Here is a 246344-nt window from a genome sequence, read left to right as displayed (position 1 = left end):
TTTATTTATTTCCTAGTTAGTAGAATTAGTAGATGGAAAAATATTAATTGTTTTTCCTTCTACCAAATTAGGACTTTTATTTATTTATTTGTTTATATCCTTTAAGTTTTATTTTTTTTCATTAATGTTGGATTTCCAAAAGTTTTAGGGTTTTTAAGTCCCATTATATTCTTGTGAATATTTAGATACTCGTGAAAAAAGGAGAAAAGTAGAGTCTATTAGTATTAGATTTCTATTTGATAATTGCTTTGAAGACAAATTTAGATCTGTTTGACTCCACTTTCCGTTCATTGACTAATTGTTATCCCATCCTTAGCTTACATTAATATAAATCATAACTGAACAAAAGAAATTATTTACTCTGGTATGAGTATTATATTGTTTCGCAGCCATCAACAAAAAAATTATTTATTCTAGTATGGTGGGGTTCGGTTCGCAAGATAAAATAATACCAAAATACAATCTAGGATTGAGTTATAAGATTATTTTAGTCATAGGGGGTTAGCTATGACTAATTATCCAATGATTATCCATCTATGATTGAGTTGTGGGGTTGAATCTCATGAACCAAACACACAACAAATTTAATCCCGGATACTATCTTGCAAACCGAACACCTATGAGTATTATATTGTTTCACAGCTTAAAACATGACGTTGTTTTAGTTAACGTTTCATAATGCCAACATATTTTAGATTACACATTTGATAATTAAAAATGTTTTCTAATAAGAATAGTAGTAATAATAAAATATGTAATCATATAATAAAAATTTATTCTTCAAATTTATGTCAAATTAAACACCAAAATATATATGTATGTATGGGGTCACGTTAAAATGCATATAGTATTTAATCCACAACTAAGACCAATCCTACAACATTAGATCTTAGAATTAATGGATGAGATTTAAAGCTCACGAAATTCAATAAATAGTGGATAAAATATCAACAAAAGGGTAAAATAATCAATCTGTTCTAACATAATAATTTTCACGATTTTTTTACATCAACATAGTATATTACAAGTATCAACACAGTGATATGAGAATCTCAACTCAAGTACCAGAAAATATCAACATAGTTTTATTGATATTGTACGTGCATTATATTGAGATTGTTTAATGCATTTATCGATAAAAAATCTGTTTATCAACATATACGAAAATTGAAATAAAAATTATAAAATTTAATCATCCGATCATTGTTGGAACATATGCAATTGAGATCACGTTAGAATCCTTATGAAATTACATTTAATTTTTATGAAAAAATAATTTAAATAGAGAGTGTTATGTAAATTTAAAATGTTAAGATGATTGTGAGGAGAGAGAAAGAAAGTGGTTAATTTTAACTACCATATACTCTCTCCGTCCACAAACAATAGATCACTTTTGTCATTTTGGGACGTCTACAAAAAATAGACCACTTTCTTAAAATGAAAAGTTTATCTCTCATACTTTTCCCACTTTTTCTTCCCTCTCTCATACTTTACTCACTTTTTCTCCCTATCTCTCTTACTTTACCTACTTTTTTTTCCCTCTCTCTGTTACTTTACCAATTCTACATTAAAACCCGTGCCATACACAAAGTGATCTATTTTTCGTGGACGGATGAAGTATAAGAATTGACATTAATACTCTTTAAGTTTATTTAATACTCTCCTAATCTAGTGGCTAAGATTTAGTTTTAATTTAGGATGAGTAACTAGTTAGCAATTGATCATAACCCTGTATATACATATTTGCAAGAGTCCATAATTACACTGGGTGCAGTGTTTTAATCCCCAAACTGAGTTAAGATATCTTCGAAAAGTAATTAAATTTCCTAAACAAACTCGCCTTCGTTCCAATCAGACAGTGTCACTCGCACCCATGGATTGGGCTCACCACTAGCGGAATGATTGGCTCGAAGCGGTATTCTTTGTGCATTTGGAGGCCAAGCTCGTGTTGGACTCAACGCCATCCGCCCACTTGTTGACGTAACGGACCTTTTCCCATGTCAAGACATACATGAAAGGCTTGTTGTTGTCTTGTTGGTAGATTCGAGACATACTTGAGACATTGTGTTCTAATAATCGATTGCAACAATAGTTTGATATTGAGCATAAAATTTCTTGTAGGTCCGTACGGGAGTTCCATCGGGCCAAGCAAATTATATGTCTCAGCCACCTTCTCCCAAAAGGTCTTTGTCTTTTGTTGATTTCCAACGACATGATCTTTCAAAGTGTCGATCCACACTTCAAATAATTTCTTTTGTTGTTTGTTGCCGATAAAAGGAAATGACTCAACTATAATGGGACGGCCGAAAAAGGAATAGGACTCAACCATAGTCGAAAGGAATGAATAATAATGTCTTAGGGATGGTATGCTGAAAATCACGTTTCAAGCAGTTTGCACGATTAGAAATGTTTGTATACAGTAAACTCTACAATTCATTTTTACCCAAGGTGAGAAGAAATAACTTTATCACATTGTTATTTGCTTATGAATTTAAAAGATGTTTGATTTGCATTTAAATGCATGAAAAAGAACTATGTTAATTCTTTTGCATAGTAGATTAGTTGTGGACGATGTTCACAAGACAGTCGATTCTTTGTAGAAGAGTTGTATTTCACAACCTGAACAGGCATTGGCTACTTATGGTGGAAAGTTGCAGTGTCGGTCTGAAGTTTTCTCACCTTTAGTAAATAAATAACAGTAATATGGTATATCAATGAACGGAGCTAAGATTGAGATAAGTTTGTAATACCCCGCTCATATTAACGTCATTAAATGTGTATAGAGTAAATAATTATATTAAAGCAAGTAGTATTTTAAACTCCTATGTTTCGTTGTATTAAAATCCTTGATGGGTTTTAATTGATAGTTAAGTGCCAATGTGAAACTAATTTTGATGAAGGACTTTGATGTGCAAGAAGATACATAAAAGGATAAAATAATTGTCCATGTACATTTATAAATAAGATGGTTATTAAATATCCATTTACAGAATATAGTTATTCTCTTCAAATGAGAAATGTACTAATTGTATCTAATTTATGATGTTACAAAAATGCGCTAAAGCTTCTTTGCAAAGCTAGTATCCTATCTTCAGGAAACCCAACTTCCTACAAATGATAGGACAAGTTAGAAACGACAGTGTAATAATAATGTAGTAACAAAAATAACTTCTACCATCTTTAACCATAGTCATCATGTGAATAGTGCAACACTATTCACTGAAAACGACTCGAAGCCATTACACAGGTATATATATCACTTTTATTAATTAAAGTGTATATATATATATGTGTGTGTGGGGGAGTGTTATATTGCTAACTCCACATCTATTTGCTAACTACAACTTAATTTGATGCATTAGATTATTAAATATAGGGTCAAGATTTGTTAGAAAATAATATCAATGCTAAGGGTAAATAAAATGACAGGGGTATAATTGTCCATCTCAACAATAATGTAGTTGAAGAGTTAATTGAAGGTAATTAATTATTTTACTTCCCAAGAAAAATTACTCTCGACGTTCCATCTTCATCTCTATAGATTCTTCCAAAAAACATGAAATCGGTTCAAAATTCTGGCGATTGAAGTTCGAAATCCGAGCGATTTAAGTTCGACTTTGCATTGAGTGTTCGAAACTGATGAAGAAAACGATGGAGAAAGGAAAGAGGAAGAGGAACTCGACGGAGGAAGAACCGGATAAAGGTAAATGCATGTTTAATTATTCTTTGAATTCGACTAGAAAACGTTTTATAGATTAATGTTTTGAGAATGAGAAGTTTGTAATATAAGTATTTTGTTTGATTTCTTCGATTTCAGTTTTGAGAATAATGAAGTTTGATTTCGTTGTGAATATGCTGATATTTCTGTGCTCCTAGGTCTGATTTTGTTGTGAATAAGTTATAGGTTCTTTAGTTTCTGGATAAACATATATTGATATAGATTTCTAGATTTGTTCTTCTTCTAGCTTAATTTATTTTGTTCTAGCTTGAATCAATGTTGATATTTCTGTGCTCCTTCGATTTCTGGAAATTTGTTTAAAATCTCAACGCTATGCAACGTGAGCTTTGTTTGTTGTCTACATTTAAATGATTTCACTTATTTTTGTATGTTTGGGGACTGATCATCACATTTAAGCTCTATATCAACAATTGGATGTAGTTGATGCTATGCAATGAACTGAAATACTATAGATCTTGGAGAAGAATGCATGTTGAAATCTTATATTTCTATTTTTTTGAACTAAATGGACATTATGACAATTATACTTCGATTTTAAGTAAAGGTAATGTGTCTGTATTGACATTATATGTGCCTGTATTGACATTACATGGAATTTTGTATTGTACATAATAAATTGACATTTTAGTTAAACTATATTGAGCTAAAAAATATGTCTGCATTGACACTGAGTTTTGATTTCTGGAAATTTTTTTAAAATCTCAACGCTCTGCAACGTCAGCTTTGTTTGTTGTCTACATTTAAATGATTTCACTTATTTTTGTATATTTGGGGACTGATCATCACATTTAAGCTCTATATCAACAATTAGATGTAGTTATGCTATGCAATGAACTGAAATAGTATAGATCTTGGAGAAGAATGCATGTTGAAACCTTATATTTCTGTTTTTTAAAACTAAACGGACATTTTAGAAATTATACTTTGATTTTGAGTAAAGGTAAATGTGTATGCATTGACATTATATGGGCTTATGTTTTGTATACAGTAAATTGACATTTTAGTTTAACTAGATTGAGCTAAATATATGTCTGTGTTGACATTGAGTACATTGTAGGTAAGAATGCAAAAAAGGGTTTGCTTAGAATAAAGTACACGAATGAAAAAGAGGAAGTATCAGAAGAAGAAACAGAGGAAGTACCAGAAGAAGCAGAAGAGATGGAAGAAAAAATAGAGTTGAACAAGTTGTTGGTCAAAAGAACACCGAGGGATTTTGTCAAAACATTAAAACTACTGAATGAGGAACAAAAGGAAGGAGTAAGAAGGATAGGTTTTGGAACTTTGTTAGATTACTGTTTGTGTTCTGTTCCTAATGCATTGGCCTATTGGATTCTTGACAACTTTAATCCATATAGCCGTGAGTTGAAGCTGCAAAGTGGGAAACGTATACGCATAGTAGATAGGGATGTGGAGTTGACTATGGGCTTTCCTAGGGGTTCTATTAATGTTGAACGTATTGACAAACAAGATGATACGACCTTTATGGATGAAATTGCAGAGATGCTTAAAGTCCCAAAGGGGAACATTTCACCTAAAAAGTTTGAAACACTTATGTTAAAGGATAAAACAGGTGGGGTTGGTTCCAGAAACTATTCTTGATAATGATGGAGTCTGTACTTATAGAGACGTCAGCGTGTGGTAGTTTGAAGCCTAAAATCTTGCATTTCACTGAAGACGTGGATAATGTGGCAGACATAAACTGGTGTGGGTATCTGTTGTCAGTGTTATCGAAAACACATATATATTGGTCGAAGAACAAAACAAAAGCTTTCAGTGGGCCTTTGCATTTCATGGTTGTAAGTACTAAATGCCCTACATTGATATTTTCAACAGATGGTATTGATATTTATAATATAGTGAGTTGACATTTATTTTAACATTATTTTTTTTCCTTTCTGCAGTTATTCTATGTGGACCGAGTTGTCCACTTGAAAAGAACTGTTGAACGTCAATATCCAACCTGGATGGGTTGGACTGATGTACTACTAAAGAAAAGGCAAGAAGAAGAATTAAAGGCTGGTAAATTTGGTATGGGATTTCCAGTGCCACCGTTTGAAGTACCCTTGCATATAACAAATGAACCACATCAAGATAATGTTGGCAAGGTAAGTAAGATTCAGAAGAAACAGAAACATAATGGTGAAGGGATGTCACAAAGCCCTGAAGCGAAGTTTGTGAACGATGTTATGAATGCTTCGACGATATTGACAGATGCTACTACAAGTTTGATAAATTTATTGAAGCAGGCACCAAATGAAATACGGAGGAAAGACTGCTTCAAAATAATTTGTGATGTAGCAAGAAAAGCAACTGGGAATGATAATCCAGGACTTGATGCTATCGTGGATCCTATTTCATCTTTATCACAGTCAATGCCTGAAGAAAACTACATTAACAATGACTGGAATGATGCATTGGAATCCTTACAGAAAGCAACACAGGAACGAGAGTTACTACACGACAGAAATGAATTTCCAAGCTTCAGTCTAGGTTTATCTGATAATGAAGTAAGTCAACTTTTCTTTAACTACTACTAGGTCCATTTTGTTACTTTGTGATTTAATTATTGATTTGGTTTGTGAAAATTCTTAGGAAGAAAATGATCCACACATTTATAATCAAGAACGTGAGCCTATACCTCTTGGTGATGATAGTGTGAGGAATAAGACAAAAAGTGATGGTGAAGTAACTCCGGAAAAGGTTAAAGCACTAGTTTCATTTATATGATATATACTTCTTAGTGACATTATTAATGCATATTACTGATATTTTTCATGCATACTATGTTCTTATATGCATGCTAAGACCAATGAAGAGAATGTGCATGAGAAAACATTGGAAATGCCCAACAACAATGATGATGATATGAACACAGTTGAAGTGCCCATCAATATCAATGTGACAACAGACATACCAAGCAAAGTCAGTATGGACAAGGAAAAAAAGATGGTCAGTGTTAAAACATTGAACAAAACATGTTAATGGCATTGTAGATTGAGATGTCTTCACACTGATATTTATGTTTTTTTTTTTAAAAATTTACATACAGGAACAAGAGAAGGATAATATCCATGGACAAACATCAGACATGCCAAGCAACATGATTCCGAATAAGGAGACAATAGGAAATTAACTATTAAAACAATAATTTAATATAGAGTTCTATTGATATGATTAGATGCTATTGAGTCTAATGATATAAATCAAATTATAAATAATACAATGCAGGCTATAATTAATGAGGTCATCCAACAGATTGACTTCGAAGATTCAATATCATGTTCAGCCGTTGAAGTATTGATGGAGGCAGGTCCAGGATGTCTTGATTTGACTCCTGGTGAACTGGAAAAATTTTGTGGATCTGACAAGGGGAAACGTAAGGTAAATAAAGCTACAACCGAAGAATCAGCAATACAGAGTGAATGTCTAACAACAAATGCTCAAATACAGGTTTTGTATCAAATAACATATATTAATTTAATATATTTGACATGTTAGGATGCTAATATATTGATATTCACAGGATGCAGTACCAATAAGTGCGATTCCCATGAGAGAGATGCGGAAAAGAGAACACAAACGCCTAACTCCAGCAATGTGCTCCCCTTTCAATCAAAGAATCTTGCAAGTAGGTCCAAAACTGACGAGTGATGAAAAGGACATGTATTACTACATTCTAGGAACAAGAGAGAATGAAAAGTAAGTATAGTTTCATCTTTTTTTTAATCCATATTTATATTCTTGAATTACTCAGTTTAAAAATATTTTTGAAACATTATTCAATATTTACTATTTCATGCAGAAACACACCAGTGTATTCTGACAATATTGTTTGGTTAACAAAAGAACAAATTGGCTCGCTGAAACCGCATGCCCATATAGAAGTTCGGGTGATCGATGCTTGGGCATCATACTTGAATAATATGGAATCCTACAGAGCACCCACATCTCCAACACGACTGTTTATGACTAGTTTCCCATGTGTGAGTGAAAAATATTGTTTTTACACACATGTTATTTACTTCAATTACTGAATAATTATGTTGAATGCAGGTAAACACTGTAGTCAATAGGCCAAAGAATTGGGATGAAACAAAAGCAAGGTACAACTTTATAGGACATATTGAGACTCAAGTTCAGAAGATGAAAAAATTTGACCTCACTAAATTTGAAATGGTAAGTATTGTTCAACATAAAATATATTGATATTCATTCACATTAAAGTTAGTGATCCAGAATTTCTGTAATAGGTATTCTTTCCAATGTGTTCCCATGAACATTACTACCTTGTTTGCTTTGGAATGAAGTCTGGAACGATGGATATCATTGACAACAGTCTCCCAATTCAAGGGAAGTCAGACCTATTGAAATATGGGAATGATCTTGAATTATTGGTACGTAATAACTAAAATTGATTCTGATGCATACTAGGTAAATGAAATTGATGTGTGGTTAATAATTATTATTTTTATTGAATACAGAGAAAATTCTTCAAGACATACCTTAATAGGAAAAAATTGTATAACTTGGAGAAAGTAGTGAAGGGGGTTGAAATTCGGAAAATAGATGTGCAGTGGAAAACATCCGAAAACATAAATGATTGTGGTGTGTTTCTGATGAGGCACATGGAGACATACTTTGGCCAGAAGCCAAAGGATTGGGACATCGGACTTACAAGCAAATCTGTAAAGAATGTCCAGATTCTGAGAAGAAAGTATTGCCGAGCTTTGATGGGGGCATCCTTCAATCATAATAGTTTGGAGAACAAGCGGAAGGTGCTAGAATATTTCAAGAAAAACAAGGGTAGGAAAGCTGAATTGGATGAGCTATTTGCTAATATGGTTGCCAAGTACTGAATTTTAATGCTTGTAGCTGATATGGTATTATCAGACCATGGTTGTTGTATTTTGATAAGAATTTGGATGACTTTTAGATAACAAGTACTTTGGATGATTTGGATTACTAGTATTTTTGCTGAAAACATCTCAATGTATGGTTTGGATATTAAAACTCTTTCCAATTTCGTATTTTGGCAATTTGTTATTACGTTTACAATTATGATGGCGTATGTTGATGTTAATTAAAATCAGATTTGATGTTATTTACAATCCTTTCTAATATTTCAAATGCATGTTAAAAATTACTAAATTCTAGGTGACATTTGTTATTATATTGACAATTATAATGGCGTATGTTGATGTTATTTAAACTCTTAGGTGATATTTCAAATGCAGCTAAAATGGCCAATGAAAAAAAAAACACAAGTTGCATATGGAAGTACAAGATTACATCCATCTTGAAAGTGCATATGAAAGTACAAGATTACATCCATCTTGAAAGTGATACATATTAGGATTTGTGTTAAAGTTCGTAAGACACCATATTTCTATCAAAAATCATTTGAGTAGTTAATTGAACAATTAAAATATATCTCAACAATTAAAATGTACCTTATTCATTGGAAATAGAATGTAATAATGAAAACATAAAATTCACTGTAAAACATAACTACTTTTGCTTCAGTTTCTCCTTGATCCTATCACAATTTCTGGAATCATGATTCCCAAACTCACGGCACTTTGAACATCGCCTAGGAGGTTTATATGACTGCCTGATTGCCTTCTCTTTAATTGACACAAATCTGCGACCATAACCCTTAGTTTTTACCACATTTGGAGGGTGAGCAATAATAACATCTGGTCGAGTAGTACCATATATATTATGAATACTCCGATCCTTATCTATTGAGGGCAATAAAGAATCACAATCTGCAAAAAGTTCCTCTTCAACTCTCTCAAGTGCATTTTCCAGTGCATTAAAACCATCAATTTGACTATCAGCACGTTGAAATAACCGAAAGTATATCGTGTGCAACTTATTAGCTTGCTTCTGTTTGTCATTAACAGTTGAATCTGTACAGAAATATCAACAGTGAATACTAACAATATCAATAGAATGTGCATATTATGTAAATAGAAAAGAAAGTTTAAAACATGGAATTACCTTGGCAGGAGACATGCTCGTCGCTAGGATCACAGTGAACAGCCTTTAATAAGGATTTCTTCAGCCATCGAGTGCTAATATATTTCTCTGGTATAGTCTTCACATCATTATTTTTTAGCACAAGAAAAATGTGGCAACACAAAATACCTTTCCTCCCATACAACTTACAGTCACATTCATATGAGTCAGTTGCTGATTCCTGTTTAACATAACAAATATTATGTTTACTGTCAACCACTTTGAAAATCTTCGTGTTTGCCACAGTCAAAATATCAGTCAATCGGCACCTACGATCTGCCTCCAAAATCTCATTTTGTACTACTTTAAGCATCTGATCTGTGTATAACGATGCTGCATGCTTCTCAAATGCCAAATCAGTTGATAAAATTGGGATGGTCGTAGAATCAATATAATCCTTTGAGAATCCAATGCATGGTTGTACTGCAGAGTAAAATCAGCAAGGCTAAAATGAGGCTTTGTGTAACTTTTGAAAAAGCTATTTTCACACTCGGATAGTGATGTTGTCTTCATCAACGAGCTCATTGGAAAGTCCCTAAAATAAGCTGGAATCCAGAAACGCCTATTATCATACATGGTCTTGAACCAATTTATATCTTCCAAGCCATATTGTTGCATAATATAATCCCACATTTCTTCAAACTCATCAGGCTCCAAGAGTTCTGACCATACACAATATTTCAAATCCTTTTTAAAATCTTCAATTTCCAATACAGATTTTGGGACCTTATCAAACAATTTGTTCATTATATGCCACATACACCAACGATGGCGAGTACCGACCAAAACTTTTTCTATAGCAATCCTCATTCCCCAGTCTTGATCGGTAATTAATAGCTTAGGCGCGACCCCCATGCATTCAACGAACACATTGAATAACCAACAAAATGAATCTGAATTTTCACTACAAACAAATCCAGCTCCAAATGACACGGGGCAGCCATGGTTATCTTTGCCCGTAAAAGGACCAAAAACCATACAATACCTGTTAAATAAAATATTAAACTCATAATCTAAATACTAAAGCATATAAATATCAACCCAGAACAACAGAAATGTAAATATAACGACATATTAGAAATTGCATAAACATATCAATGCAACAAGTTCCAAATATGAAATCACAACACAATTGTACCTGTTTGTCGAGTACATAGTATCGAATGCTACAATGTCTCCAAACATATGATAATGTCTCCTGGACTCGGCATCAGTCCAGAACAAACTTATGAGCTTTCCATCGGGACCTAACTGGAATTTGTAAAAAAATCCATCACATAAGCTCTTCTTCTCAGACATTTGATTGAGAATCATTTGAACATCAACACCCTTCATTTTTTCTTTAATATCTCTAGAACAATTTCTAATGTCATTAGCCGTGCATCCAACAGTTTCATACCCACCAAAAAACTCTTTCAATAGATTAAAAGTTGAGCTAGGTCCAATATTTGCCTTCGTACAATCTTCAACAAATTTCAGATGGACTTCATTCAACTTTCGATTGGCTTTCATAAAACGTTTATGTTGCTTTTCAACCATACCATGATTATGCTTTTCAACAAAGGTATGAACAGCATAATGAACCACACCCCATTCCGATACAAACTTGAAAACAATTTTTGCTTCGCAACCACATCTTTTTGACCCACGTCTACGTTTGTCTGAAGGTCCTTGTTGTGATATTAATAAATCAACATCTTCATACCTATGCACACCTTGCCGATTGCATACTAAGTACTGCCATGTCGTTACATCACCACTAGATTTGTGACCTCCCTTTCGTGTGTCAAAACAAGCGTCACGAGCATATTCTTCATAAAATGCAATGGCATCATCAAGTGACTTAAACTTCTGGCCAACATATGGCCTCAATTCATCTTTGCAAACAGGAATGATCAAGCCTAGAGGAGAAACAAAATATAATAACTGTAGTGTAACTATATAAGAAATGGTATAGATTGTAGTGTACAAAAAATCACCCTATGCACAAGTAAATATGAACATACAACATACAAAATATCAAAATAACATCAATTCATTGTGATATACACATCAATCCACAATAATAAATGTATCAACCCAACGTTAATTTGTATGCTCTTAAAAATATAATGTTTGCAGATTTACAATGACAACATTAAAGGATTGAATCAACAAACAAATCAAACATTATGTATGAACAACTAATCTATCCAATCCAAACCAAAATTGATAGCAGCAAAACTGAATTAACAATGCAGATGGAAAGAAACAGAATTTCAAATTCTGAGTTAGATTACGAACCTTCTGTGTTTGATATATCATCCATAGAGAAACAGCTAAAATTCGAGCTTCAGCAGATATTCAACGTAAACCTTCCACTTCAATTGGATATGAATTGTAGAACGAATACTAATTCCGCGATCAATGAGAGTGCAACCAATCAAACAATTCTACGATTGAACAAATGGAAAATTATGAGAATGCAATCGATTATGGAAAATGAAACGAAAGCGAGCTAATTACGGGAAGGAGATTGCAGAATCGTTTGATTTTGGAGAGAGAATCGTTTGATTTTGGAAAGGGAATCATTTGAATGAAAAACGAAATGTTTGAGAAGTTAAATTGATTGAAGGAGTGAATTGACTACAAAATGACATTACTACCCTTCCAGCATAAAAAAAATTAAAAATTAAATTTTACATAGTATTATTTGCCACCATTAAATGGCTGCATCTAAGAGTGTTTAATGAGTTGTAGTTAGCAATTAGATGTGTAGTTAGCAATTGATCACTCCCCTATGTGTGTGTATGTAAATGTGAGTTATTATTTTTTGCAAAATCTGCAGACAAGAACTTGAATCAAGGGAGACATTCCCAAAATCAGGAAGAGCATTGAATTAAAAGTTATCACCAGCCATTCAACGCATAGCTTTTCTACACACTCCAAAATCCAGTTTCACGCTTCTTCGACGCACTCTCAAATTTCTTTCTACCAAAATCCTACACACCTAAAATCCTTTTTTTACCCAAAATTTTAAGCAAGTAGACAGAAAAGTTTTCCACCTTTCCTAGCAATTTTTCAAACAAGCATTTTTCAAGAAGGAGAATTTTAAGCACGAGCACTTTTAAATAAATCTTTATCATTCTTTTGAGGTAATGATTCTCGAACCACAAGTTAAATCTTTTAAAGTTTTATCAAGCACATCGTGTTAGCATGAATTCATATAGAACTTAGAATCACCACCAAGCATGCTCCTAAATAATCAATCTTCAAATTCATGTGCAAATTCATTTATTTTTATGCTGAGCCTAAGTTACGTACTCCCTCCGTCCACGATTAAGAGTCCAATTTCTAAATGGCGCGGGTTTTAAGAAATGTTAAGAAAAGTGGATGAAAGAAAGTTAGGGGAATAGGGGTCCCACTTGTATATATTAGTTTTAAATGATATGTGAGAGGAATGAGTTAGTGGAATGTGGGTTCTCTTTACCATTTATGGTAATTATGAACTGGGACTCTTATTCGTGGACGGAGGGAGTACTACTTATGCAACGTCTTGGAATCACATAAAAAGTAGGAAGAATTCCTAAATGTTTTTCTCTTTGAAAGATAAGCACCTTTGGAAATTTATAACGAAAAATCTATCCTTTAAAAGTGGTTTGGGCCATATACTTTATTTTATGGGTAACTTTTGTGTTTGATGGGATAAATTGTTTAGAGAGCTTTTTGGACTAAAATTAATTAATTCTTCATTGGGATTAATTAATTGTATTGTTAAGATTAAATTAATTGCTTGAGATAAAATTTTTTGAATTAATTTAAGTAAGTGAGTTTGTATGTTTTTTTCTGAAGTAAATTATCAAATGTATTAAATTAATTAATCTCTCGATTAATTAATACTAATAATTAAATCTTCGAATTTAATTAAAGTGAATGAGTTTATGAAAGAGAGAAGGAAAATAGGATGCATATGCTAAGAGCATATCATCCGCTATTGTTATTTCCTTGAAGCTAAATAGTTCATTATCTTTTATTGGACAAGGTCCATCGCAAGGAATTTAACTCTAAGTGAGTTAATATTGTCATACAAAGTAAGAAGCATACGAGGTGAACTTTTCTATCCTACATACAAATGTGGATAAAAATATGAAGTATAGTTGAGATAATATTTATTTATCCAAATGATGTTGTCTTGCCAGAAAGGATGTTATTTTATGTAATGATGCCTATTTGTTTGGTTATACCGAATGTGCTATGCCAAATAAAGTAAAAAATCGAATTTGGGTCCCAGCAAGGGGAGAGTCCCTACTCGGACTAGTGTACACGTGGATCGTCGAGAGGGTTGGCCGGTCCGGTGCTCGTGGAAAGTGGCCACTTTTCCGGTACATGAATGTTAAGGTGACCGTAGGAGAACACCATCACTACGACACAAGATGAACAGATATGACAAAGAACATAAAGAACGTAGACTGTGAAGTCGAAAATGATTTTAGTAAGCTTAGGTCTTTTTAATGGCTTGGGTTTACTGTAATAATGGCTTGCCAATATTTTCAAATGTATATATGTATTTTTCGGCAATGTGCTTACTGAGAGTACCTTTGTACTCTGCCCTGCGTGTATTTCTAAATGTGCAAGTTGAGCCGTGATGGAGTGAAGGGTGCTAATTGTAGCAGACCCACTTATATTTCCATTCAATACTCTCCGAGGTTCGTGTCTTCATACATGGAACCGCGTTCAGTTCCTTCCGCTGTGCATTGAAGCAAGTGAAATCCTTTAATTTCTCTAAAAACTCTGATAACTAGCTAGTGTATTGTATGGTCCCCGACTCGAGTCATTGTGATCGAGCCATTCTATTCATGTATTCAACGTTTATACTCTACAGACAGAAAGTTCAACCATTAAATCCTTATTTTCGTACTCAACCCACATTCTTAATATCCACCACAGTCATGGTATATCGAACCTTGCTATAATTAGCAAAGTTGGGTTGTGACAAAGTCTTTCTTTTTATATACTGGAAAACAAGGTCTCAGTAGTTATTGTATCTTAATTAATGACTAAATTAATGACCGTTATTGTTAATATGGTTAATATGCTTGCAATGCATGGTGGTGCAGAGGAATGAGAAGAGAGACTGCACGTACGGATTGTCTAGAGCCACTACATTATCTGCTTCAGGCGTTGAGGGATCAATAGCCTCCAGTGATGCGTATGTGTAGAAGAGTTGGGGCTTGTGTATGAGCGAGTCGATTGTGTGGACGGCTTGGATCGCCTCAAAAGCTACCTACACCACTGCCGCATTCTCAACTAATAGTGCATCATTAACTGTAACAAAACTAACAAGTTCAAGTTCGTCTAGGAATAAAATGATAACATAAATGGTGAATCTCTGTTTACATTAGCCAACAACAAAATTGATATGGATTTCTCCATTCTAAAGCATCTACTACATATGAATCAAATTATGTGGACTATAAATTGAACATATACAGTTAAGGAAAATAAACTCTATGATCAAATTCCCTACAAATCTAACTCAAAAACCTTCCAGTGGTACATTTTGTTGAGATATGAATTGGGCATCACCACTCTCTGTCTCAGATCCATGGCTCCATTCCTCTGTTGATGAGTCAGTAGTATACTCATCATCATCATCATAAAACCAGAGCAGAAGATTCTATCGGATCGAAAGGGACGACTGATTGATCAACATCAACTCCGACATCATCATCCAAACCTTGAAGGAACGGATGAAGCAGAAGCATCTCACAAGTAAATCTGAAGTTAGAATATGATTACATTGCAGACTTTTCCATGAGAAGTGCACCTTGTGTGATTGCAAGATCTCCTTGATTTGCATAAACGAACTCTTCCTCATCATAAGCTTCATCGTAGATTGGCATTGTGTCATCTTGATCTTCTTCAACATCTTCTTCCACAAGAGTGACAAATCCTTCGATTAGGACAATCCGCGGCAATATGCCCGAATCCTTTGCATTTGAAACATGTTTTTTGATTATTTGATCAGGTTGGACGTCCTATTCCAACACCTCCTGCTTTAGGTGTAACAAATTTTTGCTGTAACTCTTTTTGTACAGGTGTGGGCTTAGAGGTTGACGTGCTCCCTCGGTTGAAATTACCACCATAAGATGGAAATCGAAAACAACCCAGATTTGTTGTTTCTCCACTTTGAGAGCCAATTCGCAAACATCATCGTACGTCCAGTAAGGTTGCAATTGGACAACATTACATATATCATAACGAAGTCCTCCAAGAAAACGAGCGATGGTTTGTTCTTCTTGCTCCACAATATCACATCTCATCACGAGACATTCAAATTCAGCCACGTAATCCTCCACAGATAGCTCCTTTTGCTTGAGATTGTGATATTTAAGAAATGCATCTTGGCGGTATCCGGCAAGAATTTCCTCCGTAGTTCCCTTTTCATTTTTTCCCGTGTTCTGATTTTTCCACAACCCTCACGTTCTCGCCACTTTCTTAGATGCTCCCACCAGATGGATGCATGCTTCTTTAGTTTAATAGCCACGAGCTTCACTTTACAATCTTCCGGAGCATCATTGAATTCAAAGACTCTCTTGATAGAGTTGAGCCAATCAATGAACTCATCAGGATCATTTCTTCCATCAAAGTCAGGAATATCAACTTTGAAATCATGTGATCAAACATTTTGACGACGTTGACGATTGGTTGGTTCGTCTTCACTCGATTCTTCGTCGTGTTTGTTATGGAATGGATTAGTTTCGTTATCAGAGGAATCGCCTTCAGAAACGTGACCATCGCCTCCCACAGGTTCCCAATATTGAAGACGTTCAGTGAGTTGCTGCACTTGTCTCCTTAAATGATCCAACTCGATATCCCGAAGGTCTCTTTCTCGAGTTGCAGGACCATCGGCATTTGGCCCACGTTTACGACGTCCAGCCATAACCAAAACTCTGGTACCAAGTTGACACTGGGAAAAATATGGTGAAATAGGATATGATATAGAAATCACTCAAAAGAAACACTCTCAATTCACTAGGAATCCACCTAAGAATTTAGAGAACTTGGAACAACCCTCCAAGTATTGGGAACTTTCTAGACTTTGCTTATTAAATATAGAAATGTGAAGCATCTCTTACACTTTAATAAAACATTGAATAAAGAAACTAAAACACTTGAATACTCTTGGATTGACCATTAGACTCTTGATTTAGCTTTATTAATTATGCTCTTGAGTTTCTGTGTCATTCATATTTATAGTAGCATATGAGTAGTAGAATAGAAGCAATCAATCTTATTTTCGTTTGGTTTTTAACCAGGAAGCTGGTAAATTTCTTAATCCAGTTACCAGGATACATCCAAATAAGAATGGTGAAACAACTGAGATGATATTTACTAGAGAACATAGAGAGCTGAAAATAGAAGGAGAGAAATGGATGAATGATATGGCTAACTCATGTACTATTACTGCTGCCGCTATCATAGTTCCTGGCGGCAACCAATCAGAGTCTGGTTATCCGATGTTCTATAAGTCAAGCACATTCACAATATTTGCAATTTCAGATGCAGTTTCGGTTTTTAAAATCACCACTTCACTGTTGATGTTCTTGTCCATTCTCACCTCGCGTTATGCAGAGCAAGACTTGCTGTATGCACTGCCCAAGCGACTTTGCATTGGTCTGCTTATCCTTTTCCTGTCCATCTTGTTCATGATGGTTGCCTTTAGTTCGACGTTGTATCTAGTGTTTAGGCAGAAGAAGGCATGGATTCTATTGCCAGTGGGTGCACTTACATGTCTTCCCATTTCTTCTTTCGTGTTGTCGCAGTTTCCACTTCTCAGAGATGTCATTTCTACCACTTATTATGGTCGTGGCATTTTCGGCAAACAGAGTGATCGTCCATTTCACTAACTTCACTTAAATATACATATCATGCTTTGCATGATTTTGTTGTTGTTTTTCTAAAATTTAAAGTATCTAAAATGGTTCCGCACCTACCGTTGCCGGTGGTTATTTTAATAATTCATGCATTTATGTGACTTTGAATTGTAGACAGATGCTTATTACTTCTTTTCATGTAATTACGTGACTTTGAGTTGGAGAAAATCAGGTATTAGTATCTATGCTGACTTCTATGCAATTTATTTTCGTATTAGTATCTATGTTCACATCTATTCAATTTATTTTCTTTTACTAGTTACAATATACACATATCAAGATGAATTTGCAAATGAGACAATAATTACATAACATTAAAGAGGGTCCTCTTATATTGCTTATAGTATTATAATCTAAAATTAAGATCAAATTATAGCTTTAAATTTTAAAATATGTGGATCAGATTGAACCTTCATTTGGAAGAGGGGTTTCGCAGAGTAGTGAGATAAACCCGCCCAAAACTCCCACTTCCGATCATCGAAGCCCTAACCCATGAAATTCCATCTCCGAATGGATTCAAATTCAATGCCTCTTCCTCTCCTAACATTGCTAACAAATTAGCTTGAAGAAATGATGTTCAAGGAAAAGGGAAAGTAATGAAGATGGCGATGGATTATATATATATATATATATATATATATAGAGGAGTGATCAATGTTTAACTAATTTTAAGTGTATAACTAGAGAACAAATCTCAGCCACACATCTTAATACTCTAAATTAATCTTATGGCTTAACTATTTTTATATATTTTAATTAAAAAGTAATTAACAAGGGCATTTTTGGAAACCATAATCTATGGGAGATTCACGCTTCATCCAGATTCACACAAAATCATCCAGATTTCGGCGACGCTCTCCTCCGCTCCGCCACCGATAAACCTCCATGCTCGCGCCTCACCTTCTCGTGCTCCTCTTCCATCTCCTACAACTTCATCTCCATCTACGCATCACCAGCGTCTTGCGCAACAATAAGAGAATCCTCTTCTTCCTCGACGGAGTCCATCGCTTCAATATGGCGCAACAAAACTTATGCAGATTTGCTACAATCTTCATCGCTCACGCTCTTGTTCATTGTTCAACAATCACATCTTGCAAAATCTTCATCTCAAGAGCTGATTTCCTCATCTTAATTGTCGATTTCACAAACTGCTATATCACTTTTCATCGCAAGAGCTGATTTCTCCATCGTCAGTTGTTAATTTCACGATCTGCTATATCAATTTTCATAGCAGAGCTGATTTCTCCATCTCTAATAGTCGATTTCATGATATGCTAATTTAGTATTTCATCGCAAGAGTTGATTTTTCTATCTCATAAATTTGTGAGACGATCAAAGATGGTGCACTGTAAGACAAAATTGGTTCACTTTACCTTCATTACAATTCACTCGTATAAATGCATATGAAGCATTTGTTGATGTTAGTATATAATGAAATATGTTTTGAGTGCTTAAACATGTAATCACAATATACTACACTATAAAGACAATACACTTCACTCTAAAGACAGTATACTTCACTATAAAACCCATACAAAATCGTACACACAATATACTTCACTATAAAGTCAATACAGCTCACTAAAATACGATATACTACTTCATTATAAACATGCATCACAAACATTTCACTCTAAGCACATTTTACTTCACCAAAATGATAAATTAGTGCACTATATGCATGGATCACAAACACTTTACTCTAGCCATTGAATACTTGACTCTAGCCATTTTAGTGAAGTATATTAAACATATAGTGATATATATTGTGCATATAGTGAAGTGTGTTTTGAATGCCTTAGAGTGTACTGATTTTCCATTTTAGTGAAGTATATTGAGTATATAGTGATGTATATTGTGCACATAGTGAATTATATTCTGCATGCGTTGTAGTGTACTGTTTTTTCATTTCAATGTAGTACATTGAGCATATAGTGATGTATATTGTGCATAGTGTACTGTTTTTCCAATTTAGTGAAGTATATTTGAGCATATAGTGATGTATATTGTGCATATAGTGAAGTATATTCTGCATGCGTTGTAGTGTACTGTTTTTTCATTTCAGTGAAGTATATTGAGCATATAGTGATGAATATTGTGCATATAGTGAAGTATGTTCTGCATGCCTTAAAGTGTACTGTTTCCATTTTAGTGAAGTATATTGAGCATATAGTGATGTATATTGAGCATATAGTGAAGTATATTCTGCATGTGTTAGTGTACTGTTTTTTCATTTCAGTGAAGTATACTGAGCATATAGTGAAGTATATTTTGCATGCCTTATAATGTACTTTTTTCCATTTTAGTGAAGTATGTTCTGCATTCCTTATACTATGAACCAAATATTAATGTAAAATATGAACAAACTATTTAATGTAAATGAACTAATAAATTTTACAGTGAACAAAAGAGACACATGTTATGAATTATATCACTTTGTACAATTGTTCATGAAATTTGTTGAAGTTTGCAATCATTTTTTCCACATCTATGTCCATATGTCTACTACAATCTTCAATCATAGAAGCCAAAGTTTCATTCATGATCTGCTTCTGCTGTTCTATGTCTTTCTCTCCGTCTTTCATTAAGTATACCTGCAATTTTCGAAAATGTTAATAACATCATTCGTTATAAAGGCAAAACAATTCATTGTAAACAATATATACATCACTATTAGCATAAAACACTTCACTATAAACACAATATACTTGATTCAAATGCCAAAATGGTAAACTCACAATATACTTCACTATAAACACAATATACTTCACTCTAACACTAGAATGCTTCACTCTAAGCATGTTTTAATTCACTGAAATGGAAAAACAAAGCACTTTAAGCATGGGTGACAAACACTTCACTCTAACCATGAAATACTTTACTTTAAGCACATTTTACTTCACTGAAATGATAAAATAGTACTCCCTCCGTCCCACAAAAGATGTCACACTTGTGGGACGGCACGGGATTTTAGGAGGTTTTGTTTTGTGTGTTAAATGGAGAGAGAAAATATAATTTTTATATTTATGTGAGAGAGAAATTTTTCCAAAAAGGGAAATGTGACATTTTTTGTGGGACAAACTAAAAAGGAAAGTGTGACATCTTTTGTGGGACGGAGGGAGTACTCTATAAGCATAGATCATAAACACTTCACTCTAAGCATGAAATACTTCACTGTAAGCACGTTTCATTTCACTGAAATGAAAAAATAGTGCACTATAACAGTGAAATGAAAAAATAGTGCACTATAACAATGTATCACAAACACTTCACTTTAACCATTGAATACTTCACTCTAACCACTTTTTACTTCACTGAAATAAAAAAAACTGAGCAATATGAGCATGGATCGAAAACACTTCCCTCTAAGCATGGAATACTTCACTCTAAGCACGTTTTACTTAACTGAAATGAAAAAATAGTACACTATTAGCATGTATCACAAACACTTCACTCTAAGCATGAAATACTTCACTTTAAGTACGTTTTACTTCACTGAAATGATAAAATAGTGCATTATAATCATGGATCACAAACACTTCACTCTAACCATTAGTTACTTCACTCTAAACGCGTTTTACTTCACTGATATAAAAAAACTGAGCAATATAAGCATGAATCGAAAACACTTCACTCTAAGCATGAAATACTTCACTCTAAACACGTTTTACTTCACTAAAATGAAAAAATAGTGCACTATTAGCATGTATCGCAAACACTTCACTCTAAGCATGAAATACTTCACTTTAAGCACGTTTTACTTCACTAAAATGATAAAATAGTGCATTATAATCATGGATCACAAACATTTCACTCTAACCATTAAATACTTCACTCTAAACACGTTTTACATCACTGAAAAGAAAAAACAGAGCAATATAAGCATGGATCACAAACACTTCACTCTAAGCAATTATTTCACTAAAATGAAAAAACAGAGCAATATAAGCATGGATCACAAACATTTCACTATAACCATGGAATACTTCACTAAAATAAAAAACAGAGCAATATAAATTAATGATGCATCATATACTTTACTATAACCATAATTTGATTCACTGTGAAACATAATATGACTCCATGTAGAGTTAATATACTTCATTCATATGTCAAAATAGTATACTCACGTTTCTACATTTTAGTTCATTGTAAACTGAAATGAATAAGCATAATATGACTCCATTGTCAACCTGAAATGCAAATAAAATCGGTAAAATGAATCGTTCCTATAATAAATATGTCGACGAACATACGTTTACGAATTGAAGGCATTAAGTATGCTGAACGAAGGCAACGACGGAATGAGCAACCAAAAGGAGGCGACAACAAAGTGAATCAAATGAACTTTAGGCGCAGCTGAAGAAGGCGGCGGCGGCGGCGACATAAAGTTGTCGTTTATGAGTGAGAATTGGTTGAGAATTCGAGCAGAAGAGAGAAATCGGTGCAGAGTCGATGGAGAATTCAAGCGAAAGCGAAGAATTGATGGAGAATTTGAGCAAAAGAGGGGGATCGGTGGAGAATCGATGGAGAATTTGAGCAGAAGAGATAGCGGGCAGAAGAAGATTAATCTAAATGAGAGGAATTCAAGTTCTAATCACAACTTTGTTTGTTAAATGACTATTTTACCCTGCCTTTATAAATTCTTGCTTATAGTGAAGTAATTTTTTGGACCAATTTTCAAATCATATGCTGAATTTCAACCCTTGATTTCTTAATCTTGTGGTTGAAATTTGTTCTCTAGTTATACACTTAAGGGGAGCTTGCCCTATATCACTACTCTATATATATATATATATATATATATATATATATATATATATATAGGATTGTGTTAAAATGACAACATCTCTTAAAGTAACACTATACCACCATTCCTAGCCAATCATTTGTACATGTGGACGAATAATAAGCTGCCATGTGGCAATCATAAAAATTGCTCAAGGATAAATTTTCACGGACTGCAATATCTAATACACTAGACTGCAATTTTTCCCGACTGCAATATCCAATACGCTAGACTGCAATATATAGATTGCAGTCTAGCGTTTATACTATTGCAGTCTAGCATATATAATATTGCAGTCTAGCGTGGTGTCACAGTGTCATTTTAAGAGTGTTGTCATTTTAACGCACCCCTATATATATATATATATATATATATATATATATATATATATATATAGGGGAGTGATCAATTGCTAACTCATCACTTAATTGCTAACTACAACTAATTTAAGGCCATAGGATTTTAGAAAACGTGTGGTCTACAATTTGTCACGTGTAATTTTCGTTTTTATTAATAAAATAAATAAAGATAAAAAAAACGCCAAATTAGGGTTTTAGATGAAAATGTTAATATAGTGTTTCAGAAATATCAACACAATGCTTTGAGAATGTCAACACAATGCTTTAAGAATGTTAACCCATTGCTTATATTGACATTCTACATGTATTATATTGACATATTTTATATAGTATGTTGACATTTCTGCTTTACAAAAAAATTGAAAAAATTTTGAATTTTTTTTCAAATTTTGACGTCGGAACATATGCATCTATGATATCGTTGGAATCCTTATAAAATTATCTTTAATTTGATATATGTTATATGAATTTAACGTTTTGGGATTTCTTTTAAAAGTTAGTTATAACTAAACATGTACTTAATTGACATTAATACCCCTATTGATATTTTATGGAATTAATCCTATGGCTTTATTGACGATTTTTGTTGATCGTATTGACATTTCGTGGTTGATGATCTAGGCCCTTAATTTGAATATCTAATGGTTATTATTTAGTTATAGTTAGCAATTAGGTATTGAGTTAGCAATATAACACTCCCCTATATATATATATAGAGAGAGAGAGTCTTGTTAGGTTGAGATTTTTAGCCCTAATTGAGAATTGAGATGCAATCTCAGCCACTCATCCAAAATATTTACAAAATGTCAACAGCATGTCAACTCGGGGATATTATCGTCTATAGCCTGCACATCAAATGTCAATAGCCTGCATCAAATGTCAACAACTATACATTATATGTGTATAGTTGACATAATCCACAACATTTTCGAAATGTCAACTGCAAGTAGATTATGTCAACTCGGGGTATTATCGTCAATAGTCTGCACATTTAATGTCAATAGCCTGCATCAAATGTCAACAACTTATAGTTGACATTATACATGTATAGTTGTCATAATCATGTCAACTAAGGGGTATTATCGTCATTTCATTTCTAAAATGGCGGAATATCAAATATCAACAACTCGTATTAAAATGTCAACAACTAAAAAATAACACTTATAATTCACATATCAATAGCCAGAATATCAAATGTCAACAACTCGTATTAAAATGTCAACAACTAAAAAATAACACTTATAATTTACATATCAATAGCCAGAATATCAAATGTCAACAACTCGTATTAAAATGTCAACAACTAAAAAAATAGGTGTAACACTTATAATTCACATATATCAAATGTCAACAACTAAAACAAAGTTAGAGTTATCACAGTTAACAGGACTTCTCATTATTTAGGTGAATTTCCATCCTCATCATTGATACGCCCGGATTTTGCACTGTTTTAAGGCCATTATTTGGTTCGTTTTTGTTATCAAAATCACTCTACATGTCCATTATTTGCATATTCTATACATTTTGGTATTTTGACGTGTTTTGTGAGTAAAAACGCATAGTCTGGAAATCTGGAGTCAGACGGCGACCGGCGACCGCCGCGAAGTTGTACGGCGACCGCCGGCGCCCGGCGGTCAGAGCTATGTGGCGGCCCGCCTCGGAAATTTACGCTAGGAGAAGAGTCTCGCCCGGCGACCGCCGGAGGACATGTGGCGGTCCGCCACCGAAGGGTCAGAATCTCCGGACTCCAACGCGGCGACCGCCGGCCAAGGTGCGGCGGCCCGCCGGAGAAAGGCGGCGAATCCGACCAGCCCTAGATTTGCTCCAAGATTTACCAAGTTTTGAAGATCTTTTCCTTCTATGATGAGGAATAATCTTCCCCTATAAATAGGACCTCAAGCTTCATCAAAAGAGTTTTTTTTCGACACACAACAAGAACACATTCACAGAGATCAAAAGCTAGAGTACTTCAATTGTGCAAGGAGTTGAAGAAGGATTTCAAGAACATCAAGAACGACAAGGATTCAACCTACGGGTTTTATTTGCTTTAGTTTTATGTTCAGATTGCTTTCCCTTCAATCTATGTTTTTAGTTTATTCAGTCATGTGTAACTAAACTCATAGGATTCTAGGGATGTGTTAGTAGCAACTTTGGTTATACAATTCCGTTTTCTATTTAATATCCGTTTTGTTTTTACTTTGTTTCTTCCCTAAGTTAATCATGATGCTTCATAATTGAGTGACACAATTATGTATGATTCAATACAACTTGCTTCATAACTGTGACAGAGTTCTAGCGAGTTAGATCCACTTAGTAGACACTACAGTTAGCTTCCTTTAAAACGGCACTGTTAATTGGGAGTGAGGACTTTTCAAGGGTCTTAGGAGCTTTTTGGAGTTACGTGTTAGGATTGACAACCCTAATGTTAGTAATCAACGTTTGTATCGCATGAGCATAAGCTAGGCGACTCGTCCTTTCAAAGTATTAACTGTGCTAGGGTATTGTAGTTTGGAATTTGTATAACCATAAAAGCGAAAGCACATCCCTGGAATTCCCCTTATCTCTATAATTTTCTCTCCGTGATTTGCTTGCTTTTAGTTGTTTACCGTTTTTAATATTTACTGTTTTCAAAAAGTTACAAAAAAATTCTTGTTTCTCCAGATAGTAATTGAGTTCTAGTAGAAGATAGACACTTTGTGTACATCTTCCCCGTGTTCGATACCCGGTACTAACCTTTTGCTATACTATACCTACTCTGTATACTTGCAGGTATTTATAGTGCAAATAAAAAGTGCATCAATCATCATCCATACACCAATCATTCAAGCAAGAAAAAACAACAAAAACAAAACAAGCAACAAAATCTGAGGGGAAAAAGGAAGAATATGTATAAAATCAATACAAAATCAATCGGATCATGGCTGCTGCAATCAAAATCTAAACGAGAAAAATGAAATCAGATTAGAAATTAAAGTACATGTGTGTCCAAATACGATTTGCGAATTCCAGAAATCACCGCCTTCGGCAGGAGGAGGTTGCGGCAGAGCTCCTCGTGCATAGTGATCGTGTTGTGGTAGTGGTAATACCGGATTCTGCTCTCCGTCTTGTGAAGGCTCCCACCGGCGATATTCTTCGATATGTGGACGTCGGTCGCGTAGGCGTTTCTCGCCTGAATCGCGTATTTTCGATCCCGCCTTATCCTCGTTCGTGAATCTCTGAATACCAGCTTCTCGAACCCCCATTCCCTGCGTTTTCCCCAAATTTCACCGAAATAGGTTTTCAATTAACGCGAATCGAACATTCAGATCATCAATTGATTCAATTCAGTTGCTGATTCAGCTTCTCGAATACCGCCATTTCCTCGACGGCGTCGAAAACGCCGATTCCTTCAGCTTCAACGGTGAAGGATCCAACCGCGCTCATGAAAGCTCTCTCCACCTATCTGGAATATCTAAGAAACAAAGCTTCCGATAAGAAATCAGTGATCGATTACAAGGATTGGCAGATCACTCTCAGCCGTCGATTCAGATCTTTTAAGCTCTGGCTCGTGATCCGGAGCTACGGTGTCGCGAATCTGAGGAAATTTCTGCGAAGCCACATCAAAATGACGAAGAATTTCGAAGGATTGATCTGGTTGAGAGAGAAGAATGATGATTGGATCACCGCGTCGACGAGTCTCTCGGTGGCCATCTTCTTGACCCCTAATTAAAACATAAAATTCCAATTCTGCCCTTTCATAATAAATTAATCTAAAAATATTTTTTTTTGGCAAAATCTGGACCACTCATTTAATAAAAATGAGTGGTTGATATTGCATCTCATTTCTCAATTATTATTGAAAATCTCAACTGATCATATTATAAGATTTGAGTTTAATGTCATGTTAAGATCATTTTAAGTCATTCTTGGTTAGTATGACCTAAAAATACACTAACCATGACCTAAAAATGCCCTACGCATGATATTGTTCTGCGTTCCTGTATTTAAATCTAATTTTCATAAATCAAAACCCTAGTTAGGGGTTTGCAATTAAAGAAGAGCAGAGCTTTACTTAACCAAATTGGCAAGAATAAACGAAACAGCGGCGTTGCTTTGCTTTGCGTTGTGATAAAGGAAACACATTAACAGGAATAACTGTCATCTCTTTTTTTTACGTCGCATATTCTTTTTTAGTCAAACCTCTTCTTTCCTCCAAATTATACATTCAAACTTATATTAGTCCACTACTAAAGAGAACAAATAAGGTATAATGAAATTCAAAATATTTTGTAGTTATAATTTTAGTGTAACTGAATTTGAAGTAATAAAATTTTAATTATTTTAAAAATAGATTAATAGCCATTTAAATCATGAAATTTGTTCAAAATTTGGTCAATCCCATAAATTTTAAAATTTAAAATATTAAATCACTAAGTTTAAATCATAATAATTAATTTAAATTTGACATTGACTCTTAATTAGACTAAATATAGTAGTTGACATAGGACTAGTATAATACTATCAATCAAAGATCCATAATATTTTTTAGTGTTTTATTATCCTAAAAATATCACTAAGATTTAATATAGGAGTCTATAGACATAGAATTCCCTCGACACCAATACATAATAATTTTGAATATAAGTATTATCTTTATTTAGTTATAATTGTTTGGGAGCATGCAGAAAGTAAATAGTAGAGGAATGAGAAAAAAAAAAGGGTGTAATGTACAAAAAAAATCAAAAAAACAAACTGTAACAAATTTAATTAAGTAGCACAAAAATTTGGAATCGAAAAATAAAATGAATGATAAAAGAGCATGAAATTAAAAAGAAAGTGATAAATGATCAAAAGCAGGCGAGTTGAGCAAAGAAGCGTGGTATCAACCATGCAGCCATGTGCTTGTAGCTTTGTTGAGTCATGTGGATGCCGTCCCAACTTATATGTCGATCAACATCTTCACACACACTGACATTAGCTCCTCCACACATTCTTTCCAAATCGAAGTTGTATTTCCCTCATATTCCGCAGCAAGCCCTCTCTACCTCATATCCATTATGTTTTCCCTCTTGGAGGAGATCTAGGTAAGCATTGTAATAGTCGCCGTAGACTATGACAGTATTGGGATTCTCTAGTTTGAGTTTGAGGATGGCTTCTTGCAGAAGCTCGTTGTGGTACTTCGCAAATTCATTCAACTCTGTCACGCAACTTTAGTTGTTAAGGGGTGCGCCTTGGAATGCAGTTTTATATATCGGAAGGCAACCGATCGGAAAGTTTCTGGGAACAACCAATCTTCTTGCAACCATCTTTATAGCTCTCTGCAACATTAATCATATTCATAACTTTCAATACCATAACTAAATAGCAAATTAAAGCATAACCTTTCCACTTTAATTAATTAAAATATTGATTAAATTTGTTTGTATTTTTTACAATATATCTTCTATAAATCATCTCATAATTTTCGATCTGTCATATAGAACAATGTAAAATTTTGGATAAGAAATATTAATCAGGAATCGTAAAAGGTAGAAAAGTGATGATATAATTTGATATTTAAAAAAAAATGACAATTTTCTCTAATTGATGCATGGCAATATGTCAACTCACCTTAGTTCCATTAATCACGGCTTCAACCACTTGAGGAACCATGCTTTTCAATTCCTCCATTTGTTTCCCTTGAAAGATTGCGTAGTTGTAATTATTCCCACCGGTTTCTCCGACCATGAACATAGCACTTCGGAGTTTCTTGAAACGATCTATATACTCACCAAATCAAATTTATAGTAATAACTAATAACTAACATCAATTTTGTATGTTAAAAATATCAACACAAAGACATAAATTTATCAATATTCTTATGTTGATTTGTGTTGATATTTAAAATTTACATGTTGTATTGATATAATTATGTCTTGTATTGATAATTTTAATACACTGAATTGAAAGTTATTAGTTATTACTGTAAATTAGTTAGCACACTAACGCAACCCTATATATATAGAGAGAGAGAGAGAGTAGGAGGGTTGATCTGCTGGGCAATCATTTTGAGCGCCCGGTGAGCAACACCTTTTTTCATCAGTTTATTTCCCTTTTATTTCTATTTTTCAATTTTATACTAATATTAATAATACTCTTTCTCGACTAGTTCAGCTCTGCCATAGAGTCAAAAGTTCATCTGCTCAATTTTGTCGTCGTTTTCTATTCAAATTAAGATTACAAAATGTTTTTTCTCCAAGTTCAAATTCCAGAACACGTCTAATAATTTGTTACGTTCTTCTAAAAATTCAAAAATCACAAAGTTGCAGAAAGATGTAAAACACACTGGAAAATCAGAAGGAACAAAGTCGAATGCTTTTCTTATTTTCACTTCCACCATTGATATTGCTTCAATTCATAAATCACACACCAAATATAAACGGATAACCATGATACGAGATTAAGAAGACTTTTAGCAGAATAAGCAATGAAATATGAGAAATTACATACTCTGAAATCTAAGAATTTATTTATGAAAAATCCAACTGGAATATCGAATTCAAAAGTGGGGAATATAGTTTAAAAAAATTGGAGAATCAAATAGTGAGAATTAAATATGATAGTCAATATCGCATTCCAAGTTATGCGTCAATGGCAATCGAAGAAGCATCAATGAGAGAATTAGAATTGGGCAAGAGGCGCTGAATTGAAAGAGAGATTGTAGAGTAAAAAAATAGAAACAGAAGAAAAGAGAGAATAAATGAATTTGTAAAAAAAAAAAAAATTGGGGTGCTCGCGCTGGCGCTCATTTTGAGCGCCCAGCACATCAATCCTCTATAGAGTAGATCGTAAAAGAAAGGGTATATATGGTTTACCTATCTCATCAAGGCTGGTGGAATTGAAGTAGGAGTCCATCCAATCCAATTGAACGTCAAGAGAACTATTTGTCACCGAATTCGTTACATTATGAGCAGCTAACACCTCAGACGGCAACGTGGTGGAACCAGCCACGACAAAGTTGACTCCGTTCCCGAACCAAGTCCCCTTGTGTTTATGCGGTGGAAGCAAAGGAAGCCCAGCGGACATTGCTGTTCATCATATATTCACAATTGTGATTGTAACTAAATTAAAAGCATCTATAGTAATTAACTAAAACAAATTAATATTAATCTTACCAATATAGTCTATCATTAAAAGGCCATTGGAGCAACGACCTGTAGCTTCCTCAAAGAACGTTTGGCCGTACGGCAGTCTCACGAAATTTGTAGAGGCCCCGACCGGATACTCTTCAATCAAATTTCCTACATCACTCATGGAATCTCCAAGTTGATAAATTTCATTGAAGTGGCAGTACCCAAAAATGTTACGAACAGCACCAACAGAAAAAATCAAACCAAAAACAACTAAAACACTGAATATTGCTTTAAACGCCATCGACAAAAATCTAAACTCACAACAATAGTCAAACACCAATCACTAATCACTAATGTAGCCTAGTATATATAAGATGCTCACCAAATTCGCCAATAGAGAAAAATCTAAGCGCACAACAACAAAAAGACAATACCAATCACCAATGTAGCTAGTATATATAAGATGCTAATCCAATTCGAAGTTTGAAAGGATTGGCAATTGATATGCTTGGATTTTTTAAATTATACTACTAAGTATACTAATTTTATGTTGAAGATAATTTATAGTGTATATTAATATTATTTTTTATGCGTATTACAAGGTGTCAAGAAACACGTACGTCTAAAGGAATACATGTAAATAGGACAATAAACATATTAGCATTATTTTTATTTAATTTTAATATTTTCCTTTTCTAACAAGGTTAATTACATGTTAGATGTAACTAAATCTTTTTTTTTTTGGGTCAAGGTTGAATGTAATTAGAATAAACATAGTTGGTACTCCATCAAATAGTACTCGAATTGGACTATAATTCTATTGGACTCTAATTTTAATACTAGTTAAAGCATATCTCTAACAAACTAGTAGATTATATTTTTAACGACAAATCAAACAACTAAACCAATAATATAAATACAAAGAGAACAAAGCAATCGAAAGAGAAACAGCATGGGCGATCCAGATGAGAAAATCTCTGAACAAAGGAGAAGAAAAAGGAGAAAAGTTTAAGAGTCTGTACCAATATCTTTTGATACTATTAGATTTCTATTTGATAATTGCTCTGAAGATCAAATTTTGATCGGTTTTCCATCACTTTTCGTTCAATGACTAATTGTTGTTCCCTCCTTGCTTACATTAACGTACTAACTGGTCGCGGTATAGAGGAGAGAGAAATCAGAGATAAACACAAACATATTTTGTTATTACACATTTGATAATTTTAAAAAGTTAATTATCTAATAATAATAAGGGTTTAGGGTTTTACAGTCAAATTATGGTTTTACATACTGGCTTTAGGTTTCACCTACAAATTACCAAATAAGTTGATTTGTTCTGATTTTGTAGCTGATCAAGATTTTATCACTGATATAACTTAATATAAATCATAACTCAACAAATGAATTATTTACTTTAGTACTATAATATTATGTTGTTTAGCATCCTAAAACATTACATCATTTTAGTTAACGTTTGATAATGCCAACATATTTTAGATTACACATTTGATAATTAAAAAATGTTTTCTAATAAGAATAGTAGTAGCAATAAAAATTTATTCTTCAAATTTATGTCAAATTAGGGACCAAAATATATATGTATGTACATATTTGCAGACTCCATAATTACACTGGTTGAGGTGTTTTAATCCCACAAACTGAGTAAGCTTGCCTTCGTTCCAATCAGACGGCGTCGGAGATCACCCCCTCACTCACACCCATCGATTGGGCTTTCCACTTGTGGAAAAATTGGTGCGCTTTGTGCATTTGGAGGCCAAGCTCATGCCTCGACTCAACGCCACCAGCCGACGTAACAGACTTTTTCCCATATCAAGACAAACATGAAAGGCTTGCTATTGTCTTATTGGTAGATTCTGAGACATACGCTGTCGCATCACTTCTCCTCGTTGTTAAAGACAATGGAAAACTTATGAATTTCGGGACTCACTCGTTCGAAATCGGGCCGAGCCAGATCGTATGTCTCAGCCACCTTCTCGCAAAAGGTCTCTGTCTTTTGTTGATAAAGTCTCAAATTCTGGAAAGGCCATTTATAATAAAAATAAAATAAAATAAAATCACTACAAATCGCAAACAAATCTTACAGCTGCAATTGCAAAAGTTGCATGGGAATGCGCAATGTTTAAACTTTAATAGAGCAAAAATGGACTCTTGTATTAATATATTGTTTATGTTGAAAAATAAAATGCAATAAATAAAACTCAAGAACTCTTGAAAATTACCTTGTGATTAGGCTTAAGTTGTTATTTGTGATACAATGGACATCTCTATTTATAGGACTAGAGAATTAAAGATACCTAGGAAAAATACAATTAGAACTATAGCCCTATAAATGATATCCTCTTTTCAATACACTGACTCACATGTTTCTCTTTCCAACATACTTGAGACCCACATGTCCTCTTTCCAACGGTTTACAATCCAATAATTTTACTGATCATATTCTGATAAAACTCTATCAAACTATTTCATAGATTATGATAGTTCATTAAACTCTATCAAACTATACTATACAAAGATGATGATCTTTCTCAAATCAGCTCAAGCCAAATTTCAACGTCTAATATACAAGTATTGGGAAATAGAAAAAATTACACTAGTAATTTTTTATTTTAAAATGATTGTTTCATTAAAATAACTATTTATTTTATTCCTTTCTTTTATTATTTCTTTTTATTTTAAAATGACTTTAAAGAAATCGAAACGACGAGATTGAGTTGTGACAAAAATAATAATTTGAAGCTATTATAACCTAGTTCTCTCTAGTTCGACCTCCTAAACGTTTTGGGAAAGAACCGTCAAAGAAAACCCGGACGGAGGTTTATATAACAGCTCGACTCAAGATAAAAAATAAAAAAAACTAAAATAACACTTATAATTAATTAAAATAGACGAACTACAAGACTAAGCATAGTTTTATAAGTATTTGGCTCGTTGTGATCAACGGCTCGTCCGGAGTGCGATGAGTTCTTCTTCTTTCTCTCTCGGCCTTTGTTGCTCTTCTTCCTTTTCATATATACGTCGTCCAGGACAGATTGACGAATGTCCCGTCAGATAAATATTGATCCAAAAGCCCAAGGTATAAGGATTGGCATCAGACTCCCTAGGTCGATGAAATCAAACTACAATTGATGTTGAAGAATCAAGAAGACCACAAGATCGACAGAAAAGTAAAATCTTATTTAGAATAGTGAATCAAATGAGATGAGCTGAGTCGGAGAGTATGAAAACTGAATCGACAAAACAAACTGCTCTACAAAAAACCTTTTATACTAACACTCAACAGTCAACAGCAGCTAGTAAATGAACGGCTGAGATTAGAACAATCCAACTAATCTCTATCCTACGGCTGCTGGAGCTCAATGCCATCCATGCTTTGGAGACTTGACTTCCAGCTAATGGCTGCTCCAAACATTGTGAAAGAAACGGGCGTGCGGGAGGAATTTCTCGTCGCTCAGATTGGGGCTTGGTACGACGGAATTTGCGGCTCGACGGACATAGGGGTAGGGTTATGCATGCAGGGTTTTTCTGTTGGGAGGATTTGGGTAGCTACGATTTATGAACACAATAGATTGGTAGAGAAAAGAGTTTATTCCTTGAATGATTAAATGATACAATCTAATTCTATTTATAATACTTAGTACCCTAACTTATTGAACAATAAAATATATATCTAAACATCTATGGGAAAGATATGGTGAATCAAAAGATAACTAATAGGTACGATATAGGTTCTGTAACATCCTTGACAAAATTATGTATTATTTAATATTTTTATTGCATAATAAATATATTAAAGAGATATAATACGAGATATCATTTAAATAAGTAAAGCATCAAATAAATCAGTTTTGTATGTACAGTAATTGTCCAAATCATTAATTATTATTATTATTAGAATTGTGATAATACAGGTAATGAATTGTACGTGCATTCATGTATATGAAAATAGTTTATTTAGCTTGGTGTGCATCAGTGCATGCATGGAATATGTATAATTTTAACTTTTGTAAACTATTTTTTTTTTTTATAATGAAAATATTGATCATGATCCATATATATTAATATAGATATACTCGTAGCTATCTACTTGATATTCTTTAATTTATAAAACGATACCTTATTTTTTACTTTGTTAAGCCATGTGTAAAGAAAAGAGCAGAAATTGTATACGTGTTTAAAGCTGGGAATATTAGTGATAATTGATAAGAATTCATATTAAGCTGCTCACAAACCCTTTACCGACTTAGTAGATATATTTACATACACAAGTGCTTGAAAAAAAAAGGAGAACAAGAGATGGGAGAGAGAGATATTAAATAGTCGACTACTATTTTATAATATATATTTATGAGGAGCAAAGGAACGTTAGGAGTGGTAGAAGAAAGATGAGTCTGGTACAGTAAAAAGGATTGAGAATTATAGATTTGGAGGCAGGAACGAAGGCTAAATTAGATGGTCTATTATAAATAAGCGTGTATAAATTACATTTTTAATGTTACAAATGTTACGTTGTTGAATGTTATGCGTTAAATTGAAGTGAATATTTAGATATTATGGTGCAATATGATATGGATATAAAGTTAATATAATTGATATATTTTACATATGGAATTGAAAGTACATGAATCATATGATTAAAAGGAATTTGTGACGGTCTTGTCTTGGATCTGAAATATTAGAGGGACCTACGGATCGAATATAGAGAGACCTACAGGTCGAATACAGAGGGACATATAAATCCAATTACCGAGGGATCTTAGGATCAAATATAGAGGGACCTATGAGTCCAATTACAGAGGGACCTTCGGGTCATAGAGGAATCCGGGCAGCTACCTGGCGTGATTTGCACAAAATAAATTGAACAAAGAGGCATATGCACATGGATACGAACGTGTTTATGATACATCATTGATTATTTATATGTGATTAGAATATTTGTAAATAAGCCTAATAAACGATGAATTTTTTTTTAATTATAATATTTGGATGGTGATATAATTAATAAGTGATTTTCTTTAATTTTGTATTTGTTATTATGAATATATACACCAGAGGAGTTGGGTGACACGTATCATATGTATATATTTGTTTCACCTCTTTTATTTTTTTTCCATGAATCTAGAATATATTATTATATTATGGGGTAATTGCTTTTAAAATCACCAACTTTCAATGAATTCCGGTTTTTCCCACGAACTTTAAAAAGTTCGTGTAATACCACGAACTTTATTGTCGGTTGCTATTTTCCCATGTCAGGTTTTCCGGTCTTATTCAAACTGTTCGTTTCCTATTAAGACAATGTCCAAATTCTTTTATCTTACTATCGTTATCTTTGTCTTTGAAATAGCTTCGTGTCGGTACCTTGTACGCCTCAATCGGAACTCGAATCAAGAAGTTATGGCCATTATGATAGTACAAGGTCGCACAAAGGTCGCAGCCTTCATCAAATGGCCATAACTTCTTCATCCGTGTTCCGATTGAGGCGTACAAAGTACCCACGCGAAGCTATTTCAAAGACGAAAATAACGATAGTAAGATAAAAGAATTTGGACATTGTCTTAATAGGAAACGAACAGTATGAATCAGACCGGAAAACCTGACATGGGAAAATAGCAACTGACAATAAAGTTCATGATATTACACGAACTTTTTAAAGTTCGTGGAAAAAACCGGAATTCATGAAAAGTTGATGACTTTAAAAGCAGTTACCCCTTATATTATTCTTATTATTTTTATCCAGAAGTTATCAGATTTTAATTTGATTTGATTTAGTTTTTTTAGATTTTTTTTGTTTCTCTAGAAATTTTTTATCCCACATATTATAAATATGTGCTCATCTTCTAAAAAAACTTCACTCGTCTCCATGATCGATCTAAAATGAGTTTGTACGGTGGAAGCAATGGAAGCCCAATAGCCGTTGCTGTTCATCATGTATTCACAATTGTGATTGTAACTAAATTAAAAGCAACTATAATAATTAACCAAAACAAATTAATATTAATCTTATCAATATAGTCTATCATTAAAAGGCCATTGGAGCAATGCTATGTAGCTTCCTCAAAGAATGTTTGGTCGTATGGCGGTCTTGCGAAATTTGTGGAGGCCCGATAGGTACTCTCTGATTAGATTTCCGACATCGCTCATCGAATCCCCAAGTTGATAAATTTCATTGAAGTGGCAATACCCAAAAACGTTACGAACATCACCAACAGAAAAAACCAAACCAAAAACAACCAAAACGCTGAATATTGCTTTAAACGCTGAATATTGGTGATTGGTTTTTGTCTATTGTTGTGAGTAATTAGACTTTTGTCGATGGTGTTTAAAGCAATATTCAGCGTTGTGATTGTTTTTGGTTTGGTTTTTTCTGTTGCTGCTGTTCGTAACGTTTTGGGGTATTGCCACTTCAATGAAATTTATCAACTTTGGGATTCAATGAGCGATGTCGGAAATCTGATCAGAGAGTACCCTGTTGGGGCCTCCACAAACTTCGCGAGACTGTCGTACGGCCAAACGTAGCTAGAATAAATATGGTCAACTGTTATGAATCGTGAAGAAAATCGGGTAGATTTGTTAAGGAGAAAACAAGAAGTATGAAGAGAGAGTTCTTGAGGGAATGTGTAAAAGATCTTATTCAAGAGAATTGTGGATTACACTATGATCAACTAACTCAACAATGAGCTGAGATATCACACTATATACTTGATAGGCTAGTTTTCGTCACTCGGATTTTATCACTTTTCACACTTATTAGTTGAATATTTGCATGAAAAATATATTTTTTTGGCAGGGAATGGATCATTAAATTTGGAAGCTGCTTAATGAAGGCATGAAGAGGAAAACATGCAAAAAAGAGGGCAAAATGACAAGGAATAGAAGAAAGTGGAGGAAGAAGGCAAAGAAGACCCAAACTGCCCAAGCTGTTGGACTGGCCAGTTTGAACCTGACGGGAAAATGACTAAAGCCACTTCCACACACTTATCAAGGACAACTCTCATTTGCTACACACGCCCATATCTGCCCTTGAAGAGTAAAAAAGAAGGGGAATATCTTTTATTGGATATATGTATTAAAATACAACTTTCCAACTTACTCACTTATCACTTTAGCTTTAGTTTAGTTTTAGTTTATTCTCTCTCTAGGAAACTTTCTCTCTTCCTTAAGAAGAGAGATTTCAACTTTAAGGCTGCCAAGATCTTTGTTCACAATGGATTGAAGTAGTAGTAATTTAGTAGTAGTATTTAATATCTCTAGTTGCTTGTTCTTAACCTTTGTAGTTCTTTTGCATCTTTCTTACTCTTAGCTATTGTTGTTGGACTTGTTTTAAAAGCTTATTTGAAGTAGTAATTTCTCTAAGTGTTCGTGTATATAAGGTGCTTTAAGTTTAGCTCTTGTTTGATTTTCGGTTTTAGCTTGTGGTTTAGTTCTAGTGTTGGTTATGTTCATGTTTAGTTAAAACTTCTTTCAAGCTTTTAAAATCAGTTTCTCAAGCATTTTCTTAGTTAGTTTATGGTTAAAAAATGTGGAGAAGGAGTTAGAAAAGTCTCAAAAAAAATCAGCCATGTGTTTTGTGTTTTCGACACCTCGTCGGGTGTGATTTTCGTATGATTTTGCATGAGTTTGATGAGCTCGGTTCTGGACTGTTCTTCCACTATGTTTAAGTGTTCTTAAGCTTTCTTTATCTTCTTCAATGAGTCTTTATGTTTCAGCTTTTAGTTTGGTGTTTTCAATGCATGTTTAGGTAGTTTAATTGTTGATCTTGTGTTTCTCTTGCATTTTTAATTATGTAGCAGCCATATAGTCATTTCTCTCACTTCCTTTATGTTCTTTAGTGTAGAATTAGGAGCCCAAGATCAGCTTTTAGAAGTCAAGTTCTTTGTCCATTAGTTGTAGGCTTTTATCCATTGGTTTTACACCTTGGGTAATAGGGTTTAGGAGACCACAAGTATATGCTTTCTTTTCACTTTTGGCAGCTCTTTTAGCTTAGTTAATCCATGCACTCCACCTCTCATTTACATGTCATTTAGTTTAGCTTTTAGGAGTTAATTAGTTTTAGCCACTTTTAAGGGTCACAATCCTAGTTTCTACACTTTGTTTAGTATCTAGCACTTAGTTTATTTTCCTTAGTCTGTTAACTTAGACTCTTTTGCTTTCTAATCTTAGAAATGCTCATGCAAGTTGCTAATCTGTTTTCATTTCCGAAATGTTCTTATTTTCGCCAAGTGCAAAATTCTCTGCCAAGTTGCCCAGTTTATCAGATTGCCCAGTCCGCGTTCCAGTTTATATGCTTTCATCTTATTGTATTTTATTTGCATGTTTAGTTCCCAATCTTAGCTTAGGTGTTATTTATAATTCGTAGTTCAGTTCCCACCCCCAATTTAGAGCGTGGCGGCATCGCCAAAATCCTTCTTAAGTGTGGAAATACATAATGGATGCTACCGTTCCTTGTGGGTTCGACACCCTAACTTACCATATGCTAACTAATAGTATTTTGGAAAGTGTGAACTTATAAATCTTGTTGAATAGGAAGGGACACGCGCCTACGACACGCGTGCAAAAAACCCCTACCTTTCATCTTCTATCTCTAAACACTAAAAAAAAAACTGTGTTTACCGAGCACCGAAGTGCTCTGAATTTTCTTAAAGTGCTAGAAAAAAACAGCGTATTCCGAGCATTAATAGTGCTAGCCATTTGCTTCGTCGGAATGATTTCGAGCAATTTTCCTAGGAGAATGTTAAGGGTGAAGTTCCCTTAACACGATAAAAGGCAGTCGCCGGAGCTTTGCCGGTCGATCAAACCAAGATTTAAGATTGCAAAAAGATAAAACACGATAAAAGCTAAAAAGATAATTTCATATTTCTTGAATGCTCAAAAGGAATAACAATGTTCACTATTTATAATAGTGGATACCCTAACTTAAGGAACAAGACACTAATTATATAGGAAAGATATGCTACTTAATAATAGAATAAATACTAAGATATGATGTAGATATGATCGTATCAACTCCCCCGCGGTTAAAAGCCATCTTGTCCTCAAGGTGGGAACCATGACACAACGAAGAGCGACGCAAACAGAAGCTTTGGCGAGCTCTCTCCTCCTGGATCAAACGCACACCGAATAGTGTCTGCCTTCATTATCTCCATCAAAATTCACCAAGGCGGGCTCGTGATAATTAAACGCTAACATGTGGATCTTGTCAACGCGACCACGGATGCTCGAACAACGCATGTCCATCTGGGGAGGGATCAACCGTGCATCTGCGTCGAGCAATGTTGAACGATAATTCATACTTGCAACATTAGTGATATGCAAATCCACATAGAAACCATCTCTGTCCTCTTTTAACAAAGAAGAGTTCATCAACTTCCTCAACTTCAAAATATCCCACCTATCATGCACATATCCTTGAAGCAAAACCTTGAAATCCCTTTCGATAACCGGTAAGAAAGCATTAGAGCCACACAATGGATATATTTCCTCAAAAGATGGGGCTTGTCAGTTGTCGAGGCTTGCATCTCTATCCTCCTCAACTCCATGATTATTACAAAGCAGAGCAATGGAAGAAGAACAAGATACACCAAATGCATCATGATCAAGTGCCTCCATTTCTGTCTCTAAGTTAGAGTCCATTGAAAGCACACTTTCCAGATTGTCACAATGCTCATCTTCCACCATACCACGATTAGAAATGCAGTGTAAATCTTTGGGATCATCACATGAATATTTAACCCGAGCCTCTAAAATCAAAGAATCTGAAATTGCACCTTCTTCACTTTCAAATTTAGTAACAACCAGTGACTGCATCGGAGCAAATATGGATGGAGTACATTCTGGTCTCAACGAAGGGGTGTAAGCCGCAGGTATCTCCGTTTGAGTTTGATGGTAACAATCCTGCCACTGTTGTTGATCACAGGTGTGGTGTTCTTGCTGCACACGATAGTCCCAGGTAGGGAGTCCGTGACTCGGCGCCCCTTAGGCTGGAGTTGGGTCCAGGTGCGGCTGCGGAACGTGGTAGGACTGATTGTGGGTTGGATAGCCATAAAGGGCTCGCTGCGCAGGTGGATCCCAACAACAAGACGGGCTCGGCGGCGGCTGATTTGTTTCCCGGTGGTGATATGACAGCGGATATTGGTCGTACGGCATGAGCCCCGATTGTTGGCGGTAGCTGGGAGGGTCCCAGCTTGTTTGACGTCGCGTGTGGGGCTGATGTTGTTGCCACTGCCAATCCTGCATCTCCGGTTGCTGCGGTTGCTGCCATTGCAAAGCGTCGAGTGGAGGAGCAGGCGGTTGGTATGGTTGCTGCAAAATATTGTTGGGGCAGCTGTGCAGCGTGCGGCTACTGAAACGTGGTCGCCGGATGGTGCGGAGACAATGGTGATTGGTAGGGTAGTTGAGCGGCGCTGTACAGCGTGGCCGTGTCAGGTGGATCAGGTTCGGGCCGGAGCGGAGGGTGCGTGGTTGCTGCCCTGTGCTTAAGCCCATCCAATCGGGTCTCAAATTGGGAGAGCTTAGCAAGAATGTACTCCACCACTGCTGGATTCAGTTGCAAGCCGTCGGTTGCTTGCGATATCTCCGGCCATGAACGAAGATTGACTTTGGCCATGAGTTCGAGAATGGAAGCACCAATTGTTAAGGGTGAAGTTCCCTTAACACGATAAAAGGCAGTCGTCGGAGCTTTGCCGGTCAATCAAACCAAGATTTAAGATTGCAAAAAGATAAATCACGATAAAAGCTAAAAAAATAATTTCATATTTCTTGAATGCTCAAAAGGAATAACAATGTCCACTATTTATAATAGTGGATACCCTAACTTAAGGAACAAGACACTAATTATATAGGAAAGATATGCTACTTAATAATAGAATAAATACTAAGATATGATGTAGATATGATCGAATCAGAGAACATTAGTTTCTCTGACCACTTTCAGGGTGCTTGAAAATATTGGTCAACTCCTTTATGCGACGATCCAAGCACCAAAAGTGCGACGTTTCAAGAAAGCTAGCACAATTTGGTGCTAGAATATTGTTCTAATAGTCATGTTATATTTCGAGCACAGTGCTTGGAATTCTTCATATTTTTATTATTATTATTATTATTATTATTATTATTATTATTATTATTATTATTATTATTATTTCAGTTTCATGTATCCAATGACAGTAAACTAAAAATAGAAATAAAATAATTAAATTAAAATGACATTAAACTCAAGATGCCGAATTGAATTCACATGCGAGCACTGAATTGTTTCACAAGTCAATTGAGTTCAAAGTCCAGAGCCTTTGTCCTAGCGGCAAGGAGCTTAGACATCAATGTATGAGGTGCCGAGTTCGAGCCCTCTCTCAAAAATTACCCTATAAACAGGCAAATAATCATATCAGTCTTTGTTCCCATCAACTTGGTAGTTTTTTAGACTAGCAAATCTCCTTCCAACTGCAATCCCTTCCTACATATTCACAAATGCAAAATGTTACTACATGATTTGTGACTCAGATTTTCGGGCATTAATCTTTGAGAACTTACTGTGAGAGAATGTATTCCAGTTTTGATTACTAAAGCTAGATGAGGGCCATTGAAATACAACACGTTCGAAGAAGGTGGATTCAGATCCAATAATTTCGATTTGCTATTTATAAAAAGCTAGATGAGACACCCTATTAACCAATGACAGTAAGTGCAAAGAGGATGAAGCAGTCTGCACTCAAATTCACAAGCACAACAAAGTTTATGCTCTGCAGAAGTCTGCACTCAAATTATCAGAGTTTCTATGTGGTCAATCACAATATAAAATATACATAATGTAATTGAGTTTCTTCCCAAAACCATCAAACTCGAAGAAAGGAAATACATGAGCAAACTAAGAATAAATTGGTTCAATAAAACTGCATTGATGAATATAAATCGAAATGTACTATTAGAAGCACATTTTATCGGCGTAAATTCGAAAAATTCGGTAGTGTACCCATAATTAACTTCCAATAGAGACTTTCTGTTCTGCCGGTAGTGGAAGAACCGGCAGCAGTCGGCTGAGATGGAAGCGGCGGCAGTCAGCTGAGGTAGAAGCACGGGCTTGAAGACGGAAAGAAGAAGAAATGGAGCTATGGAGTATCATTTTGCGAGATTGTTTTTTTGTAAAGTGCATTAACAATACAAAATAATTCCTCATTTTGTGAGTACCATAAAAGTGCTAGGAAAATTGCGAGCACATTTAAGTTGTGCTAGGAAATATTCCGAGCACATTCAAGTTATCGTGTTTACATTATTAATACACTGCGTTGATGAGTTAACAAGTTAGCAATTTAAGAAAAGCTAGCATTATAATGCACCGCCATCATACAGAACATCAAAACGTCTCCTAATTATATACTACTATATATGAATTACGATGATCAGATATAGCGTTGGATTTGATCCGCAAGTATCCCTATATGGTCAGGATGAACCATGAATTCATTGGTAGAGTTTTGGAGAAGATTGCATCCAGAGCGACAGCATTCTCCACGGATGTGGACGATCAACTCAGCTTCTGGACAAATCTCATATACTGGTGTGAGTATTTTATTAACTCTGTGTTTTGGCAGTACGGTCCATAGGCGTTAATTTAGCCGAGTATTACCTTAAAATTTTGAAGGTATTGTGAAGATTGATATGAAACCACAATACTTGGATATTGAGTACCAAACTATTCTAGGCAAGTGATTCACATTCAAAACTAGTAATTTGTTTCTTATTACTTATCTAAAATGATTTTGGTACAAAGGCTCCAAGGTTGCATAACCTTGTCCAAATGTTGCACTCAACTCTTTGTCATGTTATCAAATACTTAGGTAATAAATGAATCTTATTACTCTCGTGCAATCTATATATGTGACATGCTTTATGACCGCATGTCGTTTGCATTTCAGCGCCTGGCATTAATAGGTTTCATGAAAAGAAATTGATTCGTGAGAAAGCGCTGGAGCTTGTGAAATATTTATGCAACCTTATAGAACCGTTAGACTACAGACAAGCACAAACTATCTGCAAAGAGGCCATTATAGCAGCAGCTGAATCGGGAAATAATGATGTTGTACAAGAAATTGTAAGGACACTTCCTGTTGCAATTCATACTAGGAATATTTTTAATCAGAACTTTCTCCACATGGCCGTCAAGAACCGTTGTGAGAAAGTGTTTAATCTCATATATCGTACGAGCAACTACAGAATCAACTATTCGGAAATAACCGACAAATCTGGTAATTCAGTCCTTCACTTGGCCGCACGTTTGGCACCTCCTAACAAGCTGAATTTAGTATCGGGTGCAGTTCTCTAGATACAACGTGAATTACTTTGGTTTCAGGTATATTCATATTTATAGTTGTATATTAGAAGTTGAATTGAAGCAAACAATCTAACTGCAATCAATCTTATTTTCAGCTGAGATCTAAATAAGAATGGTGAAACAGCTGAGATGATATTTACTAGAGAACATAGAGAGCTGGAAATATAAGGAGAGAAATGGATGAAAGATGTTGGAAGATCTGGAGTATTCAGCAAGACATCTTCTGGAGTATTCAACAAGACAAAAGATTGAGGAAAATCTTACCTTGTATAGCATTATTCTAGCTTATATATAATGTACAAGTTCATTGTGAATAATATAACAAAGAATTTACCCAATTCTACATGGTATCAGAGCAGGTTAGGCTCAGAAAAATATCATTATAGCCCCCAAATAATAACCCCAGAACAGATATACAATTCTCGACCGAGACGGCGAGAAACCAACAATCAAAATGATCGACGAGAATAAGGAACAAATCGAGCCGATTGCCGAGAAGATCAGATCAAGTAAAAGCGTTACCGTAGCCTTCAAATTGAACGGCTCCAACTATTCACTATGGGCTCGCCTAATGAAGGTGGCCATCGGCGGCAGAGGAGTCTACCGCCACATCACTGGATATCCGACTCCACCGGGACCGGGAGAGAAGGGATACTCCGATTGGGAGGGGATAGACTTGATAGTCTTCTCATGGATTATTGACAACATGGAGACACATATTATAGCCGATTTCGCACACCACCAAACGGCTATAATATGTGTCTCCATGTTGTCAATAATCCATGAGAAGACTATCAAGTCTATCTCCTCCCAATCGGAGTATCCCTTCTCTCCCGGTCCCGGTGGAGTCGGATTTCCAGTGATGTGGCGGTAGACTCCTCTGCCGCTGATGGCCACCTTCATTAGGCGAGCCCATAGTGAATAGTTGGAGCCGTTCAATTTGAAGGCTACGGTAAAAAATCGATCTTGGCTCAGAAAATTTTCATCATAGCCGATAATACCTTTTCTCAACCCTTTTCAAACCAGAATCAAGCCCAGAAACCGACCCTATAACCAAAGATGTCAGATACAGAAGACACAAAAACCGATCCAGAACAGATAACAAGCCTCATAAATAGCAAAAGCATCACAGTTGCATTCAAGTTGAATGGAAGAAACTACCCCCTTTGCTCTCGATTGATCAAAGTTAAGATTGGAGGCCGAGGAGCCTACTCATACATCAGGAACGAGCCCCCGGAACCAGGAAGCAAAGGGTTCGATGTGTGGGAGGAAAACGAATTGGTGGTGTTCTCGTGGATCGTTGACAACATCGAGAAAGATATAATTGCCGACTTCGCACACCATCTGACTGCCAAAGCACTATGGGACAGCCTTGCTGTGACCTTCGAAAACAAGGCCGACAAATACCACATCTACGACCTGGAAGAAAAGGCGATAAACATCAAACAAGGAAACCTCGATCTGGAAACTTACTACCGGAGAATCCACGGATTATGGATAAACATTGACAGAAGCCAGAAGCAGCCGATTAGCTGTTGTGATAAGGGAATCGATCAATTTCGAACACACTCGAATGAGAAACGATTGATTAAATTTCTGACCGGATTGAATCAGGAGTACGATTCGATTCGGAGGGACATCTTGAAGGAAGAACCGACCCCATCAGTGGAGGCACCCTACGGATGGGTGAAGACGGAGGCGGCTCGACGTCGAATCATGCCACCGGCATCGCCCTCACCCACCGGAGAAGCCAACGGCAACAATGCCGATTCGTCATTTGGGGGTGAAATCGGACTTGGACTCGCGGCAATCGGACAGAGCTCCGCCACCCAGAACCAGCGACCACCGTACCGCGACGCTCCACCGCGCCCCTCCGCCGCCAGCCTAACGGGAAATCAACGCCCCGACACCTAAAAATTATGGTGCTCCCACTGTGGAAAACAGAAGCACACATGGGAGACATGCTTCAAACGATTGGGGTACCCAGAGTGGTGGGAGGAGCGACAAAAATCGAGAGCAGGGGCGGCGCAAGCGAAGCTCGTCGTGGGGATGAACCACGATGGAACACCACGGCGAATGGATGGAGGAAATCATGGGGAATCAGGTGGACCAGGAGTGGGGACTCGATCGGAGGATCAACCCGTCGGCGGCAACGCGAGAGGCGCTGGGAATGTCGCGGAGAAGACGAAGGGAATCGTCGACAGAACGGCGCAAAGAGGAGGTAACGGGTTTGGGATTAACCCAAACCCTATTTTAATTTCCTCAAGTTTTCAATTCAAACCCCATAAGAACTGGAAATATCAAAAAATACCCCATATTGTTGATATTCGCCCCCCTGACTGTCCGAAAATTACAATTGACCCCAGACATGTCAAAACTATTTTGTTTGCCCCAATTATGTGTCTAAAAATCGTTTTGAGCCCCTACAAGAAACTTCCGCTGCATTTCATGTTCATAATGTAATTGATAAACATTCTAAGGGCTGGATATTTGATTGTGGGGCAACTGATACTATGACTCCGGAAAGGAATGATTTTATTACTTTTGATAATGACATGAAGTCATATATTAGAACTGCCAGTGGAGAATTGATTACTGTGGAAGGATCGGGCACAATTGAAATTTCACTTACACTTAGACTCATGAATTGTCTATATGTCCCTACTTTGTCTCAAAGATTGATGTCTATTAGTCATGTGACTAAGGAATTGAATTGCACGCTCCTAATGCACCCCGACTTCAGACGAGGAGGATTCTTGGGCGTGGCACTGAGAAGCAAGGACTCTATTACGTGGACGAGATAGCTCAACATGGTAGTGCAATGCTGGCTCACGGATCCACGAAACAGGAAACTTGGCTCTGGCACCGAAGACTAGGACACCCTTCTCCTGGTTACTTTAAATTGCTTTATCCAAACATTTTTGGCCAGAAGCGGTTGCTACGTCCATCTATCTCATCAATCGCCTTCCTACAAAAATTCTGAACATGAAAATCCCCCTTCATTCCCTATCCAAACAAGCCAAAATACCCGAACACTTGAACCTTCAGCCCAAAGTCTTTGGTTGTACCGTCTGTACTCATATCCCAAAACACGAGAGGACCAAACTATCACCTTGTGCAATCAAATGTGTCTTTGTGGGGTATGGAGTGAATCAAAAAGGCTACAGATGCTATGACCCGTCCACTCGAAAAATCACCACTACCATGAACTGCAATTTCCTAGAAACTGAATTTTTCTTCATACCCACCTTAATAGTCAGGGGGAGAGTGGTCCAAGTAATTCCGAGGACTATCTAAGTTGGGTTGTGCCATTGCCAAGCTCCTCGATTGGGGATTCAACGGAACCAGTGATAGTCACTGCCGAGCACGTCTCACCACAAGAACCCTTTCACCCGCTCCCAAGCGATCCTTCTCCGACGATATCCGAGGTAATTTCTGAACCAAATATTGTTGAAAGTCCAGTTACTACTGATCTGATTGATACAGTACCCCGAGAGGAGGATAACACCGTGGATGGAGACACCGGGGGATATGTGCTTCCTTACCGAAGTACAAGGGGGATTCCGCCAAAACGATATTCCCCCGAAAAGATAGGGAAGAAGAGCCGCTACGGAGTGGCAAACTTCGTACAAGGGAACTTGACTAAAATGGCTCGAGCATTTGAGGCAGCACTATATGAAGAGGAAGAAATCCCACAGACAGCCGAGGAGGCAATGAAGCATAAGAAGTGGAGGGAAGCAATGCTTATTGAGATGATAGCCCTGATGAAGAATAATACGTGGAGCAAGAGCAAATTACCTGAAGGAGCTAGAAGTGTCGGGTGCAAATGGGTATTCACAATAAATAGAAGATCAGATGGGACAATAGAGAGATACAAGGCACGACTCGTGGCAAAAGGATACACTCAGACGTATGGTGTGGATTATGCTGAAACTTTTTCCCCAGTTGCTAAGATCAATACTGTGCGGGTGTTATTCTCGATTGCTGCTAATAAAGATTGGCCGCTCCACCAGTTTGATGTGACGAACGCATTCTTGCACGGAGAGTTACCTAAGCCAATATTCATGGAACCACCGCCTTGTTTCACGGGAGACTTTGTAGATGGGGAAGTGTGCCAGCTTAAGAAGACACTATACGGGTTGAAACAGTCACCTCGAGCGTGGTTTGGGAGATTTACAGAAGTGATGAAGAAGTACGAATACGAATAGAGTAATGCAGATCATACTTTGTTTATCAAGAAAAGAGGGGGAAAGATCACATGTCTGATCATATATGTAGATGACATGATCATTACTGGAGATGATGAGGAGGAAATAGTCGAACTAGGGAAGAACTTATTCCGTGAGTTTGAAATGAAGGATCTAGGTCTCCTTAAGTACTTCTTGGGGATAGAGGTGCTAAGGTCAAAAAGAGGAATTTTCATCAATCAGAGAAAGTATATACTTGACTTGTTGGCCGAAATAGGGATGATTGACTGTAAGCCAGCAGATACACCTATGATGCAAAATCATGGATTGCAGATAGTGGAGGGAGCAAAGTCGACCGACAGGGGGAGATATCAGAGGTTAGTCGGAAAACTTATCTATTTATCTCATACTAGACCAGATATTGCGTATGCCGTTGGAGTAGTAAGTTAGTTTATGCATGCACCGCAAGAAGCACATTGGGAAGCGGTTTTGAGAATCGTTCAGTATCTGAAAGGAACAACTGAACATGGACTTATGTTTGAGAAGCATGGACACATGGAGATCCATGGTTTCACCGATGCTGACTGGGCAGGGAATCCAAATGATAGAAAATCGACTGCAGGGTATTTCACATTTGTAGGCGGGAATCTTGTAACATGGAGAAGCAAGAAGCAAAAGGTGGTAGCACTCTCTAGTGCAAAGGCAGAGTTTAGAGGAATTAAGAGTGGACTGACAGAGATATTGTGGCTGCGAAGACTGATGACGGAATTGGATCTTCGACCTGCCCTTCCTTGTAGATTATTTTGTGACAACAAGGCAGCCATTAGTATCTCAGAAAATCCGGCGCAACATGATAGAACCAAACATGTGGAGGTAGACAGACACTTCATCAAGGAGAACATTGAAGCAAGAGTGGTGGAAATGCCTTATGTCAAATCTGAAGATCAGTTGGCGGATATCTTGACAAAGGCGGTAACTTCGAAGTCGTTCCAAGAAGTAATATGCAAGCTAAGTATTGGGAACCCCATTACTTAGCTTGAGGGGGAGTGTTAGAAGAAATATCACGTAAATTAGGGAGAATATATGAAATTGATATGGAAGAATATTGTACCTTATATAGAATAGCAATTATTGTAAATTAGGTTTACCATACTTAGAGATACTCTAGCCTATATATTATTGTAATTTCTGTATCATTCACATATTGAATAAACTACCAATTATTCTCCATTGAGTTTCTACTGGAGTAGACTCCATGGAGCATGGATGGACATAGATCGGTGTCCACACAGGACCGTAGATTGCTGTGATAAAGGAGTTTCACAGTATCGGAGCATCAAATCGGAGTTGAGATTATTCAAATTTCTCACCGGATTGAACGAGAGGTACGATTGGGTCAAACGCGAGATCCTCAAGGTGGATCCATATCCCTCAGTCGATGAGGCCTACGGATGGGTGAAACGGGAGGCAGCTCGATTGAAAATCATGTCACTGACGTCCGAATCACCCACCACCGCCGTCAGAAGTTACTCATCATCGGGAGTAGGGTTCGGCTTTGGAGCCAGAGAATACCGCCAGTCGCAACCTCAACACAGGAGTCAACCGCCGCCGCGCCCCACCACTAACCGCCGGGGAAACACCAAACCGGACAAATCAAAGCTATGGTGTTCCCACTGTGGGATGAACAAGCACACAAAGGAAACTTGCTTCCAATTAATTGGATATCCAGACTGGTGGGAGGAGGAGAAGGCGGCGAAGGCCAAGGTAGCCATCGGAACAGAAGGAGGAGGAAAAATTCGGGGAGGAGCAGGGGCAGAAGGGAGCCGTGAAACAGCTCAGTTCCAGGAGCGACGACCGGAAACCAGTGGTCTCCAAACCGGCGGTGGCCAGCGCGGCGACAACGGAGGGTGAAGAACAGTCGAGGCAATGATCGCCTCCCTCAAGCTTGACGGTGCCGAAAGTGGAGGTAAAGGGTTGGGGAGTGAGATCCCTAGCCCTAATACTTTCTCTCTTGCAATTAAGTCCCCAGTTAATAAAAAATGTGAAAGAAGACCCCATTTTAGGAGTATTACAGAATCCGACCCCATTATTTGCAAGAATTCATTTGCACCCTTAGAAAGTTTGTCGTATGCTTTTGAGGCCCGGGATAGTGATGAAATTGATGATACGGGGTGGATCGGTTGTGGGGCCACAGATACAATGACATATGATAGAAAAGATTTTGTAGAATTTTATAAGACCCCTAAGTCACATATACAAACTGCCAATGGAGGAATAACACCAGTTGAGGGGGCAGGGACTATAGAAATATTTCCGAATGTGCAACTTTCGAACTGCCTCTATGTTCCGAATTTATCTCAGAAGTTGATGTCAATTAGTCATGTGACTAAGGATTTGAATTGTACTCTGCTGATGCAACCAACTTTTTGTCTCTTATAGGATATCCGGACGGGGAAGATTATTGGATGTGGCACTGAACGGCGTGGGCTCTATTTTGTAGACGAGATCGCTCTACAAGATGGTGCGGCGATGCTTGCTGACGGACCAACCACTCAGGAGACTTGGCTCTGGCACCGAAGAATGGGTCATACCTCTCCGGGTTATCTAAAATCTTTATTTCCCAAACTTTTTGTTCCTAAGAATTTTTCTTGTGAAACTTGCGTTTTGGCCAAGAGCCACCGTAACACCTTTAAACCGAATGATACTCGTGTTAAGACTGTTTTTTCTTTAATACATTCTGATGTGTGGGGCCCTGCGCCTGTTGGTACTAGTCTTGGTTTTAAGTATTTTGTGATATTCGTGGATGATTGCAGTAGAGCCACTTGGGTATATTTTATGAAACAAAAATCAGAAGTTGTTGATAAATTTATTTTGTTCTATAAAATGATCCAAACCCAATTTCAAACATCCATTAAGATCCTACGTTCAGATAACGGGGGGGAATTTGTGAACAAATCTATGTCTCAATTTCTTAGGGAAAATGGGTTAATCCACCAAACTTCCTGCCCTCACACACCCGAACAAAATGGAGTTGCTGAACGAAAAAACCGAATCATCCAAGAAATGACCCGAGCCCTCCTATTTGACTCAAAAGTTCCACCATATTTTTGGCCAGAAGCCATATCCACCTCCATTTACCTTCTAAATCGACTCCCCATTAAAACATTAAACCAAAAAACTCCACTAGACCACTTGGCTACCTTGACACAAGTTCCCGCAACCTTATCTCTTCCACCAAATATTTTTGGCTGTTCGATCTATGTACACATTCCAAAACACGAAAGAACCAAGTTTTCACCATGTGCGATTAAGTGTGTATTTGTCGGTTATGGGATCAATCAAAAGGGCTATAGATGTTACGATCCAAAAACCAAACGGGTTATCACTACCGTGAACTGCAACTTTCTCGAAACAGAATTCTTTTACCACCTTGGGACTCAGGGGGAGAGTGAGAGACAGGGGGAGACCCAAGAAACCGACTCCCTTCGGTGGTATGTGCCAAGTCACTTCGATATGGGGCCAACAGAGCAAGTTGGCACTGTTCATGAGCCGAACTTATCTACAGAAATGAGTCAAACGACGCTTCCGCTGCGATCCTCTGATCCAACCGTAACGGAATCTGAGGTAATATCTAGTCCACATCTTGACAGTTCAGTTATTATTTCTGACCCTCCTAGTACAGAAGAAGAAGAAGAAGAAGAAGAAGAAGAAGAAGAAGACACTAGTATTGATCAAGATACAGAGCAATATGTGCGTCCCGTTAGGAGTACGAGGGGAATCCCTCCGAAAAGATACTCTCCAGAAAGAATAGGGCGAAAGAGCAGGTACTCAATAGCCAACTTCGCCGAGGCCAACATCTCCAAAATGGCAAAGGATTTTCAAACTGCACTGTACGAGGAGGAGATACCTCGAACCTTTGAAGAAGCAGTAAAGATCAAACATTGGAGGGATGCAATGCTGGTAGAGATGAAAGCATTAAAGAAGAATGGTACTTTGGGAGATTAGCCCATTGCCCGATGGAAAGCATACAGTGGGGTGTCGATGGGTCTTCACAATTAAACGAAGACCAGATGGAAGTATCGAGCGATACAAAGCTCGATTGGTAGCAAAGGGGTATACTCAAACCCAAGGGATCGACTACTTTGAGACATTCTCTCCAGTTGCGAAGATGAACACTGTGAGAGTACTTCTTTCTATTGCGGCAAATAAGGACTGGCCACTTCATCAGTACGATGTAACCAACGCATTCCTTCATGGAGAATTGAAGGACCCTATATATATGGAGGCTCCACCAGGATTCTCAGAAGAGTTTGAGCAAGGAAAGGTGTGCAAACTGAAGAAGACACTATATGGGCTAAAGCAATCCCCAAGGGCCTGGTTCGGAAGATGTACAGAGGTGATGAAGAAGTATGGGTACCAACAAAGTAACTCCGACCACACCCTCTTCATCAAACGGAGAAAGGAAAAGATCACTTGTCTAATAATCTATGTAGATGATATGATCATTACTGGAGATGATGTCGAAGAGATACAACAACTCAAGGAACATTTAGCCACAGAATTTGAGATGAAGAATCTTGGTGACCTCAAGTATTTCCTCGGGATTGAAGTACCTAGGTCAGGGAAAGGAATCTTCATCAGTCAACGAAAATATGTTCTTGATCTATTGGCAGAGATAGGGATGTTGGACTGTAAGCCGGCAGATACTCCTATTGTTCAGAATCACGGACTTCAACTCTGATCTCATCAAAGGGGAGGTCCCTACTGATCGGGGAAGATACCAGAGGCTAGTTGGGAAACTCATCTATCTATCCCATACTAGACCTGATGTTGCATATGCAGTGGGAGTCTTAAGCCAGTTCATGCATAGTCCGCAGGAAGAACATTGGGAGGCAGCACTTAGAGTTGTTCGCTACTTGAAAGGAACCGCCGGGCATGGAGTTTTGTTTTGAAAAAACGGACATCTAGATATCCATGGATACACTGATGCTGATTGGGCAGGGAATCTGGTCGACAGACGTTCCACGGGAGGATACTCCACCTTTATTGGTGGGAATTTGGTGACTTGGAGAAGCAAGAAACAGAAAGTGGTCGCCCTCTCTAGTGCCGAAGCAGAGTTTCGAGGCATCAGGAGCGGATTAACTGAAATCCTTTGGCTTAGGAGATTGATGAAAGAATTAAGCTTGGAACCGCAGAAAACTTGCAAATTGTTGTGTGATAATAAGGCCGCGATCAGTATCTCAGAAAATCCGGTACAGCATGACAGAACGAAGCATGTCGAAATTGATCGACACTTCATAAAGGAGAACCTTGAGGAGAAGATAGTGGAAATTCCATGTGAAATCAGAAGATCAATTGGCCGACATCTTGACCAAAGCAGTCTCGGCAAAGTCATTTCAAGAAGTGTTGGGCAAGTTAAGCTTCGGTAATCCCGTCACTTAACTTGAGGGGGAGTGTTGGAAGATCTGGAGTATTCAGCAAGACATCTTCTGGAGTATTCAACAAGACAAAAGATTGAGGAAAATCTTACCTTGTATAGCATTATTCTAGCTTATATATAATGTACAAGTTCATTGTGAATAATATAACAAAAAATTTACCCAATTCTACAAAAGATACGGTTAACTCATGTACTATTACTGCAGCATTGATTGCTACAGTTGTGTTCGCTGCCGCTATCACAGTTCCTGGCGGCAACCAACCAGAGTCTGGTTATCCGATGTTCTACAAGTCAAGCGCATTCACAATATTTGCAATTTCAGATGCAGTTTAGCTCTTCACATCCACCACTTCGCTGTTGGTGTTCTCGTCCATCCTCACCTCGCGTTATGCAGAGCAAGACTTTCTGTATGGACTGCCCAAGCGACTTTATTGACCTGCTTACCCTTTTCCTGTCCATCTTGTTCATGATGATTGCCTTTAGTTCGACGTTGTATCTAGTGTTTAGGCAGAAGAAGGCATGGATTCTGTTGCCGGTTGGTGCACTTACATGTCTTCCCATTTCTTCATTCGTGTTTTTGCAGTTTCCACTTCTAAGAGATGTCATTTCTTCAACTTATTTATGGTCGTGGCATTTTCGGCAAACAGAGTGATCGTCCATTTCACTAACTTCACTTAAATATACATATCATGCTTTGCATGAGTTTGTTGTTGTTTTTAAAAAATTTAAAGTATCTAAACCGAACCTCTATTGGGTTAAGGAGAAGCCATGAATTTTATGTTATTGCATGTTACGGGTGCAATCTTATACAGTCGCCGGTGGTTATTTTATTAATTCATGCATTTATGTGACTTTGAGTTGTAGAAAATCAGACGCTTGGTATTTCTTTTCATGTATTAAGCAATTTATTTTCTTATAATATCAAGATGAATACATTAATTACATAACATTAAATTAAGGTGAATTTGCAAATTAAACATTTATGACTCTGCTTCTAAACTAAAAAAACACATATGACATATAATGCGTTAGCTATATTTCGGTCTACTTTTTTTTTTTTTTTTGATTTAAGTGTATTACGAATGATAAATTTAATATAAATATCATGCGTGCTGTGAATTATATGTCGAGATCTCCAGCAAAGACTAACAAAGTGAGCTTCTTCTAGGAAAAAAAATGATAACATAAATGGTGCATCTCTGTTTACATTAGCCAACAACAAAATTGTTTTAGTTCTGTCCTTCTTTAATACTCCAATATTTCCAATTTCAATCACCTCACGCCCTTCTCCTATCTTTCTCAGAATCTCTAGCTCTTCCTCCTTTCCCTTCAATGGCAATTTCCCGGTGAGCATCTCATGCACAGTATAATATAGGAATCTATAGACCTTGAATTCCCTCGACATCAATCCATAATAGTTTTGAATATATTTCTTTATTTAGTTATAATTGTTTGGAAGCATGCACAAAGGAAATAGAAAAGGAGAGAGAAAAAAAGAAGTAGTGCACAAAAATATCCAAAACAAATTGTAATAAATTTAATTAAATAGCACAAAAAATGGGAATCGGAAAATAAAATAAATGGTAAAAACGATAAAAATTGAAAAAAAAAGTGATAAATGATCAAAAGCAGGCGAGTTGAGTAAAGAAGCGCGGTATCAACCATGCGGCCATGTGCTTGTAGCTTTGTTGAGTCATGTGGATGCCGTCCCAACTTATATGTTGATCAACATCTTCACATACACTAACATTAGCTCCTCCGCACATTCTTCCTAAATTAAAGTTGTATTTCCCTCCTATTCCGCAGCAGGCCCGCTCTACCTCATATCCACTATCTATTCCCGTTTGGAGGAGATCTAGGTAAGCATTGTAATAGTCGCCGTAGACTACGACAGTATTGGGATTCTCTAGTTTGAGTTTGAGGATGGCTTCTTGCAGAAGCTCGTTGTGGTACTTCGCAAATTCATTCAACTCTGTCACGCAACTTTGGTTGTTAAGGGGTGCGCCTTGGAATGCTGTTTTGTATATCGGAAGGCAACCTATCGGAAAGTTTCCGGGAACAACCAATCTTCTTGCACCCATCTTTACGGCTCTCTGCAACATTAATCATATTCATAACTTTCAATACCATAACTAAATAGCAAATTAAAGCGTAACTTTTCTACTTTAATTGATTAAAATATTGATTAAATTTGTTTGTATTTTTTACAATATATCTTCAATGATTTTCGATCGTGATTTAGAACATTGTAAATTTTTGGACAAGAAATATTAATCAGGAATTGTAAAAGGTAGAAAAGTGATGATTTAATTTGATATGTTTGTAAAATGACAAGTTTCTCTAAGTGATTCATGGCAATATATCAACTCACCTTAGTTCCATTAATCACGGCTTCAACCACTTTGAGGAACCATGCTTTTCAATTCCTCCATTTGTTTCCTTTGAAAGATGGCATAGTTGTAATCGTTCCCACCAGTTTCTCCCACCATGAACAAAGCACTTCGGAGTTTCTTGAAACGATCTATATATACTCACCAAACCAAATACTCCATATTAATTATTCTACTACATATATATAGAGTTGATAAGGCTAATTTCATGCATTGGTTATATAGTGAAAAACATCACATTTCTGCTGGATCTAACAAGTTTTGTTAAGCCAGGTGTGTGTGTAGCGCTAGATCCAGGAGATGCTGGAGGAGTAGATCTAGCGAGGAGCAGGAACGGAATCAAGAGGAAAAGCTAGAGGAAGGAAGCCAAAAGCTGAGGGCAATCAAGTCAATCAATACCTCGCTGGGCCCCACCTCGAAGCTTATAAATAAAGGAGTGCGCAACAAGAATGGCAGATCGGTTACACTCCACACACAGTCACGCTCTTAGCACACACACTAGGGATATGGGAAATTTGGGGTGGTTTTCGTTTTCAGGAGTCTCGTATCAGTGCATCACCGTCCCTTGAGGGCGAAGAAACAATTGTTCTCTTAATTTCTGTTTACTACTCTGTTCCGTCTCGAACTTCACTTTTGGAAGTCGAGCTTGCTGTTTTTGTTGCTGGATTAGTTTAACCGTTCTGTTTACGTTTGATTTGCCTTGATGAAGTTGGATTTCGTGTTGATTATTATGACGCTTGCTATTTTGGTTTGTTTATTTGAGATGTTCTCTTGAATTTGTTGCTGAATATTTTAGGAGATTCGAGAATCGTGGTATTGAAGTTGTGTTCGGTTGGGTTTTTGTTCGGATGCTTGGATCCGGAGTGGATTTAGCATCCGAAGTGTGGATCTGAACAGGGGAGGTGAAATTTGTGCATGAGATTATGGGGATTTTGTTCTGCTTGGTTTGCTTCGTCTAGTAGTGTGATTTCCGTCGTTGTTTCGTTTACCGTTAAAATTATGTTTCCAATCTACATCTGAGTTTGTTTTTCTCGATCTCTGCATTTATTTGTGTTCGTTGAAGAAGATGAAGTCATTTTCAGTTGATGCTTTAGTTAGTTGGGCTGCAGATTCGATTCTGTCCGTACTTACCTTTTTCAGAGTTTGGTCCCCACTTGTTTTAATCTCCTTGGTCTAGAGATGTTCGTAGAAGTCCCAGATCTAGTAGTTGATTTGATTTAGTTCTTATACATAATTCATTTTTTGCCTAGATCTAGCAGTTAGCATAGCATACTTTATTTCCAAATTCACTTAGTTAAATTCCTCAACCCAAAATATGCGTGGCAGCAGCCAACCCAAAAATAGTTTCCAATTCTCTACGCATGTATTTTACGAGTCCATCTCTGTGGGATCGATCCCTACTTCCCTGTGCTAGTTTAGTATCTGTGGTTGAGGGTTTTGAAGGTTTGCTTGCGTACCAACGACCAGACTTCCAGTCTTGTGAGTCTCTAGACCTTGTGATCTAGTTGATTTACTGGATCTAGGAAGTGTGTAATTAGAAATTGATAGGATACAGCAAGCAAGAAAATCAACTCTTCAAATGGCGCCGTTGCCGGGGATGGATGGCGTAGTTTGTTTATGTGTTTAGAGATTTGGTGTAAATAGTTTTAATCTTTTGAATTTCGCTTTTGGCAGTTTATGAGCAAGGGCTCAAGGTCAGGAATCTGGAGCAACCCATCTTGGTCAAGGAACGTGCAGTTGAAGTGGCAAGTCAGGGAATCAACATCCGCCATAACTACCAGATCGGGGTTGTCAACTGTAGATCCATTTCCGTTTGAATCAGGGAGTGAAGAAGAGTGGAATTCATCGGGGAAAGAGGATTCACGGTCGTCGTCAGAAACTGAGCATTCGGAAAGGGAGGAAGAGGAGTCTGTAATGGCAAACTTAGTGGACCTAGACCCAGAGATTGGTTCGCTAACTGCACATCTCGACGGAGAGCCAGCTCATGCCATAGTGTCAAATCAACGTCAGCGGTCTATTGAGATCAAGACGAATGTGCTGGGCGTTTTACCTACATTCTCTGGACGGAGGAATGAGTGTCCTTATGAGTTTTTGAACGAGTTTAGTAAGCTATGTAGCATCCAGAAAAGGCCTAACGAAACTACCGAGGAGGACTATCGCCTGCGAGCGATTCCATTTGCATTGAAAGGAGAGGCAAACACTTGGTTGCTGAGGCTTCCACCTGACTCGATCACCACATGGAGGGATTTCAAATTGGAGTTCCTGGACTATTTCTTTCCGTCCAATAAGACAAACGCTTTGAAAAAAGAAATTCAAGAGTGTAAGCAGGACTACGATGAATCTTTAAGCCAATATTGGTCTCGGTTTAAAGGCCTGCTTGACGCTTGCCCAAATCACAGGATGACGGAGGCTGAAACATTTTATCTATTCTACGAAGGGGCAAATCCTGAGTCCAAGGACTTAATGAATTCCTCGAGCGGGGGGAATTTCACCAAGAATAAGGCAAGCGAGGCACGCGAGATTCTGGGAAGATTAATCGACGCGAAGAAGGCGTATGACTGCCCGCGTGCTATCATGAGGAGAAGCTCCGCGAACACAGTTAAGGAACAAGAAGGAGAAGAGGTTAGAGACAGAATAGATCGACTGGAGAAGGCACTGCTAAATGCCATTGAAAAGAAAAATACCCCTGGGTCGACTGATAAGGAAAAAAACCCAGGTCAAGAGGAACATCAGCTTCAATTTTACAATAATCCCTCACTCGATGGAGATTTCCAAGCTCAAGTGAATGCAATGGGGAATTGGAATCAAAGTAATCAAAATACCAACTGGAACCAGTGGAAGATTAAGGAGGCACCATGGAGGGACAATCCTTGTTTCAGATGGGCTGAAGGGAACCAACAACCACAGTCACAACACCCAGGTCCAGCGGAGAACCAGCAGACATGGCCCAGCCGGAATCAGGAAGGACCACAGCATAATTCTAACTGGGCAGGGAAGCAGCAAGAGGGGCTGAACAACTGGAATTTCCGTAACCAAGGGGATCAGCATAACTGGAACAACAGGAACCAGAGCAACCAAGGGAATTCTTATGTGCCACCGCATCAGAGGAACAATTCAGGAAACAATCAAAATTTCCAACAGAGTCACCCAGGTCCAGCAACCCAGTACAACAATAATCAAGGAGGTCAGGGAAATTTTCGCCAGAACCAGGTGGTTGGAACCAATCAAAATCAAGGATTTAATCCCAGTTCAATTCAAGGTTTCCGACCACAGCGGAATCTTGATGACATGGTGCATGATCTGGTAAATTCCCAACAACACATGCAGAATAACATGCAGGCTAACAATGACGTGGTGCACAAAATTCAAGATGCCCAGCAGGAGCAGAAGTCTGCCATGGACATGCTGGCAAAGCAGATGTCCCAGTTGGCCACGTCGCTGAACGAAATGCGGGGAAATGAAGGGAAATTGCCTGCCACTGTCAAACCACCAGACCGAGCAAATATTAGTCAAATTACCTTGAGATCGGGGAAAGGCTATGAAGGACCGAAGCAAGTGATAAACGAGGAGACACCCTCACAGATGAACGGAGAAAAGGGGAATCAGAAGTCTCGAGGAGATGATCCTGGACTCAGAGAAATTCCTATACAGGATGACCTCCAGGAGGGAGATTTAAGGGGATCTATGCCTCGACTAAGTGACCCATTTTTCCTTGATCCAGAACCTGAGTTGGAACTTAAAGAGGGAAGCAGGGAGACAGGTGCAGCCCCAGCAGGGAGTTCCACGAATGCAGTAAAGCGACCCAAACCATTCCCATATCGAGGAGAAGCCAAGAAAAAGAAAGATGATACTGAGGACCTTGTGGAAATATTTAGTAAGCTGGAGATTAACCTACCCTTTTTGCAGGCTCTGAAAATACCCACCTTCAGCAAGTTCATCAAGGAATTCATAGCAGGAAAAACCAAACCTGATGGGAAGATTGTTATAGGAGAAAATGTATCCGCCGTGATACAAAAGAGGAGGATGCCGTCAAAGTGTACAGATCCAGGTATGTTCACTCTTCCTATTTCTATAGGTGATATTAAAATTGAGCATGCCATGTGTGATCTAGGTGCTTCGATAAATGTCCTACCGCTGTCAATATATAAAAAATTGGTGGGAGTCAGTTTGGTCGATACTAAAGTAGTGATTCAGTTGGCCGATAGAACATGCATATCGCCTGAGGGAGTATTGGAAAATGTCATAGTCAGAGTGCATGATTTCCTATACCCAGCTGATTTTCATGTGATAAAAATGAGGGGAAATGAATCTACTGAGTCTAGTGGGGTGTTACTGGGGAGACCTTTCCTTCGCACCGCGAAGACTGTTATTGATGTGTTTGATGGAACCATATGCCTGGACTATCATGGGGAGAAATACACCTTCAACATTGAAGAAGCTATGAAAAAACCGCTTGATGTTGAAAACTTGCATGTTGTAGATGTAATTAACCCCCTAGTCCAAGAATATCTTGAGACTGAACTAATGCAGGAACAGTTTGACAATTCGGAGCTGAGCCAGACTGTAGAAAAGGAGGTGACAGGATGGTGTGAAACTTTTTTCACACAGGACTTGACAGATGATCAGATCAATGAAGCGATCATGGCATTCTGCCACCAGCCACTATCATTCCAATCAGCCAGATCTGTTCAGGAGAAGAGCCCAGACGAGGGAGCGAATCTAGAGGAAATGGCGCCAAGAAGTAAGGCGGAGAACCCTTTACCTCAGGAAGCCATCACACCGAAGAAGGAGTTGAAAACTTTGCCTGAAAATTTAAAGTATGCATACCTGGAGGAAGGAGAAACTTGTCCAGTGATAATTAACAGCCGCTTGACTGAAGACCAAGAGAGTGCGCTGCTGGAAGTAATAAGGAGGAACAAGAAGGCCATAGGGTGGACACTTTCTGACCTAGTTGGAATTAGCCCTGATCTTTGCATGCACCACATCAGACTAGAGGAAGGGGCAAAGGCTCGGCGTGATCCACAAAGGAAACTGAATCCAAACATGAGGGAGGAAGTGCTCAAGGAAGTTCTGAAACTACTGTCCCTTGGAATCATATACTCTATTCCAGATAGCGAGTGGGTCAGTCCGGTTCACATGGTACCGAAGAAATCTGGAATACAAGTGGTGAAGAATGACAAGAACGAGTTGGTGCCTACTCGACTGGTCACTGGATGGAGGATGTGCATCGACTATAGGAAACTAAATGAAGCCACCAAAAAGGATCATTTTCCTTTACCATTCATTGACCAGATGCTAGAGAGGCTGGCTGGCAAACAGTATTTCTGTTTCCTCGACGGATATAGCGGTTATTTCCAGATTTTCGTGAACCCAGAGGACCAGGAAAAGACCACATTTACATGCCCTTTTGGAACTTATGCCTACCGAAGGATGCCATTTGGTCTATGTAATGCACCAGGGACATTCCAACGTTGTATGATGAGTATTTTTTCGGATCTACTAGAGGTGTGCATCGAGATATTCATGGATGATTTCACTGTATATGGAGGCTCATTTGACACTTGTTTAGCCAGCCTTGACCTAGTGCTGCAAAGATGTCAAGAGAAACATCTAGTTCTGAATTTTGAAAAATGTCACTTCATGGTAACTGAGGGGATTGTTTTAGGTCATGTGGTCTCTGAAAGAGGAATACAAGTGGACAAGGCAAAGGTGGAAGTGATTGCAAAGCTACCTTACCCTACAAATCAAAAGGAAGTTAGAGGATTCCTCGGTCACGCAGGGTTTTATCGAAGGTTTATCAAGGACTTTGCAAAAATTGCGCAACCACTCACTCATTTGCTGCACAACGATGTGGAGTTCGAGTTTGATGAGGGATGCAAGAGGGCATTTCAATTGCTCAAGGAGAGACTAGTGTCCGCACCAATTATCAGGGCACCGGACTGGAATCACCCTTTTGAGATAATGTGCGACGCGAGCGATTTCGCTGTGGGAGCCGTCCTAGGGCAGAAGATAGATGGGAAAAACTACGTAATTTTCTATGCGTCCAAGACACTAAATCAAGCTCAGAAGAATTACGATACTACGGAGAAGGAAATGTTGGCTGTCGTCTACTCGTTCGAAAAATTCCGCCCTTATCTTCTTGGGTCAAAGGAGTTTGATTGGGAAGTAAGAGACAAAAGAGGAACAGAGAATCGAGTGGCTGACCACTTGAGTAGAATTCATCAAGGAGATACGGACGAGGCTATTCCCGATGTTTTTCCCGAAGAGCATTTGTACTATATGGACGAACCACCTAGACCGATAAGCTGGGAATCTGTCTTAGTTTTAACCGGTCCAGGAGAATCTGATCGAGGAAAGCGCGTACGTAACGCAGAACCATGGTACGCAGACCTGGCAAATTACTTGGTCACGGGAGAGGTGCCAAGTTCAGAGGAAGCCTCCCGGGCCCAGAAGATGAAGCTTAAAAGCGAAGCCAAATATTACTTCTGGGATGATCCTTATCTTTGGAAGATGTGTGCAGATCAGATAATTCGACGTTGCATTCCTGAATGGGAACAAAGAGATGTACTCCATCATTGTCACTCCTTGGCGTGTGGAGGGCATTTCGGACCAAGGAGAACCGCAAGGAAAGTTCTAGACAGTGGATTCTACTGGCCTACATTGAACAAGGATGCCTTTGAATACTGTCAATGCTGCGAAAGGTGTCAACAGACAGGGGGAATCTCGAGACGAGATGAGATGCCCCAAGTGCCCATAGTGATCTGCGAAATTTTCGATGTTTGGGGGATGGATTTTATGGGCCCATTTCCGTCGTCGTACGGAAATGCTTACATATTGGTCGCTGTAGACTACGTTTCCAAATGGATAGAGGCGAAGGCTACGCCCACTTGTGAGTCTAAAGAGGTGGCCAAGTTTCTGAAGTCAAACATTTTCAGCAGATATGGAGTTCCTAGAGCGATTATCTCAGATCAAGGAACACACTTCTGCAACCGCACTATAGAAGCGCTCATGAGGAAATACGGCGTGCATCATAGATTGTCTACACCATATCACCCCCAATCGAATGGGCAAGCTGAAGTCTCTAATAGGGAGATAAAGAGTATTTTGGAAAAATCAGTTAACACCACAAGGAAGGATTGGAGTAAACGCCTTGACGATGCTTTGTGGGCGTATAGAACTGCTTACAAGACACCAATCGGGATGTCACCTTATAGGTTGGTGTTTGGGAAAATGTGTCACTTACCCGTGGAAGTGGAGCACAAGGCATACTGGGCCATTAAGGAAATGAATATGAAGTCTGTGGCATGTGAAGAAGAAAGGAAGCTGCAATTACAGGAGCTGGAGGAACTACGGCTAGAGGCATTCGATTCAGCAATGTGGTACAAGGAAAGAACGAAGCTCTGGCACGACAAGAACCTCCGGGTCAAGGAACTTCAGGTGGGGCAGAAAGTACTTCTATTTCAGTCCAGACTCAAGCTAATGCCAGGGAAGTTGAAGTCAAAGTGGGTAGGTCCATATACCATCGTTGGCCTCCGCGCACACGGAGCAGTGGAAATCCAGGGAAGTGCTCCTAACTCGGTCCCTTTTCTTGTTAATGGCCATAGATTGAAAGTCTATAGGGATAATTCTGAGCTATGCGTAGTGGAGGAAATACCACTACGTGCGCTCTCAGTTATCACTTAGCCAGACAAAGGAATATTCTCGATGAACTCCTGGGTCAAGGGAAATGTTATGTTTTTACACACTGATCCAGGGGATTCGAGAATATTCAAAGGTAATTGTACATAGTTTAATTGCTTTAGAAGACAAAGAAAATCCAAACAAAATAAAAATTCAAAAATTTCCAAAAATATTTTCGAAGACCCAAACTCAAAGGGGGTTTATGTCTCGTACTTTAACCTTGACCCAGGAGTCTGGGGTCTTCATATTTTTTTAGGTCGCGGTCAAGGGAATCAATTAGAGGAAGAGTGCATGAAGGAGCAGTTGAGGAGGGAAGTTATAATTTGAAATTCAAAATGCCGACAATTATGGAGGAGTACGGTCGCTGATGTCATGCCTGCAACCGTCTCTCTCTTCTGTGTAAAAGATGCGAACCGACCTTCTCTCTCCACATAATAATTTCACAACTTGCTCCTCCCTCTCTCTACTGTCATTCTCTCTCTAAGCTTACAAACCCTAACCAAATCCACCGAGGACGAAAATGCTAATGAGGAAACCAGGACTCGATCAAGCTGCAGAAGGAAAGGAAGAGCTGGAGCAACCAGCGAAGAAGAAAGTGAAAACAAACCGCCCCAGTGTTCCACCACCGTCTGGCTCTCGCGGGAGCCAGCCCCAGAAATGAGCAATTTCCCCAGACCAAGTAAATTTTAGTTTTTGTGTTTCTTTTTCTGTGTTTTATTTCCATGCGTTGCTGTGTTTTATGCTATCTTCTCCCACTTAGCCCAATGCTTGGTCTAAGTGTGAGAAGTTCTATGTTTTCTGTTGGTTTATTCTTCTCCCACTTAGCCCGTTGCTCGGTCTAAGTGTGAGAAGTGAAATTGTTGTTTAATTCTGCATTGAATTCTCTGTTTTCCCCCCTTCACGACGATGGCTTGAGGACAAGCTTGAGTGAAGTGGGAGGGGGAGAGGAATCAATGCAGTGTTATTATGCTTTGAGGAGTCGTAGGTCTAGGGGTGTGTCGCATGAACTAGTGGATATAATACGGCAGATTCCCTTAGGGAGAGCAATTGAAAATAGGAGGTATTCCAACTTAGAAGCCTGATTCTTTAGTAAGCCGAACCAATCTGAATGAAGCGAGAACGATAGTAAATGCCTTTACTTGCTCAGTTGTGAAGCCCTACTCTAGAGGTGAGTTATAAGCCTGTGATAACACTTAGAGCTAACATATGTCAAAAGTCTGCCACTGAATGCTGAAGGAAAAGAGAAGAAAAAAAAAAAAATATAAATAAAAAAGGGGGAAAGGAGAAAATATATAATCATAAAATCTGGAGGTATAAGCTGGACGAAGTCCAGAGGAGGAAATAAAAAGAGAGAAAAAAATCAAGGAGGTATAAGCTGGACGAAGTCCAGGAAATCAAGGAGGTATAAGCTGGACGAAGTCCAGGAAATCAAGGAGGTATAAGCTGGACGAAGTCCAGAAAGAAAAAAAAAAAAAAAGAAAAAAAGGAGGATAGAAGGAGGAATTCTCATAACCCGAGGTTTCAGTGGTTTGGCAATAACTTAAGAGAGAATCGGTCCTAACATCCCTGGTAAGGAATGAGCGATCGAGTGAATCTAACAATTGGGGAAGTAAAAGGCTATCTTGACGAGCTGACAGATTGGCTAGGTAGAGGGGAGAAAAGGGCCTATTTGGAGGAGTGCAGCCTGTTGGATTGATCTTAATCTTGTGGGGACGGTTGCCTAAAAGTTGAAACCAGTTCATGCATATGTGTTTATGTGTTTTCATCTTATGTGATTATGTATTCTTTGTTTTAGTGTCTAAGTGTAGTAGTTTTGTCTAGAGTCTGTAGAGTCGGTCGAGGGGATAACCATGCCTGAAATTCGCCTTATTCTTCTTTTCTTCTTGTCTTTATACTTGAGGACAAGTATGGTTTAAGTGTGAGCAGTTTGATAAGGCTAATTTCATGCATTGGTTATATAGTGAAAAACATCACATTTCTGCTGGATCTAACAAGTTTTGTTAAGCCAGGTGTGTGTGTAGCGCTAGATCCAGGAGATGCTGGAGGAGTAGATCTAGCGAGGAGCAGGAACGGAATCAAGAGGAAAAGCTAGAGGAAGGAAGCCAAAAGCTGAGGGCAATCAAGTCAATCAATACCTCGCTGGGCCCCACCTCGAAGCTTATAAATAAAGGAGTGCGCAACAAGAATGGCAGATCGGTTACACTCCACACACAGTCACGCTCTTAGCACACACACTAGGGATATGGGAAATTTGGGGTGGTTTTCGTTTTCAGGAGTCTCGTATCAGTGCATCACCGTCCCTTGAGGGCGAAGAAACAATTGTTCTCTTAATTTCTGTTTACTACTCTGTTCCGTCTCGAACTTCACTTTTGGAAGTCGAGCTTGCTGTTTTTGTTGCTGGATTAGTTTAACCGTTCTGTTTACGTTTGATTTGCCTTGATGAAGTTGGATTTCGTGTTGATTATTATGACGCTTGCTATTTTGGTTTGTTTATTTGAGATGTTCTCTTGAATTTGTTGCTGAATATTTTAGGAGATTCGAGAATCGTGGTATTGAAGTTGTGTTCGGTTGGGTTTTTGTTCGGATGCTTGGATCCGGAGTGGATTTAGCATCCGAAGTGTGGATCTGAACAGGGGAGGTGAAATTTGTGCATGAGATTATGGGGATTTTGTTCTGCTTGGTTTGCTTCGTCTAGTAGTGTGATTTCCGTCGTTGTTTCGTTTACCGTTAAAATTATGTTTCCAATCTACATCTGAGTTTGTTTTTCTCGATCTCTGCATTTATTTGTGTTCGTTGAAGAAGATGAAGTCATTTTCAGTTGATGCTTTAGTTAGTTGGGCTGCAGATTCGATTCTGTCCGTACTTACCTTTTTCAGAGTTTGGTCCCCACTTGTTTTAATCTCCTTGGTCTAGAGATGTTCGTAGAAGTCCCAGATCTAGTAGTTGATTTGATTTAGTTCTTATACATAATTCATTTTTTGCCTAGATCTAGCAGTTAGCATAGCATACTTTATTTCCAAATTCACTTAGTTAAATTCCTCAACCCAAAATATGCGTGGCAGCAGCCAACCCAAAAATAGTTTCCAATTCTCTACGCATGTATTTTACGAGTCCATCTCTGTGGGATCGATCCCTACTTCCCTGTGCTAGTTTAGTATCTGTGGTTGAGGGTTTTGAAGGTTTGCTTGCGTACCAACGACCAGACTTCCAGTCTTGTGAGTCTCTAGACCTTGTGATCTAGTTGATTTACTGGATCTAGGAAGTGTGTAATTAGAAATTGATAGGATACAGCAAGCAAGAAAATCAACTCTTCAAGAGTAGATAGTAAAACAGAGGTATATATGATTTACCTATCTCATCAAGGCTGATGGAATTGAAGTAGGAGTCCATCCAATCCAATTGAACGCTAAGAGAACTATTTGTCACCGGATTCGTTACGTTGTGAGCAGCCAACGCCTCAGACGACAACGCGGTCGAACCAGCCACGGCAAAGTTGACTCCATTCCCGAACCAAGTCCCCTTGTGTTTATACGGTGGGAGCAAAGGAAGCCCAGCGGACATTGCTGTTCATCATATATTCACAATTGTGATTGTAACTAAATTAAAAGCATCTATAGTAATTAACTAAAACAAATTAATATTAATCTTACCAATATAGTCTATCATTAAAAGGCCATTGGAGCAACGCCCTGTAGCTTCCTCAAAGAACGTTTGACCGTACGGCAGCTTCGCGAAGTTTGTGGAGGCCTCGATTGGGTACTCTTTGATCAAATTTCCTACATCGCTCATCGAATCTCCAAGTTGATAGATTTCATTGAAGTTGCAATACTCCAAAACATTAGGAACAGCGCCAACACAAAAAATCAAACCAGAAACAACCAAAACAATAAATATTGTTTTAAACGCCATCGACAAAAACCTAAATCTTAACTCACAACAAAAGACAAACACCAATCACCAATGTAGCATCTTAACTCACAACAAAAGACAAACACCAATCACCAATGTAGCTAGTATATATAAGATGCTCTAAACTCACAACAAAAGACAAACACCAATGACCAATATAGCTAGTATATATAAGATGCTCATCCAATTCGACTTTTGAAAGGATTAGCAATTGATATACTTGGATTTTTTAAACCTATTCTAATGCTTTTAGCACCTTAATCCAAAATCAAGACTAAATCTCCACCCTTAGATTTTAAAATGAGTGGATGAGATTAAAGCTCACAAAATCTCAATAAATAGTAGACAAAATATCAACAAAAGGGTAATATCGTCATTATGTTATCATATGATAATTTTCGTGAGTGTTTTTTTATATCAACATTGTGTATTACAAATATCAACAATATGACATTGGAATATCAACACATTTTTATTGAGATTGGACATGCATAATATTGAGATTTTGCCTACAATATATTGAGATTTTTTGTTCCATTTGTTGAAAATAACTGTTTATCAACATGTACGAAAATTGAAATATAATTTATCAAATTTCATCACCCGAACATCATCGGAACATATGCAATTGAGATCTCGTTGGAATCCTTATTAAATTATCTTTAATTTGATATATTTTTTGCGAAAAAATAATTTAAATTGAGAGAGTTACGTAAATTTAAAGATTTGAGATGATTTTGAGGAGAGAGAAAGTAGTTAGTTATAATTACTATATATAGGATTTGACATTAATACCCTTTTAATTTAATTAATAATTATTTAAATTTAAAATATATTACACTTGGCATCATATTAACCACAAGATCTTCTAATCTAATGGTTGAAAATTGGTCTTAATTTGGGATTGGTAATTAGTTAGCAATTGATTACATCCCTACGTTACTAAGTATATACTAATTTTATGAAGATAATTAATCGTGTATATTAATATTATTTTTATGCGTATTACAAGGGATTATGTATAAAGGAGTACATGTAAAAGTAATGTAAATAGGAAAATAAACATATTAGTATTATTTTTATTTAATTTTAATATTTTCTTTTAAAACAAGGTTAATTACTTGTTAGATGCTACTAAATCTATTTTTTTTGTCAAGGATGAATTTAATTAGAATAAACATATTTGGTACTCCGTCAAACCGTCAAATAGGACTCGAATTGAACTATAATTCTATTTTGACACTAATTTAAATACTAGTTAAAGCATATCTCTAATAAACTGGTAGATTATATTTCTAACAACAAATCAAACAACTAAACCAATGATAAAAATACCGGGGAGAACAAAGCAATCGAAAGAAAAACAGAATATATGGAAGATCCTTATGAGAAAATCTCTCAACAAAGGCAGCCTATTCCACCTAAGCCTCATCATATAAAATGGAAAGGTATAATTTCAATAAATGATAAATAAGTTTTAATTAACATCTTATTCACATATGTTTTGATCTTGTTCATGTAGGTTTTGATTCAGTTTTACAACCAAGCGGGAACAAGTGTTTCTTGTGCAAACTGGATGTTGTATACACGCCTGCAGGAGGAACGATGTACGAGCGCCCAAATATGCCGGCTGTTGTTGTTCTTCCATGCGGCCATATATTTCATGACCATTGCTTGCAACAAATCACGCCGCCGCAAGCAGTGGCGGATCCATGATTTTTGATTTAGGGAGTGCGACGTTTACATTGATTCGGTCGATCATTTTTCTTTTGTTTTATTAATTATGAAGATCTTATATTAATGTTTTATTAAATTATGAATATCTTATATATATACATATATAATAACAACAAAATAAATAGACACATAATACAAAGAAGAAGAAACAAAATCAAGCAACATACTGTACATATATAAAATTAATAAAGAATAAGAAACTAAATAACCAAAGCAGCAAACTAGAAGAAATACCGCACTAACTAAAAAACTAAATAACTATATTATTGTCAAATCTCAAGCAATCTATAATAAAGACTCCAAAACTCATCCTTGCATTCCTTGTGCCCTTGGTGAAACTTGATGCAATTTTATTTGGAGGCAAAATTCAAATTCTTAAAACCCATGTCAGATCAAAGTGGGATAATATTTGAGAGACGGAGGTAGTAATTCTTTTTCCTTTTATTTCCTTTAATAAGTTTTATTTTTTTCCATAAATGTTGGATTTCCATAAGTTTTAAGGTTTTTTAAGCCCCATTATATCCTTGTGAATATTTTGATACTCGTGAAAAAAAGAGAAAGTTTAAGAGTCTATACGATTATCTTTTGATAGTATTAGATTTCTATTTGATAATTGATTCGAAGATCAAATTTTGATCTGTTTGACTTCACTTTCTGTTCATTGAATAATTGTTATTCCCTCCTTAGCTTACATTAATATAAATCATAACTCAACAAAAGAAATTATTTACTCTGGTATGAGTCTTATATTGTTTCGCAGCCATCAAAAAAAGAAATTATTTACACTTGTATGAGTATTATATTGTTTCGCAGCCTAAAACATGACGTCGTTTTAGTTAACGTTTAATAATGCCAACATATTTTAGATTGCACATTTAATAATTAAAAATGTTTTCTAATAAGAATAGTAGGAATAATAAAATATGTAATCATATAATAAAAATTTATTCTTCAAATTTATGTCAAATAAGAGACTAAAATATAGAGGAGTGATGAATTGCTAACTAATTAGTAATCCCAAACTAAGACTAAATCTTAGCCATTAGATTAGAAGATCCAGTGGTTGAAATAATGCCACATGCATTATATTTTTAATAAGAATAGTAGGAATAATAAAATATGTAATCATATAATAAAAATTTATTCTTCAAATTTATGTCAAATAAGAGACTAAAATATAGAGGAGTGATCAATGGCTAACTAATTAGCAATCCCAAACTAAGACTAAATCTTAGCCATTAGATTAGAAGATCCAGTGGTTGAAATAATGCCACATGCATTATATTTTTAATTAAGAAAATTAATAAATAAAATTAAAAGGTATTAATGTCAATTCTCTCTCATTAAAATCATCTTTAAACTTTGAATTTACGTAACTCTCTCGATTTAAATTATTTTTTCGCAAAAAATATATAAAATTAAAGATAATTTTATAAGGATTCCAACGAGATTTCAATTGCATATGTTCCGACGACGTTCGGATGATGAAATTTGATATTTTTTTATTTTAGTTTTCGTAAATGTTGATAACCAGATTTTTATCAACATATACACAAAAAAATCTCAATAAAACCATGTAAAAATCTCAATCAATATGTGTTGATATTTTTTTGTACTAGTGTTGATATTCTTATGTCATATTGTTGATATTTGAAATACACTATGTTGATATAAAAAGACATTCACGAAAATGATCATATGATAAAAAGACATTCACGAAAATGATCATATGATAAAATAATGATGATATTACCATTGTCCACAACTAGTCTACTATCAAACAGTGCCGTATCCAGTTTAGAACCAGAGAAACTAAAATACTAATAGTATTGTGATGAATTTGCAATATGGCTTTTGTGGTCTAGTGGTTCTGCTATCAGCTTTCATTGCTGAGGTTCTGAGTTCGAAACTTAGTGCATATTTTGATTTCTTTACCTTTCTTGTTCAGTTTTATTCTTGTTTTATTCTTACATTTAAAAGTTCCACAGTATATCATATAGTATTACTTATTTCAATTATTTGTTGTTTTAGTTTCGTTAATCCAATTTGTTTACTTATTTCATGTTTTCTTTACCTTTCTTGTTTAGTTTTATTCTTACATATAAAAGCTCTACCGTATATCATATAGTATTACTTATTTCAATTATTTTTTGTTTTAGTTTTGTTAATCCAATTTGTTTACTTATTTCATGTTTTATTTTATTCAGAGAATTAAAAGTTTTGTAGCCTTTTACTTCTTTTCTATTAGAATAATGAATTTACTTGTGTAGTTTACTTTTATTCAAACAATTGAAAGAATAGATGTATTATCTTATTTATTTGTTAAAACAATTGAAAAAAGTAAATTTATATACTTCTTGATCAAATTCTCAAATAATAAAAAAAATTACTTTAAACCTATTTTATCTATTTTGCAGGAATTATGTGCAAATCTATATAAAACGTTTACAACTCATAAAAATATGTATAGTTTTTAAAAAATAATTGACATTTTGCTTAAAGTATTTATATCCACAAGGTTTTATTCTAAAAACTGTCTATTAAAAAATATTTAAAAATTTACTCAAATATTTCATGTAAAAAAAAATTAATTTATTTCCAAATTATATAATTTATGTCTATATAAGACATATGTAATTAAGAGAACAAAAATAATTGTTTGGATTTTTAAACTCTGAGAACTATTTTCCGTACCCCCAAATAAAAAAATCTTGGATACGCAAAGCATTTTAATTTACTTGTTCCGGAAAATGTTTTATCGTTTAAACGTCGTAGAAAAGTGAGAATTCTAATTTGTTTCAATTCAAAGAATATAAATTATATAGATAGAAATATAGTATTTTGGAATGAAACGAACGTAACAAACAGCAGCCAAGTTTCACATGAAAATAACCATCTTGATAGAGATAAAAATAAATTAATGAAATTAAAGCTCTTTCTTTGGCCTAATTATCGATTAGAAGATTTAGCTTGTATGAATCGTTATTGGCCACTGCTTTCAAAGGGTCGATCCACAATTCAAATAATTTCTTTTGTTGTTTGTTGCCAAAAAAAAGGAAATGACTCAACTATAACGGGACGGTCCAAAAAGGAATACGACTCAACCGTAGTAGAAAGGAAAGAATAATAATGTGTTAGGGATGGTATGCTGAAAATCATGTTTCGAGCAGTTGGCCCGATTAGAAATGTTTTTATACAGTAAACTCTACAATTCACTTTTACCCAAGGCAAGAAGAAATAATCTTATCACATTGTCATTTGCTTATGCATTTAAAAGATGTTTGATATGCATTTAAATACATGAAAAACAATTATGTTAATTATTTTGCATAGTAGACTAGTTGTGGACAATGTTCACAACACAGTTCTTTGTAGAAGAGAAGTTGAACTTCACAACCTGAATAGGCTTTAGCTACTTATTGTGGAAAGTTGCAGTGTCCGTCTGCAAGTTTTCTCACCTTTAATAAATTAATACTAATATGGCATATCAATGAACGGAGCTAAGATTGAGATAAGTCTTTCTTGTTATATAATGGAAAACAAGGTCTCAGTAGTTATTGTATCTTAATTAATGTATTTAACATTGAATTTAAGATACTGGCTATGCACTACTTTAACTTATCAATAGGTGCGAGGTTTCCGTAACCCATGAATTCAGATATATTGGGCAGTATTAATCAGTGTCCAGCGGTGCTAGGATTGCACATTCATATCAATTCTTCCGATAGAGCAAGATTTGATTTGGATATGTTTTTATTTTGTGACCAAAATCGTTCCACCGGGATTGGGCTTGAGATCGCATGCCTAGGCCTTGTTTGGGCCAAGGATTGTGCGTTGTTGGGCTCGGTCTGCGAGGGTGGATTGCTCAGGCTTGCTGCGGTTGACGGGATACCTTGTGTTGGGGATGTGCATGTCGTGGAGCAAGATAGAAGACCATGAAAATCATTAAAATTTGACCAACCATCGATAGTGACTGCCAAGACTCTGTTCTCCATTGCAATGAATATCTATGAATTGGATATATTTACAAGAAGAAAGAAATGCTTAGGACTAAAATTATCAATGTAGAATCATTTGATGTGTGGGGCATTGACTTCATGTGACCTTTTCCTAGTTCTTATGGTTACTAATATATCATGCTTGCTGTGAATAATGTGTCGAGATCGGTGGAGACTAATCCTACTCAACACAATTATTTGAAGATGGTTATCAACTTTATCCAAAAGAAAATCTTCACTCCTTTTAAATCACCAAGTGTTTGGTTAATATGCTTGCAAAGTTGTTGCTGCTGGAGTTACCTGGAGATGATGAAGACGAATGAGATGTATGTGGGAAGCTTAACAGAGACTGCACGGATTGTCAAGAGTCGCTACATTGTGTTGATGGAGAGCGTGGGGGACCATGATCTGCTTCGGGCGTTGAGGGATCAGTCACCTCCAGTGATGCGGATGTGGGATGTCCCCATCGGAGAGTTGGGGCTCGTCTGCATGAGCGAGTCAATTGTACGGACGGCTTGGATAGCCTCAAAAGCTAACTTCACCACTGCCGCATTCTCAACTAATAGTGTATCATTAACTGTAACAAGACTAACAAACTGAGCTTCTTCCAGGAAAAAAATGATAACATAAATGGTGAATCTCTGTTTACATTATCCAACAAAATTGTTTTGGTTCTCTCCTTTGTAAATTATGTACTACATATGAATCAAATTATGTGGACTATAAATTGAACATATACAGTTAAGGAAAGTAAACTCTATGATCATTTACTACAAATCTAACTCAAAAACCTTCCACAGGTACATTTTGTTGAGATATGAATTTGGCATCACCACTGTTTGTCTCAGATCCATGGCTCCATTCCTCTGTTGATGAGTCGGTAGTATACTCATCATCATCATCATCATCATCATCATCATAAACCAGAGCAAAGGATTCAATCGGATCGAAAGGGACGACATATTGATCAACATCAACTCCGGCATCATCAACGTCATCATCTTCCAAACCTTGAAGGAAGGGATGAAGCAGCAGCATTTCACAAGTGAATCTGAAGTTAGAATTCCTAACAAAGCAGCCCTTGAGAAATGCCCTAGCCTCCTTTGATACTCCATTGCCAATTTCAATCACCTCATGCCCTTCTCCTATCTTTCTCAGAATCTCAAGCTCTTCCTCCTTTCCCTTCAATGGTGATTTCCGGTCAGCATCTCGTGCACGATACAGCCAACCGCCCAGACATCAGACGGAGCCTCCTGCACGTGATCTATGACCGCCTCAGGAGACAAATACATCGGAGTTCCTTCCCAACAACAAACCCCCAATTTCCTCTTCTTGCTAATGCTAACCTTCCTCGCCAGCCCTAAATCCCCAATTTTGGCCCTAATTCCTAAACCCTTGCCCCTGATTGGAAGGAGCAGAATGTTATGAGGCTTCAAATCGCAATGCACAAATCCAAGCTCGTGAATGTGTCTCAATCCTCTCAGAATAGACCTCGTGTGAAGCTTCGCCTCCAATTCACCCAATCCATTCCCGCCGGACTCCTTAATCCTGCGGGCTAAGGTTCCACCGGAGCCGTACTCGAGCATCAAATTGAAGGCCATGGTGCCGCTGCTGCCGATTGTAATCTCATCGCCGTAGCACTGAATTATGTAAGGATTCCTCCGCAGATTGGAGTAAACTTCCCTCTCCTTCTGAAGCGAAGCAGAGGAGGAAACCTCCGCAGATTTGACGGCCATCACCGGCGGCAGAGAGCTCCATTTGGAAGAGGGGTTTCGCAGAGTTGCAAGATAAACACGCCCAAAACTCCCTCTTCCGATCATCGATGACCTAACCCATGCAATTCCATCTCCGTATGAATTCAATGCCTCTTCCTCTCCTAACATTGCCAACAAACTTGAAGAAAGAAGCAATGGTATTCAAGGAAAAGGGAAAGTGATTGTGATGAAGATTGGCGATGGATTATATATATAGTTCAGGGTTTGCAATTAAAGAAGAAAAAGGGTTTTCTTTTCTTCTTAAACCAAATTGTGAAGAATAAAAGAAAGAGCGGCGTTGCTTTGCGTTTTGGTAAAAGGAAAAACATTAACGGGAATAACTGTCATCTCTATTCGTACGTCACATATTCTTTTTTAAGTCAAACCTCTTCTTTCCTCCAAATTATACATTCAAACTTATATTAGCCCACTACTAAAGAGATCAAATAAGGTATAATGGAATTCAAAATATATTGTAGTTATGATTTTATGTAATTGAATTTTAAGTAATAAAATTTTAATTAATTTTAAATCGTGAAGTATGATCTGGTTTGTCTCATAAATTTTAAAATTGAAATATTACATCACTAAGTTTAAATCATAAAAATTAACTTAAATTTAACATTGGCTCTTAATTAGACTTAATATAGTAAGTAGCTGACATAGGACTAGTATAATACTATCAATCTAAGATCCCTAATATTTTTCAGTGTGTCATTATCCTAAATATATCACTTAGATTTAATATAGGAGTCTATAGAACACCAATACATAATAGTAGTTTTGAATATATTTCTTTATTTAGTTATAATTGTTTTGGAGCATGTAGAAAGTAAATAGTAGAGGATTGTGAAAAAAAAAAGGAGTAATGCACAAAATATATCCAAAAAAAAAATGTAATAAATTTAATTAAGTAGCACAAAAATTTGGAATCGAAAAATAAAATGAATGGTAAAAAAACAAGAAATTAAAAAGAAAATGATAAATGATCAGAAGCAGGCGAGTTGAGCAAAGAAGCGTGGTATCAACCATGCAGCCATGTGTTTGTAGCTTTGCTGAGTCATGTGGATGCCGTCCCAACTCAGATGTCGATCAACATCTTCACACACGCTAACATTAGTTCCTCCACACATTCTTCTCAAATCGAAGTTGTATGTCCCTCCTATTCCACAACAAGCCTTCTCGACCTCATATCCTCTCTCTTTTCCCTTGCGGAGAAGATCTTGGTAAGCATTGTAATAGTCGCCGTAGACTATGACAATATTGGGATTCTCTTGTTTGAGTTTGAGGATGGCTTCTTGCAGAAGCTTGTTGTGGTACTCTGCAAATTCATTCAGCTCCGTCACGCAATTTTGTTCGTTAAAGGGTGCGCCTTGGAATGCTGTTTTGTATATCGGAAGGCAACCGATCGGAAAGTTTCCGGGAACAACCAATCTTACTGCCCCCATCTCTATGGCTCTCTGCAAAAGTAATCATAATCATAACTTTCAATCTCATAACTAATTAAATAGCAAATTAAATCATAACTTTTCTCTTTTTTGCAATTGATTAAAATTTTGATTAAATTTCTTTGTATTTTTTTTATTCGTTTTATCAATATATCTTCAATGAATCATCTAGCAAACTTACCACCATAAATGTAGAAGAATGCAATATTTTGGATATGAATTAATCAGGAATTGTAAAGGTAGAAAAGTGATAGTATATTAATTTGATATTTTAGAAAAATGACAAGTTTCTCCAATTGATGCATATCAATATCAATATGTCAACTCACCTTAGTTCCATTAATCACGGCTTCAACCACTTGAGGAACCATGCTTATCAATTCCTTCGTTTGTTTCCCTTTTGTAATCATTCCCACCGGTTTCTCCCACTATATACAGAGCACTTCGGAGTTTCTTGAAACGATCTATATATACTCACCAAACCAAATACTCCATATTAATTATTCTACTACATATATATAGAGTAGATAGTAAAACAAAGGATATATATTGTTTACCTATCTCATCAAAGTTGGTGGAATTGAAGTAGGAGTCCATCCAATCCAATTGAACGCCAAGAGAACTATTTGTCACCAGATTCGTTACGTTTTGAGCAGCCAACGCCTCAGACGTCAATGCGGTCGAACCAGCCACGGCAAAGTTGACTCTGTTCCCGAACCAAGTCCCCATGTGTTTGTACGGTGGAAGCAAAGGAAGCCCAGCAGCCATTGATGTTCATCATATATTCACAATTGTGATTGTAACTAAATTAAAAGCAACTATAATAATTAACCAAAACAAATTAATATTAATCTTACCAATATAATCGATCATTAAAAGGCCATTGGAGCAACGCCCTGTAGCTTCCTCAAAGAACGTTTGGCCGTACGGCGGTCGCGCGAAGTTTATGGAGGCCCCGACAGGGAACTCTCTAACTAAATTTCCAGCATCACTCATTGAATCACCCAGTTGATAAATTTCATTGAAGTGACAATACCCAAAAACATTACGAACAGCACCAACAGGAAAAAGTAAACCAAAAACAATCAAAACACTGAATATAGCTTTAAATGCCATTGACAAAAACCTAAAGTAGATTATCACAAGAAAAAGACAAACACTAATGTATATAAGAGGCTTATCGAATTCCAAGTTATCATAAGAAAAAGACAAACACCAATATTTATAAGAGGCTTATCGAATTCGAAGGCCGAAAGGATTAGCAATTGATATGCTTGGATTTTTTAAATTATACTACTAAGTATATACTAATTTTATGTTGAAGATAATTAATCGTGTATATTAATATTATTTTTATGTGTATTACAAGGGATCAAGAAACATGTACGTCTAAAGGAGTACATGTAAATAGGAAAATAATCATATTAGTATTATTTTTATTTAATTTTAATATTTTCCTTGTCTTACAAGGTTAATTACTTGTTAGAATGTTACTAAATCTATTTTTTTTTTGTCATGATTGAATTTAATTAGAATAAACATGTATTTGGTACTCCATCAAACAGGACTCGAATTGAACTATATTTAAATACTAGTTAAAGCATATCTCTAATAAACTAGTAGATTATATTTCTAACAACAAATCAAACAATTAAACCAATAGTATAAATACCAAAGAGAACAAAGCGGCCGAAAGAATAACAGCATGGGCGATTCAGATGAGAAAACCTCTCAACAAAGGCAGCCTAAGCCTCATCATGTAAAATGGAAAGGTATGATTTTTTGGCCTCCTGTTTGCATTAAATAAGCTTTAGTTAACATATCATATGTTTGTTTTGATCTTGTTCATGTAGATTTTGAAGAAAATTCAGTTTTAGAACCAAGCGGGAACAAGTGTTTCTTGTGCAAACTGGATGTTGTATACCCGGCAGGAGGAGGAACGATGTACGAGCGCCCAAATCTGCTGGCTGTAGCTGTTCTTCCGTGCGGCCATATATTTCATGACCATTGCTTGCAACAAATCACGCCGCCACAAGATTCCAAAACTCCTCCTTGCATTCCTTGTGCCCTTGGTGAAACTTAATGCAATTTTTGAAGAAAAAATACGATTTCTTTTTAGTTAGGGTTAGGGTTTTTAAGTCCCATTATCTTCTTGTGAATATTTTGACATGTAAAAAAGGAGCAACGTTTAAGACTCAATAACGATAATCTTTTGATAGTATTACATTTCTAATTGATAATTGCTTCAAATTGATCTGTTTAACTAATTGTTGTTCTTGTTCCCTCTTTGCTTACGTTAACGTACTAACCGGCTCGGTATGGAGAAGTGAGAAACTACAGAAAAACACAAACATTATATTTTGTTATTACACATTTGATAATTTTAAAATGTTAATTATCTAATAATAATAAGGGAATAGGGTTTTACTGTCTTTTTATGGTTTTACATACCAGCTTTAGATTTCACCTGTAAATTACCAAACTATTGATTTGTTCTGATTTTGTAACCGATCAAGATTTTTTCACAAATATAACTTTATATAAATCATAACTCAACAAATCATGAATTGTTTACTCCAGTATAATATTATGTTGTTGTTTAGCAGTCTAAAACATGATATTTTTTTAGTTAAGGTTTGATAATGCCAACATATTTTAAGATTACACATTTGATAATTAAAAATGTTTTCTCATAAGAATAGAAGTTATAAATAAATACTCCCTCCATCCCACAAGAATATGTACTCTTTTCTTTTTGGTCCGTCACACAAGAATATACACTTTTCAATTTTGAAAACTCTTTTCTCTAATGAGGTGAGACCCTTTCTCCACTAACAATAATTTAATTATTTTTTCTCTCTATCTCTCTCTTACTTTACTAATTTTATATTAAAACTGATATCGAAACCAAAGTGCATATTCTTTGGGGACGGAGGGAATATGTAATAATATAATAAATTTATTCTTCAAGTTTATGTCAAATAAGGGACCAAAATACATATATGTATGTATAGCGGCGAAGCCACGTTGGGGCCAGGGGGCCTCTGGTCCCCCCTCAATTTTACTTTTAACTATATATTTTATATTTAAACCAAAGTTGCACAAATGTATTTGACTAGATTGTGTTGGAGTATGTTGTGGTTTGCGTTGGCGGAATTGCGAGACAACTCTTGGCGGCGCAGGTATTCACGGAATGGTGTCCGTGTGCCATGGTGCGGGGTTAGTTGCAGTCACGGATCTTGACAAACTGGGAATAATTTTGGTGAACCAATTAAGGGTGGTTGTTCATCGTCTTTAGTTTTCATATTGTGCGTTATAATGAATGCATGCATTATTTTAAAAAATGAAAAATAATAAATCTGAAAAATCACACCCACGCACACCGAGGGAGGATGTGTGGGGTAACAACCTGGCCGTGTAAGAGCACTCACAATGGAGGGCCAATGGAGGGGCCTTCCCCATCGGCCTCCATCGCCCCACCACTGTATTTGTCCCCGAATATCTATCCTACTTTGATTCAGCTCGAATTGGAAAGTAGGTATATTCGTTTAATGAAATACATATACCACTTTTTACATATTTATTTTATAAAAAAATGTGCATAAAATGTATTAGTAGAACGTGACCCAATTATTAGTGGGACATGCTTCAAAAACATACGACAACCTTCTGACAACTCGCAACAGGAAAAAGTTAGACTATATTCTATGTGTACTTGCATGTAGCTAAAAGCACGAGGTGAAAATAATTGAAAACGATTATGCAAAGGCATTCGAGACACATCCAACGAGGAATACCTCACGATGTCGTCGAAAATCTAAGACTAACAATAGTTGTTTGAATATGCAGGAGGCACGACATAGCTTCTCCGTTGGAAGTGAGAAAATTGTGCATAATATAGTCATATACCAACAACTCTGCATCTTAGGAGCAGTCGTGACTAACAATTATGGATTTGACATGTGTTCTTTGGTGTGACTTGGTCAAACAATGACATCAATGCCCTAAACGACTCAGGCGTCTTTAAAGACGTGTTGGATGGTCGGGTGTCCAATGTAAGGTTCGCGACCAATGAGGTCGATATGAAATAGGCTACTACCTTGTGGCGGATATCTAGTCTGGGTGGCAAAGTTTCTTCAAGACCTTTTAGTATCCAACTAGATAGCTGATAAGAGCATATCTCCCAAATCTCTACTATTTGGTTAGTTATTGATTTACCATATCTTTCATGTATTTGCTTAGATATTACTTCCTCCGTCCCACTTTAGAAGTTCCATTTGAGTTCAGCATGAGTTTTAAGAAATATAAAGGAAACTTTGTGAAAAAAGATAGTGGAATGTGAGACCTGCTTTTATATACTCCCTCTTCGTCCCATCTCAAGTGATTGATTTCATTTTGGCTGTTGCTTTGCGAAGATGATAATAAGTAGTTAAAGTGAAGAGAAAGTACAGTAAGAGAGATAATAATATAGAAGCGAGTCGTATCTATATTATTCTCTTACTTACTTTACTTTCTCTACACTTTAACTATTTATTATCATTTTTCCTCAAACACGTGCCGAAAAGCAGTCAATCACTTGAGATAAGACATACAGAGTATTAGTTTTATAATAAAATATAAGTGGAAAAAAAGTTAGTGGAATGTGAGACCTATTACCATTTATGTAATATTTCGACCGAGATTCCTATAGTGTGATAGAGGGAGTAGTAGATTCGATTTACTCTATTTCCATAGAATATTATTGTAACCCACATACTATAAATATGTGTGGAGTATTCCATATCATTAATCACTCAAGAAATATCAATTTAGTTTATATTTTATTTGCCATTTATCTTTTATGAGTTATTTTCTTCTTCTGCAAGTTAAGAGACCCTCCCAAACTCGGCGAATCCCTCGCCTCATCAACTGATACGAGTAGCATTGTATCAATAGCCATGGACTTTTCGAACAACAACAAACTGTCTGGAATTGGAAAGATTCCTGCGAGGTTTTAACAAGTTCAAGACGCTTACTTACCTAAACCTTTAAAACAAGTGCTTGCATTCGGAGGTTGATGATATTAAGACCTAGGATGAATTTTGGCAGATAATTGTGTAGGCGGATTCTATGCATTCGGAAGAATCAATAACACATTTTGCACTGCATTTAGAGCCAACCCCAAATGGATATGGAATGGTTACATTCCCACACTTTTCTGGGCAACTAGTCTTCGACAAAGATCCACCAGCTACGGTGAGGCATAGCCAGAGAGAGAGTAATAAAGGGAAACCTCATTCTTTTTTTTAACCTGCAGAGTTCCAATGAAAATCATTGGTGTTCAACCAAAACTCCAGTTTTTAGCAAAGTTCATATCTCAACAAGTTTTAACTGCAGTTATTGTTGGGAAATAACACACATCACAAAAACAATAAAGAACACGAGTTCTTCTCTACAAAAGACTATTTAAATAGACAACAACAAAGCTGCTATGATCACAAATTGAAGAAGGAAAGGAAACGCTCAGCTAGGAACACACATTCGTTAACGTGGAAATGCGGAGGTCATCTTCTTCAAGTGATTGTAGATCTAGCAATACCATTCCTTTGTTGTATAATCCATGGCTATCACCTTTACAAGCTTTCCATTCAAATTGATCCTAATATAAGTTCCACACATCATCAGTAAAGCAATCAATAATTAGATGATTTTGTATATAACACATATGAAGAAGAACATACCTTTTACTTGCAGTTTTGAACTCACTTGCGATAGGATGAATGTTGATTGAGGTCAGAGATTGTATGTGACCATGCCCATACCCTGTTAACAAGCAATAATAAGCAACAACGGAGATGTACCAAATAAAGAATTCAAATCAACGCTTTGGTTTCATTGTATCCCTGTTTTGCCACTAGGCAATAATAAGCAATAATAATAACCTACGATCTTTTAGCCTCGGATATAAACCACTAGGCAAACACATAGTACAAATTTCTGGCTCTTGCTTATGCATCTTGTATTGAGTGTTATTTATGTCACTTCACACATTTTATACCATCAATTTTACTATGCAAAACTAGAGTTGGATTTCCTCGGATCAAGAATAGCCATGCACATAAGGAATATGAAGATTATCAGTACTTTTTTTTGCTAGTTTTACGAAGTAGAGTTCAAGAACTCTAGCTGCTAACTATCTACTTTTTGGTGCATCTATAATTAGATTTTTGATTGTTTACCACATTAAGATTGTTGTAGAAACACTAACAGTAACTTAGTAATCAACACAAGCTTTGGAAATCACTTCCTTAGAAATTTCCAGGCAATTAATAATCGTCTTTAATGATTAATATTGCACATACTGTATTATGTTACACAAATAAGTTTAATTGTGTACTAAACACACACATACACACAGAATCCGAATAGCTGAAGATAAAGAAAATCATAGGTTGCTTGCTCCGGAATAAATTACTACTTCAACATGCCACAGTAATATTCTTCACGACTCATCAGACGATGAAAATTCAATGATTTCTGAGATGGAAGAGATGCCATCAGAGTCAACATCTTCAACTGGATCACATTCACAGCCACTGCTTTGTATCTGGTTTTCAGGAATCTCTACTTTAATTCCTTCCAAGTGGTGTGCAACTTCCTTCATTGTTGGCCTGCCTTTCCCATTCAAATGAAGACATCTTTTAGCGATTTCAGCCATCGCCTCGATCTCCTCCTTTTTGCCCTCTTTGAGCACCCTTGCATCAACAATGTCGAATAACTGATCCTGCTTCATGGAATGCAGGAAATGCATGGCCTGACCCCTTCCTTCTTCACCTCTAACAACCGATATTGCCTTCTCTCCAGTTAGAAGCTCAACCGGCACCACACCAAAACTGTAAACATCGCTCTTTTCAGTGAAATGGCTCGACTGGAAGTACTCCGGATCCAAGTACCCAAACGTGCCTACCACTCGGGTAGTCACGTGAGTTTGATCAAGAGAAATTGATCTTGACGTCCCAAAATCTGATATTTTTTCTCTGTATTTCTCATCCAAGAGTATGTTGGTTGACTTGATATCACGGTGATAGATAGGAACAGATGCAGCAGATGCAGCAGATGCAAGTAGGCAAGTGCTCCGGCCACTTGCTTGGCAATTCTGACCCTCATTTCCCATAATAAGGGGAAATCTTCATGTGGATGATGGATGTGAGAGAAAAGAGTGCCGTTGGGGATGAACTCGTACACAAGACGAGGAACTTCAGTTTCCAGACAACACCCCAACAGCTTGACCACATTCCTATGGTTTATCTGTGATACAATCACAACCTCGTTAAGGAAGTCTACCACGTCACCTTGGTTCACCCTCTCCGACTTCTTCACTGCCACGATTCTTCCATCTTCCAACATCCCTTTACACACAACGCCTTCACCACCACGGCCAAGTACTTGATTCTCATTATAACCATCAGTAGCTTTGGCCAATTCAACAGAACTAAACAGTCTGGTTTTCTCAATGCCTTTCTCAATAGCAGCCAACTGTTGCTCCAACAAAATGCCTCCATTTATCTTAAATCCAACGGCAAAAATCCAAACTCGCGATCAAATGGATTCGAGAGATCATTCACAAGCCCTTTATACCTTTTGTAATCCTTATCATGCTACCATTTCTTTTCAACAGGAAAAGCATACCCACAGAAACTGCTATTGCTGGCTTGAATACTTTGGTAAGTAAACTCAAACTCTTGGACTCGTCTTGGAATTGATGTTCTGCAGCAATTTATGCCGTCTGTAGCATTAGCATCATCACACATAGCCAAGCATCCTCCAACTCGTGTTCCGTTACTGTGAAACCACACTGCAGTCTTGCAGCCTAGTACGACTAACGTGTTGTAGTGTGCTGAGAGTGTGAACTGACTTCCTGTGAGTGATATTGGTAGAGATTCTCTTGTTTGCCTTCCTTCAGAGAAGTTTATAGGCGACACGGGCAGATTCACTATAACCAAACCGTAGATAGAAACATTCACTACTTCCAAGTTTATGATGCTCAAGTATGGCAACGTCCTCGAGGAGTTCCGTGTTGAATTTTTGCAAATAACTGAGGAGTTTGCACTGCACTTGGAACCAATTCCAAAGGGATAGGGAATGGTGACATTTCAACATTTTTTTGGACAACCGGGCTTCGACATGGAACTTGCAAGTGTTGGGGTTATGGCAATGTGTAGGATGGAGAAGACCAGAACTACAAAGGTTATCTTCATTGATTGCTAGAAAGAATGGTGAATATACAATCATAGTGTTAATACAATTATAGTCGAAATAAGTGTGATTGATTTGATATATATTCATGTTGTTTTTAATAATGTGAAGGTCACTTCGAAATCAAATTAAGAAGAGCCAAAAACAAAGTTTCAAGAAAGAAGAAAAGCATACAAATATCCCAACACTTTGGACCCTCTGTGCTAAAGGAAATGAAACGAATAAATTAGCTAAGATGTTGTCTTTATTATTCTCTTCTGCATGGTCTGACTAATATCCTTTAATGGCGTATTTCTATTGGACCATCTGTTTGATAAACTCAGAGTAAAGGAACAATTACTGAATTACATATAGGCACAATTATACCATTTTTTCTTTTCACGTGAAAATTTAGGTCAACGCAACACATTTGTTTCCTGTGAAAAGCGTCTTATATGTTTTAATGAAAAGTTGCTATGTGCTAAGTATTCGTGTAACTATTGGTCAGTAATTTTTGAAATATGTTCAATATGTTTAGTCCTCTCATGAAAAACCGGATTATTCGCAATATAGATTGCAGCTTGGTTATCAGAATGCATCGGTAAAGGTTCATCGAAACTGAACCCCGATTCTCCAAGTAGATTCTTGACTCCAATCATCTTAGTAGCAGTATGAAGTACTACGACTCAAGAGAGCTCGCATCTCCTCATCCATAGCGGCTCTCCATAAAGGGTGTTTAAGTGCCTCTTGGTAAGAAGTTGGAATAACTGTAGATAAAAGACAAAGAGCAAAGGCACGAAAAGAGCACTCAATCGAGTAAAGGAAACACGATTAAACACAGGCTGTTTGGTGACAAGTATGTTTACATTTGCGAATGGCCAGGGTAACTCATTAGGAGGAGTTGGATCTTCAGAAGCTGGAGGCGAAGATGATTGTGGCAATGGACATGCGCCTGTACTTGGTACTGTTTCAAGGGCTTCAGTGGTTGTTGCAGGTCGATGGCGTAGGAGATACAAAAGTTTGGGCATGCAAAGGAATAGGATTTAACTGGCTAGTTGGTTTAGTTTGAGAATGAGTAAAATAAGGCTAAAACTCAAAGAACACGTCTGCAGAGATATAATAATGTTTGGTAAGAGGGTCAAAGCATCAGTACCCCTTTACGGTTCTAGAATAACCAAGAAAAAACACACTTAACAGAGCGAGGGGACAACTTATCCAACCCAGGAGTAAGATCATGAAAAAAAAAGTACACCCAAAACTGCGAGGAGGAATATGATAAAGAGGTTTATTAGGATGAAGACACGAAAAAGAAATATCCCCATGCAACACACAAGATGACATCCTATTAATAAGAAAGCATGCAGTAAGAACAACATCCGACCATAGATACTTAGGCACATGCATGTGAGACATAAGAGTACGCGTAACATCTAAAACGTGACGATGCTTACGCTCAGCTACCTCATTTTGTTGAGAAGTGTGAGAGCAAGAGGTTTGATGAATTATACCATGAGATTCACAAAAGGATGAGATAGATTGTTGTGTGAACTCAAGAGCATTATCAGTACGGAGGATACGCAAATCAACAAAATATTGGGTTTTTATTTCTTGGTAAAAGGATTTGTGAATAGTAGGGACTTCACTTCTTTGTTTAAGCAAATATAACCATGTCATACGAGAATAATCATCAACAAGAATTAGAAAATACTTCAAACCCCTATGGACTCAATCCTACTAGGACCCCAAACATCACAATGAACTAGATCAAAAATAGAAGAGCTACGAGTCTCGACTCGAGAAGGAAAGGAAGTGCAATGGTGCTTACCCAACTCACATGATTCACAATTAAAATAAGCAGACATAACTGGAACTGGACTACGAAGGCTGGAAGAAGACGGATGACCAAGACGACAATGCCACTGATATGGAGACACAGCAGCAGCAGCAGAGAGAGCTCTAGGAGAGAAAGGTGAAATAGGATACGTGTCGCCAATAAACTGCCAGTGTGGTGTGGTTATAGTGAATCTTCCCGTGTCGCCAATAAACTGCTCTGAAGGGCGAAGAAGAGAATCTCTACCTGTATCACTCACAGGAAGTCCGTTCACAGTCTCAGCACACTACAACACGTTAGTCGTACTATGTGTGATGATGCTAATTCTACAGACGTGATCAGTTGCAATGGCGTAAATTGCTGCCAAACATCAATTCCAAGACGAGTCCAAGAGTTTGAGTTTACTTGCCAAAGTATACAAACCAACAACAGTTTCTGTGGGTATGTTTTTCCTGTTGATAAGAAATGGTTGCAAAATGAGGATTACAAAAGGTATAAAGGCCTTGTGAATGATCTGTCGAATCCATCTGATCGCGAGTTTGGATTTGTGCCGTTGGTACTTGAGTGGGAATATGGTAATGAAAGATCGTTCTACAATTTAAATTGCTCATCTCCATCTCATTATGGATATCAGTCCTTTGATAAAAATAGTTGCAAGATAAAAATTACCGATCCTTTTGAATACCACACACACTCAAATTATTGTGAAAGTGGATCATTGTTTGATTATTATCAATATCAAAAGAGATATTTATCTTATTATCACGAATATGAGTATGTATCTTCAACAGAATGCTGCACATGTAGTGCAGGATATGAAGGAAATCCATATATGTTTGATCGATGTGAATATCCAGATGGGCTATATAACAATAATAGATCTCAAGATAGCATTAAAATACTATCCATCATTCGTGGCAGTGTGGTTGGTGGGATGAACTATAATTCTATTTTGACTCTAATTTAACTAGATAAACCATATCTATATTAAACTAGATAAACCATATCTCTAATAAACCATAATCAAACAATCAAGCAACGGAAAGAAATGCAGCATAGACAATCCATATGAGAAAAACTCTCAACAATGGCAGCGTATTCCACCTAAGTCTCATCATGTAAAATATAAAGGTATAAACAAGATTTAATTAACGTCTTATACAGATGTGTTGATCTTGTTTATGTAGGTTTTGAAGAAAATTCTTTTTGTTAGTTAGGGTTTTTAAGTCCCATTATTTTCTTGTGAATATTTTGATAAGTAAAAAAGGAGAAAAGTTTACGAGTCTATACAATTAACTTTTGATACTATTAGAATTCTATTTGATAATTGCTTTGGAGATCAAATTTTGATCCGTTTTACTTCACTTCTCGTTCATTGACTAATTGTTGTTCCCTCCTTGCTTACATTAACATACTAACAGGCTGCGATAAACTTGACAAACATATTTTGGCATTACACATTTGATAAACTAATAGTTATGGGTCTCACTATCCACTACCACTACTTTAACTACTCTTCTCCTCATATTTCTTACTATATCAATTTTGTCTTAATTCTTGTGTCATATCATAGGCCCATATTTTTATGTGACGGAGTTAATTAAAGTCGGCGAACTACAAGACTAAGCGTACTTTTATAAGTATTTGGGTCGTTGAGTCTAACACCTCGTCCGGAGTGCGATGGGTTCGTGTTGTTTTGGACGTGGTTCTCTGTCGGCCTTTGTTGCTCTTCTTCCTCTTCAGTAATCAGTCTTCAACACTCTTACCATTCATACTAAAATTTCAACATTGGTGTTATACATATTTGTACCTTGACAGTGTTCAGGACGGTTTGATCAATGAACCCAACGTATAAGGATTAGCATCAAAATCTAGTTTGATCACTCCAAGAACATGGAACCCTCCAATTTGTATAATAATTATTCTCTTAATGTGTATAATACTCCTTTCGTCTCATAGTAGATGTCACACTTTCCTTTTTAATTTATCATACAAAGATATCACATTTCTTAGTCAGGAAAAAGTTATTTCTCACATTAATATGAATATGTTATTTTCTCTCTCCAGCTAACATAAAAAACATCTTCTAAAATCTCATGTCATTCTCCAAGTGTGCCATCCATTATGGGACGGAGGAATAATATTTATTAGTTAACATATACATAAATTTATACATACAAACGAATCGATAATGATAAATAACATTTATGGCACATTGAAACGAAGAGTAACACATCTAAGAGTGCGTGGTTATAAAATAGAATAACCCCATACACTCTCTTCCAATTCAAAGTCCCAAGTCCAATATTAAGATCTAACTTTAAGTATATGACCAATTGATTTTAATAAATAAAAACTGAATTGAAAAATCAATTTCCAAATTTTTTTTGTTAAAAAGCTGACAAACCACTATTTTTGAACTGGAACCTGATGGTATGGGGTTGGCATCGGAAGCACAAATAAATCAGAGAATTAGATCTATTTAGCAGATTATTTAGACAAAACCTATTCGTGTAATTATCACATATATCATGCTCAAAACTTAAATTAAAACATGCTTTTGATCATGCTTTTCTACAGAGAGGATTTAATATCTTCTTGATTCTCCAAAGAATTGAAGTTTGCTCGCTACTTCTCCACATGATGATCACAAATCTTTTGACTTATTCCCGAACTATATTTCGATATCAAGGTGGGCTGATCTTATCAAAATATATGACTTGAATAAAGAAGATAGAACTCCCACACATAGAGAGGGAAAAATCGGCCCCTCCTAGAGAGAGGGGGAATGAAAATTCTAAATAAAAAAGTATTATGTGTATCATTTATTCTCCTAGGGTAGTGATAAAATGCAAACTTATATATTGTACAAACTCAAAAACTCCTAAACACGGCTTCAACACAGTTTCAATATAATAGCAACAGTGTAAAATTTTAAAATTTTAATGTCAACAGAGTATCAACACAACATCAATCATTGACTACCGTTGAAATTCTATTGACATTTTCCTGTTGATGCTTTTTTGTGATCCATTGACATTTTTCAATGGTCCAGATCATAGTTTTGAGTTTGTACAATATTTAGAGTTTTCATTTGATCACCTCCCTATTCTCCTATGTATATTAAATTACATATTGGGTCAGTTAGATATCTATGGAGGTTTGGATGAGGTCACACCCAATTGCTCATTTCTAATTATATTGAACCCCAAATTTAATTCAAGCTCATATTGAAATATTATTATCAACCACTACAGTAATAATATTGAATTACCCATCCTAATCCAAAATTACAAGTAACTCGGGTTCACTTTTAGAAAGTTATTTCTCACGCTAAAGATATAAATGTCCATTAATTAATTAATGACTGACTATAGACTTAAATAATTAATATCTTGTTAATTTCAAGAGTGGACTCACCAAGAAACACTTATTTATTATTCATGGAATAATCAAATTCCAACTAGCTAGGTTCGGAATAATAAAAAATTGTTATGAAAATAAAATAAGGGTTTTTACAATATCCAATCACTCGAAATATGATCTCTAGTATACAAAACTCTAACAGTACCGATAAAAACCAGTGGTTTCAGGTTTATACTTTTTTTAACCGTGAACTGTTGGTTTTTCGAACCGTGAACATGTCTAGTCGCAGTGGCTGGTAGGCGGGGTGGAATTGCGACGCACTCACCATGGACAGCGGCTGCTCAAAGAATGATGGGTATACGTATCCCCAGTATGGATCTCCGGAGAGATCGGACGACGGGCGCTTGTAGCCTGTAGTGTGGTTTTGGATCAGGCCGTGTCGGCGGACGGAATACTTTCACCTGACTATCCATGTCGTCCAAACAAATCTAAAATTTATCCATGGCATCTATCAATCGATCAAGTTTTGTAATGATAGAGTCCCTCCATTGCAGGAATTTAAGGAGTGGGATCTCGGGGTCGCGATTGCCGTCTGCTGTTAGCACGAGGAACAAGCTCTCCTTCTGTATGATACCTCGGGCGAGAAGTACCGGAAGCCAGATTGGCTGGGCTACTGTCGCCCCCCCGGGCATGCCCCATGGGCCATTCTTGGCGCATTGCGGGGTCGAGAAGGTCTAACGGCGGATGAACGTTGTGTGGGGTATTGTGAAAGCGGTGTGGCGAAGCTATTTGGTAGGGAAATCCGGACCAGGTAGCGGTTGTGTATGGTTGAGTTTGAATTGGCAATGGTTATAGTCGGCGTAGCTGGACGAAATGATGATTGCAATCGGAAGACGAGATCACGATGAAAGCACTAGTTGTTAATGGAGTTTCCCTTGATGGTTGCCGGCGGCGATAGACGATCGGCGGCCCAAATTTGGCTCGGCGATCCGGAATCGGGTGCGCGGGAGATATTTCTCGTCGCGCAGATTGGGGCTTGGTGGTGAATTTTGCGGCTCGGCTGACGAAGGGGTAGGATTATGCATAGGGTTGGATCGGTACAGTATACCATATCGAAATGGGTATACCACATATTATACCGAAAAGTACGGTACGAGAAAATATGATACCATACCGTACCGATTTTTTCGGTATACCGAAAAGTCGGTATGTCAAAATATGAAAACCGTTACCTTACCGACATTTGCGGTATACCGCAAGTCAAACATGTTTGATTATATAAAATATTGAAAATAATAAATATGATAAATATTATAAATAAATAAATAAATATATTAAATATATATAATTATTAACGGTATAGTGCGGTATAATACCTTATACCGCGGTATATACAAAATTTACACCTTTACCGTACCTAAATCTGTCGGTAAGGTATCATATCGTACCGAAAAGTGCGGTATACCGAAAATTTGGTATTTTCGATATTTTTTTGGTACGGTAAGTGCAGTATTTCGGTATATTTTGCCAACCCTAGTTATGCATGTGGGGTTTTTCTGTCGAGCAGATTTGGATAGCTACGATTTGATGAACACAATCGATTGGTAGAGAAAATAGTTTATTCTTTGAATGATTAAATCAAAACAATCTATTCTATTTATAATACTACGACCATAACTTATCGACAAGAAAACATATATCTAAAAGAAACATATGGTGAATCAAAAGATAACTGAATTCGTATGATATAGGATCGTATTGGTTGTATATATTTGTTCCACCTCTTTTGTTTTTTTTTTCCATGAATCTAGAATATAGTTTTGTATTATTCTTATTATTTTTAGTCTTTTTAGATTTGTTTTGATTCTCTAGAATATCTTTTCACCTGACATATTATAAATATGAGCTCATTTTCTAAAAAAACTTCACTCGTCTTCATAATCATTCTCAGATGAATCATATGTCTAATTGCGGTGGACCCGGCCACGGCAAAGTTGACTCTGTTTCCAAAACTAGTCCCCATATTTTTGTAGGGCAGAAGCAATGGAAGCCCAACAAACATGGCTGCTCATCATATATTAACAATCGTAATTATATTAAAAGCAACTATAATAATTAACCTAAACAAATTAGTATTAATCTTACAAATACAGTTGATCATTAAAAAGCCATTGGAGCAACGCTTTGTAGCTTCCTCAAAGGAGGTTTGGCCATACGATATTTTTGCGAAGTATGTGGAGCCCCGACAGGATACACTCTGATTAGATTTCCAGTATCGCTAATTGAATCTCCGAGTTGATAAATCTCATTAAAGTTGCAATTAACACCTCAAAACGTTAGGAATATTGCAACTTTAATGAGATTTATCAACTCGTAGATTCAATTAGCTATGCTAGAAAGCTAATCAGAAAGTATTCTGTCGGGCCTTCACATGCTTCGCAAAACTAATGAAGATTAAGATTTAAAAAGATTGCAAAGGAAATAATGAAGATAATTAAGATAATAAGATGAAAAAAAAGCGGTGATTAGTGTTTTTAGAGTGTTTTAAAAATATTTACTTTTAACATATTTTTTTCTTCGTCTTCTATGGCGTGTGTGAGTGTCTTTTCTCTCTACAAATTACTTGGGATATGGTAATATAGTGAATTCTATTTATTTTTATTTTAAGTGGGAGCTATAGAGAGTAAAACATGACTATACATAGTGTGTTATTTTTTAATTTGTAACGGTAACATTCATTTTCAAATTTAATATTTAGTGCAGCAAAATATTTGAATTTGTAATTAAATTTAAATATTTTAAATTCAAAACATACACAAAAATTTAATATTATCTCTTAGTGTAGACACACATGTGACACAACACACACGCCGCAGTGTTGCACACACACATAAAAAAAACACAACACACACGACACATGCACCTTTCCCATTCAGCTCAAAATATATTAAAATCTTATTTAATTAAAAGTCAATTCGAATCTTTTACTTAGCACATTTGACTCGACACGAGTTCTAAGTAATGTAATAAAAAGTGAGTTGAAAAAATTAGTGGCAGGTAGATCCAATTTTTATATATTATTATTATTATAAAATGTGAGTGTAAATGAGTTAGTGGAATATGTGGATTCACTACCAAAAATGGTAAAAGTGAAAGGTGACAAATTTTTAGAGACGATCGAAAAAAGAAATAAGTGACAAATTATCAGGAACGGAGGGAGTATTAATTTTTCCCTTACCAAACAAAAGAATTTGAAATTAAAATATATTTTAAAAATTATTTAATTTTATCAAATAGAAAATTTGAAAATCAATTACTATTAAAAATCCAAATTGCATTTCATAAAATTGAAATTATATATTATAACAAACACACTCTTCACGAAATTAATCTTACTTCTCAAGTCGCACTACAACATGTCTTTCTTTTTACATATTTTTATCTTTTTCTTTAAATCACTCAATGTTTCAAATTATTTTACTTTAATTCAAAATTAATTTAATTAAATTATAAAAAGATAAAATTGAATTATAATCCGGTTTCCGGTTAGGAACCGGTCGGCTCCGATTCCGAACCAGAACCGATTTTATTTATAAGGTCAAAACCCGTACAGATTTTTCCGGTTTCTCAATTAATCGGCCGGTTCCAGTTTAGGTTCCGATCAACCGAGAACCGAAGAAACGTTTAAGCACCCCTAGGCACACCTTATCCATTCCGCTGGCATACACAATTGAAATAAAAGTGTATCGTAATTTTTATATATTTGACCTAAATTTTATACTTGTTCATTAACATATCGCCACTAGGTAATGAGTATCATTCATAGAGTACATTAAAAAAAAAGACAATTTGTGATCCTATAAAGGAATAAACAAAGACTAAAATATATAAGTAGGAAGATGGTTTCATTCACGGCAGTTGGCATGGTGAGCTCTACAAAGGAATAAACAAAGACAATTTGTGATCCTACGAGAATAGATGGCTAGCTCATCGACCTTGCAACAATCCAGTTCGGCAGTTGGCATGGTGAGCTCTTCCTCCACCGGCACTTACCAAGGTAACAATGCCGCTAATCCTTAGGGTACCTTGGTACTCTAGAATTGGAGACTCGGATTTCCAATTAAAGTCTTCAATTCTAAATTCTGTAAGAACGTTTAATTTGGATTTGCATGGAATTAATACTCATACTTTCCACTTAATTTTGTACTTTGAATTCTATAGCCAAAATAAATAGTGGGAGTATATAGAAGGGATGTGATCAAATTCTAACCATTTTAATGTGCTACTTGCTAACTAAATCAAAATATTATATTAAAATGTCAACAAATGAAATTAAAGAATACTTTAGAATTCAAATTCATAAGGGATTTACTTGTCTATGTATTGTTCCATTCGATATGTTAGGTCCCTACTTAACCTCGACGGTTCTGCCATGATGCCTTTAAAGCCTATACACGATGGATAGACTCCTGTAACCATGACATATTTGCTTGTTTGAACATAATTTCTTTCCAAAAGAAAGTAAATGGTTAATTCCACAAAACAAATATATCTTTTTTACGATGTACAAATATAATTTTTTGGATTTGTTCCAAAATTGACCATGGATAAACTCCCCTTGACATGAATATGTCAACACAAATTTGTGTTGTCATTTTGTATATGTCAAGATAAATTTGTGTTGACGTACTAATGTTATTGTGTTGACATTTTTAATATAATGTATTGATTAGTGAACTAGTAGTAATTGAGCAAAATGTCAAGATAAATTTTTGTTGACATACTCACGTTACTGTGTTGACATTTTTAATATAATGTGTTGATTAGTTAGCAAGTAGCACATTAAGATAGTTAGCACACTAGCACAACCGTATATAGAATTTCAAATAGTTATAAAAATATTTACCTATCAACACAAACAAACCATAATATAGTACACACAATACACACTGATCTGCACTCAAACGCAAACGCAACAATGCACACAAAGCACATGGCATTAAAAATGAAATTAGTTAAGGTTAGTTAGTAATGGTGATGAATAGGGGAAGACTGGCATAAAGACTCGGATTTGTACAGAGCTGCGCTGTGGGGTGATTGGGACATGGCTAAACAACATTTGGATCAAGATCCTGCGGCAGTGCAAAGGAGGCTGAGCTCGTATTCAGAAACAGCCCTGCACAGAAAGCTTTGTGTCCAATCTGCTTGATTTGATCACTGATGACTCCTCATTAACCTTAATGAATTCGGTTGGGAATAACCCACTGCACGTTGCTGCATCCGCGAGGAACTATCACGCTGCGGAAATGCTGGTCACCAGATTTCCTAAGCTGCTCTACCTTTCGAACAATATCAACAAATTCCCCCATCACGGTTATAGGAATATTCTTTAGTTGTTGATTTTCAATAGTGATGGAGGCCTCACGCTTGTACCTCTCATGATCAGATCTGACTTTTTTGGTAAGTAATCTATCAAGATATATATAATCATACAGAACATCAAAACAGCTTCTAATTGTATATACTATATGTGAATTACGATGATCAGATATAGCGTTGGATTTGATTCACAAGTATCCCTATATGGCCATTGGTAGAGTTTTGGAGAAGATAGCATCCAGATCAACAACATTCTCCACGGACGAGGATGATCAACTCGGCTTCCGGAAACATCCCATATACTGGTGTGAGTATTTTATTATTTTAGTTGAGTATTACCTTAAAATTTTGAAGGTATTTTGAAGATTGATATGAAGCCACAATCTTTGGATATTGAGAACCAAACTATTCTAGGCAAGTGATTCATGTAGACATTCAAAACTATTACTAATTTCTTATCTAAAATGGTTTTGGTACAGAGGCTCCAAGGTGTCCTAAAAATGCACTCAACTCTTTGCCATGTTATCAAATACTTGAATCTTATTACTCTCAGGCAATCTATATATGTGACATGCTTTATTTTCGCATGTTGTTTGCATTTCAGCGCCTGGCATTAATTGGTTTCATGAAAAGAAATTGATTCATGAGAAAGCGCTGGAGCTTGTGAAATATTTATGCAACCTTATAGAACCTTTAGACTACAGACAAGCACAAACTATCTGCAAAGACACCATTATAGCAGCAGCTGAATCAGGAAATAATGATGTTGTAGAGGAAATTGTAAGGACACTTCCTTTTGCAATTCATACTAGGAATTATTTGAATCAGAACTTTCTCCATGTGGCCGTCAAGAACCGTTGTGAGAAAGGGTTTAATCTCATATATCGTACGAGCAACTACAGAATCAACTATTCAGAAGTAATCGACAATTCTGGTAATTCAATCCTTCACTTGGCCGCACGATTGGCACCTCCTAACAAGCTCAATTTAGTATCGGGTGCAGCTCTCCAGATGCAACGTGAATTACAATGGTTTCAGGTATATTCATATTTATAGTAGCATATTAGTAGTAGAATAGAAGCAATCAATAAGCTGGTAAATTTCTTAATCCATTTACTAGGATACATCCAAATAAGAATGGTGAAACAATTACTAGAGAACATAGAGAGCTGAAAATAGAAGGAGAGAAATGGATGAATGATACGGCTAACTCATGTACTATTACTGCTGCAGCTATCATAGTTCTTGGCGGCAACCAATCAGAGTCTGGTTATCCGATGTTCTACAAGTCAAGCACATTCACAATATTTGCAATTTCAGATGCAGTTTCGGTTTTTAAAATCACCACTTCACTGTTGATGTTCTTGTCCAGTCTCACCTCGCGTTATGCAGAGCAAGACTTGCTGTATGCACTGCCCAAGCGACTTTGCATTGGTCTGCTTATCCTTTTCCTGTCCATCTTGTTCATGATGGTTGCCTTTAGTTCGACGTTGTATCTAGTGTTTAGGCAGAAGAAGGCATGGATTCTATTGCCAGTGGGTGCACTTACATGTCTTCCCATTTCTTCTTTCGTGTTGTCGCAGTTTCCACTTCTCAGAGATGTCATTTCTACCACTTATTATGGTCGTGGCATTTTCGGCAAACAGAGTGATCGTCCATTTCACTAACTTCACTTAAATATACATATCATGCTTTGCATGATTTTGTTGTTGTTTTTCTAAAATTTAAAGTATCTAAAATGGTTCCGCACCTACCGTTGCCGGTGGTTATTTTAATAATTCATGCATTTATGTGACTTTGAATTGTAGACAGATGCTTATTACTTCTTTTCATGTAATTACGTGACTTTGAGTTGGAGAAAATCAGGTATTAGTATCTATGCTGACTTCTATGCAATTTATTTTCGTATTAGTATCTATGTTCACATCTATTCAATTTATTTTCTTTTACTAGTTACAATATACACATATCAAGATGAATTTGCAAATGAGACAATAATTACATAACATTAAAGAGGGTCCTCTTATATTGCTTATAGTATTATAATCTAAAATTAAGATCAAATTATAGCTTTAAATTTTAAAATATGTGGATCAGATTGAACCTTCATTTGGAAGAGGGGTTTCGCAGAGTAGTGAGATAAACCCGCCCAAAACTCCCACTTCCGATCATCGAAGCCCTAACCCATGAAATTCCATCTCCGAATGGATTCAAATTCAATGCCTCTTCCTCTCCTAACATTGCTAACAAATTAGCTTGAAGAAATGATGTTCAAGGAAAAGGGAAAGTAATGAAGATGGCGATGGATTATATATATATATATATATATATATATAGAGGAGTGATCAATGTTTAACTAATTTTAAGTGTATAACTAGAGAACAAATCTCAGCCACACATCTTAATACTCTAAATTAATCTTATGGCTTAACTATTTTTATATATTTTAATTAAAAAGTAATTAACAAGGGCATTTTTGGAAACCATAATCTATGGGAGATTCACGCTTCATCCAGATTCACACAAAATCATCCAGATTTCGGCGACGCTCTCCTCCGCTCCGCCACCGATAAACCTCCATGCTCGCGCCTCACCTTCTCGTGCTCCTCTTCCATCTCCTACAACTTCATCTCCATCTACGCATCACCAGCGTCTTGCGCAACAATAAGAGAATCCTCTTCTTCCTCGACGGAGTCCATCGCTTCAATATGGCGCAACAAAACTTATGCAGATTTGCTACAATCTTCATCGCTCACGCTCTTGTTCATTGTTCAACAATCACATCTTGCAAAATCTTCATCTCAAGAGCTGATTTCCTCATCTTAATTGTCGATTTCACAAACTGCTATATCACTTTTCATCGCAAGAGCTGATTTCTCCATCGTCAGTTGTTAATTTCACGATCTGCTATATCAATTTTCATAGCAGAGCTGATTTCTCCATCTCTAATAGTCGATTTCATGATATGCTAATTTAGTATTTCATCGCAAGAGTTGATTTTTCTATCTCATAAATTTGTGAGATGATCAAAGATGGTGCACTGTAAGACAAAATTGGTTCACTTTACCTTCATTACAATTCACTCGTATAAATGCATATGAAGCATTTGTTGATGTTAGTATATAATGAAATATGTTTTGAGTGCTTAAACATGTAATCACAATATACTACACTATAAAGACAATACACTTCACTCTAAAGACAGTATACTTCACTATAAAACCCATACAAAATCGTACACACAATATACTTCACTATAAAGTCAATACAGCTCACTAAAATACGATATACTACTTCATTATAAACATGCATCACAAACATTTCACTCTAAGCACATTTTACTTCACCAAAATGATAAATTAGTGCACTATATGCATGGATCACAAACACTTTACTCTAGCCATTGAATACTTGACTCTAGCCATTTTAGTGAAGTATATTAAACATATAGTGATATATATTGTGCATATAGTGAAGTGTGTTTTGAATGCCTTAGAGTGTACTGATTTTCCATTTTAGTGAAGTATATTGAGTATATAGTGATGTATATTGTGCACATAGTGAATTATATTCTGCATGCGTTGTAGTGTACTGTTTTTTCATTTCAATGTAGTACATTGAGCATATAGTGATGTATATTGTGCATAGTGTACTGTTTTTCCAATTTAGTGAAGTATATTTGAGCATATAGTGATGTATATTGTGCATATAGTGAAGTATATTCTGCATGCGTTGTAGTGTACTGTTTTTTCATTTCAGTGAAGTATATTGAGCATATAGTGATGAATATTGTGCATATAGTGAAGTATGTTCTGCATGCCTTAAAGTGTACTGTTTCCATTTTAGTGAAGTATATTGAGCATATAGTGATGTATATTGAGCATATAGTGAAGTATATTCTGCATGTGTTAGTGTACTGTTTTTTCATTTCAGTGAAGTATACTGAGCATATAGTGAAGTATATTTTGCATGCCTTATAATGTACTTTTTTCCATTTTAGTGAAGTATGTTCTGCATTCCTTATACTATGAACCAAATATTAATGTAAAATATGAACAAACTATTTAATGTAAATGAACTAATAAATTTTACAGTGAACAAAAGAGACACATGTTATGAATTATATCACTTTGTACAATTGTTCATGAAATTTGTTGAAGTTTGCAATCATTTTTTCCACATCTATGTCCATATGTCTACTACAATCTTCAATCATAGAAGCCAAAGTTTCATTCATGATCTGCTTCTGCTGTTCTATGTCTTTCTCTCCGTCTTTCATTAAGTATACCTGCAATTTTCGAAAATGTTAATAACATCATTCGTTATAAAGGCAAAACAATTCATTGTAAACAATATATACATCACTATTAGCATAAAACACTTCACTATAAACACAATATACTTGATTCAAATGCCAAAATGGTAAACTCACAATATACTTCACTATAAACACAATATACTTCACTCTAACACTAGAATGCTTCACTCTAAGCATGTTTTAATTCACTGAAATGGAAAAACAAAGCACTTTAAGCATGGGTGACAAACACTTCACTCTAACCATGAAATACTTTACTTTAAGCACATTTTACTTCACTGAAATGATAAAATAGTACTCCCTCCGTCCCACAAAAGATGTCACACTTGTGGGACGGCACGGGATTTTAGGAGGTTTTGTTTTGTGTGTTAAATGGAGAGAGAAAATATAATTTTTATATTTATGTGAGAGAGAAATTTTTCCAAAAAGGGAAATGTGACATTTTTTGTGGGACAAACTAAAAAGGAAAGTGTGACATCTTTTGTGGGACGGAGGGAGTACTCTATAAGCATAGATCATAAACACTTCACTCTAAGCATGAAATACTTCACTGTAAGCACGTTTCATTTCACTGAAATGAAAAAATAGTGCACTATAACAGTGAAATGAAAAAATAGTGCACTATAACCATGTATCACAAACACTTCACTTTAACCATTGAATACTTCACTCTAACCACTTTTTACTTCACTGAAATAAAAAAAACTGAGCAATATGAGCATGGATCGAAAACACTTCCCTCTAAGCATGGAATACTTCACTCTAAGCACGTTTTACTTAACTGAAATGAAAAAATAGTACACTATTAGCATGTATCACAAACACTTCACTCTAAGCATGAAATACTTCACTTTAAGTACGTTTTACTTCACTGAAATGATAAAATAGTGCATTATAATCATGGATCACAAACACTTCACTCTAACCATTAGTTACTTCACTCTAAACGCGTTTTACTTCACTGATATAAAAAAACTGAGCAATATAAGCATGAATCGAAAACACTTCACTCTAAGCATGAAATACTTCACTCTAAACACGTTTTACTTCACTAAAATGAAAAAATAGTGCACTATTAGCATGTATCGCAAACACTTCACTCTAAGCATGAAATACTTCACTTTAAGCACGTTTTACTTCACTAAAATGATAAAATAGTGCATTATAATCATGGATCACAAACATTTCACTCTAACCATTAAATACTTCACTCTAAACACGTTTTACATCACTGAAAAGAAAAAACAGAGCAATATAAGCATGGATCACAAACACTTCACTCTAAGCAATTATTTCACTAAAATGAAAAAATAGAGCAATATAAGCATGGATCACAAACATTTCACTATAACCATGGAATACTTCACTAAAATAAAAAACAGAGCAATATAAATTAATGATGCATCATATACTTTACTATAACCATAATTTGATTCACTGTGAAACATAATATGACTCCATGTAGAGTTAATATACTTCATTCATATGTCAAAATAGTATACTCACGTTTCTACATTTTAGTTCATTGTAAACTGAAATGAATAAGCATAATATGACTCCATTGTCAACCTGAAATGCAAATAAAATCGGTAAAATGAATCGTTCCTATAATAAATATGTCGACGAACATACGTTTACGAATTGAAGGCATTAAGTATGCTGAACGAAGGCAACGACGGAATGAGCAACCAAAAGGAGGCGACAACAAAGTGAATCAAATGAACTTTAGGCGCAGCTGAAGAAGGCGGCGGCGGCGGCGACATAAAGTTGTCGTTTATGAGTGAGAATTGGTTGAGAATTCGAGCAGAAGAGAGAAATCGGTGCAGAGTCGATGGAGAATTCAAGCGAAAGCGAAGAATTGATGGAGAATTTGAGCAAAAGAGGGGGATCGGTGGAGAATCGATGGAGAATTTGAGCAGAAGAGATAGCGGGCAGAAGAAGATTAATCTAAATGAGAGGAATTCAAGTTCTAATCACAACTTTGTTTGTTAAATGACTATTTTACCCTGCCTTTATAAATTCTTGCTTATAGTGAAGTAATTTTTTGGACCAATTTTCAAATCATATGCTGAATTTCAACCCTTGATTTCTTAATCTTGTGGTTGAAATTTGTTCTCTAGTTATACACTTAAGGGGAGCTTGCCCTATATCACTACTCTATATATATATATATATATATATATATATATATATATATATATAGGATTGTGTTAAAATGACAACATCTCTTAAAGTAACACTATACCACCATTCCTAGCCAATCATTTGTACATGTGGACGAATAATAAGCTGCCATGTGGCAATCATAAAAATTGCTCAAGGATAAATTTTCACGGACTGCAATATCTAATACACTAGACTGCAATTTTTCCCGACTGCAATATCCAATACGCTAGACTGCAGTCTAGCATATATAATATTGCAGTCTAGCGTGGTGTCACAGTGTCATTTTAAGAGTGTTGTCATTTTAACGCACCCCTATATATATATATATATATATATATATATATAGGGGAGTGATCAATTGCTAACTCATCACTTAATTGCTAACTACAACTAATTTAAGGCCATAGGATTTTAGAAAACGTGTGGTCTACAATTTGTCACGTGTAATTTTCGTTTTTATTAATAAAATAAATAAAGATAAAAAAAACGCCAAATTAGGGTTTTAGATGAAAATGTTAATATAGTGTTTCAGAAATATCAACACAATGCTTTGAGAATGTCAACACAATGCTTTAAGAATGTTAACCCATTGCTTATATTGACATTCTACATGTATTATATTGACATATTTTATATAGTATGTTGACATTTCTGCTTTACAAAAAAATTGAAAAAATTTTGAATTTTTTTTCAAATTTTGACGTCGGAACATATGCATCTATGATATCGTTGGAATCCTTATAAAATTATCTTTAATTTGATATATGTTATATGAATTTAACGTTTTGGGATTTCTTTTAAAAGTTAGTTATAACTAAACATGTACTTAATTGACATTAATACCCCTATTGATATTTTATGGAATTAATCCTATGGCTTTATTGACGATTTTTGTTGATCGTATTGACATTTCGTGGTTGATGATCTAGGCCCTTAATTTGAATATCTAATGGTTATTATTTAGTTATAGTTAGCAATTAGGTATTGAGTTAGCAATATAACACTCCCCTATATATATATAGAGAGAGAGAGAGTCTTGTTAGGTTGAGATTTTTAGCCCTAATTGAGAATTGAGATGCAATCTCAGCCACTCATCCAAAATATTTACAAAATGTCAACAGCATGTCAACTCGGGGATATTATCGTCTATAGCCTGCACATCAAATGTCAATAGCCTGCATCAAATGTCAACAACTATACATTATATGTGTATAGTTGACATAATCCACAACATTTTCGAAATGTCAACTGCAAGTAGATTATGTCAACTCGGGGTATTATCGTCAATAGTCTGCACATTTAATGTCAATAGCCTGCATCAAATGTCAACAACTTATAGTTGACATTATACGTGTATAGTTGTCATAATCATGTCAACTAAGGGGTATTATCGTCATTTCATTTCTAAAATGGCGGAATATCAAATATCAACAACTCGTATTAAAATGTCAACAACTAAAAAATAACACTTATAATTCACATATCAATAGCCAGAATATCAAATGTCAACAACTCGTATTAAAATGTCAACAACTAAAAAATAACACTTATAATTTACATATCAATAGCCAGAATATCAAATGTCAACAACTCGTATTAAAATGTCAACAACTAAAAAAATAGGTGTAACACTTATAATTCACATATATCAAATGTCAACAACTAAAACAAAGTTAGAGTTATCACAGTTAACAGGACTTCTCATTATTTAGGTGAATTTCCATCCTCATCATTGATACGCCCGGATTTTGCACTGTTTTAAGGCCATTATTTGGTTCGTTTTTGTTATCAAAATCACTCTACATGTCCATTATTTGCATATTCTATACATTTTGGTATTTTGACGTGTTTTGTGAGTAAAAACGCATAGTCTGGAAATCTGGAGTCAGACGGCGACCGGCGACCGCCGCGAAGTTGTACGGCGACCGCCGGCGCCCGGCGGTCAGAGCTATGTGGCGGCCCGCCTCGGAAATTTACGCTAGGAGAAGAGTCTCGCCCGGCGACCGCCGGAGGACATGTGGCGGTCCGCCACCGAAGGGTCAGAATCTCCGGACTCCAACGCGGCGACCGCCGGCCAAGGTGCGGCGGCCCGCCGGAGAAAGGCGGCGAATCTGACCAGCCCTAGATTTGCTCCAAGATTTACCAAGTTTTGAAGATCTTTTCCTTCTATGATGAGGAATAATCTTCCCCTATAAATAGGACCTCAAGCTTCATCAAAAGAGTTTTTTTTCGACACACAACAAGAACACATTCACAGAGATCAAAAGCTAGAGTACTTCAATTGTGCAAGGAGTTGAAGAAGGATTTCAAGAACATCAAGAACGACAAGGATTCAACCTACGGGTTTTATTTGCTTTAGTTTTATGTTCAGATTGCTTTCCCTTCAATCTATGTTTTTAGTTTATTCAGTCATGTGTAACTAAACTCATAGGATTCTAGGGATGTGTTAGTAGCAACTTTGGTTATACAATTCCGTTTTCTATTTAATATCCGTTTTGTTTTTACTTTGTTTCTTCCCTAAGTTAATCATGATGCTTCATAATTGAGTGACACAATTATGTATGATTCAATACAACTTGCTTCATAACTGTGACAGAGTTCTAGCGAGTTAGATCCACTTAGTAGACACTACAGTTAGCTTCCTTTAAAACGGCACTGTTAATTGGGAGTGAGGACTTTTCAAGGGTCTTAGGAGCTTTTTGGAGTTACGTGTTAGGATTGACAACCCTAATGTTAGTAATCAACGTTTGTATCGCATGAGCATAAGCTAGGCGACTCGTCCTTTCAAAGTATTATCTGTGCTAGGGTATTGTAGTTTGGAATTTGTATAACCATAAAAGCGAAAGCACATCCCTGGAATTCCCCTTATCTCTATAATTTTCTCTCCGTGATTTGCTTGCTTTTAGTTGTTTACCGTTTTTAATATTTACTGTTTTCAAAAAGTTACAAAAAAATTCTTGTTTCTCCAGATAGTAATTGAGTTCTAGTAGAAGATAGACACTTTGTGTACATCTTCCCCGTGTTCGATACCCGGTACTAACCTTTTGCTATACTATACCTACTCTGTATACTTGCAGGTATTTATAGTGCAAATAAAAAGTGCATCAATCATCATCCATACACCAATCATTCAAGCAAGAAAAAACAACAAAAACAAAACAAGCAACAAAATCTGAGGGGAAAAAGGAAGAATATGTATAAAATCAATACAAAATCAATCGGATCATGGCTGCTGCAATCAAAATCTAAACGAGAAAAATGAAATCAGATTAGAAATTAAAGTACATGTGTGTCCAAATACGATTTGCGAATTCCAGAAATCACCGCCTTCGGCAGGAGGAGGTTGCGGCAGAGCTCCTCGTGCATAGTGATCGTGTTGTGGTAGTGGTAATACCGGATTCTGCTCTCCGTCTTGTGAAGGCTCCCACCGGCGATATTCTTCGATATGTGGACGTCGGTCGCGTAGGCGTTTCTCGCCTGAATCGCGTATTTTCGATCCCGCCTTATCCTCGTTCGTGAATCTCTGAATACCAGCTTCTCGAACCCCCATTCCCTGCGTTTTCCCCAAATTTCACCGAAATAGGTTTTCAATTAACGCGAATCGAACATTCAGATCATCAATTGATTCAATTCAGTTGCTGATTCAGCTTCTCGAATACCGCCATTTCCTCGACGGCGTCGAAAACGCCGATTCCTTCAGCTTCAACGGTGAAGGATCCAACCGCGCTCATGAAAGCTCTCTCCACCTATCTGGAATATCTAAGAAACAAAGCTTCCGATAAGAAATCAGTGATCGATTACAAGGATTGGCAGATCACTCTCAGCCGTCGATTCAGATCTTTTAAGCTCTGGCTCGTGATCCGGAGCTACGGTGTCGCGAATCTGAGGAAATTTCTGCGAAGCCACATCAAAATGACGAAGAATTTCGAAGGATTGATCTGGTTGAGAGAGAAGAATGATGATTGGATCACCGCGTCGACGAGTCTCTCGGTGGCCATCTTCTTGACCCCTAATTAAAACATAAAATTCCAATTCTGCCCTTTCATAATAAATTAATCTAAAAATATTTTTTTTTGGCAAAATCTGGACCACTCATTTAATAAAAATGAGTGGTTGATATTGCATCTCATTTCTCAATTATTATTGAAAATCTCAACTGATCATATTATAAGATTTGAGTTTAATGTCATGTTAAGATCATTTTAAGTCATTCTTGGTTAGTATGACCTAAAAATACACTAACCATGACCTAAAAATGCCCTACGCATGATATTGTTCTGCGTTCCTGTATTTAAATCTAATTTTCATAAATCAAAACCCTAGTTAGGGGTTTGCAATTAAAGAAGAGCAGAGCTTTACTTAACCAAATTGGCAAGAATAAACGAAACAGCGGCGTTGCTTTGCTTTGCGTTGTGATAAAGGAAACACATTAACAGGAATAACTGTCATCTCTTTTTTTTACGTCGCATATTCTTTTTTAGTCAAACCTCTTCTTTCCTCCAAATTATACATTCAAACTTATATTAGTCCACTACTAAAGAGAACAAATAAGGTATAATGAAATTCAAAATATTTTGTAGTTATAATTTTAGTGTAACTGAATTTGAAGTAATAAAATTTTAATTATTTTAAAAATAGATTAATAGCCATTTAAATCATGAAATTTGTTCAAAATTTGGTCCATCCCATAAATTTTAAAATTTAAAATATTAAATCACTAAGTTTAAATCATAAAAATTAATTTAAATTTGACATTGACTCTTAATTAGACTAAATATAGTAGTTGACATAGGACTAGTATAATACTATCAATCAAAGATCCATAATATTTTTTAGTGTTTTATTATCCTAAAAATATCACTAAGATTTAATATAGGAGTCTATAGACATAGAATTCCCTCGACACCAATACATAATAATTTTGAATATAAGTATTATCTTTATTTAGTTATAATTGTTTGGGAGCATGCAGAAAGTAAATAGTAGAGGAATGAGAAAAAAAAAAGGGTGTAATGTACAAAAAAAATCAAAAAAACAAACTGTAACAAATTTAATTAAGTAGCACAAAAATTTGGAATCGAAAAATAAAATGAATGATAAAAGAGCATGAAATTAAAAAGAAAGTGATAAATGATCAAAAGCAGGCGAGTTGAGCAAAGAAGCGTGGTATCAACCATGCAGCCATGTGCTTGTAGCTTTGTTGAGTCATGTGGATGCCGTCCCAACTTATATGTCGATCAACATCTTCACACACACTGACATTAGCTCCTCCACACATTCTTTCCAAATCGAAGTTGTATTTCCCTCATATTCCGCAGCAAGCCCTCTCTACCTCATATCCATTATGTTTTCCCTCTTGGAGGAGATCTAGGTAAGCATTGTAATAGTCGCCGTAGACTATGACAGTATTGGGATTCTCTAGTTTGAGTTTGAGGATGGCTTCTTGCAGAAGCTCGTTGTGGTACTTCGCAAATTCATTCAACTCTGTCACGCAACTTTAGTTGTTAAGGGGTGCGCCTTGGAATGCAGTTTTATATATCGGAAGGCAACCGATCGGAAAGTTTCTGGGAACAACCAATCTTCTTGCAACCATCTTTATAGCTCTCTGCAACATTAATCATATTCATAACTTTCAATACCATAACTAAATAGCAAATTAAAGCATAACCTTTCCACTTTAATTAATTAAAATATTGATTAAATTTGTTTGTATTTTTTACAATATATCTTCTATAAATCATCTCATAATTTTCGATCTGTCATATAGAACAATGTAAAATTTTGGATAAGAAATATTAATCAGGAATCGTAAAAGGTAGAAAAGTGATGATATAATTTGATATTTAAAAAAAAATGACAATTTTCTCTAATTGATGCATGGCAATATGTCAACTCACCTTAGTTCCATTAATCACGGCTTCAACCACTTGAGGAACCATGCTTTTCAATTCCTCCATTTGTTTCCCTTGAAAGATTGCGTAGTTGTAATTATTCCCACCGGTTTCTCCGACCATGAACATAGCACTTCGGAGTTTCTTGAAACGATCTATATACTCACCAAATCAAATTTATAGTAATAACTAATAACTAACATCAATTTTGTATGTTAAAAATATCAACACAAAGACATAAATTTATCAATATTCTTATGTTGATTTGTGTTGATATTTAAAATTTACATGTTGTATTGATATAATTATGTCTTGTATTGATAATTTTAATACACTGAATTGAAAGTTATTAGTTATTACTGTAAATTAGTTAGCACACTAACGCAACCCTATATATATAGAGAGAGAGAGAGAGTAGGAGGGTTGATCTGCTGGGCAATCATTTTGAGCGCCCGGTGAGCAACACCTTTTTTCATCAGTTTATTTCCCTTTTATTTCTATTTTTCAATTTTATACTAATATTAATAATACTCTTTCTCGACTAGTTCAGCTCTGCCATAGAGTCAAAAGTTCATCTGCTCAATTTTGTCGTCGTTTTCTATTCAAATTAAGATTACAAAATGTTTTTTCTCCAAGTTCAAATTCCAGAACACGTCTAATAATTTGTTACGTTCTTCTAAAAATTCAAAAATCACAAAGTTGCAGAAAGATGTAAAACACACTGGGAAATCAGAAGGAACAAAGTCGAATGCTTTTCTTATTTTCACTTCCACCATTGATATTGCTTCAATTCATAAATCACACACCAAATATAAACGGATAACCATGATACGAGATTAAGAAGACTTTTAGCAGAATAAGCAATGAAATATGAGAAATTACATACTCTGAAATCTAAGAATTTATTTATGAAAAATCCAACTGGAATATCGAATTCAAAAGTGGGGAATATAGTTTAAAAAAATTGGAGAATCAAATAGTGAGAATTAAATATGATAGTCAATATCGCATTCCAAGTTATGCGTCAATGGCAATCGAAGAAGCATCAATGAGAGAATTAGAATTGGGCAAGAGGCGCTGAATTGAAAGAGAGATTGTAGAGTAAAAAAATAGAAACAGAAGAAAAGAGAGAATAAATGAATTTGTAAAAAAAAAAAAAATTGGGGTGCTCGCGCTGGCGCTCATTTTGAGCGCCCAGCACATCAATCCTCTATAGAGTAGATCGTAAAAGAAAGGGTATATATGGTTTACCTATCTCATCAAGGCTGGTGGAATTGAAGTAGGAGTCCATCCAATCCAATTGAACGTCAAGAGAACTATTTGTCACCGAATTCGTTACATTATGAGCAGCTAACACCTCAGACGGCAACGTGGTGGAACCAGCCACGACAAAGTTGACTCCGTTCCCGAACCAAGTCCCCTTGTGTTTATGCGGTGGAAGCAAAGGAAGCCCAGCGGACATTGCTGTTCATCATATATTCACAATTGTGATTGTAACTAAATTAAAAGCATCTATAGTAATTAACTAAAACAAATTAATATTAATCTTACCAATATAGTCTATCATTAAAAGGCCATTGGAGCAACGACCTGTAGCTTCCTCAAAGAACGTTTGGCCGTACGGCAGTCTCACGAAATTTGTAGAGGCCCCGACCGGATACTCTTCAATCAAATTTCCTACATCACTCATGGAATCTCCAAGTTGATAAATTTCATTGAAGTGGCAGTACCCAAAAATGTTACGAACAGCACCAACAGAAAAAATCAAACCAAAAACAACTAAAACACTGAATATTGCTTTAAACGCCATCGACAAAAATCTAAACTCACAACAATAGTCAAACACCAATCACTAATCACTAATGTAGCCTAGTATATATAAGATGCTCACCAAATTCGCCAATAGAGAAAAATCTAAGCGCACAACAACAAAAAGACAATACCAATCACCAATGTAGCTAGTATATATAAGATGCTAATCCAATTCGAAGTTTGAAAGGATTGGCAATTGATATGCTTGGATTTTTTAAATTATACTACTAAGTATACTAATTTTATGTTGAAGATAATTTATAGTGTATATTAATATTATTTTTTATGCGTATTACAAGGTGTCAAGAAACACGTACGTCTAAAGGAATACATGTAAATAGGACAATAAACATATTAGCATTATTTTTATTTAATTTTAATATTTTCCTTTTCTAACAAGGTTAATTACATGTTAGATGTAACTAAATCTTTTTTTTTTTGGGTCAAGGTTGAATGTAATTAGAATAAACATAGTTGGTACTCCATCAAATAGTACTCGAATTGGACTATAATTCTATTGGACTCTAATTTTAATACTAGTTAAAGCATATCTCTAACAAACTAGTAGATTATATTTTTAACGACAAATCAAACAACTAAACCAATAATATAAATACAAAGAGAACAAAGCAATCGAAAGAGAAACAGCATGGGCGATCCAGATGAGAAAATCTCTGAACAAAGGAGAAGAAAAAGGAGAAAAGTTTAAGAGTCTGTACCAATATCTTTTGATACTATTAGATTTCTATTTGATAATTGCTCTGAAGATCAAATTTTGATCGGTTTTCCATCACTTTTCGTTCAATGACTAATTGTTGTTCCCTCCTTGCTTACATTAACGTACTAACTGGTCGCGGTATAGAGGAGAGAGAAATCAGAGATAAACACAAACATATTTTGTTATTACACATTTGATAATTTTAAAAAGTTAATTATCTAATAATAATAAGGGTTTAGGGTTTTACAGTCAAATTATGGTTTTACATACTGGCTTTAGGTTTCACCTACAAATTACCAAATAAGTTGATTTGTTCTGATTTTGTAGCTGATCAAGATTTTATCACTGATATAACTTAATATAAATCATAACTCAACAAATGAATTATTTACTTTAGTACTATAATATTATGTTGTTTAGCATCCTAAAACATTACATCATTTTAGTTAACGTTTGATAATGCCAACATATTTTAGATTACACATTTGATAATTAAAAAATGTTTTCTAATAAGAATAGTAGTAGCAATAAAAATTTATTCTTCAAATTTATGTCAAATAAGGGACCAAAATATATATGTATGTACATATTTGCAGACTCCATAATTACACTGGTTGAGGTGTTTTAATCCCACAAACTGAGTAAGCTTGCCTTCGTTCCAATCAGACGGCGTCGGAGATCACCCCCTCACTCACACCCATCGATTGGGCTTTCCACTTGTGGAAAAATTGGTGCGCTTTGTGCATTTGGAGGCCAAGCTCATGCCTCGACTCAACGCCACCAGCCGACGTAACAGACTTTTTCCCATATCAAGACAAACATGAAAGGCTTGCTATTGTCTTATTGGTAGATTCTGAGACATACGCTGTCGCATCACTTCTCCTCGTTGTTAAAGACAATGGAAAACTTATGAATTTCGGGACTCACTCGTTCGAAATCGGGCCGAGCCAGATCGTATGTCTCAGCCACCTTCTCGCAAAAGGTCTCTGTCTTTTGTTGATAAAGTCTCAAATTCTGGAAAGGCCATTTATAATAAAAATAAAATAAAATAAAATCACTACAAATCGCAAACAAATCTTACAGCTGCAATTGCAAAAGTTGCATGGGAATGCGCAATGTTTAAACTTTAATAGAGCAAAAATGGACTCTTGTATTAATATATTGTTTATGTTGAAAAATAAAATGCAATAAATAAAACTCAAGAACTCTTGAAAATTACCTTGTGATTAGGCTTAAGTTGTTATTTGTGATACAATGGACATCTCTATTTATAGGACTAGAGAATTAAAGATACCTAGGAAAAATACAATTAGAACTATAGCCCTATAAATGATATCCTCTTTTCAATACACTGACTCACATGTTTCTCTTTCCAACATACTTGAGACCCACATGTCCTCTTTCCAACGGTTTACAATCCAATAATTTTACTGATCATATTCTGATAAAACTCTATCAAACTATTTCATAGATTATGATAGTTCATTAAACTCTATCAAACTATACTATACGAAGATGATGATCTTTCTCAAATCAGCTCAAGCCAAATTTCAACGTCTAATATACAAGTATTGGGAAATAGAAAAAATTACACTAGTAATTTTTTATTTTAAAATGATTGTTTCATTAAAATAACTATTTATTTTATTCCTTTCTTTTATTATTTCTTTTTATTTTAAAATGACTTTAAAGAAATCGAAACGACGAGATTGAGTTGTGACAAAAATAATAATTTGAAGCTATTATAACCTAGTTCTCTCTAGTTCGACCTCCTAAACGTTTTGGGAAAGAACCGTCAAAGAAAACCCGGACGGAGGTTTATATAACAGCTCGACTCAAGATAAAAAATAAAAAAAACTAAAATAACACTTATAATTAATTAAAATAGACGAACTACAAGACTAAGCATAGTTTTATAAGTATTTGGCTCGTTGTGATCAACGGCTCGTCCGGAGTGCGATGAGTTCTTCTTCTTTCTCTCTCGGCCTTTGTTGCTCTTCTTCCTTTTCATATATACGTCGTCCAGGACAGATTGACGAATGTCCCGTCAGATAAATATTGATCCAAAAGCCCAAGGTATAAGGATTGGCATCAGACTCCCTAGGTCGATGAAATCAAACTACAATTGATGTTGAAGAATCAAGAAGACCACAAGATCGACAGAAAAGTAAAATCTTATTTAGAATAGTGAATCAAATGAGATGAGCTGAGTCGGAGAGTATGAAAACTGAATCGACAAAACAAACTGCTCTACAAAAAACCTTTTATACTAACACTCAACAGTCAACAGCAGCTAGTAAATGAACGGCTGAGATTAGAACAATCCAACTAATCTCTATCCTACGGCTGCTGGAGCTCAATGCCATCCATGCTTTGGAGACTTGACTTCCAGCTAATGGCTGCTCCAAACATTGTGAAAGAAACGGGCGTGCGGGAGGAATTTCTCGTCGCTCAGATTGGGGCTTGGTACGACGGAATTTGCGGCTCGACGGACATAGGGGTAGGGTTATGCATGCAGGGTTTTTCTGTTGGGAGGATTTGGGTAGCTACGATTTATGAACACAATAGATTGGTAGAGAAAAGAGTTTATTCCTTGAATGATTAAATGATACAATCTAATTCTATTTATAATACTTAGTACCCTAACTTATTGAACAATAAAATATATATCTAAACATCTATGGGAAAGATATGGTGAATCAAAAGATAACTAATAGGTACGATATAGGTTCTGTAACATCCTTGACAAAATTATGTATTATTTAATATTTTTATTGCATAATAAATATATTAAAGAGATATAATACGAGATATCATTTAAATAAGTAAAGCATCAAATAAATCAGTTTTGTATGTACAGTAATTGTCCAAATCATTAATTATTATTATTATTAGAATTGTGATAATACAGGTAATGAATTGTACGTGCATTCATGTATATGAAAATAGTTTATTTAGCTTGGTGTGCATCAGTGCATGCATGGAATATGTATAATTTTAACTTTTGTAAACTATTTTTTTTTTTTTATAATGAAAATATTGATCATGATCCATATATATTAATATAGATATACTCGTAGCTATCTACTTGATATTCTTTAATTTATAAAACGATACCTTATTTTTTACTTTGTTAAGCCATGTGTAAAGAAAAGAGCAGAAATTGTATACGTGTTTAAAGCTGGGAATATTAGTGATAATTGATAAGAATTCATATTAAGCTGCTCACAAACCCTTTACCGACTTAGTAGATATATTTACATACACAAGTGCTTGAAAAAAAAAGGAGAACAAGAGATGGGAGAGAGAGATATTAAATAGTCGACTACTATTTTATAATATATATTTATGAGGAGCAAAGGAACGTTAGGAGTGGTAGAAGAAAGATGAGTCTGGTACAGTAAAAAGGATTGAGAATTATAGATTTGGAGGCAGGAACGAAGGCTAAATTAGATGGTCTATTATAAATAAGCGTGTATAAATTACATTTTTAATGTTACAAATGTTACGTTGTTGAATGTTATGCGTTAAATTGAAGTGAATATTTAGATATTATGGTGCAATATGATATGGATATAAAGTTAATATAATTGATATATTTTACATATGGAATTGAAAGTACATGAATCATATGATTAAAAGGAATTTGTGACGGTCTTGTCTTGGATCTGAAATATTAGAGGGACCTACGGATCGAATATAGAGAGACCTACAGGTCGAATACAGAGGGACATATAAATCCAATTACCGAGGGATCTTAGGATCAAATATAGAGGGACCTATGAGTCCAATTACAGAGGGACCTTCGGGTCATAGAGGAATCCGGGCAGCTACCTGGCGTGATTTGCACAAAATAAATTGAACAAAGAGGCATATGCACATGGATACGAACGTGTTTATGATACATCATTGATTATTTATATGTGATTAGAATATTTGTAAATAAGCCTAATAAACGATGAATTTTTTTTTAATTATAATATTTGGATGGTGATATAATTAATAAGTGATTTTCTTTAATTTTGTATTTGTTATTATGAATATATACACCAGAGGAGTTGGGTGACACGTATCATATGTATATATTTGTTTCACCTCTTTTATTTTTTTTCCATGAATCTAGAATATATTATTATATTATGGGGTAATTGCTTTTAAAATCACCAACTTTCAATGAATTCCGGTTTTTCCCACGAACTTTAAAAAGTTCGTGTAATACCACGAACTTTATTGTCGGTTGCTATTTTCCCATGTCAGGTTTTCCGGTCTTATTCAAACTGTTCGTTTCCTATTAAGACAATGTCCAAATTCTTTTATCTTACTATCGTTATCTTTGTCTTTGAAATAGCTTCGTGTCGGTACCTTGTACGCCTCAATCGGAACTCGAATCAAGAAGTTATGGCCATTATGATAGTACAAGGTCGCACAAAGGTCGCAGCCTTCATCAAATGGCCATAACTTCTTCATCCGTGTTCCGATTGAGGCGTACAAAGTACCCACGCGAAGCTATTTCAAAGACGAAAATAACGATAGTAAGATAAAAGAATTTGGACATTGTCTTAATAGGAAACGAACAGTATGAATCAGACCGGAAAACCTGACATGGGAAAATAGCAACTGACAATAAAGTTCATGATATTACACGAACTTTTTAAAGTTCGTGGAAAAAACCGGAATTCATGAAAAGTTGATGACTTTAAAAGCAGTTACCCCTTATATTATTCTTATTATTTTTATCCAGAAGTTATCAGATTTTAATTTGATTTGATTTAGTTTTTTTAGATTTTTTTTGTTTCTCTAGAAATTTTTTATCCCACATATTATAAATATGTGCTCATCTTCTAAAAAAACTTCACTCGTCTCCATGATCGATCTAAAATGAGTTTGTACGGTGGAAGCAATGGAAGCCCAATAGCCGTTGCTGTTCATCATGTATTCACAATTGTGATTGTAACTAAATTAAAAGCAACTATAATAATTAACCAAAACAAATTAATATTAATCTTATCAATATAGTCTATCATTAAAAGGCCATTGGAGCAATGCTATGTAGCTTCCTCAAAGAATGTTTGGTCGTATGGCGGTCTTGCGAAATTTGTGGAGGCCCGATAGGTACTCTCTGATTAGATTTCCGACATCGCTCATCGAATCCCCAAGTTGATAAATTTCATTGAAGTGGCAATACCCAAAAACGTTACGAACATCACCAACAGAAAAAACCAAACCAAAAACAACCAAAACGCTGAATATTGCTTTAAACGCTGAATATTGGTGATTGGTTTTTGTCTATTGTTGTGAGTAATTAGACTTTTGTCGATGGTGTTTAAAGCAATATTCAGCGTTGTGATTGTTTTTGGTTTGGTTTTTTCTGTTGCTGCTGTTCGTAACGTTTTGGGGTATTGCCACTTCAATGAAATTTATCAACTTTGGGATTCAATGAGCGATGTCGGAAATCTGATCAGAGAGTACCCTGTTGGGGCCTCCACAAACTTCGCGAGACTGTCGTACGGCCAAACGTAGCTAGAATAAATATGGTCAACTGTTATGAATCGTGAAGAAAATCGGGTAGATTTGTTAAGGAGAAAACAAGAAGTATGAAGAGAGAGTTCTTGAGGGAATGTGTAAAAGATCTTATTCAAGAGAATTGTGGATTACACTATGATCAACTAACTCAACAATGAGCTGAGATATCACACTATATACTTGATAGGCTAGTTTTCGTCACTCGGATTTTATCACTTTTCACACTTATTAGTTGAATATTTGCATGAAAAATATATTTTTTTGGCAGGGAATGGATCATTAAATTTGGAAGCTGCTTAATGAAGGCATGAAGAGGAAAACATGCAAAAAAGAGGGCAAAATGACAAGGAATAGAAGAAAGTGGAGGAAGAAGGCAAAGAAGACCCAAACTGCCCAAGCTGTTGGACTGGCCAGTTTGAACCTGACGGGAAAATGACTAAAGCCACTTCCACACACTTATCAAGGACAACTCTCATTTGCTACACACGCCCATATCTGCCCTTGAAGAGTAAAAAAGAAGGGGAATATCTTTTATTGGATATATGTATTAAAATACAACTTTCCAACTTACTCACTTATCACTTTAGCTTTAGTTTAGTTTTAGTTTATTCTCTCTCTAGGAAACTTTCTCTCTTCCTTAAGAAGAGAGATTTCAACTTTAAGGCTGCCAAGATCTTTGTTCACAATGGATTGAAGTAGTAGTAATTTAGTAGTAGTATTTAATATCTCTAGTTGCTTGTTCTTAACCTTTGTAGTTCTTTTGCATCTTTCTTACTCTTAGCTATTGTTGTTGGACTTGTTTTAAAAGCTTATTTGAAGTAGTAATTTCTCTAAGTGTTCGTGTATATAAGGTGCTTTAAGTTTAGCTCTTGTTTGATTTTCGGTTTTAGCTTGTGGTTTAGTTCTAGTGTTGGTTATGTTCATGTTTAGTTAAAACTTCTTTCAAGCTTTTAAAATCAGTTTCTCAAGCATTTTCTTAGTTAGTTTATGGTTAAAAAATGTGGAGAAGGAGTTAGAAAAGTCTCAAAAAAAATCAGCCATGTGTTTTGTGTTTTCGACACCTCGTCGGGTGTGATTTTCGTATGATTTTGCATGAGTTTGATGAGCTCGGTTCTGGACTGTTCTTCCACTATGTTTAAGTGTTCTTAAGCTTTCTTTATCTTCTTCAATGAGTCTTTATGTTTCAGCTTTTAGTTTGGTGTTTTCAATGCATGTTTAGGTAGTTTAATTGTTGATCTTGTGTTTCTCTTGCATTTTTAATTATGTAGCAGCCATATAGTCATTTCTCTCACTTCCTTTATGTTCTTTAGTGTAGAATTAGGAGCCCAAGATCAGCTTTTAGAAGTCAAGTTCTTTGTCCATTAGTTGTAGGCTTTTATCCATTGGTTTTACACCTTGGGTAATAGGGTTTAGGAGACCACAAGTATATGCTTTCTTTTCACTTTTGGCAGCTCTTTTAGCTTAGTTAATCCATGCACTCCACCTCTCATTTACATGTCATTTAGTTTAGCTTTTAGGAGTTAATTAGTTTTAGCCACTTTTAAGGGTCACAATCCTAGTTTCTACACTTTGTTTAGTATCTAGCACTTAGTTTATTTTCCTTAGTCTGTTAACTTAGACTCTTTTGCTTTCTAATCTTAGAAATGCTCATGCAAGTTGCTAATCTGTTTTCATTTCCGAAATGTTCTTATTTTCGCCAAGTGCAAAATTCTCTGCCAAGTTGCCCAGTTTATCAGATTGCCCAGTCCGCGTTCCAGTTTATATGCTTTCATCTTATTGTATTTTATTTGCATGTTTAGTTCCCAATCTTAGCTTAGGTGTTATTTATAATTCGTAGTTCAGTTCCCACCCCCAATTTAGAGCGTGGCGGCATCGCCAAAATCCTTCTTAAGTGTGGAAATACATAATGGATGCTACCGTTCCTTGTGGGTTCGACACCCTAACTTACCATATGCTAACTAATAGTATTTTGGAAAGTGTGAACTTATAAATCTTGTTGAATAGGAAGGGACACGCGCCTACGACACGCGTGCAAAAAACCCCTACCTTTCATCTTCTATCTCTAAACACTAAAAAAAAAACTGCGTTTACCGAGCACCGAAGTGCTCTGAATTTTCTTAAAGTGCTAGAAAAAAACAGCGTATTCCGAGCATTAATAGTGCTAGCCATTTGCTTCGTCGGAATGATTTCGAGCAATTTTCCTAGGAGAATGTTAAGGGTGAAGTTCCCTTAACACGATAAAAGGCAGTCGCCGGAGCTTTGCCGGTCGATCAAACCAAGATTTAAGATTGCAAAAAGATAAAACACGATAAAAGCTAAAAAGATAATTTCATATTTCTTGAATGCTCAAAAGGAATAACAATGTTCACTATTTATAATAGTGGATACCCTAACTTAAGGAACAAGACACTAATTATATAGGAAAGATATGCTACTTAATAATAGAATAAATACTAAGATATGATGTAGATATGATCGTATCAACTCCCCCGCGGTTAAAAGCCATCTTGTCCTCAAGGTGGGAACCATGACACAACGAAGAGCGACGCAAACAGAAGCTTTGGCGAGCTCTCTCCTCCTGGATCAAACGCACACCGAATGGTGTCTGCCTTCATTATCTCCATCAAAATTCACCAAGGCGGGCTCGTGATAATTAAACGCTAACATGTGGATCTTGTCAACGCGACCACGGATGCTCGAACAACGCATGTCCATCTGGGGAGGGATCAACCGTGCATCTGCGTCGAGCAATGTTGAACGATAATTCATACTTGCAACATTAGTGATATGCAAATCCACATAGAAACCATCTCTGTCCTCTTTTAACAAAGAAGAGTTCATCAACTTCCTCAACTTCAAAATATCCCACCTATCATGCACATATCCTTGAAGCAAAACCTTGAAATCCCTTTCGATAACCGGTAAGAAAGCATTAGAGCCACACAATGGATATATTTCCTCAAAAGATGGGGCTTGTCAGTTGTCGAGGCTTGCATCTCTATCCTCCTCAACTCCATGATTATTACAAAGCAGAGCAATGGAAGAAGAACAAGATACACCAAATGCATCATGATCAAGTGCCTCCATTTCTGTCTCTAAGTTAGAGTCCATTGAAAGCACACTTTCCAGATTGTCACAATGCTCATCTTCCACCATACCACGATTAGAAATGCAGTGTAAATCTTTGGGATCATCACATGAATATTTAACCCGAGCCTCTAAAATCAAAGAATCTGAAATTGCACCTTCTTCACTTTCAAATTTAGTAACAACCAGTGACTGCATCGGAGCAAATATGGATGGAGTACATTCTGGTCTCAACGAAGGGGTGTAAGCCGCAGGTATCTCCGTTTGAGTTTGATGGTAACAATCCTGCCACTGTTGTTGATCACAGGTGTGGTGTTCTTGCTGCACACGATAGTCCCAGGTAGGGAGTCCGTGACTCGGCGCCCCTTAGGCTGGAGTTGGGTCCAGGTGCGGCTGCGGAACGTGGTAGGACTGATTGTGGGTTGGATAGCCATAAAGGGCTCGCTGCGCAGGTGGATCCCAACAACAAGACGGGCTCGGCGGCGGCTGATTTGTTTCCCGGTGGTGATATGACAGCGGATATTGGTCGTACGGCATGAGCCCCGATTGTTGGCGGTAGCTGGGAGGGTCCCAGCTTGTTTGACGTCGCGTGTGGGGCTGATGTTGTTGCCACTGCCAATCCTGCATCTCCGGTTGCTGCGGTTGCTGCCATTGCAAAGCGTCGAGTGGAGGAGCAGGCGGTTGGTATGGTTGCTGCAAAATATTGTTGGGGCAGCTGTGCAGCGTGCGGCTACTGAAACGTGGTCGCCGGATGGTGCGGAGACAATGGTGATTGGTAGGGTAGTTGAGCGGCGCTGTACAGCGTGGCCGTGTCAGGTGGATCAGGTTCGGGCCGGAGCGGAGGGTGCGTGGTTGCTGCCCTGTGCTTAAGCCCATCCAATCGGGTCTCAAATTGGGAGAGCTTAGCAAGAATGTACTCCACCACTGCTGGATTCAGTTGCAAGCCGTCGGTTGCTTGCGATATCTCCGGCCATGAACGAAGATTGACTTTGGCCATGAGTTCGAGAATGGAAGCACCAATTGTTAAGGGTGAAGTTCCCTTAACACGATAAAAGGCAGTCGTCGGAGCTTTGCCGGTCAATCAAACCAAGATTTAAGATTGCAAAAAGATAAATCACGATAAAAGCTAAAAAAATAATTTCATATTTCTTGAATGCTCAAAAGGAATAACAATGTCCACTATTTATAATAGTGGATACCCTAACTTAAGGAACAAGACACTAATTATATAGGAAAGATATGCTACTTAATAATAGAATAAATACTAAGATATGATGTAGATATGATCGAATCAGAGAACATTAGTTTCTCTGACCACTTTCAGGGTGCTTGAAAATATTGGTCAACTCCTTTATGCGACGATCCAAGCACCAAAAGTGCGACGTTTCAAGAAAGCTAGCACAATTTGGTGCTAGAATATTGTTCTAATAGTCATGTTATATTTCGAGCACAGTGCTTGGAATTCTTCATATTTTTATTATTATTATTATTATTATTATTATTATTATTATTATTATTATTATTATTATTATTTCAGTTTCATGTATCCAATGACAGTAAACTAAAAATAGAAATAAAATAATTAAATTAAAATGACATTAAACTCAAGATGCCGAATTGAATTCACATGCGAGCACTGAATTGTTTCACAAGTCAATTGAGTTCAAAGTCCAGAGCCTTTGTCCTAGCGGCAAGGAGCTTAGACATCAATGTATGAGGTGCCGAGTTCGAGCCCTCTCTCAAAAATTACCCTATAAACAGGCAAATAATCATATCAGTCTTTGTTCCCATCAACTTGGTAGTTTTTTAGACTAGCAAATCTCCTTCCAACTGCAATCCCTTCCTACATATTCACAAATGCAAAATGTTACTACATGATTTGTGACTCAGATTTTCGGGCATTAATCTTTGAGAACTTACTGTGAGAGAATGTATTCCAGTTTTGATTACTAAAGCTAGATGAGGGCCATTGAAATACAACACGTTCGAAGAAGGTGGATTCAGATCCAATAATTTCGATTTGCTATTTATAAAAAGCTAGATGAGACACCCTATTAACCAATGACAGTAAGTGCAAAGAGGATGAAGCAGTCTGCACTCAAATTCACAAGCACAACAAAGTTTATGCTCTGCAGAAGTCTGCACTCAAATTATCAGAGTTTCTATGTGGTCAATCACAATATAAAATATACATAATGTAATTGAGTTTCTTCCCAAAACCATCAAACTCGAAGAAAGGAAATACATGAGCAAACTAAGAATAAATTGGTTCAATAAAACTGCATTGATGAATATAAATCGAAATGTACTATTAGAAGCACATTTTATCGGCGTAAATTCGAAAAATTCGGTAGTGTACCCATAATTAACTTCCAATAGAGACTTTCTGTTCTGCCGGTAGTGGAAGAACCGGCAGCAGTCGGCTGAGATGGAAGCGGCGGCAGTCAGCTGAGGTAGAAGCACGGGCTTGAAGACGGAAAGAAGAAGAAATGGAGCTATGGAGTATCATTTTGCGAGATTGTTTTTTTGTAAAGTGCATTAACAATACAAAATAATTCCTCATTTTGTGAGTACCATAAAAGTGCTAGGAAAATTGCGAGCACATTTAAGTTGTGCTAGGAAATATTCCGAGCACATTCAAGTTATCGTGTTTACATTATTAATACACTGCGTTGATGAGTTAACAAGTTAGCAATTTAAGAAAAGCTAGCATTATAATGCACCGCCATCATACAGAACATCAAAACGTCTCCTAATTATATACTACTATATATGAATTACGATGATCAGATATAGCGTTGGATTTGATCCGCAAGTATCCCTATATGGTCAGGATGAACCATGAATTCATTGGTAGAGTTTTGGAGAAGATTGCATCCAGAGCGACAGCATTCTCCACGGATGTGGACGATCAACTCAGCTTCTGGACAAATCTCATATACTGGTGTGAGTATTTTATTAACTCTGTGTTTTGGCAGTACGGTCCATAGGCGTTAATTTAGCCGAGTATTACCTTAAAATTTTGAAGGTATTGTGAAGATTGATATGAAACCACAATACTTGGATATTGAGTACCAAACTATTCTAGGCAAGTGATTCACATTCAAAACTAGTAATTTGTTTCTTATTACTTATCTAAAATGATTTTGGTACAAAGGCTCCAAGGTTGCATAACCTTGTCCAAATGTTGCACTCAACTCTTTGTCATGTTATCAAATACTTAGGTAATAAATGAATCTTATTACTCTCGTGCAATCTATATATGTGACATGCTTTATGACCGCATGTCGTTTGCATTTCAGCGCCTGGCATTAATAGGTTTCATGAAAAGAAATTGATTCGTGAGAAAGCGCTGGAGCTTGTGAAATATTTATGCAACCTTATAGAACCGTTAGACTACAGACAAGCACAAACTATCTGCAAAGAGGCCATTATAGCAGCAGCTGAATCGGGAAATAATGATGTTGTACAAGAAATTGTAAGGACACTTCCTGTTGCAATTCATACTAGGAATATTTTTAATCAGAACTTTCTCCACATGGCCGTCAAGAACCGTTGTGAGAAAGTGTTTAATCTCATATATCGTACGAGCAACTACAGAATCAACTATTCGGAAATAACCGACAAATCTGGTAATTCAGTCCTTCACTTGGCCGCACGTTTGGCACCTCCTAACAAGCTGAATTTAGTATCGGGTGCAGTTCTCTAGATACAACGTGAATTACTTTGGTTTCAGGTATATTCATATTTATAGTTGTATATTAGAAGTTGAATTGAAGCAAACAATCTAACTGCAATCAATCTTATTTTCAGCTGAGATCTAAATAAGAATGGTGAAACAGCTGAGATGATATTTACTAGAGAACATAGAGAGCTGGAAATATAAGGAGAGAAATGGATGAAAGATGTTGGAAGATCTGGAGTATTCAGCAAGACATCTTCTGGAGTATTCAACAAGACAAAAGATTGAGGAAAATCTTACCTTGTATAGCATTATTCTAGCTTATATATAATGTACAAGTTCATTGTGAATAATATAACAAAGAATTTACCCAATTCTACATGGTATCAGAGCAGGTTAGGCTCAGAAAAATATCATTATAGCCCCCAAATAATAACCCCAGAACAGATATACAATTCTCGACCGAGACGGCGAGAAACCAACAATCAAAATGATCGACGAGAATAAGGAACAAATCGAGCCGATTGCCGAGAAGATCAGATCAAGTAAAAGCGTTACCATAGCCTTCAAATTGAACGGCTCCAACTATTCACTATGGGCTCGCCTAATGAAGGTGGCCATCGGCGGCAGAGGAGTCTACCGCCACATCACTGGATATCCGACTCCACCGGGACCGGGAGAGAAGGGATACTCCGATTGGGAGGGGATAGACTTGATAGTCTTCTCATGGATTATTGACAACATGGAGACACATATTATAGCCGATTTCGCACACCACCAAACGGCTATAATATGTGTCTCCATGTTGTCAATAATCCATGAGAAGACTATCAAGTCTATCTCCTCCCAATCGGAGTATCCCTTCTCTCCCGGTCCCGGTGGAGTCGGATTTCCAGTGATGTGGCGGTAGACTCCTCTGCCGCCGATGGCCACCTTCATTAGGCGAGCCCATAGTGAATAGTTGGAGCCGTTCAATTTGAAGGCTACGGTAAAAAATCGATCTTGGCTCAGAAAATTTTCATCATAGCCGATAATACCTTTTCTCAACCCTTTTCAAACCAGAATCAAGCCCAGAAACCGACCCTATAACCAAAGATGTCAGATACAGAAGACACAAAAATCGATCCAGAACAGATAACAAGCCTCATAAATAGCAAAAGCATCACAGTTGCATTCAAGTTGAATGGAAGAAACTACCCCCTTTGCTCTCGATTGATCAAAGTTAAGATTGGAGGCCGAGGAGCCTACTCATACATCAGGAACGAGCCCCCGGAACCAGGAAGCAAAGGGTTCGATGTGTGGGAGGAAAACGAATTGGTGGTGTTCTCGTGGATCGTTGACAACATCGAGAAAGATATAATTGCCGACTTCGCACACCATCTGACTGCCAAAGCACTATGGGACAGCCTTGCTGTGACCTTCGAAAACAAGGCCGACAAATACCACATCTACGACCTGGAAGAAAAGGCGATAAACATCAAACAAGGAAACCTCGATCTGGAAACTTACTACCGGAGAATCCACGGATTATGGATAAACATTGACAGAAGCCAGAAGCAGCCGATTAGCTGTTGTGATAAGGGAATCGATCAATTTCGAACACACTCGAATGAGAAACGATTGATTAAATTTCTGACCGGATTGAATCAGGAGTACGATTCGATTCGGAGGGACATCTTGAAGGAAGAACCGACCCCATCAGTGGAGGCACCCTACGGATGGGTGAAGACGGAGGCGGCTCGACGTCGAATCATGCCACCGGCATCGCCCTCACCCACCGGAGAAGCCAACGGCAACAATGCCGATTCGTCATTTGGGGGTGAAATCGGACTTGGACTCGCGGCAATCGGACAGAGCTCCGCCACCCAGAACCAGCGACCACCGTACCGCGACGCTCCACCGCGCCCCTCCGCCGCCAGCCTAACGGGAAATCAACGCCCCGACACCTAAAAATTATGGTGCTCCCACTGTGGAAAACAGAAGCACACATGGGAGACATGCTTCAAACGATTGGGGTACCCAGAGTGGTGGGAGGAGCGACAAAAATCGAGAGCAGGGGCGGCGCAAGCGAAGCTCGTCGTGGGGATGAACCACGATGGAACACCACGGCGAATGGATGGAGGAAATCATGGGGAATCAGGTGGACCAGGAGTGGGGACTCGATCGGAGGATCAACCCGTCGGCGGCAACGCGAGAGGCGCTGGGAATGTCGCGGAGAAGACGAAGGGAATCGTCGACAGAACGGCGCAAGGAGGAGGTAACGGGTTTGGGATTAACCCAAACCCTATTTTAATTTCCTCAAGTTTTCAATTCAAACCCCATAAGAACTGGAAATATCAAAAAATACCCCATATTGTTGATATTCGCCCCCCTGACTGTCCGAAAATTACAATTGACCCCAGACATGTCAAAACTATTTTGTTTGCCCCAATTATGTGTCTAAAAATCGTTTTGAGCCCCTACAAGAAACTTCCGCTGCATTTCATGTTCATAATGTAATTGATAAACATTCTAAGGGCTGGATATTTGATTGTGGGGCAACTGATACTATGACTCCGGAAAGGAATGATTTTATTACTTTTGATAATGACATGAAGTCATATATTAGAACTGCCAGTGGAGAATTGATTACTGTGGAAGGATCGGGCACAATTGAAATTTCACTTACACTTAGACTCATGAATTGTCTATATGTCCCTACTTTGTCTCAAAGATTGATGTCTATTAGTCATGTGACTAAGGAATTGAATTGCACGCTCCTAATGCACCCCGACTTCAGACGAGGAGGATTCTTGGGCGTGGCACTGAGAAGCAAGGACTCTATTACGTGGACGAGATAGCTCAACATGGTAGTGCAATGCTGGCTCACGGATCCACGAAACAGGAAACTTGGCTCTGGCACCGAAGACTAGGACACCCTTCTCCTGGTTACTTTAAATTGCTTTATCCAAACATTTTTGGCCAGAAGCGGTTGCTACGTCCATCTATCTCATCAATCGCCTTCCTACAAAAATTCTGAACATGAAAATCCCCCTTCATTCCCTATCCAAACAAGCCAAAATACCCGAACACTTGAACCTTCAGCCCAAAGTCTTTGGTTGTACCGTCTGTACTCATATCCCAAAACACGAGAGGACCAAACTATCACCTTGTGCAATCAAATGTGTCTTTGTGGGGTATGGAGTGAATCAAAAAGGCTACAGATGCTATGACCCGTCCACTCGAAAAATCACCACTACCATGAACTGCAATTTCCTAGAAACTGAATTTTTCTTCATACCCACCTTAATAGTCAGGGGGAGAGTGGTCCAAGTAATTCCGAGGACTATCTAAGTTGGGTTGTGCCATTGCCAAGCTCCTCGATTGGGGATTCAACGGAACCAGTGATAGTCACTGCCGAGCACGTCTCACCACAAGAACCCTTTCACCCGCTCCCAAGCGATCCTTCTCCGACGATATCCGAGGTAATTTCTGAACCAAATATTGTTGAAAGTCCAGTTACTACTGATCTGATTGATACAGTACCCCGAGAGGAGGATAACACCGTGGATGGAGACACCGGGGGATATGTGCTTCCTTACCGAAGTACAAGGGGGATTCCGCCAAAACGATATTCCCCCGAAAAGATAGGGAAGAAGAGCCGCTACGGAGTGGCAAACTTCGTACAAGGGAACTTGACTAAAATGGCTCGAGCATTTGAGGCAGCACTATATGAAGAGGAAGAAATCCCACAGACAGCCGAGGAGGCAATGAAGCATAAGAAGTGGAGGGAAGCAATGCTTATTGAGATGATAGCCCTGATGAAGAATAATACGTGGAGCAAGAGCAAATTACCTGAAGGAGCTAGAAGTGTCGGGTGCAAATGGGTATTCACAATAAATAGAAGATCAGATGGGACAATAGAGAGATACAAGGCACGACTCGTGGCAAAAGGATACACTCAGACGTATGGTGTGGATTATGCTGAAACTTTTTCCCCAGTTGCTAAGATCAATACTGTGCGGGTGTTATTCTCGATTGCTGCTAATAAAGATTGGCCGCTCCACCAGTTTGATGTGACGAACGCATTCTTGCACGGAGAGTTACCTAAGCCAATATTCATGGAACCACCGCCTTGTTTCACGGGAGACTTTGTAGATGGGGAAGTGTGCCAGCTTAAGAAGACACTATACGGGTTGAAACAGTCACCTCGAGCGTGGTTTGGGAGATTTACAGAAGTGATGAAGAAGTACGAATACGAATAGAGTAATGCAGATCATACTTTGTTTATCAAGAAAAGAGGGGGAAAGATCACATGTCTGATCATATATGTAGATGACATGATCATTACTGGAGATGATGAGGAGGAAATAGTCGAACTAGGGAAGAACTTATTCCGTGAGTTTGAAATGAAGGATCTAGGTCTCCTTAAGTACTTCTTGGGGATAGAGGTGCTAAGGTCAAAAAGAGGAATTTTCATCAATCAGAGAAAGTATATACTTGACTTGTTGGCCGAAATAGGGATGATTGACTGTAAGCCAGCAGATACACCTATGATGCAAAATCATGGATTGCAGATAGTGGAGGGAGCAAAGTCGACCGACAGGGGGAGATATCAGAGGTTAGTCGGAAAACTTATCTATTTATCTCATACTAGACCAGATATTGCGTATGCCGTTGGAGTAGTAAGTTAGTTTATGCATGCACCGCAAGAAGCACATTGGGAAGCGGTTTTGAGAATCGTTCAGTATCTGAAAGGAACAACTGAACATGGACTTATGTTTGAGAAGCATGGACACATGGAGATCCATGGTTTCACCGATGCTGACTGGGCAGGGAATCCAAATGATAGAAAATCGACTGCAGGGTATTTCACATTTGTAGGCGGGAATCTTGTAACATGGAGAAGCAAGAAGCAAAAGGTGGTAGCACTCTCTAGTGCAAAGGCAGAGTTTAGAGGAATTAAGAGTGGACTGACAGAGATATTGTGGCTGCGAAGACTGATGACGGAATTGGATCTTCGACCTGCCCTTCCTTGTAGATTATTTTGTGACAACAAGGCAGCCATTAGTATCTCAGAAAATCCGGCGCAACATGATAGAACCAAACATGTGGAGGTAGACAGACACTTCATCAAGGAGAACATTGAAGCAAGAGTGGTGGAAATGCCTTATGTCAAATCTGAAGATCAGTTGGCGGATATCTTGACAAAGGCGGTAACTTCGAAGTCGTTCCAAGAAGTAATATGCAAGCTGAGTATTGGGAACCCCATTACTTAGCTTGAGGGGGAGTGTTAGAAGAAATATCACGTAAATTAGGGAGAATATATGAAATTGATATGGAAGAATATTGTACCTTATATAGAATAGCAATTATTGTAAATTAGGTTTACCATACTTAGAGATACTCTAGCCTATATATTATTGTAATTTCTGTATCATTCACATATTGAATAAACTACCAATTATTCTCCATTGAGTTTCTACTGGAGTAGACTCCATGGAGCATGGATGGACATAGATCGGTGTCCACACAGGACCGTAGATTGCTGTGATAAAGGAGTTTCACAGTATCGGAGCATCAAATCGGAGTTGAGATTATTCAAATTTCTCACCGGATTGAACGAGAGGTACGATTGGGTCAAACGCGAGATCCTCAAGGAGGATCCATATCCCTCAGTCGATGAGGCCTACGGATGGGTGAAACGGGAGGCAGCTCGATTGAAAATCATGTCACTGACGTCCGAATCACCCACCACCGCCGTCAGAAGTTACTCATCATCGGGAGTAGGGTTCGGCTTTGGAGCCAGAGAATACCGCCAGTCGCAACCTCAACACAGGAGTCAACCGCCGCCGCGCCCCACCACTAACCGCCGGGGAAACACCAAACCGGACAAATCAAAGCTATGGTGTTCCCACTGTGGGATGAACAAGCACACAAAGGAAACTTGCTTCCAATTAATTGGATATCCAGACTGGTGGGAGGAGGAGAAGGCGGCGAAGGCCAAGGTAGCCATCGGAACAGAAGGAGGAGGAAAAATTCGGGGAGGAGCAGGGGCAGAAGGGAGCCGTGAAACAGCTCAGTTCCAGGAGCGACGACCGGAAACCAGTGGTCTCCAAACCGGCGGTGGCCAGCGCGGCGACAACGGAGGGTGAAGAACAGTCGAGGCAATGATCGCCTCCCTCAAGCTTGACGGTGCCGAAAGTGGAGGTAAAGGGTTGGGGAGTGAGATCCCTAGCCCTAATACTTTCTCTCTTGCAATTAAGTCCCCAGTTAATAAAAAATGTGAAAGAAGACCCCATTTTAGGAGTATTACAGAATCCGACCCCATTATTTGCAAGAATTCATTTGCACCCTTAGAAAGTTTGTCGTATGCTTTTGAGGCCCGGGATAGTGATGAAATTGATGATACGGGGTGGATCGGTTGTGGGGCCACAGATACAATGACATATGATAGAAAAGATTTTGTAGAATTTTATAAGACCCCTAAGTCACATATACAAACTGCCAATGGAGGAATAACACCAGTTGAGGGGGCAGGGACTATAGAAATATTTCCGAATGTGCAACTTTCGAACTGCCTCTATGTTCCGAATTTATCTCAGAAGTTGATGTCAATTAGTCATGTGACTAAGGATTTGAATTGTACTCTGCTGATGCAACCAACTTTTTGTCTCTTATAGGATATCCGGACGGGGAAGATTATTGGATGTGGCACTGAACGGCGTGGGCTCTATTTTGTAGACGAGATCGCTCTACAAGATGGTGCGGCGATGCTTGCTGACGGACCAACCACTCAGGAGACTTGGCTCTGGCACCGAAGAATGGGTCATACCTCTCCGGGTTATCTAAAATCTTTATTTCCCAAACTTTTTGTTCCTAAGAATTTTTCTTGTGAAACTTGCGTTTTGGCCAAGAGCCACCGTAACACCTTTAAACCGAATGATACTCGTGTTAAGACTGTTTTTTCTTTAATACATTCTGATGTGTGGGGCCCTGCGCCTGTTGGTACTAGTCTTGGTTTTAAGTATTTTGTGATATTCGTGGATGATTGCAGTAGAGCCACTTGGGTATATTTTATGAAACAAAAATCAGAAGTTGTTGATAAATTTATTTTGTTCTATAAAATGATCCAAACCCAATTTCAAACATCCATTAAGATCCTACGTTCAGATAACGGGGGGGAATTTGTGAACAAATCTATGTCTCAATTTCTTAGGGAAAATGGGTTAATCCACCAAACTTCCTGCCCTCACACACCCGAACAAAATGGAGTTGCTGAACGAAAAAACCGAATCATCCAAGAAATGACCCGAGCCCTCCTATTTGACTCAAAAGTTCCACCATATTTTTGGCCAGAAGCCATATCCACCTCCATTTACCTTCTAAATCGACTCCCCATTAAAACATTAAACCAAAAAACTCCACTAGACCACTTGGCTACCTTGACACAAGTTCCCGCAACCTTATCTCTTCCACCAAATATTTTTGGCTGTTCGATCTATGTACACATTCCAAAACACGAAAGAACCAAGTTTTCACCATGTGCGATTAAGTGTGTATTTGTCGGTTATGGGATCAATCAAAAGGGCTATAGATGTTACGATCCAAAAACCAAACGGGTTATCACTACCGTGAACTGCAACTTTCTCGAAACAGAATTCTTTTACCACCTTGGGACTCAGGGGGAGAGTGAGAGACAGGGGGAGACCCAAGAAACCGACTCCCTTCGGTGGTATGTGCCAAGTCACTTCGATATGGGGCCAACAGAGCAAGTTGGCACTGTTCATGAGCCGAACTTATCTACAGAAATGAGTCAAACGACGCTTCCGCTGCGATCCTCTGATCCAACCGTAACGGAATCTGAGGTAATATCTAGTCCACATCTTGACAGTTCAGTTATTATTTCTGACCCTCCTAGTACAGAAGAAGAAGAAGAAGAAGAAGAAGAAGACACTAGTATTGATCAAGATACAGAGCAATATGTGCGTCCCGTTAGGAGTACGAGGGGAATCCCTCCGAAAAGATACTCTCCAGAAAGAATAGGGCGAAAGAGCAGGTACTCAATAGCCAACTTCGCCGAGGCCAACATCTCCAAAATGGCAAAGGATTTTCAAACTGCACTGTACGAGGAGGAGATACCTCGAACCTTTGAAGAAGCAGTAAAGATCAAACATTGGAGGGATGCAATGCTGGTAGAGATGAAAGCATTAAAGAAGAATGGTACTTTGGGAGATTAGCCCATTGCCCGATGGAAAGCATACAGTGGGGTGTCGATGGGTCTTCACAATTAAACGAAGACCAGATGGAAGTATCGAGCGATACAAAGCTCGATTGGTAGCAAAGGGGTATACTCAAACCCAAGGGATCGACTACTTTGAGACATTCTCTCCAGTTGCGAAGATGAACACTGTGAGAGTACTTCTTTCTATTGCGGCAAATAAGGACTGGCCACTTCATCAGTACGATGTAACCAACGCATTCCTTCATGGAGAATTGAAGGACCCTATATATATGGAGGCTCCACCAGGATTCTCAGAAGAGTTTGAGCAAGGAAAGGTGTGCAAACTGAAGAAGACACTATATGGGCTAAAGCAATCCCCAAGGGCCTGGTTCGGAAGATGTACAGAGGTGATGAAGAAGTATGGGTACCAACAAAGTAACTCCGACCACACCCTCTTCATCAAACGGAGAAAGGAAAAGATCACTTGTCTAATAATCTATGTAGATGATATGATCATTACTGGAGATGATGTCGAAGAGATACAACAACTCAAGGAACATTTAGCCACAGAATTTGAGATGAAGAATCTTGGTGACCTCAAGTATTTCCTCGGGATTGAAGTACCTAGGTCAGGGAAAGGAATCTTCATCAGTCAACGAAAATATGTTCTTGATCTATTGGCAGAGATAGGGATGTTGGACTGTAAGCCGGCAGATACTCCTATTGTTCAGAATCACGGACTTCAACTCTGATCTCATCAAAGGGGAGGTCCCTACTGATCGGGGAAGATACCAGAGGCTAGTTGGGAAACTCATCTATCTATCCCATACTAGACCTGATGTTGCATATGCAGTGGGAGTCTTAAGCCAGTTCATGCATAGTCCGCAGGAAGAACATTGGGAGGCAGCACTTAGAGTTGTTCGCTACTTGAAAGGAACCGCCGGGCATGGAGTTTTGTTTTGAAAAAACGGACATCTAGATATCCATGGATACACTGATGCTGATTGGGCAGGGAATCTGGTCGACAGACGTTCCACGGGAGGATACTCCACCTTTATTGGTGGGAATTTGGTGACTTGGAGAAGCAAGAAACAGAAAGTGGTCGCCCTCTCTAGTGCCGAAGCAGAGTTTCGAGGCATCAGGAGCGGATTAACTGAAATCCTTTGGCTTAGGAGATTGATGAAAGAATTAAGCTTGGAACCGCAGAAAACTTGCAAATTGTTGTGTGATAATAAGGCCGCGATCAGTATCTCAGAAAATCCGGTACAGCATGACAGAACGAAGCATGTCGAAATTGATCGACACTTCATAAAGGAGAACCTTGAGGAGAAGATAGTGGAAATTCCATGTGAAATCAGAAGATCAATTGGCCGACATCTTGACCAAAGCAGTCTCGGCAAAGTCATTTCAAGAAGTGTTGGGCAAGTTAAGCTTCGGTAATCCCGTCACTTAACTTGAGGGGGAGTGTTGGAAGATCTGGAGTATTCAGCAAGACATCTTCTGGAGTATTCAACAAGACAAAAGATTGAGGAAAATCTTACCTTGTATAGCATTATTCTAGCTTATATATAATGTACAAGTTCATTGTGAATAATATAACAAAAAATTTACCCAATTCTACAAAAGATACGGTTAACTCATGTACTATTACTGCAGCATTGATTGCTACAGTTGTGTTCGCTGCCGCTATCACAGTTCCTGGCGGCAACCAACCAGAGTCTGGTTATCCGATGTTCTACAAGTCAAGCGCATTCACAATATTTGCAATTTCAGATGCAGTTTAGCTCTTCACATCCACCACTTCGCTGTTGGTGTTCTCATCCATCCTCACCTCGCGTTATGCAGAGCAAGACTTTCTGTATGGACTGCCCAAGCGACTTTATTGACCTGCTTACCCTTTTCCTGTCCATCTTGTTCATGATGATTGCCTTTAGTTCGACGTTGTATCTAGTGTTTAGGCAGAAGAAGGCATGGATTCTGTTGCCGGTTGGTGCACTTACATGTCTTCCCATTTCTTCATTCGTGTTTTTGCAGTTTCCACTTCTAAGAGATGTCATTTCTTCAACTTATTTATGGTCGTGGCATTTTCGGCAAACAGAGTGATCGTCCATTTCACTAACTTCACTTAAATATACATATCATGCTTTGCATGAGTTTGTTGTTGTTTTTAAAAAATTTAAAGTATCTAAACCGAACCTCTATTGGGTTAAGGAGAAGCCATGAATTTTATGTTATTGCATGTTACGGGTGCAATCTTATACAGTCGCCGGTGGTTATTTTATTAATTCATGCATTTATGTGACTTTGAGTTGTAGAAAATCAGACGCTTGGTATTTCTTTTCATGTATTAAGCAATTTATTTTCTTATAATATCAAGATGAATACATTAATTACATAACATTAAATTAAGGTGAATTTGCAAATTAAACATTTATGACTCTGCTTCTAAACTAAAAAAACACATATGACATATAATGCGTTAGCTATATTTCGGTCTACTTTTTTTTTTTTTTTGATTTAAGTGTATTACGAATGATAAATTTAATATAAATATCATGCGTGCTGTGAATTATATGTCGAGATCTCCAGCAAAGACTAACAAAGTGAGCTTCTTCTAGGAAAAAAAATGATAACATAAATGGTGCATCTCTGTTTACATTAGCCAACAACAAAATTGTTTTAGTTCTGTCCTTCTTTAATACTCCAATATTTCCAATTTCAATCACCTCACGCCCTTCTCCTATCTTTCTCAGAATCTCTAGCTCTTCCTCCTTTCCCTTCAATGGCAATTTCCCGGTGAGCATCTCATGCACAGTATAATATAGGAATCTATAGACCTTGAATTCCCTCGACATCAATCCATAATAGTTTTGAATATATTTCTTTATTTAGTTATAATTGTTTGGAAGCATGCACAAAGGAAATAGAAAAGGAGAGAGAAAAAAAGAAGTAGTGCACAAAAATATCCAAAACAAATTGTAATAAATTTAATTAAATAGCACAAAAAATGGGAATCGGAAAATAAAATAAATGGTAAAAACGATAAAAATTGAAAAAAAAAGTGATAAATGATCAAAAGCAGGCGAGTTGAGTAAAGAAGCGCGGTATCAACCATGCGGCCATGTGCTTGTAGCTTTGTTGAGTCATGTGGATGCCGTCCCAACTTATATGTTGATCAACAACTTCACATACACTAACATTAGCTCCTCCGCACATTCTTCCTAAATTAAAGTTGTATTTCCCTCCTATTCCGCAGCAGGCCCGCTCTACCTCATATCCACTATCTATTCCCGTTTGGAGGAGATCTAGGTAAGCATTGTAATAGTCGCCGTAGACTACGACAGTATTGGGATTCTCTAGTTTGAGTTTGAGGATGGCTTCTTGCAGAAGCTCGTTGTGGTACTTCGCAAATTCATTCAACTCTGTCACGCAACTTTGGTTGTTAAGGGGTGCGCCTTGGAATGCTGTTTTGTATATCGGAAGGCAACCTATCGGAAAGTTTCCGGGAACAACCAATCTTCTTGCACCCATCTTTACGGCTCTCTGCAACATTAATCATATTCATAACTTTCAATACCATAACTAAATAGCAAATTAAAGCGTAACTTTTCTACTTTAATTGATTAAAATATTGATTAAATTTGTTTGTATTTTTTACAATATATCTTCAATGATTTTCGATCGTGATTTAGAACATTGTAAATTTTTGGACAAGAAATATTAATCAGGAATTGTAAAAGGTAGAAAAGTGATGATTTAATTTGATATGTTTGTAAAATGACAAGTTTCTCTAAGTGATTCATGGCAATATATCAACTCACCTTAGTTCCATTAATCACGGCTTCAACCACTTTGAGGAACCATGCTTTTCAATTCCTCCATTTGTTTCCTTTGAAAGATGGCATAGTTGTAATCGTTCCCACCAGTTTCTCCCACCATGAACAAAGCACTTCGGAGTTTCTTGAAACGATCTATATATACTCACCAAACCAAATACTCCATATTAATTATTCTACTACATATATATAGAGTAGATAGTAAAACAGAGGTATATATGATTTACCTATCTCATCAAGGCTGATGGAATTGAAGTAGGAGTCCATCCAATCCAATTGAACGCTAAGAGAACTATTTGTCACCGGATTCGTTACGTTGTGAGCAGCCAACGCCTCAGACGACAACGCGGTCGAACCAGCCACGGCAAAGTTGACTCCATTCCCGAACCAAGTCCCCTTGTGTTTATACGGTGGGAGCAAAGGAAGCCCAGCGGACATTGCTGTTCATCATATATTCACAATTGTGATTGTAACTAAATTAAAAGCGTCTATAGTAATTAACTAAAACAAATTAATATTAATCTTACCAATATAGTCTATCATTAAAAGGCCATTGGAGCAACGCCCTGTAGCTTCCTCAAAGAACGTTTGACCGTACGGCAGCTTCGCGAAGTTTGTGGAGGCCTCGATTGGGTACTCTTTGATCAAATTTCCTACATCGCTCATCGAATCTCCAAGTTGATAGATTTCATTGAAGTTGCAATACTCCAAAACATTAGGAACAGCGCCAACACAAAAAATCAAACCAGAAACAACCAAAACAATAAATATTGTTTTAAACGCCATCGACAAAAACCTAAATCTTAACTCACAACAAAAGACAAACACCAATCACCAATGTAGCATCTTAACTCACAACAAAAGACAAACACCAATCACCAATGTAGCTAGTATATATAAGATGCTCTAAACTCACAACAAAAGACAAACACCAATGACCAATATAGCTAGTATATATAAGATGCTCATCCAATTCGACTTTTGAAAGGATTAGCAATTGATATACTTGGATTTTTTAAACCTATTCTAATGCTTTTAGCACCTTAATCCAAAATCAAGACTAAATCTCCACCCTTAGATTTTAAAATGAGTGGATGAGATTAAAGCTCACAAAATCTCAATAAATAGTAGACAAAATATCAACAAAAGGGTAATATCGTCATTATGTTATCATATGATAATTTTCGTGAGTGTTTTTTTATATCAACATTGTGTATTACAAATATCAACAATATGACATTGGAATATCAACACATTTTTATTGAGATTGGACATGCATAATATTGAGATTTTGCCTACAATATATTGAGATTTTTTGTTCCATTTGTTGAAAATAACTGTTTATCAACATGTACGAAAATTGAAATATAATTTATCAAATTTCATCACCCGAACATCATCGGAACATATGCAATTGAGATCTCGTTGGAATCCTTATTAAATTATCTTTAATTTGATATATTTTTTGCGAAAAAATAATTTAAATTGAGAGAGTTACGTAAATTTAAAGATTTGAGATGATTTTGAGGAGAGAGAAAGTAGTTAGTTATAATTACTATATATATAGGATTTGACATTAATACCCTTTTAATTTAATTAATAATTATTTAAATTTAAAATATATTACACTTGGCATCATATTAACCACAAGATCTTCTAATCTAATGGTTGAAAATTGGTCTTAATTTGGGATTGGTAATTAGTTAGCAATTGATTACATCCCTACGTTACTAAGTATATACTAATTTTATGAAGATAATTAATCGTGTATATTAATATTATTTTTATGCGTATTACAAGGGATTATGTATAAAGGAGTACATGTAAAAGTAATGTAAATAGGAAAATAAACATATTAGTATTATTTTTATTTAATTTTAATATTTTCTTTTAAAACAAGGTTAATTACTTGTTAGATGCTACTAAATCTATTTTTTTTGTCAAGGATGAATTTAATTAGAATAAACATATTTGGTACTCCGTCAAACCGTCAAATAGGACTCGAATTGAACTATAATTCTATTTTGACACTAATTTAAATACTAGTTAAAGCATATCTCTAATAAACTGGTAGATTATATTTCTAACAACAAATCAAACAACTAAACCAATGATAAAAATACCGGGGAGAACAAAGCAATCGAAAGAAAAACAGAATATATGGAAGATCCTTATGAGAAAATCTCTCAACAAAGGCAGCCTATTCCACCTAAGCCTCATCATATAAAATGGAAAGGTATAATTTCAATAAATGATAAATAAGTTTTAATTAACATCTTATTCACATATGTTTTGATCTTGTTCATGTAGGTTTTGATTCAGTTTTACAACCAAGCGGGAACAAGTGTTTCTTGTGCAAACTGGATGTTGTATACACGCCTGCAGGAGGAACGATGTACGAGCGCCCAAATATGCCGGCTGTTGTTGTTCTTCCATGCGGCCATATATTTCATGACCATTGCTTGCAACAAATCACGCCGCCGCAAGCAGTGGCGGATCCATGATTTTTGATTTAGGGAGTGCGACGTTTACATTGATTCGGTCGATCATTTTTCTTTTGTTTTATTAATTATGAAGATCTTATATTAATGTTTTATTAAATTATGAATATCTTATATATATACATATATAATAACAACAAAATAAATAGACACATAATACAAAGAAGAAGAAACAAAATCAAGCAACATACTGTACATATATAAAATTAATAAAGAATAAGAAACTAAATAACCAAAGCAGCAAACTAGAAGAAATACCGCACTAACTAAAAAACTAAATAACTATATTATTGTCAAATCTCAAGCAATCTATAATAAAGACTCCAAAACTCATCCTTGCATTCCTTGTGCCCTTGGTGAAACTTGATGCAATTTTATTTGGAGGCAAAATTCAAATTCTTAAAACCCATGTCAGATCAAAGTGGGATAATATTTGAGAGACGGAGGTAGTAATTCTTTTTCCTTTTATTTCCTTTAATAAGTTTTATTTTTTTCCATAAATGTTGGATTTCCATAAGTTTTAAGGTTTTTTAAGCCCCATTATATCCTTGTGAATATTTTGATACTCGTGAAAAAAAGAGAAAGTTTAAGAGTCTATACGATTATCTTTTGATAGTATTAGATTTCTATTTGATAATTGATTCGAAGATCAAATTTTGATCTGTTTGACTTCACTTTCTGTTCATTGAATAATTGTTATTCCCTCCTTAGCTTACATTAATATAAATCATAACTCAACAAAAGAAATTATTTACTCTGGTATGAGTCTTATATTGTTTCGCAGCCATCAAAAAAAGAAATTATTTACACTTGTATGAGTATTATATTGTTTCGCAGCCTAAAACATGACGTCGTTTTAGTTAACGTTTAATAATGCCAACATATTTTAGATTGCACATTTAATAATTAAAAATGTTTTCTAATAAGAATAGTAGGAATAATAAAATATGTAATCATATAATAAAAATTTATTCTTCAAATTTATGTCAAATAAGAGACTAAAATATAGAGGAGTGATGAATTGCTAACTAATTAGTAATCCCAAACTAAGACTAAATCTTAGCCATTAGATTAGAAGATCCAGTGGTTGAAATAATGCCACATGCATTATATTTTTAATAAGAATAGTAGGAATAATAAAATATGTAATCATATAATAAAAATTTATTCTTCAAATTTATGTCAAATAAGAGACTAAAATATAGAGGAGTGATCAATGGCTAACTAATTAGCAATCCCAAACTAAGACTAAATCTTAGCCATTAGATTAGAAGATCCAGTGGTTGAAATAATGCCACATGCATTATATTTTTAATTAAGAAAATTAATAAATAAAATTAAAAGGTATTAATGTCAATTCTCTCTCATTAAAATCATCTTTAAACTTTGAATTTACGTAACTCTCTCGATTTAAATTATTTTTTCGCAAAAAATATATAAAATTAAAGATAATTTTATAAGGATTCCAACGAGATTTCAATTGCATATGTTCCGACGACGTTCGGATGATGAAATTTGATATTTTTTTATTTTAGTTTTCGTAAATGTTGATAACCAGATTTTTATCAACATATACACAAAAAAATCTCAATAAAACCATGTAAAAATCTCAATCAATATGTGTTGATATTTTTTTGTACTAGTGTTGATATTCTTATGTCATATTGTTGATATTTGAAATACACTATGTTGATATAAAAAGACATTCACGAAAATGATCATATGATAAAAAGACATTCACGAAAATGATCATATGATAAAATAATGATGATATTACCATTGTCCACAACTAGTCTACTATCAAACAGTGCCGTATCCAGTTTAGAACCAGAGAAACTAAAATACTAATAGTATTGTGATGAATTTGCAATATGGCTTTTGTGGTCTAGTGGTTCTGCTATCAGCTTTCATTGCTGAGGTTCTGAGTTCGAAACTTAGTGCATATTTTGATTTCTTTACCTTTCTTGTTCAGTTTTATTCTTGTTTTATTCTTACATTTAAAAGTTCCACAGTATATCATATAGTATTACTTATTTCAATTATTTGTTGTTTTAGTTTCGTTAATCCAATTTGTTTACTTATTTCATGTTTTCTTTACCTTTCTTGTTTAGTTTTATTCTTACATATAAAAGCTCTACCGTATATCATATAGTATTACTTATTTCAATTATTTTTTGTTTTAGTTTTGTTAATCCAATTTGTTTACTTATTTCATGTTTTATTTTATTCAGAGAATTAAAAGTTTTGTAGCCTTTTACTTCTTTTCTATTAGAATAATGAATTTACTTGTGTAGTTTACTTTTATTCAAACAATTGAAAGAATAGATGTATTATCTTATTTATTTGTTAAAACAATTGAAAAAAGTAAATTTATATACTTCTTGATCAAATTCTCAAATAATAAAAAAAATTACTTTAAACCTATTTTATCTATTTTGCAGGAATTATGTGCAAATCTATATAAAACGTTTACAACTCATAAAAATATGTATAGTTTTTAAAAAATAATTGACATTTTGCTTAAAGTATTTATATCCACAAGGTTTTATTCTAAAAACTGTCTATTAAAAAATATTTAAAAATTTACTCAAATATTTCATGTAAAAAAAAATTAATTTATTTCCAAATTATATAATTTATGTCTATATAAGACATATGTAATTAAGAGAACAAAAATAATTGTTTGGATTTTTAAACTCTGAGAACTATTTTCCGTACCCCCAAATAAAAAAATCTTGGATACGCAAAGCATTTTAATTTACTTGTTCCGGAAAATGTTTTATCGTTTAAACGTCGTAGAAAAGTGAGAATTCTAATTTGTTTCAATTCAAAGAATATAAATTATATAGATAGAAATATAGTATTTTGGAATGAAACGAACGTAACAAACAGCAGCCAAGTTTCACATGAAAATAACCATCTTGATAGAGATAAAAATAAATTAATGAAATTAAAGCTCTTTCTTTGGCCTAATTATCGATTAGAAGATTTAGCTTGTATGAATCGTTATTGGCCACTGCTTTCAAAGGGTCGATCCACAATTCAAATAATTTCTTTTGTTGTTTGTTGCCAAAAAAAAGGAAATGACTCAACTATAACGGGACGGTCCAAAAAGGAATACGACTCAACCGTAGTAGAAAGGAAAGAATAATAATGTGTTAGGGATGGTATGCTGAAAATCATGTTTCGAGCAGTTGGCCCGATTAGAAATGTTTTTATACAGTAAACTCTACAATTCACTTTTACCCAAGGCAAGAAGAAATAATCTTATCACATTGTCATTTGCTTATGCATTTAAAAGATGTTTGATATGCATTTAAATACATGAAAAACAATTATGTTAATTATTTTGCATAGTAGACTAGTTGTGGACAATGTTCACAACACAGTTCTTTGTAGAAGAGAAGTTGAACTTCACAACCTGAATAGGCTTTAGCTACTTATTGTGGAAAGTTGCAGTGTCCGTCTGCAAGTTTTCTCACCTTTAATAAATTAATACTAATATGGCATATCAATGAACGGAGCTAAGATTGAGATAAGTCTTTCTTGTTATATAATGGAAAACAAGGTCTCAGTAGTTATTGTATCTTAATTAATGTATTTAACATTGAATTTAAGATACTGGCTATGCACTACTTTAACTTATCAATAGGTGCGAGGTTTCCGTAACCCATGAATTCAGATATATTGGGCAGTATTAATCAGTGTCCAGCGGTGCTAGGATTGCACATTCATATCAATTCTTCCGATAGAGCAAGATTTGATTTGGATATGTTTTTATTTTGTGACCAAAATCGTTCCACCGGGATTGGGCTTGAGATCGCATGCCTAGGCCTTGTTTGGGCCAAGGATTGTGCGTTGTTGGGCTCGGTCTGCGAGGGTGGATTGCTCAGGCTTGCTGCGGTTGACGGGATACCTTGTGTTGGGGATGTGCATGTCGTGGAGCAAGATAGAAGACCATGAAAATCATTAAAATTTGACCAACCATCGATAGTGACTGCCAAGACTCTGTTCTCCATTGCAATGAATATCTATGAATTGGATATATTTACAAGAAGAAAGAAATGCTTAGGACTAAAATTATCAATGTAGAATCATTTGATGTGTGGGGCATTGACTTCATGTGACCTTTTCCTAGTTCTTATGGTTACTAATATATCATGCTTGCTGTGAATAATGTGTCGAGATCGGTGGAGACTAATCCTACTCAACACAATTATTTGAAGATGGTTATCAACTTTATCCAAAAGAAAATCTTCACTCCTTTTAAATCACCAAGTGTTTGGTTAATATGCTTGCAAAGTTGTTGCTGCTGGAGTTACCTGGAGATGATGAAGACGAATGAGATGTATGTGGGAAGCTTAACAGAGACTGCACGGATTGTCAAGAGTCGCTACATTGTGTTGATGGAGAGCGTGGGGGACCATGATCTGCTTCGGGCGTTGAGGGATCAGTCACCTCCAGTGATGCGGATGTGGGATGTCCCCATCGGAGAGTTGGGGCTCGTCTGCATGAGCGAGTCAATTGTACGGACGGCTTGGATAGCCTCAAAAGCTAACTTCACCACTGCCGCATTCTCAACTAATAGTGTATCATTAACTGTAACAAGACTAACAAACTGAGCTTCTTCCAGGAAAAAAATGATAACATAAATGGTGAATCTCTGTTTACATTATCCAACAAAATTGTTTTGGTTCTCTCCTTTGTAAATTATGTACTACATATGAATCAAATTATGTGGACTATAAATTGAACATATACAGTTAAGGAAAGTAAACTCTATGATCATTTACTACAAATCTAACTCAAAAACCTTCCACAGGTACATTTTGTTGAGATATGAATTTGGCATCACCACTGTTTGTCTCAGATCCATGGCTCCATTCCTCTGTTGATGAGTCGGTAGTATACTCATCATCATCATCATCATCATCATCATCATAAACCAGAGCAAAGGATTCAATCGGATCGAAAGGGACGACATATTGATCAACATCAACTCCGGCATCATCAACGTCATCATCTTCCAAACCTTGAAGGAAGGGATGAAGCAGCAGCATTTCACAAGTGAATCTGAAGTTAGAATTCCTAACAAAGCAGCCCTTGAGAAATGCCCTAGCCTCCTTTGATACTCCATTGCCAATTTCAATCACCTCATGCCCTTCTCCTATCTTTCTCAGAATCTCAAGCTCTTCCTCCTTTCCCTTCAATGGTGATTTCCGGTCAGCATCTCGTGCACGATACAGCCAACCGCCCAGACATCAGACGGAGCCTCCTGCACGTGATCTATGACCGCCTCAGGAGACAAATACATCGGAGTTCCTTCCCAACAACAAACCCCCAATTTCCTCTTCTTGCTAATGCTAACCTTCCTCGCCAGCCCTAAATCCCCAATTTTGGCCCTAATTCCTAAACCCTTGCCCCTGATTGGAAGGAGCAGAATGTTATGAGGCTTCAAATCGCAATGCACAAATCCAAGCTCGTGAATGTGTCTCAATCCTCTCAGAATAGACCTCGTGTGAAGCTTCGCCTCCAATTCACCCAATCCATTCCCGCCGGACTCCTTAATCCTGCGGGCTAAGGTTCCACCGGAGCCGTACTCGAGCATCAAATTGAAGGCCATGGTGCCGCTGCTGCCGATTGTAATCTCATCGCCGTAGCACTGAATTATGTAAGGATTCCTCCGCAGATTGGAGTAAACTTCCCTCTCCTTCTGAAGCGAAGCAGAGGAGGAAACCTCCGCAGATTTGACGGCCATCACCGGCGGCAGAGAGCTCCATTTGGAAGAGGGGTTTCGCAGAGTTGCAAGATAAACACGCCCAAAACTCCCTCTTCCGATCATCGATGACCTAACCCATGCAATTCCATCTCCGTATGAATTCAATGCCTCTTCCTCTCCTAACATTGCCAACAAACTTGAAGAAAGAAGCAATGGTATTCAAGGAAAAGGGAAAGTGATTGTGATGAAGATTGGCGATGGATTATATATATAGTTCAGGGTTTGCAATTAAAGAAGAAAAAGGGTTTTCTTTTCTTCTTAAACCAAATTGTGAAGAATAAAAGAAAGAGCGGCGTTGCTTTGCGTTTTGGTAAAAGGAAAAACATTAACGGGAATAACTGTCATCTCTATTCGTACGTCACATATTCTTTTTTAAGTCAAACCTCTTCTTTCCTCCAAATTATACATTCAAACTTATATTAGCCCACTACTAAAGAGATCAAATAAGGTATAATGGAATTCAAAATATATTGTAGTTATGATTTTATGTAATTGAATTTTAAGTAATAAAATTTTAATTAATTTTAAATCGTGAAGTATGATCTGGTTTGTCTCATAAATTTTAAAATTGAAATATTACATCACTAAGTTTAAATCATAAAAATTAACTTAAATTTAACATTGGCTCTTAATTAGACTTAATATAGTAAGTAGCTGACATAGGACTAGTATAATACTATCAATCTAAGATCCCTAATATTTTTCAGTGTGTCATTATCCTAAATATATCACTTAGATTTAATATAGGAGTCTATAGAACACCAATACATAATAGTAGTTTTGAATATATTTCTTTATTTAGTTATAATTGTTTTGGAGCATGTAGAAAGTAAATAGTAGAGGATTGTGAAAAAAAAAAGGAGTAATGCACAAAATATATCCAAAAAAAAAATGTAATAAATTTAATTAAGTAGCACAAAAATTTGGAATCGAAAAATAAAATGAATGGTAAAAAAACAAGAAATTAAAAAGAAAATGATAAATGTCAGAAGCAGGCGAGTTGAGCAAAGAAGCGTGGTATCAACCATGCAGCCATGTGTTTGTAGCTTTGCTGAGTCATGTGGATGCCGTCCCAACTCAGATGTCGATCAACATCTTCACACACGCTAACATTAGTTCCTCCACACATTCTTCTCAAATCGAAGTTGTATGTCCCTCCTATTCCACAACAAGCCTTCTCGACCTCATATCCTCTCTCTTTTCCCTTGCGGAGAAGATCTTGGTAAGCATTGTAATAGTCGCCGTAGACTATGACAATATTGGGATTCTCTTGTTTGAGTTTGAGGATGGCTTCTTGCAGAAGCTTGTTGTGGTACTCTGCAAATTCATTCAGCTCCGTCACGCAATTTTGTTCGTTAAAGGGTGCGCCTTGGAATGCTGTTTTGTATATCGGAAGGCAACCGATCGGAAAGTTTCCGGGAACAACCAATCTTACTGCCCCCATCTCTATGGCTCTCTGCAAAAGTAATCATAATCATAACTTTCAATCTCATAACTAATTAAATAGCAAATTAAATCATAACTTTTCTCTTTTTTGCAATTGATTAAAATTTTGATTAAATTTCTTTGTATTTTTTTTATTCGTTTTATCAATATATCTTCAATGAATCATCTAGCAAACTTACCACCATAAATGTAGAAGAATGCAATATTTTGGATATGAATTAATCAGGAATTGTAAAGGTAGAAAAGTGATAGTATATTAATTTGATATTTTAGAAAAATGACAAGTTTCTCCAATTGATGCATATCAATATCAATATGTCAACTCACCTTAGTTCCATTAATCACGGCTTCAACCACTTGAGGAACCATGCTTATCAATTCCTTCGTTTGTTTCCCTTTTGTAATCATTCCCACCGGTTTCTCCCACTATATACAGAGCACTTCGGAGTTTCTTGAAACGATCTATATATACTCACCAAACCAAATACTCCATATTAATTATTCTACTACATATATATAGAGTAGATAGTAAAACAAAGGATATATATTGTTTACCTATCTCATCAAAGTTGGTGGAATTGAAGTAGGAGTCCATCCAATCCAATTGAACGCCAAGAGAACTATTTGTCACCAGATTCGTTACGTTTTGAGCAGCCAACGCCTCAGACGTCAATGCGGTCGAACCAGCCACGGCAAAGTTGACTCTGTTCCCGAACCAAGTCCCCATGTGTTTGTACGGTGGAAGCAAAGGAAGCCCAGCAGCCATTGATGTTCATCATATATTCACAATTGTGATTGTAACTAAATTAAAAGCAACTATAATAATTAACCAAAACAAATTAATATTAATCTTACCAATATAATCGATCATTAAAAGGCCATTGGAGCAACGCCCTGTAGCTTCCTCAAAGAACGTTTGGCCGTACGGCGGTCGCGCGAAGTTTATGGAGGCCCCGACAGGGAACTCTCTAACTAAATTTCCAGCATCACTCATTGAATCACCCAGTTGATAAATTTCATTGAAGTGACAATACCCAAAAACATTACGAACAGCACCAACAGGAAAAAGTAAACCAAAAACAATCAAAACACTGAATATAGCTTTAAATGCCATTGACAAAAACCTAAAGTAGATTATCACAAGAAAAAGACAAACACTAATGTATATAAGAGGCTTATCGAATTCCAAGTTATCATAAGAAAAAGACAAACACCAATATTTATAAGAGGCTTATCGAATTCGAAGGCCGAAAGGATTAGCAATTGATATGCTTGGATTTTTTAAATTATACTACTAAGTATATACTAATTTTATGTTGAAGATAATTAATCGTGTATATTAATATTATTTTTATGTGTATTACAAGGGATCAAGAAACATGTACGTCTAAAGGAGTACATGTAAATAGGAAAATAATCATATTAGTATTATTTTTATTTAATTTTAATATTTTCCTTGTCTTACAAGGTTAATTACTTGTTAGAATGTTACTAAATCTATTTTTTTTTTGTCATGATTGAATTTAATTAGAATAAACATGTATTTGGTACTCCATCAAACAGGACTCGAATTGAACTATATTTAAATACTAGTTAAAGCATATCTCTAATAAACTAGTAGATTATATTTCTAACAACAAATCAAACAATTAAACCAATAGTATAAATACCAAAGAGAACAAAGCGGCCGAAAGAATAACAGCATGGGCGATTCAGATGAGAAAACCTCTCAACAAAGGCAGCCTAAGCCTCATCATGTAAAATGGAAAGGTATGATTTTTTGGCCTCCTGTTTGCATTAAATAAGCTTTAGTTAACATATCATATGTTTGTTTTGATCTTGTTCATGTAGATTTTGAAGAAAATTCAGTTTTAGAACCAAGCGGGAACAAGTGTTTCTTGTGCAAACTGGATGTTGTATACCCGGCAGGAGGAGGAACGATGTACGAGCGCCCAAATCTGCTGGCTGTAGCTGTTCTTCCGTGCGGCCATATATTTCATGACCATTGCTTGCAACAAATCACGCCGCCACAAGATTCCAAAACTCCTCCTTGCATTCCTTGTGCCCTTGGTGAAACTTAATGCAATTTTTGAAGAAAAAATACGATTTCTTTTTAGTTAGGGTTAGGGTTTTTAAGTCCCATTATCTTCTTGTGAATATTTTGACATGTAAAAAAGGAGCAACGTTTAAGACTCAATAACGATAATCTTTTGATAGTATTACATTTCTAATTGATAATTGCTTCAAATTGATCTGTTTAACTAATTGTTGTTCTTGTTCCCTCTTTGCTTACGTTAACGTACTAACCGGCTCGGTATGGAGAAGTGAGAAACTACAGAAAAACACAAACATTATATTTTGTTATTACACATTTGATAATTTTAAAATGTTAATTATCTAATAATAATAAGGGAATAGGGTTTTACTGTCTTTTTATGGTTTTACATACCAGCTTTAGATTTCACCTGTAAATTACCAAACTATTGATTTGTTCTGATTTTGTAACCGATCAAGATTTTTTCACAAATATAACTTTATATAAATCATAACTCAACAAATCATGAATTGTTTACTCCAGTATAATATTATGTTGTTGTTTAGCAGTCTAAAACATGATATTTTTTTAGTTAAGGTTTGATAATGCCAACATATTTTAAGATTACACATTTGATAATTAAAAATGTTTTCTCATAAGAATAGAAGTTATAAATAAATACTCCCTCCATCCCACAAGAATATGTACTCTTTTCTTTTTGGTCCGTCACACAAGAATATACACTTTTCAATTTTGAAAACTCTTTTCTCTAATGAGGTGAGACCCTTTCTCCACTAACAATAATTTAATTATTTTTTCTCTCTATCTCTCTCTTACTTTACTAATTTTATATTAAAACTGATATCGAAACCAAAGTGCATATTCTTTGGGGACGGAGGGAATATGTAATAATATAATAAATTTATTCTTCAAGTTTATGTCAAATAAGGGACCAAAATACATATATGTATGTATAGCGGCGAAGCCACGTTGGGGCCAGGGGGCCTCTGGTCCCCCCTCAATTTTACTTTTAACTATATATTTTATATTTAAACCAAAGTTGCACAAATGTATTTGACTAGATTGTGTTGGAGTATGTTGTGGTTTGCGTTGGCGGAATTGCGAGACAACTCTTGGCGGCGCAGGTATTCACGGAATGGTGTCCGTGTGCCATGGTGCGGGGTTAGTTGCAGTCACGGATCTTGACAAACTGGGAATAATTTTGGTGAACCAATTAAGGGTGGTTGTTCATCGTCTTTAGTTTTCATATTGTGCGTTATAATGAATGCATGCATTATTTTAAAAAATGAAAAATAATAAATCTGAAAAATCACACCCACGCACACCGAGGGAGGATGTGTGGGGTAACAACCTGGCCGTGTAAGAGCACTCACAATGGAGGGCCAATGGAGGGGCCTTCCCCATCGGCCTCCATCGCCCCACCACTGTATTTGTCCCCGAATATCTATCCTACTTTGATTCAGCTCGAATTGGAAAGTAGGTATATTCGTTTAATGAAATACATATACCACTTTTTACATATTTATTTTATAAAAAAATGTGCATAAAATGTATTAGTAGAACGTGACCCAATTATTAGTGGGACATGCTTCAAAAACATACGACAACCTTCTGACAACTCGCAACAGGAAAAAGTTAGACTATATTCTATGTGTACTTGCATGTAGCTAAAAGCACGAGGTGAAAATAATTGAAAACGATTATGCAAAGGCATTCGAGACACATCCAACGAGGAATACCTCACGATGTCGTCGAAAATCTAAGACTAACAATAGTTGTTTGAATATGCAGGAGGCACGACATAGCTTCTCCGTTGGAAGTGAGAAAATTGTGCATAATATAGTCATATACCAACAACTCTGCATCTTAGGAGCAGTCGTGACTAACAATTATGGATTTGACATGTGTTCTTTGGTGTGACTTGGTCAAACAATGACATCAATGCCCTAAACGACTCAGGCGTCTTTAAAGACGTGTTGGATGGTCGGGTGTCCAATGTAAGGTTCGCGACCAATGAGGTCGATATGAAATAGGCTACTACCTTGTGGCGGATATCTAGTCTGGGTGGCAAAGTTTCTTCAAGACCTTTTAGTATCCAACTAGATAGCTGATAAGAGCATATCTCCCAAATCTCTACTATTTGGTTAGTTATTGATTTACCATATCTTTCATGTATTTGCTTAGATATTACTTCCTCCGTCCCACTTTAGAAGTTCCATTTGAGTTCAGCATGAGTTTTAAGAAATATAAAGGAAACTTTGTGAAAAAAGATAGTGGAATGTGAGACCTGCTTTTATATACTCCCTCTTCGTCCCATCTCAAGTGATTGATTTCATTTTGGCTGTTGCTTTGCGAAGATGATAATAAGTAGTTAAAGTGAAGAGAAAGTACAGTAAGAGAGATAATAATATAGAAGCGAGTCGTATCTATATTATTCTCTTACTTACTTTACTTTCTCTACACTTTAACTATTTATTATCATTTTTCCTCAAACACGTGCCGAAAAGCAGTCAATCACTTGAGATAAGACATACAGAGTATTAGTTTTATAATAAAATATAAGTGGAAAAAAAGTTAGTGGAATGTGAGACCTATTACCATTTATGTAATATTTCGACCGAGATTCCTATAGTGTGATAGAGGGAGTAGTAGATTCGATTTACTCTATTTCCATAGAATATTATTGTAACCCACATACTATAAATATGTGTGGAGTATTCCATATCATTAATCACTCAAGAAATATCAATTTAGTTTATATTTTATTTGCCATTTATCTTTTATGAGTTATTTTCTTCTTCTGCAAGTTAAGAGACCCTCCCAAACTCGGCGAATCCCTCGCCTCATCAACTGATACGAGTAGCATTGTATCAATAGCCATGGACTTTTCGAACAACAACAAACTGTCTGGAATTGGAAAGATTCCTGCGAGGTTTTAACAAGTTCAAGACGCTTACTTACCTAAACCTTTAAAACAAGTGCTTGCATTCGGAGGTTGATGATATTAAGACCTAGGATGAATTTTGGCAGATAATTGTGTAGGCGGATTCTATGCATTCGGAAGAATCAATAACACATTTTGCACTGCATTTAGAGCCAACCCCAAATGGATATGGAATGGTTACATTCCCACACTTTTCTGGGCAACTAGTCTTCGACAAAGATCCACCAGCTACGGTGAGGCATAGCCAGAGAGAGAGTAATAAAGGGAAACCTCATTCTTTTTTTTAACCTGCAGAGTTCCAATGAAAATCATTGGTGTTCAACCAAAACTCCAGTTTTTAGCAAAGTTCATATCTCAACAAGTTTTAACTGCAGTTATTGTTGGGAAATAACACACATCACAAAAACAATAAAGAACACGAGTTCTTCTCTACAAAAGACTATTTAAATAGACAACAACAAAGCTGCTATGATCACAAATTGAAGAAGGAAAGGAAATGCTCAGCTAGGAACACACATTCGTTAACGTGGAAATGCGGAGGTCATCTTCTTCAAGTGATTGTAGATCTAGCAATACCATTCCTTTGTTGTATAATCCATGGCTATCACCTTTACAAGCTTTCCATTCAAATTGATCCTAATATAAGTTCCACACATCATCAGTAAAGCAATCAATAATTAGATGATTTTGTATATAACACATATGAAGAAGAACATACCTTTTACTTGCAGTTTTGAACTCACTTGCGATAGGATGAATGTTGATTGAGGTCAGAGATTGTATGTGACCATGCCCATACCCTGTTAACAAGCAATAATAAGCAACAACGGAGATGTACCAAATAAAGAATTCAAATCAACGCTTTGGTTTCATTGTATCCCTGTTTTGCCACTAGGCAATAATAAGCAATAATAATAACCTACGATCTTTTAGCCTCGGATATAAACCACTAGGCAAACACATAGTACAAATTTCTGGCTCTTGCTTATGCATCTTGTATTGAGTGTTATTTATGTCACTTCACACATTTTATACCATCAATTTTACTATGCAAAACTAGAGTTGGATTTCCTCGGATCAAGAATAGCCATGCACATAAGGAATATGAAGATTATCAGTACTTTTTTTTGCTAGTTTTACGAAGTAGAGTTCAAGAACTCTAGCTGCTAACTATCTACTTTTTGGTGCATCTATAATTAGATTTTTGATTGTTTACCACATTAAGATTGTTGTAGAAACACTAACAGTAACTTAGTAATCAACACAAGCTTTGGAAATCACTTCCTTAGAAATTTCCAGGCAATTAATAATCGTCTTTAATGATTAATATTGCACATACTGTATTATGTTACACAAATAAGTTTAATTGTGTACTAAACACACACATACACACAGAATCCGAATAGCTGAAGATAAAGAAAATCATAGGTTGCTTGCTCCGGAATAAATTACTACTTCAACATGCCACAGTAATATTCTTCACGACTCATCAGACGATGAAAATTCAATGATTTCTGAGATGGAAGAGATGCCATCAGAGTCAACATCTTCAACTGGATCACATTCACAGCCACTGCTTTGTATCTGGTTTTCAGGAATCTCTACTTTAATTCCTTCCAAGTGGTGTGCAACTTCCTTCATTGTTGGCCTGCCTTTCCCATTCAAATGAAGACATCTTTTAGCGATTTCAGCCATCGCCTCGATCTCCTCCTTTTTGCCCTCTTTGAGCACCCTTGCATCAACAATGTCGAATAACTGATCCTGCTTCATGGAATGCAGGAAATGCATGGCCTGACCCCTTCCTTCTTCACCTCTAACAACCGATATTGCCTTCTCTCCAGTTAGAAGCTCAACCGGCACCACACCAAAACTGTAAACATCGCTCTTTTCAGTGAAATGGCTCGACTGGAAGTACTCCGGATCCAAGTACCCAAACGTGCCTACCACTCGGGTAGTCACGTGAGTTTGATCAAGAGAAATTGATCTTGACGTCCCAAAATCTGATATTTTTTCTCTGTATTTCTCATCCAAGAGTATGTTGGTTGACTTGATATCACGGTGATAGATAGGAACAGATGCAGCAGATGCAGCAGATGCAAGTAGGCAAGTGCTCCGGCCACTTGCTTGGCAATTCTGACCCTCATTTCCCATAATAAGGGGAAATCTTCATGTGGATGATGGATGTGAGAGAAAAGAGTGCCGTTGGGGATGAACTCGTACACAAGACGAGGAACTTCAGTTTCCAGACAACACCCCAACAGCTTGACCACATTCCTATGGTTTATCTGTGATACAATCACAACCTCGTTAAGGAAGTCTACCACGTCACCTTGGTTCACCCTCTCCGACTTCTTCACTGCCACGATTCTTCCATCTTCCAACATCCCTTTACACACAACGCCTTCACCACCACGGCCAAGTACTTGATTCTCATTATAACCATCAGTAGCTTTGGCCAATTCAACAGAACTAAACAGTCTGGTTTTCTCAATGCCTTTCTCAATAGCAGCCAACTGTTGCTCCAACAAAATGCCTCCATTTATCTTAAATCCAACGGCAAAAATCCAAACTCGCGATCAAATGGATTCGAGAGATCATTCACAAGCCCTTTATACCTTTTGTAATCCTTATCATGCTACCATTTCTTTTCAACAGGAAAAGCATACCCACAGAAACTGCTATTGCTGGCTTGAATACTTTGGTAAGTAAACTCAAACTCTTGGACTCGTCTTGGAATTGATGTTCTGCAGCAATTTATGCCGTCTGTAGCATTAGCATCATCACACATAGCCAAGCATCCTCCAACTCGTGTTCCGTTACTGTGAAACCACACTGCAGTCTTGCAGCCTAGTACGACTAACGTGTTGTAGTGTGCTGAGAGTGTGAACTGACTTCCTGTGAGTGATATTGGTAGAGATTCTCTTGTTTGCCTTCCTTCAGAGAAGTTTATAGGCGACACGGGCAGATTCACTATAACCAAACCGTAGATAGAAACATTCACTACTTCCAAGTTTATGATGCTCAAGTATGGCAACGTCCTCGAGGAGTTCCGTGTTGAATTTTTGCAAATAACTGAGGAGTTTGCACTGCACTTGGAACCAATTCCAAAGGGATAGGGAATGGTGACATTTCAACATTTTTTTGGACAACCGGGCTTCGACATGGAACTTGCAAGTGTTGGGGTTATGGCAATGTGTAGGATGGAGAAGACCAGAACTACAAAGGTTATCTTCATTGATTGCTAGAAAGAATGGTGAATATACAATCATAGTGTTAATACAATTATAGTCGAAATAAGTGTGATTGATTTGATATATATTCATGTTGTTTTTAATAATGTGAAGGTCACTTCGAAATCAAATTAAGAAGAGCCAAAAACAAAGTTTCAAGAAAGAAGAAAAGCATACAAATATCCCAACACTTTGGACCCTCTGTGCTAAAGGAAATGAAACGAATAAATTAGCTAAGATGTTGTCTTTATTATTCTCTTCTGCATGGTCTGACTAATATCCTTTAATGGCGTATTTCTATTGGACCATCTGTTTGATAAACTCAGAGTAAAGGAACAATTACTGAATTACATATAGGCACAATTATACCATTTTTTCTTTTCACGTGAAAATTTAGGTCAACGCAACACATTTGTTTCCTGTGAAAAGCGTCTTATATGTTTTAATGAAAAGTTGCTATGTGCTAAGTATTCGTGTAACTATTGGTCAGTAATTTTTGAAATATGTTCAATATGTTTAGTCCTCTCATGAAAAACCGGATTATTCGCAATATAGATTGCAGCTTGGTTATCAGAATGCATCGGTAAAGGTTCATCGAAACTGAACCCCAATTCTCCAAGTAGATTCTTGACTCCAATCATCTTAGTAGCAGTATGAAGTACTACGACTCAAGAGAGCTCGCATCTCCTCATCCATAGCGGCTCTCCATAAAGGGTGTTTAAGTGCCTCTTGGTAAGAAGTTGGAATAACTGTAGATAAAAGACAAAGAGCAAAGGCACGAAAAGAGCACTCAATCGAGTAAAGGAAACACGATTAAACACAGGCTGTTTGGTGACAAGTATGTTTACATTTGCGAATGGCCAGGGTAACTCATTAGGAGGAGTTGGATCTTCAGAAGCTGGAGGCGAAGATGATTGTGGCAATGGACATGCGCCTGTACTTGGTACTGTTTCAAGGGCTTCAGTGGTTGTTGCAGGTCGATGGCGTAGGAGATACAAAAGTTTGGGCATGCAAAGGAATAGGATTTAACTGGCTAGTTGGTTTAGTTTGAGAATGAGTAAAATAAGGCTAAAACTCAAAGAACACGTCTGCAGAGATATAATAATGTTTGGTAAGAGGGTCAAAGCATCAGTACCCCTTTACGGTTCTAGAATAACCAAGAAAAAACACACTTAACAGAGCGAGGGGACAACTTATCCAACCCAGGAGTAAGATCATGAAAAAAAAAGTACACCCAAAACTGCGAGGAGGAATATGATAAAGAGGTTTATTAGGATGAAGACACGAAAAAGAAATATCCCCATGCAACACACAAGATGACATCCTATTAATAAGAAAGCATGCAGTAAGAACAACATCCGACCATAGATACTTAGGCACATGCATGTGAGACATAAGAGTACGCGTAACATCTAAAACGTGACGATGCTTACGCTCAGCTACCTCATTTTGTTGAGAAGTGTGAGAGCAAGAGGTTTGATGAATTATACCATGAGATTCACAAAAGGATGAGATAGATTGTTGTGTGAACTCAAGAGCATTATCAGTACGGAGGATACGCAAATCAACAAAATATTGGGTTTTTATTTCTTGGTAAAAGGATTTGTGAATAGTAGGGACTTCACTTCTTTGTTTAAGCAAATATAACCATGTCATACGAGAATAATCATCAACAAGAATTAGAAAATACTTCAAACCCCTATGGACTCAATCCTACTAGGACCCCAAACATCACAATGAACTAGATCAAAAATAGAAGAGCTACGAGTCTCGACTCGAGAAGGAAAGGAAGTGCAATGGTGCTTACCCAACTCACATGATTCACAATTAAAATAAGCAGACATAACTGGAACTGGACTACGAAGGCTGGAAGAAGACGGATGACCAAGACGACAATGCCACTGATATGGAGACACAGCAGCAGCAGAGAGAGCTCTAGGAGAGAAAGGTGAAATAGGATACGTGTCGCCAATAAACTGCCAGTGTGGTGTGGTTATAGTGAATCTTCCCGTGTCGCCAATAAACTGCTCTGAAGGGCGAAGAAGAGAATCTCTACCTGTATCACTCACAGGAAGTCCGTTCACAGTCTCAGCACACTACAACACGTTAGTCGTACTATGTGTGATGATGCTAATTCTACAGACGTGATCAGTTGCAATGGCGTAAATTGCTGCCAAACATCAATTCCAAGACGAGTCCAAGAGTTTGAGTTTACTTGCCAAAGTATACAAACCAACAACAGTTTCTGTGGGTATGTTTTTCCTGTTGATAAGAAATGGTTGCAAAATGAGGATTACAAAAGGTATAAAGGCCTTGTGAATGATCTGTCGAATCCATCTGATCGCGAGTTTGGATTTGTGCCGTTGGTACTTGAGTGGGAATATGGTAATGAAAGATCGTTCTACAATTTAAATTGCTCATCTCCATCTCATTATGGATATCAGTCCTTTGATAAAAATAGTTGCAAGATAAAAATTACCGATCCTTTTGAATACCACACACACTCAAATTATTGTGAAAGTGGATCATTGTTTGATTATTATCAATATCAAAAGAGATATTTATCTTATTATCACGAATATGAGTATGTATCTTCAACAGAATGCTGCACATGTAGTGCAGGATATGAAGGAAATCCATATATGTTTGATCGATGTGAATATCCAGATGGGCTATATAACAATAATAGATCTCAAGATAGCATTAAAATACTATCCATCATTCGTGGCAGTGTGGTTGGTGGGATGAACTATAATTCTATTTTGACTCTAATTTAACTAGATAAACCATATCTATATTAAACTAGATAAACCATATCTCTAATAAACCATAATCAAACAATCAAGCAACGGAAAGAAATGCAGCATAGACAATCCATATGAGAAAAACTCTCAACAATGGCAGCGTATTCCACCTAAGTCTCATCATGTAAAATATAAAGGTATAAACAAGATTTAATTAACGTCTTATACAGATGTGTTGATCTTGTTTATGTAGGTTTTGAAGAAAATTCTTTTTGTTAGTTAGGGTTTTTAAGTCCCATTATTTTCTTGTGAATATTTTGATAAGTAAAAAAGGAGAAAAGTTTACGAGTCTATACAATTAACTTTTGATACTATTAGAATTCTATTTGATAATTGCTTTGGAGATCAAATTTTGATCCGTTTTACTTCACTTCTCGTTCATTGACTAATTGTTGTTCCCTCCTTGCTTACATTAACATACTAACAGGCTGCGATAAACTTGACAAACATATTTTGGCATTACACATTTGATAAACTAATAGTTATGGGTCTCACTATCCACTACCACTACTTTAACTACTCTTCTCCTCATATTTCTTACTATATCAATTTTGTCTTAATTCTTGTGTCATATCATAGGCCCATATTTTTATGTGACGGAGTTAATTAAAGTCGGCGAACTACAAGACTAAGCGTACTTTTATAAGTATTTGGGTCGTTGAGTCTAACACCTCGTCCGGAGTGCGATGGGTTCGTGTTGTTTTGGACGTGGTTCTCTGTCGGCCTTTGTTGCTCTTCTTCCTCTTCAGTAATCAGTCTTCAACACTCTTACCATTCATACTAAAATTTCAACATTGGTGTTATACATATTTGTACCTTGACAGTGTTCAGGACGGTTTGATCAATGAACCCAACGTATAAGGATTAGCATCAAAATCTAGTTTGATCACTCCAAGAACATGGAACCCTCCAATTTGTATAATAATTATTCTCTTAATGTGTATAATACTCCTTTCGTCTCATAGTAGATGTCACACTTTCCTTTTTAATTTATCATACAAAGATATCACATTTCTTAGTCAGGAAAAAGTTATTTCTCACATTAATATGAATATGTTATTTTCTCTCTCCAGCTAACATAAAAAACATCTTCTAAAATCTCATGTCATTCTCCAAGTGTGCCATCCATTATGGGACGGAGGAATAATATTTATTAGTTAACATATACATAAATTTATACATACAAACGAATCGATAATGATAAATAACATTTATGGCACATTGAAACGAAGAGTAACACATCTAAGAGTGCGTGGTTATAAAATAGAATAACCCCATACACTCTCTTCCAATTCAAAGTCCCAAGTCCAATATTAAGATCTAACTTTAAGTATATGACCAATTGATTTTAATAAATAAAAACTGAATTGAAAAATCAATTTCCAAATTTTTTTTGTTAAAAAGCTGACAAACCACTATTTTTGAACTGGAACCTGATGGTATGGGGTTGGCATCGGAAGCACAAATAAATCAGAGAATTAGATCTATTTAGCAGATTATTTAGACAAAACCTATTCGTGTAATTATCACATATATCATGCTCAAAACTTAAATTAAAACATGCTTTTGATCATGCTTTTCTACAGAGAGGATTTAATATCTTCTTGATTCTCCAAAGAATTGAAGTTTGCTCGCTACTTCTCCACATGATGATCACAAATCTTTTGACTTATTCCCGAACTATATTTCGATATCAAGGTGGGCTGATCTTATCAAAATATATGACTTGAATAAAGAAGATAGAACTCCCACACATAGAGAGGGAAAAATCGGCCCCTCCTAGAGAGAGGGGGAATGAAAATTCTAAATAAAAAAGTATTATGTGTATCATTTATTCTCCTAGGGTAGTGATAAAATGCAAACTTATATATTGTACAAACTCAAAAACTCCTAAACACGGCTTCAACACAGTTTCAATATAATAGCAACAGTGTAAAATTTTAAAATTTTAATGTCAACAGAGTATCAACACAACATCAATCATTGACTACCGTTGAAATTCTATTGACATTTTCCTGTTGATGCTTTTTTGTGATCCATTGACATTTTTCAATGGTCCAGATCATAGTTTTGAGTTTGTACAATATTTAGAGTTTTCATTTGATCACCTCCCTATTCTCCTATGTATATTAAATTACATATTGGGTCAGTTAGATATCTATGGAGGTTTGGATGAGGTCACACCCAATTGCTCATTTCTAATTATATTGAACCCCAAATTTAATTCAAGCTCATATTGAAATATTATTATCAACCACTACAGTAATAATATTGAATTACCCATCCTAATCCAAAATTACAAGTAACTCGGGTTCACTTTTAGAAAGTTATTTCTCACGCTAAAGATATAAATGTCCATTAATTAATTAATGACTGACTATAGACTTAAATAATTAATATCTTGTTAATTTCAAGAGTGGACTCACCAAGAAACACTTATTTATTATTCGTGGAATAATCAAATTCCAACTAGCTAGGTTCGGAATAATAAAAAATTGTTATGAAAATAAAATAAGGGTTTTTACAATATCCAATCACTCGAAATATGATCTCTAGTATACAAAACTCTAACAGTACCGATAAAAACCAGTGGTTTCAGGTTTATACTTTTTTTAACCGTGAACTGTTGGTTTTTCGAACCGTGAACATGTCTAGTCGCAGTGGCTGGTAGGCGGGGTGGAATTGCGACGCACTCACCATGGACAGCGGCTGCTCAAAGAATGATGGGTATACGTATCCCCAGTATGGATCTCCGGAGAGATCGGACGACGGGCGCTTGTAGCCTGTAGTGTGGTTTTGGATCAGGCCGTGTCGGCGGACGGAATACTTTCACCTGACTATCCATGTCGTCCAAACAAATCTAAAATTTATCCATGGCATCTATCAATCGATCAAGTTTTGTAATGATAGAGTCCCTCCATTGCAGGAATTTAAGGAGTGGGATCTCGGGGTCGCGATTGCCGTCTGCTGTTAGCACGAGGAACAAGCTCTCCTTCTGTATGATACCTCGGGCGAGAAGTACCGGAAGCCAGATTGGCTGGGCTACTGTCGCCCCCCCGGGCATGCCCCATGGGCCATTCTTGGCGCATTGCGGGGTCGAGAAGGTCTAACGGCGGATGAACGTTGTGTGGGGTATTGTGAAAGCGGTGTGGCGAAGCTATTTGGTAGGGAAATCCGGACCAGGTAGCGGTTGTGTATGGTTGAGTTTGAATTGGCAATGGTTATAGTCGGCGTAGCTGGACGAAATGATGATTGCAATCGGAAGACGAGATCACGATGAAAGCACTAGTTGTTAATGGAGTTTCCCTTGATGGTTGCCGGCGGCGATAGACGATCGGCGGCCCAAATTTGGCTCGGCGATCCGGAATCGGGTGCGCGGGAGATATTTCTCGTCGCGCAGATTGGGGCTTGGTGGTGAATTTTGCGGCTCGGCTGACGAAGGGGTAGGATTATGCATAGGGTTGGATCGGTACAGTATACCATATCGAAATGGGTATACCACATATTATACCGAAAAGTACGGTACGAGAAAATATGATACCATACCGTACCGATTTTTTCGGTATACCGAAAAGTCGGTATGTCAAAATATGAAAACCGTTACCTTACCGACATTTGCGGTATACCGCAAGTCAAACATGTTTGATTATATAAAATATTGAAAATAATAAATATGATAAATATTATAAATAAATAAATAAATATATTAAATATATATAATTATTAACGGTATAGTGCGGTATAATACCTTATACCGCGGTATATACAAAATTTACACCTTTACCGTACCTAAATCTGTCGGTAAGGTATCATATCGTACCGAAAAGTGCGGTATACCGAAAATTTGGTATTTTCGATATTTTTTTGGTACGGTAAGTGCAGTATTTCGGTATATTTTGCCAACCCTAGTTATGCATGTGGGGTTTTTCTGTCGAGCAGATTTGGATAGCTACGATTTGATGAACACAATCGATTGGTAGAGAAAATAGTTTATTCTTTGAATGATTAAATCAAAACAATCTATTCTATTTATAATACTACGACCATAACTTATCGACAAGAAAACATATATCTAAAAGAAACATATGGTGAATCAAAAGATAACTGAATTCGTATGATATAGGATCGTATTGGTTGTATATATTTGTTCCACCTCTTTTGTTTTTTTTTTCCATGAATCTAGAATATAGTTTTGTATTATTCTTATTATTTTTAGTCTTTTTAGATTTGTTTTGATTCTCTAGAATATCTTTTCACCTGACATATAATAAATATGAGCTCATTTTCTAAAAAAACTTCACTCGTCTTCATAATCATTCTCAGATGAATCATATGTCTAATTGCGGTGGACCCGGCCACGGCAAAGTTGACTTTGTTTCCAAAACTAGTCCCCATATTTTTGTAGGGCAGAAGCAATGGAAGCCCAACAAACATGGCTGCTCATCATATATTAACAATCGTAATTATATTAAAAGCAACTATAATAATTAACCTAAACAAATTAGTATTAATCTTACAAATACAGTTGATCATTAAAAAGCCATTGGAGCAACGCTTTGTAGCTTCCTCAAAGGAGGTTTGGCCATACGATATTTTTGCGAAGTATGTGGAGCCCCGACAGGATACACTCTGATTAGATTTCCAGTATCGCTAATTGAATCTCCGAGTTGATAAATCTCATTAAAGTTGCAATTAACACCTCAAAACGTTAGGAATATTGCAACTTTAATGAGATTTATCAACTCGTAGATTCAATTAGCTATGCTAGAAAGCTAATCAGAAAGTATTCTGTCGGGCCTTCACATGCTTCGCAAAACTAATGAAGATTAAGATTTAAAAAGATTGCAAAGGAAATAATGAAGATAATTAAGATAATAAGATGAAAAAAAGCGGTGATTAGTGTTTTTAGAGTGTTTTAAAAATATTTACTTTTAACATATTTTTTTCTTCGTCTTCTATGGCGTGTGTGAGTGTCTTTTCTCTCTACAAATTACTTGGGATATGGTAATATAGTGAATTCTATTTATTTTTATTTTAAGTGGGAGCTATAGAGAGTAAAACATGACTATACATAGTGTGTTATTTTTTAATTTGTAACGGTAACATTCATTTTCAAATTTAATATTTAGTGCAGCAAAATATTTGAATTTGTAATTAAATTTAAATATTTTAAATTCAAAACATACACAAAAATTTAATATTATCTCTTAGTGTAGACACACATGTGACACAACACACACGCCGCAGTGTTGCACACACACATAAAAAAAACACAACACACACGACACATGCACCTTTCCCATTCAGCTCAAAATATATTAAAATCTTATTTAATTAAAAGTCAATTCGAATCTTTTACTTAGCACATTTGACTCGACACGAGTTCTAAGTAATGTAATAAAAAGTGAGTTGAAAAAATTAGTGGCAGGTAGATCCAATTTTTATATATTATTATTATTATAAAATGTGAGTGTAAATGAGTTAGTGGAATATGTTGATTCACTACCAAAAATGGTAAAAGTGAAAGGTGACAAATTTTTAGAGACGATCGAAAAAAGAAATAAGTGACAAATTATCAGGAACGGAGGGAGTATTAATTTTTCCCTTACCAAACAAAAGAATTTGAAATTAAAATATATTTTAAAAATTATTTAATTTTATCAAATAGAAAATTTGAAAATCAATTACTATTAAAAATCCAAATTGCATTTCATAAAATTGAAATTATATATTATAACAAACACACTCTTCACGAAATTAATCTTACTTCTCAAGTCGCACTACAACATGTCTTTCTTTTTACATATTTTTATCTTTTTCTTTAAATCACTCAATGTTTCAAATTATTTTACTTTAATTCAAAATTAATTTAATTAAATTATAAAAAGATAAAATTGAATTATAATCCGGTTTCCGGTTAGGAACCGGTCGGCTCCGATTCCGAACCAGAACCGATTTTATTTATAAGGTCAAAACCCGTACAGATTTTTCCGGTTTCTCAATTAATCGGCCGGTTCCAGTTTAGGTTCCGATCAACCGAGAACCGAAGAAACGTTTAAGCACCCCTAGGCACACCTTATCCATTCCGCTGGCATACACAATTGAAATAAAAGTGTATCGTAATTTTTATATATTTGACCTAAATTTTATACTTGTTCATTAACATATCGCCACTAGGTAATGAGTATCATTCATAGAGTACATTAAAAAAAAAGACAATTTGTGATCCTATAAAGGAATAAACAAAGACTAAAATATATAAGTAGGAAGATGGTTTCATTCACGGCAGTTGGCATGGTGAGCTCTACAAAGGAATAAACAAAGACAATTTGTGATCCTACGAGAATAGATGGCTAGCTCATCGACCTTGCAACAATCCAGTTCGGCAGTTGGCATGGTGAGCTCTTCCTCCACCGGCACTTACCAAGGTAACAATGCCGCTAATCCTTAGGGTACCTTGGTACTCTAGAATTGGAGACTCGGATTTCCAATTAAAGTCTTCAATTCTAAATTCTGTAAGAACGTTTAATTTGGATTTGCATGGAATTAATACTCATACTTTCCACTTAATTTTGTACTTTGAATTCTATAGCCAAAATAAATAGTGGGAGTATATAGAAGGGATGTGATCAAATTCTAACCATTTTAATGTGCTACTTGCTAACTAAATCAAAATATTATATTAAAATGTCAACAAATGAAATTAAAGAATACTTTAGAATTCAAATTCATAAGGGATTTACTTGTCTATGTATTGTTCCATTCGATATGTTAGGTCCCTACTTAACCTTGACGGTTCTGCCATGATGCCTTTAAAGCCTATACACGATGGATAGACTCCTGTAACCATGACATATTTGCTTGTTTGAACATAATTTCTTTCCAAAAGAAAGTAAATGGTTAATTCCACAAAACAAATATATCTTTTTTACGATGTACAAATATAATTTTTTGGATTTGTTCCAAAATTGACCATGGATAAACTCCCCTTGACATGAATATGTCAACACAAATTTGTGTTGTCATTTTGTATATGTCAAGATAAATTTGTGTTGACGTACTAATGTTATTGTGTTGACATTTTTAATATAATGTATTGATTAGTGAACTAGTAGTAATTGAGCAAAATGTCAAGATAAATTTTTGTTGACATACTCACGTTACTGTGTTGACATTTTTAATATAATGTGTTGATTAGTTAGCAAGTAGCACATTAAGATAGTTAGCACACTAGCACAACCGTATATAGAATTTCAAATAGTTATAAAAATATTTACCTATCAACACAAACAAACCATAATATAGTACACACAATACACACTGATCTGCACTCAAACGCAAACGCAACAATGCACACAAAGCACATGGCATTAAAAATGAAATTAGTTAAGGTTAGTTAGTAATGGTGATGAATAGGGGAAGACTGGCATAAAGACTCGGATTTGTACAGAGCTGCGCTGTGGGGTGATTGGGACATGGCTAAACAACATTTGGATCAAGATCCTGCGGCAGTGCAAAGGAGGCTGAGCTCGTATTCAGAAACAGCCCTGCACAGAAAGCTTTGTGTCCAATCTGCTTGATTTGATCACTGATGACTCCTCATTAACCTTAATGAATTCGGTTGGGAATAACCCACTGCACGTTGCTGCATCCGCGAGGAACTATCACGCTGCGGAAATGCTGGTCACCAGATTTCCTAAGCTGCTCTACCTTTCGAACAATATCAACAAATTCCCCCATCACGGTTATAGGAATATTCTTTAGTTGTTGATTTTCAATAGTGATGGAGGCCTCACGCTTGTACCTCTCATGATCAGATCTGACTTTTTTGGTAAGTAATCTATCAAGATATATATAATCATACAGAACATCAAAACAGCTTCTAATTGTATATACTATATGTGAATTACGATGATCAGATATAGCGTTGGATTTGATTCACAAGTATCCCTATATGGCCATTGGTAGAGTTTTGGAGAAGATAGCATCCAGATCAACAACATTCTCCACGGACGAGGATGATCAACTCGGCTTCCGGAAACATCCCATATACTGGTGTGAGTATTTTATTATTTTAGTTGAGTATTACCTTAAAATTTTGAAGGTATTTTGAAGATTGATATGAAGCCACAATCTTTGGATATTGAGAACCAAACTATTCTAGGCAAGTGATTCATGTAGACATTCAAAACTATTACTAATTTCTTATCTAAAATGGTTTTGGTACAGAGGCTCCAAGGTGTCCTAAAAATGCACTCAACTCTTTGCCATGTTATCAAATACTTGAATCTTATTACTCTCAGGCAATCTATATATGTGACATGCTTTATTTTCGCATGTTGTTTGCATTTCAGCGCCTGGCATTAATTGGTTTCATGAAAAGAAATTGATTCATGAGAAAGCGCTGGAGCTTGTGAAATATTTATGCAACCTTATAGAACCTTTAGACTACAGACAAGCACAAACTATCTGCAAAGACACCATTATAGCAGCAGCTGAATCAGGAAATAATGATGTTGTAGAGGAAATTGTAAGGACACTTCCTTTTGCAATTCATACTAGGAATTATTTGAATCAGAACTTTCTCCATGTGGCCGTCAAGAACCGTTGTGAGAAAGGGTTTAATCTCATATATCGTACGAGCAACTACAGAATCAACTATTCAGAAGTAATCGACAATTCTGGTAATTCAATCCTTCACTTGGCCGCACGATTGGCACCTCCTAACAAGCTCAATTTAGTATCGGGTGCAGCTCTCCAGATGCAACGTGAATTACAATGGTTTCAGGTATATTCATATTTATAGTAGCATATTAGTAGTAGAATAGAAGCAATCAATAAGCTGGTAAATTTCTTAATCCATTTACTAGGATACATCCAAATAAGAATGGTGAAACAATTACTAGAGAACATAGAGAGCTGAAAATAGAAGGAGAGAAATGGATGAATGATACGGCTAACTCATGTACTATTACTGCTGCAGCTATCATAGTTCTTGGCGGCAACCAATCAGAGTCTGGTTATCCGATGTTCTACAAGTCAAGCACATTCACAATATTTGCAATTTCAGATGCAGTTTCGGTTTTTAAAATCACCACTTCACTGTTGATGTTCTTGTCCAGTCTCACCTCGCGTTATGCAGAGCAAGACTTGCTGTATGCACTGCCCAAGCGACTTTGCATTGGTCTGCTTATCCTTTTCCTGTCCATCTTGTTCATGATGGTTGCCTTTAGTTCGACGTTGTATCTAGTGTTTAGGCAGAAGAAGGCATGGATTCTATTGCCAGTGGGTGCACTTACATGTCTTCCCATTTGTTCTTTCGTGTTGTCGCAGTTTCCACTTCTCAGAGATGTCATTTCTACCACTTATTATGGTCGTGGCATTTTCGGCAAACAGAGTTTCGTCCATTTCACTAACTTCACTTAAATATACATATCATGCTTTGCATGATTTTGTTGTTGTTTTTCTAAAATTTAAAGTATCTAAAATGGTTCCGCACCTACCGTTGCCGGTGGTTATTTTATTAATTCATGCATTTATGTGACTTTGAATTGTAGACAGATGCTTGTTACTTCTTTTCATGTAATTACGTGACTTTGAGTTGGAGAAAATCAGGTATTAGTATCTATGCTGACTTCTATGCAATTTATTTTCGTATTAGTATCTATGTTCACATCTATTCAATTTATTTTCTTTTAATAGTTACAATATACACATATCAAGATGAATTTGCAAATGAGACAATAATTATATAACATTAAAGAGGGTCCTCTTATATTGCTTATAGCATTATAGTCTAAAATTAAGACCAAATTATACCTTTAAATATTAAAATATGTGGATCAGATTAAACCTTCATTCGGAAGAGGGGTTTCGCAGAGTAGCGAGATAAACACGCCCAAAACTCCATCTTCCGATCATCAAAGCCCTAACCCATGCAATTCCATCTCCGTATGGATTCAAATTCAATGCCTCTTCCTCTCCTAACATTGCTAACAAACTTAAAGAAAGAAGCAATGGTATTCAAGGAAAAGGGAAAGTAATGAAGATGACGATGGATTAAATAGTACCCCTTCTGTCCCATAAAAATATGTGTACTTTCCATTTTCGTCCGTCCCATAAAAACGTATGCATTACACTTTTAGAAAATTATATCAATTTAATAATATGAGTCTCACTATCCACTAACACTACTTTAACTATCATTCTCCTCTTCTCTCTTACTTTACCATACCATTCTCCCTCTATCTCCTACTTTACCAATTTTGTCTTAGTTCTCGTATCATACTCATTGCTCATATTTTTATGGGACGGGGGGAGTATATAGTTTAGGCCTTAGGGTTTGCAATTAAGAAAATGGGTTTTCTTCTTAAACCAAATTGTGAAGAATAAAAGAAACAGCGGCGTTGCTTTGCATTGCGGTAAAGGAAACACATTAACGGGAATAACTGTCATCTCTATTAGTACGGCACACATTCTTTCCTCCAAATTCTACTTTCAAACTTATATTAGCCCACTACTGGAGAACAAATAAGGTATAATGGAGTTCAAAATATATTGTAGTTATAAATTTATGTAATTGAATTTTAAGTAATAAAGTTTTAATTATTTTAAAAATAGATTAATAGCCATTTAAATCATGGAGTTTGTCCAAAATCTGATCGATCCCATAAATTTTAAAATTGAAATATTAAATCACTAAGGTTACTTTTACTTAGACTTAATATAGTTGACATAAGATATAATACATTCAATCTTAGATCCTTAACTTTCTTAGTGTGTCATTATCTTAAAAATATCACTTAGATTTACTACAGGAGTCTATAGACATAGAATTCCCTCGACATCAATACATACTAGTTTTGAATATGTTTCTTTAATTAGTTAATAGTAATTTTTTGGGAGCATGAAGAAAGTAAATAGAAGAGGACAACGAAAAAAAATGGAGTAATGCACAAGAAAATATCCAAAAACAAATTGTGATAAATTTAATTAAGTAGCATAAAAATTTGGAATCAAAGAATAAAATGAATGATAAAAAAGCAAGAAACTGAAAAGAAAGTGATAAATGATCAGAAGCAGGCGAGTTCAAAAAAGAAGCGTGGTATCAACCATGCGGTCATGTGTTTGTAGCTTTGCTGAGTCATGTGGATGCCGTCCCAACTCAGATGTCAATCAACATATTCACACACGCTGACATTAGCTCCTCCACACATTCTTCCCAAATCGAATTCCACAGCAAGCCTTCTCTACCTCATATCCTCTCTCTATTCCCTTTCGGAGGAGATCTAGGTAAGCATGGTAATATTCGCCGTAGACTATGATTATATTGGGATTCTCTTGTTTGAGTTTTACGATGGCTTTTTGTAGAAGCTCATTGTGGTACTTTGCGAATTCATTCAGCTCCGTCACACAATTTTGGTTGTCAAGGGGTGCGCCTTGGAATGCTGTTTTGTACTCCCTCCGTCCCACAAAAGATGTGACACTTGTGGGACGGCACAAGATTTTAGAAGGTTTTGTTTTGTGTGTCAAAATGGATAGAGAAAATATAATTTTTATATTTATATGAGAGAGAACTTTTTCCAAAAAGAGAAATGTGACATCTTTTGTGGGACAAACTAAAAAGGAAAGTGTGACATCTTTTGTGGGACGGAGAGAGTATATCCGAAGGCAGCCTATTGGAAAGCTTCCAAGAATGACCAATCTTCTTGCACCCATATTTATGAATCTCTGTGTAACATCTCGGAATTTAGAACCCTAATTTTAGAGCCCTAGAATTTATTAGTGATGACGTGGAGTCGTGAATGCATTTATTGCATGTGATGCTATGGCCGAGTTGAGTCTAGGGTTTGCGTTGAAAGTTTGAAAAGTCAAACTTATTGATTTTATGATGTGGCATGTGATTTATTAAATTATGAGATTTATGTGGTAGATTAATTGTCTAAGGGTGAGTGAGAATATTAGAGAAAATTCCAAAAATACTTGCCACCCAATTCTTGTGATTTTCGACCCCCTTGATTTTTGAAGAAGAAATACTATTTTTCCGGAATTAATTTAATTCTTGGGATATTTATCCAAATTAAATCCAAGACCCAATTATTCCTTATCTCTAGAGAAAATCGAAAACCCCCTTTTATTTATTAGTGATTTTCGAAAATCACTATATTTGGGAAGGAAAGAATTATTTTATTTTATTTGACTCCTTACTTGATTTCCTTCCATACCTAGAATTTAATTATTCTACCAAATCTTTCCATACTTCAAGAGATCTTGCCTTACCTTATTCTAGGCAATATTAAAAATCCATGCCTTATTTAAATAGGCATAGGGACGCCTATTTCCATCCCAAGTTGGGAGAATCCTTATTTTTATTTTGCTCCGTAATATTTTATTTTACTCCGTAAAATATACCAAAACAAAGCCTTGGCTATTTTGGGAGCCTAATTTTCGAAAATCATGAGATTTTGCCCTAGGATCTATTTTTGTTAATTCTTCTTCCCTACTTCACAATATTATTGTGTAGAATAAAATCTTACCAAATGTTCTATTCTAATTACCTAAAGATCTTGTTGAGCACTATAAATAAGAGAAGACCCCAACCCTAGACCCTAAATTTTCGTCCCCCACCATTCCTCACTCTCTCAAATTTTCTTCCTCCACACACCAATATTTTGTCATCCTTTGAGAAGAATTTAGAGTTTGAACGCCAAGATTCTTGAAGAACCAAGTCTCTACTTTGTTTCTACCGATTGTTTCTCTCTAAAAAGGTATTTTGTTTATGAGTTCTTCTTACTCTTCTTCTTCTCCTCCTTTTTCTTCTTCTAACCGATTAATCGGTCTCCTTGAACCCTCATGCATCTTGGTTGAGTGAAAAAGGGATGTGGGAATATGTTCATGTGTGTGTGTGGCGTGTGTGTGTGTGTGTGTGTGGCGTGAGTGTGTGTGTCGTGTATGTGTGTGTGTTGTGTTGAGTAGTGTGTAGTTGATGGCTAAATAATCTTGTGAGATAAACATGATCTCGATTAGTTAGTAATGATAAGATAAATCAATGGGAAAAGGGAAAAAGAGAATTTAGACATGCATGAGTAAGAGTAGTATTGAACCTAATTTGTGATATGTGCCTATGTGATTAAAAGGTGAAACTTTGGTTGCGAAGCCGGATAACGGAAAAGCGAAACTACTTGAAAACTAAGCAGCCGAGGTGGGCTTTACTCTAAAAACTCTCTTTTATTTTATCAAAATGTTGTTTGGTGTTATAAGGGTGGTTTAACTGTTATGCCATGCCTATGTTTGTTTTTAATGTGATATTGGATATGCTTATACGAATTCGGGTCTGAGTATGGGCCGCAAGCCCTACCAGGCTGTGTACACGATGGGATCGGGAGCCGTCCTTGCTAGTCGGCCGGTCTCGTGGGCGAAAAGTGTGGCCACACTTTCGTCGCACCATGGAATGTTGTGATTGTTATATTGATGAGAAAATGGGGGATTATTTTGACTGGCCAGTCTATGAAAATATATTTTGTGATACTCGTGATATTTCTCTTAACTGCTTAAAACTCGAGTTCACTTGGTAAGGGTGGCATAACTTATAAAACGTTTTGGCAATGAGCTCACTGAGTATTTCAAAATACTCAGCCTTGCATGTGTTTTCCTTATGTGCAGGTTGAACGATGGCGAGTGGTGACGGGTGTTGAGCTTGTTAATTAATTAAGATGGTGGTTATGAACTTCAAGCATAGTTGTGTCTTCATACATAGCTATTCTTTCTCTTGGTCGTCTTCCGCTGAATTTTGATACACTTTAGAATTTGTTTTTGGAATATTGGCATCTTGCCTTCGGTTTGAGACCTTAGCCTTTTCTTGTAATTTTGTCTTGGATATTACGTCGCACTCTTCAGATGTTTTGATCGTTATTTATGATACCTTCCTTCTTATTTTAAACTTCTAGGTTAAGTTATTGTTTTAAATCCTTTGATAGTTCTTTCGAATTTTTGGTCAACACTCTTTGAATGAAACCCTAGCCTATGTTTACTTCTTTGGAGTCTGTTTGGGTAGCAGCCGCCGCATTTATTGTACCCTAGGAAGGCGGGCTGTTACACTCTGCAACATCAATCATATTCATAACTTTCAATATCATAACTAAATAGCAAATTAAAGCATATCTTTTCTAATTTAATTGATTATAATATTGATTAAATTTGTTTATATTTTTAACAATATATCTTCAATGAATCATCTCATAATTTTCGATCGTCATATAGAAGAACAATGCAAAATTTTGGATAAGATATAGTATTAATCAGGAATTGTAAAAGGTGGAAAAGTGATGATTTAATTTGATATTTTTGAAAATTGACAATTTTCTCTAATTGATGTAGCTCACCTTAGTTTCATTAATCACGGCTTCAACCACTTGAGGAACCATGCTTTTCAATTCCTCCATCTATTTCCTTTGAAAGATGGCATAGTTGTAATCGTTCCCACCGGTTTCTCCCACCATGAACAAAGCATTTCGGAGTTTCTTGAAACGATCTATATATACTGACCAAACCAAATACTCCATATTAATTATTCTACTACATATATATAGAGTAGATAGTAAAACAAAGGGTATATATGATTTACCTATCTCATGGCTGGTGGAATTGAAGTAGGAGTCCATCCAATCCAATTGAACGCCAAGAGAACTATTTGTCACCGGATTCGTTACGTTGTGAGCAGCCAACGCCTCAGAAGACAATGCGGTCGAACCAGCCACGGCAAAGTTGACTCCTTTCTCGAACCAAGTCCCCATGTGTTTGTACAGTGGAAGCAAAGGAAGCCCAACAACCATTGTTGTTCATCATATATTAACAATCGTGATTTTAATTATATTAAAAGCAACTATTATAATTAACCAAAATAAATTAATATTAATCTTACCAATATAGTCGATCATTAAAAGGCTATTGGAGCAACGCCCTGTAGCTTCCTCAAAGAAGGTTTGGCCGTACGGAAGTCTTGCGAAATTTGTGGATGCCCCTACAGGGTATTCTCTGATAAGATTTCCGACATCGCTCACAGTTGATAAATTTCATTGAAATGACAATGCCCAAAAATGTTACGAACAACACCATCAGAAAAAAAATAAACCAAAAACAACAAAAACACTTGATATAACTTTAAATGCCATCGACAAAAACCTAGAGTGGATTATCACAAGAAAAAAGACAAACGCTAATGTATATAAGAGGCCTATCGAATTCCAAGTTATAACAGGAAAAAGACAAACACCAATATTTATAAGAAGCTTATCGAATTCGAAGTTTGAAAGGATTAGCAATTATATATATGGAGTAGTTTGATTTTTTAAATGATACTCCCTCCGTCCCCTATTAGGAGTCACTCTTTGACCGGGCATGGGTTTTAAGAAATGTAAAGAAAAGTTGGTTGAAAAAGTTAGTGGAATGTGAGACCCATTTTTTATATTGGTTTTATAATAAAATGTGAGTGAATTGAGTTAGTGAAATGTGGGACCTATTTACTATTTATGGTAAAAATGAAGTATGACTCTTAATTGGGGACGGACCGAAATGGAAAAGTGTGACTCTTAATGGGGGACGGAGGGAGTATATAGTATTTAATTTAATGTTGAAGATAATAGTGTATATTAGTATTATTTTTATGCCTACGACAAGGGATCGTGAAACATTACGGGAGTACGTATAAAAGTATTTTAAAGATGAAAATAAATCTTGTAAGTACTCCTTTTTTATTCTATTTAATTTTTCTAACACAGAAAGGGTCCACGCGCAAGGTTAATTAGATGTCAGAATATAAATACTAGTAGTTAATAATTAGCTGTCAGAATTTTAATAGGTTAAACATATTTGAGTCTAATTTAAATATACCAGTTAAAGCATATATATCTATACCAAACTAGAATTCTAACAACAATAAAACAACTAAACCAATAATATAAATACAGCATGGACGATCCATATGAGGAAAACTCTCAACAAAGGCAGCGTATTACTCAACCTAAGCCTCATGATCATGTAAAATGGAAAGGTATGATTCGTCTTGTTTGCATTAACTAGAATATGATAAACAAGATTTAATTAACGTCCTATACACATGTGTTGATCTTGTTTAATTATGTAGGTTTTGAAGAAAATCCAGTTATTGAACCAAGCGGGAACAAGTGTTTCTTGTGCAAACTGGAAAAACGGGACTCCGATATGCGGACTGACTAAAATGGAAAAACGGAACTCCTATTCGCGGACGGAAGGAGTACATTGTTTCGCAGCCTAGAACATGACGTTATCTTAGTTAACGTTTGATAATACCAACATATTTTAGATTACACATTAGATAATTAATTTAAAATGTTTCTAATAAGAATAGTAGTAATTATTACATATGTAATAATATGATAAAAACTTAATCTTCAAATTTATGTCAAATAAGGGACCAAAACATATACTCCGTGTCGTTTGATAAGAAAGATGAGATATAACAAGATTTGTTAAATAAGATAAGAAATGCGGGCTTCGTGTCAAGATAAGCTCGAATGAAGAATTTTTCTAGGGGTGGGTCGATACGATATATCGTATCGAAAACGTTGTATCGTGTATCGTATCGAAAATATCGATATGAAAGAATTTCATATCGTTATCGTATCGAAAGTTTCGATATTTCGATATATCGAACTTTCGATGTAAAAAAAATTCATATCGTTATCGTATCGATATTTCGATATATCGTACCGAAATTCGATATATCGTTAAATATCGATATATATCGAAAATTTCGATATATATCGATATATATCGAAAATAAAATATCGATATATATCGAAAATATCGATATATCGAAATTTTTCGATATTATCGTATTTTCGATATAAAATGATATATCGTGATATAAGGAAATTCATATCGTTATCGTATCAAAAACTTACGATACGATATCGTATCGTATCGAAAATTCGATAATTTTTCGATATTTTTCAATACGATACGAGCGATATATCATTTTTTCGATATTTTTCCCCAGCCCTAGTTTTTTCGTTGTTGTTTGGTATTAATAAATCATAATAAATGAGGTAGAAATCTTATCCGATCAAATTTGTGAGATACATGTCTTTGTATTTTAAGGAAAAATTTGTGGACTCGGATGAGCCATAGAGAAAACCAAGGGCTGACATAATAGGTTAACTATGATATCAAACACTCATGTAAGGAGAATTGATATGGCGAGGGACTAATTGTGAGAAACAAATGAGCGCCTCTTTCTGTGCATCACCTATTCCTTCAATTTTTCATAATCTATGAAATATCCCCAATTCAATTTCACCTATCTTCTTCAATTCCAAAATCCACTCCGTCAAAATAAAATTGAAATCAAAATTACCTCTCTTCAAAAATTCTATCGTCTATTTCCAAGTTTTCTTCATGAACAATTTAATGTTATCACAATCAAAAGGTAAGTTATCATTCAAACGTTTCTGTTCTTTGATGAATTGATAGAGCGGAGACGTATGTGCGGTCTTTTTTCTCTTTCTTTTTCTTTCTCATTCTCATTGATGAACACTCTTTTCACAACTTACTCAATAAACACTCTTTTCTCATTTTTCCTTCAGCCTAATTTCATAACGAAGTTTGTTCTTGGTTAAATCTACAAAGTTGGATCTTGGCTTGATGAAAATTGAGAGTTTTTGAAGTTTCTTTTTAGTTAATCTGCTAAGTTGGATCTTGGGTCGATGAAATTTAAGAGTTTAAATTGGGATTGTAGAGAAGGTGGGAAGGAAGAAATAAATTATTGTTCAAAAGAATACTAACAATTGGATTTCACAATGAAAAAACGAAGTTGGAACGAGGAATAAGAAATCAATGGAGATGTGGAGCTGCACTTTGTTTCATAATGTACTGTTTTAGAATTGGGAGAGTATTGATGTTAGAGTTTTATAATTGAAAAATTAAATAAAAGGGAGTGTAACAGTAATGGATGGAGAGAATTTCGTAATATGATTAGGATTCCATTTGAGACTGAGGAGAGAGGCGCTCTTTGTCGCTCACAATTAGTCCCTCAGCATATCAATTCTCGTTATATAAGTATTTACATTACTAACTCTAAGAAAGGGGTATTTCTTGGATATCCAGAAGGTGTTAAGGGTTATAGGATTTGGAATAGAAGTGAACCAGGTTTTAGGGTCATAATAAGTAGGGATGTGGTCTTTAATGAGGATGAGTTCCCCCTGTCTTAAGCCTGACCCTGATACCTCTCCTATAAGTGCTTCTGTGTTTCTTGCATGAGAAACCCCTGCATCTGTTATAAGTGGTCTCTTTGACTGTTGTGTGTTTAAGACCACTCTCTGTGAAAGCAGGGTTGTTTGTTGTGCTCTCTGGGTTGCTGGTACTTTTGTGTGTGTTAAAATCTTTCTCAAAATATCCCAGCCAGTTGGCATTATCCCCTTTAATGGGAAAAATGCTTTTGTGATTTGGAAACAGAAAATGAAGTGTGTTTTAATTCAGCAAAAAGTTTTCAAATCTGTTGAGGGCTTAGTCCAGTCTGCAGATAAGGTTGCAGAAATGAATGAATTAACTAGGTCTACTATTATATTCAACCTCTGATTCTGTGATTAGAAAGGTTGGTGCCATTGAGTCTGTCTCTGAGCTATGGAAAAAGCTAGATACTCTGTATACTGAAACCTCAATGTCATCAAGAATGTATTTGCTGGAAAAGCTCTTTAAGTTTAAACTTGATCTTTCAAAGGACATTGAGGATAATATTGATATTTTTCAAAAACTTGTTCAAGACATTAAAAGGTCTGGTGACAAAACCATTGATGAGTATACTAAAATTGCCCTAATGAATGCTATCCCTGATTCTTACAATGATGTTAAAGCTGTCATTAAGTATGGTAGGGATTCTGCCCCCCTTGATTTGATCATTAGTTCTTTAAAATCCAAAGAAATTGAGCTTAATGAAAATCAAGCTTTTAAAACTGCTCAGTCAAAGTCTTTAAATGTTAGGGGCAGATCTAGAAATAGAGGGGGTAATGAGGACAGTAACTCTAATTAGACTTGCCCACGGTTCATGAACCGGCGGTTTCGATTCGGAACCGCCGGTTCCGGTTTTGGGAAATATGGAACCGGAACCGAACCGTGAGGCTGTTTCATGGTTTCGGTTTCGGTTCGAAAATAGGCGGTTTCGGTTTCGGTTTGGAACCGCCGATTTTCGGACGGTTCGTAGCGGTTTAGGTTCGGTTTCGCGGTTTTTTCCGTTAATTTTTTTTAGCCATATAGTTTGAAATTATAAAATAAATTGGAACAAGGAAATGGATAGTTTAAATTGAGAGATTGAAGAGAGATCTTCTTGTTAACACTAAAATGAGGTGAGTGTACGTAAGGATAGAGAGGAGTATTTAATATAGATAAAAATAGAGAGAAATGAGATCCAATTTGAATTTAAAATCAACATTTAAGAATATATAAATAAATAAATAAAAATAAAAGAAATGGTGTTTTGTGCAATCAATTTTGAATAGTGCAGCCATCGCCCACCGTCAACCAATCAATTTTGAAGACTCAACTAATCAATTTTGAAGACTACAACATTAACCAATGTTAATTTATTATACTTTATTTAAATAATCAATTCTTCTAAGTTTATTAAAAAATGTTGGATAAATATTTATTAATAATTATCCATACTTAATAGATTCCATACGTAAAAAAATATGTTAATTAATAAAATCGGAAATAGTATTATAAAGTTATTACCATAAACCATACAACATAGACTCCATCTTGTAATTTAGTTATTTTTATTTTATTATCTTTTGTCTTATGTTTTTCAAATTACCATCCAATTTTACCAAATAGTATTATAAAGTTATTTTTGCTACAAAATTTTGTCCCACATTATTGTTTCTATGGATATTACCAAATCTAAAAATGAAAGTTATTTATATAAGAGTATAAAACTCATAAACCGGATCATTCAGCAATGTTTTATTTAATGGAGTATAGTTTTAATATAAGGATTAACTATGTTTAAATTTATCATTGCGTTGGCGGTTCGGAACCGTGAAACCGCCGGTTCGGAACCGTCCGGAACCGGCGGTTCGGTCGCGGTTTCAGTTCGACAAATTTAGAACCTGAACCAAACCACGGTTCTAAAATTCACAGTTTCAGTTTGGCATATTTTTCGCGGTTTCGGTTTGGAACCGTAACCGTCGGTTACGGTTTCGGTTTTAACCGCCGGTTCGGTAAACCTTGGGCAGCTCTAACTCTAATTGGAATGGTAAAAAGAAGGGCAAGAGTAGGTCCAGGTCTAAAAGCAGGAATCCTAAGGCTAATAGAAAATGTTTTAACTGTGGTGAGGTTGGTCACTATAAAAAGGAGTGCCCTAATCCTAAAAAGCAGAAAAATAATAATCAACTGGATTCCATGGCTAACCTGGCTAAGAATGGTGATTCAGAAGGTGTTTGCTTCATGACTCATGATATTCTTTCTGTCAACTCTACTCTTGCCTGTTCTTTTTCCATTAATGACTGGCTAATTGATTCTGGATGCACCTATCATATCTCTCATTTCAAAAATGTGTTTTCTGATTTCAAACCTGTGGAAAATACCTTTGTTTCTATGGCAAATGACAAAAAGTGTCAGATTCTTGGCATTGGGACAGTGTGTTTGAAATTCAGTAATGGCTATGTGCTTAATTTGAAGAATGTGAGATATGTGTCTGATTTATGTTACAACCTGCTCTCCTGTACATGTTTAGAACAAGAAGGTTTTGAGGGTAAGTGGGGGCAGGGTGTAATGAAAATCTGTAAGGGTGCTATGTGTTTATTTAAAGCTGAGAAGAAGTGTAATCTCTACGTGTGTTCTGCTCAATCTGTGGCTTGTGTGAGTAATCTTGCTAATGTGGTTAGGGTTGATAAGGCCATGTTGTGGCATAATAGACTTTGTCATATGAGTGAAAAGGGTCTCAATATTTTGAAGAAAAATGAGTTATTGTCTGAAAATGATTTTCAAAATAGCCTTCCCTTTTGTGACACTTGTGTGTTGGGCAAACAACACAGAGTTACCTTTCCCCACTCCTATGTCTGACAATGTCAGTTAGAGTGTTATTGAGTATCTCCACATGGATGTGTGGGGACCAGCCTCTGTTTCTTCTCATTCAGGGTATGTGTATTTTCTGTCCATAATTGATGATTTCTCCAGGAAAGTTTGGTGTTTTTAATGAAAAATAAGTCTGAAGTCTTTGAAAAAATTTTGACTTGGAAAAATCTTGTTGAAAATCAAACTGGAAAAACCATTAAAGTAATTAGGACAGATAATGGTCTTGAGTTTTGTAATTCTCAAATGGATGCTCAGTGCTCCAAGTTTTGAATTAAAAGAAACAAGACTACTCCTTATACCCCTCAGCAAAATGGAGTTGCTGAAAGGATGAACAGAACCCTTTTGGAAAAAGTTAGGTGTCTTTTGTCTAAAAGTGGTCTTTCTAAAAAATTTTGGGGTGAAGCCCTTCTGACTTCAGCATACCTGGTGAATAGGTCTCCCTCAGTCCATTTAAAGGGTAAATGTCTTGAGTCTATATTCACTGGAAGAAAAATTACTTTATCCCACTTAAAAGTTTTTGGATGTAGTGCTTTCATTCACTCTAAAACTGATAAACTGGATCCCAGATCTAAGAAAGGGGTATTTCTTGGATATCCAGAAGGTGTTAAGGGTTATAGATTTGGAATAGAAGTGAATCAGGTTTTAGGGTCATAATAAGTAGGGATGTGGTCTTTAATGAGGATGAGTTCCCCTGTCTTAAGCCTGACCCTGATACCTCTCCTATAAGTGCTGACAATGAGCCTCTTACTGAGGTGGAGTCCACTGACACTCTCACTGAGGTGGAGCCATCTAATGATGCTCTAAGTGAGGTGGAGCACTTCTGGAATACAAACCCTATAGCCCCTGACCCTGAACCAGAACCTGAGCTTGAGCCTCAGCTTGAGCCTGAATCCCAAAATGTGACTCTTCATGATGACCAAGTTGTTGAGCCTGAACATGTTCCTAACCCTGGTCCAGATTTGAAGGATTACCTCCTGTCTAGGGATAGAGTTAGAAGGAATCCTAATCCTCCTATTAGGTACTTAGGCCTTGTTAATTTGGTTAATCTTGCTTTTAATGTTTATGAGTCTGATGGAAATGTGCCACAATCTTATAAGCAGGCTCAAAAGTCCAAGTTTTGGGACATGTGGTTCAAAGCTATGACAGAAGAAATCCACTCTTTGTATGTTAATAAAACCTGGATTCTTGTGCCTCTGCCCCCTGGTGCCTCTGTGGTTGACTGCAGGTGGCTGTTTAAGCTGAAAGATGAGATTAAGGGGTTGCGGTACAAGGCTAGGTTGGTTGCAAAGGGTTTTACACAGCAAGAGGGGGTAGATTATACAGAAATTTTTACTCTTGTGGTTAAGTTTACTACTGTAAGAGTGATGCTTGCCTTATGTGCTCATTTTAATTGGGAAATCAAAACTGTTTTCCTTCATAGTGACTTGGATAAACCCATTTACATGAAACAACTAGAGGGTTTTGTGGATCCAAACTTTCCCAATTATGTGTGTTTACTTAAGAAAGCTTTGTATGGTCTCAAACAATCTCCTAGGCAGTGGAATATCAAGTTCAATACATGCATGCAGAAGTTAGGCTTTGTTAGGAGATCCTTTGATGCTTGTTTGTATGTGAAAGACCTTGATAAAGTACCTGTGTTGTAACGCCCCACTTTTTCAAACCCTAATTTTCGGATTATAAAATTTTTGCATTAAATGCCTTAAATGCTATGATATGTGAATTATTTGATGAGAAATTAATTGCATAGTGTCTTTGTGACCTAATTGCATATGAGATTTTTGATTGAGTTGAATAGTCGACTTGTTGAAATGTTGACGTGGCTATTGAATAGTCAAAGATGGGAAAAATATGACGTGGTCGTTGAAAGGTCAATGCGTTGAGAAAAAGAAGAGAAAGTGAAGAAATTATTTGATTGGAATATGTGAATATTTGATGCGGAGTAATATAATTGTGGGGAATTATTTTGCTAAGGGATGAGTGAGAAAAATAATAGGAGCATTTCTTAAACCATGTGGAATTTTCGGCCATTATATATTGGAGAAGAAATAATATTATTCTTGGATTTAATTATTTGTTTGGGATAATTATCCAAATTAAATCCAAAGTCCAAATACTCTATAATTCCTACATGGAATTTTCGAAATTATCACCTTTGATATTCATGAGATTTTCAAAAATCTCATCTAGAAAGGAGGGAGGATTTATTTGTTATTTTATTGATTCCTTATTTATTCTATTCCATGAATAAATATAAATATGCTAAAATATCCTAGCATATCTTGCCATATCTAAGAAAATCTTACCATATCCTAATTGAATTAGGATTTGAATTTATTCCTTTTGAAGATTGGAAAATCACGCCACTTCTCCTTTTAATTTGGGGAGTATTTTATTTTATTCTTGCTCCGTGATATATTATTCTACTCCGTGAAATATTCAAATTAAATCATAGGCTATTTATTTAAGCCTAGATTTTCGAAATCCTCTTACTTCTCAACAAATTTAACGCCACTCCCCCATAATCTCTACCAAATCTTCCAAATCTTTATTTATTTAATTATTGGGATATTATTATTTGTGACTCTATAAATAGGAGAGAAACCCTAACCCTAGAGATCACAAAACCGGCGCCTCCCACTCCCAAAAATTTCGAAATCTTCTCCCCCACTTTCTCTAAGTTTTCTTCAAAATTTCTTCAAGATTTCTTCATCAATTGAGAAGAATTCAAGTGAAATTCAAGAGATTATTGAAGAATCAAGACTAATTCCTTGTTTCTACCGTTCGTTCTATTGGAAAAGGTACTTTAAATATTGATCTTCTCTTCTTCTACCGATTAATCGGTATTCTTGAGTTCACATGCATTTAGATGAGTGAAAGGGAAATAAAGTGATGAAATTTGGGATGCATGGATGTGTGTGTGTTTTTGACCGTGTGTGTGTGTGTGTGTGTGTGTGCACGCCTCGGTCGGCATGCACAAGTGTGATGATCGTGTGCGTATGTTGTGTGTGTGGAACACTCATGCGTGACACGATTTAATGGTGAATTTGGAGTTGTTATTTGAATAAAAATGATATGCTAATCATACATTAATTTTGATTGATGATTTTAAAAATAATCGATGGGAAAAAGGGAAACGTGAGATCATGCATGATTTGAAATCCATGATTGAAACTGATTTGGGATACGCCTAATTTAAAGGTGATACTTCGCGCTCTCAGCGTGATAAACGAGGAGAAGAGAATTCTATCGAGCTAAACCTACGAGGTGGGCTTTCTTTTAAAATAAGGACATTGTCCTAAACTGATATTGATGAGAATGAAAGATGTGTTATCATGCCTTGATTTGTTTTGTCGTGCCTATCCCTCGTGGCTATGCCACTATTGTTATAATCGAATTCGGATCCTTGTAGAGCCGCAAACTCTACTTGGGTTAGTGTACACCAATGTTAGACCGAGAGTCAGCGTACGGGTTGGCCGGTCTAGTGACCTGGATTGCGGCCGCATTCCTTGTCATGTAGAATGAGGATATGGTAAACGTCTATGAGAAAAATAGTTGCGCGACCGTGATATTTGAGAAAGAAGATATTTTGGTGCCTCGGGTCTTTCTAAAGTTAAAACCCCGACGGACACTTGAAAATGGCATGATAATAACTATATTTGTGATAAAACTGTTTTCGGCAATGAGCCCATTGAGTATGATTATCGTACTCAGCCCTGCATGTGTTTTCCTTATGTGCAGGTTGAGTGGTGACGAGCGGGCGGCGGTGTTGAGTGGAGAATAATAAAATGATCTGTTGGTACTTAAGGTGTCGTTGTGTCCTCATACATAGCCTCACTTCTTTCTTGGTCGCTTCCGCTATTGATTATGAAAACTGTGATCTTTTGTTGGGATAAATACTTCTATTCTTTTATTTTCATGGGTATGTTTTGGAATATGAACAGTTAGAAATATTCTTTTTGAGGAACTTGGTTGAGCTTTTATTTCAATAAATCTTTTGATGAATTCCTTTGCTAAGGCATTATTCTTCCTCTACTTAGTTGTACCTTAAATGCTTTGGTCAAATCCCTTTCTTTTGAAACCCTAGGTTATGATCTTTGATGCTTTTAAGTCTACCTAGTTAGCGAACGCCGCATTTATTATACCCTAAATGGGCGGGTCGTTACAGTTGGTATCAGAGCCTCAGTTCTTTTCGCTTTGGACCCAAGAGTCTTGTTGAATTGAAATCTGAAATTTGTGTAAATTGATTAATTGATAATCGTCGAAGGCTCAACACCGCAACTCGTCTCCGCTCAACCACGATGAATGAGGTAACAAGTATCTCTTGAATATTGATTTGAATTATGAATTATGGGAAGTTGAAGCGAATGGGAGATTGTTGATATATATTTGGAAAATTGTGATGATTATGCTTGCATGTGAACTTGCAAAATGTGATTATGCAAAATAAATGTTGTTATGCAAGTGATTATATGTTGAGACTGTTATGAGTTGAACAATAAAACTCTATGAAATCCTATATGATTGTGATTTGCGTGAAATGTGATGAACAACCTTTATGAGAAGGAACTTGAGCACGCTGCTATACATAGTTGTAAGTCGTGTCGTGAATGAAAAATTTTGTGATAATATCGAACTTGGAGGCACCAAACGCCGAATACGAGGCGAGCGACTTATGAGAACGAATTGCGAAGCGTTGAAACGCGAAAATATATATATATATATATATACACACCTTTTGGCACGGAAAGGAAATTCCGTTATTTCTTGATATGATATTATCTTCACACCTCCGTCGTTCGACGCATACACATATATATATATATATATATATATATATATATATATATATATATCCATCGTACTCTCAGCATCAGTTGAAATCTTATACACTATTGATATTTTCTTCGATCCTTGTTCTGATGCTGAGATTTCTTTTGTAGATGCCCAATCATTATTATGCACCGATGCGCGATCGTTACGCAAAGAACAAGGTTTTCCCTGTCGAAACCTACCAAGAGTTTGAGTGGGATGGAAAGTCCTTTCTCCTAACCTACGTCACCGAATTCTACGATCTTTGGATGGATGCATACGCGTATGGAGGAGTTACCCACCACGCGGGGATCTCGAGATTGATCCACACTCTGCCGAGTCCTTGGAGCGAATGGACTGCCCAAGCTGCATTGCCATATACGTGGTTCAGTCCGCCGGAGTACAAGCCTCGAGGCGATATAATCGGATTGATTGGAGTGCTACTCCCAGCCATGGCAGCTGCGAGGGATGGACCGCCGCTTAGTCCCCCAGCGCACAAGTATCCGCCAGGCCAAGCTCGCCGATGGAGGTATCGTCGCGATAAGGAGCCGCATGTTGATCGTGTCCCTAATAGGCCAAGGCTTAAGGCTAATGTGGCTCATCCTTTGGTTATCCACGGAAATGTGGAGGACATGCGTGCGATAACACCGCCGCCCCCGGATGTTGGTGAATATGGCGAGAATGAGGGACCGGACGAGGAAGGACCCGCTTTTTGGAGATGGATGAGGACGATGACCCCGAGGAGGATATGAACGACATCGACTAGGAGTGATAGTCGTGGAATATTTGTTTTGGCTTCCCCCATGTTTTTGGATTGATTTGCTACCTTATGATTTTTGCTACTCTTCCGTTTTTCTGCTGCTTTTGATACTAAGACCTCTTTGAGGCGACGTTTTTGATTAATATGCCATGGGGAGATATTTTTATACAATGGATTGCCTTTCGTACATGGTACAAATTATCAATCACTATGTTATCATGCCATCACATCATGCCTCTTGTCGCACCACCATTTTTGAATACCTTATGGCGCCTTGTAATCGCCACTTGAAATTGTACAACTGCTTCTTAAGTGCAATTACCTTGATAATATGAGACATTGATCTTTTGAGTGACCTTGATGCAACCAAATTTTATAATCATAATTGACACTACTCTTTGCAATCCGTCTATGTGACGAACTTTTGATATCTTGCGCTTGGCCATATATTCCAAAACAATTGAACCATGAACCTTGTTATTTCAACTATACCATGTGACTATCGTTAGAATCATGGGAATAATTTTTGTGTTGATAAATCAGAATGCCGCCAAGACGCCATAACCGTCAACCGACACCTCCACCTTCAAGTGAGGAGAGTGACACGGTCGATTCCGACACCGCCGCCTCCCCCACCCCCGGTTAATAGGGAAGTAGTGAAGCTGTTTTTGGAACAGAAACCGCCCGTGTTCGATGGACTTGGAGAACCGGCCAAAGCCGAATCTTGGATCCGCGCGATAGAGCGTATCTTCACAATCTTGGGATGCAATGATAGGGAACGGATGAGTTGCGTTACTCATCAGCTAACCGAGGCAGCCGACTTTTGGTGGGATACAAGAATAAAGACCTTGACACAAGGTCAAGTGGAAGCAATGACGTGGGACGATTTCAAGACCGAGCTATACAACAAGTATGTGCCGAAAAGCTACCGGAAAGCGAAGGCATCCGAGTTCAACAATCTGACGCAAGGACGCATGACGGTGACAGAGTATGATCGAACGCTCAACAGCATGACCCGATACGCCCCTGATCAAGTCGACACAGACGAGAAGCTGTCGGACAAGTTCCGCGAGGGGCTAAGGTCCGAGATAAAGATGTCATTGGCCAGTCGAGGGAGACTCGCATACGCTAAAGCTTTAGCACTCGCGTTGGATATTGAGGCAGCAATGCCTAAGGAGAAAGCTAAGGAGATTGCAACTTCGTCGTTACCCCCACCGCACTACTCCAGAGAGAAACGGAAGTGGGATGAGCAGAGGAATTCGCACGATGGAAAGCGACGCCAGCCGAGTCAGCATCGACCCCATCACGGAGGAGGGCAGCATACGTCTAGCCAGAGAGGAGACTACCGACCTAGGGCACCACAATGCAATGTGTGCTCTAAGTATCATTTCGGAGAATGCCGATACCAGAACGTGATCAAGTGCTACACTTGTGGAGGAAACGGTCATTTTTTCAGGGAGTGTCCAAATAACAAAAGAGGATCGGGATCAAGGCAGAACGATCAGGGATCCCGTCAGCCAACTAGGGCACCGCAGAATGAATCTGGAGGGAATAGCGACTCATCATCGCGACAACCACAACCTCAGCGCCCCAGACTTCCTCCCCAAGTTAGAGCGTTCGCGTTGGAGCAAAAGAAGCCGAAGAAAGAGCAAGAGGATCGTGAAAAAGGGAATTTGACAGGTATGGGCGAAATTCTCAACACCCCTGTTGTTGTGTTGTTTGATACGGGCGCGTCGCACTCGTTTATATCTGAACTATGTGTGCATACTTTGAGCTTGCCTATTAGCGAATCTGAACGTAGAATGATGGTGTCCTCACCAGTAGGAGGAATGATAGAAATATCTAGAACGTGCCCTAATGTAGAAATTGTTATGGGAGAACTTAAGATAGTTGCTCACGACTTGCGAGTCATAAAAATGGAGGATATCGATATAATCCTGGGAATGGACTGGTTGACAACGAACTTTGCGACGATTCGTTGTAAGGAGAGGCAAGTATCTCTACAAGCTCCGGGAAGAGAACCCACCATATACCACGGAATCGCGATGAACCGGCGAACCGCCATCATATCCGCGCTGCAGGCGACTGCAATGATGAAAAAAGGGCGAACTGCCTATCTTGTCTACCTCCATGGAGAGGAGAAGAACGAGGAGAGGATGGAAGATGTTGCTGCTGTGAAAGATTTTCCCGACGTTTTTCCAGAAGTGTTACCTGGACCACCGCCAGATCGACAATTGGAGTTCACGATTGACCTTGAACCGGGAGCTGCACCCGTATCCAAGGCACCGTATAGAATGGCGCCAAAGGAGTTGGAGGAGTTAAAGGTACAACTCCAAGAACTCATGGACTTAGGTTTCATTAGACCTAGTGTCTCGCCATGGGGTGCGCCAGTACTTTTCGTGAAGAAGAAGGACGGATCGATGAGGATGTGCATCGATTATAGGGAGTTAAACAAGTTGACTCTAAAGAACAAGTATCCACTGCCGAGGATAGATGACTTGTTTGATCAACTGCGAGGAGCAGGAGTCTTTTCAAAGATGGACTTGAGGTCCGGATATCACCAACTACGAGTTCGAAGGGAGGATATACCTAAGACTGCGTTTCGTACGAGATATGGACACTACGAATTCATTGTGATGCCGTTCGGCCTAACGAATGCCCCAGCAGTATTCATGGACTTAATGAATCGAATATTCCATCCGTTTTTGGATAAATTCGTTTTAGTCTTCATCGATGACGTTCTAGTCTACTCAAAGAACGAGAAGGAGCATGAAGAGCACCTACGAATTACGTTGGAAACGTTGAGGACCGAGAAGTTGTACGCCAAATTCAGCAAGTGTGAATTTTGGCTAAAGGAAGTGAATTTTCTAGGACACATTGTGTCGGCAGAAGGAATTCGAGTGGACCCCGCCAAGGTCGAGGCGGTACAGCGATGGAAGTCGCCGTCAACATCAAACGAAATTCGGAGTTTCCTAGGATTGGCAGGATACTACCGAAGATTCATTGAAGGATTCTCCAAGATAGCGAGACCAATGACGCAACAACTCAAGAAAGGAGTCAAAGTGAATTGGACCCCAGAGTGTGAAGCAAGCTTTCAACTCTTGAAGGAAAAGTTGACAACCGCGCCAGTGTTAGCTGTGCCCGAGTCTGGAGTGAATTACGTAGTCTGCACCGATGCTTCGAAGGTTGGACTAGGATGCGTGTTGATGCAAAACAACAAGGTGATCGCCTATGCGTCACGACAATTAAGACCACACGAGTTGAATTACCCAACGCACGATTTGGAGTTAGCAGCAGTGGTACATGCCCTAAAGATTTGGAGGCATCATCTCTACGGAGTTAGATGTGAAATCTTTACGGACCACAAGAGCTTAAAGTATTTCTTCGAGCAAAGAGACCTGAATATGCGACAACGAAGATGGCTCGAATTAGTGAAGGACTACGATTGTGGCATTAACTACCACCCCGGCAAAGCGAATGTTGTGGCAGATGCTTTGAGCCGTAGAGATCATTCGCAAGTGGCTACATTCCTAACGGAAGAGGAGAGCTTGATACGAGAATTTAGCAAAATGCGATTAGAAGTGATAAGAGCACCCGAAACAGTGGAAGGACGAATTGCCACGTTGGTGGTTAAGCCAGATCTGAAAACAAGAATCGTTGCAGCACAACGAATGGATGCGGAACTCGAGGAAATCCGAGTGGAAGTAAGGACCGGTGAATCCGGAAAATTTAGTGAAGAGTCCGACAACGCCCTCACCTTTGAAGGAAGGTTGTGTGTGCCAAACAACGAGGAGCTCAAGAGCGAGATCATGAGTGAAGCTCATGAAACTCCATACACTGCTCACCCTGGAAGTACGAAGATGTACCAAGACTTGAAAAAGTCCTTTTGGTGGAATGGCATGAAGAGAGATATCGCGGCATTTGTAGAACGTTGTTTAGCCTACCAACAGGTGAAGGCATTACATCAACGACCGCATGGGAAATTACAACCATTGGAGATACCCGAGTGGAAATGGGAGCATATCGCCATGGATTTTGTGACAGCCTTGCCAAAGACCCTAAGTGGGAACACCGCAATTTGGGTGATTATAGATCGCCTTACCAAGACTGCGCATTTCATACCGATTTCGGTAACTCATGGATCGAGCAAGCTGGCTCGTATCTACATAAAAGAGATCGTGCGATTGCACGGAGTCCCAGTGACAATTACGTCCGATCGTGACCCGAAGTTCACATCGAAATTTTGGATTAGTCTACAGCGCGAGTTGGGAACGCAACTGAATTTCAGCACGGTATTTCACCCGCAATCTGATGGGCAATCCGAGAGGACGATCCAAACTCTCGAGGATATGTTGAGAGCCGTGATACTCGACCGCGGTGGAAGTTGGGAGACCGTACTACCGCTAATTGAATTTGCATACAATAACAGCTTCCAAGCAACAATCAATATGGCTCCTTATGAAGCCTTATACGGAAGAAAATGTAGATCACCGCTCTATTGGGATGAAGTTGGCGAGCGACGGGTGCTAGGACCCGATGCAGTCGAGGAAATGATAGAAGTCGTACGACAAATTCGTGCTAGAATAAAGGAAGCTCAGGACAGACAAAAGTCATACGCTGACGTCCGACGGACCGACCTACAATTCCAAGCCGGTGATAAAGTCTTTCTCAAAGTGTCCCCGTCGAGAGGGATAACACGTTTTGGTGTTAAGGGAAAATTAAAACCACGTTTTATCGGGCCTTACGAAATTCTAGAAGGAATAGGACCCGTAGCCTATCGATTGGCGCTACCGCCAAGTCTTGCAAACGTGCACAACGTCTTTCACGTATCGCAGTTGCGAAAATATGTGTTCGATCCAAAGCATGTGATTCACTACGAAGAAGTCGCGTTGAATTCCGACTTGAGCTATGAAGAGAGACCCCAAATGATCTTGGACCGGAAGGTTCAGAATTTGAGAAATAAATCTATTGCTAGCGTGAAAGTGCTATGGAGGAACCACGATTACGAAGAAGCCACATGGGAGCTTGAGGACAAGATGAAGGAACTGTACCCGGAACTTTTTCCATGAGGTACCAAATTTCGGGACGAAATTTCTTTTAAGGGTGGTGGAATGTAACGCCCCACTTTTTCAAACCCTAATTTTCGGATTATAAAATTTTTGCATTAAATGCCTTAAATGCTATGATATGTGAATTATTTGATGAGAAATTAATTGCATAGTGTCTTTGTGACCTAATTGCGTATGGGATTTTTGATTGAGTTGAATAGTCAACTTGTTGAAATGTTGACGTGGCTATTGAATAGTCAAAGATAGGAAAAATATGACGTGGCCGTTGAAAGGTCAATGCGTTGAGAAAAAGAAGAGAAACTGAAGAAATTATTTGATTGGAATATGTGAATATTTGATGCGGAGTAATATAATTGTGGGGAATTATTTTGCTAAGGGATGAGTGAGAAAAATAATAGGAGCATTTCTTAAACCATGTAGAATTTTCGGCCATTATATATTGGAGAAGAAATAATATTATTCTTGGATTTAATTATTTGTTTGGGATAATTATCCAAATTAAATCCAAAGTCCAAATACTCTATAATTCCTACATGGAATTTTCGAAATTATCACCTTTGATATTCATGAGATTTTCGAAAATCTCATCTAGAAAGGAGGGAGGATTTATTTGTTATTTTATTGATTCCTTATTTATTCTATTCCATGAATAAATATAAATATGCTAAAATATCCTAGCATATCTTGCCATATCTAAGAAAATCTTACCATATCCTAATTGAATTAGGATTTGAATTTATTCCTTTTGAAGATTGGAAAATCACGCCACTTCTCCTTTTAATTTGGGGAGTATTTTATTTTATTCTTGCTCCGTGATATATTATTCTACTCCGTGAAATATTCAAATTAAATCATAGGCTATTTATTTAAGCCTAGATTTTCGAAATCCTCTTACTTCTCAACAAATTTAACGCCACTCCCCCATAATCTCTACCAAATCTTCCAAATCTTTATTTATTTAATTATTGGGATATTATTATTTGAGACTCTATAAATAGGAGAGAAACCCTAACCCTAGAGATCACAAAACCGGCGCCTCCCACTCCCAAAAATTTCGAAATCTTCTCCCCCACTTTCTCTAAGTTTTCTTCAAGTTTTCTTCAAGATTTCTTCATCAATTGAGAAGAATTCAAGTGAAATTCAAGAGATTATTGAAGAATCAAGACTAATTCCTTGTTTCTACCGTTCGTTCTTTTGGAAAAGGTACTTTAAATATTGATCTTCTCTTCTTCTACCGATTAATCGGTATTCTTGAGTCCACATGCATTTAGATGAGTGAAGGGGAAATAAAGTGATGAAATTTGGGATGCATGGATGTGTGTGTGTTTTTTACCATGTGTGTGTGTGTGTGTGTGTGCACGCCTCGGTCGGCGTGCACAAGTGTGATGATCGTGTGCGTATGTTGTGTGTGTGGAACACTCATGCGTGACACGATTTAATGGTGAATTTGGAGTTGTTATTTGAATAAAAATGATATGCTAATCATACATTAATTTTGATTGATGATTTTAAAAATAATCGATGGGAAAAAGGGAAACGTGAGATCATGCATGATTTGAAATCCATGATTGAAACTGATTTGGGATACGCCTAATTTAAAGGTGATACTTCGCGCTCTCAGCGTGATAAACGAGGAGAAGAGAATTCTATCAAGCTAAACCTACGAGGTGGGCTTTCTTTTAAAATAAGGACATTGTCCTAAACTGATATTGATGAGAATGAAAGATGTGTTATCATGCCTTGATTTGTTTTGTCGTGCCTATCCCTCGTGGCTATGCCACTATTGTTATAATCGAATTCGGATCCTTGTAGAGCCGCAAACTCTACTTGGGTTAGTGTACACCAATGTTAGACCGAGAGTCAGCGTACGGGTTGGCCGGTCTAGTGACCTGGATTGCGGCCGCATTCCTTGTCATGTAGAATGAGGATATGGTAAACGTCTATGAGAAAAATGGTTGCGCGACCGTGATATTTGAGAAAGAAGATATTTTGGTGCCTCGGGTCTTTCTAAAGTTAAAACCCCGACGGACACTTGAAAATGGCATGATAATAACTATATTTGTGATAAAACTGTTTTCGGCAATGAGCCCATTGAGTATGATTATCGTACTCAGCCCTGCATGTGTTTTCCTTATGTGCAGGTTGAGTGGTGACGAGCGGGCGGCGGTGTTGAGTGGAGAATAATAAAATGATCTGTTGGTACTTAAGGTGTCGTTGTGTCCTCATACATAGCCTCACTTCTTTCTTGGTCGCTTCCGCTATTGATTATGAAAACTGTGATCTTTTGTTGGGATAAATACTTCTATTCTTTTATTTTCATGGGTATGTTTTGGAATATGAACAGTTAGAAATATTCTTTTTGAGGAACTTGGTTGAGCTTTTATTTCAATAAATCTTTTGATGAATTCCTTTGCTAAGGCATTATTCTTCCTCTACTTAGTTGTACCTTAAATGCTTTGGTCAAATCCCTTTCTTTTGAAACCCTAGGTTATGATCTTTGATGCTTTTAAGTCTACCTAGTTAGCGAACGCCGCATTTATTATACCCTAAATGGGCGGGTCGTTACATGTGTTCTTGCTGCTATATGTGGATGAGATGCTTATTATGGGTCCTTGCATTAAGTCTGTTAAACATGTGCAATCTGCTCTTTGTGGTAATTTTGACATGAAAGACCTTGGTGATGCTAAAAAGATTTTGGGGATCAATATCCTAAGGGATAGGAAGTCCTCATCTCTGATCCTTCATCAGAAGCCTTATGTGCAAAAAATTCTTGATAAGTTTAATATGATTGGTGCTAAAACTGCTTCTTTTCCTTTAGCTGCTCATTTCTTGCTAAGTAAGGATCTTTGTCCTAAAACTGAGTCTGATATGAAAGCTTTGAAGAAGGTCCCTTATTCTAATGCTATAGGCTCTGTAATGTATCTTATGGTTAGTACTAGGCCTGATATTGCCTATGTTGTTTCATGCTTAAGTAGATACATGTCTAATCCTGGACCTGTGCATTGGGAAGCTCTTAAATGGTTGCTTAGGTATCTGAAACATACTTCAAAGTATGGTCTGTGTTTCACTAAGTGTGATGATGGTGTTGAGCTATGTGGTTTTGTTGATTCTAACTATGCTAATGACAAGGACAAGAGAAAGTCCACTACTTCCTATGTGTTTACTGTGTGTAGGTCTTGTGTTAGTTGGAAATCACAATTGCAGCACATAGTTGCCCTCTCCACTACTGAGTCAGAATATATAGTCATCACAGAGGCTATGAAGGAGGCTATATGGTTAAAGGGAGTTCTCTCTGAACTCAAATTCTTGCATAATACTCCTGTTTTTTATTCTGATAGTCAGTCTGTCATACAATTGTGCAAAAATCTTGTTTTTCATGATAGAACCAAGCATATAGATGTTAGGTTCCATTTCATTAGAGATGTTGTTGAAAAATGTGAGATTTTATTGCATAAAGTGCATACTGATAAAAACCCTGCAGACATGGGCACTAAGTGCTTACCTGTGGAAAAATTGCTCATTTGCATTAAAAGGCTGCATTTTGATTGTGGTTAGCATGTGCATCTGCATGTCCCGGGGGAAAGACCTTGATGATTCATTAAGCCTTGGCTTAGTTGAGATCACAAGGCAACTAAAAGCCCTCTAAGACTAATTGGCTTGTCATCTGGTGTCTTGTGAGGCAACCTGGTTTATTCCTTGACTAATGAGCTGTTTCTAACTCTTCGGTGTCAGGAATGAACCTTGTAGGCTGTGATGAAGCAATGTAAAGGACCAAGCTCTCCTCTTTCTATCCGATAAGGTCCAAGGTGGAGCATGTGAGACTTAATGGACCATATCTGAATAATGGTGTCTTGGGCTTGGATGTGTTCAGCCCAATGACTTATTAATTCTGGGCCCAAAGCTTTAGGCCTGGTTGGTCGTTGCCTTACTCTCTAGAGTGGCTGGCTTGCTGCCACGTTGCAACTCCACGCGGATCGCCCCTCCTCGCCGTTGGATGTTGAGTGTGTTAGTTTTGTGAGTAATAACTGAGGAGTCTCTTAGACTCTCTCATTCATTCTACACTACACACTCTTTCTCTTCAACTCTCTCTCTCTCTTCAACTCTCTCTCTCTCTCTGGCGATTTTTCTAGGGTTTCCATTCTTCGTCTGAGATCTTCTCTTCGAGTGTTTCTCTGAGCCTTTCAGAGTGTTTCAACCGGTGAAATCACTAGCAGAGGTTACCTCTTCGGTGGCCTTGCGAAGTCCAGCGCTAGGTCTAACTTGTTTGTTGGATCTGCTAAGTTGGAGGCGATTTAATTGTATTCTTGTGAGGATCTGTGAGTTCGTGAGTATTAGAGAGGTTCTCTCGGTGAAAAGGGGGTTGTGCGTGTTGAGACGGTAACGTTGGTAGCAATCAGTGAGGTCTTGGTAGATCTCTGATTCAGACGGTTTCACTACGCTCCTTTGGATAAATCAGTGTGATTGAGGAGGTCCTTGGCCCAGAGCATAGTCACATTGTGACCTGAGCCATATCCGCATATCTCTGATTTCTTGTCTCCTTTTCTGATTTGATTTAGACTCCTAGAGTCTTGTGTTGATTTACTGATCTATCTACTTGAGTGTGCAGGTACTAATTGGGCAAGGACTTGGATTCCAGATTGGTTGAAATCTTGGAATAGTTAGGGCTCCAATTAGGGTTCGATATCTGTGATAGTTAGATACCTCAGTGAGTTAGATTACTTGTAATCTTGTAACACCCTTGTATTTGGCTTGTAACTTCTGAGATTAGCCATCTCAGAATCCAATCAATAAAGAGGTCCCGGTAATTAGCGAATCTCGAGTGATCTGATCCCTACACTAACTTATCAAACGGGTTACATTGGGTGCGGTGTTTTCATCCCCATATTGAGTTAGGATTTCTTAAAAAAGTAATTAAATTTCCTAAACTATCTCCATGTTTGAGTTTGAATTATTTGTCTAATTTGAACTAGTATGTTTGTTGCTGGAGTAAGTCCGTTTGACCCTATGCCTAGTGGGCTAGGTCCGGTCCATTGCTTTTGTTGAACATTTAGAGCGTCTCTGGTGGCGCCCTTCCCACTAGAACTTCCACTACGACTTCCCACACAAAATTCATGCCACGTCATCACTAGGACTTCCCGCAATAAAATTAATAAATTCACAATTAAAATTAAAATTTACGGAATTAAAATTTCGACACGGGCCGTATTGATAGAGTTTTTTTATAAAAAAAAATTAAATAATAATTTTCGGCCGGACGTCCGACCTCGACGTCCTACCCACGCCACAGTGGCGGACGTCCGCCCGCCCGTGGGTCGGACGTCCGAGCCCATCTGACGGGCATATGGGACGGGCGTGTCCGCCCTTCGTCGCCACTACGGCGGACGTCCGATCGGACGTCGGCGATGTCCTACCGCGACGTCCGCCATTGGAGACGCTCTTAAACTCCATTCTACTTCTCGTTTTTATTTTATGCAATTACAACATATATCCTAAATTTTTACATCGATTAATTTTCATATATTATTTTGAATTAGTCATTATATTCTAATTTAATTTAAATTAAATAATAATTTCCGAATTTAATTTATTTATTTTTGTTTAGTAGTTATTGTTGTTTTTAGTTTTAAATTAATCTTATCTTTAATGATTAATGTGTTTTTTTAATTTTAACTAAATTTATTTTAATATTTTTAGTTTATTTTTTATATAATATCATAATTTAAATAAATCTATAAAATTGGAGAATAATAAAATATAATTTTCATTAAAATACTAAGTTAGGAGCGGTATTTTATTAAAATGAGAAAATACATATATGAAATCCTAAAATTGTTCAATTGGAAGTGATAAAGGGAATAATATAAATTGTACAATTACTATTTACTAGTAGTTGTGGCCCAAGTTTGCACAAATGTATTTGAGTAGATCGTGTTGGAGTATGTTGTGGTTGGCGGAATTGCGAGACAACTCTTGGCAGCGTAGGTATTCACGGAATGATGTCGGTGTGGGGTTAGTTGCAGTACACACTGGGAATATTTTTGTTGAATCAATCAAGAGTGGTTTGTCATCGTCTTCAGTTTTCATATTGTGCATTATAACGAACGCATGCAAGATGTTGACAAGTAATCCCTCCGTTCCAAGGAAGACGACCCATGTCTTGGATAGCACGGAGTTTTATGCAGTTTTAATAGTGTGTTCAGTGGAAAGAGTAAAGTAGAGAGAATGAATAAAGTAGAAATAAAAGTGTTTTCATTTATAAAAATGGGTCATTTTGGATGAGACAAACCAAAATGAAAAGTAAGTCATTTTTAATGGGACAGATAGAGTACTTCCCAAAACTTCAGCCCGAACCTTTTGATGATGGCCAAACGTGCTTATTTTAAAATTTAAAATTCAAACATTTGCATTATTTTAAAAAATGAAAAATAATAAATCTGAAAATCACACCCACGCACACCAAGGAGGGAGGACGTGTGGGGTAACAACATCACCGCAAGCGTGTTTATTAATCGATTTTCTATTGTTTGAATTGGAAAATGGGCCGAGATATATTTTATACTAGATAATAGAAGTATATACTACAAAAAGAAATAAAGCATAAGAAAATAAATGACAACGTTTTCTCCATGTTGAAATGAAAATTATTTTTAATCCACCTTATGAATCAATGTCACTTCATCCCCACTGACTGTCGTGACAATTGTTGTTTTCAATGCCCAAAACTAATGTTGAATTAAAATCGACATAATCACATTTAATTAGACTTCAAATTTGCGTATCATTATCACAAATTATCATTATATTTTGGTATACTCCATAAGCACTATATAAAAGTAACGCATGTTTCATCACCTTTTTAATTCATTTTTCTTCGCGTTTCTTAAAATTCAAATTGTCATCAGGACCCACATTTTAGAACCAAGAAAGTAAAAAATGAATATATAGAGATATGAAATGAATCAATTCTGTTTTAGTAAATTGTCTACCTTGTAACATGGACAGTGTCCTTTAGTGCACACATGAGTAATTCAGCTTTAGAAGGTTCGAGAAGATCGTAGCCATGACATTCCCCTCCGGCATATTTTGACACTAGCGTCACACCCTTTGCCTCCATCGCCTTCTCGAATTCCTTCTGCCGGTCAATCAACGGATCGCCGCCGCAGCTCGTCGTCGTCACATTCCACCCTCTCTCCTTAAACAAACCTAAGCTCTGCGCCACCTTTCCCTTCATTGGATTACAGTACTCGTGGTCTCTATCAGCACCGGCCGGTAGCGACAACTCCCACATCAGATCCGTGGCCACAATCGGAAGAATCTTGTTATCGGCCAGCATCATCTCTGATGTCGTCCTCTCTACCCCGCCGAAGAAGGGCTGGTGTAGGATCAACCTGTTGATGAATGAAAGAAAAATAAATATAAAAATATTTCACATCAACAGAAAATAGAACTGAAATCACTATATAAATCTCATGAGCAGTCTTCCTATCATTATTTGGTTTTATGATGAAACCTGATACTTTATGATGCTACCAGATCAGGTCACTCTGACTATAGATCTAATTTAACTGAAACTAGAAAACGACTAAGATTTAAATTTGGGTCAAATCATTGGAAGGTTGGTCCAACCCAGTTAGAAAAAAGTCTAGTCTCTTCAAAGTTCAAGTTGAAGGATTTTGGAGAGAGTATTGACAAATGGAAAAAAAAAAAAAATACTCCCTCCTTTTGTATGGTAAATGAATATAAATTTAAACAATGTGCCACAAATTATTTGAATCTAAGACCTTTGGCTCTCTACCGTTTGACAAATTCACACACTCAAAATACTCCTCATTCCCATAAAAATAGACAGTCTTTTATTTTATTTTTTTTATTTTGTCCCATAGAAAATAGTTCATTTTTATTTTTGATAACTTTTTTCCTTTCTAATGAAATAAGCCACATTCTCCGGTGACAATACTCCAATCACTTTTTCTTTCTATGTCTCTCGTGCATACTAATTGTATATTAAAATTCATGTTATCTCAATAATATTTATTTGTATGGTACAACGAGAGTATAATAATATCTCATATGAGTATAAAGATAGATCTAAAATCAGTATATATATATAGATTTGTATTACAAACCCTTTGATCTCGAGCGGCTTGAGATCGTCCCCACACTCGGCCGCGCGCAGGCCGACATGGAGGGCAATGTTCGCGCCCGCGTCCGTGCCCATGACGTAGCAGCTGGAGCGGTCAGCGTAGTTGACGATCCACTCATCGGTGGTGGTCTTGGCCCACGAGAGGGCCTGCATGCAGTCGTCGTAGGCGGCCGGGAGGCGGTGCTCGGGTGCTAGCCGGTACTCGACCGATGCAACGAGGGCCGGGGTGGACAGGGCGAGCGTGGAGCAGAAGAGGTGGCACACGGCAGAGGCAGCGCTGAGGATGATGAAGCCGCCTCCGTGGGCGTAGATTATGAGAGGCAGCAATGTGGGCCCCGTGGTGGCGGGGTCGAGGGTTGTTCGAGGGAGGAAGAGGCGGAGGGAGGTGTTGGTGGATGGGTTCAGTGGGACGTCCTTGGTTAGGACCGGGGCAGGGGAGTTGGTGTCGGATAACGGTGGAGTTTTGGGCATGTCGATGGTTCGGGTAACAGAGCCGTCCGGGTTGCGGCTGAAGCCCAGGCCGCTGAGGGTGTCGTTGGACATGTCTTTTGAATTTAATTTTCTTGATTTTTTGTCTTTTGGAATATAAATGTGGAAGATCCTATGTTTAGTGATGAGAGCAAATGAGATCCGATTTGTATTGCTCTTAATTTGTTGGGTCACAAGATTTAAACATGCTGTTACTGTATATGAGAATTTGTAGTCTTAGATTGAAGTATAAAAGGCTCACTTTCGTTCAAAAAGGAGCAACCAAAATAAGTCATTTTTTGTTTAATAAATGACTTTGTGTCCAAGCTTGGCCCGTAGCTTAATTAATACCATGTGTTCAGTAGTTATATTCCAGTTATCATGAGTCTTTAGTATTGGGATTTACTAATGAATTCTACTGCCAAAATCTTATATACTCTCTATCCACGAACTTTTCATTCGTCTGTCAAAATTAGTCATACTCCCTCCGCTTCCCTATTAATTGACACGGGTTGACTTGACACAAATTTTATAAAATGTAGTGGAAAATGGGTGAAAAAAGTTAGTGGAATTTGAGTCCTACTTTTTTATATTGATTTTATATTAAAATGTGAATAAAACAAGTTAGTGGAATGTGAAATCTGTTATCAAAAGTAATCAAAAGTAAGGATGTCAATTAATTGGGGAGGGACGGAAAAAGAAATTGGTGTCAATTGATGGGGACGAAGGGATTACTGAAAATGAAAATTTACTCTAAGGCTACTTATTTTTTAATCTTTCTTTTCTATTTTATTCATATTCTCTACTCTGTCTCTTAGGAGTATTTTATACACTTTAAATCTTATATTTTACCACTTTTGCATTAAAATACGTGTTTAAAACACGTGTTGGTCGCCAATGTGACAATATTTAGGGTGTGCAACTCTCATTAGAGTACTCGAATCTCCATTTGAGACATTAACCAATCTACTTTGCTTCAAAGACTTCACATCGAACATTCTATATTATGCGAAGAACATTGTACTCCCTCCGCCCCACTTAAAATGCAATATTTGGGAATTGACACGAGATTTTATGTAGTGTTGTTGTGTGAGTAAATGAAGAGAGGGTAAAGTAAGAGAGATGAAAAGGTAGAGATAGAGTTATTTCCATTTTAGGAAACGTTTCATTTTTAATGGGACAACCAAAAAAGAAAAACGTTTCATTTTTAATGGGATAGAGCGAGTATAAGGTTTATATGAAAAGAAAATATGATGATCATCTCTTTCTCTGTATTTATTAATTACAACAGTGAGATGAGGTCAGATGAGTTTAGGGAATTTAATTACAAGTGGAGATGCAACGCCATTATTTGAATGGGAGAAAAGTAGGTGAAGACACGGAATAGTATTGACTGCTTCCACAATGTGAATTGGGGAAAGGAAACTTCATAGATGATCCAACTTGGAACATGTTCAAACACTATTCTATTTGAGTCAATTTTGGAGATCCCTCACCCCTCCCACCAATTCTTCCTTCAGCTTTTACTTTGTCTATTTTTTTTGTAATTAAAGGAAAAAAAATTTAACACTAATACATTCAATTAATGTAAATATTAATTTTTCTGAATTTATACCAATAAAAAAGTACAGATGACAGTTATTCCCGTTAATATATTTCCTTTAACGCAACAGAGTTGTTTCTTTTATTCTTGAGAATTTTGTTAACTCTTCGATATAAGAAGGAAAGAAAACCCCTTCTCTTAATTGGAAACCCTAAGCTATATATAATCCATCGCCATCTTCATCACAATCACTTGCCCTTTTCCTTCAATACAATTGCTTCTTTCTTCAAGTTTGTTGGCAATGTTAGGAGAGGAAGAGGCATTGAATTCATACGGAGATGGAATTGCATGGGTTAGGTCATCGATGATCGGAAGAGGGAGTTTTGGGCGTGTTTATCTTGCAACTCTGCGAAACCCCTCTTCCAAATGGAGCTCTCTGCCGCCGGTGATGGCCGTCAAATCTGCGGAGGTTTCCTCCTCTGCTTCGCTTCAGAAGGAGAGGGAAGTTTACTCCAATCTGCGGAGGAATCCTTACATAATTCAGTGCTACGGCGATGAGATTACAATCGGCAGCAGCGGCACCATGGCCTTCAATTTGATGCTCGAGTACGGCTCCGGTGGAACCTTAGCCCGCAGGATTAAGGAGTCCGGCGGGAATGGATTGGGTGAATTGGAGGCGAAGCTTCACACGAGGTCTATTCTGAGAGGATTGAGACACATTCACGAGCTTGGATTTGTGCATTGCGATTTGAAGCCTCATAACATTCTGCTCCTTCCAATCAGGGGCAAGGGTTTAGGAATTAGGGCCAAAATTGGGGATTTAGGGCTGGCGAGGAAGGTTAGCATTAGCAAGAAGAGGAAATTGGGGGTTTGTTGTTGGGAAGGAACTCCGATGTATTTGTCTCCTGAGGCGGTCATAGATCACGTGCAGGAGGCTCCGTCTGATGTCTGGGCGGTTGGCTGTATCGTGCACGAGATGCTGACCGGGAAATCACCATTGAAGGGAAAGGAGGAAGAGCTTGAGATTCTGAGAAAGATAGGAGAAGGGCATGAGGTGATTGAAATTGGCAATGGAGTATCAAAGGAGGCTAGGGCATTTCTCAAGGGCTGCTTTGTTAGGAATTCTAACTTCAGATTCACTTGTGAAATGCTGCTGCTTCATCCCTTCCTTCAAGGTTTGGAAGATGATGACGTTGATGATGCCGGAGTTGATGTTGATCAATATGTCGTCCCTTTCGATCCGATTGAATCCTTTGCTCTGGTTTATGATGATGATGATGATGATGAGTATACTACCGACTCATCAACAGAGGAATGGAGCCATGGATCTGAGACAAACAGTGGTGATGCCAAATTCATATCTCAACAAAATGTACCTGTGGAAGGTTTTTGAGTTAGATTTGTAGTAAATGATCATAGAGTTTACTTTCCTTAACTGTATATGTTCAATTTATAGTCCACATAATTTGATTCATATGTAGTACATAATTTACAAAGGAGAGAACCAAAACAATTTTGTTGGATAATGTAAACAGAGATTCACCATTTATGTTATCATTTTTTTCCTGGAAGAAGCTCAGTTTGTTAGTCTTGTTACAGTTAATGATACACTATTAGTTGAGAATGCGGCAGTGGTGAAGTTAGCTTTTGAGGCTATCCAAGCCGTCCGTACAATTGACTCGCTCATGCAGACGAGCCCCAACTCTCCGATGGGGACATCCCACATCCGCATCACTGGAGGTGACTGATCCCTCAACGCCCGAAGCAGATCATGGTCCCCCACGCTCTCCATCAACACAATGTAGCGACTCTTGACAATCCGTGCAGTCTCTGTTAAGCCTCCCACAAACATCTCATTCGTCTTCATCATCTCCAGGTAACTCCAGCAGCAACAACTTTGCAAGCATATTAACCAACAAATAATTTCTGAAGTGTATCCCCCCTCACTAATTAGAGCACACTTGGTGATTTAAAAGGAGTGAAGATTTTCTTTTGGATAAACTTGATAACCATCTTCAAATAATTGTGTTGAGTAGGATTAGTCTCCACCGATCTCGACACATTATTCACAGCAAGCGTGATATATTAGTAACCATAAGAACTAGGAAAAGGTCACATGAAGTCAATGCCCCACACATCAAATGATTCTACATTGATAATTTTAGTCCTAAGCATTTCTTTCTTCTTGTAAATATTTCCAATTCATAGATATTCATTGCAATGGAGAACAGAGTCTTGGTGGTCACTATCGATGGTTGGTCAAATTTTAATGATTTTCATGGTCTTCTATCTTGCTCCACAGCATGCACATCCCCAACAGAAGGTATCCCGTCAACCGCAGCAAGCCTGAGCAATCCACCCTCGCAGACCGAGCCCAACAACGCACAATCCTTGGCCCAAACAAGGCCTAGGCATGCGATGTCAAGCCCAATCCCGGTGGAACGATTTTGGTCACAAAATAAAAAACATATCCAAATCAAATCTTGTTCTATTGGAAGAATTGATATGAATGTGCAATCCTAGCACCACTATACATTGATTAATACCGCCCAATATATATGAATACATGGGTTATGAAAACCTCGCACCTATTGATAAGTTAAAGTAGTGCATAGCCAATATCTTATATTCAATGTTAAATACATAAATTAAGATACAATAACTACTGATACCTTGTTTTCCAATATATAACAAGAAAGACTTGTCTCAATCTTAGCTCCGGTCATTGATATACCATATTAGTTTTATTACTTTAGAGCACTCCCAATGGTCCGGCTAAAAACTCCCTTATTTCTCCCTAACTCCTGTCACATCAGCGCCACATCAGCACCATAATTTATCCCCAGTTTTTAGCCAACTTTTAGCCAACTGCTTCAATGGTTTCTCCCTTATTTCTCCCTTATTTCTCCTTAACTCAACATTTCATTTTTACATCATCATTTTTAATATTGTTTAATTTTCCCTACAAATGTGTTTAATAAATAGATTTTTATAATGAACAATTCATCGTTGTATTAGTCATTGGAAAATATAATACAACGAGAAAAATATAATACCTTTTCGGGAATTTTTCCTATTTGAACTCATAATTTTGAAGATTGAATATAGAAGATTGAGAAAATGAAGATTGTGTGTGATGAATGGAGGAGGAGGAATTATATATAGGGGATTTAAAAAAATAGCCGTTGGGTATTAAAAAAAAAAAAAAAAAAAAAAAAAAAAAAAAAAAAACGCCGAAAATACGCCGAACGCGCCTACAGTGGCCGGCGTTCACTCGGCGATAAAACGGCGTTTTTTCGGGAACCGGCGTTAATTCGGTAGAATTAACGCCGGAAAAACGCCGAATTCTCCCCATTGCCGGCGAATTTTCGGCGATACACGGCGATAAAACGCCGGTTTTAACGCCGCCTGCATTGGGAGTGCTCTTACTAAAGGTGAGAAAACTTGCAGACGGACACTGCAACTTTCCACAATAAGCCTATTCAGGTTGTGAAGTTCAACTTCTCTTCTAAAAAGAACTGACTGACTGTCTTGTGAACATTGTCCACAACTAGTCTACTATACAAAAGAATTAACATAATTGTTTTTCATGTATTTAAATGCATATCAAATATCTTTTAAATGCTTAAGCAAATAACAATGATAAGGTTATTTCTTCTTGCCTTGGGTAAAAGTGAATTGTAGAGTTTACTATATAAAAACATTTCTAATCGGGCCAATTGCTCTGAAACATGATTTTCAGCATACCATCCTTAACACATTATTATTCTTTCCTTCCTACTACGGTTGAGTCGTATTCCTTTTTGGACCTTCCCATTATAGTTGAGTCATTTCCTCTTTTTTATGGCAACAAACAACAAAAGAAATTATTTGAATTGTGGATTGACACTTTGAAAGATCATGTCGTTAGAAATTAACAAAAGACAAAGACCTTTTGGGAGAAGGTGGCTGAGACATATAATCTGGCTTGGCCCATTGGAACTTCTGTACGGACCTACAAGAAGTTCTGGGCTCAATCTCAAACTACTGTTGCAATCGATTATCTGAACACAATGTCCCAAGTATGTCTCAGACTACCAAGAAGACAACAGCAAGCCTTTCATGTTTGTCTTGACATGGGAAAAGGTTCGTTACGTCGACAAGTGGGCGGGTGGCGTTGAGTTGAACACGAGCTTGGCCTCCAAATGCACAAAGAATACCGCTTCGAGCCAATCATTCCACTAGCGGCGAGCCCAATCCATGGGTGTGAGTGACGCTATCTGGTTGGAAAGAAGGCGAGTTTGTTTTGGAAATTTAATTACTTTTCGAAGATATCCTAACTCAGTTTGGGAATTAAAACACCGCACCCAGTGTAATTATGGACTCTGCAAATATATACATACATGGTTATGATCAATTACTAACTAATTACCAATCCCAAATTAAAACTAAATTTTAGCCACTAGATTAGGAGATCTAGTGGTTGAAATAATACCACGTAGATTATATTTTAAATTAAAAAAATTATCAAATAAACTTAAAGAGTTATGTCAATTCTTATATATGGTAGTTAAAATTAACCACTTTCTTTCTCTCTTAACAAAATCATCTTAAAATTTTAAATTTACGTAACACTCTCGATTAAAAAAAAAATTGTGAAAAATATATCAAATTAAAGATAATTTTATAAGGATTCTAACGAGATCTCAATTGCATATGTTCCAACAATGATCGGATGATTAAATTTATAATTTTTATTTCAGTTTTCGGATATGTAGATAAGCAGATTTTATATCAGTAAAGGCATTAAATAATCTCAATACAATGCATGTACAATATCAATGAAACTATGTTGATATTTTCTGGTACTTGTGTTGAGATTCTCATGTCATGTCACTGGGTTGATATTTGTAATACACTATCTTGATATAAAAAAATCTATAAAAATTATTATGTTATAATAGATTGACTATTTTACCCTTTTGTTGATATTTTATCTACTATTTATTGAATTCCGTGAGCTTTAATCTCATCCACTAATTTTAAGATCTAATGGTGTAGGATTGGTCTTAGTTGTGGATTGAATACTATATGCATTTTAACATGAACCCATACATACATATATATTTTAGTCTCTTATTTGACATAAATTTGAAGAATAAATTTTTATTATATGATTACATATTTTATTATTACTACTATTCTTATTAGAAAACATTTTTAATTATCAAATGTGCAATCTAAAATATGTTGTCATTATTAAACATTAACTAAAACGACGTCATGTTTTAGGCTGCGAAACAATATAATACTCATACAAGAGTAAATAATTTCTTTTTTTGATGGCTGCGAAACAATATAAGACTCATACCAGAGTAAATAATTTCTTTTGTTGAGTTATGATTTATATTAATGTAAGCTAAGGAGGAAATAACAATTAGTCAATGAACGGAAAGTGAAGTCAAACATATCAAAATTTGATCTTCAAATCAATTATCAAATAGAAATCTAATACTATCAAAAGATAATCGTATAGACTCTTAAACTTTCTCCTTTTTTCACGAGTATCAAAATATTCACAAGGATATAATGGGACTTAAGAAACCTTAAAACTCATGGAAATCCAACATTTATGGAAAAAATAAAACTTATTAAAGGAAATAAAAGGAAAAAGAATTACTACCTCCGTCCTTCAAATATTATCCCACTTTGATCTGACATGGATTTTAAGAATTTGAATTTTGCCTCAAAATAAAATTGCATCAAGTTTCACCAAGGGCACAAGGAATGCAAGGAGGAATTTTGGAGTCTTGCGGCCACAGGCGGATCCAGTGTAGAACAAGGGGTACAACTGTACCCCAAATTTTCATCTCTTTATTATAGATTGCTTGACTTTTGACAATAATATTGCTCTAGCCTAGTGGTAGAACGCGGCTTTTATCCATTATCAGTGACAAGAGATCGAAACCTAGTTTGCTCCTTTAGTTTTTTAGTATTTTATTCTTTATTAATTTTAGTTACTGCGGTATTTCTTCTAGCTGCTTTGGTGATTTAGTTTTTTTATTCTTTATTAATTTTATATATGTGCAGTATGTTGCTTGATTTTGTTTTTTCTTCTTTGTATTATGTGTCTATTTATTTTGTTGTTATTATATATGTACATATATAAGATATTCATAATTTAATAAAACATTAATATAAGATCTTCATAATTAATAAAACAAAAGAAAAATGATCGACTGAATCAATGTAAAAGTCGCACCCCCTAAATCAAAAATCATGGATCCACCACTGCTTGGTGCGGCGTGATTTGTTGCAAGCAATGGTCATGAAATATATGGCCGCATGGAAGAACAGCAACAGCCGGCAGATTTGGGCGCTCGTACATCGTTCCTCCTGCAGGCGTGTATACAACATCCAGTTTGCACAAGAAACACTTGTTCCCGCTTGGTTGTAAAACTGAATCAAAACCTACATGAACAAGATCAAAACATATGTAAATAAGATGTTAATTAAAACTTATTTATCATTTATTGAAATTATACCTTTCCATTTTATATGATGAGGCTTAGGTGGAATAGGCTGCTTTTGTTGAGAGATTTTCTCATAAGGATCTTCCATATATTCTGTTTTTCTTTCGATTGCTTTGTTCTCCCCGGTATTTTTATCATTGGTTTAGTTGTTTGATTTGTTGTTAGAAATATAATCTACTAGTTTATTAGAGATATGCTTTAACTAGTATTTAAATTAGTGTTAAAATAGAATTATAGTTCAATTCGAGTCCTATTTGACGGTTTGACGGAGTACCAAATATGTTTATTCTAATTAAATTCATCCTTGACAAAAAAAAATAGATTTAGTAACATCTAACAAGTAATTAACCTTGTTTTAAAACAAAATACTAAAATTAAATAAATATAATACTACTAATATGTTTATTTTCCTAATTACTTTACTTTTACATGTACTCCTTTAGACGTAATCCCTTGTAATACGCATAAAAATAATATTAATATACACGATTAATTATCTTCAACATAAAATTAGTATATACTTAGTAGCATAATTTAAAAAATCCAAGTATATCAATTGCTAATCCTTTCAAGAGTCGAATTGGATGAGCATCTTATATATACTAGCTATATTCGTCATTGGTGTTTGTCTTTTGTTGTGAGTTTAGAGCATCTTATATATATTAGCTAGTGTTTGTCTTTTGTTGTGAGTTATGAGTTAAGATTTAGGTTTTTGTCGATGACGTTTAAAATAATATTGGTTGTTCTTGGTTTGATTTTTTGTGTTGGCGTTGTTCCTAATGTTTTGGAGTATTGCCACTTCAATGAAATCTATCAACTTGGAGATTCAATGAGTGATGTAGGAAATTTGATCAAAGAGTACCCAATCGGGGTCTCCACAAACTTCGCGAGGCTGCCGTACGGCCAAACGTTCTTTGAGGAAGCTACAGGGCGTTGCTCCAATGGCCTTTTAATGATAGACTATATTGGTAAGATTAATATTAATTTGTTTTGGTTAATTATTATAGTTATTTTTAATTTAATTACAATCACAATTGTTAATATACGATGAACAGCAATGTCCGATGGGCTTCCTTTGCTCCCACCGTATAAACACAAGGGGACTTGGTTCGGGAATGGAGTCAACTTTGCGGTGGCTGGTTCAACCGCGTTGTCGTCTGAGGCGTTGGCTGCTCACAACGTAACGAATCCGGTGACAAATAGTTCTCTTGGCGTTCAATTGGATTGGATGGACTCCTACTTCAATTCCATCAGCCTTGATGAGATAGGTAAATCATATATACCCTTTGTTTTACTATCTACTCTATATATATGAGGTAGAATAATTAATATGGAGTATTTGGTTTGGTGAGTATATATAGATCGTTTCAAGAAATTCCGAAGTGCTTTGTTCATGGTGGGAGAAACTGGTGGGAACGATTACAACTATGCCATTTTTCAAAGGAAACAAATGGAGGAATTGAAAAGCATGGTTCCTCAAGTGGTTGAAGCCGTGATTAATGGAACTAAGGTGAGTTGATATATTGCCATGAATCAATTAGAGAAACTTGTCATTTTACAAAAATATCAAATTAAATCATCACTTTTCTACCTTTTACAATTCCTGATTAATATTTCTTGTCCAAAAATTTACATTGTTCTATATGACGATCGAAAATCATTGAATATATATTGTAAAAAATACAAACAAATTTAATCAATATTTTAATCAATTAAAGTAGAAAAGTTACGCTTTAATTTGCTATTTAGTTATGGTATTGAAAGTTATGAATATGATTAATGTTGCAGAGAGCCGTAGAGATGGGTGCAAGAAGATTGGTTGTTCCCGGAAACTTTCCGATAGGTTGCCTTCCGATATACAAAACAGCATTCCAAGGCGCACCCCTTAACAACCAAAGTTGCGTGACAGAGTTGAATGAATTTGCGAAGTACCACAACGAGCTTCTGCAAGAAGCCATCCTCAAACTCAAACTAGAGAATCCCAATACTGTCATAGTCTACGGCGACTATTACAATGCTTACCTAGATCTCCTCCAAACGGGAATAGATAGTGGATATGAGGTAGAGCGGGCCTGCTGCGGAATAGGAGGGAAATACAACTTCAATTTGGGTAGAATGTGTGGAGGAGCTAATGTTAGTGTATGTGAAGATGTTGATCGACATATAAGTTGGGACGGCATCCACATGACTCAACAAAGCTACAAGCACATGGCCGCATGGTTGATACCGCGCTTCTTTACTCAACTCGCCTGCTTTTGATCATTTATCACTTTTTTTTCAATTTTTATCCTTTTTACCATTTATTTTATTTTCCAATTCCCATTTTTTGTGCTATTTAATTAAATTTATTACAATTTGTTTTTGGATATTTTTTGTGCACTACTCCTTTTTTCTCTCTCTCCTTTTCTATTTCCTTTGTGCATGCTTCCAAACAATTATTACTAAATAAAGAAATATATTCAAAACTATTATGTATTGATGTCGAGTGAATTCAAGGTCTATAGATTCCTATATTATACTGTGCATGAGATGCTCACCGAGAAATCGGCATTGAAGGGAAAGGAGGAAGAGCTAGAGATTCTGAGAAAGATAGGAGAAGGGCGTGAGGATTGAAATTGGCAATATTGGAGTATTAAAGAAGGACAGAACTAAAACAATTTTGTTGTTGGCTAATGTAAACAGAGATCCTAGAAGAAGCTCACTTTGTTAGTCTTTGCTGGAGATCTCGACATATAATTCACAGCAAGCATGATATTTATATTAAATTTATCATTCGTAATACACTTAAATCAAAAAAAAAAAAAAATTAAAAGTAGACCGAAATATAGCTAACGCATTATGTCATATGTGTTTTTTTTTTAGGTTAGAAGCATAGTCATAAATTCTTCTGCCTAAAGACTAGATACAACGTCGAACTGAAGGCAATCATCATGAACAAGATGGACAGGATAAGGGTAAGCAGGTCAATAAAGTCGCTTGGGCAGTGCCTACAGAAAGTCTTGCTCCGCATAACGCGAGGTGAGGATGGACAAGAACACCAACAGCGAAGTGGTGGATGTGAAGAGCTAAACTGCATCTGAAATTGCAAATATTGTAAATGCGCTTGACTTGTAGAACATCGGATAACCAGACTCTGATTGGTTGCCGCCAGGAACTGTGTTAGCGGCGAACACAACTGTAGCAATCAATGTTGCAGTTATAGTACATGAGTTAACCGTATCTTTCATCCATTTCTCTCCTTATATTTCCAGCTCTCTATGTTCTCTAGTAAATATCATCTCAGTTGTTTCACCATTCTTATTTGGATGTAGCCTGGTAAATGGATTAAGAAATTTACCAGCTTCATGGTTAAAAACCAAATGAAAATAAGATTGATTGCAGTTAGATTGTTTGCTTCAATTCTACATCTAATATACAATTATAAATATGAATATACCTGAAACCATTGTAATTCACGTTGTATCTAGAGAGCTGCACCCGATATTAAATTCAGCTTGTTAGGAGGTGCCAAACGTGCGGCCAAGTGAAGGACTGAATTACCAGATTTGTCGGTTATTTCTGAATAGTTGATTCTGTAGTTGCTCGTACGATATATGAGATTAAACACTTTCTCACAACGGTTCTTGACGGCCATGTGGAGAAAGTTCTGATTAAAAATATTCCTAGTATGAATTGCAACAGGAAGTGTCCTTACAATTTCTTGTACAACATCATTATTTCCCGATTCAGCTGTTGCTATAATGGCCTCTTTGCAGATAGTTTGTGCTTGTCTGTAGTCTAACGGTTCTATAAGGTTGCATAAATATTTCACAAGCTCCAGCGCTTTCTCATGAATCAATTTCTTTTCAGGAAACCTGTTAATGCCAGGCGCTGAAATGCAAACGACATGCGGTCATAAAGCATGTCACATATATAGATTGCACGAGAGTAATAAGATTCATTTATTACCTAAGTGTTTGATAACATGACAAAGAGTTGAGTGCAATATTTGGACAAGGTTACGCAACCTTGGAGCCGTTGTACCAAAATCATTTTAGATAAGTAATAAGAAACAAATTACTAGTTTTGAATGTGAATCACTTGCCTAGAATAGTTAGGTTCTCAATATCCAAGGATTGTGGTTTCATATCAATCTTCGCAATACCTTCAAAATTTTAAGGTAATACTCGGCTAAATTAACGCCTATGGACCGTACTGCCAAAACACAGAGTTAGTAAAATACTCACACCAGTATATGGGATTTGTCCAGAGGCTGAGTTGACCGTCCTCATCCGTGGAGAATGCTATCTCTCTGGATGCTATCTTCTCCAAAACTCTACCAATGAATTCATGGTTCATCCTGACCATATAGGGATACTTGCGGATCAAATCCAACGCTATATCTGATCATCGTAATTCATATATAGTAGTATATAGTTAGAAGACGTTTTGATGTTCTGTATGATGGCGGTGCATTATAATGCTAGCTTTTCTTAAATTGCTAACGTGTTAACTCATCAGCGCAGTGCATTAATAATGTAAACATCATAACTTGAATGTGCTCGGAATATTTCCTAGCACAACTTAAATGTGCTCGCAATTTTCCTAGCACGTGCTTCTACCTCAGCTGATTTCCTAGCCCGTGCTTCTACCTCAGCTGATTGCCGCCGCTTCCATCTCAGCCGACTGCCACCGCTTCTTCCACGGCTCCGCTACCGGCAGAACAGAAAGTCTCTATTGGAAGTTAATTCTGGGTACACTACCGAATTTTTCGAATTTACGCGATAAAATGTGCTTCTAAATGCAGTTTTATTGAACCAATTTATTCTTAGTTTGCTCATGTATTCAATTACATTATGTATATTTTATATTGTGATTGACCACATAGAAACTCTGATAATTTGAGTGCAGACTTCTGCAGAGCATAAACTTTGTTGTGCTTGTGAATTTGAGTGCAGACTGCTTCATCCTCTTTGCACTTACTGTCATTGGTTAATAGGGTGTCTCATCTAGCTTTTTATAAATAGCAAATCGAAATTATTGGATCTGAATCCACCTTCTTCGAACGTGTTGTATTTCAATGGCCCTCATCTAGCTTTAGTAATCAAAACTGGAATACATTCTCTCACAGTAAGTTCTCAAAGATTAATGCCCGAAAATCTGAGTCACAAATCATGTAGTAACATTTTGCATTTGTGAATATGTAGGAAGGGATTGCAGTTGGAAGGAGATTTGCTAGTCTAAAAAACTACCAAGTTGATGGGAACAAAGACTGATATGATTATTTGCCAAACATAGTAATGGACGCAGCAGTGCCATTGTTCTACTACACTCCTAGTCTCATCTTGGCAGCCATCATCACTGTTGTGGTTGGCCTAATTGACTACCACGCAGCGTACAAGCTTTGGAAAGTCTTCAATCTTGATCATCATCACTAGATTTTGATTTTAGTAGCTTGGGACAGAGGGAGTATTTCATATCGACGTTCATTGGTCGTGAACCTTACAATGGACACCCGACCATCCTACACGTTGTTGAAGACGCCAGAGTCGTTCAAGACATTTATGTCATTGTTTGACCAAGTGACACCAAAGAACGCATGTCAAATCAATAATTGTTAGTCGACAACGGCTTCCAGGAGGTTGGGTTGTATATTAGTCATGACTATCTAATGGGCAATTTTCTCACTTCCAACAGAGAAGCTATGTTGTGCCTTTCTCACTTCCAACGGAGAAGCTATGTCGTGTCTCCTGCACATTTCAACAAGTATTGTTAGTCTTGGATTTTCGATGACGTTGTAAGGTATTCCTCGTTGGATGTTTCTCGAATGCCTTTGCGTAATCGTTTCAATTACTTCCACCTCGTGCCTTCAGCTACATGCAATTACACATCGAATATAGTCGGAACTTTTTTTCGGTCTCGAGTTGTGAGAAGGTGGTCGTATGTTTTTGAATCATGTGTCGTTAGTAAATGAGTCACACATTCTACTATCTTATTTCACTCGCATTTCATTATAATGTAAAGTGAGATTCGTACTTCATCAACTAAGTATACCTACTTTCCACTACAATTCTTAAAACTCGAGCCAAATCAAAGTGGGACGGATATTCATAGACATGCAATAAAAAATTTAGTCCACTTGTTCTTAAGAAATATCTCATCTTTCCATTTTCGTACATCCACCAAAATTAGTGGCATACCAAAATGTAAAGTTACTACTTACAATTGATATTTACTCCCTCCGTCCGCAAATGCCGAATAGGAGTATTATTTCTTTCCGGCACGAGTTTTAAGAAATATTAAGAAAAGTGGGTGGAAGAAAGTTAGTGAAATATGAGTCTCACTTGTTTATATTAGTTTTAAATGAAATGTGAGTGAAATGTGGAGCCTCTTTACCATTTATAGTAATGTTTAACTGCGAATCCTATTCGCAGACGGACCAAATATGGAAAAACGGGATTCCTATTAGCAGACGAGAGAGCATTTTTTATCTTTCTCTTTACTTTATCTCTCTCTCTCTCTCTCTCCCCTATTTAAACTACTTTATCTCTTCCTAACGTACTCCCTCCGTCCTAGCTAAGATGACACATTTTTTGCCGGTACGGGATTTTAAGAGTTATTGGTTAATGTGTTTAATTAAAGAGAGAAAATGTGAATGTAAGTATTAAAATAGAGAGAGAGAGAAAGAGAGAGAGATGAATACTCCCTCTGTCCCAGTTTAAGAGTCAAGTTTTACCATTTTCGTCTGTCTCAGTTTAAGAGTCTCATTTAGAATTTACCATATTTGGATATAAAATTCAACCTCATTGTTGATGAAATTTACAATCAAATGCTATTACTTTCATAAAAATAAAACAAAACAAAATCTTAAACATACAAAAAGTCAAAAGGGTCTCACTTTCCACTACCTCACTTCAATTATGACACACTCCAACGACCACTACCTCATTTCAATTGTTAAACACTCCAACAATTTCTTAAAACTCGTGCACTAACTAAATTGCACTCCTAAACTGAGACGAATGGAGTACTTTAATAGGAGTGAGAAAAAGTGGTTATTTGTATTAATTGAAGAGAGAAAGTTCTAAAAAAGAAAATATTTAATTTTATTTGGGACAACTAAAAAGGAAAATGTGTCCTTTTAAGTGAGACGGGAAAGTACTTTGATATTTTCGCATTTAAATTCATGTCATATATGAGAGAGACTATTTATGGTGAACGCAAGGACTAAGAAAAAATGAAAAAAAATAAATAAATTTTGATGTGACGATTTTGAATTTATAATAAAAAAAATTGAATTTTGATGTGAAGGTTTTGAATTACACGGATTTTAATGTGGAATTGGTAATGTAAGAGAGAATGAAAAAAAAGTAAGAAAGAAGTAGTGTTAGTGGAATGTGAGATCCATATTATTAGTAAGACTAGGATTATCGGTTGGAAATGGCCAACCTCCATGTCATTAGCTAACTAAAAAAAATAAATAAATAAAAATTGAAGTGAAACGGACTCTCTCTCCTAGACTGAGGTCTCCTCCAAGGCCACCATCAACCGGCTGGTCTCTCCCGCCTCCTAGTCTCATCCCATTTTTATTTTATCGTCCAGTGAAATTGTGTCAAATGGCACTATCTCATTGGTAGATATATATATATATTTTTAAATTTATATATATTTTTAATATATTATATTAAAAATTTATAAAAATTATATCAAAATTCATAATTTTTCATCCTTCATAAATAGAAACCACATTTGATATAGGTTTGCATACAAAAAAAATCTCATTTTTTTCTAGTTCTATAATCCTTCTTCTTTGATAGAGTACAATTTACTACCAGTAATATTTTTAAGTTTCTTTTGTTGCCAATCATGAAGGATAATGAGAATGATATATTCTATGATTCCAAAATTCCAATTCTTCTCCAGATTAATTCTCTAGATTTTATTGTGTTTTTTATAAATATTTTATTTAATAATATTACATAAATTATAATATTATAAACTATATATATAATGGTAAGGTTTGGTGGTCATTGATAAACCATAAAATATGGTGTGGCTGGGTTGGGTGACAATTGATGACGTGAAAGATGATGTGGAGGATATATAAGAAAATTAAATATTAGAAAATTGGATGATTTAGTTGAGTTGGGTGGTTGATAAACATGGTCTAAGAGAGAAGAGAAAAAAAGTAAGAAAGAAGTAGTGTTAGTGGAATGTGAGGTTCATATTATTAGTAAGAGATAATGGAAAAAAGTACTCCCTCCGTTCCATAGTAATAGATTCATTTTGTCATTTTTATGCGTTCCATAGTAATAGAGTCATTTTTTCTTAGTAAAAGTCAACACATTTTTCCACACCTACTTTACTCTCTCTTACTTTATTCTCTCTTCATCTCTATACATTTTTCATTTTTCTATTTTACTCTCCCTTTACTTAACTCACCTAACACAATTTTCCTTAATCTCCGTGCTGAAAAGAAATGTCTCCATTACTATGGAACGAAGGGAGTAAGGGAGAAGTTATTGAAAACTTTTCTTTTTTAAATATGCTCTATTTTTCGTGGACAACAGAAAATGGCAAATGTGTTCTATTTTTTTCGGACAGAGAGAGTATATTTTACTTCCTTCATCCCACAAAAGATGTCACACTTGTAGGACGGCACGAGATTTTAGGAGGTTTTATTTTATGTGTTAAATGGAAAGAGAAAATATAATTTTATATTTATGTGAGAGGAATTTTTTCCAAAAATAAAAATATAATATCTTTTATGGGACAAACTAAAAAGAAAAGTGTGACATCTTTTATGGGATGAAGCGAGTACTTATTTCTCTTACTTCCTACATACATAGAAGCTTAGCTTTTTGCTTTATCCATGAATGCATAAAGTCACCTAAGAATTCATGATAGCCAAGTGTTTTCAGGTGCCCCCTCTATAATGTATCCATCTACACCTATGTGACACGTTCATCAATCATACTCCACTTGCAGGTCAAGTGTCACGTCAATTTCTTTAATTAAATACCACTACACGGCTACACATATGCTTAATTAGTTTGAAAAATCAATTCTATTTGAAATTTCAGTACATTTATCTTGTCGACGCAATTTAATAAAAAATGAATACCCCGTTTATTAAATTCATACTATTCAAATTTCTAAACACAAATTCATTTTGATTTATATTTTAAAAAATCATAAGATTCATTAGCTCGATAATTAATATAGCCTTATTATTAGATCATCCATTTTATAATTCATCGACCTATTTAAACTATCCACTATTAAAATACATTACGTTAACCAAACCAATAATTACAGTCCATTTTAATTATTAAGTAAATATAGGCCATCAATTCATCACACCCTATTCAAAAGATATTATTATAACTAATGATTTTCTAAATAGAATGGCAAATACCGGACCATTAATTACGAGCCATAATTACTTAAAATTAATTAAAAGCTATTAACTAATTCATCTTGCATAATCTCATAAAAATAGAAAATCCATTTAATACATTAGTATTCCCAATGTCCCAAGATAATTGAGTTATATTCTTTTATTGTTGTCCAATATAGTTGAATATTTTCTTTTTGGATAAAAATATTATTCATCTCTTGTTTTACTCTCTTTCCATTTCTTTTATTTTATTCTCTCTTTTATTTTTCTATCTCCACTTTGATTTAATAAATCCATTTCCTAAATTTCGTGCCCAAAAGAAATGCTCCAACTACATTGAGACTGATTGAATACAATAAACTAATGACCTTGAAGCAATTTGAGAAAAATAAAATTGTATTTGCACCAGAATTTTTGCATTTTTTGTGATTAATGATAACATTATTTTAAAAATCTTATTAGAACAAACTTATTTTATTTATATTTAATTACAAAACTAAGTATTTCAACATGAAAAATAGCCCTTTATAAATTTTATTCCGTCTATTAAAATTAGGTTAATTTATATTTGTGGAACCATTCTCATTATTTTCTCTTTCTCTCTCTTGTCAACGGATGATCGGATCAAATCCCATTTAATATAAGTACTCCAGTAGTATAAACTTTTTTTCTAAATATTTAAAAATTTAAAAATCGATTCAACCAATGGTCAAGTAGATCGACTTTTCTAAATCAAGTACGTCGTTACTCTATCTTTTTTAATGTATAAATCAATCAGATCAAGCATCGATATATGCTAAAAAGAAGGCAAATTGATCAGAAAAACAATGAATTTTCACATTGTGGAAAAAGATTGAAACTAATGATGATATGGATGCTCTAGAAATAGTGTCGATATTTTACGTAGACAAAATTTATGACGAAAACTTTAGTGGAAGAAATTTGCATCATTCAAAAAATTATTAGTTATAAAATCAACATTGAAAAAAGAAATAAAAAAAAATAAGAAAAGGTTGCAATGGTATATGCTATAGCGTATTCTCCTTACCCGTATATTATTCCGACATTTTTGAACAAAAAACAATTCGATAAAAAGATTTAGATTTTTGTGGAAGAATAGTCCGAATTTGATGAGAGAAGCAGTCGCCAAAATCCAAAATCAAAAACAGACTCCGTATTCAAATGGATAAGATCGTCAATGCTGTCCACACCGCAAAAGGTCACTCGTTTTGGATAAGGACCTCTGTAGCTCACACGTCAGCTTCCTCCCTCACTCATCTCTATAAATATGCAAATCATTGAAACTGATCTAACCATTCCATTTTCTATCCACTTCCGATTTCCAATCCAATAATTCATTTCCGAAACTTATTTTTTAACCAAGCTATCGTTCTCGATCTCCATTTTCTCTAATTCCGCAGCTATTTTAATATTAAGGTTGATTTTTTCGACCTCGATTGAAATTTGCATAAAATTGGTTGGAATTTCTTTAATTTAAATTGAAAGAATGGCTGCTGCTGTGGGTTGTGGGTCTTCCTGGGCTCAATTCAAGGATATCTCGCCTCGAAGAAGCTCGAGGAGTAAAAATGGCGATAGTAAGGGATTTAGGGTTTCGTGTGTGTCTTCTACCGTGGCTGATCCGTACCAGACACTGCGAATTCGCCCTGGCTCGTCTGAATCTGAGATTAAGAAGGCATTTAGGCAGCTTGCTCTTAAGGTAATTTCTCCAGATTTTTGTTCAATTGCATAGAAAAGTCTTATTCCAGAAAATTTCATTTTGGGGGTTTCTGAAACTGGAGTGTGTGTAGGCATCGCTGTCATCTTACGTTTTCAGCTGTAGTTAGAATATTGCTGATTTTTAATTGAATTACAGTTTAGGATTCCTTATTTAAATCTTGCTAGGACCTAGGATGAATGGATAACAAGATTTTTCCCCATGTTTTGGTAGAACTGGCTCATTATAGTAGCGTTAAGATTGCTGATTATTCCACTAAAAACATGATTAGCGTTCAATTCCATCCACAATAATGAATCTCTTAGGTCCTTTTGCCTTCTACTAGTTTAGTTCACTTTTCCCTAAATATATTTAATATTTCCAATTGATTGTGCTTGGTTATGTTATGTTTACTGAGGTTTTGATTTTGGTGTATTGCAGTATCATCCAGATGTCTGTAGAGGAAGCAATTGCGGCGTCCAATTTCACCAAATTAACGAAGCATACAATGTAAGTAACCACACACACTTACTTTGTGCATAACTTTAGTTGTTTTGACAGAGTTCCATTTGGCTGTGTTGGTTTATTTTGTGAGAGTTGTATTCATGATTTGGTGCCAATATTTGTAAATACCCCTAAAGTTTGTGTCTTTTTCATATTACTTGTCTGGGACCAAGTTAGCTGATGAGTCACTCTCAATCAATGTTTATGTTTTCTTGAAATAGTGTTCTTTCATGACACGTTTCTTCTAAATTGATTGATTTTTGTTTTGTTGAATGATTTGGGTGTGTGATTGACATAAATTTGTGATGATTTTTGTAGATTGTGATGAGTAATGTGAGGGGAGAATCAAGTGGGGTGGAGTATTATGAGGAGGAGCAGGTTAGTGAAGAACAAGATTGGGAGCTTTGGGAGGAATGGATGGGATGGGAAGGAGCTGGGATTCGTGATTACACCTCACATATTAATCCATATATTTGATTCGTATATGTTTTCATCCATAAAGCCCACACTTTCACAACCATTTCATGTTGTGAATGGAAGATGAGGTTTTTTGTTTGTACAGAGTAATTTCATTTCTATGTTTTAGCCCATGTACATACTTCTTTTTATGGCACCCCTCAATTGTAATAAGTAAATCTTCCTGCCCTTTGAGAAAAAGGAAAATAAATCAAGTGTTGATATATTTTGGGATCTGAGGATTTCATAGCATTTGTTCTTTCATCATCTTAGATTTTGCCTGTGTAAAAAAGAAACAAAAGTTCGAAAGAAAAGAATAAAACAAAGGAAGGGATGTAAAGAGAAGGAAGAACGAAATCAGTATGTATTTGACAACTTCAAGAAGTTGTTATATGCAAGTTTGCTCCTATAAATTTGTAAAAACTCTTTAGCACTCTACTCATATCACCAATGTGTAATGAATAAATGAAATGAAATCTGTTACTAATCACTAGTATATTACTATAAATAAATGAAATTAAATCAGTTACTAAATTATTTATAATGAAATTAAAACTTTAGAATTTAAAACTTAAAACTTCAAATTAAAACTTACTAATGAAGTGATAATAGACTATAATAAAACTAGATTTGGAGCAAGTTTTATATCCCTTTCATTATCACACTAGGTCTGCGGAGAGTAGTCGACTTTGTTTAGTACTACATCACCAATTATTAATCAATCTCTTTAGCCAAATAATGCATTATTTATGTATCTATAGTTATTGCAACATATTCTACTTTACTACATGAGTAAGTTACCATACCTTGCTTTTTTGAACACCATGAAACTACTGACTACAAATCTACAACTGTGCCTTAACCGAAAAAGTAACTTGAGGTTGGCCAATGATTTTAGAGTCTCTAAACCAATCAGCATATGCAACCCAGTCAATAAGAAGTCATTACAACTCTGGTGAATTTTTATTTAAAAATATTATAATGATGCATTTCTTTTGAATTAAAATAAAATGAGATGGTTTTATCGTTTTAATGTCCGTTTCATAACCCTCTCCTAATTTAAAAAGAAATACTAACTAACAAAATCACATAATCTTGTCGCTTTTCCTTACTACTCCCTCTATCTGTAAAATAATGTTGCATTCGCTATCTGAGATGTCTACAGTTTAATTCGCATACTCTCATTTACCTTCTTTTTGCTGAGTAAATGGACTTTACTATTCACCTCAGTCATTATACTAACATTTAATTATAAAATTAATAATATATGAAAATGAGACTAATATTCTAATAACTCATTTCTTAATATTTTAAAAAATTCAAATAATTTCTTAAATTTTTTGCCAAGTCAAAATAAGACTATAAATGACGAACAAAGAGAGAAGTTAATGAACATCGAACTAACGGGTCAAGTGTGGGCCCCCCATAACACGGGAAGTAGGGAACTTTAGAGCATCCCCATCCGTGCTCTTAAATAAGAGCACAGAGGTGGGTCGGGACCCACTTTTACTCCTTGTCCTTAGCTAAGAGCACGACACCCACATCCGTGCTCTTCCGCAAGGACAAGCTCAAAGGTCCCACCATTCTATTATTCAATTTAAATACTTCAATTACTAAAAACATTTCTACATTATAAAAATACATTAAAAAATAAAAATTACATAATTAAAATCCTAAAAAATAAAAATATATAATTAAAATCCTAGAAAATAAAAAAATACATAATTAAAATCCTATAAATTAAAAATTACATAATTAAAGACTAAAAAATAGATGAGAATGTGATTTTTTTTTTTGTGTTGAAGTGGGGGTATTTATAGATGAAAATGTGAATTTTGGGGGAAAAATTTGAAAAATAAATTAAAAGTGGGTAGAAAACAGAGACAATTTTTTGGGAAGTGGGAAAATATATTTTTTAATTTAAAAACATTTTTTTAAATTAATTTCGAATTTGTTTTTAAAAAATAAAATAAAATTGAATATGCCAACGACGGCCAATCAGACAGCGCTACGTAAGGGTGCTCAACGGCACGGACGTGCTTTTAGCTAAGAGCAGCACCGTGCCGCTGACACGGACGGACGGCTTGCAGCGGCGGACGAGCTCGTCCTTGCCGCTGGCACGGACGGACGGACGGTGATTTTGCAACCACTGCGGACGCCCTTACTTAACTATGCTTCATTATTTTATTTTAGAGTAGTGTTGTGGAGTATTTTTAATTGCTTGAGACCAAATTAGAAAATGCTAAAAATCAAAATTAGAAACATAAAACATGAACTCATCAAGAGTTCCTAGTAATCAGTAACTGATCATTTGATTGTTTCTTCTTCTCCGCTATAATCCAATAATCCATCCTTCCCGCCGCCCCCAATCCTTGATTCGCCTCACGATTCAGGTAATTCACAAACCTCACTCATCATTACTTTAATTTCAATCCATCTGCAAACCGCGCTTTACTTGCGAATTCAATGTTTCTCTTGATTTTGTGATTCCGGATTCATGCACTCAGTAGACAAACCCTAATTATTCTTCGATTATTTTGCTGCTCTAATAATTTTGCATCAATTGCGGATGCTTGTGAGTTACCTTCCGTTGGAGGCAATTAGCATATTGTTTACTGGTTGTTCATGAATCGAGTTTCTATTAATTCTGTTTCACTTCCTGGTTTGGTCTGTTGACGTGATGATACGAGGAAGATGGAGAATTATATAGTTTCCGATTGATATGTGGCTCTGATTCAATTTTGTTGGCACTGCTCTTAGCTTGATAACCTGTTGTTGATTGCATTAAATTTATCCATGTGCAATAAATGGGTTTATATGATTATTAATTGAGGGGTAAATGCCAATATTTTATTGTTTGAGGTGACTATAAAAATTCGTTTATGTGATATATTAGAATGAAACATGCAATGGAAAACATAAATGTGTTTACTTCTGTCTTTGGAGAAAGAATGGATTTAAATGGTTAATTTTGGGGGGTTATGTTTTCCTCTGCAGTTGTGGAATCTGTTCAGTGATGGCAGACCTCAAACAAAGTCTGCTTCCACCGAAACCTGCATCGGCTATAAATTTGAGAGACAATTCATACCGGCCATCTGCCTCTGGCCGTGTCCCATTTCAGGGAGTTGATGTTTCAGGCCTCAAAAAGCGTGGGCAGGGCCTTCGATCATGGATACGTGTTGATGTAACAGGGAATTCCCAAGTGATTGAGGTTGACAAGTTCAGTATGATGCGTCGATGTGATCTTCCTGCACGTGATCTAAGATTACTAGACCCGTTATTCGTGTATCCATCTACCATCCTTGGCAGAGAGAAGGCGATTGTTGTAAATCTTGAACAGATCCGATGCATCATTACTGCAGATGAGGTTTTGCTCTTAAATTCCCTTGATAGTTATGTTCTGCAGTATGTGGTGGAATTGCAGAGACGGTTACAAGCTGCCGAAGTAGGTGAAGTTTGGCAGTCTGAGGGTCCAGATTCAGGCAGAAGGAGAGGAGGCAGAAATTTTGACAATATGTTCGGGAACATATCTCCAGATTACCTGCCTTTTGAATTCAGAGCTCTTGAAGTTGCATTGGAGGCAGCCTGTACATTTTTGGATTCTCAGGTACTATTTAGAGAATGCTCGTGAGTCGTGACTGCCTGAATTTTCTTTGTTTATTGCTTAATTTCTTTCTTAATTGATAAGAAACATGATTTACTTTTAGAACTAAAAAAGTAAAACAGGACAAGTCATTTCCTCAATTAAGAATTTTTTTTTATGATTTCGGAAGGGACCTAGAAAACCTAAATGTAACACTATCCCACACCTTTGCTGTTTTACATTATTCGTCTTTTGATTTCTATTTTTTGGTGTTAAAGTACAGATGGATGTAAGAAGCATTCAATATTTTCTTTAATGTAAGGTAAAACTTTAGAACTGGATATCAGTGATAGATCAGTGCAGTACCGGATTCTTTTATCTTCTAGTCATCTATTTCTTTCTTATCCAATTTGTTATGATCTTGATACTAATCATGCAAAGAAGTAGCCCGACTTGACTTGGGCAGGAATTTTGGAATGCACATATTATAAAGAATTAATTGTATAATTTAATATTAACACAACAACAAAATGTAGCAGTTAAGAAACCAGTCTGAATGTGAAGCTCGACAAGGCTTGATAAAAAATAAGGAAAGAGCACCTCTGAGAAGGAGAGCTCTATAACAGTCATGAATCCTAATATTATTTCCATTAATACACTTTGTATACTATAATTGAATGTGCATTTCAAAAATATCCAAATTTGATAGGCAGCAGAATTGGAGATTGAAGCATATCCGCTGTTGGATGAACTTACTTCAAAAATCAGCACACTGAACTTGGAACGAGTTCGTAGACTAAAAAGCAGGCTTGTCGCATTGACTCGGAGAGTTCAAAAGGTATGTAGCTAGTTTATTTTAATTTTTATCTCTTATTTCTGCTCCCTTTATATAGTTGTATTATTATTATCTAGGTCAGGGATGAGATTGAACAACTAATGGATGATGACGGAGACATGGCCGAAATGTATCTCACTGAGAAGAAAAGGCGCATGGAATCTTCATTTTATGGTGATCAATCTTTGGTAGGATATAAATCAAATGATGGTGGATTATCTCTCTCTGCACCTGTTTCTCCTGTTTCATCACCTCCTGATAGCGGCAGGAAGCTTGACAAATGCCTTAGCATATCAAGAAGCAGACATGAAAGTGTCAGGAGCTCAGAAAGTGCCACAGAAAATATAGAAGAGCTGGAAATGTTGTTGGAGGCCTACTTCGTTGTCATCGACAGCACACTGAACAAGCTGACTTCGGTATATACTCAACATTTTCCTTTTGCAATTTATTTACATCACTTTACTTAAAGTGGGACCTTTCTCCACTCACAGTACAAAAACTTTAAACTGAGACAATTTCTCCACTCACAATACAAACAGTAGATTTCTTATAACATGTGCCCAAATATTTTGGGCATCTTTTTATGACTCAGAGGAACTACTCCCTCCGTCCCAAGGTAATTGAGTCGTATTCCTTTTTAGATTGCCCCAAGATAGTTGAGTCATTTCATTTTTTGGCAAAAACTTTATTCTCTCAGAGAACTCTCTGTGCATCTCTCTTACTTTACTCTCTCTCTTACTTTACTCTCTCCACTTCAAACTTTAACACAACAATTTCTTAAATCTCGTGCCCCAATGAAATTCCCCAACTGCCTTGGGATGGAGGGATGTATAATTATGATAGTCAATTTTCTGTGGTGCTCCAACTCTGTTGGTATTAACAATTTGCTTGTATTAATTCAGTTGAAGGAGTATATTGACGATACAGAAGATTTCATCAATATTCAGCTGGTATGTGCCTTTCTCTTCTTTTTTCCTTCTCATTTTCTTCTCTTGGAGATAGATGCCTTCCTCTTTAAGGTAAATGCCAAATGGCATAGCTTAATTATTTTCTCTGATGCATCCTGGGAAGTACTGATATAGCATATACAAGTTAGAACAATATACTGTACGTTCACATAAATAGTAGCTATCTCCTACTCATGTCTAAGTCCTTTTTACTGCAATATAAATTGTTTTTGTTTCTTATAGATTATGGTGTTGGATGAAGGTATATGTATTGTATAGAACTTTGCGATGGATTAGAATTCTCAGGGGTTTAATGATGTCACCCTTAGCCCTTGTTTTATTTTAAGCGCGACTATGAATATCACAACTATCTGCAGGATAATGTTCGGAACCAGCTTATACAGTTTGAGCTGTTATTGACTACTGCAACTTTCGTTGTTGCAATATTTGGAGTGGTAGCTGGTATATTTGGCATGAACTTTGAGATACAGATGTTCAACAACGCTGGTGCATTCAAATGGGTCCTAATAATCACAGGAGTTAGCGGAGCCATCATTTTTTCGACATTTTTATGGTTCTTTAAGTATAGAAGACTGATGCCACTGTAGATGACTGGATGAAAATGCAGGCTTTTGAGGCTGGAAATGGCCAAGCATAATTTCTCCACATATAATTGTACAGAAATATATTTGTGTTAGTTGACCTTTCTTTGTAACTAGAAAACTGTTTGATAGCTCCTAACTGCAGTTTGCTTTGCTGCAAGGATAGAAAGATATGTCATTAAACTAAGTTTACAGGAATAAGTGAGCTTTAGCATTGATTTTTAGCAACACAGTCGTTGTCATATACTTTTATTACATGTTTTTCCTTGTGCAAGAATACACACAGGATGCAAAGCTATTGTTTCTTCTGTTCCTATATTCATGACCTACATTATTCCATTTTTTAATGTCCTCTTTTAAATGCCTTGTTTTATTTGTTGGGCACATTTGCCACTCATGCATCTTTATCTCACTTTTTAGTTCTCCTAAATATAAGTAGGAATAAGCCATTGTTTATTAAGATGGATTGAAATTTAGTAATATCCCAATGAAAGTATGAAATTGGAGAATTCTAATAATGGGAATAAAAATACAGTCCTATATTGTATCAATCATGTGAAGTAAATGGCTAACATTCCGAAGAAAAAAACGAGAATTAAAACTACAACACGGGCAAAAGAGACTTCTCAGATATGTAAAGTAAAACTATTCTAATTTTTTCGCGGATATGTTCAGCTTCACAATACTAAGAAAGGTCATTGTAGCAATACCTTTTTGTTATTTTTGCAAGTAAAAGACATGAAAAAAAAAAACTTGTTTCTCAGACTCGTAGTTCAGTGGTACAGGCCATAATTAGAAGTCATGGCGCGGCGAGGATGGAGTAAAGGCAGTAGAAAATGGATTAAACTTTTCTTAGCTTGTTGCAGACGAACCAGTCGAAAGCCTCGCACTCCTAGCTTTATCAGCCTTTTCCATGTAATCTTGATGAGATTGTTGCTTTGACCCTTTCAAAATTAAAACTAGGTTCAGAAGCAAATAACAAGAATAACAAGGCACAAGGCACTAGCAAATATAGCAGGCTAGCAGTAGAAGTTTTTACAATCATTTTCAGAAGCATGTTTGATTCTCTATTTGTTCATTCAACCAATGAACAAAACTAGTAAGATATGGTAGAGAAATTCTCTCTCAATCAGATAAATTGAATTGTTTTGAAATCATAAGAAAGCTGTTCTTAACAAACCATATGAGGGAAAGAAGGTACAGAATACACAAACCTAATGGAAACAATGTCTTCTATCTTACCAAAGAGAGACATCAAAGTGAAAATTAAGTGGAAAATCACAAGAAGTTTCCGAACTCAGTGCCATTTATAGGATAAATTCACGCGTTTTAATAAATGACCATCTTGTCACTGCTTCGGGACTCTGGCATCTAACCATGTTAAGATAGCTAGCATTTAGTCATTTAGATCGTTCGAAACAGACTATTTCTCAATTATGAAAAAGCAGTAAGCAGATGAAGCATCTTTCAACTATAGACATTATCCTATCTAGCCAATACACGTTAATCTGATACAGCATAGGCTTTAAACTAGTTGAGGTCTCCTTGAGTCCTTCCAAGTTACAAGCCAAATAAGCCATCGCATTACGGAACTGATTAAACCCCACAGAACAGAACTAACACTTTTTGCTAATGAGACTCATAAATTAGATAAAACAGATGAGAGATGTATGAAGGATGTCTACTGTATGCTCACCAATCAGTAACTAGGAAAAACTATTAAATCAAGTAAAAACACTGACAGTATGTTCAATTTCAATGCTAATCAATCAATAACCATAAACATTGATGCTAATAAATTAAAAACATCGATGCTGATAAATCATAGCTAAGATAGCATTCTCATTCTCCAGAAAACAAATTACATTTCCGACGAATTGTTTCCAGATTAGTATTGTTATTTTCATTCATTAAAGTCAGGAATCAAAAAACTCAATTGCATTTGAAATTACCTCATAAAAGGTATCGGAATTAAACAAAAATCACAGAAGAATTGTAAAGAACAATAAAAGGTCAAAATCTGCACACGTATCTAATCGATAAACACAAAATCAACACCGGAAAAACTAACTAGATAAAACACGAAAATAGATAACTCAAAAAAAGATGTAAAGCTCACCGCGAGTCATGAGATACCAAGGGACACCAAAAATTACTCCGAAGATGGCGATGCCTGCAAAAACATGCTTCTTCTCACCACTGTATAAATAATATTCCATTTTCGACCTAAATCCTCCGCCTCCATTTCCTGATTTCTTCGCATCACAGCTCATTATATTTTTTGCTGACTTCTACTGCTATTACTACCTGTGTTTATTTATAAGCTTAAACCCCTTTTCCAGAGTATAATTCTCATAATTTTTTAACTCACGTAAATAATTTAAATTTTTTTAACTATTATTCTTTTATCTCTTTTACTTTACCAATTATTTATTATTTCCTATATATATCCTTATTTTTTTGGGCAGATATCATTAATTAAATTCGGGTGTATTCGGTTTAACTAAAGGGCATATAGCACGCAATGAACTTTCAAAATAGTTTGATTTTTCTTGTCAACTTTAATTTTTCATGAAAAATTATGAATTTTACCGGACTGTGTAAATTTCCCATCTGACAAAACCTGATAGATTTCCAACACAATTTACGAAAAAAATCAAACTATTTTAAAAGCTCATGACATTATAGGCAATTTGCCCTTAATTAAATAGCCCAAATAGGTGTGGCTCGGTCCAGCCTCTATGGACAAATAGAAGACTAGATATGAGACAAAAACCCAAATCCTACATTTATTAAAATTTAGAAAATCACTTTGGGAAATTAAATTTCAGTTGTAAATCTGGAGCTGAAGTTATATCTTTGTTGTGGTCAAATCCTATATTATTCGATAAGCTTTGCCAGCACAATGGTCGAATAACGAGTTAGGAAAACAAATCAGAAAATCTGGATTGAGTCTGCAGACGTTACATGGAGAAGTCGCACGCGATCCGTGATTCTTTGGAGAATCAATCGGTATGTTTATCTAAATCATATTCATGAATTAGGTTAAATATTCTTATTACGTGAACTATTTGTGTTCTAGTATGCGATCAATCGTTTACATTCGTATGAAGTCATAATCGAGTTAGTAGATTCTTCTCTTGATTATTTGGAAATGCAAGTCTTCCGCTGCATGTATCTCAGCAAAATATTCATCAAAGACATTTCATATGTGATAATACCTTATCTAGGTCCCTGAAATGAGATCTTTTCTACTTTGGGGATCTAAAAGGAGAAAAACTCCATTTTTCAAGAACTATTTAAGAGTTTCAGTCATTAAGTAAATGTGGAAAGGAAACAATATGCAAATCTAGTGTTGCAAAAATGCTCTTACATTGTACTAGTAGATGATAAATTATACACAGATATGTGATGTATATATATAAATCCAATAAGAAATGAGGTTGGGATAGAGGTGATATCAATCTTGTCGTTTCTTGCTGAAGGTCTCCATGCTATTCTTTCGTGTATAATATGATTTCCATTACTTTTCGTTGTTCATATTCAACTACGCCATTCAGATGATAGTTCTGTCTCTACATCTTCTTCCCACCAAGTTGCAGTCTGAAAGTTCAAGTGTTTCAATTGTGAGTCAATAGATACTGAATTAGGGTGTAAAAGGATCAAAGGAAGACCTTGTAGCCTCTCCGGAGGAACTCGAGCGAGCTTCCTTCTTCCTCCTTGAGTCCGAGCACTCTCAGAAGTTCTTCCTTGGTCTACCATATATACACAGAAACCAGAGTTGGTGATGTTTCATGTTATGTGTATAAGTTTGATGGAATTGTTTTAGCTTACTTCACTGAGAGTGAAACGGCTACTACTTTCTGCTACGCAAGCGTACGAGTTGTCCCCTTGCTTCAACATGACTTGCCATGGCCCTGAATCAGACAATGCCTAAAATGGTTAGCAACAACTGACATTCATTTCTTCTCTTCATAATGGAAGAAGGACTTTATGATCACCTGGATACTGACGGAACAATGCTCCACTGTAGTTCACCAAATAAGGTGCCACTGCAACTGTCTTTCAAAGTTGAGAACAATACTTGTATCATTCCACCAAGAAATTGAAGCACCAGCAAAACAAATTCGCGTATAATCATGACAATCTGGCAAGTACCTTTGAATACTCTCTAATTCGTATGTAGAAAATGGGGATGAATTGAGAAAGAAACCGAAAGTGCAAGTCTCTGCTAGGAAATCCTATAATTCCCAGATCAGCACTGCACAGACGCTAATGATTTTAGAGGATAAGAGATTAAGAGAACACGGCATCGAAATATGTTAACTCCTATGTAACTTCAGTCTCACACACCGTAACGTGTCCAGTTCCAGGTTGAAGAGTACAGTTGGGGTAGAAGAGGCAAATTTTTCCTGCATTTTTCTATAATCAGCTCTTGGAACTAAAATATACTACTATTATTATTTAATAACTTCTGAATGTCGAAAACTGAATGAGATATGAATATTTCTACTAATAACTGATTTCAAATTCCCTAGTAATATACAGGTCAGTACGTTTCTGAAAATGGTAAGAGCTATTACCCGAGCATACAGAGTTATCTCATAACTGCTATTCATTCGCTAAACACAAGCTTACAAAGTTTGAGTAGAATATATATATCATCACGGAAGCCATGATTAATTAAGCTGGATGAAGGCTCACACCATGAAAGGTGGAGAATCGAGAAAAGAATTTAACTAGAATTATCTATATATGTGTCTGAACACTCACAAAGTTAGACTATATTTTCAAGCATACTACTTGCAATTGTAGTTTGATCAATGAGAGGGAAATGGGTATCCCACCACATATTTCTCTACATCGGACAAGTCGCGAGTGCTACAATTGATGAACATATAAAGTGATGGAGGTTTGTCGGGTTGCCAACGATCTGCAGAAGGAATGAGTGTGGAATATGGTCAAGTCAACTATCATGGTGATATATATATATATATATATATATGCTCACATATATGAAGCACATGGATATCCATGTCTCCTAAAATGACTGAATTGGAGAGTCCACATTGTGTAGGTAAGGGAATAATATAACAATTCGGTAATAATTAACATAGAATAGCATAAAATAGAAACATATACAGATAAAAATATGTCCGGTATTGAGAAGGTCACTATATATGCCACTAGCTACACATACTTGATACTTTCTACCCAGTAAACCTAAGCCTGAATTTATTACATACAGAAATTTTGGTTTGCTGATCACATCCACCAATGTCCTGTGGTTGGTTCTAGAAGACCCAAAAGTGTACCCCTGATGCAAACATTTTAAGCAGAAGATATCATCTTTGTCTGAACAGTGAGGTCTCTACTGATTGTGACATGCAAAATTATTTCTAGTTATACTAGTTGCTATATAAGGTGAGCACTATATCCCAGAGTCGAGGAGTACCAGAAGGATTCTATTTATCTCCCAAACATAGTCTTAATATCTGGTAAGTCTGTAAAGATCTCAGAAGAACAATTCCTGTACTTAAGTTTAACAACCAACCTTCATTTTCATCAACAAAGTCGAAATCCAAAGTGTCTCGTATGGATTTAAAAAATGAGGTGACAGGGCCACTAGGTACATCATCCAAGGACCCAATAGTTACACCATCAATCTGAAAGGAAAGAGACCAATAAATGTAAGCTTGGAGAATTTAGACATTAATTTCTCAGTTGGTTGTTTGAAAATTGACCATGTTCAAAAAGTTAACTAAATAGATTTAGTTACATTCAATATTAAATGATACCCCCGTTCCGCGGTAGTTGAGTCATTTCATTTTCTGCACTCGTGTTAGAAAAATGATAATAAATAGTTAAAGTGGAAAAAAAGTAAAGTAAGTGAGAATATAATGTAGATAAGACTCTTATCTATCTTATTTTGTCACTTACTTTACTCTCTCTTCATTTTAACTATTTATTATGATTTTTCCAAAACGAGTGCAGAAAATGAAATGACTCAACTACCGTGGAACGGAGGGAGTAGCATTCACCAGGCAATGGACTTTAGCTGGAATTATACTTCCACTTGTATCTACTTTTTACCTTCCAAATAATAACAGAAAATTGCAAGAATAGTATCTGAACAGACCAAGATTACTCTCCGTTATTGCTTAGCAAGAAAGGAAATAAGAAACTGATTATATACACGCAGAATAAAAAAAGCTAAAATGAACCGATTTCCAAACAACATAGTACCTAAAAGAGTTCACACTTCATTAAATATAAAGAAGCATATTTTATGAAGAACTTCATGCACTTCTCAAGATACATTGTTACATACTCTATAGTATATGGCACCTTTATTTAAATATTTACACATACATAAAATCAATACCTCATTGGAAGTAGATTATCAGAATACTTGCAAAAGGAGATTTTCACAAATGATTGTATACTTACCGAGTCAAGAGCTGCTTTAAAAAGCTCTGATGCCCTGCGCTTTTCTGGTTTATCAGGAAATACCTAAAAATGCAAATATATAATTCATAATTCCTTCCGTGGAGTGGAAACCAAAATGCCATAGGCTACCAAGTAAATAACAGGACGAAACATGATGAAGCATTTTTTACAACGCATGCTCTTGTTTCTTGCTTCTCTTGCAGCTTCTTGATAACAGCTAATGCAAGTTCAATGTTGGCATCACTGTAATCGTCGGATGAACCCTTCACAGTGCAAGAATTTCAGAAAATCAAGCAACAATTTATTCACATGCCAAAACAATAAAATACATAGTACTTGTAAGACAGATTGTGAGTGTGATTGAAATGAAAATCGTAGTGGTGATAAAGGCAGAATCTACTGAGGTTCCATTTTCTTCAGATATCACAGTGTGTGTGAGGAAGATACCTTATAAGAAGATACGCTGGTAGGCAATGGACTGAGGATGCCGCCAGAGAAGCATAAATCCAGAAAAGTTAGGTGGCAGTAAAACAGATCAGAAATCTTTAAAGTAACCTTTAAAACGAAACCTACTATCTAAATTTGGGGAATTAGGGCCAAAAATCTTATTAAACTCTTCAAACATTCCTATGGAGCTTGAAACGTGATGATGTTTACAGATAAACATTTGCATCCAAAATTTCAAACAAAGGACATTGAGACAGCTGAATTTATCATTCACTATACATAATGCAGACCTTGTATATGATTTGGAATCATAATTTATGAACAAAATGAATAATGAACATCATAAACTAACTCACACATCAATCAAAAAACTACCTAAGCAAGATGAGGAATCCAATTTTCAATTGTAACTACAAAGCAATATAAATGCACAGTTCAGAAGCGTTACGCACGGGAAATCGATCTCCATACGTGTTTTTCCATCTTGCAGAGCACTGAAAAGAGAATTGGCGGCATCCGAGACGAGGACTTGATACGATCTAGGCTTGTAGACGGCAACGCCGACCTTGGGGTTGACTCCAGATTCAGATTTGGTAGCTTTTGCGGTGATGAACCTCCTCTTGTCGCATTGGGCATTTGCTGCGGTGAATTTGAGAAGAGAAGAATGAGAGGAGTGAGATAGAAAGGCGATCTGCTGATGAGAGATTTCGGCAGAAGAGAAGGCGATTTTGGTAGCAGCGGAGATCACGGCGGCCGCGTGAACGGCCATCGAAGCTGATGGATGCAGTGTTTGTGTGAGTGTGTGCGGAAATGGTGAGGGAAAAGATAACGGTTGGAAAATTGGGTGGTTAGAAATCGGTGACGTGGCCTTCCATGAAATTTTTAAATTTCTAGACTCCAACTCCACCTTGTTACGTCGTCATCACTAAATAATTTGCACTGATCATTGTTTTTTCTTCAATATAATTATAAAAAAATTGAAATCCATAACCATAATAACATACTTAATAAAATTATTTCAATAAAATTAAGAATTCTATAAATTACAAATTCATAAAAAAGCACTTTATTGAAATTAAAAAAAAAAAACAACTCTACAAATTAAATTTTTTCTAAAGAACGAAATATGTGGTGCTTGAATACGACACCGCCCTATCCCTGGCGGCACGATGCGCGCTCGCAATGGCATAATTGAGATCTCTATGCAAGGTTTGGCCACATCCAATCTCGCGTTACTCGTTGGAGGCTTCACTAGGATTCTTCGGAAAGAATGATTTAAGTAGTACTCTCCCTGAGTCCCAAGTCCCATAAAAATATGTGCAATTTTAATTTTCGTCTGTCCCTCAAGTACGTGCATTCCATTTTTGGAAAGTTATATCAATTTAATAATGTAGGTCACACTATCTACTAATACTACTTTAACTATCATTCTCCTCATCTCTCTTACTTTACTATACCATTCTCCTCATCTCTCTTACTTTATCTATTTTGTCTTAATTCTCGTGCCATATCCATTGTCCATATTTGTATGGGACGGAAGGAGTATTAAGTATTGCATGTAAGAGCTAATACTCACTAAGGACATTTTGTTTTATGCAATTAAGACACAAATTTGTGTTTCTAAATATTAACACTTCAAAAAACGTTTTTATTGTTAGTGTCTTAATTAAAATTAGAGGACGCAAATGGAATCATCCTAAAAAATAGATTTAGTTAATTTGTCCTTAATTTAGGAGTGTTTTCTTTTGCATCCTAAATTGTTTTTTTAAAACTTTACAACACAATGGTTGCATCTCAATTTGTGTCCCTAAAAGACAAGTTTTTTGTAGTGACTTTATCCATTTAAGGATCCCATGGATCCAACAGATCTACTCAAGGTGGATCCATAAGTGAGCCAAAAGGGGTTCGAAATCATTCAAGGGATTGTTGATTAGAGAGAGTGTGTATGCTAAATGTAGAGAGAATTTTTTGCGTGTGGAATGCATGGTGTGACCACCCTATTCGTAGACGTATTCTACTACATTAAAAGCTCTTTTGAGTCAATGCAAACATTAAGTATCCAATCAATATTGGAGGGTAACAGTTTTTTTATTTTTAAATAAACTCCTATATGAAGGAGGAAATTACAAATAAACTCTTATAAAAAGGAGGAAAATTACAACTGATGTTAAGAGTGCTCAAACTCGGCACCTCATACAATAATGTCTAAGCTCCTTGCCTCTAGGACAAAGGCTTTGGATATATTGGAACGTAACAGTTGACATTACGGACGTTGCAGGAGCCATTCAGGGACGCGTGTTGGAGAGCGAACCTGGATAGATATATCTGGGCATTCCGGTTAGGGCTGACAATTTTTGATCCGACACGAATCCGCATGAAGTTAACCCGACACGAACACGCACATTTAAGATTTGGGTCCTTATAGGGTCGACCCAATAAGAATCTGAAAATTTTGGGTTAGGTTGGGTCGGATGCGGGTCGGGTTGGGTTATCCGTTAAGAAAAAAAACATTTTTATTATTTTTATTAATTAAAATAATATATTAAATTTTAATTTTAATTATTTTTATTAATTAAAAAATATTATAATTTTAATTTTACTAATTAAAATTTGATTACTATTATTATTAATTACTTTTTATGATAAAAAAATATTACTGCATACTTAAATTTTATTAAAAAATAATTATTTTATCTTTATTTGTTAGATTTAATTTTAATATACTTTAATTTTATTATTTGGATTTAAACATTATTTTAATTTTGTAATATCTTATTTTATCGTGTAATATCAAATTTTAATTATATAATATCATATGTCGGTCGTTATCGTATAGCGTTTATATTGTGTAGTAACTTACTATCATTAAAAGATGACCAATATTTTTTAGGATGACACGAAATCCGCATGAATCCGATACGATCGATATTTTTTTGAATGACACGAAATCCGCACGAATTCGACACGAATCTGTTTGGGTTGAACCCGATAAGAACACGATGATTTCGGTTGGGTTGGGTTGGGTTGGATTGGGACTCGATAAGATTGGGTCGATATTAGGTTGATCCGATAGTGACCCAATCCGCATGATTTGTCAGCCCTGATTCCGGTCAATGTGTGTGCATGACTGGATAGCATATCCAGTCATATGCCAGGCCACATATACTTGTTTACCCATGTTGCGTCGGGCTGCATGTCCAAGTTCAGGGTGCACGACCCTTGGCACGCTGTCACAGCCTTGGTTTTGATTAGGCAAACGGCTACTACTCATATTTGTGCACGATAATTGTTACATGCAAGTCTCTTAAATACTCCCCAAGTTTAATGAAGGTTCAAAAATAAATGTGGGATCATTAGTACATTAATATCACAACTTCATGTTGTGAAGTTTACTTCATTATTTTTCACTTTATCGGAAATCGATTTAGATAAAAAAAATAATATAATATGATCATCTACTTCAAACTTAATTGCTATGAAATTATAAAAGTGAAAATTTGTGTTACCCATATCGTTGTACTTTTGTGAATATACAGTATTTCTAAACAAAAAGACCCTCGTGACTGTCGTACATATCATCTACTTTTGTTCATTCTCCTTAATATTTATTTCACCATAATCCACTATCCATAGAAAAGCATATTTCACCATAATCCACTATCCACAATAATTTAATTGCTTTAGTTTCAATGTCAGGCTATTGCATTCCCAGTGGGCAAAAGATTAAAAGCTAAAGATAGAAAAAGTGAAAAAAAAAGGAAAATGAAAAAGAAGTATCAGAAAAAGTAAATAAAGGAAAGAAAAACAAATTCCAAATCCAATACAAAACTCAATTGTTAAAATATTTACTTGAGTATTTAATAGTAGAAAATTTGTAAACTAAGGGTGTTTGTTTTGCAGGATTCTATTCAATAAAATTTGTAGTGTGTTTGGTTCATGAGATTTAATCCTACAATTCAATCCTAGAATAATCATGAGATAATTAGTTATAGCTAACCCCCTATGACTAAAATAATCTGATGACTCAACCCTAGATTGTATCTTTGGGGGTGTTCGGTTTGCAAGATTGTATCCGATATTAAATTTATAGGATGTTTGGTTCATGAGATTCATCCCTACAACTCAATCCTAGATGGATAATCATGAGATAATTAGTCATACCTAATTTTCCATGACTAAAATAATCTGATGACTCAATCTTAGATTGTATTTTGGTATACTCCCTCCGTCCCAGATAATTCGTCCCAGTTTTCCATTTCGGTCCATCCCACATAATTTGTCCCATTTCACTTTTACTATTTTTGGTAGTGGATCTCATATTCCATTAACTCATTCTTACTCACATTTTATTATAAAACTAATACACCCACATTCTACCAACTTTTTTAACTCACTTTCTATTACAATTCTTAAAACCCGTGCCCGGTCAAAGTGACCCGAATTATTCGAGACGGAGGGAGTATTATTTAATTTTGGAAGCAGAAGACCAGCTAAGAGATTTTTGAGAAGATTAATAAAGAAGCACTTAACCGGAGTCGCACTCACAGACTAAATAAAATTGAAAATATAAAGGCAAACACATGATCTGATTCATTAAACTTTGTTGTGCCACCTTTTAGAGTGAAGACAGTATGCATATAACACAGAGTGAATGCCGCCTTTCAACTAATTTCTTCAGTCTTCACTTCAATGCCAGACTTCCCGAGCTTCATCTGTCCCGATTCTCCATATGTAAGCTACGAATGTTTTAATTTTTGTGTTTTCCACAAACATTGATCGATTTCACACACTTATTTCTCAAAATGCAACAAATATGTTTGAGTAAATGTTTCGTCGAGATTTTTGTTATTATTTACATTTTGTTATGCTTCAAACTCCCTAATTCACCGAGCATGTAAACAGAGATGGCTCTGTCTTCAAAACGTGGAGAAAATGCTACTAATGAGAAATCAATTCAATTGTTGTTTTTTATACAGGTGTGGAATCGCAATGGAGTTTCAGAGTGTTTCAACAATTTATATCCTTCAATTATATGTTTCTGATTTCATTCATCTTTCATCAACTTAAAATGAAACCAAAATTACAGAAGCTCTTCTTGTTCTCTGTTTCCCCTTAATATTATTCACAGTACTTGGCTTTGGAGCTAACATGCTTACTGTGGTTATGATTCTTGTTCTTTGGATCATCAATAGGCGTGGGAGGCAATTGAGGAGGGTATGCCATCGACCATGCTTGCTTGGAAGTTTTGATTTTTTTCGTTCTACTTCTTTTTTAACTGCTCTTGTTAAGAACATGTTATTCTGATGAGACATAGGAAGAGGTCAGTCATTCTGATATATGTTTCACGAGGTTTTGGTGATTTGGGACTCTAATTATGAATTGCTTAGTGGCTTAAGGTTTAAAACTTTTTGAATGCTTCCTTGAATGATATTTTCACTGGCGTTGAGTGATTTTCAGAACTAGAGGACTTTATGTTTAACTGCTTAATCTGTATTTCTATTATCAGTTGCTGTTCATCACTCTAATTCTTCATTAATGACCTCAGGTGCATCTTTCAGCATACAATGCATTCCCTGTTCTGGCTGCTTTGGGTTTGTGTTTTGAGTTGTTTGATGTAGTTATGCTTTTTTGGGCAAGCATGAGTGCCCAAACCATTTTTTATCATGAATGGCTGTATGCATGCTCAGAGTTCTTGGTTTGGGTAAGTCTACAGGTTCTAGGAAAACATAACTTTCTTCTTGTTTTTACAGTGATATTTGAAATTCTCAATTTTTACTTTCAGATGACTGTTATGGTAGTGTCAAGATGTGACACTCGGATGGATTTCTTATGCCATGGCGTCCTGTGTGTTTGGTGGATTATAAAACTCCTCTTGTTGCTGCCACGACTACTGATAGTTTTTACTTCACCTCAGGTGATCTCTCCTAAGAATATATGGAAATATAGAAATATACATATTGTGCATCCCAAATTTTTTAAAAGTATGAGTACAGATGCAAAGGTTAAGGCAGCTTGAGCGATTGAAATATTAATCAGTAAAAGTTGGTCTTTTTATTCATAAACATCACCTTTCTTCCATCAGTTCTTTGTTGTCTGCCTTTTTGCTTGCTTTCCTAAGTTTTTTGGAATGAATAAAAATTGATAAAATGCAAGATATTATGCATTGTATGGATAATCACACTTGTATGAGACTTGTGCAAAAAATAAGATGCATATGGAAACTCATGGTTTCGATAAAAGTAGCAGTTTTGGGTCTTGTCTTTTTAGTGCTCAATTCAGTGCTTACTTGTGTTCACATTATCATTTGTCACAGGTTATAAGATGGTTTAGGGAAATCTTTGGGGCTATTCTCAATATCACATTTGCAACATTAATTAACATTATCAGAGTAAGGATTGTGTCCTATAGAAACAGGTAACATAAACTACATTTGTTTTTCTTGCAGCCGTTCTTCATTTTTTCCTTATTCGATTTGTTTTTTTCGTATTGCAGTTATGGGATTTATTCTACTATAATCTACATGTCAAATTAGCCAAACATCACAGAATTTGTAACTGGGCATTTGTTTCTTTTATTTGTCTTTCTAAAGTTATCTGCACTTATGTAGCTCAGTGGTCGATCCGCTCCTCCCCTACCAAAGGCAAGATAAAGATGGTTCTCTTACAGATGTGGTAAGTGCAAAATGCATGCATTGCTAACTTCCTTATTAGTTTTATCTTATTGGTTAAACCTTAATCTAGTTGAGTATAAAACTTTAGTGAGCTGTTGGCAATTTCCACTTTTATCTTTTCCGAACTCTTACAGTTTAACAAGGTTTAACATGTGTTGGGGTCAATGTAATGAAACTATTTCGGTTCATCCTATTCACGTTTCATTTCTTCACTTTTACATATAGATAAGTTGACACCTGTTTTCAATTGTTGAAGGGAATTGTATGCAAAGCTTGGCATCTGCTAACATTCAAAATAATTGATCCTGTTATACAACAAGGTTCAAACAAACAACTTGATTTCGAAGACTTGCTTCAGCTACCTATAGATATGGATCCTTCGTCTTGCCATAGTTTGCTATTGGGAATGTGGGATGCTCAATATAGAAACAATCATAGACACCCTTCATTATTCAAGGCGATATGCTCAGCATATGGGTGGCCGTATTTCTGCATTGGTGTATTGAAGGTAATACTTATATTTGTATTAGTATCGCAACAGGTTTGCGAGTTGTGCTTCCAGTCATGATTATTACAAAAATTAAATTAAATAGATCTAATTAGATAAAGATGTTTCAAATAAGGGACGATTTTCATACATCAAATGATAATCAACATTATATATGAGAAAATAAAGCACACTAGTTTGCTGTGGTGATTGTCACGAGCTAAACAAATCGAGCTATCCCAACCAATTTCTTATTAAATGCTTAATGAGATTGGTCTAGTAGCTCCTACTAGCCTTTGAAGGGTCTATTGCTTGTTATCTATTTCTGCTAAGGTTGCTTCAGCTTCATAGATTCTTGGAGGTGTATCAACATACTTGACGTATGTATATATAGGAAAATGATCAGCTGAGAACGATAAATATTGGTGAGGAATGAATAATTTACTTATAATGATTGACTTGATCATATTTGACAAAAATCCAGTTTCCATTGAACTATAGAGGATTGAAATGACAGTTCGGAAAACTCCTTCAGTTTTGGGTGTCAACTGATTCCTTTTAGATTGGAATGGAATAAGGCTCATATAGAATTGCAATATGACTCTTAAAATTCATATTAACTTGCTTACAACCTTTCTTGCAGGTACTTAATGACTGCCTGGGTTTTGCAGGACCTCTACTGCTCAATATGCTAATTCGTTTTCTCCAGAAAGGTATGCATGTAGGGTAAAACAAAAAGACAGACAATTTTCAAGAAGCAAAATGTTATCTTACTCTAGAGTATTACTCCATTATTTAGAGTATTACTCCATTATTTATCAAGTTAACTGAAGTTGTGAGCACAAAAGTTTAATATATTGTAGAGGTTTATATCAATTAGGAACTAAAATTCTAAAGATTCTCATCCTTTTGAACTGCTAATGATCTGAACAGAAATTTAATACTTGATGAGGTGCAAAATATTGACAGATTTATGTTTCATTTGACAGGTGCCAGAACTGTTGATGGTTACGTTCTTGCAATATCCTTGGGTTTGGTATCGATTGTAAAGTAATTTTCTTTCTCAAGCATGTCCATGAAGTATATTCTTCTCTACCTCCTACACCAAAATTCCTCACACTTATATTTGTACATTCTTTCACTTTGAAGCCCATTGTAGTCTTCTATCATAATTCAACATATTGATGGTTAATATGATGAAAGAGATTGTGGCAATTTCTTTGTATGTTCTTTACTTTCATAACCTCTTCGATTACAAAGCATTTGAAGGACTTATGTCCAGGGCGTTTACAAGGCTGCCTTAGTTGATTTCAAAATTAACTCTACCCACACAAAACACAGGAAAAAAGAGAAAGCCTCTGTCATTTATGGATATTCTATTGCGAGTGGAATACATACTAATGTCCCTTGTTCCATTCAGATTTTTCTAGGTTAAGATTGGTTGAAAATAGGCAGCAGCCATGATTTCCGTTGAGTTTTTTCAGTGAGAGCAAACATGAACTCAAAAACAGTAACTGGGAAATTTTCTCGTTTGTCAATGAAGCAGCATCACACAGATAAATATACATTTTGTGTATTCAGAGTGTCAGCTCACATCCTTTCTCCTTTCCGTTTTATTTCCTTTTATTTCACTATCAATTCGCTGGCTTTGTATTAGACAGCGGACCATGCACATGTGCATGTACTTGTCTTCAACACAATTGTGCCCCATTACTTGATTGATTGATTCGTATGTGATTTTATGCTAATAATGTAAATTGTTGCATTCATGTATATTGAATTATTGACTGTACTGTAGCAAAAGTAAATTCATTTTGTTTGAGTAAAGAATTTCTTAGTATTATACCTCAACGGTGCAGATCATTTCTTGACACACAATATTCATTTCGTCTTGCACAACTCAGACTGAAGTTGAGATCTGGTATTATGACGATTATCTATCGGAAGGTATTTTTCATAGAGTAGCTGCACTAAAAATGCAATTCATAGCATTCGTGTAATGGTGTGTGCATGCATGTATATTTCTTTCCTTGTACAGTCGTGAGTTGTATTGTATTCCATGCAAATTTTGTTTATTTGTCCAGTGAGGATTCACATATGTGCCCCACAGAATGTTAAATTTGCTCCCGCTGCAGTTTGGACCCTTTTTATTGTCATATAATGTGCAGTCTTCTGTTATATGGTTTACGGAATGTGTCTATCTATGTCTCTGTCTCTCAGTGTCTTCATGTAAGCTTAGCAGAGAGATCTAAATTTTCTGAAGGAGAAATTCAGACATTCATGTCGGTGGATGCAGATCGAATTGTAAACCTGAGCAACAGTGTTCATGATATGTGGAGGTTATAATTCTTAAACATTTTTAAATCACTCGAATCATGTGATTTTTCTGCACTACATCGAATATTTTGGGGTCAGTTTCATTTCATAATTACAGTGAATGGAAACTTCTTTCATGAAATAACATTTGACATAAAAAAACCTCTTAGAAAAATCTTTCTACCATCAGCTTAGAAACATATGATGGACAAATATGCTTAAGATTATGACAAGCAATCCATCGTTTACTAATAAATTCACGGATCTTTTTCTTGTGTAATTGTGTCAGCTTGCCTTTGCAAATAGGAATCGCTCTCTACCTGTTATACATACAAGTGAAGTTTGCCTTTGTTTCTGGGATAGCTATAACTATTTTGCTCATACCAGGTATGTAGGGTTTGATTGTCATGATTCATATTAAATCATTCTTAAATATGTTGGCATGAAACTTCATGCTAGCAACATAAACTTTTCAATTTAAGTTATCATTCTATGTATCATTATGCAGTCAAGCTGCGCTTTGCTGACGTTGATGCTACCTTCACCTTGCTTTTGTTTGGCTTATTTGAGCCTTATATTGGCAGACACGGATGTCCTTTTGATATATGTTGTCGCCTTCGATTTTTTGTTGTTGTTATGTCAGTTTTGGGTTTAACCTTAGAAATTTTCTGAGTGTGATTTTTTTTTTTTGGCATTTTCCTTGGACAATAATCAAGCCAAAGTTAGTCAAGAAAACATGGCTTCTGTTTTATTCATGGGTGATATTACAAGGATCGTACCTCTGGGATCAAGTATAATCTTGTGCTTGATTTCCTCCTTTTTCACTTCAGCAGAGAACTCTTCAATATGAGGTAGATGTTGGATCCCATCTACCACGACCTTATCTAGCCGATCCAGAAAAACCATTTCTTAACACCGACCATACTGTCATTTGACTTAAAAAGATCCAACTTGTTCCGCTTTATCTTGGTAAGGCTTGTAAACTGCTTCAGACGTCCGTACTCCTACACTGAGGCAACTTCCACCTCGTTTCAAAAGTCTTTGTAGTGAAGTAGGACAAGGTATTAATGCACCCATGTGTTCTTCCAAATGATTTTTGATGAGCCATGATATCAACAAGGGGATTTGTCCCATGTGTATGTAAGATTTGGTGACCTACTCAACCTCGAACTGAAATTTGTTGCAAGAAACATAATGTCATTACTGATTCTGTAATATCTATCCAAGAAACCACATGTTCTATATTGCCTTTTAAACAAAAACAGGAGATGTTATATAACTTCAAGTTGCAGGGTTTTACACTGATATGTTTTTAATTGGGTAGTGATGATTAAATATACAGTTAACAAATGGATTGCAAATCTGATTGCACATGCAACCAAAAATATGATGGAGCAGAAGGATGAAAGGTATCTATTCTTTCCTTTTGAGAGTCTACTGGTCATTCATAGAATCTTTTGTATTAATGTTTCAGAAGATTTTAAGATTATCTTATTTTCATACTGAAATTACTGTAGTTGTTCCATCATCATATGACGACGAAAAATCCTAATTCTATTTCATCATGTATGTGGTTGACTTCAGAGGTTTTAAAAGCCATGAAATGGCTGAGGGCGTTGTCCCCAAAGCTTTTGTGTGTGCTCTCATGCACAGATACATGCGTGTACAACATATGCATTTACATAATCGTCATCTTCAAGATCTTTAATTTTTTTAAATTTTTGTTTCCCTTCGAATAATCAGATCCAGTCTCTTTTAGGAAATTCCAAAAGCTCAGGAAAACAAACATAACAAGATATATTCTCAAATAAGGTTAAACTCAATAAGTTTCTAAATGATATGATAGTAAGTATACTATAAGCATGAGATGTCGAGGAATGCTACTGAGTCTACCATGTGGATAGCCTGACATTATGAGACTCAGTTGCACGAGTGATATATGTATAGAATATCAAAAAATATGATATGTCCCATTTTCCAGGATTAGAAAAACGGCGGAGTTACTAACATATATACGCACATTAAAAATGTATGGTTGGGAGCTTCTGTTCGCGAGCTGGTTGATGAAGACAAGATCCTCTGAAGTCCAACATTTATCGGTAATAATGCAGACATTTTACTGCAGACTTCAAAAAAAGCTACCTATTCTTCATCTGATATGTAATTTCATGTCTTAGACTAGGAAATATTTGGATGCATGGTGTGTATTCTTCTGGGCGACGACACCCACCCTTTTCTCTTTGTTCACCTTTGGACTCTACTCTTTGATGGGTCACCAGCTTGATGCTGCAACGGTATCACAACTATTTAAACACTTTGTGAAGAAATTATGTTGATAATTCTAAATTCCTTACTTGCACTTGTGTTAACGTTTCAGGTTTTCACCTGCCTAGCTCTGTTTAATAATTTGATCTCTCCTCTAAATTCGTTCCCATGGGTCATCAATGGTCTGATAGACGTAAGTTTCTTTTTCGACACTATATTCATCCATGTGTCAAAGTATATGAGTTATTTATGATTTTCACAGGCAGCTATATCACTTAGACGATTGAACAAGTATCTCTCTTGTAAAGAAAATGATACCAGACTGAATAAATCATCCCCTACGTTCTGTGATGAGAAATTTGATTCAAAAGAGCTGGCTGTTTCTGTTGATGAGGCATCTTGTATATGGTCAAGCTATGATGAGAAGGAATTTAATCTGGTTCTGGAAAATGTAAATCTTCGTGTCCCAAAGGGTTTCATGGTTGCGATTATTGGTGAGGTAAATCTTCGATGTATTACCATTTGCTTATATGCTAAGTAAATTGTTAGAGATGTTTCAAATATTTGATAAAGTTAAACAATAATATCTTGGATTATACATGGTGAAAAAGAAGCTAACCTGATGTTTTGGCTAGCGTCTACTTTTATGTTTCTTCGCATATCACAAATACTGTTAGAGAAGTTTTTCGTCTAAAAGGCTATTATGTGATAGCTTCTATTGTTTCAGTACCACTGATTTCATCAAATCTGTAAGTTTAACAAATTTTTACTGTGGTAGCAAGCTTTTATTTCATTAAGTGAAGGATATTTCACAAAAAGTTGAGACTAAGCTAGATGAATTTGTTCTGCAGCTATTAGAATTTAACAATTCAAAACTGTTAGTGTTCTCTAGAAGTATCTTATTTCCTTTTTCTTCTTATTTTTTCTTAATCTTTCTATATTGCTGTCGAACTTGGTGATATAGGGTATTAGTTTAGCAATTTTCTTTTTGAAGCAGTTTAGGTTAGCATTATAATGCATTTTTCTTGAATTTCCAGGTAACTGAACAGCTTGGTGTACTTTTTTACGGTTGTATTTTAATTGGATGGATACAGATAAAGTTAGGATTGTAATATTAAGTACTGATTAGGTAAATACTATAAAAGATGAACAAGTTTCAGAACATCAATCTTTTTATTCTGCTAAAACAAGTTAAGTGATGATTTGCAGTTGCATACCACTTTAATAATATCACATGCCTTAATTTAAGTGTTTGATTTCCACTGGGTTACAGGTTGGATCAGGTAAATCATCCCTTTTGAACTTGATGCTCGGTGAAACTAGACTCATCAATGGATCGGTATATCTAGTTGGATCAAAAGCATACGTACCACAGGTCAATTATCTTTCCTATTACCATCTAAGAGAAATCGTAAAATAAAAACTAAATAATCTTACTTGTATACCTTCAGGTCCCATGGATAATGTCTGGAACAATCCGCGATAACATTTTGCTTGGAAAGGACTATGATCAGAACAGGTATTACTTTTGTGAGTGGGAGATAGCAAAGACGAATATTATTGTAGTTTTAGGTCGACCAAAAATGTTGTAATAAAAACATCCCTATCCCTTGTAATTAAGCAGATATTCAGAAGTGTTAGAGGCTTGCACCCTGGATCTTGATATTTCTCTAATGAACGGAGGTGATATGGCTCGTATTGGTGAGAAAGGTCTTAATTTGTCTGGAGGTCAAAGAGCTCGCCTTGCCCTTGCTAGGTGGAGTAGTTCTTTGTTTTGACAATAATTCATGATAGAACATTCTTATGTTCTCTAAAAACTCTTTTTTTTTTCTTTTTACTTATCGGCATGGTCAGGGCCATTTATCATGGGTCTGACACATACATGCTTGATGACGTTCTGAGCGCAGTTGATGCTCATGTTGCTCAGTCCATAATACAACATGCAATTATGGGTCCTCTTATGAGCAAGGAAACACGCATTCTTTGTACACATAATATTCAGGTTCGACTTTTTCTATGGGTTTTAAGTTCAAGGCTGTGTGGTGTAGCAGCATCGGGTTCATTTATTATTTATGCTCACTTCTATCTTTGTATAGATTGTTCAACATTTATACGCCAGTAATGATTGCAGGCAATTCATCTGGCAGATATGATAGTTGTGATGGATAGTGGGCATGTGAAATGGATAGGAAGTCCAACTGACTCTTCTGTCACTTCCTACATATCATTTCTATCACTAAATGACTTCGACACATTTACTGAGGTGCAAAGGAATGAAAAGTTGCCAAATCTTGATGGTAAAATGGAGAAACCCCGTGAACTTGACTCAATAAGCACTATCAATGAAGCCCAAGACATCATTGAGGTTGAGGCAAGAAAAGAAGGGAGGGTTGAATCAGAAGTATACAAGTGAGTTAACCAATGTATAAATTCATTGCATAATGCAAGATATCAATCCCGTTAACCTAACTTATTATCTTCTGCAGAAACTATGCTGCATTTTCTGGTTGGTTCATTGCTGTTATATCATGTCTCTCAGCAATCTTAATGCAAGCTTCGCGTAACGGCAATGATCTCTGGCTGTCATTTTGGGTCGACACGACGGGTGCCAACCAAAGCAAGTTTTCCACCACCTTTTATCTGGTTAGCATTTCTTTCTCCCGTAAATGCTCAGATGTATGGTTGGTGTCTTTGGCTTCATTCAGCTTGTTATTAAAATGACTAAAAAATCACTGGTAAGAGAACTCGGTAACCAATATGGTTGGATCTTGTTTTTGGAACTCGCAAAAAATGTCAGACAATACTACAAAAATCCACTACGAACTATATAATTTTTAGTTAAAAGATATTTGAGATTGTGTGGTGGATGCAATTTGAATATTCTTTGCAAAAGAAATGTATGGTTTCAGTTGCCGGTTACATTAAACTGGGTTGGTATCATTTGCTCTTGCAGGTCATTCTCTGCTTGTTTTGTTTGGTTAATTCACTCTTGACGTTAGTGAGGGCATTTTCATTTGCATTTGGTGGTTTACGGGCTGCTATTAAAGTGCATGACCAATTGCTCCACAAACTAATTGATTCACCCGTTAGTTTCTTTGATCGAACACCAAGTGGAAGAATATTAAACAGGTAGCATGCTCTGCGCCTTTTATGATGGATAATTTTCCAGTTTTACTTTTTTATGCTAACCGGAATCTACAGATTTTCTTCAGATCTCTACGCAATTGATGACTCACTTCCATTTATTCTCAACATTCTCCTTGCCAATTTTGTTGGCCTCCTTGGGATTGCCGTTGTTTTATCGATTGTGCAGGTATCTATACCCTCGTTCTAGTTGAGCTTGTATGATATTCTCTAACGATTGAAATAATTTGTATATGCTGAACATATTGATAACTGAATGTTTTATCATTTACTATGCAGGTCACATTTTTGTTATTACTAATACCATTTTGGTTTATCTACAAAAAGTTGCAGGTTTGTACCATATCTTTATCCAACTTTGGAAACTTTGTCAAGTTGTGTAAACGAAACATATGTTAATTATATCAAAACAATTCTCCGGTATTCGGTAAACTAAACATTGATCTTGATTCTTGATAGACTGTCCTTCTATAAGAGCAAATTCTGCAAGTTGCCTAATAGATACGTAGAGAACAATATAGCGCTTTGTCAAGCATTATGCTTAATAGTATAGTATTGTTTAAGTAAATTATGTTACATGTTTCATACAAAATATTTGTGAATGGTTAGTGAGTTTTCAATATGATGAAGTTTATTGATCAAGTTACTAAAAGTGAGAAGCTATAGTTCTACTACAGATCAACATCACGTGAATTGCGGAGACTGGACAGTGTTTCCCGTTCACCCATTTATGCATCATTTACGGAGATCTTGGAAGGCTCCCCAACTATTAGAGCTTTCAATTGTGAGGTAAAATTCCACAGCTGTTAATGACAGAACCTTGCAGAATTGTTTCCGCATAACTTATAACGGTAACTAAATTTCAACCTATATAGGGTTATATGAACGTAACTTGTATATAATCATGAGTTGATAAAGAAGGTTGATTATCTTACTTTCTGTTTTTACAAGCTCCTGGTCAACATTATCAGGGCATATTGGCTGTACAAAAAAGTTTTATTTCTGATGCATGATAGTAGATGTGTTCAACAAACATTTTTGATTAGATCTGTGAAGCTTAAAAATCCATATTCTTTGCTGAGGATAATTACTTAGTTTTTATCTTGCTTTGTGCTTTTATGGCCTTCTTTACTTACTATTCTTGTCACAGATATTCTTTTCGACAACTTAATCTCTAAATGGTCGTGCGCAGGACTTTTTCCTTATCAGATTCGTGCAGCACGTGCACATGTACCAGCAGACTTCCTACACAGAAGTCATCGCAAGTTTATGGCTCTCCCTTCGCCTTCAGGTGATGTTGGTTTAACTGCATCTCTTTATTCAATCACGTACCATACTCATTTCAAACTTGTAACCAGTTGTTGGCTGCATTTGTCGTGTCATTTGTGGCTGTGATGGCAATTCTTGGAACCGATGAACATCTTCCTATCAGTTTGGGTACACCAGGACTGGTAAAAAGTTATCCTCTCAAGCATTTGCTAAATAAATTAGCCTAGCGGAACCTAAGATGCATTTCATTTCTGTAGGTTGGGCTAGCTCTTTCCTATGCTTCCCCGATTGTGTCATTGCTAGGAAGCTTCCTGACAAGCTTCACTGAAACAGAGAAGGAGATGGTTTCTGTTGAGAGGGTACTTCAGGTGAGACAACTGAACTAAGACGTGCAATTTAGCACCTTCGGATACCGATTAACTCATTAACCTCCACTCCAGTACATCGACATTTCTCCTGAAAAACTGACTGGAGAAAGTGTACTTGATGCAAACTGGCCCTCAAAAGGAAAAATACAGTTTCAAAATGTGACCCTTCGTTATATGCCCTCGCTGCCTCCTGCACTCGTGGACGTTTCTCTTATTATCCCTGAAGGATCTCACGTGAGTTAAATATATGCCTCTTCTCTTTCTCTCTCTCATAGCCTTGTTTATTTTGAATTTTTTTTTATTATTTTCATCCTAGACAATGACTATGTTATTATACACGGAGTTTCCCTATACAAGTTTCGATGTCCATTGTCAGATTTCAATGCAAATGTTGATAAATTTTCTATAAATTCATTTATTCATACTATCATGTCTCAGTGTGAGCATTTACAACTTCATTCTTTGCAAAATACATCTAGAAAAAATTATTACATGATGTTTGTTCATATGGCTAGGTTGGAATTGTTGGAAGAACGGGTGCTGGAAAATCGAGCATCTTGAATGTGTTATTCCGTCTCAACCCAATTTGCAGTGGATGTGTCTTAGTGGACGGCTTAGATATTGCTATACTTCCTGTTAGAGATCTCCGCTCTAGAATTGCTATTGTTCCTCAGAGTCCCTTTCTGTTTGAAGGATCATTGAGGTAATTTGGGATGACTTTTGCTGATTGGTCATTTATTTTCGATTTCATGTGTTTTACCTTCCTCGGTTTCACAGAGACAATTTAGATCCATACGAGATGATTAGTGACAGAAAAATATGGGATACTCTTGAAAAGTGCTGTCTCAAGGAGGAAATAGAAGCAGCAGGAGGACTAGATATCCACGTAAAGGAGGCTGGAACGACGTTCTCAGTAGGACAACGACAGCTACTGTGCCTTGCGCGCGCGCTTCTCAAGTCTTCTAAGGTACGAGAAATAGATAATTTTGTCCACAAGAATGTTACTTGTTATGACAGATGGATCAATTCACGACATCCATACGAATGATTCAGGTGCTCTGCTTAGATGAGTGCACAGCCAACGTTGATACTCAAACTGCTTCAAAGCTGCAGAAGGCGATTTCGAGTGAATGTGAAGGCAGAACTATTGTCACGATCGCTCATCGCATTTCCACTGTTCTGGCCATGGACAATATCTTCATTTTGGATCAAGGGATACTGGTAGAGAAAATATTCTTTAAGAATTTGCTTTAGCCAATCTAGAGAAATTAAATAATTTGGCATTTCCAAACATGGAACCATGGCATTCCCTGATTGTTGGCTGTTGCTGTGTTTTGCAGATTGAGGAGGGGAATCCGCAAGCACTCATGCATGATGAAGCGTCCAGATTCTCGAGTTTTGTCAGAGCTTCGATGATGTGACTTTCTAGAACGTTCGACATTGCTTGGAGATGGAAGGGAAACTATGGTTTGTATCATGTGATTATCTTTAGACAGAGCAGGATTATGTAAACCTTGTTTAACTACTGAGCTGTTCTTCATTTGATCACCAAGTAGTTTGCATTTATCTGATTGCATAGTAGTTGGATGAATAAAGCCATGCGCATGCGTGTTAACGAGGTGGCTCAGTGCCGTGCCTTGCCGTTGAGCATGCGTCCACACGGTGTTAGCGCCACCAAAACTCAAACACAATGAAAACTAGCATAAAATTGTTTCAAAAACTTCAACCATTAGGTAGTTTGCTTGATGCCTTCACTCTCTCAGTTGAGACGGAAATGGATAATACAGAGCACCAAATATTATAAAATTGACTTGAAAACTAATAATCAAGCTATAAAACTTAATCATATGACATTGAAAAATTCAGGATATTTAGGTGTGACATTAGCAGTATTGTTCAACAA

General features: G+C 36.4%; 9 protein-coding genes and 17 pseudogenes across 9 annotated transcripts; 11 read left to right on the top strand and 15 right to left on the bottom strand.

Moving 5' to 3' along the window:
- Positions 1 to 16598: 16598 nt before the first annotated feature.
- LOC148923063 (uncharacterized) lies at positions 16599 to 17649 on the top strand. The gene is made up of 2 exons (XM_089061383.1): positions 16599 to 16622; positions 17059 to 17649. The coding sequence occupies exons 1-2, from the start codon at positions 16599 to 16601 to the stop codon at positions 17647 to 17649; spliced, it is 615 nt and encodes a 204-aa protein (XP_088917509.1).
- A 10001-nt stretch (positions 17650 to 27650) lies between these two features.
- LOC125206113 (acetylajmalan esterase 2-like) lies at positions 27651 to 29974 on the bottom strand (annotated as a pseudogene).
- Positions 29975 to 44323: 14349 nt separating this feature from the next.
- LOC125206112 (uncharacterized) lies at positions 44324 to 47472 on the top strand (annotated as a pseudogene).
- Positions 47473 to 54513: 7041 nt separating this feature from the next.
- LOC148923062 (acetylajmalan esterase 2-like) lies at positions 54514 to 66627 on the bottom strand (annotated as a pseudogene).
- A 6580-nt stretch (positions 66628 to 73207) lies between these two features.
- Positions 73208 to 74623, bottom strand: LOC125204481 (mitogen-activated protein kinase kinase kinase 20-like; annotated as a pseudogene).
- Positions 74624 to 75345: 722 nt separating this feature from the next.
- Positions 75346 to 76680, bottom strand: LOC125206109 (GDSL esterase/lipase At5g03980-like; annotated as a pseudogene).
- A 5608-nt stretch (positions 76681 to 82288) lies between these two features.
- On the bottom strand, positions 82289 to 84044 carry LOC148923061 (wall-associated receptor kinase-like 1 pseudogene; annotated as a pseudogene).
- Positions 84045 to 94458: 10414 nt separating this feature from the next.
- Positions 94459 to 96264, top strand: LOC125206107 (uncharacterized; annotated as a pseudogene).
- Positions 96265 to 106215: 9951 nt separating this feature from the next.
- Positions 106216 to 108539, bottom strand: LOC148923060 (acetylajmalan esterase 2-like; annotated as a pseudogene).
- A 12398-nt stretch (positions 108540 to 120937) lies between these two features.
- LOC148923058 (uncharacterized) lies at positions 120938 to 132116 on the top strand (annotated as a pseudogene).
- On the top strand, positions 122890 to 126038 carry LOC148923059 (uncharacterized; annotated as a pseudogene).
- A 953-nt stretch (positions 132117 to 133069) lies between the features above and the next one.
- On the bottom strand, positions 133070 to 134619 carry LOC125206111 (acetylajmalan esterase 2-like; annotated as a pseudogene).
- A 6339-nt stretch (positions 134620 to 140958) lies between these two features.
- On the bottom strand, positions 140959 to 142374 carry LOC148923057 (mitogen-activated protein kinase kinase kinase 20-like; annotated as a pseudogene).
- A 699-nt stretch (positions 142375 to 143073) lies between these two features.
- LOC148923056 (GDSL esterase/lipase At5g03980-like) lies at positions 143074 to 144430 on the bottom strand (annotated as a pseudogene).
- A 5608-nt stretch (positions 144431 to 150038) lies between these two features.
- LOC125206108 (wall-associated receptor kinase-like 1 pseudogene) lies at positions 150039 to 151794 on the bottom strand (annotated as a pseudogene).
- A 10410-nt stretch (positions 151795 to 162204) lies between these two features.
- LOC148923055 (uncharacterized) lies at positions 162205 to 164019 on the top strand (annotated as a pseudogene).
- Positions 164020 to 164448: 429 nt separating this feature from the next.
- On the bottom strand, positions 164449 to 170561 carry LOC125206106 (acetylajmalan esterase-like; annotated as a pseudogene).
- A 22665-nt stretch (positions 170562 to 193226) lies between these two features.
- Positions 193227 to 195025, bottom strand: LOC125203634 (carboxylesterase 1-like). Its single transcript, XM_048102026.2, has 2 exons — positions 194466 to 195025; positions 193227 to 193727 (listed from the first exon to the last, which is right to left on the bottom strand). The coding sequence occupies exons 1-2, from the start codon at positions 195023 to 195025 to the stop codon at positions 193322 to 193324; spliced, it is 966 nt and encodes a 321-aa protein (XP_047957983.1). The 3' UTR covers positions 193227 to 193321.
- Positions 195026 to 196635: 1610 nt separating this feature from the next.
- On the top strand, positions 196636 to 198067 carry LOC125206105 (mitogen-activated protein kinase kinase kinase 20-like). The gene has a single exon (XM_048105408.2). The coding sequence runs from the start codon at positions 196795 to 196797 to the stop codon at positions 197884 to 197886; it is 1092 nt and encodes a 363-aa protein (XP_047961365.2). The 5' UTR covers positions 196636 to 196794; the 3' UTR covers positions 197887 to 198067.
- Positions 198068 to 203666: 5599 nt separating this feature from the next.
- On the top strand, positions 203667 to 205373 carry LOC125203656 (acetylajmalan esterase 2-like). The gene is made up of 4 exons (XM_048102052.2): positions 203667 to 203973; positions 204061 to 204273; positions 204367 to 204515; positions 204794 to 205373. Exons 1-4 carry the CDS (start codon positions 203724 to 203726, stop codon positions 205262 to 205264), a joined length of 1083 nt encoding a protein of 360 aa, XP_047958009.1. The 5' UTR covers positions 203667 to 203723; the 3' UTR covers positions 205265 to 205373.
- A 507-nt stretch (positions 205374 to 205880) lies between these two features.
- LOC148923054 (uncharacterized) lies at positions 205881 to 207352 on the bottom strand (annotated as a pseudogene).
- A 6347-nt stretch (positions 207353 to 213699) lies between these two features.
- LOC125203271 (chaperone protein dnaJ 8, chloroplastic-like) lies at positions 213700 to 215284 on the top strand. Its single transcript, XM_048101583.2, has 3 exons — positions 213700 to 214101; positions 214540 to 214608; positions 214921 to 215284. Exons 1-3 carry the CDS (start codon positions 213892 to 213894, stop codon positions 215077 to 215079), a joined length of 438 nt encoding a protein of 145 aa, XP_047957540.1. The 5' UTR covers positions 213700 to 213891; the 3' UTR covers positions 215080 to 215284.
- Positions 215285 to 217275: 1991 nt separating this feature from the next.
- Positions 217276 to 221253, top strand: LOC125203270 (magnesium transporter MRS2-1-like). Its single transcript, XM_048101581.2, has 6 exons — positions 217276 to 217451; positions 218056 to 218665; positions 219351 to 219479; positions 219554 to 219892; positions 220379 to 220426; positions 220801 to 221253. Exons 2-6 carry the CDS (start codon positions 218075 to 218077, stop codon positions 221029 to 221031), a joined length of 1338 nt encoding a protein of 445 aa, XP_047957538.1. The 5' UTR covers positions 217276 to 217451; positions 218056 to 218074; the 3' UTR covers positions 221032 to 221253.
- A 403-nt stretch (positions 221254 to 221656) lies between these two features.
- On the bottom strand, positions 221657 to 223337 carry LOC125203272 (uncharacterized). Its single transcript, XM_048101584.2, has 2 exons — positions 223145 to 223337; positions 221657 to 221969 (listed from the first exon to the last, which is right to left on the bottom strand). The coding sequence occupies exons 1-2, from the start codon at positions 223296 to 223298 to the stop codon at positions 221878 to 221880; spliced, it is 246 nt and encodes an 81-aa protein (XP_047957541.1). The 5' UTR covers positions 223299 to 223337; the 3' UTR covers positions 221657 to 221877.
- Positions 223338 to 224309: 972 nt separating this feature from the next.
- LPA3 (Low PSII Accumulation 3) lies at positions 224310 to 228760 on the bottom strand. Its single transcript, XM_048101371.2, has 12 exons — positions 228375 to 228760; positions 227923 to 227953; positions 227646 to 227738; positions 227476 to 227538; positions 226580 to 226691; positions 225873 to 225958; positions 225379 to 225437; positions 225184 to 225286; positions 225027 to 225087; positions 224860 to 224942; positions 224700 to 224780; positions 224310 to 224628 (listed from the first exon to the last, which is right to left on the bottom strand). The coding sequence occupies exons 1-12, from the start codon at positions 228689 to 228691 to the stop codon at positions 224569 to 224571; spliced, it is 1149 nt and encodes a 382-aa protein (XP_047957328.1). The 5' UTR covers positions 228692 to 228760; the 3' UTR covers positions 224310 to 224568.
- A 3751-nt stretch (positions 228761 to 232511) lies between these two features.
- On the top strand, positions 232512 to 246005 carry ABCC13 (multidrug resistance-associated protein 11). Its single transcript, XM_089061236.1, has 36 exons — positions 232512 to 232653; positions 232899 to 232940; positions 233050 to 233136; positions 233468 to 233623; positions 233705 to 233836; positions 234236 to 234336; positions 234530 to 234593; positions 234849 to 235100; positions 235723 to 235792; positions 236069 to 236129; positions 236939 to 237026; positions 237300 to 237418; positions 237685 to 237782; positions 238738 to 238804; positions 239377 to 239494; positions 239573 to 239689; positions 239773 to 239853; positions 239923 to 240159; positions 240934 to 241035; positions 241112 to 241179; positions 241285 to 241416; positions 241515 to 241662; positions 241792 to 242069; positions 242147 to 242303; positions 242614 to 242789; positions 242862 to 242973; positions 243084 to 243137; positions 243471 to 243593; positions 243997 to 244095; positions 244163 to 244255; positions 244331 to 244441; positions 244514 to 244675; positions 244957 to 245144; positions 245219 to 245408; positions 245495 to 245662; positions 245782 to 246005. The coding sequence occupies exons 1-36, from the start codon at positions 232612 to 232614 to the stop codon at positions 245860 to 245862; spliced, it is 4374 nt and encodes a 1457-aa protein (XP_088917362.1). The 5' UTR covers positions 232512 to 232611; the 3' UTR covers positions 245863 to 246005.
- Positions 246006 to 246344: the final 339 nt, after the last annotated feature.

The sequence above is a fragment of the Salvia hispanica genome, chromosome 6 (assembly GCF_029641045.1).
Source record: "Salvia hispanica isolate PSC_SH4W2 chromosome 6, Shi_PSC_v1, whole genome shotgun sequence".
In the NCBI taxonomy this organism is placed as follows: domain Eukaryota; kingdom Viridiplantae; phylum Streptophyta; class Magnoliopsida; order Lamiales; family Lamiaceae; genus Salvia; species Salvia hispanica.
This window is presented reverse-complemented; position numbering and strand designations above follow the sequence as displayed.

Excerpts from the sequence above, each read along its gene's own strand:
- LOC148923063 (XM_089061383.1), top strand. The coding sequence starts at position 16,599 with ATGATCCAACTCGATATCCCGAAG. Across the intron at positions 16,623-17,058 it reads TCCAACTCGATATCCCGAAG|GAAGCTGGTAAATTTCTTAA; the intron begins GTCTCTTTCTCG and ends GTTTTTAACCAG.
- LOC125203634 (XM_048102026.2), bottom strand. The coding sequence starts at position 195,025 with ATGTCCAACGACACCCTCAGCGGCCTGGGCTTCAGCCGCAACCCGGAC. Across the intron at positions 193,728-194,465 it reads AAGCCGCTCGAGATCAAAGG|GTTGATCCTACACCAGCCCT; the intron begins GTTTGTAATACA and ends ATTCATCAACAG.
- LOC125206105 (XM_048105408.2), top strand. The coding sequence starts at position 196,795 with ATGTTAGGAGAGGAAGAGGCATTGAATTCATACGGAGATGGAATTGCA.
- LOC125203656 (XM_048102052.2), top strand. The coding sequence starts at position 203,724 with ATGACGTTTAAAATAATATTGGTTGTTCTTGGTTTGATTTTTTGTGTT. Across the intron at positions 203,974-204,060 it reads TTTAATGATAGACTATATTG|CAATGTCCGATGGGCTTCCT; the intron begins GTAAGATTAATA and ends TACGATGAACAG. Across the intron at positions 204,516-204,793 it reads CCGTGATTAATGGAACTAAG|AGAGCCGTAGAGATGGGTGC; the intron begins GTGAGTTGATAT and ends TTAATGTTGCAG.
- LOC125203271 (XM_048101583.2), top strand. The coding sequence starts at position 213,892 with ATGGCTGCTGCTGTGGGTTGTGGGTCTTCCTGGGCTCAATTCAAGGAT. Across the intron at positions 214,102-214,539 it reads TTAGGCAGCTTGCTCTTAAG|TATCATCCAGATGTCTGTAG; the intron begins GTAATTTCTCCA and ends GGTGTATTGCAG. Across the intron at positions 214,609-214,920 it reads AAATTAACGAAGCATACAAT|ATTGTGATGAGTAATGTGAG; the intron begins GTAAGTAACCAC and ends TGATTTTTGTAG.
- LOC125203270 (XM_048101581.2), top strand. The coding sequence starts at position 218,075 with ATGGCAGACCTCAAACAAAGTCTGCTTCCACCGAAACCTGCATCGGCT. Across the intron at positions 218,666-219,350 it reads GTACATTTTTGGATTCTCAG|GCAGCAGAATTGGAGATTGA; the intron begins GTACTATTTAGA and ends CAAATTTGATAG. Across the intron at positions 220,427-220,800 it reads ATTTCATCAATATTCAGCTG|GATAATGTTCGGAACCAGCT; the intron begins GTATGTGCCTTT and ends AACTATCTGCAG.
- LOC125203272 (XM_048101584.2), bottom strand. The coding sequence starts at position 223,298 with ATGAGCTGTGATGCGAAGAAATCAGGAAATGGAGGCGGAGGATTTAGG. Across the intron at positions 221,970-223,144 it reads TTGGTATCTCATGACTCGCG|GGTCAAAGCAACAATCTCAT; the intron begins GTGAGCTTTACA and ends TAATTTTGAAAG.
- LPA3 (XM_048101371.2), bottom strand. The coding sequence starts at position 228,691 with ATGGCCGTTCACGCGGCCGCCGTGATCTCCGCTGCTACCAAAATCGCC. Across the intron at positions 225,438-225,872 it reads CCGATGTAGAGAAATATGTG|GAAAAATTTGCCTCTTCTAC; the intron begins GTGGGATACCCA and ends AGAAAAATGCAG. Across the intron at positions 225,088-225,183 it reads GAATTAGAGAGTATTCAAAG|ACAGTTGCAGTGGCACCTTA; the intron begins GTACTTGCCAGA and ends CAACTTTGAAAG.
- ABCC13 (XM_089061236.1), top strand. The coding sequence starts at position 232,612 with ATGCCAGACTTCCCGAGCTTCATCTGTCCCGATTCTCCATAT. Across the intron at positions 239,690-239,772 it reads ACCAGCTTGATGCTGCAACG|GTTTTCACCTGCCTAGCTCT; the intron begins GTATCACAACTA and ends TTAACGTTTCAG. Across the intron at positions 243,138-243,470 it reads TTATCTACAAAAAGTTGCAG|TTCTACTACAGATCAACATC; the intron begins GTTTGTACCATA and ends GAGAAGCTATAG.